The sequence below is a fragment of the Delphinus delphis genome, chromosome 12 (genome assembly GCF_949987515.2).
Source record: "Delphinus delphis chromosome 12, mDelDel1.2, whole genome shotgun sequence".
Lineage (NCBI taxonomy): Eukaryota > Metazoa > Chordata > Mammalia > Artiodactyla > Delphinidae > Delphinus > Delphinus delphis.
Genome location: NC_082694.2, coordinates 36,948,453 through 37,236,810, shown reverse-complemented (window position 1 = coordinate 37,236,810; position 288,358 = coordinate 36,948,453). Strand labels below are relative to the sequence as shown.

The window sequence follows — 288,358 nt, the reverse complement described above, 5'->3', positions numbered from 1 at the left end:
TTTGGTTACTATTTTCATGGAATATCTTTCTCTACACTTTCACTTTTAGCCTACACATGCCCTTAAATCTAAAGTGAGCCTCTCGTAGATAGCATGTAGTTGAGTGTTAATTTTTATCCATTCAGCCACTCTGTCTTTTGATTGAGTTTAGTCCACTTACCCTTAAAGTGATTATTGATAGGAAAGGGTTTCCTATTGCCATTTTGTTAATTGTTTTCTGTCTTTTTTCTCTTGTTCTTGTCCTCTTTGCTCACATTTCTTTATTGTTTGATGATATATTTTTTTGGTAATAGCATGCTTTGATTCTTTTCTCTTTATCTTTGGTATATCTATTATACTTTTTAAAAAAATTACTACTGGGCTCACATCAAAGATTTTATAGTTATATCAGTCTGTTTTAAGCTAATAACAACTTAACTTCAATTATATCCAGAAAGTGCACCCTTTACTTCTTTCCTCACACACACAATTTACAAACTCATGCTAGATTTTACTTCTTTCTATATTGTGTTTCCATGAACACATTACAGTGGTTATAGGTATTCTTACTACTTTTGTCTTTAAAGACTAGTGTTACAAGTGACTTATGTGCCACAATTACAGTATTACAGTATTGTGTTTCTCTTTATATTTCCTTTAGCAGTGAGTTACAGTTTCATGTTATTGTCTAGCATTTTTTTGTTTGTTTCAACTTGAACTCCCTTTAGCACTTCTTATAAGGCAAATAAAGCATGATGAACTCCCCAAGCATTTGTTTGTCTGGGAAAGTCTTTATCTTTCCTTCTTTCTTAAAGGAAAGAAGTTTTTCCAGGTAAAGTATTCTCGTTTGGAAGCTTTTCCTTTAGAAAAGGAATATATCATCCCACTCGCTTGTGACCTGCAAGGTTTCTGCAGAGAAATCCACCAATAGTTTATGTGCTATTCCTTGTATACTCCCTCGTATGTGACAAGTTACTTTTCTCTCACTGCTGTAAAAATTCTCTCTTAGCATTTGATTTTTGATAATTATAGTGTGTCTCATGAAAATCTATTTGGGTTCAACCTATTTGAGGAATTTGGGGCCTCACAAATCTGGATGTCCATTTCCCTCTCTAGATTTCAGATGTTTCAACCATTATTTATTTTGTATTTATTTATTTATTTTGGCTGTGTTGGGTCTTCATTGCTGTGCGTGAGCTTTCTCTAGTTGTGGCGAGCAGGGGCTACTCTTTGTTAAAGTGCACTGGCTTCTCATTGTGGTGGCTTCTCTTGTTGCAGAGCATGGCCTCTAGGCACACGGGCTTTGGTAGTTGTGGCTCGCAGGCTCTAGAACACAGGCTCAGTAGTTGTGGTGCATGGGCTTAGTTGCTCCACAGCATGTGGGAGCTACCCAGACCAGGGCTCGAACCCATGTCCCCTGCATTGACAGGCGGATTCCTAACCACTTCATCACCAGGGAAGCCCCAACCGTTATTTCTTTCAATAAGTTTTTAGCTTTTCTCTCTCTCTTTCCTTTTCTCTGTCTCTACTCCTTCTGGGACTCCCAAAATGTGTATATTTGTGTCTTTATTGGTATACCATGAATCCCATAGACTTTCTTCACATTCTTCATTCTTGTGGTTGTTGTTGTTGTTCCTCTCAATGGGAAATTTCAAATGACCTGTGTTTGAGTTTGCTGATTCTTTCTTCTGCTTGATTGATTCTGCTGTTGAAGTTATTGAATTTTTTACTTTAGTTATTGTACTCTTTAGCCTCAGTTTTCTTTTTTTTATATTCTTTTTTAAAGTATTTTTATTTTTATATTTTTGGCCGCACTGTGTGGCATGCAGGATCTTAGTTCCCCAAGGATCAAACCCATGCCCCCTGCATTGGGAGTGTGGAGTCTTAACCACTGGACCGCCAGGGAACTCCCTTTTTTTTTCTTTTTTGAGTGGTTTCTATATCTTTATTGAACATCTCATCTTGTTTAGGTATTGTTTTCCTGATTGTCTTTAGTTGTCTGTCTGTGTCCTCTTTTAGAATATTGAGCTTTATGACAGTTTTTATACAATTCTTTGTCAAGCCATTCATGGATATACATTTCTTTAGGGTTGGTTACTGGAACTGTATTAGTTTTCTTTGGTGCCGTCATCTTTGCCTGATTCTTTGTGATCTTTATAGCCTTGTATTCATGTCTATGCATGCATTTGAAGGAGCAGGAACCTCTTCTATTCTTTATAGACTGTTTTTGGCAGGTAAAGGCCTACTCCTGCTAGGTCCCTGGATGGACAAGCCTGCCTCCAAACTGCAGTTAGGCAGGGCCAAGGCCAGATTATGAGGCTGCTTCCAGGTCCACAGTCAGGTCCATGGTTGGCTAGACTATTACTGCGGGCACCAGCAGAAGTACCACATGCTGGGTCCCCAGGTGGATGGGACTACTTCTAAATCCACAGTTGGCAGGTCTCTTTCTTGCGGTGCAGATTGTCTTGTCTCCTCCCAGGTCTCTGGGTGGATGAGACTGCTTCCAGGGTCACAGTTGAGCAGTGGGAGCCCGTCATGGGGTTGCTTCTAGTCTTTACTTGGGTGTGTATTCAGCGGGCCTAAAATTGGAGTCTCAGGTGGGTATGGTTCCTGCTGGGTCTTAGTTGAGTGTGGCTGGAGCCATGTCCACAGGGGGATAGGGCTGCATTCAGGTCTGTATTCAGCAGACCTGCTACCACGTTGTGGGCATGCCTTCTCAAAGTGTCTTTCCTTGGTTTTGGGCTCCAGTGGGGATACTGCAACTTCTACCTGGATTTTGAAGTTCCTACAGTGGCACTTTTAATTCACGGATGATTGCCAGATCAGTGTTTCTGTGGGGGAATGAGGGCTGGAGGGACCTCCTATTCTGCCATCTTACTAGTAACCGTCAACTTTTAACTTCAACTTTATTGCTGGCCTTTTTAAATATTGTTAACTCTATACTTTTTTTCAAATTCAAGGGAAAACAAAGAGAAAAAGATAGCATATTTTTCTGAAGACAAAATCATGTATCTTTAAGCCATTAATGCCAAAAGAATCACTTTTAACTGTTTATTCAACTGCCCATCCTTTACATGAATCATTCCATTGAAAGTTTGATTTCATAGGTGAGAACTGAAGAGTTGAAGTGACAGTATTTTGGGTCTGAATTGGGACCATGTATAGTATATCTGCTTTGTGACATGGAGTTGGTAGGCCTCAGTTTATGAAAAAAAATGTTAGTAACTGCTATATCCCTGGCACAATGCAATACTTAAAAATTCTTTTTCTGTCTTCACCACATCTCTCAGGTGCTGAAGTTGCTCTCATGTATTTCCTTCCCTGGGCTCTTCAGAAGAAAAACTCCACTTAAAGTCTCTTAAATCCACATGCCTCTCTTGTCCTCTGCTATTTTCCTTTCTTCCAAATTTTGCATTTCAATTGGCCCATTCGCAGAGGTAAAGGGAAGAAAATGAGTAGGCCAAACTTAGGTTCATCTCTAGGGGACAGTGAAGGGGACATAGTGAGAACATTCAAATATTAATTATTTTTGCCCCTTCACAAGCAGTCATCTATGTGTTACTATGTTTTCTATTTCTATAATTTCATATGCAGTTTGTTCTGCATGGTAAAATTCTACTTATCTTTGAAGGCCACCTGCTCAGCTCAGCATCTTGGCTGGAGGTGAATGCTGTTACTTCATCATGCTTTTATTTTGGTACCACTTTTAGGGAGTATATTACATGGCTGCCTTATGTTACAGTACTTACTGTTTTTATCTTCTTGTTACTACACTGGGCAAGAATCATGCCATTTTTCTCAATGACCTTCAAAGTCTGGCTTCTCAAAGTGTAGTCTTCAGGCCAGCACCATATACATTACTTGAGAGCTTGTTGGAAATTCAGAATCATGGGCTCTAGACCAGATCTACTGAATTGAGAATCAACATTTTAATGAAATCCCCAAATTTATTTGTGTGCTTATTAAAAGTCAGCCTTTGTTATAATCACGTGACTTGGTATTTTACATTATACTAGCCTAGAGCAGTCTTATAGCACATCAACTAAAAATGCTTAGGGTTTTCTTATTTTTATGCATTCACTTAAAGCTCTTGCCAGCTATGACATTGTTTTTCTGTTACACTTTGAATACTCTGTGTAACTTGGATACCATTACCTTCTTCATTACAGGTCTTAGCCATCAAAGATCCAGCACAGATGTCTTTTTCAAGTTCATTCCTTCTGTCAAATACTTGTCTATTGTGTATAGGTTTTTTTAATTGTAAAAAGAATGAAAAAGGAAATTATAGGGTTAAATATATTACAGATTTTAAATATTGAATATTTTCAAACTTACGAGGTTTTAAAAAAATATAATGAAAAAAATTTCCTTGGAACCTTTCAACAATATAATCATTTAAATACTGTAATGTTAAAAATGTTAAAAACTGTTTTTAACTTTCTCACCATTAAATATTTTACAGGACATTTTGAAGAGCAATTAAATTCAACTTTAATATACAAATGAAATATTTCACATATACAATTTTCAAAAAAAAGCAGTAATGGAAACAAAATGTGATGCTCTGAACTCCTCCTGGGTATTACAAAATTAGAATGAATGGTAAAAGTTTTCTATTAAATTTTATTTTCCTAATTTTAGAAGTAATCCATTATTATTGTAGAAAAACTAAACACACACACACACACACACACACACACACACACACACACACAAAGAACATTAATATAATCCAAATATCTGGAGTTCTTATTTGGATAGTTAGCTCCTATACTTATTATTATGCATCTTTTTTAACAAATAAAGCTGAGATTATGTTGTCTTACAAAGTTTTAGGTAATTCTCTTACTTATTTAATAAGTTTTTTGGTTTTAAAATTTTTATTATTTAAGTTATTATACATTAAAATGAACTTTTAAAGACATAGATTCTATGAATTTTAAGAGATGTATAGATTCATGTTATTACCACTACACCACAAACAGAATACAAAATAGTTTCATCATGCCAAAAAATTCCCTCATACTTTATAGTCACACCCTCCCCTACCAGTACTCCTGGCAATTGCTTCTCACCATGACTATAGTTTTGACTTCAAGAATGTCATATAATTGGAATCATACATATAAACTTCTGTGTCTGGCTTCTGTCACTCAGTATATTGCTCCCGATATTCATTCAAGATACTAAATGTATCAATAGTTTGTTACTTTTTATTGCTTAGCAGTATTCCATTTTATAGATGTACTAGTTTATTCACCTGTTGAAGGATATTTGTTTTCCCAGGTTTTGGCAATTATAAGTAAAATGGCTATCAGCATTCATCTATGGGTTTTTGTGTGACATAAGTTTTCATTTCTCTAGGGTAAATACTCAAGAATAGGATTGCTGGCTGATGCTAAATATACTTTTGTAGTTTTTTTTTTTTTTTTTTTGGTGGTGCCATGCGGCTTGTGGGATCTTACTTCCCCGACCAGGGATTGAATCAGGCCCCCTGCAGTGGAAGCGCAAAGTCCTAACCACTAGACCACGAGGGAATTCCCTCAATATATTTTTACTTCATAGGAAACTGTGAAACTGTTTCCCAGGATGGCTGTATCATTTTTGTATTCTCATCAGCAGTGAATGAGTTCTTGAGTTGCTCTGCATCTTAACCAGTGCTTAGTATTATTGTCAGTATGTTTTTATTCTAATAGGTGTGCAGGGGTATCTCATCATGGTTTTAATTTTGCACTTTCTTCATGACTAATGATGTTGAATATTTTTCATTTGCTTATTTGCCATCTGTATATGTCCTTATTAAAGTATATGTTCAAGTCAAATCTTTTGCCCATTTTAATTGGGTTGTTTTCTTATTGTTGAGTTTTTAATATATTCTGGATATAAATTTAATGTCTATCATGTGATTTGCAAATATTTTCTCCTAGCAAATAGCTTGTCTTTTCATGCTCTTAATAGTGTCCTCTGAAGAGCAAAACTTGATGAAGTCCAGCTTATCCATTTTTTTAAATTATGAATTGTGCTTTCAGAGTCAGATCTGAGAATTCTTTGACTATTTCCAGATCATGAAGATTTCCTCCTATGTTTTCTTCTAGAATTTTTATAGTTTTACATTTTATATTTAGATCTATGATCCATTTTGAGTTAAGTTTTGGATAAGGTGTGAGGTTTAGTTTAGGGCTCATGGTTCTTACACATAGATTCCAGTTGTTTGAATACCATTTGTTGAAGAGTATACTTTGTTCATTGAATTGCCTTTGTATTTTTGTTAAAAATCAGGCATATTTGTATGGGTCAACTTCTGAGTTCTCTATTCTATTTCATTAATCTACGTGTCTGTCCTTTTGCTAATACCATACTTTCTTGATTAGTTTAGCTTTAGAGCAGGGAATGGCAAACCACAGTCCATGGCCAAATCCAGTCCATGCCTAATTTTATAAATATAGCTTTATTGGCACACAGCCATTCATTTACATATTGTCAGCAGCTGCTTTCTCACTACAACTGTAAACTTAAGTAGCTGTGACAGAGACTGTATGACCTGCAAAACCCAAAATATTTACTAAGTGGCCGTCACAGAAAATATTTGCTGACTCCTGCTTTAGAAAGGCTTAAGATCATGCATGATTCTTCCAACATTATTTCCCATTTTAAAAATTGTTTTTGCTATTCTGGTATCTTTGTCTTTCTGTATAAAATGTATAATCAGCTTACCTATGTCTACAAAAATCCTTTCTGGGCTTTTAATTAGAATTGTGTTAAATCTTTAGATCAGTCAGAAGACAACTGACATCTTTACTATATTGAGTTTTCCAATCCATAAACCTGGTGTGTGTATCCATTTATTTTGATCTTTTATGATTACTTTAAACAGTGTTTTATAGTTCTTGGCATACAGATTCTGTTCAAGTTTTGTTAGATATATTCCAGAGTAATTTCATTTATTTTGGAGCTACTGTAAACTTTTAAATTTTTGACTTCCAATTCTTCATTACTAGTATATAGGCATATAATTGACTTTTATGTATTGGCTGTATATTCTGTGACCTTGTTAAACTCACTTATTAGTTGTAGGAGTTCTCTGTAGATAATCTTGGGATTTTCTATGTAGATAAATCATGTTGTCTGCAAATAGGGATGGTTTTACTTCTTTCCCAAGCTGTATTTTTTTTCTTTCTTTTTCTTGTCTTATTGCTGTGGCTAAGACTTTCAGTGTTGTATAAGAGTGGTGAGAGTGGACATCTTTGCTGTGTGTCCACCTGTGTAGTTTTGTTTCTGTTTTTGTAGCTTCTCTGTATAGATTGAGGAAGTTCCTTGTTATTCCTTGTTTTCTGAGTTTAAAAAGTGCTAAATGGGTATTAAATCTGGTCAAATGCTCCTTTTGCATCAGTTGATCTGATCAACTAGGTTTTCTTACTTGAACTGTCAGTATAGTAGATTTCATTGATTTTTTTTCAAAATTGAATGAGCCTTGCCTTCCTGAGGTAAACTGCACTTGATTGTGTTGTATTTTTAAAATATATATTATTGAATTATATTTCTTAATCTTTTGTTGAGGATTTTTGCTTCTATAGCTATGAGGGATACTGGTCTAAAGTGGTTTTTTGGTTTGGTTTTTTTGGTTTGTCTTGTTTCGTTTTGGTACTCTGGGTAATGGTAGCTTCAGAAAATGATTTGGGACATGTGTTTTTTTTTTTGTTTTTTGTGGTACGCGGGCCTTTCACTGTTGTGGCCTCTCCCATTGTGGAGCACAGGATCCGGACGTGCAGGCTCAGCGGCCATGGCTCGCGGGCCCAGCCGCTCTGGGGCATGTGGGATCTTCCCAGACCGGGGCACGAACCCATGTCCCCTGCATCGGCAGGCGGACTCCCAACCACTCCTTGCGCCACCAGGGAAGCCCTGAGACATGTTTTTTAATCTTTATTTTCTGATAGAGATTGTGCACAATTGATGGTATTTTTTCCCTCTAAATGTTTGGTAGAGTTCACCAGTGAGACTATCTGGACATGGATATATCTTTTTCGGAGTTTTTTCTTAAACTATAAATTCAGTTTTTAAAATAGTTTTAGGAGTATTCAAATTATCTGTTTCATTTTCAGAAAGCTTGATAGCTTGTGGTTTTTAAATAATTAGTCTATTCCAACTATGTTATCAAATTTATATGCATAGAGTAGCTCACAACATTATTATCTGTTTAATGTCTATGAGGTCTATTATAATATCCTCTTTTCCATTCCTGGTAATGAAAACCTATGTCTTTTCTCTTTTTTTGTCAGTTTGACTAGAGTTTTATCAATTTTATTGATCTTTTCAAACAACAATTTTTCAACTTTTGATTTCATTGATTTTCTTTTTCTGTTTTCAATTTCAATGATGTCTGCTCTTATGTTTATTATTTCTTCAGCTTGTTTTGAGTTTTTGATCTTTTTTTTTCTAGTTTCTTAAGGTGGTAGCTTAGACTGTTCATTGAGACATTTTTTAAAATAAGCATTTAGTAGAATAAAATCTCCACTAAGCACTGTTTAAGCTATATCCCACAAATTTTGATATGTTGTATTTTGATATTTTTCAGTTTATAGTATGTTCTGATTTCCTTGAGACTGCCTCTTTGACCTATGGATTATTAGAAGTGTGTTTATAATTTCTAAGTTTTTATAGATTTTTCTGTTTGTCTTTCTGTTATTAATTGCTAGTATAATACCATTTAAAGTCAAGATTTGTTTTATGACACAGGATATGATATGTCTTAGTGAAATAAGAAAGTTCATTGGAGATCAGATTAGGCTGGAGATAAAGTGGAAATATTCTTTTTGTTCTTCAGCTCCCATTATCTTTCTCATATTATCTTCCTCATATTATCTTCATCTGCTTTCTTAAACATAGCTAGAGATTCAGTGAAAACCTGTAATGATCTTTAGGTTGTCAAATTGCTGATACCCTTTAATTTTTATGTTTTGAAAGAGCTTAAGATGGTTTATCTTTGGAAATATGTTTAAAATTGGCCAGTTTTAGCCATATACTGAGGCTTAGAAAAAGACTTCTCTACTTAGTTTCTAGTTTTATAGGCAGCAAACACATAGCAGGGATAATATGAACTTAACCAGCTCTATCTAATATACATTAAACTACCGTAATAGCTGAACACATTGGAAATGCTCAGTATATTCTACATTTATTTCAGTTTAAGATGCATAAATGGACTTCCTAGACATATGCCATATGTTCTCCTCTTATGCCAAGATAACAAGAATTAAAAGACTGAGATGAATAAACAAGGTCAACTTAGACTGAGCCAAATTAGACAACAGAATAATTGTCAGATTTTCTGTTGGCAGGGACAGTTTGTTTTGAGCCAATCTTCATGAATTATAGGCTGTAAATTTTTTTTTACTGGTAAGTCTACCACCAGGGATTCTGTTGACAATTTCTTTGTTTTGTAAACACTGAAGATTTTTAACAGTTATATTGTTTATAGGCACACATAAGGATTCTGAATAGAGACGGGCATTTTTTTTGTTCCAATATAAAGGAAACTGCTTAGATATGAATCAAATAAAACCAAGGCAAAATTTAATAGCTTTTAACAGGATAGTATTTCATTTGGAGTTTCTTAGGTATGAATTCAGATATAACAAATAGTAAGAAACTAACCAATATTGTAATTAATTTATGACAGTAAATATCAAAGTAGATAAATTTGCTACAAATATAAAGTTTATTTGCTCTACAGTAAAGAATTTTAGACATCGAAGGGGACTATCTAATACAAATGAAAAATTGAGGCAACCAGAGAAGTTGACTACTTGAAACATAATAACTAGTTTAGGGAAGTACCAAATCTAAAGTATGTTTAGTTTAGTCCTAGGATCATTTATTTTACTTATCATTGCTCTTCTCACCCTTATGGATTTTTTTTTCCTTCTAAATTGTTTTTTCTTTGAGTTGTGTAACTTTAAAAATTGCTGGTCAAAAATATGAAAATGAACGACTTGAATAATGGTTGTCTTCACCACATCAAAAATATGAAAACAAACTAGTTGAATAATGCATTAATGGCGTATAAGATATAAAGTCTCAGTCAATTCAATTATTCAGAGTTTGATAGCTGAATAATGAATTTTTTTGAGTTCATATTTTAAAAATTCATTTATAACTTGCCATTCAAAGTGCTTTTAAACAGCATTTTATTAATCAAGTATTCTTTTTTGTTAACCAATTAACTAGAATATTTTATTATATTGGAAAATTGTAAGTTTTTTTTATTTTAGTCTCTTAAGTGTAGCATACAACTTGAAAACTAAAAGGAAAATATTTTTTCCAATATTTACTCCTAATAATTTTAAAGTGTCTATAGGGAGTTTGCTATTCCCACATCATACAGATGAATAGGGAGAACTTTAATATTGGCAACTTTGACACAGCATTGTTTTAAAAAATTGTTTGAAACATAATGAAGTGTGAAAAATATATACTTGAAAAAACATAAACCTTATTAGAAACCAGCAGCCCTTAGAACCACAGTGTATCTGTGTGTATTTTTTTTTTTAGTTAAAAAATTTTAGACTACAAAAACAGTAAAAACACATAACTTAATTTTTACCATGTTGAGCATTTTTAAGTGAACAGTTCAGTAGTGTTAAGTATATTCACATTATTGTGCAACAGATCTCCAGATGTTGCAAAACTGAGGCTGAACACCCATTAAAGACTCCCCATTTTTCCTTTCCTCCAGCACCATTTTACTTTGTTTTCTATAAATCTGACTACTTTAGATGCCTCTTGTAAGTGGTATCATACAGTATTTGTATTTATGTAACTGGCATATTTCACTTAGCATAATGTCCTCATGGATCATCCATACTGTAGCATGTGACAGTATTTTCTTCCTTTTTAAGGCTGAATAATATTCCACACTATCTATATATCACGTTTTGTTTATCCCTTCATTCTTCCATGGATATTTGGGTTGCTTCCACCTCCTGGCTATTGTGAATAATGCTGCTATGAACATGGATGTGCAGATATCTTTTTGATATCCTGAATACAATTTCTTTGGATATATACATATATAAGTAGATTTGCTGGATAATATGTAAGTTCTATTTTTAATTTTTTGGGGAACCACCATATTGTTTTCATTGTGGTTGCACCATTTTACAATCCTACCAACAATGTACAAGGGTTCCAATTTCTCCACATCCTAACCAACACTTGTTATCTTCTGGTTATTTTTTTGGTAGTAGCCATCCTAATGAATGTAAGGTGATATCCATTATAGTTTTGATTTGCTTTTCCATAATAATCAGTGATGTTGAGCATCTTTTCATGTGCTTATTGGCCATTTGTATATCTTCTTTGGTGATAAGTCTATTCAAGTCCTTTGCCCATTTTTGAATCAGGTTGTTTGATTTTTGTTGTCGAGTTTCAAGAGTACCTTATATATTCTGGATATTAATCCCTTATCAGATTATGATTTGCAGATATTTTTTCCCATTTCATGGGTTGTCATTTCATTCTGTTGTTAGTGTCTTTTGATGAACAAAAGATTAAAATTTTGGTATAGTCCAGTTCATTTATTTTTACTTTTGTTGCCTGTACTTTTGGTGTCATATTCAAGAAATTATTCCAAATCCAATGCCATGAAGATTTTTCCCTGTTTTTTTTTTTTCCCTAAGAGTTTTTTAGTTTTAGGTCTTATGTTTAGGTATTGATCCATTTTGAATTAATTCCCTAAGAGTTTTTTAGTTTTAGGTCTTATGTTTAGGTATTGATCCATTTTGAATTAATTTTCATGTATGGTGCAAAGTAGGGTCTAGTTTCATCTTTTGCATATGTATATCCTGTTTTCCCAAAACAGTTTGTTGAACAGACTGTCCTTTCCTCATCAAATGGACTTGGCACCTTTGTTGAAAATCATTTGACCGTATATGTGAGGGCTTATTTTTTTTTTTTGCGGTACGCGGGCCTCTCATTGCTGTGGCCTCTCCCGTTGCGGAGCACAGGCTCCGGATGCGCAGGCTCAGTGGCCATGGCTCACTGGCCCAGCCCCTCCGCGGCATGTGGGATCTTCCCGGACCGGGGCACAAACCCGTGTCCCCTGCCTCGGCAGGCAGACTCTCAACCACTGCGCCACCAGGGAAGCCCTGTGAGGGTTTATTTCTGGGCAGCTTATTTTATTCCATTGGTCCATATGTCTGCCTTTATGCCAGTGCCATACTGTTTTTTAGCTTTGTGGTAAGTTTTGAAATGAGGAAGTGTGAGTTCTCCAGCTTTGTTCTTCTTTTTCAAGATTGTTTTGGCAATTCAAAGTCCCTTGAGATTCCATATGAATTTTTGGATGAGTTTTTCTGTTTCTGTAGAATACATCACTGAGATTTTGATAGGGATTACACTGAAGATACGTGGAGTGCTTTGGGATGTACAGATATTTTAACAATGATAAGTCTTCCAACCCATGAACATGGTATGCTTTTCCACTCATTACTGTGTATTCTTTATTTTCTCTTAGCAGCGTTTTCTACTTTTTAGTGTAGAAGACTTTCACCTCCTTAGATTTAAGAATTTCATTCTTTTTGATGCTCTTGTACATGGAATTGTTTTTTAAATTTCCTTTAGAGATGTTTCATTTCTAGTGTATAGAAACATAGCTGGGTTTTGTGTGTTAATTGTGTATCCTGCAACTTTGATGAACTCATTCATTTTAACAGCTTTTCAGTGGAATATTTAGGGTTTTCTACAAATAAGATTATATCATCTGCAAATAGAGATCATTTTACTTCTTCCTTTCCAATATGGATGCCTTTGATTTATTTTATTGCCTAATTGCTCTGTCTGGGACTTCCAGTACTATGTTGAATAGAAGTGGAGAGAGTGGGTATCCTTGTCTTGTTCATGATTGTAGAGGAAAAGCTTTCAGCTTTTTACCATTGAGTACCATGTTAACTGTGAGTTCTTCTTTATTATAGCAATAGTTTTCTCCTGTACCTACTTTGTTGAGTTTTTATTATGAAAGGGTGTTGAATTCTATCAAGTGTTTTTTGTGCATTAATTGATAAATACATATAGCGTTTTTCCTTCATTTTGTTAATGTGGTATATTACATTCATTTTATTCAGGTTGTACTATCCTTGCATTCTAGGAATAAATCGCTTGGTCATGGTGTATAATTTTATAATATTCTGCTGAACTTGGTTTGGTAGTATTTTGTTAGCAATTTTAGCTTCAACAATCATCAGAGATGTTGGTCTATTTTCTTTTTTTTATTTGTCCAACTGGTTATGTGGCCATCTTTTTTGTAGTTTTGGTTGTATAAGAGACCTTCTGGGGCTTCCCTGGTGGCGCAGTGGTTGAGAGTCCACCTGCCGATGCAGGGCACACAGGTTTCTGCCCCGGTCGGGGGAAGATCCCGCATGCCGCAGAGCGTCTAGGCCCGTGAGCCATGGCCACTGAGCCTGCGCGTCCGGAGCCTGTGCTCCGCAACGGGAGAGGCCACAACAGTGAGAAGCCCGCATACTGCAAAAAAAACAAAACAAAATAAAACCTTCTGCCAGTTTTCAGTTGGTTTTCTAGGAGAAATGTTCCACATGTAGATGTGTTTTTGGTATGTTTGTGGAGAAGGTGACCTCCCTGTCCTTCTACTCTGCCATCTTGATCTCCACCAGTCTATTCTTTTCTTTTCTTTTTTTTTAAAAATAAATTTATTTAGCTATTTATTTTTGGCTGCATTGGGTCTTAATTGCTGCGCGCGGGTTTTCTCTAGTTGCGGCAAGCAGGGGCTACTCTTCGTTGCAGTGTGCAGGCTCCTCATTGTGGTGGCTTCTCTTGTTGTGGAGCATGGACTCTAGAGCACAGTCTCAGTAGTGGTGGCACATGGGCTTAGTTGCTCTGCGGCATGTAGGATCTTCCCAGACCAGGGCTCAAGCCCATGTCCCCTGCATTGGTAGGCAGATTCTTAAGCACTGTGCCACCAGGGAAGCCCTATTCTTTTCTTTAGTGTCTTTGTCTAGCTTTGGTATTAGGGTAATGATAGCCTCATAGAATGAGTTTGGGATGTTACTTCCTCTTCAGTTTTTTGGAAAAGTTTAAGGAGGTTTGGCATTAATTTTTCTTCAGATGTTTAGTAGAACTTCTAGTGAAGCCATAGGCCCTACACTTCTCTTTCTGATTCAACTTTTTTTTTTTTTTTTTTTTTTGCAGTACGCGGGCCTCTCACTGCTGTGGCCTCTCCCGTTGTGGAGCACAGGCTCCGGACGCACAGGCTCAGTGGCCATGGCTCACGGGCCCAGCCACTCCACGGCACGTGGAATCCTCCCAGACCGGGGCACGAACCCATGTCCCCTGCATCGGCAGGCAGACTCTCAACCACTGCGCCACCAGGTAAGCCCTGATTCAATTTCTTTATTAGCTATAGGTCTGGTCAGATTTTCTATTTTTTCATAATTCATTCTTGGTAGATTGTGTGTTTCTAGGAATTTATCCATTTCTTCTAGGTTTTACAATTTGTTGGCATGTAATTGTTCATAGTACTCTCTTATAATCTTTTTTTGTTTCTGTGGTATTGGTTGTAATGGCCCCCCTTTCATTTCTGATTTCCGTTTCTGAGTCATCTTTTTTTTTAACATCTTTATTGGAGTATAATTGCTTCGGTGTATTAGTTTCTGCTTTATAACAAAGTGAATCAGCTATCTTTGTTAATCTAGCTAATGGTTTGTCAATTTTGTTGAAATTTTCAAACAAACAGCTCTTAGTGTTATTGATTTTTTTCTATTGTTTTTCTCATCTCTATTTCATTTATTTCACCTCTGATCTTTGTTATTTCCTTTCTTCTGCTAACTTTGGACTTAGTTCATTTTTCTCTAGCTCCTTGAGTTGTAAAGTTAGGCTGTTGATTTGAGATCTTTCTTCTTTTTTAATGTAAACATTTATTGCTATAAACTTCCCTCTTAGCACTGCTTTCACTGCATCTCCTAAGTTTTGGTATGTTGTGTTTTCATCTTCACTTGTCTCAAGATATTTTCCCTTTCGATTTCTTCTTTGACTCATTGATTGTTTAAGAGTGTGTTGTTTAATTTCCATGTTGTGATGGTTAATTCTGTGTATCAAACTGATTGGGCTAAGGGATGCCGAGATGGTTGGTAAAACATTATTTCTGGGTATGTCTGTGAAGGGGTTTAGGAAGGAGTTAACATTTGAATCAGTAAAGAAGATCCACCCTCATCAATGTGGGCATGTATCATCCAATCTGTTGAGGGCCCAAATAGAATAAAAAGGCTGAGAAAAGGCAAATTGTCTTTTTCTCTTCTTGAGCTGGGACCCCATCTTCTCTCACACCCTGACATTGGAGCTTCTGGTTCTTGAGCCTTTGGATTCTGGGACTTAACATCAGTGACAAGTTCTCAGCAGGCCTTTGGCCTCAGACTGAATTACACCACCAGATTTCCTGGTTCTCCAGCTTGCAGATGGCATATTGTGGGACTTCACAATCTCCATAAACATGTCAGCCAGTTCCCATAATAAATTCCCTCATATATCTATCTATGTTATCTATCTATGTTCTGTTTGTTCTGTTTCTCTGGAGAACCCTAGTACACATGTATTTGCAGATATTTTAGTTTTTCTTCTGGTTTCTCGTTCCATTCCATTATGTTAAGAAAAGATCTTCCTAATGATTTCAGTCTTTTAAATTTTGTTGAGTCTTGTTTTTGGCTTAACATAAGGTCTGTCCTGGAGAATGTTCCATGTGCATTTGAGAAGAATGTGTTTTCTGCTATTATTGGATGGAGTAGTCTATATATGTGTTTTAGGTCCAATTGGTGTGTAGTGTTGTTCAAGTACTCTGTATCCTTCCTGATATTCTGTCTGATTGTTCTTCCATAACTGAAAGTAGGGTATTGAAATCTCCTACTATTAGCTTGTTATTATTTCTTCCTTCAATTCTGTCATTGTTTGGTTCATATCAGAGCTCTCATGTTTAGTGAACAAACACTTATATTGAAATATCTTCCTGGTGAGTTGTCCTTTTTATCATTATATAAGGTACTTTGTCTCTTGGGACAGTTTTTGACTTAAAGTCTGTTTGTCTGATATTAGTACAGACAGCTCTGCTCTCTTGTGGTTATCATTTGCACAAAATATATTTTTCCATCCTTTTACTTTCAACCTATGTGCATTGTTAGATATAAAGTGAGTCTCTTGTGTGCAGCATGTTGTTGGATCCTGCTGTTTTAAATCCAAAAATTAGACATAGGTTAGCCAATCTATGTCTTCTGACTGAGAAGTTTCATCTGTTTACAGTTAAAGTTATTACTGATGCAGAAGTATTTACCATTGCCGTCTTATGTATGTCTTCTGTATGTCTTGTGGTTTTTGTCCCTCATTTCTCCACTTACTCCTTCCTGTGAGTTTCTTTGACTTTTTTGTAGTGATATGCTTTGATTTCCTTCTCTTTTACTTTTGGGTGCATTCTGTAGATATTTTCATTTTGGTTATTTCAATTAAACAAAATACCTTATAAAGCAATAAAAATCAATTTTAAACCAATATTTTCAATCCCATGTAAAAACTTTACTCCTTTACATTTCTGCACCCAATTTGTTACTGTTGTTAAAAATGATATCTTTATGTATTTTATACCCATTAACATAGATATATGGGGCAAATATTTGGAGGGCCTTTTGTCTTTTACACTCTATTTAAGAATTAAAAGTGGATTTATGCAACAAAATTACAGGAATAAAGGATTCTATATTTGTCTATATGTTTACCTTTACTGGGTAGCTTTTACTTTCATATCACTTCATGTTGCTGTGTAACATCCTTTCATTTCAATTTGTAGGACTCTTTAGCATTATTGTTGGGCAGGCTTAATTCTAGGCATTACTTAGAATTAGTAATGAATTCCTTTAGCTTTTGTTTATCTAAGAAGATCTTAATTACATTTTCATTTTTTAAAAATTGAAGTTTAGTTGATTTGCAATATTGTGTTAGTTTTATATGTGCAACATAGTGATTTGTTTTTGTTTTTTGCAGGTTATATTCTATTATAGGTTATTATAAGATATTGGGTGTAATTCCCTGTGCTGTAGAGTAAATCATTATTGCTTATCTATTTTATGTATACTGTTTTGTATCTCTTAATCCTATACTCTTAATTTGCCCCCCCTTTGGTAGCCACGCATTTGTTTTCTATGTCTGTGAGTCTGTTTTATATTTAAATTCATCAATACTATAGTTTAGCTTCCACATATATGTGATATCATATAGTACTTGTCTTTCACTGTCTGACTTCACTAAGTTTGATATTCTCTAGGTCCATCCATGTTGCTGCAAATTTATTCTTTTTTTGTGGCTGAGTAATATTCCATTGTATGTATATACCACATGTTCTTAAGTGTATCATTTGTTGATGGACATTTGGGTTGCTTCCATATCTTGGTTATTGTAAATAGTGTAAATATTGAGGTGCATGTATCTTTTTGACTTATGGTTTTCTCCGGATATTTGCTGGGATTGCAGGATCATATGGTAACTCTATTTTTGTTTTTTTTAAGGAACTTCCATACTGTTCTCCATAGGGGCTGTACAAATTTATAATCCCACCACAGTGTAGGAGGGTTCCTTTTTCTCCACACTCTCTCCAGCATTTATTACTTGTAGACTTGTTGATGATAGCTATTCTGACTGGTGTGACGTGAAACTTCATTGTGGTTTTGACTTGCATTTCTCTAATAACTAGCAATGTTGAGCATTTTTTCATGGGCCTTTTAACCATCTGTATGTCTTCCTGGGAAAAATGTTCAGGCCTCTTGCCCATTTTTTGGACTTGGTTGTGTGTTTTTTTGATATTGAGTTTTATGAGCTGGTTGTATACTTTGGATATTAACCCTGTGTTGGTGACATTGTTTGCAAATACTTACTCCCGGTTCATAAGTTGTCTTTTCATTTTGTTGATGGTTTCCTTTGTTGTGCAAAAGCGTTTAAGTTTGATTAGGTCCCATTTGTTTATTTTTGCCTTTATTTCTTTTGCCTTGTGAGTCTGATCTAAAAAAAATTGTATGATTTATGCCAAAGAACGTTTCGCCTATATTTTCTTCTAGGAGTCAGTCCTACATTTAGGTCTTTAAAGTATTTTAAGTTTGTTTTTGTGTATGGTGTGAGGGAGTGTTCTAATATCATTGATTTATACGTAGCTGTCCATTTTTCCTAATACCACTTGTTGAAGAAAATGTCTTTTTCTCCATTGTATATTCTTGCCTCCTTTGTTGTAGATTAATTGACCATACATGTGTGGCTTTATTCCTGGGCTCTCTATTCTGTTCCATGGATCTACCTGTCTGTTTTTGTCCCAATATCATGCTGTTCTGATTACTGTAGCTTTGTAGTACAGTTTAAAGTCTAGGAGGGTTATGCCTCCAGCTTTTTCCCCCTCAGGATTGCTTTGGCAATTCTGGGTCTTTAGTGATTCCATATACATTTTAGAATTATTTGATCTAGTTTTGTGAATAATGTCATGGGTATTTTGATAGGGATTGCATTAAATCTGTAGATTGCCTTGGGTAGTATGGACTTTTTAGCAATATTAATACTTGCAATCCAAGAGCACGGAATATCTTTCCATTTCTTTGTATCATCTTCCATTTCCTTTGTTAGTGTTTTATAGTTTTCAGTGTATAATAGGTCATTCACCTCCTTGGTTAAATTTATTCCTAGGTACTTTATTATTTTTGTTGCAATTTTATACAGGATTCTTTAACTTTCTCTTTCTGATATTTCATTATTAGTGTATAAAATGCAACAGACTTCTGTATATTAATCTTGTATTTTGCTACCTTGCTGAAGTCATTTATTCTGCTAGTTTTTGTGTGGAGACTTCAGGGTTCTGTACATAAAGTATGTCATATGCAAATAGTGACATTTTACCTCTTTCCTTTCAATTTAGATACTTTTATTTTTCTTGCCTGATTTTTGTGGCTAGGACTTCCAATACTGTGTTCAGTAGAAGTGGTGAGAGTGGGTATCCTTCTCTTGCTCCTGAATTTTGCGAGAAGGCTTTCAGCTTTTCACCATTGTTATGTTGGCTGTGGGTTTGTTGTAAATGGCTTATCATGTTGAGATATGTTCCCTCAAGACCAGTGGTCCCCAGCCTTTTTGGCACCAGGGACCAGTTTCGTGGAAGACAATTTTTCCATGGACAGGGGTTGGGGGGATGGTTCAGGCAGTAATGCGAGCGATGGGGAGTGGCAGATGAAGCTTCGTTTACTCACCCACCGCTCACTTCCTGCTGTGCAGCCCGTTTCCTAACAGGCCGTGGACTGATACTAGTCCATGGTCCAGGGGTTGGGGACCCTTGCTCTAGACCCACTTTGGTAATAGTTTTTATCATGAGTGGATGTCAAATTTTGTCAAATGCTTTTTCTGTATCTATTGAGATGATCATATGGGTTTTGCCTTTCCTTTTCTTAATGTGGTGTATCACATTCATTGATTTGTGTATGTTGAACCATCCTTGTGACCCTAGAATGAATCCAACTTGATCATGGTGTATCATCCTTTTTATGTATTGTTGGATTGCTAATATTTACTTGTGGATTTTTGCGTCTATATTCATCAAAGATACTGGCCTATAATTTTCTTTTTCTTTTTTTTCTTTTTTTTTTTTTTTACTGTTTTTTGTCTGGCTTGGTATCAGGGTAATGATGGCCTTGAAGAATGAATTTGGGAGTCTTCCCTCCTCTTTAGTTTTTTGGAGTAGTTTGAGAAGGATAGGTATATGTTCTTCTTCATATGTTTGGTGGAATTACACAGTGAAGCTGTCCAGTCTTGGACTTTTGTTTGTATGGAGTTTTTTTGTTTGTTTTTGTTGTTTTTTTTTTTTTGGCCATCCCATGTGGCTTGCGGGATCTTAGTTCCCCGACCAGGGATTGAACCTGGGCCACGGCAGTGAAAGTGCAGAGTCCTAACCATTGGACCGCCAGGGAATTCTTCAGGGAGTTTCTGTTACTACAGATTCTATTTCACATCTAGTGATTGGTCTGTTCATATTATCTGTTTCTTCTTGACTCAGTCTTCACAGGGTACATGTTCTAGAGATTTTTCCATTTCTTTTAGGTTGTCCAATTCGTTGGTATATAATTGTACATAGTCTTCTTCTTCTTCTGTTTTTTTTTTTTTTTGTATTTCTGTGGTGTCAGTTGTTGTTTCTCCTCTTTCATTTCTTATTTCATTCATTTGGGTCCTCTCCCTTTCCTTCTTGGTGAGCTTGGCTAGAGGTTTATCAATTTTATTTATCTTTTAAAAAAACCAACTCTTGGTTTTATTGAACTTTTCTATTTTTTAAACCTCTCTTTTGTTCATTTTCCCTCTTATCTTTCTTATTACCTTCCTTTTGCTGACTTTCAGCTTTGTTTTTTCTTTTTCTAATTCTTTTAGGTGATAGGTTAGGTTGTTTATTTGAGATTTTTCTTGTTTCTTGAGGAAGGACTGTATTGCTGTGAACTTCCCTCTTAGAACTGCTTTTGCTGCATCCCAGAAATTTTGTAGCTATGTTTTCGTTTTCATTTGTCTTGAGGTATTTTCTGATTTCTTTTAAATTTCATCGTTGACCAGCTGGATTTTTTATTTGCATATTGTTTAGTTTTCACATCTTTGTGCTTTTTCTGTTTTTCTTTCTGTAGTTGATTGCTAGATTCATACCATCATGGTCAGAAAAGATGCTTGTTACAATTTCTATCCTTTTAAATTGTTGAAGCTTGTTTTGTGGCCTAGTATTTGGTCTATCATACAGAACATTCCTTGTGTGCTTGAAAAGGATGTGTATTCTGAATTTTTTGGATCTGGTATCCTGTAGATATCAATTAAGTCCAACTGGTCTGTTGTGTCATTCAGGATTTCTGTAGCCTTATTGATTTTCTGAAATCTGTCCACTGATGTCCATGGGGTATTAAAGTCTCCTACTGTTATTGTATTTTTGTCCATTTCTCCCTTTAAATCTGCTAGTTTTTAAAAATATATTCAGGTACTCCTGTATTGGGTGCCTATATGTTAGCAAGTGCAATGTCTGCTTCTTATCATTATGTGATGTCCTTTGGTTTCTTTATGGCCTTTGTTTTAAAGTCTGTTTTGTCTGACATGAGCATTGCTATTTCACTTTCTTGTCTTTCCTGTTTGCATGAAATATCTTTTTCCATCCCCTCACTTTCAGTCTGTGTGTGTCTTTTATCCTGAAGTGAGTCTCTTGTAGGCAGCATATTGCAGGGTCTTGTTTTCAATCCAATCAGCCACTCTGTGTCTATGATCAGAGCATTTAGTCCATTGACATTTAAAGTAATTATTGATAGGTATGTACTTAGTGTCATTTTATTTTTGTTTTGCAGTTGTTTTTGTAGTTCTTCTTTGTTCATTTCCTTTTGTTTTTTGTTTTTGCTTGGTGGTTTGAGGATTTTCTTTTGTAGTATGCTTGAGTACCTTTATTCGAGGTTTTTGTGAATCTATTGTGATTCTGATTTGTGATTACCATGGGGTTCATGTTTGTTTATCCATAACTGTTTCTACCTGCTTTAAACTGATAGTCACTCAAGTTCTAAGAGATTTTACAAGATTTACGTTTGTTACTCCCCTCCCCCCACATTTTGTGATTTTGATGTCCTATTTTACATCTTCATCCTTTTACTGTTTGTTTTACTTATAAATCTCTTTACATTTTTAAAATTTTGGTTTGTTTTTTAATCTATGTACTGGCTTATTAGATGATCTTTAATCCTTTTATAAATTAGCCTTTCCTATTGTGATTTTTCATTTCCTATAGATTCTTGCTTCTTTTCTATTTAGAGAAGACCTTTCAATATTTCTTTTAGGGTAGGTTTAGTATTGATGAATTCTTTTAGTTTTTGCTTGTCCAAGAAAATCTTTGTCTCTCCTTCTATTGTAAATCATAATCTTGCTTGGTAGAGTACCTTAGGTTGCAGGTTTTTTCCCTTTCAGGACTTTGAATATATCATGCCCCTCCCTTTTAGCCTGTAATGTTTCTGCAGAGAAATCCACTGATCGCCCTATGGAGGTTCACTTGTAAGTAACTCTTTGCTTTTCTCTTGCTGCCTTTAGAATCCTCTGTTTAACTTTTGCCATTTTAATTATGATATATCTTGGTGTGGGTCTGTTTGGGTTTATCTTGTTTGGGACTCTCTGTGCTACCTGTACCTGCATATTTGTTTCCTTCTTTAGGTTTGAAAAGTTTTCAGCCATAATTTCTTCAAATACCTTTTCAATCCTCTTCTCCCTCTCTTCTTCTGGAACCCTTATTATGCATAGGTTGGCATGTTTTATATCGTCTCATAGAGCTTGTATATTGTTTTCTTTTTTGTTTTGTTTTCTTCTGTTTACTGTTCTGCTTGGGTGATTTCCATTATTCTGTCTTCCAGATTATTAATTTTTCTGTGTAATTTAGTTGACTATTCATTGCTTCTAGTTTGCTTCTTTTTTAAATTTAATTTTCTTTATTTTTGGCTGAGTTGGGTCTACGTTGCTGAACACTGGCTTTCTCTAGTTGTGGCGAGTGGGGGCTACTCTTCATTGCAGTGCACAGGCTTCTCATTGAAGTGGCTTCTCTTGTGGAGCATGGGCTCTAGGCACACAGGCTCAGCAGTTGTGGCTCGCAGGCTCTAGAGCGCAGGCTCAGTAGTTGTGGCACACAGGCTTAGTTGCTCTGTGGCCTGTGGGATCTTCCCAGATCAGGGCTCGAACCTGTGTTCCCTGCATTGGCAGGCAGATTCATAACCACTGCGCCACCAGGGAAGCCCCTCTAGTTTGCTTTTTATCTCAGAAATTCAATTTCCTATTTTTGGTAGGTTCATGTTTATAGTTACCAGTTCCTTGTTACAGTGATCTGCATTTATATTGATCATCTTTTGTAATTCAGTTACATTTTTATTACCACCTTTTTGAACTTGGGGTCTGGTATACTTAAACTTTTTTTTCTATTACTTATCCTTCTAGGGGATTTTTCTTGTTCTTTTAATTGGGGGTAGTTCCTTTGCCTTTTCATTTAATTAACTTTCTCTGTATCTATGAATTTAGGAGAAACAGTTTTCTGTTGTGCTCTTGAAGGGGTGGTTTTATGTGAGAGCATTCCTGTGTAGACTGCATGTACAGTGTTTTTTGGCACAAAGGCTGGTTTTGGTATGGATGCCAGCCATGTCTTTCCTCAGGGTGTGCTGGCCAATATCACCTTGATGGGGATGTGGTTAGTGTTGGAATATCTAAAGCCTGTGTAGGTTGCTAGTGGGACTTCCTTTCTGCTCCATGGCTTTCACAATTTTGGAGTAGAAGCCTTGAGGGTTGGGCTTGATTCAGCTCTGTTCCCCTTTAGAGGGAATGTTCTGCTCCAAAGGAGGGGAGTGCTGAAGCACCTATGTAGATATCCATAGCACTGCTCAGAGGCAGCCCAAGCTTGTGTCCCTTCCCCTGCTGTGTTCATCCCAGATCTAGTGCAAAGTTGTGGCATGGCGTGGGCAGGGCCAGAGCATTCACTCAGCTGGGAGCTTGGCTAGGAGTGGAGACTAAGTCATGCTGGTTCCCAGCACCACCTGAATAAATATTGACAATGGCTGCCACTGCCCTACCCCAAGCATACTCCAGCCTCTCCAGGTTGTCTCTGAATAGCTAGACTGAGTCTTTCCTCAGAGCCCGGCTGCCCCAGATCCTGTGCCAAGCTGTGGTGTGGAGTTAGTGGGGCCAGGATTTAGCCCCACTCAGAGTTGGGAGAGTGGTGAGGTGGCAGCCACCAGTGCAAAATTCTCTCCACCCTGGTTGTTGGCAAGCCAGGATACATGCACTTTTCATGAGTGGTGTCTAGGCTTCTCAACCCCTTCTATCTGTCCCAGAGGTTCTCCAAGCAGCCAAGGGGACTCTTCTTCTCTCCACAGGACCCCAAGACTGTGGCTCGACCTGCTTGTTTGCCATGGCGAGGGTCCACCGGTGCAGACCTTCTTTTCAGAGCCCTCCCAGGAGCAGAGGACATAACATTATGTCTTTTATTCCATCCTACCTAGTTAAATGGAAATCTTTCTTGTACCTTTGGTTGTATAGGAGTTCTTCTGCCAGTTTCCAGTTAGTTTCCCACGACAGTTGTTCCACACGAAGACGTATTTTTGATGTGTTTGTTGGGGGAGGTGAGCTCCATGTCCTCCTACTCTGCCATCTTGATCTGGCCCACTCTTTCATTTTTGAAGCATGGTCCTGCAGGATACAGTACTCTTGGTTGACAGTTTTGTCTTTTAGCACTTTGAACATATCATCCCATTCCCTTCTGACCTACAAGATTTCTGCTGAGAAATCTGCTCATAATCTTATTGAGGCACCCTTGTATGTGATGAGTCATTTTCTCTTGCTGTTTTCAAGATTCTCTCTTTGTCTTTGACTATCAACAGTTTGATAATGTTGGTGTCTGTGTTTAAACTAGTTGGAGTTCATTGAGCTTCTTGACTTTGAATATCCACTTGTTTCCTCAGATTTGGGAAGTTTTCAGCCATTATTTCTTCAAATAAGCTCTCTTTATACCTGTCTTTTCCTTCTGAGACTCCCTCAATGCATATATTGGCCTCTTTGATGGTGTCCCATAAGTCTTTTAGGTGCTCTTCACATTTTTGCATTTTTCTAACTTTTTGCTCCTTTGACTTGATAATTTGTAATGACCTGTGTTCAAGTTTTTTGATTCTTTCTTCTACCTAATCAAGTCCGTTTTTGAATCTTTCTACTGAATTTTTCAGTTCCATTGTGGTATTTTTCAACTTCAGAGTTGCTGTTATTTTTAATAGTTTCTATCTCTGCAGATGTTATTTTATTCATGCATTGTTTTCTTGATTTGGAGTAGTTGTATGTGTTCTCTTTTAGGTTATTGAGTGTCTTTATGACAGTTATCTTAAATTCTTCATCAGGAAGTTCATAGATATGAATACATAGAGGAGGTGTAACTGAGGGAACAGCATAGCATGTGCCTGCAGTCCTGGCCCTCTGACCGTGGCAGCTGAGCCACAGTTTCAGAAAACGCAGTAGCAACAGGGAAGTTGGCACACATGACTCTGGCTTCCTGACCACAGTGGTGCCTGTGTCAACAGGTAACTGGGCAGCAGAGCAGTGAGGCCTGGAACACATCCCTCCAGCTGCTGAGGTGCCCACAATCCCAGCCCCTGTGCCCCCCTCCCCAATCCTCAGAGGTGCAGCCCATGAACCTTACAGCAATGGATATGGTAGAGGTGTCTGTGAAACCCCAGCTGCGGCCACACTAACCCCCTTCCACCACAGCAGAGGAGCCCACAACTCAGGGGATTCTAGACATGAGGGAAGAGCCCATGATCCATTTGATGACAGTGACTCTGAAAGAAGGCAACAATGACCCTGGTGGCAGAAGCAGCAGCAATGAGGGCAAAGAGCCATACTTCTTACAGAGACAATGGAGGCTAGAAAGTGCTAACTCTTAAATATAACAAAGGGCAGCTCAGGTAAGAAAACCAAAACCTCTTCTTATAGCATGATCTACCAGAAAACAAAAGAAAGGACTCAAACTTCTAACATGTCATTTAACTTTAAATGCACTGGCAAAGAAACAATTCATCAGGCACCATCAAGAACCACAGTAACACCACAGCACAAAAAGAAAATGACAGTTCTTCAGAAACCAACCTTAAAGTCATAGAATATTGTGATCTAACGGATAGAGAATTAAAAATAGCTGTCATGAAGAAAGTGAGCTACAAGAAAACTCAGAAAGGCAGTTTAATGAGCTCAGGAATAAAATTAATGAACAGAAGGAATACATTACCAAGAGATTGAAATTTTAAAAGAGAGCCAAACAAATTATGGAGCTGAAGAACTGAATAAATGAGATGAAGAATGCATTAGAAAACTCTGGAAATAGAGCACGTGGAAGAGGGAATTAGTGAGTTTGAAGATAGAAATCCAGAAATAATATGAATAGAAAAGAAAAGAGATAAGATGTTTTAAAAATGAGGACATTCTGTGAGAGCTCTTTGACTCTTTTAGGAAGGGCAACATTCAGTAATGTGTATCCCAGAAGGAGAAGGGAGGGAGAAGGGAGCAAAGTTTATTTAAAGAAACAGTAGTTGAGAACTTCCCAAACCTGGGCAAGCAATTGGATATACAGGGCCATGGAGCTAAGAAAAACAGCTAATTACCTCAATGTAAAAATGTCTTCTCCAAGACACATAATATTAAAAGTGTCAAAAGTCAATGACAAGGAAAGAATTTTAAATGCAGCCAGGGAAAAAAGGATGGTAACCTACAAAGGAACCCTTATTAGGCTATCAGCAGATTTCTCAGCAGAAATCCTATGGGCCAGGGGGCAGTGGAATGATAGTCTCAAAATACTGAAAGATAAAAACTTTTGTCACCCAAGAATACTCTATCCATCAAAGTTATCATTCAGATATTAAGAATAAGTAAAGACTTTCCTAGACGAAGAAAAGCTGAGAGAATTCATCAACACTAGATTTGCCTTATGAGATATTGAAAGGAGCTCTTATACCAAACACAAAAAGGCAAAACTACACAAAACTTTGAACAAGGTGAGAAACAGAATCAGAAAATTGCAACGTTTATCAGAATAGGTCTCTAAACACTTTATTATAACATAAAGCTTAAAGGGGGAAAGAAATCAGATTAAGCAGATTATAGCAATTTCAGTTTAGTAACAAAATCACAACATAAAAAGGGATAGATTGAGACAACAAAAACATAAAAGAGAAAGTGGAAGAGGAGAAAACTCATATAGGTAAATGGAGATTAGATAGTATCATCAGAAAAAGGAACATTTTGTTGGTGAGACGTTTAATACAAACATCAGGGTAACCACAAAACAAACACAGATCAGAGACACAAAATATATAAAGAAAGGAAACAGAGAAAAATTTCATAGAAAACCAGGAAACCAAAATGGCAGACAGAAACACAAGGAAAAAGAAACAGTGAAGATACAGAGCAACTAGAAAGCAAAAGGTAAAATGGAAGTACTAAGTCCTCACCTATCAATAATCACCCTAAATGTAAATGGATTGAATTTACCAATCAAAAGATACAGAGTGGCTAGATGGATTAAGAAGCGAGACCCAACTATTGACTCCAGGAGACACCTCAGCTTTAAAGACAAACATAGGCTAAGAGTGAAGGATGGAAGATGATACTCAAAGCAAATAGCAGCCAAAAGAAAGCTGGTGTAGCTATACTTGAGAAAAAATAAACTTCAAGCCAAAAAAGATAACAGGAGACAAAAACGGGCAGTGTATAATAAGTGGACAGTCCATCAAGAAGATAAAACAGGGATTAATATATATGCACCTGACATGGGAGCACCAAAATACATAAAACAGTTATTAACAGACCTACAGGGAGAAATTGAAAATAATACAACAATTAGTAGTGGACTTTAACATCCCACTTACATCAATGGATAGATCATCCAGACAGAATGAATGTCAGCAATGTCAACAATGAAATAGTGGCCTTAAATGAAACATTAGACCAGATGGGTTTGATAGATGTGTACAGAACGTTCCATTCAAATGCAGCAGAATAATCATTCTTCTCAAGGGCACATGGACCAAAAGGTGCACATGGACCAAAAAGAGGATATGTTGGGATACAAAACAAGTTTCAGTAAAGTTAAGATAAAATCATATGAAGGATCTTTTCCAATCACAATGGAAAATAGAAATCAACTACAAGAGGAAAATGGGGAAAATTACAAATACGAGGAGGCTGAACAACATGCTACTGAACAACTGTTGGGTCAGCAGAGAAATCAAGTGAGAGATAAAAAAATTACCTGAAGAGAAATGAAAATGAAAATAATACATATCAAAATCTGGGATACAACAAAAGCTGGACTTCTATAGCAATACAGGCCTATCTCAGGAAACAAGAAAAATCTCAAATAAACAATTTAACCTTACATTTAAATGAACTAGAAAAAGAAGAACAAATGAAGCTCAGAGTTAATAGAAGGAAGGAAATAATCAAGATCAGAGCAGAAATAAATGAAATGGAGACAAAAAAGACAATAGGAAAGATCAATGAAACTAAGAGCTGCTTCTTTGAACATTCTTTTTTAAAGATTTTAAAAATTATTTATTTTATTTATTTTTGGCTGTGTCGGGTCTTAGTTGCGGCATGCAGGATCTTCGTTGAGGCATGCGAGATCTTTCATTGCGGCATGCGGGCTCTTTGTTGCAGTGCACAGGCTTCTCTTTAGTTGCAGCGTGTGGGTTTTCTCTCTAATTGTGGTGTGTATGTTTTCTCTCTCTAGTTGTGGCGCGCAGGCTCCAGGGTGTGTGGGCTCTGTAGTTTGTGGCACACAGGCTCTCTAGTTGAGGTGCATGAGCTTAGTAGTTGTGGTGCATGGGCTTAGTTGCCCCACAGCATGTGGGATCTATTTTCCCTGACTAGGGATTGAACCCGTGTCCCCTGCATTTTAAGGCAGATTCTTCTTTTTTTTTTGTTTTTCTTCCCTGGACCACCAGGGAAGTCCCCAAGAGCTTCTTTGAAAGGATAAACAAAATTGACAATTTGATAGCTAGACTCACTAAGAAAACAGAGAAGGCCCTGATAAATAAAATCAGAAATGAAAGAGGAGAAATAACAAAGGATACTACAGAAATAGAAAGCATTGTAAGAGAATATTATGAACAGATTTATGCCAGCAAATTGGACAACCTAGAAGAAATGGACTAATTCTTAGAATAACACAAGCTTCCTAGACTGATTCATGAAGAAATTGAAAATCTGAATAGATCCATCAAAGTACAGAGATTCACACAGTAATCAAAAAACTCCCCCAAAATAAAAGTCCAGGACCAGACAGCTTCACAGGTGAGTTCTGCTAAACATTCAAGAAGAGTTAATACCTATCTTTCTCAAACTATTCCAAAATTTAAAGAGGAGTAAACACTTCCAAACTCATTTTATTTTATTATTTTATTTTTTTTCTTGCGGTACGCGGGCCTCTCACTGTTGTGGCCCCTCTCGTTGCGGAGCACAGGCTCCGGATGCGCAGGCTTAGCGGCCACGGCTCACGGGCCCAGCCGCTTCGCGGCATGTGGGATCTTCCCGGACTGGGGCATGAACCCGTGTCCCCTGCATCAGCAGGCAGACTCTCAACCACTGCGCCACCAGGGAAGCCCCCAAACTCATTTTATGAGGCCAACATCATCCTGTTACCAAAACCAGATAAAGACAACACACAAAAAGAAAATTGAAGGCCAAGATCTCTGATGAACACAGATGCAAAAACCCTCAACAAAATATTAGCAATCCAAATTTAACAGTACATCAAAAGAATCATATACCATAATCTAGTGGGATTTATTCCAGGGATACAAGGATGGTTCAACCTCCACAAATCAATCAATGTGATACACCATATTAACAAACTGAAGAATAAAAACCATATGGTCATCTCAATAGATACAGAAAAAGCACTGACAAGATTCAACACCCATTTATGATAAAAATTCTCAATAACGTGAGTATAGAAGGGAACCACAACATAATAAAGGCCATATATGATAAGTTCACAGTTAACATCATACTTGATGGTGAAAAATTAAAGCTATCCCTCTAAAGATTAGGAACAAGACAACGATGCCGACTCTTGCCACTCTTATTCAACATGGTATGAGAAGTCCTAGCCACAGAAGTTAGGCAAGAAAAAGAAATAAAAGGCAAGCAAATTGGAAGGGAAGAAGTCAAACTGTCACTGCTTCCAGATGACATGATTTTATATATAGAAAACCCTAAAGACTCCACCAAAAACTATTAGAAATAATAAATGAATAAAGTTGTACAATACAAAATCAATACACAAAAATCTGTTGAATTTCTATACACTGACAATATGCTAGCAGAAAGAGAAATTAAGAAAACAATCCCATTTAAAAATCACAACAAAAAGAATAAAATATCTAGGAATAAATTTAATCGAGGAGGTGAAAGAACTATACATTAGAAAACTATAACACATTGTTGAAAGAAATTAAGAAAGAAATTGACAAATAACTGGAAAGATATTCTGTGTTTTTGGCCTGGAAGAATTAATGTTGTCAAAATGCCCATATTACCCAAGGCAATCTACAGATTCAATGCAACCCCTACCAAAACTTCAGTGGCATTTTTCACAGAAATAGAACAAAAATTAAAAAAATTTTTATGGAATCAAAAAGACCCCAAGTTGCCAAAGCAATTCTGAGAACAAATCTGGAGGTATCACACTCCTTGATTTCAAACTATATTACAAAGTCATAGTACTCAAAACAGCATAGTATTGGCATGAAAACAGATAGCTCAATGGGACAGAATTGAGAGCCTAGAAATAAACCTATGTATATAAAGACAATTAATTTATTACAAAGGAATAAAGACTACATAATGGTGAAAGAATAGTCTCTTCAATAAATGGTGCGGAAAATGGACAACATGCAGAAAAATGAAACGAGGCCACTATCTCACACTATGCACATAAACTAACTTAAAATGTGTTAAAGATTTGAATGTAAGATCTGGAGTCATAAAACTCCTTGAAGAAAACAGGCAGTATGCCCTTTGATGTTGGTATTAGCATTATCTTTCTAGATCTATCTCCTTGGGCAAAGGAAAAAACAAAAATAAACAAATGGGAGTCCATCAAACTAAAAAGCTTCTCTGAAGTGAAGCTTTTTTTTTCTGTGAAAGAAACCATCAGTAAAATGAAAAGACAACTTACTGAATGGGAGAAGATATTTGCAGATGAAGTATCTGATAAGGGTTTTTTAAAATTTATTTTATTTATTTCTGGCTGCATTGGGTCTTTGTTGCTGCATGCGGGCTTTCTCTAGCTGTGGAGGGCGAGGGCTACTCTCTGTTGCAGTGCATGGGCTTCTCGTTGCAGGGGCTTCTCGTTGCAGAGCTTTAGGCATGTGGGCTTCAGTACTGTTGTTGCGTGGGTCAGTAGTTGTGGCTCGTGGGCTCTAGAGTGCAGGCTCAGTAGTTGTGGCACACGGGCTTAGTTGCACCATGGCATATGGGATCTTCCCAGACCAGGGATTTAACTCGTGTCCCCTGCATTGGCAGGCGGATTCTTAACCACTGAGCCACCAGGGAAGTCCCTGGTAAGGGGTGATACCCAAAATATATAAGGAACTCACACAACTCAACAACAACAAACCCTATTGAAAAATAGGCAGAGGACCTGAATAGAGGATGGCCAACAGGCATATGAAAAGATGTTCAATGTCACCAATTATTAGGGATATGTAAATCAAAACCACAATGAGATATCACCTTACATTTGTGAAAATGTTTATTAAAGAAAGAAGACAAGAAATAACAAATGTTGTCAAGGATGTGGAGAAAATGGAACCCTCATTCACTCTTGTGGGAATGTAAATTTTTGCAGCCACTATGAGGACAGATTGGAGAATCCTCAGAAAATTAAGAATACAGCTGCCAACAGGAATAAAGATGCAGACGTAGAGACTGGACTTGAGGACACGGGGAGGGGGGAGGGTAAGCTGGGATGAAGTGAGAGAGTGGCATGGACATATGTACACTACCAAATGTAAAATAGATGGCTAGTGGGAAGCAGCCACATAGCACAGGGAGATCAGCGTAGTGCTTTGTGACCACCTAGAGGGGTGGGATAAGGAGGGTGGGAGGGAGACGCAAAAGGGAGGAGATATGGGGATATATGTATATGTATAGCTGATTAACTTTGTTATAAAGCAGAAACTAACACACCATTGTAAAGCAATTATACTTCAAAAGAGATGTTAAAAAAAAAGAAAATGAAAAAAAAAAAGAATACAGCAGCCATCCCACTTCTGAGTATTTATTCAAAGAATACAAAAACAATAATCCAAAAAGATACATGCACCCCTATGTTCACTGCAGCATTTTTTATAACAGCCAATATATGGAAACAATGGAAGTGCCTATCAGTGGATGAATGGATAAAGAATATGTGGTATATAGATACAATGGAATACTATTTAGTCATAAAAATGATGAAATCTTGACATTTGCAACAGATGGATGGACCTTGAGGGTATTATGCTAAGTGAAGTAAGTCAGATGGAGAAAGACAAATACCATAAGATTTCACTCACATATGGAATATAAAAAAACTAATAAAAACCCCAAATGAATAAGCCAAACAAAAATAAACATGTAGATACAGAGAATAGAGTTATGGTTACCAGAGGGGGAGGGCAGTGGGGGAGAAGGTGAAATTGCTAAAGGGGTTTTAAGTGTATGGTGACAGATGGAAACTAAATTTTTGGTGGTGAGCAGGTTGTAGGGTATACAGGAATAGAAATATAAAGTACACGAGACATATAATGTTATAAATCAATGGTACCTCAATAAAATTTTTTTAAAAAATCCAGAGTTCTGGCTTCTTTTTGAAAAATTAGAATATGTGGCAAAATTTGACCTCCATTGCTTTTTTTTTTTTTTAAGAAGATGTTGGGGGTAGGAGTTTATTAAGTTATTTATTTTTGCTGTGTTGGGTCTTCGTTTCTTTGTGCGAGGGCTTTCTCTAGTTGTGGCAAGCGGGGGTCACTCTTCATCATGGTGCGCGGGCCTCTCACTATCGCGGCCTCTCTTGTTGCGGAGCACAGGCTCCAGACGCGCAGGCCCAGTAGTTGTGGCTCACGGGCCTAGTTGCTCCGCAGCATGTGGGATCCTCCCAGACCAGGGCTCAAACCCGTGTCCCCTGCATTAACAGGCAGATTCTCAACCAGTGCGCCACCAGGGAAGCCCCCTCCATTTCTTAAGAGCAGAAATCTGCTGAACCAGAATGGCTATTGCCCATTTTAGTCGGATAGACACACTCCAGTTCATACCAGTCTCCATCATACCCTATTATTTCCTCAACACTGAAGCTGGGTATCTATTCTGGTTATCATCAGGCTTATACTCTCATAGGCATTCAAGTTTGCTTTAGAACAGGGTCATCAAACTACTACCCTTGGGCCAAGTACAGCAAGCTTTCCATCTGGATTTGTATGGCTCACGATGTAGGAATGGTTTTTATATTTTTAAGTGGCTAAAAAAATAATTATTTTGAGGCATGTGAAAATTATATGGAATTCATATACGAAATTCAAAAATTTTATTGGAACACAGCCACACTCATTTGTTTACATATTGTCTATGACTGCTTTTGTGTTACGATGTCATAGTTGAGTAGTTGGGATAGTTCATATGACCTGTAAAGCCTAAAATATTTACTATCTGAACCTTTATAACAGAAGTTTGCTTAGCTCTGCTCTAGAACAAAAGGGAAAATCTGTCCTTATTCCTTTTTCTTTAATCTTTTTTCCTTTTCTTGTCTCTTGTACTGGTTTCTTACTCTTATACATGTGCCTTCAGACACAGGATAAAATTGCCTTATCAAATTCCATTTCACATCAAGAAGGAAAACAGTGAAAAACCCAGGAGACGACGGTTCTCATCTCTGTCTTTAACTCTCTGTGATCTTGGACAAGTCATTTAATCTCTCTCAGCATATATTTCCTCATTTATTCAACAAAAATGCTAAATAAGATAATCTCTATTTTTTCACTTTGAAGTCCCTGAAATAGGAGAAAAAAAAGGAAATAAGGGAAGTGAAAAGGTGGGTGAATAAAAATGTAAAAGACAGGGCTTCCCTGGTGGCGCAGTGGTTGAGAGTCCGCCTGCCAATGCAGGGGACACGGGTTTGTGCCCCGGTCCGGGAAGATCCCACATGCCGCGGAGCGGCTAGGCCCGTGAGCCATGGCCACTGAACCTGCGCGTCCAGAGCCTGTGCTTCACAATGGGAGAGGCCACAACAGTGAGAGGCCCGCGTAGTGCAAAAAAAAAAAAAAAAAAAAAAAAAAAAAAGTAAAAGAGACTAAAATATGATTGGGAGTCTCCTGGTTGCTAAGTAGGTAAGACAGAATAATAATTGCTACCTTAATTGAGTTAGGCCCTTTACATATATTACCCCTAATTCTCATAATGACCCTGTAAGGTAGGTATCATTATCCCATTTGCAGATACAAAAACCGAGGGTCAGAGAGGTTAATTGGTTTGCTCTAAACCAGTATCCCTCAAGTAGCAAAAGAATGGAGGTTCATACCTGGAATATCTAGCTCCAAAGCCAGTGCTGTTCCATTTCAGCAAACCGCCTGAGTCAAAAGAAGTGAGCTAAGAGAACTTATTGCTATTATATGTTTGTCTTCTGAAATAAATGGCACTATTTCCATGATGATCTTACACATTATTCTTTAAATCTATCTATTCTTCTGTTGGCCCTGTGCCTTAAAAAAAGATATCCTTTCCAGTCTAAAATCTCCAAAGGATTTTCAAGGTAAAACACGTTTCAAGATGTGCAATCACATGGAAGAATGAAAATCTTTTATAATATTGTTTGTTCAACTGACAGCTGTACTTAACAGAAGCCATTAAAATATTTACAAAGTACCAGCTGTTCTTGTAAAAAAAAATACAGCTTTTTGGAGGTATAAAAATAAACAAGTTGATAAGTACAAGATAAGCCATTTGATGGCTTCTTTGTGTACATTGCACAATATATTGAAAATGCTGATATTTACAGAACAATTATACTATGAAGCCTTTTAAGTTAAAAGGACACAGACCCAGACCCAGTAAGAGCTGTTTACAAGAATTCTTCATATGAATTTTTAAGCAACTTTTTAGGAAGCCCCCAAACATCATAATCCTTTAAAAAATGTTAGGTTTTTGGTTTCTGTTTTAAATTAGCTTTGTTCTTAGAAGATAATTTATCTTATCTATCTATCTATCTATCTTATCTATCTCTTTTGGGAGATCTCTACTGAACTAGACTTTCAGCCAGCAATCTCATAAAAATAATTGCAAGTCATAGGAAATAGACCAAGAAAGCAAAAATGCGTAAAACTGAACATTTGCATTTTTATACCTTACTCTATTAATTTGACATTTTATATATAAACTGAATGACTGATTTTGTCTTTTTAAAATGAACGCTTTTAAAAAGCAAACATTATTACATAGCTGCATTGTTGGTAATTTTTTTTGTTATTTTTGTTTTTGTTTGTTTTTTAAACGTGGCTCACGGGCCCAGCTGCTCCACAGCATGAGGGATCCTCCCAGACCGGGGCATTAACCCGCGTCCCCTGCATCGGCAGGCAGACTCTCAACCACTGTGCCACCAGGGAAGCCCTGTTGGTAATTTTTATTAGCAGTGATCTGCCATTTTTTGCCATCCAAAATTATTTATGAAGGGAGGGAAAAATAGAAGGTGTCTTTTGGCAAAATCTTGATAGTTAAATGGAAGAATGACACTGGTCATGCTTCTGTGATATGAGCTTGGTAATTTTATTTAATGACTTCTACTTATTGGTAAGAGCGTTAACAGAAATTCTGTTAGTGATTTCTAAATGTGTGATATATTAGTAGTTTGAGAAAACCACATATCATAATTTCATTATTAAAGATTCATATATAAGTTAAGGAATTATTCCAGACCTTTAAAAACATTCTGATAACATTTTCCCCTACCTTCAAGTTCACTTTTTTCTTGTCCCTCCAAATATAATATTTACCATGTTCTTAAGGAAAATAATATGTTTCTATTTTTTAGAAATGGAAAAAGGCAAGAACCTAAGATGATAATGTGGGAAGTGTTAGGATGGTCAAGTATCATCAGTGTATCAAAAGTAAGAAATAGCAGGAAGGAAGAGCCAAAAAGTTTAAAAGAGGTGAGCATAGGCAACTTATCCTTTAGGGTTAATGTTATGAAGTCCTACACTGTTCTCAGCTATTTCAAAGCATTGATATGATCTCTATGAAAGTCATGCCCTCCAGTGTAAGAAATACAGCATATATTTTGTTGAACAGTTCTGTTTTCATTAGAAAAATATGTAAGCACAAATAGGAAAAGTAACCATATTATTGTTATCATAATAACTTTGAGTAAAAATTTGTCATTTTAACATTGGGTTTTCTCGTGTCATCCTTTAAAACCTTTGATATAAGTTGATGCACCTCAACTGAAATAAATAATAACTCATTCTTTGGGGAGATGTAAATATATTGAGATTAAAGTACTTCATAAGAATTTTATTTTCAGTTAATCATTACTGTGTTTTGATGGATGTGTTGAGTATCAGTGTATATATGTTATCAAAGTATATCACAGGGGAAAGAGGTACTTGAAACAGTCTATTCCAGAGTGATTTGGTGGGTAAAGAAATCTTATTAAACCAGATCAAATTTCGTTTTTCATTGTTTGTCCCAAGTTAGAAAATGTAGTGAATATCAAGAATCACTAAATTTGTTTATTGTATTTCACTTCGTAAGCAGTTGGTTTTCTACAACTGAAATTTAGTGGTGAGATACTAGTTATCATTATTCTATTTCTATACATTTCCTCAAAATGTATGGTAATCTTACAGTGAAATATGAGGGCTACAAAATATGTAAAGTTGAAGTCTCATTTAACTATGATTTACTAAATGACTTACTAATAGTCTTTAAATTTCAAGGATTCTTTACTCTTATTGTTAATACTAATGGAAACCTATTTTCATTTATGGAATTTTCATGTATTCTCTAAACTTTTATTAACTTACAACTGGTAAGATTTTTTTTTTTTTTTTTTTTGCGATACGCGGGCCTCTCACTGTTGTGGCCTCTCCCATTGCGGAGCACAGACTCCGGACGCGCAGGCTCAGCGGCCATGGCTCACGGGCCCAGCCGCTCCGCGGCATGTGGGATCTTCCCGGACCGGGGCATGAACCCGTGTCCCCTGCATTGGCCGGTGGACTCTCAACCACTGCGCCACCAGGGAAGCCCAGATTTTTTTATAACTGGTAGAGGATGGACTTTTATTCAAAGTTTTATATATACAAATTTTAAAACTTCCAATTAGTAAACCATTGGCTCAGGCAATATGATAATTATTGATCATTATATGAGGTTTTTTTTTAGGCCATGCCATCTGATCTTGGGCAGGTCACTTAACTTTTCAGACTGTTGGTGAGGGTGTGTAGAAATGGGCATCTTGCACATTGTTGATTGTGTATTGTTGGTAAATAAACCCTTTTAAAGGGAAGTTTGGCAGTATCTATAAAAATATTCATACTCTTTCTGGCCTAGAAATTCTATATCTTGAAATTTATCCTGTATAAACACTAGTAGCATCATAGGTACTTACAAAAATATTTATGCCAGCTTGCTGTTAAAAATACACATTTTATTATGGAATTTCAACACGTCTGAAACCGGAGAGAACTGTATAATGACCCCCTAAGCTGGCTGTCCATCATGTAGCACTTAGCAGTTTATGGCCAACGTTCTACATCCCCATCCACTTCCACACCCTATCCCCTGTATTATTTTGAAGCAAATCCCAGACAGATCATTTTATTTGAAATATTTTATAATGTATTTCTTAAAAGATAAGGGCTTCCCCTTTTTAAACATAACACAATACCATCATCACACCCCTACAGAAATAAAATCATCAGATATCCAGTCAGTATTTCGCCTGGCTAAGTTGTCATATATATATTTAAATTTGTGTATTTGAATTAAGAGCCAAACGAGGTCCACAAATTGAGTTTGGTTTATAAATTTCTGAAGGACTCTTAATCTTTAGATTAATTATTCCCTCTTCTGGCACATTTTTAAAAGTTGGGTCATTTGTCCCACAGAGTTTCCCACAATCTGGATTTTGTTGATTGAAACTTTTTGGGGTGATTTAACATGTCCTTCTGACCCCTGTATTTCTCTGTAAATTAGTAGTTAGATATTGGGACTTGATTAGACTTTGGTTATTTATTTATTTGGAGGGGAGGGAGATTAAGAATTCTTCATATATAATGTTATGGCCTCCATCAAAAAGTACATAACTTCTGGTTCTCTTTTTGTAAGGCTAGTAGTCAGGGATGATGATTGTGTACTCTGTTCATCTGAGTTTGAAAAATGGTAATATTCTAATTTTGTCATTTGAATTCTAACATATGATATGTTTTGATCCATTGCAGAGATTATCCTTATTGATGTTCAAAATATCCCATTTTTAGCCAGTGGACTCTGTTCAAGTTAGTTTTTAATGTCTTTTCGACATGACCCTACCATTAGTCATTGATATGTTCCCTGCTTTCTGCTCTGAAAAAATGTTCTAGGATCATCTTAAACATTTCCCGCTCCAGAGCAGGAATTGGCTTTTTTGCCAAGAAGTTCTCAATCCTTTTAATGGGAAAATGGTATTTAGGGACAACAGTCTGGGCACTAGCAGTGCCTTTTGATTTAGGAATGGTTATTGTCTCTAGAACCTTTCAGTGATACAGCTAAGATAAAGGTTTGCTTATTTGTTGTAATTAATTAATTAATTAATTATTGGCTGAGTTGGGTCTTTGTTGCTGCGCGCAGGCTTTCTCTAGTTGCGGCGAGCGGGGACTGCTCTTTGGGACTAGTCTTCGTTGCGGTGCGCGGGCTTCTCATTGTGGTGGCTTCTCTTGTTGCGGAGCATGAGCATGAGCTCCAGGTGCATGAGCTTCAGTAGTTGTGGCACTGGTTTTTAAAATTTTTCAGAATATAAAGTACATCATTAGTGTATACTGATATTGTCAATTTAAATTCAGATCTATAGTGATTTTTTCATCAATGTTACTATATTTACATCTCATATTTACACATGGGCTCAACAGTTGTGGCTTGTGGGCTCTAGAGTGCAGGCTTAGTAGTTGTGGCACATGGGCTTAGTTACTCCGCGGCATGTGGGATCTTCCCAGACCAGGGCTCAAACCCGTGTCCCCTGCATTTGCAGGCGGATTCTTAACCACTGCACCACAATGGAAGCCCAGGGTAGTTTTAATTTGCTGTGACCTCTGTTCATATCTGTGGCCCATTTTTTAAGGATTGTGGATCTTTTTCTTCTCTATTTTTTAGAAGTTTTTATATATTAGATAAAGTTTTATTCATGTAAATTACAATTTTTTTCCTTAGTAGTTATATCTTAAAATTTTGCTTACTGTGGTTTTTTTGCCTATATTTTAATTTTAGGTTATCACATTTATAATTCTTTGCCCATTTTACTTCTGGATTTTGAAACATAATGTACTGATTTTTCTATTGCTGCCATAACCAAATTGAGTGGCTTAAGTCAACACCCATCCATTATCTCACTGTTCCACGGGTCAGAAGTCCAGGTACAGTGCAGCTCAGCTGGGCCCCTTGCTCAGGGCCCTACAAGATTGAAATCAAGTTGTTGGCTGGGATAGACTGTTGTCTGGTGGTTCCGTAGGGAAGATTCTACTCCCAAGGTCATTCAGGTTGTTGGCTGAATGCAGTTCCTTGAGGTTATAGCACTGAGGCCTCCCTTTCCTTACTGGCTATCATCTAGGGCCATTTTTGCTCCTAGAGGTTACCTGTATTCCTTCTCATGCTTTCCATGCAGACTCCTCCAGCAAAAGAAAATCAGTTCTCTCTCACACTTCAAATTTTTCTTTTTTTAAAATTTATTTTTTGCTGTGTTGGGTCCTTGTTGCTGTGCGTGGGCTTTTCTCTGGTTGCAACGAGCGGGCGCTACTCTTTGTTGTGGTGCGCGGGCTTCTCTTGTTGCAGAGCACGGGCTCTAGGCGCACGGGCTTCAGTAGTTGTGGCACACAGGCTCTAGAGCACAGGCTCAGTAGTTGTGGCACACGGGCTTAGTTGCTCTGTGGCATGTGGGATCTTCCCAGACCAGGGCTTGAACCCGTGTCCCCTGAATTGGCAGGCAGATTCTTAACCACTGCACCACTAGGGAAGCCCTCACACTTCACATTTTTCTGACCTCCCCTACTGCCACATCTTTCTGACTCCAGCCAGAGAAGGTTGTCTAGCTCATCTAATAGATTGGGCCCACCTGGATAATCTCCCTGCAACTGTAATTATATTTGCAAAGTCCCTTTTTAGCATAACATAGCATATTCAGGTTCTAGGGATGCAAATATAGACATCTTTGGGGGACCCATTTTGCCTACCATTCAGTTTTAGGAAAGTCTCCCCCATTCCCAGCTTATACTGGGCTTCACCCATGTGTTCTTCTAGTACTTAAATAGTTTACATTTACATCCCTCATCCTTCTGGAATTTACTGTGGTGTGAGGAGTGAATCCAATTTTATCATTAAAATATCTAGTATAGTCATCAGTTATAGAGATTCCACTTATTAAAAAGTTGAAGTTCATCTTTTCCTCACTGATTTGAACTGTTTTTATCATATTACTAAATCTCCATATGGATTGTCTACTCTTCCGTTAGGATATCAATATAATACTTTTAACTATAGAGTCTTTATAGTATGTTTCAATGTCTGTGGGGCCAGCTCCTTCTCATTGTTCTCTTGCAGGATTTTCCTGGCTTTTCTTGCTTATTATCTTTACAAAAGAATTTTACAATTAACTTGTTGACCTCGGGGGAAAAAATTCTGATGGTATTTTTATATGCATAGTGTTAAATTTGTAAGTTAACTTAGGGAGAACTGATTTTGTCAAATGCTTTTTTTGTGTCTGTGGAGGGGATCATGTTTTTATTCCTTAGCTCTATGAATATGAATAAATTTCCTAACATAAAACCAGTTTTGCAAATTGGAATAAAACACACTTGGTCATTTTATTATTATTATTGGTCATTTTATTATTATTTTTTTTGCGGTACGTGGGCCTCTCACTGTTGTGGCCTTTCCCGTTGCGGAGCACAGGCTCCGGACGCGCAGGCTCAGCGGCCATGGCTCACGGACCCGGCCGCTCCGCGGCATGTGGGATCTTCCCGGACCAGGGCAGGAACCCGTGTCCCCTGCATCGGCAGGCAGACTCTCAACCACTGCGCCACCAGGGAAGCCCTGGTCATAACTTTTAAAATGTGCTATTGGATTCCATTTCCTAACATTTCATCTAAGAGTTGTTCCAGTGACATTTGTAAGTGAGAATGGTCTGCGGTATAGTCTTTGATAGGTTAAGAGCAATGGTTTACTTTCCTCATGACAAGAATTTTGAAATTTTCCTCCTTTTTAAATGGTCTGAAAAAGTTTAAGAGCCACTGGAATAATCTGAGTTTTACAAGTTTGGTAGAATTTCTCTATTAAATTACCTGAGTCAGGAGTTTTGTTGTGGAGGGAGCGCTTTAGTTTTTCTGTTTTCTTCTAAGGTAACTTGCCATTTAAGACTTGATGTTAGTCTGGTAAATTGTGGTTTTCTTAGAAATTACCCATTCTAAATAAGACTTCAAATTTATTTGCATAGGTATGTAAAATAGTCTCTTATGATACTTAAAATTTCCTCTGTCTCAATAATTATTCCCTATTTGTCATGTCTGATTTTGTGTATTTGTGCTTTCTTCCTTTCCCCATTGATTAATAGGTTAGCTACTGATTTGTTTATGATGATTTTTTTCAAATTTTAGACTTAAAAGTTCTACTGATTTTGTTTTCTAGCTTTAATTTCTAGAAATTAATTTCTCCTCTTATTTTATTCTTTCATTCATTTTTTTTTGAGTGGGAGGATTTCTTTTGTTGTTTCCTAAGATTTTAAAGTTATGTCTGATTTTTTGAATTTCATTTTTTAATGTATTAAATGCTATACATTTTTCTCTAACTCAAAGACATTGATATATTGGATTTTCATTATTTTACGAAATTTTGCAATTTAACTTGATCTAAGAATTATTCAATACTATATTCTTAAGCTTCCAAGTGACAGGCCTTTTAATTTTTATTTTATTATTCAAGTCTCATTTTATTACTTCCAGAAAGGTCATATTTTCCATGTTATTTCTACTCTCTCCAATTTACAGGTTTATGGAAGTTTTCTTTGTAGCCTAAGATATGGCTAATTTTCTTGTATGTTTCTGTGAGCACTTACAAAAAGGTATATCCTCCATTATCAGAGTTCAGTGTTTATTATAGATCTAAAAGATCTAACTCACTGATCAGGTCATTTTGGTCTTCTCTTTCCTAAATTTTTGTCCACTTGATCTTTCTTACATTAAGATAGGTATGTTAAAGTCTCCTTTGATAGAGCAGTTCTCTTTATCTCTCCTAGCATGTCTTGTAATTTCTCTGATGAAAGCAGTTGCTGTGTTGTTTGGAATTTCCATAACTGTTACGTCTTCATTGTGAATTGCATCCTCTAGCAGTATGAAAGTATCCTCCTTTGTCTCTCTTTTGGTCTGAATTTTGCCTTATCAGATATCAAGAGTGTGACCTCTCATTTCTTTTAATTTGTATTTGTCCACATTTTTATCCCTTTATTTTTAACCTTTCTGAAAATCTCCCCTTCTCCCTTTCCCTCCATCCCTCCTTTCCCCCCTCCCTGAGAGAGTGAGAGCATATGAGTCTATTGTGCATGCAGTATAGTGTTGGATTTTGCTTCGCTAGATAATCCAAACCTTTTTCTTTTTATAAATGAGATAAATTAATTTATATTTGTTGATATGTGATATTTATGTTTGGCCTCAGATTTGTCATATTTTTCATTGTGCACACACAGAGTCTATGTTATCTGCCTTATTTAATGTGTATATCTAAACTTTTAATACTTAGGAAGTTTTGTATTCTGATAGTTACATTTATGTCTACATTACATCTGTACCTTTATATAATACCCTTGGCACCTGAAAAAGGGGAGCACAGTCTGTTGGTCTCCTACTGTGAGCCATGCTGGAATTAGCTATTAGCCCATTTTCCTCTTTATCCTTCTTGTCCAGTGTCAGATTTTTTTTTTAACATCTTTATTGGAGTATAATTGCTTCACAATGTTGTGTTTCTGCTGTATAACAAAGTGAATCAGTATATGTACATATATATATCCCCATATTCCCTCCCTCTTGTGCCTCCCTCTCACCCTCCCTATCCCACCCCTCTAGGTGGTCACAAAGCACCAAGCTAGTGGGAAGCAGCTGCATAGCACAGGGAGATCAGCTTGGTGCTTTGTATCCTATGTCAGATTTGAAGTGATATCCCTTTTACTTCCAGCCAGTTTCTATAAGACAATCATGGTAATTATTCTACCCTTATCATTTCTCCACATTTTTTGATAGTTGTACTGTGTTATGTCATTCTCTCCCCTATGACTATTAGTTTTTTATTGTAGTAAAAATAAGCAACTTAAAATTTGCCATCTTAATTATTGATATTTTTAAGTATAAAGTTCACTAGTGTTAAGTATAGTCACATTGTTTTGCAGCAGGTCTCTAGAACTTTTTTATCTAGCAAAACTGAAACTCTGTGCCCATTAAACACTAATCCCCCACCCCCCGTCCCAGCAGCCACCTTTCTGCTTTCTCTTGGACTATTTTTGATACTTCATATGAGTAGAATCCTACAGGATTTGTCCTTTTGTGACTGGTTTCATTACTTAGTTTTATGGGTCGATATATTTATAATGCTCACCACTGGTCTCCATGTAGATGTCTTTCAGTTATTTTGGTTGTCTGAATCTCTTTTTCTTTTAGATTTCCTACGAATGGCTCATGGGAATAATGGGTTGTTTTGGCTGAATATAAGATCTTTGGTTGACATTTTCTTTTCTTGAGTATCTTAAATGTATTACTATATTGTGTTCTGGAATAAATTGCTGCTATAAAAAAGTACAATCTGATTTTATTTGCTTTATAAGGACTTAATGTTTTTGCGTGAATGACCAAAGGATTTTGTCTGTTTGTTTTCTTTAAAGTCCAAGCATTGCATTAGAATATGTCTTGATATTAGCCAATGTGGCTGATTTTCCCAGCTGTGTGATATGCCTTTTAATTTTGCACTACAAAGTATTTAAAAAAAATTTTCATTAGAGTATAGTTGATTTACAATGTTGCATTAATTTCTGCTGTGCAGCAAAGTGTATCAGTTATACATACACATATATCCACTCTTTTTTAGATTCTTTTCCTATATAGGTCATTACAGAGTATTGAGAAGAGTTCCCTGTGCTATACAGTAGGTCCTTATTAGTTACCTATTTTATATATAGTAGTGTGTATATGTCAGTCCCAGTCTCCCAATTATTCCCTCCTCCACACCCCCTCCCTTTGCCCCCTGCTAAGCACAAGTTTGTTTTCTACATCTGATTCTATTTTGTAAGTTCATTTGTACCATTTTTTTAGATTCCACATATAAGCGATATCATATGATATTTGTCCTGTTCATTGCAGCACTATTCACAATAGCCAGGACATGGAAACAACCTAAATGTCCGTTGGCAGAGGAATGGATAAAGAAGATGTGGTATATACATATACAATGGAACATTACTTAGCCATAAAAAAGAACAAAATAATGCCATTTGCAGCAACGTGGATGGACCTAGAGATTGTCATAAAGTATTTTTTATTTCAGGAAAGTTTTCTTTAGAGTTTTTAATTATTCTGTTGTATTGCTTTGGGTTTTCTTCTTTAGGAACTCTTATTATACATGTGTTGGATCTTTTTTGTCTATCATGTATATCTAATACTTTTTCTTGAGTCCTTTTTATCTCATCCTTCACTTTTTTCTCAGATTCAGTAAGTTTTATTCAAGATATACACTTTACTGGGGTATAATTGACATAACATTACATTAGTTTCAGGTGTACAAAATAATGATTTGATATTTGTATATATTACAAAATGATCACCATAATAAATCCATTCATCACCTTACATAGTTACAATTTTTTTTTCTTGTGATGAGAACTTTCAAGATCTGTTCTCCTAGCTAATTTCAAATATGCAATACGAAACTGTAGTCACTATGTTGTACATTACATCCCTATGACTCATTCATTTTGTAACGGAAATTTGTACTTTTTGACTCCCTTCAAACATTTTGCCCACCCCTACCCCCCCACCCCCGTTTCAGGCAACCACCAATCTGTTATCTATATCCATGAGCTCATTTTTGTTTTTAGATTCCACATATAAGTGAAATCATATGCTCTTTATCTTTTTCTGTCTGACTTTTTTCACTTAGCATAATGCCCTCAAGGTCCATCCATATTGTCAAAAATGGCAAGATTTAATTCTTTTTTTAAATGGCTGAATAACATTCCACTGTGTGTGTGTGTGTGTGTGTGTGTGTGTGTGTGTGTATGGCCCATTTTCTTCGTTCATCAGTTGGATGAAGCAACACTTAGGTTGCTTCAGTGTCTTGGCTATTGTGAATAATGCTGCAATGAACATGGAAGTAAAGATATTTCTTTGCGTTCCTGATTTCAGTTCCTTTGGATTTATACCCAGAAGTAGAATTGCTGGATCATATGGTAATTCTATTTTAATTTTTTGAGGAACCTCCATATCATTTTCTGTAGTGGCTGCACCAATTTACATTCCTACCAACAGTGCACAGGCTTCTTTTTTCTCCAGGTCCTCACCAACACTTGTTATTTCTTGTCTTTTTGATGACCACCATTCTCACAGGTGTGAGGTGGTATCTCATTGTGGTTTTCATTTGTATTTCCCAGATGATTAGTGATGTTGAGCACGTTTTCATGTACCCATTGGTCATCTGTATGTCTTCTCTGGAAAAATGTCTATTCAGTTCCTCTGCTCATTTTTTAATCAAATCATTTGTCTTTTTGCTATTAAGTCATTGAGTTGCTCGTAAGTGATTGAATTCTTTATATATTTTGGATATTAAGCCATAATCAGATACATGATTTGCAAATTTTTCTCCCACACAGAAGGTTGCTCTTGCATTTTGCTGATGGTTTCCTTCACTGATTTTTAAAATTTTCAAGTGTTTCCTCCTTTAAATTCTCTATTTATCATAAGGCATTGTGTTTATTTGGTCTTGTGATTCTTCCAGTCTAAACTTCATTTCTAAAATGATTTTTTCCTTTTATTTCTAATTATTTTCATAGTTCTTTCACCTCTAAAAAATCTTGCTTCTATAATCATCTCATTTCTGAGTTTCTCTTATACTGATTTATGTTGTTCTTTCACAACTTCTATCTTTGTATTAATTTATTTAAGCTTATTTTAGAATATTATGGTCAGTTTTCATCTGTTTGTGGGCACTTCGTGGGCACTCCAGATCTTTCTGGAGTGCTTTCACTGTTCATAGGGAAAGTATTTTGCATCTTGTTCTGTTTTGTAGAAGTAACTTTGTATGAGATTTGATTGCAGTCTTTTTTTTTAACATCTTTATTAGAGTATAATTGCTTTACAATGGTGTGTTAGTTTCTGCTTTATAACAAAGCTATCAGTTACACATATACATATGTCCCCATATCTCTTCCCTCTTGCATCTCCCTCCCTCCAACCCTCCCTATCCCACCCAGTCTTCTCTTATTACTCATTTTTATGAGAAATTTGTTTTTCTATACTTTGAAGAGGCAATGTGGGCCAAGGTAAGTTTTATCTTCATAGTTCTGGAGCTAGCTCATGAGTCTGTTGTGTTCAACTAGTCAAAAATATGGTCTCCTGTTGTCTTAGTCCATTAGGGCTGCTGTAACAAAATACCACAGATGGGGTAGCTTATAAACAGGGAATTTATTTTTTATAGTTTTGGAGGCTGGAAGTCCAAGATCAGGGTGCCAGCATAGTCACACTCTGGTGAAGGCCTCTTCCGGGTTGTAGACTGCCAGCTTCTCACTGAGTCCTCACATGGCAGAAGAAGGTGAGGGATTTCTCTGGAGCTTGTTTTATAAGGGTACTATGTAATCCCATTCATGAGGACTCTACCTTCATGACCTTATCTCCTTCAAAAAGGCCCACCTCCTAATATTATCACCTTAGGGGTTAGGATTTCAATATATGAATTTTAGGGGGACACAAACATTCAGACCATAGCACCTGTATTCTTCCCTTTAATTTCAACCTTTTTTTTTGTGGCCCTGTTGTGTCTGTTATGCTCAATTTGGTCTCTACTCTCAAGTGTTTCTCTTCAGTTTAGGGATTTATCTAGGAAAAGTATTTTGATTTGTTAGTTTTAAACATTTATAGGACCTAGAATCTAGACCATTCCAGTACTTCCATATCTTCCCACAGTTCCTTTGTATCCAAAAATTAGAGCCCCCAGTGTCCCCTCCAGTTTCTGTTGCTGTTCTAAGAGTGGCTATGGGAAATTTTCCAGGTAGTACTTGAGTTCTTTCTCAGAGCCATAATAAGTCCATTACCTTCCCTCTGCTTCTCCCATGAAATCTTTATTATTATTATGTGTGTGTGTGTGTGTGTGTGTTCCTGCTTTCAAAGTCTGTATTCATGCTGAAGATCAAGATCAGGTGAGCTTTTGCTCTTCTGCTCCATGGGAGCCTTCTGTCCTCCCTCAGGACACCTGCATTACATATCACAGGTGTACAATATCAGTTCAGCTCCCTACCTGTCTCTGTCCCTAGAGTTGTGCCTGGCTGGTATGACTGGGTGCTTGGAGCCAGAAGCAAGAGCCCCTTGGGGGTTACCCCCTCCAATCCCCTTACTGGGTCAGTGAAAAAAAAAGTAAAAGTAGTGGTATTTCAGAGGTGGCCTACAAGGCTGCCCCATACCACCCCTTCATAGGGATGTGGTGGGGGGTGGAGGGGTACCTCCCACTTATACACCTCTTGAGTCTTTTCACTGTGCCAGACTAGAGTGACGCTCAATGGGGACTCATTTCCCCACTGATTCTGCCAAACCTCTTTCCTTGACTGTGGTTTTGCTGGATAGTAGGTAGGGACAGTGGGAATCTCATTCATCCATTCATGCATGTCCCTAATTAGATGACAAAGCATTTGGCTACTTTAAGAGAGTCTTAGTTACTTCCACCATTTACCAGAGCTTCATTGAATTCCTTCACTTTGACATTCACACCACTAGGTAGAAATCACATTGCATCAACACCCAATATGGGTCTTCGTGAATCCATAAAGATTTTAGTACATTTTGTAGCTCCTGCTGATTTGTTCCAACCCACTTATATTTTGGGGTTCATTAATATGTTGCCACTAGATTTTGTTGTAGATAGATTTTGGGGTTTACTATCCTATTTGCTATTTCTGTTTTATGAGGAGTTTCAAGGAGATTCAAATACTACAGTGATGCTGTCTTTTCAGAATCCTCTGGCAGCAGTGATTCTCATGAAAACAGGGAATAACCCCAATATCCAGCAATAGGATACTGGTTAAACAAATTGTAGTATACCCGTACAAATGAATAATATAGCTGTTAAAAAAAAAGAAAGGGGTCAATCTACATATAGACATGTAGCTTTCCAAAATATTTTGTTAAAAATTTTAAAAAGGAAATTTGTAAAACAGGAAGTAATATATGACCATGTATTACCATATTTTCTTAAAATATGTGCAAGGGGAAAAGCTAGAAAAATATGTAATATGTTAAGATTCCTTTTATGGTAGGTGGGTATTATACAGAGCTTTTATTTTCCCAAATTAAACATTTCATCAATGTTTGAATTTTATGTAATGCACATGTATAATTAACTTTCGTCATCAGAATACTTAATAACTCACACATACTTAATACTCATCTAAAATAGGTAATTTAGGAAATGGCCAAACTTAATAGCTTTTTTTCTGAAAATTTATTAGCATAGGAAATTTTAAAACAGAATAAATGGAACCAGATTTTATACTGAAAACTGATGTTTTCTACTAAGGACTACTACAACAATAATGTCATCTAAAAGCACTGAATTAGGTTCATCTAGAAGAAATATTTTAAACGGCAGTGTTTCCACTTATTTATTCTAGCAACTCATTGATAGGGTTTTAAAAAAAATATCAAATACTTTGAGCAAGATTTTAATAAAATCTCTGACATATTTGTCTTTTGAAGCATAGAAATAAATTCACAAAACAAGAACCAAAATAATCTGTTAGAACAAGGGTTGCCAAACTATGGCCAGGCCAAATCCAGCCCACTGCCTATTTTTCTGCAACCTGTAAACTGAGAATAATTTTTCCATTTTCAGTGATTGGAAGAAAGTCAATGGAAGAATATTTTGTGACATGTGAACATTATATGAAATTTATATTTAAGTGGCCATAAATAAAGTTTTATTGGAACACAGCCTTGATCTTTCATTTACATATTGTCTATGGCTGCTTTTGCACAATTGCAGAGTAAGAGTTGAATGGTTGTGACAGAAACTGTATGGCCCACAAATTCTAAAATATTTACCATCTGGAGCTTTACAGAAAATAATTTGGTAACCTTTGCTTAGAATACTTTATTAACCTAGAAAAGCTGGGTCCATTAGAATCATAGGTTTTAAATCACTCCTCTCCAATTTTATTTTGGTTTAAATAGAGTGATCAACAAAACAGTTCGTTTGATCCTCAATTAGTAGTTTTTCATTTTCATACATGACTGAGGTAAATTCTTGAGACCAAAAGGTGAAGTATTTGAAATAGCTTTCTTTCTCCTGAACTAAAATCTTACCTCACATCTGTCATCTAGGAGAAAAGGGATGACTAACATATCATTTTGTGTTGGGCCACATAATTAATGGACCAGTGCACACATTGATGGGTTTAGATGAAAAGTGACTGAAATTTGAACTGTTAGCTTTCCCTTTCTTGTTACTTCAAAACTAGTTTGGGCTTTAAACATCAACTTACAGGTGTTTATCTTTTCTTCTTGTCAGATAAATAGGCTTCCTGAGACGACATTCTGTGGTTTGGTCCACCTCAAAAAGAAAAACCCAAGATTCCTTCAACTGAATCACAGATAAAGACTAGACTACCTCATGCCCCTTAAGGGTGCCTCCATCCATTGACATAGCCTTCATATCCGTTCAGATATGAAAATTAGAAGTGTCACTATGGAATACTAAGTTACTGAGTAATTGCACAAAGGTTTTTACCTCAAATCTGAGCGCTGACTGGAATTCAATTTGGTAATTCATGGTACAAGTATTAAAACCTTTAATACTTATCTAGACATTTGAATTATTACCTTATTGAAATTTAGACCACAAAAGGTATTTTGTTGCAAGTAATGTTTTTGGTCAGATTAGACGGAGTGGATCATGAGAGATTTTCATTGACTATATTGTGCTTTTCTGTACAATTTGTATTTTTTTGATGAGTTCATAGGTTAGTTAAGATTAAGTTATCTAAAATTCAGGAAAGAATATTTAGAATATTATTAGTAAGAAGTCAGCAAACTATAATACTTGTTTTCATCCCTTATTTCAGTCCAAAACTGTGCAATTCTTAGAAAACTATGATGTGAATATATATTTGTTTCTGCATTTATTTTAATATTTTAATGTAAAACTAGGCATTTCTCATAAAATACATCATGCTTTAAAACACAGATTTTCCCAAAGTTTTTTGCAAAGACAGTAAAGGTCTCCAGTGAAACTTTTCATATTATTAGCAATTTTAATTCAGTACATATTGTTAACAGTGTTTTAAAATACTGGTTAAAAACTGCCAACAATTAATAAAATTATTTTTTTCGTCCTCAATCTGAAATAGTTGCTGAACTATAACAAAGTTTGAATTATCTGTGATTTTAAATATTCAATATACATATATGCATAGTGTTTTAAATATTCTTTGCATTGCTCTTCACTATTTGGGCTTTTTATTTAGTTTTTTCCCAGATGGATGCTTTTATGAGCCAAAACATAGGAGTACTTCCTGAATTTACCTTTAGGCATTAAGACAAAAGAAGTATTATAACCTGACTTGTTTAAAACATCACTTTGCTACTTTGAATGACAGTTTACAATTTACAAGTAGGGTGTGGCTAATAAAGTCACTGAAGCAGACATAAGCATAGGTTTTCCCTTATACACAGTTCTGGCCTGTCAGTCACAACTCCTAAATGCTTTGTTGCACAGGCATGCCAATAACTAAAACCACTTTTTGTCATTCTTGTACCCAAAGGCTTTTAAAAGGCGATGCAACCACATCAGTGTTTGAAAACCCGAGATTAAAGTGTAAGTCCTCAAGGAAAGACTTCTGTTCCATCTAAACGAGTAAAATTTCCTTGCAATTAAAATAACGTATTATAAGAATTATAAATATTATATTTTAACAAAATTGTTAAAACTTGGTACTAAAAGTACTTGTTCTGCCTTGCTTCCAAATTTTCTATAAAGTAACTTCTACACATCTAGAAAATGTTAATATGAATGACTTAAATATATATGTATATTATCTTTAGTGGTGTAATGAATATTCTATGCATATTAAGGTATAGTAAAAACAGAATAGCAAAAAAAAAAAAAAATTCTATGACTATGCTGACTATATCTCCTTCCCCTGCTGCCCCAAACATGGCATCCTTAGTAATTTTTTCTTTTTTATTTATTATGTATATTCTTTTTTTTTTTTTTTTTTGCGGTACGCGGGCCTCTCACTGTTGTGGCCTCTCTCGTTGCGGAGCACAGGTTCTGGACGGGCAGGCTCAGCGTCCATGGATCACGGGCCTAGCCGCTCTGCAGCATGTGGGATCTTCCCGGACCGGGGCACAAACCCGTATCCCCTGCATCGGCAGGCGGACTCTCAACCACTGTGCCACCAGGGAAGCCCTATATTCTGTCTTTTGTGTGGCAATCTGGTACATAGTTTTAACTCAAGGGAATAGATTTTGATGGTAGAAGCATGTGTCTTAGTGCTTTCTAGTTTTAGAAAATTGGTTCCTATTATAGCAGATTTCAAAGCTGGACATGAGGCTGTTGGCAGTTTGTTACTTCTTGCATTCCTTTTATAATTAGAGCATCGGGTGAGAAAGTAACTTGAGAGTTGTAGGGAGCAGCAGAAGAATGGGTGAATCTGACTGAACATGTATAACTCTAAGCTAAATGTGAGGTAGTTGGTTATAACTATGACTCTGAAAGGTTCTAGGAAATTTTTAGCTAAAATTGATAGAATGAATGTGTCCTGAAAGAAAATGTTTTCTCTAGCTTCAAGGATGTCTCCTGATAACTGTTGTATATTGCTTGCCATTTTAGAAAGTTTCCCTGCCTTATTAGGTTTCTAAGTCTGAAGTCCTTCTTAACTAGTGATTGATGAGAGTTTGTACAGTTATCCAGTAGTGCAGAGAAAAAAAAGCAGGTGTGGAAGTAAAAATTATTATGCAGTGATATTCAGCAAATGAATGTAGTAAGTTATTATTTACTGGCCAGTGCTGCACCTACGTTTGAATTTTTCTTTTAGATACTGAGCCAGGTGTATTTGCAGATGATTTCTCCATCTCCTGGCCTATATCCCTTATCTTTAGGGACTTGTCTCTAAATAGCAGTCCCCAACCTTTTTGGCACCAGGGACTGGTTTCGTGGAAGACAGTTTTTGCGGGATGGTTTTGGGATGATACAAGTCCATCACATTTATTGTGCACTTTATTTCTATTATTATTACATTGTAATATATAATGAAATGGTTATACAACTCACCTTAATGCAGAATCAGTGGGAGCCGTGAGCTTGTTTTCACTTGCCACTCACTAATAGGGTTTTGATATGAGTCTGCAAGCAATTGATTTATTATGGTCTCCGTGCAGTCAAACCTCTCTGCTAATGATAATCTGTATTTGCAGCTGCTCCCCAGCGCTAGCATCACCGCCTCAGTTCCACCTCAGATCATCAGGCATTAGGTTCTCATAAGGAGCGTGCAACCTAGAACCTTTGCATGCACAGTTCACAGTAGGGTTCGCATTCCTATGAGGATCTAATGCCACTGCTGATCTGACAGAGGCAGAGCTCAGGCAGTAATGCGAGCAGTGGGGAGTGGCTATAAATACAGATGAAGCTTTGCTCACTCGCCCGCCACTCACACCCTGCTGTGCGGCCCGATTCCTAACAGGCCACGGACCAGTACTTGTCCGTGGCCTAGGGGACCCTGCTCTAAAGGATGCTTGATTGGGTTAGGCATTGCTGTGTGTAGGTGTCCAACTGTTGTTTGCTCCTATTGTCTCAGTTAATTAAAACTGTGGAAAATTTATTAGAATTCAGGTGAAGCCTTATACTTTTTTTTAGAAGGTTCATTAAGCAGGGTAATGAGGTTAGAAAAATGGAAGATGAAATAACCTGTGAAACCCAGAAGAGTTTAAATATTTTTGATGGGGGGAGTTGTTGTCCTATTCTAGGTTGGATCCTTTCCCATAGTTGGATAGAGCATTGCTTAGGAGAGTCACCTCCAGGCTCTCAAAGATGCGTTCTTAGGGGTTGGTCAAGTGTCAGTACTCTTGCAGGCAGTTCAGCCTTACCTGGACAGAGACTCATATAAAGTTGAAAGCTAAGAATAAAAATCAAAATTTCATCCATATATATGATCACTGCTAATATAAAAGATCAATCTTTGGAATCTGGCTGAAGCATTGCATAGGCTTAAGGACATCACAAGTTACTTTTAGCTTAAGAGTATCTGGAAGACTTTTTCACTTACAATTCTACCCTGTAAGTCCAGATTCTTTAAGACTCAGACCATCAGAGCTGTAGGGTATTGGCACAACAGGAGTTTCCCCCTGCCCTTTTTTTTAAAGCAAGACATTGGATAAAATTGAAGATCTCATGTACCACGGCTGGAGATCAGGAATACGGGAAGAGCTGCTGGCTTGGATAATAACTATACATTCTTTGCCATGCTAAGCATTAAGTCTTTTACTTGCAGCTCTAGTGATCAGGTAACTCCTTTTGTCTCCTGGTCTGAGGAGGCCTCAGAGGAGGCAGGATACTTGGTCAGAATTCTAGGAGTGGATAGGGCAGATAGCACACATAAGTAGGTGGTTTTTAGACTATGCTTAAGGCCTTGCTTAGAGGCAAAGCTTGCAGCATTTGAGTCTGCAATACAACACTGATGTATCATCCTGCATTTATAGCTGTTAAATTTACAGTGATTTTATATACATGTATAAGCTACTTAATAATACTTCATTATGCCTTTCAGTGTAGAAATGTCACAAGGACTTATACTTTTTAAATTATAAACTACATTTATTATCTACATTAAAGTTATGACATTGCATTATCTAATTAAAATTATATATGTGTGATATATACATATTCATTATCTATGACTGATTTCAGCAAAGTAAAATTGATGTCATATATTTGTTTTAAAAGAGGAAAAGATCTAAAAATGTTAAGAACAGCTGATCTAACCTATAAAGCATAAGAAAAAATGGGGAAGTGGCTCCAGCAAACCAATTATCTATGTAGACAATATAAAATGGATATATTCTTTAATTCTTTTAGTCCCTCATTAAACAAAAATGAGAAAGTGACTGTATCAGTACTGACTAAATATAAATATGTCTAAATGCAGTAACCTTAAATTTTAAATGAGAAAATTAGGAATTCCTATTTTAGGGAAACAACCCAGCTCCCATTGATAATGCTCATGAATACTATTCATAGCTGAATGTTAAGTCATCTTGACTAAATTGTGCAATGCATTTGCAACTATTCAGATAATTTCTGATAAATTAAAATCAGCAAAGATCTAGACTCTCCATTAACCTAATAAGTTTATCAGGGAACTTTTATTTTTAATACTTTGTTGTTAAATAAATTTATTTATTTTTGGCTGTGTTGGGTCTTCGTTGCTGCGCGCGGGCTTTCTCTAGTTGCGGCGAGCGGAGACTACTCTTCTTTGTGGTGTGCAGGCTTCTCATTGTGGTGGCTTCTCTTGTTGCAGAGTACAGGCTGTAGGCATGCGGGCTTCAGGAGCTGTGGCACGTGGGCTCAGTAGCTGTGGCTCATGAGTTCTAGAGTGCAGGCTCAGTAGTTGTGGCACATGGGCTTAGTTGCTCCTTGCATGTGGGATCTTCCCAGACCAGGGCTCGAACCCATGTTCCCTGCACTGGCAGGCAGATTCTTAACCACTGCACCACCAGGGAAGCCCCTCAGGGAACATTCTACCACCCTCCTATGTATCTCTAGACAGCATATTGTCTAGTTTTGAAGATCTGAGTAGCACTCACAAACCTAGCTTTCTAAAGAAAAGACAGTAATGCTACAGTTACATGAAGGCTCCCTGGAAGAGGGAAGCTGAATAGTAATAGTTGAATTTCTGATTCCCTATGGAGTTTATAAGAGCCCCATTCTAGGGAAGTCAGTGGGCAACGTTTGAGTAAATTCTGCAAAACTCAAGACTTACTAGCTTCACATAGGATAATTTCGGGGAGGGATGGAGTATGTGCTGGGAAGCCCAAGATGTATCTTTGTAGATGTAACAGGTCTTTACCACTAGTCTGACTTTGAAATTTCTTTCCTGGAAGTTATGCCCTTACTGCCAGTGTTCTGGGAGCCAACTGGGGAAAGTAGACAAGGGATCTCAACATTTTCCCATTTAGTCGCACACCATCCTTTAATCCCCCTCTTTGTGACATGGTACTCACACTGGGGTCTTTCTCTTTTACCCTCTCCAGAGAATTTAACCTCCACTCCTCTGTGGACAAGGTCAGTCATGCGGTAGAATGGGGCTCAGACTGCTTCTTGAAGAGCTTTCCCCCACTGTCCTTTTTATCTCCCCCACACCCTGATTTCTTAGTGCCCTGTTACTACCATTTTTTTGTATTTTGAAGAGTATCCCTTATAATTCAAAAATTCTAGTGAGTAAATCATTTTTCTTCTGAAGTTTGAAGGCACTGCTCCACTGTTGTCTTACTTGCAATGCTGTTGTTGAAAAGTTCAAAGTCAGTCCAGTCCTTGGGTTTTGTATAATTTGGCGTGGTTCTCAGCCTTCCCCATGCTAGTTTCTTTCTTAGATTTGTCAGTTACTCACCCTTCCCTTCTATTCCTCCTAATTGAAGTTTTAGGAGACAGAAAAATTAGATGAGTATAGACTGCCATTTTCCAGGAGCTTTAAAAAAATTCTTTAAGTGAGTTCTTTTATAACACTGTCTTTCGTACCTTCTTACTGAAGAAAGGATTTTCAGAATTGCATTATTACAGATTAATCATTTAAAACCACTTAAAATACTTGCCTACCTGGATGTTGGAAGGGGTGGCACTGGATTGTGGAAATAGTAGTCCAGAGTCTTTGCAAGTCAGAGTTGCTACATTTTTCAATATGATATTATTAACAAATATTTTTAAGTAGAAAGATTAAGTCTAAAACTAGAAGATACAAAATTTTAAAGATGCCACAACTCAGAACACTTTTATATCCTCAAATATTTCAGTTTTGAACTGAGTCCTTTTGTATCTCTTTTGTAATATTTTGTGTTGTTTTAATAATATTGAAACTGATTTTTTCTTTTGGAAAACACATTCATTTCAAAATATATAAATAGTAAAAAAAAAAAAAAGTATAGTGGAAATTCCTTTATTCTACCTTCTAGACTTTTATTAGTTAGCCAAACCTGAATGGCCTGTACTTGTCCAGGGAACTCCTACTAATGGGACCACAGTGGGGGTCTGTCAAATGATGACCAGAATTTCACCAAAACCTACAAATAAGAAACGTTTCTAATGGTTATATTGTATGCTTTGAAAGAAATAAGTTACAGGTTTTAAATATAATTTTCGTTTGAGAAGTTAAGCTGAAATGATCATTTTTTTATTAAAAAATTCTAGTCTATGGCAGGAATGGAAATGCAGATGTAGAGAATGGACATGTGGATGTGGGGGGGGGAAGGGGAGGGTGGGATGAATTGGGAGATTAGGTTTGATTTAAATACACTACAATGTGTAAAACAGATAGCTAGTGGGAACCTGCTGTATAGCACAGGGAGCTCAGCTTGGTGCTCTGTGATGACCTAGATGGGTGGGAGGGGAGGGGAGGGAGGTCCAAGAGGGAGGGGACATATGTATACATATGGCTGATTCACTTCATTGTTCAGCAGAAACTAACACAGCATTGTAATGCAACTATACATTTAATTAAAAAATGTATTTTTAATGCAACTATACATTTAATTAAAAATGTATTTTAATTGGATACACATCCAATTAAAAAATTATAGGTGTGCAGAAAAGGGAACCCTCTTGCACTGTTAGTGGGAATGTAAATTGATACAGCCACTATGGAGAACAGTATGGAGGTTCCTTAAAAAACTAAAAATAGAGCTACCATTCAACCCAGCAATCCCACTACTGGGCATATATCCTGAGAAAACCATAATTCAAAAAGAGTCATGTACAACAATGTTCATTGCAGCTCTATTTACAATAGCCAGGACATGGAAGTAACCTAGGTGTCCATTGACAGATGAATGGATAAAGAAGATGTGGCACATATATACAATGGACTATAACTCAGCCATAAAAAGAAACGAAATTGAGTTATTTATAGTGAGGTGGATGGACCTAGAATCTGTCATACAGAGTGAAGTAAGTCAGAAAGAGAAAAATACCATATGCTAACACATATATATGGAATCTTAAAAAAAAAAAAAAAAAGGTTCTGAAGAACCTAGGGGCAGGACAGGAATAAAGACGCAGACGTAGATTATGGACTTGAGGACAGGGGGAGGGGGAAGGGTAAGCTGGGACGAAGTGAGAGAGTGGCATGGACATATATACACTACCAAATGTAAAACATAGCTAGTGGGAAGCAGCCGCATAGCACAGGGAGATCAGCTCAGTGCTTTGTGACCACCTAGAGGGGTGGGATAGGGAGGGTGGGAAGGAGACGCAAAAGGGAGGAGAGTCGGGGATATATGTATATGTATAGCTGATTCACTTTGTTATAAAGCAGAAACTAATGCACCATTGTAAAGCAATTATACTGCAATAACAATGTTAAAAAAAAATTCTACTCTATGATAATTATGCTATGATATTTTTCTCTATTAATATTATCAGGAAGGGTACCAATATATTGTCACCCCCCCACTTTGCTAGGTAGGAAACTAAGACATAATATTAATTTTTAAGAGATATGCTCATGTAATGAATTTAATAATGCTTAATGTATTATTATTGTATTATTAAGGGCAAGGTAAAAAAAAAAAAAAGCCTTCTTCCTGACCTCTCTCCCACTGCCTCCAAGCAATACCTCTGCCTGAGAAAGAGAAGTAACATGGGGAATACAGCATGAGAGATTAATATTTTCATATTTCATAGAGAAATCATTAGATATACTAATGGAGTGGGTGTTTACTTACACTGTGCCTCTGTGAGCTGTAATGCATATGGCTGAAACAGACGTATCTGCTACACATGCCCAAGATTACCTGTTTACTGTGCATTGTCACAGTACTTCTTGAGAGTGTTGCCTATGACACCTCTGGTATATTCTTCTTTTAGTGTGTATTAGAGCAAAGATAATCATTTGGCTGTTTCATCTTTTGTTAATCCCCAAACAAATGCAAAATTAGAATTCCTATCAAAATAGATTTTAATACCATTGATTCAAAAAATAAAACAATTAAGATGTTAAATTAACATAATAGAACAAATAACAGTAACAAAAAGACTAAAATCAAAATCACTTTGCAAATAAATACACATAAATAAGATGCTTGTTAAAAATAATTATTTTCCATATTCTAGGCTCCACAAATTAGGTCAAGAAAAGAAATTACATATTCCAAAATTAACCTATAAAGGTGAAAAAAATTTTAAATACTATTAAAATGCTATATATTGGCCTGTCTTGCTGGCACAGTTAAAAAATGAGGGGGATTACTTATTTTTTTAATTATTATTATCATGTTTGGACCTTAACAACTGTGTATACGTTTTTTGTGTGAGAAATTGCTGAATCATATGGTTACGTGTATGATTAGCTTTTTAAGAAACTGCGAAATTATTTTCCAGAGTGCTAGTACCATTTTACATTTCCATGAGCAATGTATGAGAGATCAAGTTTATCTGTACCTTGGCTAGCATTTGGTATTATCGCAGGTTGTCTTTTTTCTTTTTTTAAAATTTTAGTTGTTCTAATAGATGTTCAGTAATAACTCCTTATGGTCTTAGTTTGTATTTCCCTAACACCTAGTGATGTTGAACATCTTTTCACCCACTTATTTGCCACCCTGTGTCCTCCTCAGTGAAATATCTCTTTGTGTCTTTTGCCAATTTTGTAATTGGATTGTTTGTATTTTTACTGTTGAGTTTTGAGATTTCTTTATATATTCTAGATATGAGTCCTTTGTCAGATATGTGGTTTGCAGATATTTTTTCCCAATCTATAGCTTGTCTTTTCAATTTCTTGAGATGGTTCTTCACAGAGCAAAAGCTTTTATATTTGAATAAATCCAATTTATCAGTATTTTCTTTTATACATTATGATTTTGGTGTCATATCTAAGAACCCTTCACCAAGCCCTAGGTCCCCCAACTTTTCTTTTGTCTTACCTTCTGGTGTGGAGTTTAGGTCAAGGAACTTTTTTTTTTTTTTCTTTGTCTATGGCTATCGAGTTGTTCCATCAACGTTTGTTGAAAAGGTGTCCTTACTCCAATGAATTGCTGTTCCACTCTTGTAAAAGGTCATTTGGTCATATTTGTGTGGGTCTATTTCTGGGCTTTCTCTTCTGTTCCATTGATCTGTGTCTATCCTTTCACCAATATAACAGTCTGGATTACTGTAGCTATGTAATAAGTCTTGAAAATGAGTAGACTGATACTTCCCTATCCATGATTTTCTTTTCAGAATTATTTTAGCATTTCTATATAAATTTTTTTTATTAAGGTATAGTTGATTTACAATATTGTGTTAGTTTCATGTGTACAGCATAGTGATTCAGTTATTTTTTTCAGATCATATTCCATTATAGGTTATTATAAGATATTGAATATAGTTCCCTGTAATATACCATAAATTCTTGTTGTTTATATATTTTATATGTAGGAGTTTGTATATGTTAATCCTATACTCCTAATTTATCTCTTCCCCCAAAATTTCCCCTTTGGTGATCATAAATTTGTTTTCTATGTCTGTAAGTCTGTTTTAGTTTTGTACACAGATTCATTTCTGTTATTTTTTAGATTCCATATATAAGTGATACCATATAATATTTGTATTTCTCTGTCTGACTTACTTCACTAAGTACAATATTTTCTAGGTCCATCCATGTTGCTGTAATGGCAAGATTTGCAAATCTTTTTATGGCTGAGTAATATTCCCTTGTGTGTATGTATATATATATATATATATATCACATCTTCTTAGCTAGTCATCTGTTGATGGACACTTGGGTTCTTTCCATGTGTTCGCTGTTATAAATAGTGCTGCTGTGAACATTGGGGTGCATGTATCTTTTCAAATTAGAATTTTTGTTTTTTTCTAGCTATATACTCAGGAGTAGAATTGCCGGATCTATTTTTAGTTTTTAAAGGAACTTCCATATTGTTCTTCTTAGTGGTTGCACCAAATTACATTCCCACTAACAGTGTATGAAGGTTCCCTTTTCTCCACATCCTCTCTAGCATTTATTTGTAGACTTTTTGATGATATACATTCTAACTGCTGTGAGGTGATAACCTCATTGTGGTTTTCACTTGCATTTCTCTATTAATTAGTGATGTTGAGCACTTTTTTCATGAGCCTTTTAACCATCTGTATGTCTTTGGAAAAACATCTGTTTAGGTCTTTTGGCCATTTTTTGATTTGGTTGTTTTTTTGATATTGAGTTGTATGAGCTGATTGTATACTTTGGATATTAACCGTCTGTCGGTGACATTGTTTGCAAATATTTTCTCCCAGTTGGTAGGTTGTCTTTTCGTTTTGTTGATGGTTGCCTTTGCTGTGCAAAAGCTTTTAAGTTTGATTAGATCCCATTTGTTTATTTTTGCTTTTATTTCTTTTTCTTGGGAGACTGATCTAAAAAAATTGTATGATTTATGTCAAAGAATATTTTGCCTTTGTTCTCATCGAGGAGTTTTATGGTGTCATGTCTTACATTTAGGTTTTATATTTAGCCATTTTGAGTTTATTTTTGTATATGGTGTGAGGGAATGTTCTAATTTCATTGACTTATATGTAGCTGTCCAGCTTTCCTAACACTTGTTGAAGAGAATGTTTTTTCTCCCTTGTATATTCTTGCCTCCTTTGTTGTAGATTATTTGACCATAGGTGTGTGGTTTTATTTTGGGGCTTTCTATTCTGTTCCATTGATCCAAATATCCGTTTTTGTCCCAGTACCACACTGTTCTGATTACTGTAGCTTTGTAGTATAGTCTAAAGTCTAAGAGGGTTATGCCTCCAGCTTTTTTCCCCGCAGGATTGCTTTGGCAATTCTGGGTCTTGGGTGCTTTCATATAAATTTTAGGATTACTTGTTCTAGTTCTGTGAATAATGTCATAGGTATTTTGACAGGGATTGATTAAATCTGTAGATTGCTTTGAATAGTATGGACTTTTAAACAATATTAATTCTTGAAATTCAAGAATGTGTATTTGGATGTAGCGTCCTGTAGATATAAAGTCCAACTGCTCTATTGTTTCATTTAGGACCTCTGACTTTCTGCCTTACTGATTATCTGCCTGGATGATCAGTCCATTGATGTCAGTGGGATGTTAAAGTCTCCTACTAATACTGGAGCCTTGTCAATTTCTCCCTTTATGTATGTTACTATTAGCTTTATGTATTTAGGTGCTCCTATACTGTGTGCGTCTATGTTAATGAGTGTAGTATCTTCACTTTGTATTGGTTCTTTTATCATTCTATAGTATCCTTTTTTATCTTTCTCTATGGCCTTTTTTTTGGTGTGTTATTTCCTTTGATTTATTTGTGGCTGCACTGGGTCTTTGTTGCTGTGCGAGAGCTTTCTCTAGTTGCGGCGAGCAGGGGTTACTCTTCATTGCGATGCATGGGCTTCTCACTGTGGTGGCTTATCTTGTGGAGCACGGGCTCTAGGCGTGCGGGCTTCAGTAGTTGTGGCACACAGGCTCAGTAGTTGTGGCTCGTGGGCTCTAGAGCATAGGCTCAGTAGTTGTGGCGCATGGGCTTAGTTGCTCTGCGGCATGTGGATCTTCCCGGACCAGGGCTCGAACCCGTGTCCCCTGCATTGGCAGGCAGATTCTTAATCACTGCGCCACCAGGGAAGTCCCATGGCCTTTGTTTTTCATTTGTGGTTACCATGGAGTTCAAGTATACTGACCCACAACACTATCTACTTTCTTTAAACTGACAAGTCATTCAAGTTCAAACACATTTTTAAAAGGGCTACATTTTTATACTCCCCTCCCCCACATTTTGTGATTTTGATGTCCTATTTTACATCTTTGTGCTTATCCTTTTACTTTATTGTAGTTATAATCACTTTTACAATTTTTCGGATTGTTTTTTAATCTACATACTGGCTTACTTAAGTGATCTTCAATTCTTTTCTATATTTGTCTTTCCTATTGTGATTTTCCCTTTCCTATAGATTCTTGCTTCTTTTCTATTTAGAGAACATCTTTCAATATTTCTTTTAGGATAGGTTTAGTATTGCTATATTCCTTTAGTTTTTGCTTGTCTGAGAAATTCTTATCTCTCCTTTTATTCTAAATGATAATCTTGCTGGGTAGAGAGCATCTTACTTTGCAGGTTTTTCCCTTTCAGGACTTTGAATATATCATACTACTCCCTTTTAACCTGTAATGTTTCTGCAGAGAAATCTGCTGATAGACTTATGAGGGTTCCCTTATAACTGTTTTTCTCTTGCTGCCTTTAGAATCCTGTCTTTAACTTTTGCCATTTTAATTATATGTCTTGCTGTGGGTCTGTTTGGGTTAATCTTGTTTGGGTCCCTCCATGCTTCCTGTACCTTGATACCTGTTTCCTTCTTTAGGTTTGGGAAGTTTTCAGCCATAATTTCTTCAAATACATTTTCAATCCTCTTCTCTCTCTCTTCTTCTGGAGCCCCTATGGGTAACTTGGAACATTCTATATAATCTCATACATCTTGTATGTTGTTTTCAATTTTTTTTCTTTTGTTTTTCTGTCTTCTGTTCTGATCGGTTGCATTATTCTATCTTCCATATCACCTAATTGTTCTGTTTCACTTAGTTGGCTCTTCATTGTTTCTGTATTGGTTTTTATCATGGCAATTGAATTGTGTATTTTTGATTGGTCACATTTATAGTTTCTAGTTCCTTGCTATAGTGATCTGTGTTTCTATCAATAAACTTTCTTAATTCTTTTAACATTTTTATTACCACCTTTTTGAACTAAGGGTCTGGACTGGTGAGCTCTGTTTCATTCTTCTTTCAGGGGATTACTTTTGTGTTTTTAATAGGGAGTAGTTCCTTTGCCTTTTCATTTAATTAACTTTCTCTGTCTCCATGATTTAGGAGAAACAGTTACCTATTGTGATTTTGAAGGGTGTTTTTATCCGGGAGAATCTCTGTGTAGACTGTGTGTGTCCAATGTTTTTGGTGTGAGTGCTACTTATGGTATGGATGCCAGCCACATCTTTCCTCAGGGTATGCTGACAGTTATCCCCTTCACAGGAGTTATGGTTATGCAGGGTGTGAGGCAAGGCTTCATCTCTGCTCTGTGGCTATTGCTGCCCTGTCAGGGGTGGGGGTCTTCTCCCCATTTGTTGGAGTAGGAGCCCTGAGGGTAGGGTTTGATCAGGCTCCGTTGCCCTTCAGTGCATGCCCTGCTCCAAAGGAGGTGAATGCTGAAGGAACTGAGGCCTGTGTGGTCACAGAGGACCTAAGTGCCGCCTGTGTAGGTGTCTGGGGTTCCACTCAGAAGCAGCCCAAGGTTGTGTCCCTTTCTCTGTTGTTTTGTCCCAGATATAGAGCAAGGCTGTGATGTGGAGTAGGTTGGGGCTGGGATTTGGAGCAATGTGGCTGCAGGAATAAAAGTGGCTGTGCTGTTTACTGCCTGAGATCTGGGCTGCCTCTGTGTCAGTCTTTTCCCAGGACCTGTCTGCCCCAAATCTAGCACTAAGCTGTGTTGTGGAGTCGGAGGAAGGGGGCACTCTTGCTGGGAGACAAACCAGTGGGTAGTCTTAAGTGTGTTGACATTAGCTGCCACCACCCCACTTGGACCACACCCTAGACCCTCCAGGCTATCTTTGCATAGCTAGATTGAGTTCTCTCCCAGGGCCTATCTGCCAGAGATTCAGCACTTTGCCGCGGTGTGCTCTTGGGTCGCTATCCTGTGAGCACACTGACAACGTCCACTGCTGCCCTGCCCCACCGAGGTCATACCCCAGGACCCCTGTCTCTCCATATCTAGAGTGAATCTTTTCCCAAGGCTTCATTGGCCCAAATCTTACAGCAGGCTGTGGTGTGGAGTGAGTGGGGCTAGGGTGTATGCCTCTTTGGATCAGGAAGTGTGGTGAGGCTGCAGCTGCCAGTGCATGGCTTTCTCCACCCTGATTGTTGGCAAGTGAGCATGTGCTCACTTCTTGCAAGTAAAGGCTAGGCTTTTCTATCCCTTCTGTCTGGCCCAGTGGTTTTTCCCAGCAGGCAAAGGGCTTTGTCTTCTCTGCGCAGGACCCCAGGACTGGGATGCCCAGATTATGGCTCGACCTGCTCACTCCCCAGGGTGTGGGTCTACCCGTGCAGACCTCTTCCTTAGATCCCTCCCAGGGGTACAGATCCCAACCCAGTGATTTTTTTATCCCCATCCTACCAGTTACATGGACATCTTTCATGCTGCTTTGGTTGTATAGGAGTTCTGCAAGTTTCTAGTTAGTATTCCATGAGTATTGTTCCACATGTAGATGTATTTTCAATGTTTTAAGGTGTGTGTGGGGGTAAGTGAGCACCACATACTCCTACTCCACCATCTTGATTCCACTGCTCCATACAAATTTTTGAATGATCTTGTCTGTATCTACCATTAATCTTCCTGAGATTTTGATAGAAATTGGTTTAAATCTATATAACAATTTGGGGAGAACTGACATCTTTTTTTGGCTGAGTTTTCCAATTCGTGAAGATGGTATGTTTCTACATTGATGTAAATTTTTGATTTTTTTCATCAGTGTTTTGTAGTTTTCAGCAGAAAAGTCTTGCATTTGTTTGTCAGATATACACCTAAGTATTTTATCGTTCTGAGCAGTTGTATATAGTACTGTATTTTAAATCTTGGTGTCTATGTGTTCATTGTCAGTCTATGGAAAAACAGCTGATTTATTTTTCAGCTTGCTGCAACCTTGCTGAACTCATTTCTATAGTTCTAAAAGGTTTTACTGTTTTTAGATTCCTTGACATTTTCTATATAGACCATCATGTCATCAGCAGATAGAGACAGTTTTATTTCTTCCTTTTCAGTCTGTATGCTTTTTATTTCCACTTCTTGCCTTACTGCACTGGCTAGAACTTCAAGAACTTTGCTGAATCACAACGGTATGAGTGGATATCTTTGCCATGTTCCCAACTTAGGGAAAAAACATTCAGTCTTTATCATTAATTATGATGCTTACTGTAGGTCTTACATAGATGCTCCTTATCAAGTTGGAGAAGTTCCTCTCTTTTTCTGAGAGATTTTTTTTTTTTAATCATGATTTGGGTGTTGAATTTTCTCAGGTGCTTTCTCTGCAGTGATTGATATGATCATGTGATTTGGCTTCTTTAGTCTGTTCATAGAGTAGATTATATTCAAATACTGAACCAGTCATTCATGCCTGGGGTACCCCACTTGATAATATATTTTTATATATTGCTGAATTTTGTTAGTTAATATTTTGTTAAGAATTTTTTTGTCTCCATGAAGAGTATTGATTTATTTTGTTTTGTTTTTTTTTGGCCACTCAGCACAGCATATGGGATCTTAGTTCCCCAACTAGGGATCAAATCCACACCCCCTGCAGTGGAAGCACAGTCTTAACCACTGGACTGCCAGGGAAATCCCTGTTCTTTTCTTTTTTGTATTCTGTTTGCCTGGCTTTGGTATCAGGGTAATTCTGGCTTCATAAAGTGAGTTGGAAAGTGTTCTTTTCTCTACTTTTTTCTTAGAGATTGTGTAGAATTGGTGTTCATTCTTCTTTTAAGTTTGGTAGACTTCTCCAGCATAACCATCTAGGCCTGGAGTTTTTTTTTCCTGAAGTTTTCAAATTATGAATTTGATTTCTTTAATATCATAAGACCATTCAGATTATCCATTTCATACTGGTAGTTCGTAGTTAGATATAGAGAATTATTTGTGGTATTCCTTTATTATCCTTTTGATGTCTGCAGAGTAGGAAGAGACCATTTTCTTCCCAATAGTGATAGTACAGAAAGTCTTTTTCTCTCTCCCTCTCTCTTTTTTTGGTCAGCCTTGCTAGAAGTTTTTTTTTATTGATCTCTTCAAAGAACCAGCCTTGTGTTTCTCTTGTTTTTCTGTTTTCAATTGTATTGAGTTATGCTCTTCTTATTACATCTTTCTTTCAGCTTATGTTGTTTTTTTTTTTTTTCTCTCTTCCTTTTCTAGTTTCTTGAGGTGACAACTTAGAGTAATGATTTAAACTTTTAATCTAATAGAAGCATATGCCTTTTGGCATTTGTGTCCCACAAAGTTTCAATATTTCATATTTCATTTTTATTCAGTTCAATTTATTTTTAAATTTCCTTTGAGCCTTCGTCTTTTTTGACTCATGGATTATTTAGAAGGGTACTTTTTAGCTTCCAAGTCTTTGGAGATTTTCCTGTTATATTTAGATTATTTTTCTATATTATTGGTATCCACTTTGACTTCATAAAATCCAGAGAACACACACTCTGTGGTTTCAGTTCTTTTAAATTTGTTGAGATTTGTTTTTTGCTCAGGATATGGTCTCTCTTGGTGTATATTTCACAAGCGATGGAGAAGTAAATACATTCTGAAGTTGTTGGGTAGTTGATGGTGATGTTGAGTTTTCTGTCCTTGCAGAATTTCTGTCTAGTTGTTCTGCTGTTGTTGAGAGAGAGGTGTTGATGTCTCTAACAACCATGGGCTTGTCTAATTCTTTCAGTTCTGTCTTTATTTATTTAGCTTCATATATTTGGTAGCTCTTTTGTTTAGTGCATACACAGTTAGGCTTAGTATGTCGTCTTTTTGGGTTGCTCTTTTATTTTTTTTATTTTTTATTTTTTTGGGTTGCTCTTTTATGATTATATAATATCCCTCTGTGTCCATGGTAATTTTGTTCTCTTTGAAGTCTACTTTATCTGACATTAGTAGAACCAGTCCTGATTTCTTCTGATTAATGTTTAGATAGTATATATTTTTTCTATCCTTTTACACACAGCCTACCTGTACCATTATATCTGAAATGAGTTTCCAGTAAACAGTATATATACTGGGTCATTTCTTTTTAATATTCTGCAAATCTCAGCTATTAAAAATTTTTTATTTATTAGTGTATAGTTGATTTACAATGTTGTGTCAGTTTCTGCTGTACAGCAGAGTATATCAGTTATGCATATACATATATCCACTGTTTTTTAGATTCTTTTCCCATACAGGTCATTACAGAGTACTGAGAAGAGTTCCCTGTGCTACATAGTAGGTTCTTATTAGTTATCTATTTTATATATAGTAGTGCGTATTTCTCAATCCCAGTCTCCCAATTTATCCCCCAGCCAAATCTCTGTTTCTAAATTGATGTATTTAGACCACTGACATTTAATTATTGCCATGTTAGGGCTTGCTTACGTATATAATTTCATATTTTGTTTTCTCTTTGTTCTCTCTTTTTAAAATGATACATAATTGACATGACATTGTACTAGTTTAGGTGTACACATGATTTTATTATGATATGTATCACAAATATATAAAGATTAAAAGTTTAGTTAACATCCACTACCATACACAGTTAAAATTATTTTTCTTGTGATGAGAACTTTCATATTTACTCGTGTCAACTTCTCAATATACAATACAGTACTGTTAAGTGTAGTCACCATGATGTACATTACATCTCCAGGACTTATTTATCTTACAACTGGAGCTTTGTACCTTTCAACAACACTCATTTCATCTAGCCCTGCCTCTGGTAACTACCAATCTGTTCTCTGTATCTATAGGTTTTTCTTAGTCTCCACACATATGTGAGATCATACAGTATTTGTATGTCTCTGATTTATTTCACTTAGCATAATGCTCTCAAAATTCATTGTCACAAATGGCAAGATTTCCATCGTTTTTATGGCTTAATAGTATTACATGTCTGTGTGCACACATGTATACATACTACGTCTTGGCTATTGTAAATAATGCTACAGTGAACATGAGCACGCAGATACCGTTTTGAGTGTCTTTGTTTCCTTCAGATAAATGACCTGGAAGTGGAATTACTTGATCATATGATAGTTCCATTTTTTATTTTTTGAGGAATCTCCATACTGTTTGTTTTCCATAGTGGCTGCACCAATTTATACTCACACCAAAGGTTCATAAGGTCCCTTTCCTGATATCCTCACCAACACATGTTATTTCTGGTCTTTTTGAGAATAGTCATTCTCACAGGTGTGAAGTGCTGTCTCATTGTTGTTTTCATTTGCATTTTTCCCTGATTATTAGTGATGTTGAGCATCTTTTCATGCACCTTTTGGCCATTCGTATGTATTCTTTGGAAAAATGTCTATTCAGATCCTGTGCTCATCTTTAATTGGATTGTTTAATTTTTTTCTATTTAGTTGTATGAGTTCTTTATATATTTTGGATATTCACCCCTTATCAGAAATATGATTTGCAAATATTTTCTCTCATTCTGTAGGCTGCATTTTTATTTTGTTTGTGGTTACAGTTCGTTTGATGTAGTCCCACTTATTTGTGTTTGCTTTTCGTGTCAAATCCAAAATACCATTGCCAAAAATGATGTCAAGGAGCTTACCTATGTTTTCTTCTAGGAGCTTTATGGCTTTATTCAAGTATTTAACCCATTTTGAGCTAATTTTTTTGTATGCTATAAGATAGTGGTTCTGTAATTCTTTTGCATGTGGCTGTACAGTTGTACAGTCCTAATACCACATATTAAAGAGACTGTCCTTTCCTCGTTGAGTATTCTTGGCTCCGTTGTTGTAAATTAGTTGACCATATTTGCATGGATTAATTTCTGGGCTCTCTATTCTGTTTCATTGGTCTCTGTGTTTGTTTTAATGCCTGTACCACTCTGTTTTGATTACCACAGTAACAAGGAAGTGTGGTGTTCCAGCTTTGCTCTTCTTCCCCAAGACTGCTTCTATATTAGGGGGTCTTTTGTATTTCCATACAAATTTTAGGATTGTTTGTTTGATTTCTGTGAAAAATGCCACTGGAATTTTGATAGGGATTGCATTGAATATGTAGATTGCTTTTGGTAGTATGGAAATTTTAACAATATTAATTCTTCCAATCCATGAACATGATTTATCTTTTACTTATTGTGTGTCTTCAATTTCTTTTCAATCTTGTATAGTTTTCAGTGTTCAGGTTATTTACCTCTTTGGTTAAATTTATTCCTAGGTATTTTATTTGCTTTGATGCAATTGAAAATAGGATATTTTTCTTAATTTAATTTTTCTTTCTGATTGATAGATCAATATTAGTTTATAAAAATGCAACAGATTTTTGAAAACTGATTTTGTATCCTGAAAGTCTACTGAATTTATTAATTCTAATGGTTTTGTTGGCGGGGAGTCCTTAGGGTTTCCTATATAATATGTCATCTGCAAGTAGGGACAGTTTTCCCTTCTTCCTTTTCAATTTGAATGTCTTTCTTTTTCTTCCTTAATTGCTCTCGTTAGAAGTGCTAATACTATTTTGATTCAAAGTGGCAAGGGTGGGCATCCTTGTCTTCTGCCTCATTTTAGAGGAAAAGCTTTCAGCTTTCCACTGTGGAGTATTATATAAGCTGTGGGCTTGTCATATATGGAATCAATAGCAGAATAAATGAGGGAGAAAGAAAAATGAATAAGTGAGCTGGAAGACAGAGTGGGGGAAATCAGTACCACAGAACAGAATAAAGAAAAAGGAATGAAAAGAAATGAGGACAGCCTCAATGACCTCTGGGACAACATTAAACACACCAATATTTTCATTATGGGGTGGCAGAAGGAGAAGAGAGTGAGAAAGGGCCTGAGAAAATATTTGAAGAGATTATAAGGAAGCACACAGGTCTCATACAAGGTAAACCCAAGGAGGAACATGCTAAGACACATATTAATCAAACCGAGAAAAGTTAAAAAGACAAAGAGAAAATATTAAAAGCAACAAGACAAAAGCAACAAATGACATACAAGGGAATCCCCATAAAGATATCAGCTGATATTTTTTAGCAGAAACTCTGCAGGCCAGAAGACAGTGGCAGGATATAATTTAAACTGATGAAAGGAGAACACCTACAACCAAGAATACCTAGCAAGGCTGTTGTTCAGACCTGATGGAGAAATCAAAAGCTTTACAGACAAGCAAAAGCTAAAGAATTCAGCACCACCAAACCAGCTTTACAACAAATGCTAAAGGAAATTCTCTAGGTGGAAAAGAAAAGATCACAATTAGAAAAAAGAAAATTATGAATGGAAAAACGCACAGGTAAAGGCAAACATAAAGGCAGGAAATCATACACACAAAAATATGACATCAAACCCAGGAGTCGTGGGAAGAGGAGAATATAAATGCAGGATATTGGAAATGCATTTGAAATTAAGAGACCAGCAACTTAAAACAATCTTGTATATATACAGACTACTATATCAAAACTTCAAGAGAACAGCACACCAAACATCTACAACAGATACAGACACAAAAAAGAAAAAGCAATCCAGACACAAAAAAGAAAAAGTAATCCAAACATAACACTAAAAATAATCTTCAAGTCACAAGTGAAGTGAATGAAAGAGGAAGGGAAGATAAAAGACCTAATAAAAACAAATCCAAAACAATTAACAAAATGGTAATAAGAGCATACATATGGATAAATACCTTAAATGTAAATGGATTAAATGCTCCAACCAAAAGATACAGACTGGCTGAATGGATACAAAAACAAGACCCGTATATATGCTGTCTAAAAGAGACCCACTTCAGATCTAGACACACATACAGACAGAAGGTAAAGGGAATGGAAGAAGCTATTTCATGCAAATGGAAATCAGAAGAAATCAGGAGTAGCAATACTCTTATCAGACAAACTAGACTTTAAAGACTGTTACAAGAGACAAAGGACACTACATAACAATCAAAAGATCAATCCAAGAAGAAAATATAACAATTGTAAATAATATGCAGCAAACATAGGAGCACCTAAGTATATAAGGCAAAATGCTAACAGCCGTGAAAGGAGAAATCAACAGTAACACAATAACAGTGGGGGAACTTTAACACCCCACTTTCTTCAGTGGACGGATCATCCAGACAGAAAATCAATAAGGAAACACAGGTCTTAAATGACACATTAGACCAGATGGACTTGATATTTAATACCCCATGGTAAAGTGGGATTTATCCCAGGGATGCAGGGAGTTTTCAGTATCCGCAAATCAATCAGTGTGATACACCACATTAACAAACTGAGGAATAAAAACTATATGATCATCACAATAGATGCAGAAAAAACTTTTGACAAGACTCAATATGCATGTATGATAAAACTCTACAGAAAGTGGGTATAGAGGGAACCAACCTCAACACAATAAAGGCCATATACCACAGCCCACAGTAACATCATTCTCAACAGTGAAAAAGTGAAAGGATTTCCTCTAAGATCAGGAACAAGACAAGGATGTCCACCCTTGCCACTTACTCAACAGAGTTTAGAAAGCCCTAGCCACAGCAATCAGAGAAGAAAAAGAAATAAAAGGACCCAAATTGGAAAAGAAGAAGTAAAACTGTCGCTCTTTGCAGATGACATGATACTATATAAAGAAAATCCTCAAGATGATATGAGAAAACTACTAGCGCTCATCAATGAATCTGGTAAAGTTGCAGGATACAAACTTAATACACAGAAATCTGTTGCACTTCTAGACACGAACGACTAAAGATCAGAAATAGAAATTAAAGAAACAATCCCATTTACCATCACATAAAAAGAATAAAATACCTAGGAATAAACCTACCTAAAGAGACAAAAGACTTGTACTCTGAAAACTATAAGATGCTGATAAAAAAATTCAAAGTTGATACAAACAGATGGAGAGATATACCATGTTCTTCGATTGGAAGACTCAATATTGTCAATATGACTATACTACCAAAGACAATCTACAGATACAATGCAATCCCTATCAATTACGAATGGCATTTTTCACAGGACTAGAAAAAAATCTTAAAATTTGTATGGATCCACAAAAGACCAAACAGCCAAAGCAATCTTGAGAAAGAAAGAGCTGCAGGAATCAGGCTCCTTGACATCAGACTATACTACAAAGCTACAGGCATCAAAACAGTATGGTACTGGCACTAAACCAAAAATATAGATTGACTGAACAGGATAGAAAGCCCAGAGATAAACCCATGAACCTATGGTCAATTAATTTATGACAAAGGAGGCAAGACTACACAAAGGAGGAAAGACAGGCTCTTCAATAAATGGTGCTAGGAAAATTGGACAGCTACACGTAAAAGAATGAAATTAGAACATTCTCTGTAACCATACACAAAAATAAACTCAAAATGGTCAAAGACCTAAATGTAAGGCCGGACACTCTAAAACTCTTAGAGGAAAACATAGGCAGAACACTCTTTGACATAAATTGCAGCAACATGTTTTTGAATCCACCTCCTAGAGCAATGAAAATAAAAACAAAAATAAACAAATGGGATCTAATTAAGCTTAAAAGCTTTTGCACAGCAAAGGAATCCATCAACAAAATGGAAAGACAACCCACAGAATGGGAGAAAATATTTGCAAATGATGTGACCAAAAAGGCATTAGTCTCCAAAATTTACAAATAGCTCATGTGGCTCAATATAAAAAAAAACAAAGAACCCAATCAAAAATGGGCCAATGACCTAAAAAAAACATTTATCCAAGGAAGAAAGATGGCCAAGAGGCACATGAAAAGATACACAACATTGCTAATTATTAGAGAATTGCACATCAAAATTACAATGAGGGAATTCCCTAGTGGTCCAGTGACTAGGACTCCATGTTTTTAGTGCTGAGGGCCCAGGTTCAACCCTGGTTAGGGAACTAAGATCCTGCAATTCGTGTGGCATGGCCAGAAAAATAAAAGCTACAATGAGATTACTACCTCACACAAGTCAGAATGGACATAATCAAAAAATCAACAAACAATAAATGCTGGAGAGGGTGTGGACAAAAGCAAACCCTGCTGCGCTCTTGGTGGGAATGTAAACTGGTACAGCCACAATGGAGAACAGTATGGAGGGTCCTTAAAAAGTAAAAATAGAGCTGCCATATGACCCTGCAATCCTACTCCTGGGCATATATCCAGAGAAAACAATAATTCTAAAAGATACATGCACCCCAATGTTTATCGTAGCAATATTTAGAGCCAGGACATGGAAGCAACCTAAATGTCCATTGATAGATGAATGGAAAAAGAAGATGTGGTATATATATAAAATGGAATATTATGCACCCATAAAAAGAACAAAATAATGCCATTTGCAGCAACATGGATGGACCTAGACATGATCATACTGAGTGAAGTAAGTCAGAAAGAGAAAGGCAAATATCATATGATATCGCTTATATGCGGAATCTTAAAAAAAGATACAAATGAACTTACCAACAAAAGAGAAACAGACTCACAGACTTAGAGAACAAACTTACGGTTACTGGGAGGGATAGATTGGGAGTCTGGGATTGACGTGTACACACTACTATGTATGAAGTAGATAACCAACCAGGACCTACTGTAGAGCTACCTAAAGGGAACTCTGCTCAATGTTCTTTAATAATCTAAATGGGAAAAGAATTTGAAAAATAATAGATACATTTATATGTATAACTGAATCACTTTGCTGTACACCTGAAACTAACACATTGTTAATCAGATGTGCCCCAATATAAAAAAAAAAATTTTTTTAAATGACACGTTAGACCAGATGGACTTAACTGATACTTATAGAACATTCTATCCAAAAGCAGCAGAATACATTCTTCTCAAGTGCACATGGAACATTCTCCAGGATAGATTATATCTTGGGCCACAAATCAAGCCTTGGTAAGTTTAAGAAAACTGAAATCATAGCAACCTTCTTTTCTGGCCACAACTCTATGAGGTTAGAAATCAATTACAGGAAAAAAAAACTCTAAAAAACACAAACTCGGGGAGGCTAAACAATATGTTACTAAACAACCAGTGGATAATTGAAGAAATCAAAGAGGAAATTTAAAAATACCTAGTGACAAATGACAATGAAAATACAACAATTCAAAATCTGCAGGATGCAGCAAAAGCAGTTTTAAGATGGAAGTTTATAGCAGTATAATCTTACTTAAGAAAACAAGAAAAATCTCAAATAAACCACCTAACCTTACACCTAAAACAACTGGAGTAAGAACAAACAAAACCCAAAGTTAGTAGAAGAAACTAAATCATAATGATCAGAGCAGAAATAAATGAGAGAGAAGAATAAAACAATAGTGAAGATCAATGACACTAAAAGCCGGTTCTTTGAAAAGATACACAAAATTGATAAACCTCTGGCCAGATGCATCAAGAAAAAAAGGAAGAGGGCTCAAATCAATAAAATTCGAAATGAAAAAGGAGAAGTTACTACTAACACCACAGAAATACAAAGGATCATGAGAGACTACTACAAGCAACTCTGCCAATAAAATGGACAAGCTGAAAGAAATGCACAAATTCTTAGAAAAGTACAACCTTCCAAGACTGAACCAGGAAGAAATAGAAAATATGAACAGATCAATCACAAACACTGAAACTGAAACTGTGATTAAAAGTCTTCCAACAAACAGAAGTCCAGGACCAGATGACTTCACATGGGGATTCTATCAAACATTTAGAGAAGAGCTAACACCTATCCTTCTCAAACTCTTCCAAAATATGGCAGAAGGAGGAATACTCCCAAATTAATTCTGCAAGGCCACCATCACCCTGATACCAAAGCCAGATGTCACAAAAAAAAGGAAACTACAGGCCAGTATCACTGATGAACATAGATGAAAAAATCCTCAACAGAATACTAGCAAACAGAATCGAACAACACATTAAAAGGATCATACACCATGATCAAGTGGGGTTTATCCCAGGAATGCAGGGATTCTTCAGTATAACCAGATCAGTGTGATACACCATATTAACAAATTGAAGAATAAAAGCTATATGATAATCTCAGTAGATGCAGAAAAAGCTTTTCACAAAATTCAACACCGATTTATGATAAAAACTCTCCAGAAAGTGGGCAAAGAGGGAACCTACCTCAACATAATAAAGGCCATATACAACAAACCCACAGCCAACATTATTCTCAATGGTGAAAAACTGAAACCATTTCCTCTAAGATCAGGAACAAGACAAGGGTTCCCACTGTCACCACTATTATTCAATATAGTTTTGGGTTCCCACTCCCACCACTATTATTCAATATAGTTTTGGAAGTTTTAGCTGTGGCAATCAGAGAAGAAAAAGAAATAAAAGGAATCCAAATCAGAAAAGAAAAAGTAAAGCTGTCACTGTTTGCAGATGACATGATACTATACATAGAGAATCCTAAATATGTTACCAGAAACTACTAGAGCTCATCAATGAATTTGGTAAAGTAGCAGGATACAAAATTAATGCACAGAAATCTCTTGCATTCCTATACACTAACAATGAAAAATCAAAAGAGAAATTAAGAAATCACTCCCATTTACCATTGCAACAAAAAGAATGAAATACCTAGGAATAAACCTACTTGAGACAAAAGACCTGTATGCAGAAAACTATAAGACACTGATGAAAGAAATCAAAGACTATACAAAGAGATGGAGAGATATACCATGTCCTTGGATTGGGATAAAAATGATTATACTACCCAAAGCAATATACAGATTCAGTGCAATCCCTATCAAACTACCAATGGCATCTTTCAAGGAACTAGAACAAAAAATTTTACAATTTGTATGGAAACACAAAAGATCCCGAGTAGCAAAAGCAATCTTGAGAAAGAGAAACAGAGCTGAAGGAATAAGGCTCCTTGACTTCAGACTACACTACAAAGCTACAGTGATCAAGACAGTATGGTACTGGAACAGAAACAGAAATATAGATCAATGGAACAGGATAGAAAGCTCAGAGATAAACCCACAAATCTACGGTCAATTAATCTACGACAGAGGAGGTAAGACTACACAAGGGAAGAAAGACAGTCTCTTCAATAAATGGTGCTGGGAATACTGGACAGCTACATGGAAAAGAATGAAATTAGAACACTTCCTAACACCATGCAGAAAAATAAACTCAAAATGGATTAAAGACCTAAACGTAAGGCCAGACACTATAATACTGTTCAAGGAAAACATAGGCAGAACACTCTATGACATAAATCACAGCAAGATCCTTTTTTACCCACCTCTTAGAGTAATGGAAATAAAAACAGGAAGAAACAAATGGGACCTAATGAAACTTAAAAGCTTTTGCACAGCAAAGGAAACCATAAACAAGATGAAAAGACAACCCTCAGAATGGGAGAAAATATTTGCAAATGAAGCAACTGACAAAGGATTAATTTCCAAAATTTACAAGCATCTCATGCAGCTCAATATTAAAAAAAAAAAAACAACCCAATCCAAAAATGGGCAGAAGACCTAAATAGACATTTCTCCAAAGAAGATATACAGATTGCCAACAAACACATGAAAGAATGCTCAACCTCACTAATCATTACAGAAATGCAAATCAAAACTACAATGAGGTATCACCTCACACCAGTCAGAATGGCCATCATCAAAAAATTTACGAAGAATAAATGCTGCAGAGGCTGTGAAGAAAAGGGAACCCTCTTGCACTGTTGGTGGGAATGTAAATTGATACAGCCACTATGGAGAACAGTATGGAGGTTCCTTAAAAAACTAAAAATAGAACTACCATATGACCCATCAATCCCACTCCTGGGCATATACCCTGAGAAAACCATAGTTTAGAAGGACACATGTACCCCAATATTTATTGCAGCACTATTTACAATAGGCAGGACATGGTAGCAACCTAAATGTACATCGACAGATGAATGGATAAAGAAGATGTGGCACATATATACAATGGAATATTACCATAAAATGAAACGAAACTGAGTTATTTATAGTGAGGTGGATGGACCTAGATTCTGTCATACAGAGTGAAGTAAGCCAGAAAGAGGAAAACAAATACTGTATGCTAACGCATATATATGGAATCTAAAAAGAAATGGTTCTCGTGAACCTAGGGGCAGGACAGGAATAAAGACACAGAGATAGAGAATGGACTTGAGGACACAGGGAGGGGGAAGGGTAAGCTGGGACAAAGAGAGAGTAGCATTAACATATATACACTACCAAATGTAAAATAGATAGCTAGTGGGAATCAGCTGCATAGCACAGGGATATCAGCTAGGTGCTTTGTGACCACCTAGAGGGGTGGGATAGGGATGGTGGGAGGGATGCTTAAGAGGGAGGGGGTATGGGGACATATGTATACAAGTAGCTGGTTCACTTATACAGCAGAAACTAACAAAACATTGTAAAGCAATTATACTCCAATAAAGATGTAAAAAAAAATATCGTATGATAAACCATAATGGAAAAGAATATTTAAAAAAAGAATGTATATATAGGTATAACTGAATCACTTTGCTCTACAGCACTAATTAACACAACAATGTAAATCAGCTATAATTCAATTAAAAAATATGTAAAGAAAAAAAGTAAATTTTGCTTTCAGGTAGGGTGGAACAGTGTGCAGCACACCAGTATCCCATCTAAGAAGAAATAGAAATCTGTACAAAATTTTAAAATATTTATCTCTTCCATTTTAGTGACACATGAATTATATAATACAGACTACATATAACATTATTATATATATCTTTGTATATGTATGTACACACACACACATTATAGATATAGAGGAAGGCTGGAGGTAGACAGAATTTTATCAAAATTACAACCCAGCATCAATTTAGCACAGTCTCTGATTTGATTAAGGTTGTCATCCGTCATTCTTTCTACCTAGCAGAGGAAAAGGAAAGAGGAATATAACATTATAGATGACTCTATAATTTTTTGAAATCAAGAATTAGAATTCAATAAAAATAACTGGCAAAGCCAAGAGAGAAGATCATACCAATGAAAAACCAGAGATCAGATAGATAGCAGAAACCAATTCACAGGTGGTTCAGGTATGGGCCACTACTAGACAAGGACCACTATAATTTGGTTATTAGTTTTGTTTGTTGATTTCAAGGAACATAAACATAGTCTCTCTCAAGTAACCTCATGAGCCGCCCTTTATTTCCCTCTCGATGCTCTATGTATCTGCTCAGTCTCTTTTTTTTTAAATCAGTTCATATAAGACAAATATACTAAGATTTATTTTATGTTTATATTTAAAAAAAGCATACAAAAAATGAAACAAAATATGCCATTTACAATAGCTTAAATATCCTAAATATTTAGAAATAAATTTAAGAACCTCTGCATTGAAAATTATGAAATATTAGGAAAAACTAAAGAATTAAATAAGTGGAAAGACATATAGCATGTGGAAGACTCAATGTTCTCAAGATGTCAGTTCTTCATAAGCTGATTTTATAGATTCAATGCAAACCCAATTAAAGTCCTAACAATATTTTTTGTGTAAATTGACAGTTGTTTATAAAATGGAAATGAAAGTGCAAAGGACTAAGAATAGTCAAGGCAATTCTGAACAAAAACAAAGCTAGAAGACTTACATAACCAGAAACCCAGACCTTTAACAAATTTATAGTTATTGAAACAATGATAATATAGTGTAGTTACCTGATTTACAGCAAAGGTGCCACTGCAGTGCAATAGAGAAAGGATGATCTTTTAAATAAGTTCTGCTGGTTCTTGTGGATATCCATTTGGTTAAAACACACATTTTTAAAACCCTGCCCAGTGTATATAAAACCAATACCCAGTGTATACAAAAACCAATTCTATATGGATTATAGATCTAAATATAAAAGGTAAGACAGGGACTTCCCTGGTGGTCCAATGGTTAAGACTTACCTTTCAATGCAGGAGGTGTGGGTTTGATCCCTGGTCAGACAGCTAAGATCCTACGTGCCTTGCAGCCAAAAAAACAAAACATAAAACAGAAACAATATTGTAACAAATTCAATAAAGACTTAAAAGTTAAGACAAAGATCTTAAAGAAAACAGAAGATATCTCTTTATAACATAAGATATCTCTACAAACTGTTTTAAACAGGGCACAAAATGTAATCAACATAATGGAAAAAAATGGGAAAGGTAGCATATTACTACTAAAAACTTCTGCTCAACAAATTACAATATTAAAAAAGCAAAAAAGGGAACCCAAGAGTGGTAGAAAATATTTGCAGTAATAGGTCAGGATTATATAAAAGACTCCTGAAAAATCATAAGAAAAAAGAATGATAATGCAGTGGAATAATGATCAGAAGTCTTGACAGGCACTTCAAAACATACTCAAATTTCCGGTAAACATATAACTGGATGCTCAATTTCATGAGTCATCAGGGAAATACAAATTAAATCTATAATGTAATACCACTATCCACCCTTCAGAATGAGTAAAATGGTGGCAGGGGATAACAACTTCTGGCAAAGATGAGGCTAAACTGTAGTTCTCATGTACTGATAACAAAAATGTAAATCGTTTCAGCTACTGAATAAATCTTTGGAGGTATCTACTAAAGTTGAATGTATGCGCAAATGGATAGGTATAGTTACAAAGGATATTTAGAAGAACATTTATAAAAGCCCCAAACTGGAAACAACTGAAATATCCATCAGTGACAAAATGATTACATTTTGTTACATATTGCTATATACATAATAATATGGGTGCATTTCACAAAAGTAATGTTATGTGAAATAAGTCAGACCTCAACCCTGCCCAAAAGACCCTACTAGTCATCTCCATACATTACTAAAGTACATACATTTATGAGTGAACCTATTTCCAGAGAAGGACAGATGATTCTCTTACAAGGTCAAATAAAACTGACTTGTAGTACTAGAAGTCAGAAATGTTTATCCTTTGGAGGCGTGAGAAGTTGGGACAAGGGAGCCTTTTTAGAGTGCTGATGAAGTTCATTTCCATTATCTGGATGTTACATGGGTATGTTTACTGAGCTGAAAACTTACAGTATGTACATTCCTCCAAATGTATGTCATACTTTACCACTTACTGAAGTACACACTTATTTTCCTATGATAGAACCAAAATTCAGCCCTTTAGAAGCAAATCTTGTGATCTAACCATATTCTTCATTGAAACCCCATGCTTTGGGACAGGAGTTTGTAATGACAGCTATATAATTGCAAAGGCTTCAGAAAAAAAGGAAAAGCAGGTGATGGAAACATCAATTTATCATTGAATTTTTTGGTCAACAAATAGATGTATAAATTCTAAATAAACAGATGTATCTGCTGGTAGGCACTCTAACAGTAAAGGAACCTAGAGATTTCTCCCCTACCCTAATTGGCAAATATTTACTTTTTTCTGAGTAAAAGACTTTCCTAAACGTTTAAGCAGTTGAACTCAATTCTTTGATAGATAACAGGGTAAAAAAAAAAAAAAAAGACTATATACTCTACAGATCTTTATGTACTATTTACTTAAGTCCTTTTAAAAGGTATTATTTTTAAGATTTCTTGAAATTCCTGACCTGAGTCATCTCTGTGATATATCACACCCTGTCACATCAAGTTAACTTACATTGGATAAAGAGAAGAAAGGTTATAAACTTAGCATGCATACCACCTGACATAAAACATTTGCCAGCTATTTCTTCTGCTTAAATGAATGCATTCCAAATATCTAGACTATTACCTATAAAAACTATAAATTTTATTAAAAAATAATGAAACAATCATCTCTACACATTATTATAGTGCATACATTTATGAGTACACCTAATTCTAGATAAGGAAAGAGTTTTACTAGAAACAACATGTTTCTCTTTCACATTTTGTCTTCACCTTTGACCCTGCATATGAATGTATGTGCACAAACTTGTTTTACTTCCTTCTTAGAGGCAGTCTGACCAGGAACACGGTAACTATCTAATTATAGAATTTAGAAAATAAAGAAAAAATAACTAACTGAATTTTAACACATTTGCCCCGAAGTATTTACAGTGCTTAGGTTAACATGCCATTTGTTATGAAAACGTTTTATGAAGATCTAAACACTTTTACTTCTGATTACTAAGGCAACATGAAATGAGAAGTTCATAAGAATTTCAGGTAATGTAGGAAAAAATAATTTTTCTGACTGAAGCAATCACTCTTCACCCACACTTAATGGTCTCCACTAATGTAAATTATTTAGCTACATTATTAGCAAATTTACTGTAATAATGCCTCTATCTCATTTTGTTATTATAAATACATCTTTAAATCAACATACCCACTGAATGAACAAGTCAATTTCCTTTAACTTTGGAGAAATTGCTGAAGTTTACCACTGAATAGGTGAATGAACTGTTCAGCTCAAAGGCTAAGGTAAAGAAATTCAGTTCCACAGTAGTACTATAATCTTCCAGCTCACTGCTCAAAGTTATTATAGAGATTGTATGACACACTGCTCAAAGCTACTTTCCTGCATTATGCTATGAAAATGGTGTACCTGCTCGTGTTTGGCACTGTTAGGATAATATGGTAAACAAAGATGACAAAGAAAACCTTCTATCTTTTTTTTAATACCAAAAAAAACCCAAAAAAAGAAATCCCACAAAAAGCAAAACAACTCAAAAATAAGTAAAAAGTAACATTAGGCAGTAAGGAATATGGGAAATTACAGTGGATTTGAAATAAAAAAGAATGGCAAAGTGGTTCGGAGTATGAGATTAGGAGTCAAATAGGAATGGTTTTAAATTCTGCTTCTGTCACTTTGAGTCTCTGTCCTTACTTATAAACGGGAAAACTAATACTTAACTCTTACGGTTGGTTGTTATAAATGTGAAACATGACAGTAATTGCAGAGCTTAGCACTATGCTGGGTAAATAACATGTGTTAGTATATAGTAATTTTTATTTTTGATGAAGATTGGTTCCTTTATTCTCCTACCCTGATAATAGTCCATTTCTAGATTCAGCACAGTAGAGAAGTTACAAACACATGCTTTGAGAAAAAAGGACTTATGTGTAACAATCTTTCTGCATCATACTTCCTTCATCTAAGATTACTGTGACCATTTAATGAGATAATGCATGGTCTTCAACATATTCTCCAGTTTATAGTATGTATTTGATAAATGGTGGCTAAAATCATAAGACCTGAATTCTGGCTCTAGCTGTTGCACTGATGAGTATGTAATTATGTAAACAAGGCACTCAGCCTTTCTGAATTTCATGCAAAAAATGGGCATAACATCTGTCCTGTTTATCTTTTAGGGTTGCTGAGATAATAAAATGATGCAGGTAAGCACGTAGAAAACAGGAAAGCCCATAAAAATGGATGGTGTTACTATACTTCTGATGGCAGTTTAGAGGTTAAGTACCATAAAAATGGGATTTAAAAATCTTTTTTATATAATCAAGAAAGCTGTGCTTGACTCTTGTTTCACAGACAATACACAAGTGATGAACATTATAATAGAAGCACCATTTTTCTCTGTTGAGATTAATTTATTGTACTCAGGATCAGAAAAGTTACTTAAAGTGAATATTTTGTCTTGTTCAACCTAACACTTTGATTTATATACATTGTAGTATAGAGTATATGACAAGTAGATTGAAGGTTTTTGTTATGCAGAAAGGCCTTCTTTGACCTCAGGAATTCACTAACAGGAATGATACATTATTATGTTATAAGATTAACTACAACTGGTAAAGCCCTTTAAAAGTGAAAAACACTCTATAAATGCTTAGCATTTATAGCTACTAACATCTAATAAGGTTAAGCTCTTCTTCAAAATGAGCTACTGCTTGATGAGTTGGTTTTTAAATAAGCTGACATGCCACAAGTGGCAGCTGCTATATCATGTGAGTGATTTCATGATTATTGCAATCATTAGAATGTCTATTATTAGTTATAATTATTGATTGATTATTCCTTTAAGATTATTATTGTCTCAGAAAACTGAGGCACCGAAAAGTGAAATAATCCGTTTGATTCCACTCATCAAGCTAGCACAGCATAAGGCTCAAGCTTCCGGAAAACCCCTGAGGTGCTGATGCTGTACAGCTGCTGTCCAATATGGTAACTACTATTAAGTGTGGCTATTGAACTCTTCAAACATGGCTAGTAAGACTGAGGAAAAAATTTTTAAATTTCATTTATTTAAAAAATTTTAAATTTAAAAACTGATAGTTCAGTAATTGTAAAACTTTTAAGGATGTATGGACCAACTTGGGTACATGAAATTACTTCTTCAACTGAAAACTTTATGAAATCTAAATACAGATAAAGTATTTCTGATGAAAATTTAACATCTAATTTGAGATGTACTTTTAACATACAGTAGAAAATTTAAGGGTATGTGGCTTGCATTGTATTTCTGTTGGACAACATTGCTATATAGGTTCAAAGACAAACAATAAATTATGTATGATATGGACCCTACGCCCTCTTATATCCATCTGGAGAAGGATATATGAATGTTCAAAATTCAGTTCCAGGAACTGAATCAGGAACAGTTATAGGTCTTTTCTTTGATAGTGGACACTTGGCTTCAGGAACCATAACCTGGGATTACCTCAGTTACGTGCTGTTAAATTACTAACAACCAGCTCCCAAAATCAACCAGTTTCTTGATTTCTGTGGTGTAAATTATTCCTACCATGGCCAGTTTTGAGCTACCAACATGATGTCCCTGAACTTAGAATTGGGAAGAGATACCCTTAATTGGCACTTGGAAGGCCACAGGAGCCAGCCCTAGTGCATCACTGGAATACTTTATGAGTTCCTGACATCTGTATTTCTTGAAAGTTTTGTAGGTATGTATGTCTGTTGTGGGGGCTGAAGTAGATCGGCTTTAAACTGAGTTCTACCCCATAGCAAATTGTAGGATGATTAGACCTGGGAATGAAGGGCATTTTATTTTCTTTAAGCCTAAGGGATGTAAGTCACTAGAAAAACGCTGACTCTTCCTTTACTCCCATTGAGAATACAGATTTATGGTTACATGAAGCCATTTTGTGAACTATAAAATGGTTAAAAGCAGGTAAACATACTAAATTTTGATAAGACAGATGCATGATTTTAACTCATAAACTTTATATACCAACTGTATAACAAATACTTTCTTTTGCAAAGAGACATCTTGGGGACATGGTAAGAATATAGGAAGAATTGATATAAATTCTGACACATTGTGAAGAGAATTTAATACATGTAAAATATCTGTAAGACTTCCAAATTCAGCTCTAAAGTTCAATAATTTTATGACTTTTGTTAGCGACTATATGTGAAATCATTCTGTTTATTTAGAAGTTACTCAGTTTCTGTTAGCTCCTTTGCTTGGACACCCTGATGTTACGTCTCATGCTAGAGTAAATTTCTGCATAAAGTAAGTCTTTTAAAGGCAGTATTTAAGAGGATTTAATTCAAAAGTATTTTTTTAAGATTTTTTTTTGATATGGACCACTTTTAAAGTCTTTATTGAATTTGTTACAATACTGCTTCTGTTTTATGTTTTGTTTTTTTGGCCATGAGGCATGTGGGATCTTAGCTCCCTGACCAGGGATCAAACTCACACCCCTTGCACTGGAAGGCGAAGTCTCAACCACTGCACTGCCAGGGAAGTCCCCAAAAGTGTTTTTGAATAAAGCAGTTCACCTTCTAAGAGAATATTCAAACTTATTTTTTCAGTATGGGTTTGTACTATTAGGTGGATATGCATAAATGATTTGTTTTTCAGAGTCGTATGTTGTCTAGAATTTTGCAGTGTTTTAATTTGGGTTCTGTCTAATCATATGTCATCATATACATAGAATTTTAGTGCTGAAAAGATTTAGACTCTTCTAGTTATATCTTATTTTATAGTTGAGCAAACTGAGACCCCAAAAAGTGACTTAAGATGTCAGATGGTTAGTCTTGACTAGTTTAACTAAAACTAGAACTCAGCTTTCCTGACTGCCACCTTAGTAATCTTAAAGTTTGTAGCATCGTACTGCATGAATCTATTTGTCTATCCACATTTCAGGATTATTGGTACAAATTTTTTTTGCTGTACTCCATACTAGCCAAGTTAGCACATATTCCATTTATTCTTATCTTCACGGTTTCATTAGCTACTCTTAATATAACATACCAATCCTCAGGCAAAATTCTTCATTATTTACTTGCAGAAAATGTAACTGGGAACAATTCTGTCCTGTATCAGCACAGTTTACTAGTCTAACTAATAAGTAAGTCAGAGAAGAAGGTTTGAGACATTGACTCCTTTCTGAAAAGGAGAAAAAGTAGGGGAAAGCCCAAATAGTTTAATGTTTGCACCTTTCTCCATAGGAAAAGATTATTGTTATCTTTTGCTAAGTTACTGTAAATTTATGCCTAGGTGAGTCCTGAAAAGATGACACCTTGTTTCATAATATTGTGTATTTCAGAATTCAAAAACATGTTAAATATTTAAATGATAGAAAGGTTTGACCTCAAAATCAATACCTAATTTAGAGAAAATCTATATGTAAGGGAATTAAGAATTGATATTACTTAATATGTCACATTGTGTGATTGACAACATTATGTCACTACAGAAAGTAACAAAGTTTGGATAATCATGCATTCTTAGGAATTTTACTGAAAACTTTGTCTCTTTTAAGTTATACAAGTGATACAGTCTTGTGTAGAGCTCTGCAGCTAAGCAAAGCAGTTAGTCTTTGATGCACTTATAATTATGAAGGGTTTAATAATTATGAAGGGTTTAGGGTTATGTCTTTTGACAAAGACGCCTAGATAGGTGGGACGGTATAGGTCAAAACTGACATCATGACACAATTAATATAAGATAGGTAAAGTAGAGCCAAAATTAGGTTAGCATGAATACATCTCCTAAGTCAAACAAGTAATATAGCTTCTAAACCACAATGTAGGTAAACAGTTAACCACAACTTCAAATATTAATAATGAGATTTTAAGTATAAGAGAGTCTTAACTTTCATGCTTTTATCATCTATAGGTATAATTTTATACACTTGTACAATGGTACCATGATTTTATAGTAAAACCAATAAGGTATTTAGGAAGAAGATAACATAAAAAAATTCAGGCTTTTGAATGGTGTTTAATGACATGGGAATGTAGGCACAATATACCACTGGGTAACAAAAAGGAAGATAAATAAATGACTTGAGTTTTGTTAAATATATGCATAAGAAAAAGAAGTTAACTAATATTATCAGTTATCTCTGGGTGATAATATAATAATTTTTTTTTTTTTTTTTTTTTTGCCACACAGTACAGCATGCAGGATCTTAGTTCCCTGACCAGGGATCGAACCTGTGCCCCCTGCACTGGAAGCGTGGAGTCTTAACCACTGGACTGCCAGGGAAGTCCCCAATATAATGAGTCATCTTTATACTATATTTTTAATATTGTATTCTCTAAAGTTCATCACTATGCACAAATAATCTTTCATATCAATTTCAAAATATATTTTAAAAGGAGATGGCAACTTATAAAGCTACAGCCTTTTATAGCATAGTATCTGAAAGATCATATATGATAAATGTATTTGGAAATATAATGCACTTGGAAGAATTTCTTAATATTCAGACAGCCACATTACGTGCAGCTGGGAATTATTTTTGAATAGGGTTTTTAAATTATTTCCATTTCTGTGCATATGAGGATTATATAGAGCAAGTTGTCCCCCCATTTTGCTTATTTGCTTCTTCTAAATACTATTCTTCATAATTCATTGTAACAAATGAACTTGTAGCTTTCCCCCTAAGTGGTGATTGCTTTTAGTTATAGGTGTTTTGCTGGGTGTATGCTCACCTCAATTAAGATAGTTCCCAGACTTTGTTACAGTTAGGTGTAGCTTTGTGACCAGGATCTGTCCAATGGGATATGAGCAGAAGTGATGTGTAACAACTCCTGGGTTGTACCTAAATGAGAAAAGAGTGTGCCTTCCTTCTTTTTCCTCTTTCTTGAAGGCAGGACTGTAAATCTTCAAAGATACAGAAAAAATACCCTAGATATAACAAAGCAACACGATAGAAGGAGCCTAGTAATGTGATACCAGGATGCCTTACCAGTCCTTACCACCTCCCAATAAAATTCTTTCTTAAATCATTGTGGTCTCTTGCTACAGCAGCCTGACTGTTACATACTTAACATTGTGGTGGCATTATACCACCACTAGCACACTACCAATGAAGCTCATTTTACCCTGGCAAGTTTGATTCAACATTGTATTGGAGGTCCTAGCTAGAGCAATCAGGCAAGAAAAAGAAATAAAAGGCATTCAATTCAGAAAGGAAGAAGTAAAACTGTCTCATTTTGCAGATGACATGATATTATATGGAGAAACTAAAGAGGCCACCAAAAAAAATGTTGGAACTAATAAAAGAATTCAGTAAAGTTAGAGAATACAAAATCAATAAACAAAAATCAGCTGAGTTTCTATACACTAGTAATGAATTATGAGAAAGAGAAATTAAAAAAGCAGTCCCATTTACAACTGCATAAAAAATGAGAATAAATTTAACCACAGAAATTAAAGATCTATACACTGAAAACTATAAGACTTTGATGAAATTGAAAATGACACAAATGGAAAGATAGCTCATCTTCATGGATTAGAAGAATTAATGTTAAAATGACCATACTACCACAAGCTATCAACAGATTCAATGCAACCCCTATAAAAAGTTCCAATGGCATTTTTTAACAGAAATAGGAAAAACAATCCTTAAATTCGTGTGGAACCACAAAAATCCTTGAATAGACAAATCCTGACAAAGAACGAAGCTGGAGGCAGCACACTTCCTGATTTCAAACTATACTATAAAGCTATAGTAATCAAAACAGTATGGTACTGGCATAAAAATAGACATGTAGATCAATGGAATAGAATAGCTACATCAGCTAATATTTGACAAGGGAATCAAGACTACTCAACAGGGAAAGGATAGTCTCTTCAACAAATGTAGTGGGAAAACTGGATAACTGCATGCAAAGAAGTGAAACTGCACCCTTATCTTACACCACTCACAAAAATTGACTCAAAATGGATTAAAGACTTAAACATAAGACCTGCAAACATAAAGCTCCTAGAAGAAAACATAGGGAAAAAGCTCTGTGACACTGGTCTTGGCAATGATTATTTTTGAAATGACAGCAAAAGCACGAGCGACAGAGATAAATAAGTGGAACTACATCAAACTTAAAAGCTTCTGTGCGGCAAAAGAAACAGTAAAAACAATCGAAAATATCGGCAGAAGACCTGAATAGGCATTTTTCTTAGCGAGACATACAGATCGCCAACATGTTCACGAAAAGGTGCTCAACACTACTTTTAACCAGGGAAAATGCAAATCAAACCCACAATGAGTTATCATCTTGCACCTTTTAGAATGGCTATCATCAAAAAGAGAAGAGATAATAAGTGTTGGTGATGACATGGAGAAACGAGAACCCTTGTGCACTGTTGGTGAGAATGTACACTGGTACAGGCAATATGGAAAACAGTATGGAAGTTCCTCAAAAAATTACAAATAGGACTACCATACAATCCAGAAATTCCACATCCGGGTATATTTACAAAGGCCATTAAATGGATATTGAAAAGATACCTGCACTCCCTTGTTTACTGCAGCATTGTTCACAATAACCAAGACACGGAAACAACCTCAATGGATGAGTGGATAAAGAAGGGGCTGTGTGTGTATATAACTACATACAATGGAATATTCTTCAACCATGAGGAGAAGGAAATCCTGCCATTTGTGACATTTGGATAGACCTTGAAAGCATTATGTTAAATAAGTGAGACAGAGAAAGACAGATAGTACTTAATACCGCTTATATGTGGATCATAAAAAGCTGATCTTGTAGAAGTAGAATACAGTGGTGGTTACCAGGGGCTGAGGGGTAAGGGAATTGGGGAGATGTTGGTCAAAAGGTACACAATTCCAGTTATAAGATGAATAAGTTCTGGGTACCTAACACACAGCACTGTGATTATAGTTAACAGTACCGTATTGTTTTATTAAAAATCACTAAGAGTGGGGCTTCCCTGGTGGCACAGTGGTTGAGAGTCTGTCTGCCAATGCAGGGGACATGGGTTCGTGCCCCGGTCCAGGAAGATCCCACATGCTGCGGAGCGGCTGGGCCCGTGAGCCATGGCTGCTGAGCCTGCTCATCTGGAGCCTGTGCTCCACAATGGGAGAGGCCACAACAGTGAGAGGCCCGCGTACTGCAAAAACAAAACAAAACAAAACAAAAAAACACTAAGAGAGTAGAGTTTATTCTCACAACAAAAAAGAAATGGTAATTATCTGATGTGATGGAGGTGTTAGCCAACACTATGGTGGTAATCATATTGCAATATATAAGTGTATCAAAAACACACTGTGCATCTTAATTTACACAGTGTTATATGTCAATTATATCTCATTAAAGTTGAAAATCAATAAAAAAACTATCAACAGAAAATAAGTTCATAGGAATAAATATTAATAAAAGATGTGCAGAACAATTATGAGAAATTAATGAACATCATTAAAGACGGTCAAAGACCTGATAAAAGGAGAGTATGCCACATTCATGACAGGAATATTCAGTACTGTAAGGATGACAATATTAGCTTTATGCAATTTCACTTAAAATACCCATGAAGTTTTCATGAAACTTGACAAAGTAATTCTCAGTGAAGCTCATATGGCAGAGCATAGCACATGAACAGCTAAGGAAATTTTGAAGAAAAACAAGGTGGGGGGAGATATCTATTAGGTATTTCTTACACAACTTTTGACGAAAGACAGTGTGGATTGGTACAGGGATATACAAATAATCTATGTTTAAAAGGCTTTCTTCCCCTGAAAACCCATCTGCTCACTGACTTTTAAAATTTTCTACTTTTCCTTTTTTTTCCATTTTAATTTTGTATTATAACTCTTTCCTCATGCACTCCTGTATTCATTCATTCAACAAATACTTATTCAGTTACTTATTGTGCAAAGGTCTATACCAAGTGCTATGGATTCAATTTAGCCTCCGTTTATTAAAGTCCAACATCTGGGCTTCCTCAGAGGCTGTTTCTACTGATTTTTTTTTTTTTTTTTTTACTGTTTATGGGTCATACTTTATTTCATTAAATGTCTTATCATTTTTTGTTCAAAATTGTGTTAAGGGGGGATCAAGATGGCAGAGGAGCAGGAAGTGGAGCTTACTGCCTCCGACAAATACATAAAAAATACATCTACAAGTGGAATGATTTGTACAGAACATCTACTGAATGCTGGCAGAAGACCTCAAACTTCCGAAAGGGCAAGAAAACCTCCACATAACTGGGTAGGACAAAAGAAAAAGAGCGAAAGGAATCGGGATAGCACCTGTGCCCCAGGGATGGAGCTGTGGAGGAGGACAGGTTCCTGCACCCTGGGAAGTCCCCTAACTGGTGGGGAGATCAGCCTGGATGGAAGAGTAGCTTTGGAGCCTCAGAGGAGAGCGTAGCAACCAGTTTGCTGTAGGCAAAATGAAGAATGACATGCAGAAACGGTTGGTACTGCCACCCTGTGCTCCTCAGCCTCAGACGCTCAACCGTTGGTGCAGGTAGGGGCTGGGTGCTGAAGTTCAGGCTTTGGAGCTCAGACCTGGGAGAGGACCACAGTTGGCTGTGCGGACACAGCCGGAAGAGGCTGGAGTGTGGCAACTGAGGGTACACTCGGAAGAAGCTGGGGCCCACCAAAGAGGCAAGGCTCCATTGGGGGTGCAAGGGAGAGGGGTAGGAGTGGGACCTCCATAGGAGCCTCTTTCTCTGTGTTCACTCTCAGGCAACAGGACACCATCTACATGAGCTCCAGGGGTGGGTGCAAGCCACCAATGCCATCCTGGGTTCCAGAGATGGGCATATGCTGCCACCTCCGCTAAGAGTCTTGCAAGTAGGTGCCAATCACTACCCCCACTGTCCCATGAGTGCACGGACCACCGCTGCTGCTTTGAGACCCACAAGAAGACGCTAGTCACTGCCCTCACTGTCCTGGGAGTGTGTGAGCTGCCACCACCACCAAGAGACATGAGAACAGGTGCCAATCACTGCCCCTGCTGTTGTGGGAGTGCGCAGGCAGCCGCTTCCACTAAGAGATGTGGGCACAGGTGCAGGGTGCTGTACGTGCCATCCTGGGAGCATGCACAGGCCACCACACCTGTACACCCCCATTTCAAGGGGATAACAGCCAGCACATGCTGAGGAAGGAGGCATAAAGAATCTAAACTAAAAGCAGCCCCTTGATTGTGGACAAGATGGCAAAGTAGAAGAACTTGAGCTCACCCTCTCATGAAAACATCAAGATCACAGCTAACTGCTAAACAACCACCGACAAAAAAGATTGGAACCTACCAAAAAAGATATTTACATCCAAAGACAAAGAAGAAACCACAACGAGATGGTAGGAGGGGTGCTTTCATGATATAATGAAATCCCATACCCACTGGGTGGGCGACCCACAAACTGGAAAATATATCACAGAGGTTGTCCCACAGGAGTGAGTTCTGAGCCACATGTCAGGCTCCCCAGCCTGAGGATTTAGGCTAGAGCATTTGGCTTTGAAGGCCAGTGGGCCTTGAATGCAGGAGTTCCACAGGGCTGAGGGAAACAGAGACTCCACTCTTGAAGGCGCACACAAGGTTTCACATGTACAGGGACCCACACAAAGCAGGAGCCAGGGCTAAACTCACCTGCAGGTCTTGGAAAGTGTCCTGGGGAAGCAGGGGTCAGCTGTGGCTCACTGTGGGGGCAAGAACACTGGTGGCGGAGGTCCCAGGGAATACTGATGGGTGTGAGCTCTCCTGGAGGTTGCCATTTTGGCACCAAGACCTGGCCCCACCCAACAGCCTGCAGCTCCAGTGCTGAGACACCTCAGGCCAAACAACCAGCAGGGTGGGAACACAGCCCCACCCATCAGCAGACAGGCTGCCTAAGTTGTACTGAGCTCACAGCCACCTCTAAACACACCCCTTGACATGACCATGACCACCAGAGGGACAAGACCCAGCTCCACCCACCAGTGGGCAGGCATCGGTCCCTCCCACTAGGAAGCCTGCACAAGCCCCTGAACCAACCTCACCCAACAGGAGGCAAACACCAGAAACAATAGGAACTACAACTCTGCAGCCGGTGGAAAGGAAACCACAAACACAGAAAGTTAGACAAAATGAAACGACAGAGAACTATGGTCCAGACAAAGGAACAAGATAAAAGCCCAGAACAACAAGTGAAGTGAAGTGGAGATAGGCAATCTACCTGAAAAAGAATTCCAAGTAATGATAGTAAACATGATCCAAGATCTCGGAAAAAGAATGGAGGTACAAACCAAGAAGATACAAGATATGTTTAACAAAGAGCTAGGGGCTTCCCTGGTGGTGCAATGGTTTAGAATCTGCCTGCTAGTGCAGGGGACACAGGTTCGAGCCCTGGTCTGGGAGGATCCCACATGCCGTGGAGCAACTAGGCCCGTGAGCCACAACTACTGAGCCTGCGTGTCTGGAGCCTGTGCTCTGCAACAAGAGAGGCTGCCAAAGTGAGAGGCCCGCGCACTGCGATGAAGAGTGGCCCCCGCTTGCCACAACTAGAGAAAACTCTCGCACAGAAACAAAGACGCAACACAGTAAAAAAAAAACAAACAAAAAAAACAAACTAGAAGACTTAACAAACAGAGATGAACAATATAACCGAAATGAAAAATATACTACAGGGAATCAACAGAATAAATGAGGCAGAAAAACGAATAAGTGAGTTGGAAGACAGAGTGGTGGAAATCACTGCTACAGAACAGAATAAAGAAAAAGGAATGGAAAAAAAAAATGAGGACAGTCTCAGAGACCTCTGGGATAACATTAAACACACCAACATTCACATTATAGGCGTCCCAGAAGGAGAATACAGAGAGGAAAGGGCCTGAGAAAATATCTGAAGAGATTACAGCTGAAAACTCCCCTAACATGGGAAAGGAAAGACTCACTCCAGTCCAGGAAGTACAGAGTCCCAGGCAAGATAAACTCAAGGAGGAACATTCCAAGACATATTAATCAAACTAAAAAATATTAAAGACAAAGAGAAAATATTAAAAGCAACAAGGCAGAAGCAACAAACAACATACAACGGAATCCCCATTAGGATATCAGCTGATTTTTCAGTGGGAACTCAGCAGGCCAGAAGGGAGTGGCACCATATATTAAAAGTGATGAAAGGGAAACTCCTACAACCAAGAATACTTTACCCAGCGAGGCTCTCATTCAGATTTGACAGAAATTAAAAGCTTCATAGCCAAGCAAAAGCTAAGAGAATTCACCATCACCAAACCAGCCTTACAACAAATGCTAAAGGAACTTCTCTAGGTGGAAAAGAAAAGGCCACAATCAGAAACAAGAAAATTACGAATGGGAAAGCTAAAGGTAGGAAAGACTCCACACACAAATATAATATCAAAACCAGCAATCGTGAGGACAGTACAAATGCAGGATATTGGAAATGCCTTTGAAATTAAGAGAGCAGCAACTTGAAATAATCTTGTATATATGTAGACTGCTATATGGAACTGCACACCAAAAATCTACAACAGATACACAAAAAAGAAAAAGCAATCCAAACACAATACTAGAAATAGTCATCAAATCCCAAGAGAAGAGAACAAAAGAGGAAGCAAAGAAAAAAGACCTACAAAAACAAATCCAAAATTAACAAAATGGCAATAAGAACATACATATGGATAATAACCTAAAATGTAAATGGATTAAATGCTCCAACCAAGAGACACAGGCTTGCTGAATGGATACAAAAACAATACCCGTATAGATGCTGTCTAAAAGAGACCTGCTTCAGATCTAGGGACACATACAGATTGAAAGTGAGGGGATGGAAAAAGATATTCCATGCAAATGGAAATCAAAAGAAATCAGGAGTAGCAATACTCATATCAGACAAAATAGACTTTAAAATAAAGACTGTTACAAGGGACAAGGACACTACAAAATGATCAAGAGATCAATACAAGAAGCAAATATAACAATTGTAAATATATATGCACCCAAAATAGGAGCACCTCAATATATAAGGCAAATGCTAGCAGCCATGAAAGGAGAAATCAGCAGTAACACAATAATAGTAGAGTACTTTAACACCCACTTACATCAATGGACAGCTCTTCCAGACAGAAAATCAACAGGGAACATATTAGATCAGATGGACTTAATTGTTATTTATAAAACATTCTATCCAAAAGCAACAGAATACACATTCTTCTCAAGTGCAAATGGAACATTCTCCAGGATAGATCACATGCTGAGCCACAAAGTGAGCCTCGGTAAATTTAAGGAAATTGAAATCACATCAAGCACCTTTTCCAACCACAGTGCTATGTGATTAGAAATCAATTACAAGCAAAAAAGTAAAAAAACACAAGCACGTGGAGGTTAAACAATATGTTACTAAACAACCAATGGATCACTGAATAAATCAAAGAGGAAACTAAAAAATACCTAGAGACAAATGACAATGAAAACACGACAATCCAAAACTATGGGATGCAGCAAAAACAGTTCTAAGAGGGAAGTTTATAGCAATACAATCTTATATCAGGAAAGAAGAAAAATCTCAAATAAATAACCTAACCTTACACCTAAAGTAACTAGAGAAAGAAGAACAAACAAAACACAAAGTTAGTAGAAGGAAAGAAATCATTAAAGATCACAGCGGAAATAAATGAAATAGAGAAGAATAAAACAGTAGAAAAGATCAATGAAACTAAAAACTGGTTCTTTGAAGAGATAAACAAAATTGACTCATGAAGAAGAAAAGAGAGGGCTCAAATCAATAAAATCAGAAGTGAAAAAGAAGTTACAACAGACACCACAGAAATACGAAGGACCATAAGAGACTACAAGCAACTATATATCGACAACCTAGAAGAAATGAACAAATTCTTAGAAAGGTACAACCTTCCAAGACTGAACCAGGAGGAAACAGAAAATATGAACAAACCAATTACAAGTACTGAAATTGAAACTGTTGATTTAAAAACTTCCAACAAACAAAAGTCCAGGATCAGATGGCTTCACAGGCAAATTCTATCAAACATTTAGAGAAGAGGTAACATTGCAGAGGAAGGAACACTCCCAAACTCATTCTATGAGGCCACTGCCACCCTGATACTGAAACCAAAGATACCACAAAAAAGGGCTTCCCTGGTGGCGCAGTGGTTGACAGTCCACCTGCCGATTCAGGGTACACGGGTTCGTGCCCTGGTCTGGGAAGATCCCACATGCCGTGGAGCGGCTGGGCCCGTGAGCCATGGCTGCTGAGCCTGCGTGTCCGGAACCTGTGCTCCGCAACGGGAGAGGCCACAACAGTGAGAGGCCCGCGTACCGCAAAAAAAAAGAAAGATACCACAAAAAAGAAAATTACAGGCCAATACCACTGATGAACATAGATGCAAAAATCCTCAACAAAATACTAACAAACCAAATTCTAACTGAATACATTAAAAGCATCATACACCATGATCAAGTGGGATTTATCGCAGGGATGCAACGATTCTTCAACATCCACAAATCAATAAATATGATACACCACATTAACAAATTGAAGAATAAAAACCATATAATCATCTCAATAGATGCAGAGAAAGCTTCTGATAAAATTCAGCAATGACTTATGAAAAAACTCTCCAGAAAGTGGGCATAGAGGGAACTTACCTTAACATAAAAAAGGCCATATATGAAAAACCCACAGCTAACATCATTCTCCATGGTGAAAAACTGAAACAGGAACAAGACAAAGATGTCTACTCTCACCACTTCTATTAAACATAGTTTTGGAAGTCCTAGACACAGCAATCAAGAAAAAGAGGGGCTTCCCTGGTGGTGCAGTGGTTGAGAGTCCGCCTGCCAATGCAGGGGACACGGGTTCGTGCCCTGGTCCGGGAAGATCCCACGTGCCGCAGAGTGGCTGGGCCCGTGAGCCATGGCCGCTGAGCCTGTGCGTCCGGAGCCTGTGCTCCGCAATGGGAGAGGCCACAACAGTGAGAGGCCCACGTACCACAAAAAAACAAAAACAAAAGAAAAAGAAACAAAAGGAAACCAAATTGGAAAAGAAGAATAAGACTGCCACTCTTTGCAGATAACATGATACTACACATAGAAAGTCCTAATACGTTACCAGAAAACTACTAGAGCTCATCAATAAATTCAGTAAAGTTTCAGGATACAAAATTAATACATAAAAATCTTGTGCATTTGGGGTTAATATATACACCACTATATATAAAATATGTAATCAACACGGACATACTGTATAGCACAGGGAACTCTATTCAATATTCTGTAATAACCTATATGGGAAAAGAATTTGAAAAAGAATGGATATATGTAGGTTTATAATTGAATCACTTTCCTGTACACCTGAAACTAATACAACATTATAAATCAACTATACTGCAATATAAAATAAAAATTAAATTTAATTAAAAAAACAAAATTTTGTTGAAAAACTGCATTTAAGTAATATGTTTAAATATTATAAATATTTAATAAATGTGTAAATGTTAAATATATTAATATATTTAAATATAATGTGGCAACTCTGTAAATCACTCTTCTTCAAGGTTTGTTGTTGCTATTTGTTGTTTGGTAACTTTTGAACTAATTCTGTAAAGTGTATATCCTTTGTTGTGTGCAGCCACTGAAATCTCTTTTCAGTTACCTAAATAGTCATCTACAGATTGGATAAAGATTTTTAATCCTAGAATCCTATCTTGGAATCTTTTTGGGTGGGGGTTCTGTGTTTTAGGGAACCCCTTGAATGCTCAGCTAGGCATTTTACAACTCAGCTTTAGCCTCCACTGCTTGCATGCATAGAGCCTCCAGATCAGCCAGAGGGGAGAATTTAGGTGACCATCTCATGTATTTCCTAAGAATGCACACAGTCCCGGGCATGCACACAGTAGTATACAGAGTCCCAGAAAGATTTTCGAGCTTTTCAAATCTCCTATGGATATCTTATTCTCTAGAATTTCCTTTTTAGCTTTTTGGTTGGCTTATTGTTTGCCCCAGTACTTATTTACCTTCTCAGGCAGCCAAAATCTTAAACAACTGCCTCTAATAGTTTTCCACAAAGCACCCTGGGGAAAAGGCTTTTTCACAAAGAGTGAGCTTCCAATCAGGTCAAATAAAGAAAGGCTTACACAAGAGGTCTTCCAAGGAACCATCAGTCAAATAATGATAGTTATCTGGGATTGGGACTTTGAAGGACCTCCAATACTGTTCTTTACTCTCTGCTGGCTCCTGGAGCTGCTGATTTTCACCAGGATTATGGGCTGTGGTTTTCAAGGCTACTGTGGAGCTGGGTGGTGGGGCAGATGGGAAAAGGGCAAGTTAAAACACTACAAAGAACTTCCCTGGAAGTCCAGTATGTAAGACTCCATGCTCCCAATGTAGGGGGCCTGGGTTCAATCCCTGGTCAGGGAACTAGATCCCACATGCATGCTGCAACTAGGAGTTCCCACGCCACAGCTAAGAAGTCCACCTGCCACAACTAAACAGGCCGCAACAAGATCCCACATGCTGCAACTAAGACCCAGTGCAGCCAAAATAAATAAATATTAAAAAAAACCCAACAACACTATAGAACTTGCTGTTCTTACATGAAATTCAGTTGCTTTTCTTGAAACCCTCCCCAGATTGCTGCATTTGGTTAATTTACAGAAGTCTGATAAAGACAAAGCAATAAAGGAAACTGAGAAGGAATGGCTGGAAAAATGTTAGGAAGAAAATCATGCAAGAATGATGTCAGAGAAATCACAAGAAGAAAATTTCGACATGGAGGGAGTAGTGAATAATATTTAACTACTGTTGTAAAGGTTATATAAGTTGAGGACTTAAAAATGCCTACTCAATTTACTGTCATGGTGGGATAGGGAGAGGGGAGTCACTGTAACATTGTGAAAACTGTTTTGGTGGAATAATTTGATAGCAGCCATATAGGCATGGTTTGAGGAGCGAGTGAATGGGTAGTAGAACAGCTCTATGTGTTTGTTTCCCCAAGGTTCTGTATCCTTTATTTCTCACTCTTTATTTCTTTCCTTGGAAGTCTCTTCAGCTCAAATCCTGATATACGGTGCTGATCCTTCCCTTGTCTTAGATATTCAAATGATTGTGGGACAGCTTGTCCTCTAAGAGCCTTGAATCAGAATACCTGAAAGTACACCTATTTTCTTTCTTTTAAAGGTGATCTTGCTGGCCTGCAGGATGGAGTCATGTTTGGTTCTTTCCTTTACCTCTGAAGTAGATGTCTATAGGATTATCTGCCTAATACCCTTGTCCTAAAAACTGACCCCCATATCATATCCAATTGTGGGAGCCTTTTTCTTGGAGCTATGTGACCCAGCCCTCTGGCCATAGTTGATGGGAACAACTTGGGTAAGGAAACCAGGTGAATCAAAGTCCTTCTCTGGAAATTCTGGAACAAGAATGAGAATAATTTTTCCCTCTGCATGCCTCAACTAAAGGATGCAGAGTTTGAGTCCTACTGGCAAACTTGCTTACTGCCTTAAAAACTTGAGAAGACGAAAATGGTCTTTGGAGAAAGAAAATATTGAAGAAAGTCCAAACAGCTTTTAAGTTTCTGGTTACAGCTATGTCTCAGTTACACCTGTATTCCTATCCTTTGGTACTAGCATATATCCCATGATGCCAATGACATTCCTATTTTTACTTTAGCTCTTTTGAGATGGGTGTCTTTCACTTATCCTCACCCACATAAACTCACCAGTCAAGTCCTACCTACAACCTCTTTGCTCTGTGCAGACTTGACTGGAGAGTTTATTCCATTATATTTAAAATAACTACTGATAGGGAAGGACTTTTCCCATTTTGTTATTTAATTTCTGTATGTCTTAAAGCCTTTTTCCCCCTTATAGCCTTTTTCCTCCTAATTTCCTCCATTACTGCCTTCTTTTGTGTTTAGTTGATATTTTGTAGTGAAATGTCTGAATTTCCATTGTGTATATTCTATAGTTATTTTCTTTGTAGTTACTATGGGGATTACATGATAACACCCTAAATTATAATAATCTAATTTGAATGGATACCAAGTTACCTTAAGTTGTGTTCCTGTGCTCCAACTTTATGTTATTGAGGTCATGAATTACATCTTTATATACTGTGTACCTACTAACAGATTTATAATTATTTTCTATGCATTTGTCTTTTAATTCCTGTTGAAAATAAAAAGTGTAGTAAAATATTATAATAATAATTGTTTTTATATTTGTCCATGTATTAATCTCTATTGGAGATCTTTACATTCTTCATATGGATTCAAGTTGCTGTCTACGATCCTTTCATTTCAACCTGTAGGACTCCCTTTAGCATTACTTTTAGGGAAGGTAATGAACTCCTTCACCTTTTATTTAGCTAGGAATGTCTAAATTTCTGCCTCATTTTTGAAGGAAAGTTTTGCTGGATATAGAATTCTCCATTGACATTCTTTTTTGTTTCAGCCCTTTAAATATGTCATTTTATTGCCTCAGGCCTCCAAGGTTTCTACTAGAAACTTGCTAATAATATTATTGAGGATACCTTGTATATGATAAGTTGCTTTTCTCTTGCTGCTTTCAAGATGCTTTTTTCAAGCTGAAAAGCTTTTGATAGTTTGATTATAATTTGTCCTAGCATGGGTCTCTCTCCTGGTTGATTGTATTTGGAGTTCACTGAGGTTGGATTTGTAGATCCATCTCTTTCCTCAAATTTGGGAAGTTTCCGGTCATTATTTCTTCAAATAGTCTCTCTGTCTCTTTCTCACTTGTCTTTCTGAGACTCCCATAGTTGTTGGTATGCTTGAGAGTGTCCCATAAGTCCTTTAGGCCCATTTCACTTAATCTTTTTTCCTTTTGCTCCTCAGACTCAATGATTCTAAATGTTGTATCTTAAAGTTTGCTGATTCGTTTTTTCTGTCTGCTAAATATAAGTGAGAGCCACCCCAGTTTTCTGGAACAAAAGTGGAGTAGAACATTTATCTAAGCTGTTTACCTCTTGATAGTTACTGTTGTTATTAAATGGATCTTTGACAAGAGATAGTAATCAAAGCCATAGGATAAGGCCTGAAAAAAAGCTGAGAAATGGGGAGTAACAGGGTTTCAGTGAAAAAAAGGTATTTACTAGAAATGAGGCAGGGCTCAAAGGGGGAACACCAAACTCTTTGGCTAGGAATTATCAGCTGGCCTAGGTAACCTGATCAAAATATACACAGGGCACAGGATGCATTTTGGTGAATAGTGGAGTTTCTTCATTTTTCTGAAATTTCATGGTAATCTCTTCATATTCCTTTTCACTCTTAGTAAATTTAAATAGCTTTAAAATGCAAAAATTGCCTCCATTATATCTGAAACCCTGGTGGAAAAGGCAGTGTACATGACAACTAAGGAAAATTCTGATAAAATTTGCTATGAATTAACCTCCTACTGTGTTTCCTAAATGGCAAGAGGGATGGGGATGGAGGATGTTTGTATCCCCATGATGTAACACAGCAATTCCTATTAATAGGGTATGATTTCATTATTTAGTTATAAGTGACTTATCACAAATATAAATTGTACCTGCCTCAAAGAATTACGGTGAGGCTTAAATTAGTAAATGTAGTTAACAGAATAGTACATGGCCCACAGTAAGCATTCAGTAAATATTAGCTATTATTGTTTTTATTGGGATGCACATCACTATCCTTAGCAAGTAACAATATACACTGATAGGTCAACTGAAGTTACTCTTATCTAATATTATATTAATATTGAATATCCTTTATCCATTAGGAATGAAGATTTGAAAGTGGTCTATGCATCTTTTGGGTTTGATCAGTTTGGAACTTTTTCAGGGTAGGGGAGGGAGAACAAAATCATCTTTCTGGTAAACAACTGTCAGCTTTGGTATTCAGCTTTAGAGCTACCCTGGTAGTATGGTTTTGAGTCCTTCAATACCAACTGGAAGACTGGGATCTCTGGTGGTGATGTTAGAGAGAAGCCAACAATTGCTCCTTTTGGCTGCCAACATTACAAAAACAAAGCACAAGATGATCCATCAATGGATAATCAATGTTATGATATTTTCAAGCAACTTACCAAGTGGAAACCTTACTGAAACTTCTTTGTTTTATAGGCGTTCCATGAAGAAATAAATTCTATTACAATTTCTGAGGGTCCTCTGCCTAATTTAGGAATAGGAAATACCAGGAACAATAAAAATTGGGATGTCCAGAGATCAGTACTTTCAGAGTTGGTCACATTAGGATAAATTGAGTTTAGAAAAAGGAAACTCATGCTGATATTATTATAGTTTTTAAAGACATCATTTTTCTATATTATAAAGTTTTGAATGGACTTTTAGATTCAATTTAGGCTTTTGATTTATCTTCTTTGGAAGACTCACAGTAAAATGAATCTAGTGGCTTCTAAATTAAAAAAAAAAATCACCCATCAAACCTAAATTTCACGTGAAGTACTTTGTCTGATATAGGAGGGAATTCTTCTGAGATGTGACATGTCTATGTATAAAAATAAAGGATTATATAAGTTCCTGTGTTGGTTAATTTTAATAATAGCACTAATAATAATAAACTGTTTTCCTTAAAATCTTATGAAAAGAACAGTGACTTTTTAACTTTTTGCTAAGTAGTTATTAATTACTGATTATTAATTTGCATATTAACACAATTCCAAGTTAAATATCCATATTGTACTATTTACCCAGGCTTAATTCTTGTTTTTTCTAAAAAAAGACACTGTCTTCACAAAGAAAATAATTCAAATTAACCAGCCATGCCCTACAAATGTAAATACAAGTGATACTGAATAAGTATTGATTAAAATAAAAAGCACTTTAAAAAAACAGCATTAAATCTTACCAACTCCAGAGGTTATTGATTCTGCATCAATGTCACTAGCTCTCTTTCTTGCCACTTCAGCTAGTGCCAATTCGCCCTTTTCTAGTGCAAGGTAATGGATGTCCTTTGGAAATAAAGCAAGATAAAAGATTAATCCAAAATGTATCTTAGTCAAGTTACAAAGGAGATTTTGAAAGAAAGAACTTACTGTTCTTTCAAAACAGTAACAAAAATAGATTACAAAACAGACATGGCTGATGATAAAATACAAAAATTTTGTATTTTAATTTTCTCAGTTTTCTAATACAAGCAAATTTTCTTGAATTGGAAATCATAGCTATAACTAGTGGCAGTTATTTAAATAAATTAAGTCTTTAGGGAAAAAAACAAGCTTTTAAATCCAATGTTTGATGTACTTAGTTTTGTCAGGGAATAAAAATCTTAGTGGCTATTTTCTTTAATGAAATTTTACTATCTGAGATAGCTTCTTCAAAATTCAATCGTTCATTATGATAAGCATTTTATAAGGAATACTATTGTACAAATTTGTCTCTGATATTTATGTGTCTGGCACATGTTACTTTATTAATATTATTAACACTACTATCATCTTGAACTTATTCAGTCAACAAATAATCAGTGCCTATTAAGTTGTGAAAAGAGAGATCAATTACAATACCGTTTCTCAACAAGCTTTCAGCCCAGTAGGGAGAAAGACAACTGTAAACAACAGTTAGTAACATAGTGTAATAGGTTTTATGGCAGAGTTAAGAATGGTGTAGAACCAAAGAGGAGGAACTGATCCTTGATCTGCATCTTGAAGGATAAATAAGAGTTATAGTAGAAGGGAAAATGGAGAAAAGGCAACAGAAAATGAATGATACCTGGTGCACATACATAGAGAAGCTTGAGAAAACACAGTTCTATCAAGCAATGGCAGGTCTTTCAATACGGAAGGAATGTTGGTTGTGTGGGAGAATGCAGTGGAAAATAATTCTAAAGAAGTAGACAGAGCCACTAAAAAGGACTTTGAACTCTTTTTGGTACACAGGGTGACTGTTGGAATGAGAATTTTATTGCAATAAAAATGGAAAAAGAACATGAACAACAAGTTTTCAATGATGAAATATAAATGGCCTATAATCATGAAAAGGTATTTCACTGTCCTAATGTTCAAAGTTGAAAAAATGTAATTTCAAACTGGACAGATTTTTTAAAGTTATTACTTACTGGTTGCAAAATTTGGGGGGAAACAGGCACTTATTACATTTACTGGGAATATAGACTTTACAGAGCAGGGGTCAGTAAACTATGGCCTATAAGCCAAATATAGCCTGCCTTTTGTACAGCCCTTGAGTAAAGAACGGTGTTTACCTAGCATAATGCCCTCCAGGTCCATTCATGTTGCTGCAAATGGCAAAATTTCACTCTTACTTATGGCTGAGTAGTATTCCAGTGTGTGTGTGTGTGTGTGTGTGTGTGTGTGTGTGTGTGCTTTTTTTTATGACATTTTTTTTTTTCAGCTGCATTGGGTCTTCGCTGCTGCGCGTGGGCTTTCTCTAGTTGCAGCGAGCGGGGGCTACTCTGCGTTGCAGTGCATGGGCTTCTCATTGTGGTGGCTTCTCTTATTGCGGAGCATGGGCTCTAGGTGCCCGGGCTTCAGTAGTTGTGGCTCAAGGGCTCTAGAGCACAGTCTCAGTAGTTGTGGCACACGGGCTTAGTTGCTCTGCGGCATGTGGGATCTCCCCGGACCAGGGCTCGAACCCATGTCTCCTGCATTGGCAGGGAGATTCTTAACCACTGGACCACCAGGGAAGCCTGATATGTACCACAATCTTCCTTATCCACTCATCTGTTGATGGACACTTAGGTTGCTTCCATATCTTGGCAAATGTAAATAATGTTGCTATGAACACTGGGGTGCATGTATCTCTTCGAATTAGTGCTTTTGTTTTTTTCACATATACACTCAGGCGTGGAATTCCTGGGTCATATGGTAGTTCTACTTTTAGTTTTCTGAGAAACCTCCATACTGTTTTCCACAATGGCTGCGCCAGTCTACATTCTCACCAACAGTGTATGAAGGTTCCCTGTTTTCTACATCCTTGCCAACATTTGTCATTTATGTTCTCTTTGATGACAGCCATTCTGACAGGTGTGAGGTGATATCTCATTGTGGTTTTGATTTGCATTTCCCTGATGATTAGTGATGATGAGCATCTTTTCATGTGCCTGTTAGCCATCTGCATTTCCTCTTTGGAAAAATGTCTATTCAGTTCTTCTGCCCATTTTGTTAACCAGGTTGTTTGTTTTTTGATGATTAGTTGTATGAACTATTTATATATTTTGGATATTGACCCCTTATCATATTGTTTGCAAGTATTTTCTCCCATTCAGTAGGTTTTTTGGTTTTGTCATTATGCTAAGTGAAATAAGTCAGACAGAGAAAGACAAGTACTGTATGATATCACATGTGGAATCTAAAAAATACAACAAACTAGTGAATATAACAGAAAAGAAGCAGACTCACAGATATAAAGAGCAAACCAGTAGAGAGGGAAGAAAGGGCATTATAGGCATAAGGGATTAAGAGGTACAAATTATTAGGTATAAATTAAGCTACAAGGGTATATTGTATAACACAGGGAATATAGCAAATATTTTATAACTATAAATGGAGTATAACCTTTAAAAATTGTGAATTGCTATATTGTACACCTGTATATATAATACTGTACTCATCTATACTTCAATTTTAAAAGAAAATGGTGTTTACATTTTTAAATGGTTGGAAGAACTGTGCTCAACCACTCAACTCTGAATGGCTTTGGAATTACCTTATGCTGAAGACTTGAAAGTGTTTCAATCTGAAACTATTAAAAGCAAAACAGTACTTATATGTGAAACTTATATTGTGATAAAGTCATTTCAGTGAGAACGTTGTTTGACTTGCAAGTAATAGGCTGTGTTACAGGCTGTGTTATACACTTCCTGCACTGTCAAAAGTTAAAAAAAGAAGTGAGATCTCCATTCATATACAAATTCCCAGCAATGTATTTCAGTCCACAGCAGCATTTTTCAACCTTGATACAAGTGCAAAGATAATGTCCATATTCCAATGTTGCAATTAAGGAACTTTAATAGGAAGTAATTAATTTGCAATGTAGTAACATGTTAAAAGGCAGTCTAGCCTTTAGCTAATAGAATTGTAAAAATGCCTTCTGATCGGTGAATATGTGCAATTAAACCATATGCTCATGGATTGATATCAGTATTTGGCAGTACTTATCTACGAGGAAAGAAATTTGCAAAGTTGAAATACATAAAATCTCATCATAGATCAGTATTCACAGATGAACATTTGCAACAGATTTTGTTGTTAAGGAAAACCACCTTTCAACCCTTATTAAGAGAAATGTTATCCCCCCACAAAAGAATTCCATTATTCACATCTGTAGAACTTTATTATGAAAACTGTACTCAATTAATAGATTTTTAATTTTATCAATAAAGATTTGTGGAAATTTGTTTTCTATCATACTCAATTATTACATTTAAAATTTTATCAATAAAAATCTATGGAAATTTGTTTTCTCAAGTACCTAAATAATAACCTCAATTTTTCCTTTTGGCCCACAAGCTTATAATATTTGCTGTTTGGTCCTTTATGGAAAAAGTTTGATGATTCCATATTTTAGTAATACATCAGAATTCAAATTTGCATACATATACTTTTGGAAAATCTTCTTAAGGAAATGATGTGACCAATCTTATGTCCAAGATTGGTGATGACAGCAATACTTTTTTTTTTTTTTTTGAGACTATCTTTTTTTATTTTTGGCTGCACCATGCAGCATGTGGCATCCTAGTTCCCCAACCAGGGATTGAACCCAGGCCCTCGGCAGTGAAAGCATGCAGTCCTAACCACTGGAACACCAGGGAATTCCTGACAGCAGTACTTACAACGATAAAAAATCAGAAGCAACTTAAATGTATATCAATTGAAAAAATCATGTTGATTTTCTTTTTTAATCCAAGAGTGGCATGATACTTTCATAATAGATCCTTATATTCAATGAAGAAATTAGCAGTAATTTAAAAATATATATACTCCGGTATTCAGTTTGCTAGTGTTTTATTTAATACTTTTGCATTTATGTTTTTTTTTTTACTGAGGTATAGTTGCTGTACAGTATTATATAAGTGCGTCTGTGTTCTTAAGAAATTCTATCACTTTACTTGCACTTGACTGCTAACAAGCCCTCAACTAGTATCAAAGTTATACTAGCCTTACAAATAAGCTAAGGCAGCTTTTTTTCCTATCTTCTTGTCTCTGGCAAAATTTATATGTGATTCTTCACTGAAAATAAGCAAAAGATATACAATGCATTTAAGAAGAAATTACCACCCATTACTGAGTGACGTAAATGAACACCTGATTAAAATACAGATATACACCTGCTTATGGCTGAAAAGATTATACATCATAAAGATATCAATTCTGACCCCAAATAATCTGTAAAATTCAGTGGAATTCCAATCAAAATCCCGTAATATTTTTCATGGAACTTGACAAGTTGATCTTAAAATTCATATGTGAAAGTAAATGGTCAAGAATATCTAAGACTTATTCTAGTTAACATTAAGACTATATAATAGCACTAGTATATAGGCATATAAATCAGTGAAAAAGAAAGTTACCCATAAAAAATATCATTTTTTTGTGAGTTACTAATGTTAGTATTTTATGTTTAACAGTGATGTAAGTGTTGGCTATGAGATCTGTGGTCCACAAATTATTTCTGGAACATATTCTCTCTCTCTCATTCTTAATTCTGTGATTTCTACTCTTAATTTTTTAACTGTTATAGGGAATTTGGGGTCATTAATTTCAAGAAGGTAATAAGGCTTAACAGTTCTTGAGTTGATATTATATCTGTACCATGAAGGTTTTCATTTCTGTGGACCTTCTCACTATTCATATATATGAATGTAGTTTTTAGTAAAATGCAGTAGAGAGTATATTTCTGTAACTCCATACCTCTCAGTTTGAGACAGTTCATGCATGAATCTTTACAGTGTGATAAAAGACATCTAGTATCTAGTATCTATATCACCCCCCCCAATTGGCTATCCTCTGGATACATTTATTTTTTAACTTTTAGATAGTTTTAGTGTTTCAATTTAGTTTAAATGTTGGATATATACAGTTAAATATGTTCATATACCCCTGGGAAATGGTCATATTCTAAATAAGTCAAGAAAGTAAAAGCCACTTGGCTTTGTATTTCATTTTCATGTCTTTTACTTGATTAGGACAGCACATACAAGAATACAGGACATGCAGTAAAGCTGGTTGAGACTAAGGCTAAGGTACTGTTAAATGATATTATATTAAATACACTGCAAGAGACCACTACTGGGAAAGTCATGCCCTTCTCATCTTGACTTTAAATTTAATTAATACTTATTAATCAAAAATTATTCCACAAATAATTATGGAGTGTTTACTACGTGCCAGATGCAGAGGTAAATTTACTACAAAGTTTATAAAGCATAAGCTTCTCTGCCTCTTATTTGTACATATCCTTCCCAGTACCTACTTTTGTACTTGAAATGTTAAATTTTTTTTTTAACTTTCTTTTTTAAATTGAAGTATAGTGGATTTACAATATTATAATATTTTCAGGTGTATAGCATAGTGATTCAGTATTTTTATAGATTATACTCCATTTAAAGTTATTATAAAATAATGGCTATATTTCCCTGTGCTGTACAGTATATCCTTGTTGCTTATCTTTTTTATACATAGAGGTTTGTATATCTTAATCCTATACCCCTATCTTGACCCTCCCACCCTTCTGTCTCCCCACTGGTACCATTAGTTTGTTTTCTATATCTGTGAGTCTTATCCTGTTTTGTTATATATATTTGTTTATTTTTTATATTCCATATCTAAGTGATAATATACAGTATTTGTCTTTCTATGACTTATTTTACTAAGCATAATATTCTCTAGGTCAATTAAATTATTTTTCTTCAGAAGTATAAGTTTCAGGCCCCATAAAACATGTATCTACCCCCTGATGCCCATCCATCAAGGTTTTCACATACTAGTGAACTGTATTACCATACCATACTTAGATGTTTAGAATCACGTGTCTCGGAGGCACATGGCACAAGGAGACATTGTAAGTTGTACAGTCCTTTTTTGTTTCCTTGGTCTCTTTTTGGAGACTTATTGTATAAGATTAAAATGGCATGTAATGGGTCTAAAGGGATAACATAGATGACAATAGATCTGAAAAGTGTCATATTGATAAATCCCAACCTTTACTGCCACCCAATCAGGATTACCTAGTTATGAATGGTTTTATTATAAAAGTGTTACTAATGTGGAAGCAAGTTTTCAGAAAAATATTCAGAAGAATGAACTATTTAGTTTCTGTCATTCTCAGCGACAATTTTTAATTTACTGTTTGCCAAACTGACTTATATTAGTAACATCTTTTAGCACTATTAAGTGAAATTGGCTTCCACTGAACAAAAGATGCAAACACTGAGAGTCTTTGGCTATGATCCATGTTTAAAAATTGACACATATTCTCTCTGTATCATCTAAGATCTGGAATAAAAGACTTGTTATTCCTGGGAGCTCATTACCTTTCACAGGTGGTATTTAATGTACTACTATAATGAATATGCAGATTTACAACAAAAAGCATTTAAAGCTAAGGAGTCCCTGGTGGTCCAGTGTTAGGACTCGATGCTTTCACTGCTGAGGGCCCGGAATCAGTCCCTGGTTGGGGAACTAAGATTGTGCAAGCCGTGCAGCAAAACCAAAACAAAAAAAAAAATATTCAAAGCTAAAAAAAAATCCTGAGTAGATTTTCATCTTGAAATCATACTTTGGACTAGTCACTGACAGATAAGTTTAACTATTATAATGTATTGATGTTGTTATAACCTTTTCTAATTTTTGTTAGGCTTCTGGGGATTGATAGGTTTGTATGAGATAACAGAAGCACTTACAAAGACATGCAACAGCTTCTACACATTTAAGACTACCATGTTCTGGCCCTCCCTGCTATAATATTTTACTTAGTTCAAATCAGTTGATAATATAAATTTTAAATTCATTAACTACAAGCTTTGCAGCTTTAAGCCTTGTCCAAAACTGCTTTCAGAACATTTAATTTCATGCTGCTTTATTTCAAGTAAAGTAAAATGTTGATACACTTCTCTTTGTACTTATTCAAAATAGCATTTCTTTTCATAGGACAAATCTGGTTAATAAGAAGTTGTAAGAATTAGGAATAAAATATTTCTGATAATGTGTTAATATTTTAGAAATATCATATTTGTAGATTTGAGGGAAAAGTAACTTTCAAGATAAGGAAGTCTATGAAATAATTTATCTCATAAGTTACATTAATATTAATATAAATTTTAGTAATCAGTTCTTAATGTCTACATAAGTATCTACATAAATAATCTTTTTTATATAAGAACAATGAATAATTATTTTAAATGTGAAAATATATGTAAAGAATTTAGATTTTGTTACCAAATGGAGAATTTACTTGGAATGACACTTATTTTCATGTTAGAATAAGTTTTTAAGTTTTTAATTCATAAATAAAACCTACTGCTTTTTTTAGGAGTTATATTTTTGGCTTGTTTGAATTTTGTCCTTGGAGCTACTGGTTTATTTAAATTCATCTATTTTAATCAATTCAAGTTTTTCATTTTATTCACGTTAACTAAGTTTTCATGTTTATTGCACTGTTGTATATATTATCATACTTTTTAAAATTCTTCTGATCATTTTATATACTGCTATATAGAATGATCAGAGTTATTCCCAGGATATTATAACAAAATTAAGTTACTATATATAGAAAACCGTAAAGACTCACAAAACTACTGATAAATGAATTCAGCAAGGTAGCAGGATACAAGATTAACATACAGAAATCAGTAGAGTTTCTTTACACTAACAATGAAATATCAGAACAGAATGTAAATAAACAATCCCTTTTAAAATCACATCTAAAAACAAAACAACTTAGGAATAAACCTCACCAAGGAGGTGGAAGACTTACTTATATGCTGAGAACTACAAAACATTAGTAAAGGAAATTGAAGATGATTTAAAGAAATGGAAAGATATGCCATGCTCTAAGATTGGAAGAATTAAAATTGTTAAAATGACTATTCTACCCAAAGCAATCTACAGATTTAATGCAATCCCTATCAAATTACCCATGACATTTATCACAGAACTAGAACAAATAATCCTCAAATTTATATGGAAACATAAAAGACCCAGAATTGCCAAAGCAATCCTGAGGAAAAATAACCCTCCCAGACTTCAGACAATACTACAAAGCTAGAGTAATCAAAACAGTGTGATACTGGCACAAAAACAGACATATGGATCAATGGAACAGAATAGAGAGCCCAGAAATAGACCCACACACCTATGTTCAATTAATCTTCAAGAAAGGAGGCAAGAATATACAAATGGGAAGACACAGTCTCTTCAGCAAGTAGTTCTGGGAAAGTTGGACAGCTGCATGTAAATCAATGAAGTTAGAACACACCCTCACACTGTACACAAAAGTAAGTTCAAAGTGGCTTAAAGACTTAAATATAAGACATGACACCATAAAACTCCTAAAAGAGAACATAGGCACAACATTCTCTTACATAAATCACGCCAGTGTTTACTTAGGTCAGTCTCCCAAGGCAATAGAAATAAAAGCAAAAATAAACAAATGGGACCTAATCAAACTTCTAAGCTTTTGCACAGCAAAGGAAACCATAAACAAAACAAAAAGACAACCTACAGACTGGGAGAAGATATTTGCAAATGATGCAACCGACAAGGGCTTAATTTCCAAAATATATAAACAGTGCATACAATGCAATAACGAAAAAGCAAACAACCCAATCAAAAAATGGGCAGAAGACATAAACATTTCTCTAAGGAAGCCCAACAGGCACATGGCCAACAGGCACATGAAAAGATGCTCATCATTGCTGATTATCAGAGAAATGCAAATCGAAACTGCAATGAGGTACCACCTCACACCAGTCAGAATGGCCATAGTTAAAAAGTCTACAAATCATAAATGATGGAGAGGATGGGGAGAAAAGGGAACCCTCTTACACTGTTGGTAGGAATGTAAATTGGTACAGCCACTATGGAGAACAGTATGGAGGTTCCTTAAAAAACTAAAAATTGAGGTACCATATGATCCAGCAATCCCACTCCTGGGCATATACCCAGACAAAACTATAATTAGGAAATATACATGCACCCCCTATGTTCATAACAGCACTATTTACAATAGTCAAGATATGGACATAATCTAAATGTCCATCGATAGATGAATGGGTAAAGAAGATGTGATATACGTATACGTATGTGTATGTGTATATATATATTTACACACACACACACACACACACACACACACACAATGGAATATTACTCAGCCATGAAAAACAATGAAATAATGCCATTTGCAGCAACATGGATGGATCTGGAGATTATCAAACTAAATGAAGTAAGTCAGAGAGAGAAAGACAAATACCATATGATACCACTTTATGTGGAATCTAAAATATGACACAAAAGAACAAATCTATGAAACAGACTTACAGACATAGAGAACAGAACTGTGGTTGCCAAGGGGTGGGGGGGAGGAAAGGATTGAGAGTGTGAGATTAGCAGATTCAAACTATTATATATAGGATGGATAAAGAACAAGGTCCTACTGTATAGCACAGGGAACTATATTCAATATCTTGTGATAAACCATAATGGAAAAGAATATGAATAAGAATATATGTATAACTGAATCACTTTGCTGTACAGCAGAAATTAACACAACATTGTAAACCAACTATGCTTCAATAAAATTAAGAAAAAACAAAAAACCATCAAGTTGCCAAACAATGTTTTAATATGCTACTAAAACACTAAAACAGAAGTTTTATTTAAAAACAGGGATATAGATGAATATATATGCATCTTTAGTTATATATATATATACACTATATATATATACTATATATATAGTATATATATAAATATAGTGTGTGTGTGTATATATATATATATATATATATATATATATATGTACTATAAATGAAGGATAAAACCGAAAGTGATGACCTCACTTTTGGTGAGAAGGACTAAGAAGATGTGACCCTAACCAGGAGAAAAAATGGTCACTTGAAACAGACCCAAATGAACTAATGGTTTACAGGAAACACAGGAGACAGAGGAACATATTAATAAGCACTCCAAAGATATGAGGTTGGCACATGTCAAAATATGAGAAACTCTATACGGCAAATGGTTCAGTTTATTCAACAGCAAAACTGCAAAACAAGTGGGGAAAAGAGAGAAAGCTGGAAGTCAGATTAAAATAAACCACTGAGGGACTTTACTGGTGGCGCAGTGGTTAAGAATCCGCCTTCTAGTGCAGGGCACATGGGTTCAATCCCTGGTCCGGGAAGATCCCACATGTGGTGGAGCAACTAAGCCCATGTGCCACAACTACTGAAGCCTGCGGGCCTAGAGCCCATGTTCCGCAACAAGAGAAGCCACCACAACGAGAAACCCGCGCACCACAACGAAGAGTAGCCCCAGCTCACTGCAACTGGAGAAAGCCCACGTGCAGTAACAAAGACCCAACACAGCCAAAAAATATATAAATAAATAAATAAATAAATAAAATTTTAAATAAATACAAAAAAGAAAAAAAATAGACTTTAAACCACTGAGACACATCAACCAAATGTAACGTTGGACCTAGTTGATCCTGAGATACAACTACCTTTTAGATTTTTTAAAATAAATACTTCTGGAGATAACAGAGAAATCTGAACATCAATTGGATTATTTGATGATATTAAGAAACTAAGGGTATAACTGATTCACTTTGTTATAAAGCAGAAACTAACACACCATTGTAAAGCAATTATACCCCAATAAAGATGTTAAAAAAAAAAAAAAAAGAAAGAAACTAAGGGGAGAGACTTCCCTGGTGGTCCAGTGGTTAAGAATCTGCCCTGCAATGCAGTGGATGCCGGTTCCATCCCTGGTTGGGGAACTAGGATCCCACATGCCACAGGGCAGCTAAGCCTGCGCGCCACAACTAGAGAGCCTGCGTGCTGCAACGAGAAAGCCGACGCACTCTGGAGCTTGCACACCACAACTACAGAGCCCACTCACTCTGGAGCCCGTGAGCCACAACTACTAAGCCTGTGTGCCACAACTAGAGAGAAGCCTGTGTACTGCAACAAAAGATCCCGCGTGCTGCACCTAAGACCTGATGCAGCCAATAAATAAATAAAATAAGTAAGAAACTAAGAGGAATTTCTTTAGATTTAATAATAGTATTGTGATGATGTTTCTTTAAAAAAAACAACAACAAAACTTCTCTTTCAGAGATATATAATGAAGCATTTAAAGTAAAATAATACGTTGCTTCAAAATAATCCAAAATGGGATGTAGGGTGGTTGGAAATATAAATGAAAACTGTTTGGTCATGTATAGGTACTTGTTGAAGTTAGGTGATTGGTATATGGCAGTTCATTATTTTATTCCCTCTGTTTTTTATCCATGATAAAAATAAATTCAAAACAAAATTAATAGTATCCTTCTCTTTAAAAACAAATTTCCTTTGCCGTAGTTATGTCCTTTTCAATCCTAGTTTGTGTGTGTGTGTGTTTGTCTTCTTTTTCTAAGCCTTGATGATATTTTTCTAAACTATTATCTTACAGGTCTTTTCTAGAAAATGGCTTTGATTTTATTGAGAAATTCTACTTTAAAAAATTTAATTCTTTTATCTTCATTAATTTCATTTCTCTACATTCTTTGGATTTATTTGTCTTTGTTCTCTTGAGATGAAAGCACAGGTCATTTATTTTCAATCTTTTAAAAAAATAATGAATTTAAGGCTATGAAATTTCTTCTGAGTATTACTGCTTTGGCTGCAAGCCACAGACCTTGATATGTAATATTTTCATTGCCATTAAGTTACAATTTCCACTTTGAGATCACCTTTAGCCAAAGAGTTATTAATAAGTATGTTGTTAAATTTGGGGGCACATGTTATTTTTTATCAGGGTGATCTTTTTTTAAAAATTTTATTTATTTATTTTTGGCTGCGTTGGGTCTTCACTGCTGTGCACGGGCCTTCTCTAGTTGTGGTGAACGGGGGCTACTCTTTGTTGTGGTGCACAGGCTTCTCATTGCAGTGGCTTCTCTTGTGGAGCATGGGCTCTAGGCACGTGGGCTCAGTAGCTGTGACTTGTGGGCTCTAGAGTGCAGGCCCAGTAGTTGTGGTACACAGGCTTAGTTGCTCTGTGGCATGTGGGATCTTCCCAGACCAGGCCTCCAACCCATGTCCCCTGCACTTGCAGGTGGATTCTTTTTTTTTTTTTTTGCGGTACACAGGCCTCTCACTGCTGTGGCCTCTCCCATTGAGGAGCGCAGGCTCCGGACGCGCAGGCTCAGCGGCCATGGCTCACGGGCCCAGCCGCTCCGCAACATGTGGCATCTTCCCGGACCAGGGCACGAACCCGTGTCCTCTGCATCGGCAGGCGGACTCTCAACCACTGCACCACCAGGGAAGCCCTGGCAGGTGGATTCTTAACCACTGCACCACCAGGGAAGTCCTGGGGTGATCTTTTTATAGTTAGTTTTTACTTTTACTGCACAGAAGTCACTGAATATGATTTCTGTGGTAGAAATATGTGGAATATGTTGATATTTCCTTGGTGGCTTAGATATGATTATTTAAAATGACTTTATTAATAATATGCATTCTTTAATATGTTTAATAATATGTTTATTAAACATATCTTCATTAGGTCAAGTTTTCTAATTATGTTCTTAAAATCCTTAATATCCTTACTGTCTTTTTCCTTCTCAGTGTATGGTTTTCAGAGAAGGGTGTGCTAACATCCTGCACTTTGTGGATTTTTCAACTTTTCCTTGAAGGTTTTTTTTTTTTTAGAATATATTTTGGAGCTCTGTAGTTAAATGAATAGTGCTATCTCTATTTGATGGATTATTTCTATGATTATCAACTATGTTATTATAAAGAATCTCTCTCTATTAGTTATCAATTGCTGCACAACAAATTACCCCCAAAGTTAGTAGCTTAAAACAATAAACATCAATTATACCATAATTTCTGAGGGTCAGGAATCCAAGAAGACTTAACTGGGCAATTTGGACTCAGGGTCTCTCATGAGGTTGCAGTCAAGATGCTGGCCAGAGGAGCAGTCATCTGAAAGTTTGTGTATGAAGGCCCTGCTTCTAGATGGCTCATTCACATGGCTGGCAAATGCAGTTCCTTACCGGCCATTTATCAGACGCATCTGTATCTCACTGCATAGGCCTCTCCATAGGGCTGCTTGAATGTCCTCATGACATGGCAGCTAGCTTCCCCCAGAGCAAGTGATCAGAGAGAAAGGGGCAAAAAGGAAGCCACAACACATTTTATTACCTAGTTTCAGAAGTCACACTTCATAGCTGAAGTTAGTTACTACGTCCAGATCACATTCAAGGGGATGAGAGGATAAGGCACCACCTTTCGAAAAGAGGAGTATCTGGGGCTTCCCTGGTGGCACAGTGGTTGAGAATCTGCCTGCCAATGCAGGGGACACCGGTTTGAGTCATGGTCTGGGAGGATCCCACATGCCGCAGAGCGGCTGGGCCCGTGAGCCACAACTACTGAGCCTGCGCGTCTGGAGCCTGTGCTCCGCAACGAGAGACCGCAATAGTGAGTGGCCCCCGCTTGCCACAACTAGAGAAAGCCCTCGCACAGAAACGAAGACCCAACACAGCCAAAAATAAATAAATAAATTAAAAAAAAAGAGTATCAAAGAATTTGAGCACATGCTTTAAAAGTGCCTCACCTTCTTTTTCCCTTTTAATACTTTTGTCTTCAGATATTTTCTTCTGACAGTTGGTTTTGGAAGCATTTATTATATATATTTTTCCATTTGAACCATGTTATTTTGGGTTTGGAGTGTTTTATATATGCAGCACATGCTTGGATATTTAAAAATCCAATTTTGTGGTCTCTGATTTTCAGTAGGTGAATTTAATTCATTGACATTATAATTACTGATGCTTAGACATTCTTGCCAGCTTATTTTTTACTTTCTATTTGCCACACCCTTATTTATTTCCTTTTGATTATTTCCTATTCTGTAATAATTTATCAAGTCTTCTTTTTTGTGTTTTTATTTACTGATTCTAAAGTTACGCCATTTGTATTGGTCTGTTAGGGCTGCCATAAGAAAATACCAAAGTCTGGGCACATTAAACAAGAGAAATACTATTTTCTCACAGTTCAGGAGGCTGGAAGTTCAAGACGAAGCTGCTGACAGGTTTGGTTTCTCCTGAGGCCTCTCTCATTGGCTTGCAGGTGACCACCTTCTTGCTGGATTTGCCTCTGTGCACATGCATCCCTGTTGTCTCTTCCTCTTCTTACAAATACACCAGTCATATTGGATTAGGGCTCCACCTCCATGACCTCACTTAACCTTAACTGTATCTTTAAAGGCCTCACTTCCAAATACAGTCACATTAGGGGTTACAGCTTCCACATATCAATTTGGAAAGACAGGGGGACACAATTCAGTTCATAAAATCACCCTTCATATTTTTCTGGTGAATATTCTTTAATTCTTAACATACTCACATCACCTTATTTTTCTAACAATACCTGGGGTTTATCAGTATTTACTTACTTTGACTTCTCCACTCACCCACCTTGCTACAACCTGATTATTCACCCTTGCTATCCCAGGAACATTTTTCTGATTCCTAGTATCCCCTTTCCCAGGGCATGGAGAACTTTTGGTGCTTCTTTCAACTTTGGGAGCCATCTTATCTGGACATTTAGGTTTCTGCTTTCTTTTTTCAATCTTATTTTGTGTGTTTTACAGTTTTCAGTGGATTCCTCACAGCTTCCGGTCTCTTATGTATTCTTGATTTGAATTCCAGTTATAAATTTTAACCACACACACATATGTTCCATCATTTATAGAGATGTGGCACAGGAGGGAGAAGTTGATGTATACACTCAATCCAGTGTCTTAAAACAGAAGAGGTACATTTCATTTATAGATTAATTCTTCAGAGTAGAGACTTCTGACTGGGAAAATTTGAACTTGGAAATCCAAGATAGGTTTGAGTCAATAGAGGTCAGAAAATTCTATATTCATAATATTGTATATAATTATAATGTATATAGTAAATGTCAATTCTTGCTTCAGAAGTTTACAGGTATAAAACTCTTCTAAATAAAAACAGTGCCAAAGAAGCTATTTTATGTCAACTTGATCACCAATTAAGTGCCTAGGAGCGGCAGATGTAAGCCATGCTATAGAAATAATGCCAACGGAAGACAAACTACGCAATAGTATCATGCCAAGGGAAGGCACAGATGGCTGGAGAGCAGCAGCTATAGGTCTTTTTATAGCATTATCAAACAGCACACACTTGACATTCCAACTGGTCCTGTGCCAATGGCCAAGGTAATTAGGGCTGTCAACATGAGAAAGTTCAGAAGGCACAGTCATCCTCATGCCATCCATTTGGGGCCAGAGAATCAATCCTGGGTAGTAAATGACTGTCTTTTATGCCACAGTAATAATTAAGTTGGAGAGGTCACTTGAATTTTGAAAAGCAGAATAAGGTCCCAAAGACACAGAATTAAAAGTATTTCTGTGACCAACAAAAATAGACTTCAAAACCACACAGCTTCTACTTAGAGAAACAATGTCTAGAGCTGTGACAATAGTGAAAATTTAAAATATTCTCAGTTTAGAAAAGTTTCAAGTACAGTACAAAGATCTTTTTTTTCTGAATTATTGGAGACTAAGTTGCCAACACACTCTTGAATACATTAGTGTTTATTTCCTATAAATTTGGATATTCTCCTACATAACCACAATCAAATCATGAAATTAACATAGATAACATTACTCCCACTTAATCACTGAAATTTCACCAATTGTTCCAGTAACAGTTCACAGCACACAGATCCGTTTCTTGATAGATTTAGTTGGTATGTATCTTTAGTCTCCTTATTTAGTATAAAATAGTTCAGTCTTTTCACTGATGTGAACTTGGAATTTTTGAAGAGTATAGGCTAGTTATTAGAATGTCCCTTAATTTGGGTTCAATTGGTATTTCCTCATGATTAGATCCAGATTTTGCACTTTTTTTTGCAGGAAAGCCACAGAAGGGCTGTTGTGTTCTTATAACAATATATAAGGTAGCAAATTATTTTTATTTGCTCCATTTTGATCATTTGATTAACATGGTGTCTACCAGCCTTCTCCACTGTAAAGTAACTTTTTCCTTTTGTAAATAATACATATTTTGTGGGGAAATATTTTGAGACTATGTAAATAATATCCTGCATCTCATGAAACTTTCTCTCACAGTTACAGCATTCATTAATGACTGTTGCCTTATTCAACTATTACTATGATGTTTGCCAAATTGTGATTTTTTTTTCATTTTATCATTCCTTTTATATTTATTAAATGGCTTTCTTTATTTGTGTACTTACTTGTATCAGTATGGAGTCAGGGTGCCTCATTTTATATAATGGATTACAGGTATACTCTGGAGATATTGTGGGTTCAGCTCCAGACCACTGCAATAAAGTGAATATTACAATAAAGCAAGTCACAAGAATGTTTTGGTTTCCTACTGCATATAAAATTTATGTTTACACCATACTGTAGTCTATTGAGTGTGCAGTAGCATTAGGTCTTAAAAAACATTGTACATACCTTAATTTTAAAATGCTTTACTGCTAAAAAAGAAAATGCTAACCATCATCTGAATCTTCAGTGAGTTGTGGTAGTAACATCAAAAATTACTGTTCACATATCACCATAACAAATATAATAATAATGAAAAAGTTTGAAACATTGCAAGAATTACCAAAATGTGACACAAAGCCATGAAATGAGCAAATGCTGTTGGAAAAATGGTGTGTGTGATAGACTTGCCTGAGGTAGGGTTGCAACAAACTTTTAATTTGTAAAACATGCAGTATCTGTAAAGCACTATAAAGTGGAGGCGCAATATAATGAGGTACGCCTGTATAATCATCCCATACATTTTGATATGTTCATAACATTTTGTTATGAACAAATGTTCATAACATTTTGATATGTTAATTTAAATTCAATTAAAAATATTTCCAAGTTTCTCTTGTGATTTCTTTGATCCATGAGACTTTAAGAGAAGCGCCGTTTAATATGCAAATAGTTGGGAACTGTAGATATATGAATGTTATTGACTTGTAATTTAATTCCTTTGGTGTCATATTTCAGTCTACTAAAGTGTATTGTGCCTTATTTTATGGACCAGCAGATAGTCTATGTTTAGTGAATATTCCACATACATTTGAAAAGAACGTGCATTCTAAAGTTGTTGGATGTGGATTCAAAAACTGTCAGGGTTAATTAAGTTGGTTAAAAGGTTCACTAATCTTTATGGATTTTTTTTTTTTTTTTACCACTTGTTCTGTGAATTACTACATTTGTCTATTCCTCTTTTTTGTTGTCAGCTTTTGCTTCACATATTTGAAACTCAGTTATTTTGTACATAAACATTTAGAATTATGTCTTTCTGCTGAACTTTCATTATCACAAGTGTCCTTCTTTGTCTCTAGTAATACTTCCTTTGTCCTGAAGTCTAATTTGTCTGATACCTTACTGTTTGCATGGTACATCTTTTTAATTTCAATTTATTGTGTCATAATAACTGAAGTGTTTCTCTTATACACAGAATATAATTAGGTCTTGCTTTTTATCCAGTTACACAATCTTGGACTAGAAAAAAAATTCAATCTCTGCTTTTTAATTGTAGTGTGCAGTTAATTTGAATTTAATGTAATTATAAATGTTTGGGTTTAAGTATACCATCTTGCTTATTTGTTTTCTGTTTGTTCTCCTGTACTCCCCTCTTTTGGGTTGAGTATTTTTTATGTATTTTTAAATTTCCTCTATTGACTTTTTAAAGTTGCATATCTATTTAAATTTTTAAGAAAATCCTTTCAGCACTACAATACGCAATCTTAATCTATCACAGTCTACTTAGAATTAATATTATACCACTTCAGGTAAAAGGTACGAACGTTACAGCAGTATAATTTCATTTATCCCAAACCCCCGTGATGTTAGTGTCATTCATTTCATATCTACATAGGTTATAAACACCACAATGTATTGTTGGTATTTTTCCTCTAAACAGTTATCTTTTAAAGAAATTTTGGCACGAGGAAAAAATACTTTTATGATTAATCCATGTTTACCATTTCCAGAGCTCTTTATTCTTTTATGTATATTCACATTTGGCATCATATTTGTTCTGCCTGAAGAATATCCTTTAATTTTTCTTATGGTGCAGGTCTGTTTGTGCTGAGTTGTCTCAGCTTTCATTTATTCAAAAGTGTCTTTATTTCATTCTCATTTTATGGTAATTTTCACTAGATATAAAATTTTGTGTTGAGAGTTTTGATTTTTTCAGTACATTAAAGGTGTTGTTCCATTATCTTTTGGTATCATTGCTTCTGATGAGAAGTCAGCGATAATTCCTATTAGTTGCTGATCATTTTACGTAATTTTTTTTTCTGGGTATTTTAAAGACTTTTCTCTTCATCATTGGTTTCAATAGTCTGGATATGCTGTGCGAAGATGTTGTGTGCCTGGGTAAAGCTTTCTTCTATCTGGAGTTCACTGAGCATCTTGGATCTGTAGACTGATGTTTTCCACCAATTACATGTATTTTAGAGCACTTGACTTTGTCTCACATGTTAGTTCTTGTTCATTTTTTGCAATATTTTTCTTTCTTTTATTCAAATTAGATGATCTCTATTGAACTATCCTCACTAATCCTAAGTCACTAATCCTTTATTATACAGTGTCTATTATTTTTCTAAGTAGAATTTTTGATTTCAGATTTCATATTTTTCATCTCTAGAATTCTTCCCCCCATGGTTTTTAATAGTTTCTATGTCTCTGCTAAGAATCCCTATATATTCAGTCATTATGTTCTTCTTTTCTTTTAAAATCCTTGAACATATTTATAATAGCTGCTCCAAAGTGCTTGTCTGCTCATTTCAACATCTGGGTCATCTCAGGGTCTGTTACTATTAGCTTCTCTTTCTCTTCATAATACATCACATTTCCCTGCTTCTTCACACACCTAGTAATGTGCGACATTGTTTATGCTTGACATTGTGGATATCACATTTCAGGGAGTTTGGATTATACTGTCCTTCTTTAAAGGATATTGAGTTTTGTACCAGCAAGGCGCTAAATATGCGGTAGATTCTTTTGATCCTGTCAAATTGGTTTTATGATATTTAAAGGCAGATCTATTTCAGTTTTGTAAATAGTATGTGGTCCTTATTCTTAAAGCATGGCATTTCTGAGGTTTCATATAAATGCTCAATGAGGTTGCTTCACTTTGGCTGAACCAGAATTAAAGCATGTCTCAGCACTCTGCAGCCTCTCCATTCACTCTCATTGTCACAGCAGAGGCTCTTTGATAGGCCTTGTCTACTTGCAGCCTACTCTCCCATCAAGGACCCAAAGGGAACCACCATGAAGACTTCTGGGTCCCCACTCTTCACACAGATTCTCCCTTTCTGGTATCTTGCCCCACAAATTCTAGACCCCCATCATCCCTGAATTCTGAACTCTTTATCTTTGGCTCTTCAGCTGAGTGATATCACTGGTCTCTGCTCTGGAAGTTGTATACAGGGCTCATCTGTGTATTCTCCATTTTTTGAGGAATCATGGTCCTGCTGTCCTTATTGTCCACTGCCTAAATACAGTTGTCTCATATATTTTGTCCAGTTTCACAGTAGGGGGGCAGGTCTGAAAACCAATGTCTCCATTGGCTGGAAGTGGAAGATTCCGCCTTCCCTTACCTCACCAGTAATATTTTAAAACAGTTGAGCCAATATTAATTACATCATGATTTCTCTTTGTTTGGGTTTTAGTAAGAAACAGCCTTGAACTATAGGGACCAATGAGAAGCTGATGCTTTTCTAAAGGACAAGAGATTGGGGATGGACACAAAAAGTGTTACACCTGTCCAGTTCACATGACACTCTAAGATACAACTCTTCTTTGTGTCTCCCAAGATGCAGATGGGTTCTCAAAGAGTAGATTCATGGTTCTGGAAGATCTGTCAATATGATGACTAGCATAAACCACATCTACCTGAAAGAAAATCATGCCTAAACATGTGAAAGTGTTCTTTCCTGGAGACATGAATGAGAAAATAGGGAAATAGGCAATTGGTGCTACTTTTCTGTGATCCTTTTCATATTCACTGCACACAACAGACGCTTCCCTTTTACTACAGACAAACTTTAAGAGCACTTAATTTGGATGAATCATCTCCCCAATAAGCTGGGGTTCTGTAAATCGTTCAAGCAAGATCAGATTATCACGTAGATTGTCATTCTACAATAAGCAGTCTTACTGAAATCTTTGTGCATTTTCATAAAAAATAAAAGGGAAACAATAGCTTTCTTAGACTTAGTTATGGGTAGTTACCAAGTCACAAATTGCTAACTTTTGTAGAACTTCCAAATCTTTTGTTTATATAAGCAGTTTGGTATAATTGGAAATGACATGGAGTTTAGAGTCAAACACATCTGAGTTTGAATCACGATTTTCAGTTTTCCTTATCAGTTTTGTCAACTATAAAATAGGTATAATAATTCTGTTGGTTAGGATTATTATGAAAATTAAATAAGATAACATGCAAAGCCTCTGGCATAATGCCTGGCATTTTGCAGATGATTAAGAAAAGTTAACTTCTTTAATTTTTTGAGCTGTAATGATTTTGTTCCTGATAATCATAAAGCACTTGCATGCCCTCAAGCAAGACAGACTATAAATTTAAGCAGGCATAATCACAAATATCTCCTACTGTTATCAAAGGAGAGACTTGCATTATTAATCCTACAAGATTAAAACAATTCTTGAACTTGAAGAGCTGTAATTTTTTTTTTTACTTTCTTGAAAATGAGTTAAAATAGGAAAAAATTAGGTTCTTCTCTTTAGTTCTTTTACTTTAATTGAGTGATAAGCCCTAGTATGCAGTATTTTATAAAATTTCATTTGATCCATTTGGGGCATAAAACTGATGACATGTTATGCTTAAAAGTAGAATTTGTCACATTTAAGGCTCTTAGTGATTAATAGTTCAAACATAATAGCACACTGCAGGGAGTTATACAGAATTGGAAAGCAGCTAGTGCCAAGTTTAACACTTCACTCACCTTCCAAAAATATACTGCAGAACTTCTGATTCCAGTTATCCAGATAAGGATATAAAAGAGAATACTCTTACTGAGAATGACTAGAACAGCTGGATAAAATAATTTCTGAAATTCTGTTTGAAGACACTGGAGACCTACCAAGACAGTGAGTATCTGAAAGACCCAAGTTCCTAGACAGAAGCAAAGCCCAGAGAGGTATAAGCCTGATATTTGGTGCTGCTTTTGCTTTCAAAGCATTTGCCAATTTGTAATTGGTGGCCAAGAGCCTGAGAAAATGCACAGAAAGTAGTGTTTGAAAAGTTGAGAAACTGCACAGAGCTTTAGGTAGAGTTTCAGGTACTGGGCTAAAAGTACAAAGTTATACTTCAGAGATTGCTGAGGCAGAGCTTTCAGCTGGGACTCCTGAAGGGCTACATTCTTGATAAATATAAAGTGGAAATAAACCACCTCTCAGACTGAAATTCAGCTTCAAATAAATTCAACTCCAGAATAGATTAAAATGTTGTTTAACCTTTACCCTAATTATTTGCCAGAAACAAAAATAAATTCTTTCTGGAGGAAAATAACATCATATACAGCCTCAAATTATCACTAAATTTTAAATATCTTATGTCCAAAATTCAATTTAAAAAAGGAAAGAGATAAGAGTAAATGACCCCCAAACAACAGCAACAACAAAAAGGCCTACCAAAAAGACATTAGTCAAGAGGAAAAAACTACACTAATGAAAGAGAAGAATGGAATATAGTTAATACTAAGAAGGCCAAGGATGGTTAAAGGACATAGAATAAGTCGGACATACAGAAAAGAAACAGTTGTACTATTATTTATGTTATACTTCAATTAAATATTCCAATTAAAAGACACAGCTTGTGAGAGTTGATTATAAATATCCAACTCTATATTGCTTACAAGAGATACAACTTAAATATAAGGAAACATGGATTATGATATATGAAGGATATAAGTAAACACAAACCAAAATAAAGCTGGTTTAGGTATACTTTGAGATATGAAGTAGGTTTTAAGGCAAACATTTCTAGAAAATAGAAGAATGTTTTATAATGATAAAGGTGCAATATACCAAGAAAATATAACAGTTCTAAACTGGCATGCACCTAACTACACAGCCTTAAAACAAATAAAATAACAAAAAAGGCAAACAGAACCACAATCACAGTGGAAATTTTTAATACATCAGTCTGAGTGAAGATATAGAAGAATTGAACAACATGACTAACAAACTTGATTTTATATAGAATACTGTACCCAACAACTGTAAACTGTAGAGTACATATTCTTCTCAATGAACATGGAAACTTCACTATTGACCATATAATGAGCCATAAAGAAAGTTTCAACAAATTTCAAAGGGTTGACATAATACAGTAGGTTAAGGGGTGTGTGTGTGTGTGTGTGTGTTGTTTGAAATTAGTTGAAATTTAAAGAAACCATGGGCAAAGAAGAATTCACAACAGAAATGTTAGAAATATTTTGAGCTGAATGATAATGAAAAATATGACATAAAGTGTCAGAACACAAAGCTATGCTTGAATGGAAATTATCCCCTTGAATGCATACATTGGAAAATAAAGCCTAAAAAAATCCATGATTTAAGCATCTATCACAAGAAGTTAGAATAAGAACAACACATTTAAACAAAGTTGGAAGACTTATGCTACTGGATATAAATACTTAAAAAGGACAATAATTAAGACTGGTCTTGGTACAGGGATACAGACCTAAACGTATATATGGGAACCTGATTTATGACAAAGGTGGCCATGTAAAGCACTAAGCAAGGGACAGTCTTGTTAATAAACAGTCATAGGTCAACTGGATATACGTGTGTGTGTGTGTGTGTGTGTGTATGTGTATATATATGTGACAGAAATTAACTTTGAGCCATACCTAGGTGGATCATAGGTTTGATTGTTAACATTAAAATAATAAAACTTTTAGAAGATTAAAAAAGGAGAATATTTTCAAGACCTTGGGATAATAAAAGATTTTAAAAACAGTACACAAAGAGCACTAACTAGCCTCTAGCAATTACCCTTCTGCTCTTTATTTCTATGAAATCAGATTTTTCTTTTTAAGATTCCAGATATAACTGATACCACACAGTATTTGTCTTTCTCTATCTGGCTTATTTCACTTAGCATAATGCCCTCCAGGTTCATCCATGTTATAGAAAATGGCAAGATTTCCTTCATATTTTGGCTGAACAATATTCCATAGTCTGTGTGTGTGTGTGTGTGTGTATGTGTATATATATGTATGTGTGTGTGTGTATATATATATATATATATATATATTTCTATGTATTATATTTTCTTCATCCACTCATGTCAGTGGACATATAACTTGCTTCCAGATTTTGGCTCTTGTGAGTAATGCTGCAGTGGACATGGAAGTACATATATCTCTTTAAGATATTGATTTTGTTACCTCTGGATATGTACCCAGGAGTGGGAATACTGGATCATATGGTAGTTCTATTTTTAATTTTTTGAGGAACTTCCATATTGTTTTCCATAATGGCTGTATCAATTTACAGTCCCACCAACAGTACAAGGGTTCCCTTTTCTCCACATCCTTGCCAACATTTTTTGATCTTATGTCTTTTTTGAAAAAAGCCATCCTAACAGGTGTGAGGTGATAGCTCACTGTGGTTTTGATTTGCGTTTCCCTGACGACTGCTGTATCTGTTGGCCATTTGTATGTCTTCTTTGGAAAAATATCTCTTCAGGTCCTTTGCACATTTTTAAATTGCATTATTTGAATTTTGGTATTGAGTTGTATGAGTTCATTACGTATTTTGGATATTTACTCCAGATCAGATATATGATTTGCAAATATTTTCTCCCATTCCATAGACTGCCTTTTCTTTTTCTTGTTTGTTTCCTTTGCTGGGCAGAAGCTTTTTGGTTTGATGTAGTCCTACTTATTTATTTTAGCTTTTTTTGCCTTTGCTTTTGGTGTCTTATCCAAGAAATTACTGCCAAGACCAATGTCAAGTGGCTTTTTCTCAATGTTTTCTTCTAGGAGTTTTGTGTTTTCAGGTATTACATGTAAGTCTTTAACCCATTTTGAGTTAATTTTTGTGAGTGGTATAAGGTAATTTTTGTGAGTGGGCCCAGTTCCATTCTTTTGCATGTAGATATCCAGTTTTCCCACCACCATTTACTGAAGAGACTATCCTCTCCCCATTGTGTGTTCTTGGTGCCCCTGTCAAAGAGCAGTCGACAGTATATTCATGGGTTTACTTCTAGGCTCTCTATTCTGTTCCACTGGTCTATATGCCTGCTTTTATGTCAGTACCACCCATAAAATGGAATACAATGTAACCATTAAAGTAGTGATATAGGTCTATATTTATTTTTATGGAAAACTGTCACTATAACATTGATGAATGAAAAAAAAACTAGTTATAAATAAAAAATTTAGTGTGTACACTTATAGAGGTATTTTAAAGGATGTTCATTTCTGGATAAGAAAATTTCAAGTGATTTTTTTTTTACTTTGTTCTTTATATTTTATGGTATTGTTTTTATTATATTATTATTTACTCATAATCTAAATAGTTCATTTTCATCTAAGGGCTTACTGAATCATATTGATTTTGCTTACAAAATATCTTCTCTTTTATATTCATGTAATTCAGGCCGTTTCAGGTCTTCATTATTTCTTGCAACTGGCATGTAAAAACAACTGTTGCTCTCTCTTAATAGTAATGACACATAATATCTGTTTAGTACTTCCTAGTTTACAAAGTACTTCCAATACAGTATCTCCATTAAGATTCAAAAACAATCTCAAAATGGATTAAAGACATAAATGTGAGACCAGATACTATAAAACTCCTAGAGGAAAACAGGCAGAATACTTAAATCATGGCAATATATTTTTGGATCCATCTCCTAAAAGGAAAGGAAACAAAAGCAAAAATAAACAAGTGAGACCTAATTAAACTTAAAAGCTTTTCCACAGCAAACGAAACCATCCACAAAAGTGAAAAGACAACCTACTAAATGGGAGAAAATATTTGCAAATGATGTGACCAATAAGGGGTTAATATTCATAATATATAAAAAGCTCATACAACTCAACATCAAAAAAAACAAACAACCTAATTACAAAATGGGCAGAACTGAATAGCCAGTTTTTTCAAATGAGGACATGCAGTTGGCCAACAGGCACATGAAAAGATGCTCAACATCACTAATCATCAGGGAAATGCAAATCAAAACCACAATGAGATACCACCTCACACCCGTCAGAATGGCTATCATCAAAAAGACCACAACATATGTTGGTGAGGATGTGGAGAAAAGGGAACCATCATACACTGTTGTTGAGAACATAAATTGGTACAGCCACTGTGAAAAACAGTATGGGGTTTCCTCAAAAAACTTAAAATAGAACTACCAGCAATTCCACTCCTGGATATATATCCGAAAAAAACCCCAAAACCACTAAGTCAAAGAAGATACATGCACCTTAATGTTCATAGCAGCATTATTTATAATTGCCAAGGTATGGAAGCAACCTAAGTTTCCATCAACAGTTGAATGGATAAAGAAGGTGTCTTATATATATACCTTGGAATACTACTCAGCCATAAATAAGAATGAAACTTTGCCATTTGCAGCAATATGGATGGACTTGGAGGACATTATGCTAAGTGAAATAAGTCAGAGAAAGACAAATTCTGTATGATATCATTTATATGTGGAATCTAAAAAATACAACAAACTAGTGAATATAATAAAAAAGAAGCAGACTTATAGAGAACAAACTAGTGGTTACCAGTGGGGAGAGGGAAATAGGGAGGGGCGATATAGGAGTGAAGGGAAACAAAGGGTTATTATAGGATTACATGAAATCATCTGTGTGAAACTTAAAAATTATAAAGCACTACAGAATTCAAAGATGCTTTTATTCAATTAAAAAAACCCAACCTATGGGTAGGTACTATATTATCATCGTCATTTATATACATTTTAAAAAACTCAAAAGTTACTGATCTTGAAGACAACTTATGACCCAAATTCCATGTATCTACCATTACACCTTCCCATTACACCTTGCTGATCTGGGGTAAGGATAAACCCAAACTCCTTAACATGGTCTGGATATAATAAGGAGTAGAGTACATTTCCCAGAACTGAAAGAAAGCTGATGTAGCTGGAAAGCAGAGAGATGAGAATGGAGGGACCTTAGCTGCCATATTAAGGAGTTAGAATTTATCCCAAAGGTGACGAGAAGCTGCTAAAGGGTTTTAAATAGAGGAGTGAAATTATAAATTATGATTTTTTTGACAAGGGGTCTGCAAACTTTTTTTGTAAAACACCAGATAGAAATATTTTAGGCTTTACAAGATATATAGTCTCTTGCAACCACTCAACTCTACCATCATAGAATAAAGCAGTCATACACATTACATAAATCAGTTTGGCTGTGTTCCAGTAACATATCACTTATGGACACTGAAATTTGAATTTCACTATCATGTATTTTTAATATCATATATTTTAAAGTGTTTTGATACTATTTTTCTTTTGATTTTTTTCAGCGATTTAAAACTGTAAAAAGCCATTTTGGGGCTAGATTTGGCTGGCAGGCCATAGGTTGCTGACCCTAATTTTAGAAGATGTTCACTTAGGCTACAGTGTAAAGCAGACAAAGAGGTCCTTTCTGGCCCATTTCCTCAGGTCCAGTACCCACATACTGACTTTTTAATATTCAAGGCCTATTGATATCATGCTATATGTCTTTTATCCTTCTATCTCTGATAGATGCTAATGCAAAAAGAATATTCTCAGGTTAACCATTATGCTTTTTTGGTGACCCCTTTGCATTCAATGTGGTCATATTTTTATTCTTTAAGGAAGAGATATCTTGGTGAGAGAAGATAATTTACATGTAGGAATAATCCTATTTTAAAAACTTTTAAATTCAAAGAGGTAATATTTCTCAGTATATAGGCTAGATGATAATTTAAATACTAATATGTGATCTATTAGAAAACATGATAAATTCTTTAGACAATTTCAATATGGAGCTTCAAATGTATATAGTAGAATCATGAGCTTAAATGGAGCTTTGTTTAAGGACTTAATGCTCTCTTAAGGCTCTTAATGCTTCCTTAAGGCAAATCTTGGGCTATAAATAAGCAAAGTTACATAGGAAGAATAAGGATGTAGCATTTTGATTGTTCACTTTTACAAATAAAAAGGAAAGTAAAACTATTTCTCTCATTCCCTTATTTTAGGTTTTTACCTTTTACTAGTAAATATCCTTATGGGTTAGGGTTAGGGTTAGCCTATCAGCAGAAAGCCTATTTGGCTTTAAACTAACATGGAGACTTTCTTTATATTGTTACTGCCTAACTGAGACTAAATGCTGAAACAGATAGGATTTGAAAAAAATTTATAAGATGGCTTTGATGATTATTTATTAATAGCCAAAGAAGCAAAAATTACAGAGCAATATAATAATACATTGAGAAAGAAAGTTTACCAGACACTAAATATTTAAATACTCATCTCTTCAGTTCTTTTCTTCGCTAGAAAAAAGACTGGGACTATAGACATAAAAAAAATAAAGAAATATGAAGAAAATCTACCTTTACTTGTGAGTAGTGTCAGAGGTGAGAAGGTGGAGATAAAGAGTGAAAGTCATTGGGGTCAGAAAATCTAAAAGGTGTTGTAATTAAATTTCTGACACTGTGATGTCTGCATGCATAGACTTTGGTGAAAATAATAAAATGTTCCCTTCATATACTAATATGCCTGATCAATGACCTAATAAAATACAGATGACCAACAAAAGGCGCATACATGTGAAGTATGATCAATGAAAGCACAATTTAACTGAATGATGCAAAATTAGAATTTAAATAACAAATTCATTCCAAAGTCATGAACCCATATTAACATCTAAAGCATCAAAGCTTAATTTAAACTACAAAATGTCTTCATTTGTGCAGAAAATTCAGGTAAAAGAGCCTTCCAGAAGTTTTTGTTGTCTTCAAGAAGCTTTTGCTTCGTTGTTTCATTGACAACAGTGAAATCTCTGTGGAGCACAATATGCTGGAAAACCAGGAACCCCACCTTTGTTTATCTGATCTCAATGGACGCTGTGGTGAAAGATCTTATAAAATAAGAACCTGATACAGAGCACAAAGATCTGTAAGAAACTGGTTGATTTTACTGTTCCGTAGCTAATAAATGGAGGATTAAAGCATATTTGAATTTATATCCTCTTGGATCCACTTTGCACTGTGGATACTTTAAAAATACAAGTGAGAACATTCATAATATGTTACTTCTCACTAAAATCGAAGGGACAAACTGAGCACATTCAAGATCTAGGGGACATGTTTTGCCCTATGTCCTGGTTTCTGAAGCTGTACTTCTTTAGAGAATGGATTAGAAAGACATTTAAGCTTGTTAGATAACAAAGGTGTCATCCCCTCACATCAACGTACCTGAGGAGAAATGTTCAAGAATTATAAATTCTTAGAAAACTAAAAAACCCTTTGGGTCTGGCAAGGAAAATGTCAACAAGTCAAAAGAGACTAGATGGCTATTGACCAGTTTCATGAAGGCAGAGCTGCAAGCCAGGATGGAATAATACTTTCCCACCATGTGTCGAAGGCACAAATGACACTAATCCTTTTTAATGGTCACAAAAGCTGACAACTTACTCAGCCTTAGAACTGAAGGCACAAAATCATCTCTGGGAATGACTCACCATAAACAGGTCACGAGCACCAATGTCAACAGCTAACAGAAATGCCTTTTCAAATCTCTGGTACCTATAAGGTAGAAAAGAAATGTTATATGTTGTGAACAAAACTACAGAAGAGGAGAGATCAGTTTGTTTAATTTACTTACGTGTTACTGTTTTTGTTCTGATACGAAAAATATTCTCAAACAGGAGGGACTTTGCCTTCTGGGATCTTCCCTATGTGAACTCTTATAGTACTTAGGAGGAGCTGAGGCACACAGCCCTGTGGAGGTGTTCAGTGCAACTTTCAAAGATAAACATAACCAGATTAGGTGCTGCTGAATGTAGAGAAATGATAGCTTAGGAAATAATGTTTCTCATTATATTTTACTTTGTTGTGTTTTGTTATGTAGGAGAAAAGTATGGGGATATGGAGAATATAGCAGGATAAGAGCAATTAATCATATAATTATACTTTTATGTTTCTTAGGTAAAAGTTAAGAAGTCAAATGTTGCATTATTACAAAACTTTCATATTTGTGAGTTTGGAAAAAATACGTTCTCCTCTGTTGTAAATGAAAATAATAAATAGTTTCTAAGATTTTTTTTTTCTGGGAGTATAGTTGCTTTACACTGCCGTGTCAGTTTCTGCTGTATGTACAGCAAAGTGAATCAGCCATATGTATACAAATATCCCCTCTTTTTCGGATAAGTATTTTTTTAAGATACTACTTTTCTACTCTTTTATCCTATCTTTCCTTGAGGTAAAACTGAGAATTTTCTTTGTGAAAGTTTAATTTTAGGCTAAAATACATGAGAACAAACTTCAGTTTAAATTAATTACCTCTGTAGACATTTTAAAATCCTGAGAGAAAAGCATGTCACGAACGTACAATTTGCACAGGATTTTGGAATGAAAGTTCATCTTTATTTTGTCTAAATGTTGAGACTTACATATAACTGTCAGTCTTTCTGACTCAAGAAACAAGAACATAAATAACCAAGTTGTTCTCTGTTTTATGTTGTGAAATAAAATGGTATAAAATATAATGATGTGCCACAACAAGAGAAGCCACCACAATGAGAAGCCTGCACACTACAACGAAGAGTAGCCCCTGCGTGCCACAACTAGAGAAAAGCCCTCATGCAACAATGAAGACCCAATGCAGTCAAAAATAAATAATTTATTTTAAAAAAATATAGATTTCAAATAAAACGTGTCAGAAATGTAGAATATAAATTATTATTGACAGAGTACATACATTTATTAGTGAAATAGCTAATATAATTAAAATTCAAACACACAAGGCTTATGATAATTCCATATGAGCTGGTAGGTCCAGAACCTGAAACACTTCACAATTTCCATGCTGTGTTTGATTACTGTTATCACATCTCCTCCCTGGCTCTACTTACTAGCATCTCCAGTATTTGCTTGAATCCCTTTCAACTATGGAAGATCAGAAGAAAATTGTGTTTATTTTTGTTCCAGGAAGCTGAATGATTCATTATATATACAGTGGAAATGGGATGTAATGAGGAAGAAGACAGAGGATCAGCAAGTTGTACTACTCTTCCATACATTCACTGCCATCTTGCACTTGTTGCCACTCCAATGAAACTTTTCTAGCAGTAATAAATTATCCAGACTTAAAGATAAGTTCTTATCTTGTGTGCCCTTTTGGCCATATCTGACCCTATTAACTTCCCCTCCTTGAAACCCTCTCTTTCCTTGCATTTGGAGATTCATTCTTTGTTTTCTCAATTCTTAGAATTCATCTTCTTAGTCTCCTTTTTAAGTTAATTTTTCTTTGCCTACTCCATGAAGTTTTCCCCAGTAACCTTACCCGCTCCTATGGCATTGATAATTATATCAATGACCCATAAATCTCTAGAATCCATTTATTTCCTGAGCTCCAAACTCTTTATTTCCAGGAAACTCAAATTTAACATGTCTAATATGTCCACTGATACATAAATTTGGCAACCATATATATGATTAATTGAAATTGGGAAATATGAAATTAAGGTGGACAGGTCAGGAGGTTGAGAGGTAATGATTAACATTATGATAAAATGAAAGAGTTGGCATTGGCGTCTGGCAGTATGTTCAACCAAAAATATCAAAGAGCGCTCCCCAACTAGATTGCTTATGAAATATATGTTAAAGTACAACACAGGACTCTAAAAAAAGGGAAATTTCCAAGGGTACCACACTCTCAGTAAAAAAAATAACCAACTAACCGAAGTCCCTTGATTGAAACTACAGTAAGGATCCCTGAGCAGAGAGCAAAAATGAGGGGAAAAAAGGCAGAACTACTCTGGGTCATCACCCTCAGTAGACTGAGCCCTGAACAAGTCTCAAGGTAAAGGGGCTAAGCCTGAGACTTTTGATTAAGACATGGGCTAAAATGATCCCAGGTTATTAGTGCCCCTAACTTTGGTAGAAAAAATAAAAAGAAAATTCATGTCTGGATTAAAGCACTTTTGATAGAAGCCATCAGGACTGCCATAAATTAAAATAAAACAAGTATGAGTTCACAATGAAAGATCACTGAATACAAAAGAAAACAAGCTACTGTGATGGAAAATTAGAAAATAAACAACAGATTTACTTCTCCAGGGATTTCAGATCACTGAATTATTAAAGTTAGAATATAAAATAATTCAGCATAAGATTTTAAAAGAAATAATTATGGAACCATGAAAATAAACATACAACAGGATATAATAAAAAAAATTACCAGGTAGATTTTTTAAGAAATAAAATAGAACTTTTGGAAATGAAAACCTGAACTGGAGTTAAATAATTTGTCACAAAGAGAGAATTAGTGAAGTAAAAGAGGCATAAGTAAGGAATTATAGAAAATGTACAGAGAAATAAATATAAAGAGAGATTAGCAATACAGAGAACATGGAAAAGTCTAATATGTCTAATCAGGTAATTAAGTTAAAGGCTGAGAATTTTCCAAAGCTGATAAATGATATGAATCAATAAACACAAGAGGGACAATATATATCAAGCAGGATAAATTGAAAAGAATCTATAATTATGGACATCTGTAATGGAATTGCAGAACTCCAAAAATAAAAAGATATTAACTGCCAGAGAGAAGACAGATCACCTACAAAGTAACTACTGATACAGACTGACACCAGACTTCTCAATGGCAACAATGGGATGTAGAGGACATTAGGGATATACTTTCAAATTATAGAGAGAAAATAAGCATTACTCTTGTATAATATGACAGTGGAATTTTCTTTCAACAATTAGAGAAAAATAAAGACACTTTCAGATGTACAAAAACTGAAAGCATTGAACAGATCTTCAATAAAGGGACTTCTAGGGAACATAACTCAGGAAAAAGGAAAATGATCCCAGAAGGAAGGTTTTAGAAGCAAGAAGGAATGGCTTCAAAAAAAAAGATTTGGTTAATATACAGTTAAATACACACAGACATACAGCAACACACACAAATGGTCTGATATTTTTAAGATCAGAAAATACTAATTACATATATCATGTAAATCAAGTGCTAAGGTCTTTGCTTTTTGTACTGTTGAAGATAATAATTGTTTGATTTTGGTAACTATGCATAGTCAGATTTCAAATAATAACCACTAAAAGATTGTATAAATTACTCGAATAGCAGTATAGGTAGAGTGGGGTTGCGGCTGAGTGAATTGAAAAAGAAAAAAATTCAAGAAGTATTAAAAAAACCCACAAGAACAGTGGATCTATGCTGGTGCCCTGGTGAAAACAACAACTGAGAGACAACAGGGCCAATTGCCCGCATACCCACAGTTAAGGTGCGACCAAGAGCAGTGCCAACAACCGTGTAATCTGAGAGCTCGCACAACGGGTGAAAGGTGACACAACAGAGCACACCCAGGTGAGCAGCTCCAGAGGAGGAATACTCAGTGGCTTCTCTCCCAGTGGGAGTGCTCCAATCCCACCTACCTCACACCACAGATCAGAACACAGGTAAGAAACGGCTCTGGGGGACTCTACTCCAGCAACTAGGGAGCAGACCATGTCCCTGTCAAGGCAGTGACAACCACAGAGCATGTCTAATATGTCCACTGTCAATTTGGCAACCATATATATGATTAATTGAAATTGGAAAAAATGAAATTAAGGTGGACAGGTTAGGAGGTACTCTTCTTTCTAGGTGAGTAACGATTAACATTATGATAAAATGAAAGAATTGGCATTGGCATCTGGCAGTATGGACAACCAAAAATATCAAAGGGCGCTCCCAACTAGATTGCTTAGAAAATATATGTTAAAGTACAATACAGGACTCTAAAGAAAGGAAATTTCCAAGGGTACCACACTGTCAACCAAAAAATAACCAACTAACCAAAGTCCCTTGATTGAAACTAGAGTAAGAATCCCTGAGCAAAGAGCAAAAATGGGGGTGGGGGAGGCAGAACTACTCTGGACAGGAGTCAAAGAATGGGATGTAGAAGACAGTAGGGATATATCTTCAAATTATAAAGAGAGGATAAGCATTATTCTTGTATAGAATTTGAAAAAGAAAAGATACATGTATATGTATAACTGAATCACTTTGCTGTACACCTGATCATAATATTGTTAGTCAGCGATACTCCAATATAAAATACAAAGTTAAAACAAAAAGGAAAATCCTAAAGATGCTACCAGAAAACCACTAGAGCTCATCAATGAATTTAGTACAGTCGCAGGATACAAGATTAATACACAGAAATCTCTTGCATTCCTATATGCTAACAACGAAAGATCAGAAAGATAAATTAAGGAGACAATCCCATTTACCATCACATCAAAAAGAATAAGATACTTAGTAATAAACCTACCTATGGAGGCAAAAGACCTGTATTCAGAAAACTACAAGGTACTGATGAAAGAAATGAAAGATGACACAAACAGATGGAGAGATATACCATGTTCTTGGACTAGAAGAATCAATATTGTCAAAGTGACAATACTACCCAAGGCAATCTACAGATTCAATGCAATCCCTATCAAATTACCAATGGCATTTTTCACAGAACTAGAACAAAAAATCTTAAAATTTGTATGGCTACACAAAAGACCTGAATAGCCAAAGTAATCTTGGCTCCTTGACATCAGGATATCCTACAAAGCTACAGTCATCAGAACAGTATGATACTGGCACAAAAATAGAAATATAGATAAATGGAACAGGATAGAAAGCCCAGAGATAAATCCACAAGCCTACGGTCAATTAACCTATGACAAAGGAGGCAAGACTACACAAGTGAAGAAAGACAATAAATGGTGCTGGGAAAACTGGACAGCTACATGCAAAAGAATGAAATTAGAACATTCTCTATCACCATACACAAAAATAAACTCAAAATGGATCAAAGACGTAAATGTAAGGCCGGTCACTCTAACACTCTTAGAGGAAAATGTAGGCAGAACATGCTTTGACATAAATCGCAGCAACATTCAATGCTTTTGAATCCACCTCCTAGAGCAATGAAAATAAAAACAAAGCTGAACAAATGGGACCTAACTAAACTTAAAAGCTTTTGCACAGTGAAGGAAACCATCAACAAAACAAAAAGACAACCCACAGAATGGGAGAAAATATTTGCAAACAAAGCGACCAACAAGGGATTAATCTCCAAAATATACAAATAGCTCATGCAGCTCAATATAAAAAAAACAACCCAATCAAAAACTGGGCAGAAGATCTAAATAGACATTTCTCCAAAGAAGACATACAGATGGCAAAATGCGGATGAAAAGATGCTCAATGTCACAAATTATTAGAAAATTGTAAATCAAAACTATAATGAGGTATCACCTCATACTAGTCAGAATGGCCATCATCAAAAAATCTAAAAACAGTAAATGCAGCAGAGGGTGTGGAGAAAAGGGAACCTTCCTACCCTGCTGGTGGGAATGTAAATTGGTACAACCATTATGGAGAAAAGTATGGAGGTTCCTTAAAAAACTAAAAATGGAACTACCATATGACCCAGCAATCCCACTCCTGGGCATATATCCAGAGAAAACCATAATTCGAAAAGATACATGAACCCCAATGTTCACTGCAGCACTGTTTACAATAACCAAGACATGGAAGCAACTTTTAAGCCTATTGGCAGAGGAATGGATAAAGAAGGTGTGGTACATATATACAATAGAATATTACTCAACCATAAAAAGGAACAAAATAGGACTTCCCTGGTGGTGCAGTGGTTGAGAATCTGCCTGCCAATGCAGGGGACCTGGGTTCAATCCCTGATCTGGAAAGATCCCACATGCCGCAGGGCAACTAAGCCTGTGCACCACAACTACTGAGCCTGCACTCTAGAGCCCACGAGCCACAACTACTGAGCCCACATGCTGCAACTACTGAAGCCCGTGTGCCTAGAGCCCGTGCTCTGCAACAAGAGAAGCCACCGTAATGATAAGCCTGTGCACCGCAACAAAGAGTAGCCCCCCACTCGCCGCAACTAGAGAAAGCCTGCGCGCAGCAACGAAGACCCAATGCAGCCAAATAAATAAATAAATAGAACAAAATAATGCCATTTGCAGCAACATGGATGGACCTAGAGATTATCATACTGAGTGAAGTAAGTCAGACAAAGACAAATATCATACAATATGACTTATATGTGGAATCTAAAAGAAAATAGTACAAATGAACTTATTTAGAAAACAGAAATAGATTCACAGATACAGAAAACAAACTTATGATTACCAGGGGTGAAAGGGGGGCAGGGATAAATTGGGAGATTGAGAATGACATATACATAATACTATATATAAAATAGATTACCAATAAGGACCCTACTATAGAGCACAGGGAACCCTACTCAATACTCTCTAGTGTCCTATATGGGAAAAGAATATAAAAAAGAGTGGAAATATTTATATGTATAACTGATTCACTTTAGTGTACACCTGAAACTAACACAACATTGTAAATCAACTATACTCCAATAAAATTTTTTTTCCAATAAAAATGTAAATAAAAATAAAAAACAGGAAAGGAATAAAAGGAAGCACAGGAAAATAGCACAAAGGAAGATAGAAACAGCTCAATATAAAAATAATCATATACATGGACTAAACTCACCAGTTTAAAGACAGAGTGTCAAACTGGAAAAGTAAAATCCGGTTTTATATTATTTATAAAAGCCACATCTAAATCATACAGACAAACAAGGTTAAAAGTAGAAGGATAGAAGAAAATAGAAGGCAATTATTGATAAGAATGTAAAGTAATGCAGCCACTTTGGGAAAAAGTTTGGCAGTTTCTGAAAATATTACACATAAATTTGACATACAATTACACTCAATTTCATGGCAATTCCTACGTATCTACCCAAGAGAAATGAAACATACCCCAGAGAGACTTACACTCATGTATACATAGTGACATTTTTCATAATAGCTTAAAAGTAGAAACAATCCTAAATGTCAATCAACTGATGAATGAACGAATTAAAATACGGTATATCCAAACAATGAAGCAGGTTTCAGCAGTAAAAAGGAATGAAGCACTGATACATACTACAAAATAGATGAACTAAAAAATATTACGTTAACAGTTAAAGAAGCAATATTGTATGATTCTATCTATATGAAATGTCCAAAAAGGATAAATCTATAGAGACAGAAAGTAGATTTGTGGTTGGCTAGGGTTGGGAAAAGGGAGTGACTACAAATGGGCATGAGGGATCTTCTTCGGATAAAGGAAATGTTTAAAATTAGATCAAGATAATGGTTTACAAATCTGAAAATTTACTAAAAATCATTGAATTGTAGAATTAAGTGAATAAATTCTATGGTAGTCAAATTAAACCTCAATAAAATTTTCTTGTTAAAAAGCTAAGGTAGCTATATAATCAGATAAATGGTTTTTAGAAAAAAAAAATTATTAGAGATAGAAAGAGTAAGAACAAAATAATAAAGGTTTCATGTCTCCAGGAAGATACAAAAATTCTAGACTGGATGCATTTAATAAAATAGGCTAAAAGTATATAGATCAAATCTCTGATAGAATTAAAATAAATAATGAGCCCACCAACAAAGGGGAAAGTTCAAAGTTATATCTGAATTTTTGCTAGGCCAAGCAGTAAAAAAATTCGTAAAGAAATAGAAGTCTTAAACAACATAATTACACAGCTGGATTTACTGGATACATAGAACTTGTCACTCATAAATTAGTGGATACACATCCTCCTCAAACACACATGGAATCCTTACAAAATTATGTTAGTAAATAAAAAAGCATGTCTCAATAAATTTTAAGGAATAATATATATAATGAATCTGTCAACAATGCAGTTTTTGATAGAAAGATAAGCAATAAATCCATATGCATTTAGAAACTAAAATGTCATTAGTCAAAGAAAAATTATAATAGAAATTTAAAAATACTTAGAAGTAATTGAAAAACTTGAGCAAATGAGACACTTGAAGGGAAATTCGTAGCCCTAAGTGTTTGTATTAAGAAAAGAAGAAAGGTTAAAAATTGATGAGCTAAATATCCCATTTAATAATTTAGACAAAAATAGAATAATCTCAAAAAGACAGTGGAATAAATGTCTGAGGTACGCAAAGGAAATAAGACTGTCACACAGATTCTATATTCGGCAAAAAGTATCTTTCAAGAATGAAGGTGACATAAAGACATTTTCAAGGGAAAAACACCTCTATGATATGTATCTCCAGTAGAACTGCAGTATAAGAAGGGCAAAAGGAAGTTCTTTAGGCCAAAATAAATGATATCAGATGGAAACTTCAGTTCTTCAATAAATAATGCAAAGTACTACAAGTGATCAATGTAAAGAAGATCATTTCCTTTATTTAACATACATATGTGTGTTTTAAGCAAAAATTATAAAATTGTTTTGTGGGGGTTATAACATATATAGGTAATATATGTGGCAACTATAGCATAAAGCAGGAGTTCCCAACCTTTTTGTCACCAGGGACCAGTTTCATGGAAGACAATTTTTCCATGGACCGGGTTGGTGGGGGGATGGTTTTGGGAGGATGCAAGCATATTACATTTATTGTGCATTTTATTTCTATTATTATTACATTGTAATATATAATGAAATAATTATATAACTTACCATAATGCAGAATCAGTAGGAGCCCTGAGCTTATTTTCCTGCAACTAGATGGTCCCATCTAGGGGTGATGGGAGACAGTGACACCTGAAGTGTGTTGTTTATGTCCAGTCTGCTCCGTAAGATGCAGCTTAATTGTCACTTGCCATTCACTGATAGGGTTTTGACATGAGTCTGCAAGCAGTTGATTTATTATGGTCTCTGTGCAGTCAAACCTCTCTGCTAATGATAATCTATATTTGCAGCCACTCCCCAGCACTAGCATCATGGCCTCAGCTCTACCTCAGATCATCAGGCATTAGATTCTCATAAGGAGCGTACAGCATAGATCCCTCACATGCGCAGTTCACAGTAGGGTTCGCACTCCTATGAGAATCTAATGCCACCACTGATCTGCGGAGCTCAGGTGGTAATGCGAGTGATGGGGAGCGGCTGTAAATACAAATGAAGCTTCGCTCGCTCACCCGCTGTTCACTTCCTGCTGTGTGGCCTGGTTCCTAACAGGCCACAGACTGGTAGTGGTCCATGGTCCAGGGACTGGGGACCCTTGGCATAAAGGATGAAGTGAGGTGGGTAAATGAACCAATTGACATGTAAGATTTCTACATTTTACATGAAATAGTACTATATTAACTCTAAGTAAACTGTGGAACATTATGGATATTTAATGTAACCCTTAGAGCAGCTAAAAAGTATAATGTAAAGAGCTATAGCTAAAAAAGCAAACATAAATGAAAACAAAATTCTGAAAAATATTCAAATAATCAAAAAGAAGGAACAGAGGAACAAATATTAGAAGAGATAAACAGAAAACAAAAAAAATGGTAGATTGACTTTCAACCATATCAATAATTACATAAATATTAACGGGCTGAACACTCCAATAAAAAGACAAAGATTGTTAGAACGGATTAAAAAAAAGCAAAACTCAACTATATGCTGTTTATAAGAAATACACTGTAAATATACAGACACAGTGTGAAAGTAAATGGATGGAAAACAGTATAAGAATGCTAGAATGGTAAAATTATCAGATAAAATAGACTTCAAAACAAACAGTAGTGTCAAAGACAAAGAGGCATAACGGGAACACACAACAATCATAATGTCTCCAGGGTGAGCTGCAGTTGCCTCCCGCCTCTCCAGGAGAATCTCCAAGATCAGCAGGTAGGTCTGACCCAGGCTCCTAGCAGATTACTGCTTCTGTCTTGGGTCCTGGAGCATGTGAGATTTTGTGTGTGCCCTTTAAGAGTAAAGTCTCTATTTCCCTCAGCCCTCTAGGACACCCAAAAGTAAGCCCTTCTCGCCTTCAAAGCCAAATGCTCTGGGGTCTTATCTTCCCAGTACAGGACCCTTGGGCTGGGAAGCCTGATACAGGGCTTGGACTTCTCACTCCTTTGGAGAACCTCTGCAGTTGTAATTATTCTCCTTTTTGTGGGTTATCCACCCACGGGTGTGGGACTTGACTATAGCATGACTCCACCTCTACTACCTTTCTTATTGTGGCTCCTTCTTTACATCTTTAGTTGTATTAGATCTTTTCTGATAGGTTCTGGTCTTTTTCATCAATGGTTCTGCAAACAGGTGTGACTTGGTTTGCTTGTCATTTTCATTTAGTGTGATTACTGATAAAGAAGCTCTCAGTTCTGCCATTTTACTATTTATTTTCTACATCTATCATTTTGTCCCATAATTCTTGCAATACTGCCTTCTTTTCCATATGATTTATTTTTTTCTAATGTACCATTTTGATCCTTCTCTCTTCCTCTTTTAGTTATTTCATTAGTGATTACCCTAAGGATTACAATATCTTAAATTTATAACAATCTAGGTTTAAATTATACCAACTTAACTTTAATAGCATACAAAACTTTACTTCTATATAGCTCTATCCTCTCCTTTATGTTATTATTGTCACAAAGTTATCTGTTTAAATACTGTGTGTCCATTAACAGAATTACAATTTTTGTTGCACTCACTGTTTTTAAAATCAGATGGGGAAAAAAGAAGAGTTACAAACAAAAAATATAATAATACTGGCTGTTATATTTACTTACATAGTTTTCTTTCCTTGTATTGTTTATTTCTTTGTACTGCTTTGAAATACAGTCCTTTCATTTCAGACTGAAGGACCCTTTTTAGTATTTCTTATAAGGCAGATCAACTAGCAGTAAACTTGCTCAGCTTTTATCTGGGAATATCTTAATTTTCCTTCATTTTTAAAGGATAGTTTTGACAGGTGTGTAGAATTCTTGATTGATCTTTTTTCTTTATATACTTCAAATGTGATCCTGCTACCTTCTGCCTTCCATGGTTTCTAATGAAAAAATTAGCTGTTAATCTTATTGAGGATCTCTTCTACAAAACCAGTTGCTTTTTGCTTGCTGCTTTCAAGATTCTGTCTTTGGTTTTTGACATTTTGAATGATGTGGATTTCTTTGAGTTGATTCTACTTGAATTTCATCGTGTTTCTTGGATATGTAGATTCCTGCAGTTAGTCTAAATTTTCTTCTCCTTCTAAGACTCCCATAATGCATACGCTTGATGGCATCCCACATGTCCCTCAGGTTCTGTTCATTGTTTTTCTCCTTTTTCCTCTCATGTGATAATTTTTTTTTTTTTTTTTTTTTTGTGGTACACGGGCCTCTCACTGTCGTGGCCTCTCCCGTTGTGGAGCACAGGCTCCAGACTTGCAGGCTTGGGATGCACAGGCTCAGCGGCCATGGCTCACAGGCCCAGCCGCTCCATGGCATGTGGGATCCTCCCGGATGGGGGCATGAACCCGTGTCCCCTGCATCGGCAGGCAGACTCTCAACCACTGTGCCACCAGGGAAGCCCCTCATGTGATAATTTTAATTGTCCTATTTTAACATTCACTGTTTCTTTCTTCTGCCTCCTCAAATCTGCTGTTGAGCCCATCTGGTGAATTTTCCTTTTCAGCTCCAAATTTTCTATTTGGTTCCTTTTAATTATTTCAATCTCTACTGATATTCTCTATCTGGTAAGAAATCATTCTGATCTTCTTCACATCATTGTCTATCATTTCCTTTACATCTCTAAGCTTATGTAAGACAGCTGATTTAAAGTCTTAGTCTAAACAGAAAGACAGACATAGAGAACGGATGTGTGGGCACAGCAGGGGAAGGGGAGGGTGGGATGAATTGGGAGATTAGATTTGACATAAATACACTACCATGTGTAAAACAGATAGCTAGTGGGAACCTGCTGTGTAGCACAGGGAGCTCAGCTCAGTGCTCTGTGAAGACCTAGAAGTGGGATGGTAGGGGAGAGAGGTACATGAGGGAGGGGATATATGTATACATGTAGCTGATTCACTTCACTGTACAGGAGAAACTAATACAACATTGTAAAGCAATTATACTCCAATAAAAAAAAATAAAGTTTTAATCTAGTAAATCCCAATGTCTGTGCTTCCCCAGGGATGCTATTTTTTTTTCCTTGTGAATGGGCCATACTTTCCTGTTTCTTTGTATGCCTTTTAATTTTTGCTGGAAATAAGATATTTTGAATATAATAATGTGATAACTCTGGAAATCAGATTCTTCCAGGTTTTACTGTTGTTGCTTTTGAGGGTAGTCATCTATTTGTTTAGTGACATTCTCAAACTATTTTTGCAAAGCCTATATTCCTTGTCATGTGTGATCACTGAAATCTCTGTTTCATTATCTCAGCAATCAGCCAGATATTTTTAACATCCTGACAGACTGATGTGACAGATTTTTAAAAAAATTCTAAAGCAACAAACAAACAATTCTCTCAGTCTTTGTAGATTGTCTCTGAGCTAAGGCATGGTTTTCACTACTTAGCCAGGCTACCTATGTACAATTCAGCCTCAGAATTCAACTCTTGCTGTGCATAGCCCAAAGGTCCTCCAGAGTTTTAAGTCTGGGGTTCTCTCAGGTCTTTTATGAGCATGCATCCTGTTGTGGGCATGTGTGTTGTACCCCTGATTCCCTGGTATATGAGGTAGTCCTTCAAGAACTTTATTCCCCCCAAAATCTTCACCTTAGCCTTCTCTTTCTCAGGTCTTTCCATCTGTCTGCTGCTTTCCCCACTCTCCGTACCTTGCCTGAGAGACAGCTATGCATATTATGTCTTGAAGTGCTTTTGACATACACAAATGCTTTTGCCAAAGATGCTGTTCCAGCCTGAGGAAGGTGAAACAAAGCCAAGCTTCTGCACTGGTCCCTCTGGAAACCACAAGTCTGGTCAAAATTTGTGACCAGTTTTGGAGAAAAAGATCCATTGTTGCCCTCTGGCACCAGCTAGCTGACACCAGAAATGCTGGCCACTGTCACACTGGGGAATGGGGGATGGCAGACAGGTAAACAAAAATGCAACAATGCTTTCTTACCAAAAAGTTAGCAGTCTCTGTCTTTAGTAAGCACTCCCCTGATTATTACAAGTTTTAAAAATTAGATTCTAGAGTTTTAAAAAAGTTAATTTTGTCAGTCTTTGTTTGCTTAATGTTTGCTTCACTGAGGGACTGATTCTTGGAGCTCCCTACTCTGCTGTTTTCATGATGTCTCTCCCACTTCTATTTATAGACCCCAATGTGGCATTCATAAGAATATCGCTCTGAGATCTCCTACTAAAGGGAGTGCAACTGACAGCCCCAGCTGTTCCATTTTGAAATGTGTCATTGTATTTTTGTGTTAAGGCTACACTTTCCACAAGCTGCTCCTAGAAAATAAATGAGGGCAGTAAGGGATACTGAGGCAGTCCTGTTCCTGACTGACATTGGATTCTTCGAGTGGCAATATTGGCTTGACGGCTCCAGAGAGCCAAACCAAACCTTCCTTTGAACTGTTCTGTGGTGTACTGGAGTGGGGGTGGAGGCTGTGGATGGGCACTGTTTAGTAAGTAGACAGTGGCATAGGCCAATGACTACTAAGTTGTATTTATGCCCCAGGGAAGAATAATAAGAGACTGAGTGCTCTTTACAGTTAATGGCTAAGTGTGACAGCCAGAAAGCCACTCTGGTAGCTTATAGAGGTCCTTATCTACTGTATTTGAATGGAAGGTACAACTGACAGGTGGAAGATCTAACTGTTAACAGTCACAGAGCGCTAGGGACATTTGGATGAATCATCAAGGAAGGTCTGCTTTGCTAAAGTCAAGGCCCTATTTAAGAACACTGAAGGTACTGATATCTAGGTTAGGTACAGCTGCATGGATGCCCTTGAGGATGTTCACAGTGCAGACCCACTGAATCTGAGATGGCACTTCCACTGTGCTAAAACATTCTATACAGACCTCTCCCCACAATGCAAAAGATACTCCCTCCCCTCAGGAAATGCCTCTACTACTCTCCTGGTTGCCAGGCTGATAACAAGGGTTAAATCTCAGCACAATTTAGCTGAGAATATGCTGGACTTGATAAGCTAGGAGACCGCACACTTAAAGAGTTGAAAGAATTAGCTAGCATGTGCCAGCAGCAACAGGGGAGTTGGAATGGAAGACTGGATAAATAATTCATTAACGTGGGTGGCAGTTTTTCAGGATACTGAATTTAATATCCTATCAAGGACCCCAAAGGATGGTATAAATTGCTGCTAGAATGGCTCTTAGTAGCCTGAAAAAAAAAAAAGGCCAATACTCAATGAAGTGGAAATGCCTGAGTGCTATGGCAAACTGTGCAAGGAGAAATAAAATGGAGAGCAGATGAGGGAGAGGATGAATACTATGCAACTCTGAGATGAACTGCAGCAACAGTGGATGCAGTTTAACTCACTAAACTCCTATTTTGTCTCCAGTCAATTTCCATGGAGTAGTTGCTGTGGAAAAATAGACCTATACAAACAAATGGTGGACAGTGGTATCACAAGAGTGCATTTCTCAGATCTCTAACTTCAGGAAAGAAAATAAGCCAATAGCTCCAGCTGCCATGACGTGAGATTCATCACTGCATCTACACTGAGGCTACATTCCCCACAGGCTGCTCCCAGCCAATAAATGATACAGCAGGGATTCCTGGGAGACATGGACCTGTCCTGTCACTGTCCTTTGCCCATAGTGTGAAGTCTCACTCTATGCATGCACAGGTTAGTGTTCAGCCAAAGACTCAAGGTGATCCGTGTGCAGATTTCTGGGGCTCTTCCTCTCCTGACTTTCCTGTTTGACTCCAAAGCTTGGGCTTTTCAAAAATTATTGCATGCTATCTACACAACTGACTAAACCTTAGTCTGTAAGTGCTATACTAGAGCTGTAAATTAGGACTTCAGTGAGCATTCGTAATATGTACATCCTTCTCAATACTTTGGAGAGGCTATTCATAATTGCTTTTGATGATTACTGAGATGGCATATAGTAAGTAGACTTATGGTATTATAATATTTATTAAAGATGTTATTTCGGAGACCTTCTTCTGCCAGCTATGGTAAGTAAAGTGTAAGAGACTGACTTTATTGTCATTAACATAATGGTAGAAGTTATTCACTGCCCTCACAGGGACATTGAGGATAATAGTATGTTGTGATATGACTACTGACATTATAATATATAAAAAATGCTTGGACTTCCCTGATGACACAGTGGTTAAGAATCTGCCTGCCAATGCAGGCGACACGGATTTGAGCCCTGGTCTGGGAAGATTCCACATGCCGTGGAGCAATTAAGCCCGTGCGCCACAACGACTGAGCCCAAGTTCTAGAGCCCACGAGCCACAACCACTGAGCCCTCGTGCCACAACTACTGAAGCCCACGCGCCTAGAGCCCACACCCCACAACAAGAGAAGCCACCACTATGAGAAGTCTGTGCACCGCAATGAAGAGTAGCCCCCGCTCACCACAACTAGAGAAAAGCCCGCACATGACAACAAAGACCCAATGCAGCCAAAAATAAATAAATAAAAATTTTAAAAAATGCTAAGTTGAAGAATAATTCTGTGCTAGTAAATCAGTACAAAATAAATTAAAATACAAACCTCTGAATTAATGGCAGCAAGTATATGTTAAAAGTAAGGACATAAGTGAAACGGTAAGGCCTGACAAAGGAGAGTTTCAGCACTCCTGCTTAACCAAGGATATTCCCCTCAAGAGAACTGTTTGGTCAGGATTTCTGAGAACAAGTGTGTCAACATATTCTGGTTCTAAGGACATCAAGACTTCCCATAATATCTGAGTTGATGAAATACCAGTACCAACAGTGGCCCCATAAAACATGCTGGGAGAAGGAGATGTTTATAAAAAGTATTGAGAAATGTTTTTCAGAGTCACTTCATGGAAACTTAAACTGAGTTTGCCTCCAGTTTCTCCTGTCTTCAATACCTGTATGTTGAGAATAGGAATGAAAACTTGTGATTAATAAATCTACGCATGTTAATTTTGTCTGTGAAGTATGGATAGAAGTAATGATAGAGCTCAAAGTTTCTGACTTATTCTAGAACCATGAGTTTGTCAGAAGTCCCTGGTACTTTACTAAAACTATAACTTACTGTTTTTTATAGGGTGTCAATTTAAAAAGTAAAATAATTTAGATCTCAGTTTAAATACATATATACTACTTTTAAGTCATAAAGCACTAAAATTTTATTTTCCTATAGTAATTTTTTTATTTTAGTATATTTGAAACCCAGCTAAAATTTCCATCTATTCTGTATTGTGTCAAAGTAACCACTGGATTTGAGTATTTTCTACTACCCCTATCTCTCTCTCTATATATACAGATTATTTTCAAAGATAAACTATTTCTGGTACAAAATAAGATATGCAAAAAATTAAAGTTTCTTAGCATTTTTATTAATCAATAAATACTGAATGGTAGTTGGAAGCCCCTGGAAAGAAAACTGTAAGGTGGTTTCTTTCCTTTTATCCCCCATAAAAAAGTATACAAATCTATATTAAAATGAAACAGTTGAAGTCATTTGTCTTAGGAATAAACAGTCTGATTTTCACCATTTGAAGGAAAAAAGTACATTTGGAATGAAGGGGGCTCATAAAAACTGACTGACTAGACCACCTGTGTACTCTGTGGTTGCTCACTCAGAATGATACTCCTCTTTACTTAACAATAGCAGTTTTGACTTTTCTTTTGTTGGTGTGGTATTTCACATTGATTGATTTGCATATATTGAACCATCCTTGTGACCCTGGGATGAATCTGACTTGATTGTGGCGTATGATCTTTTTTATGTATTATTGGATTTGGTTTGCTAGTATTTTGTTGAGAATTTTTGCATCTATATTCATCAAAGATATTGGCCTATAATTTTCTTTTTTTGCAGTGTCTTCATCTGCTTTTGGTATCTGGGTGATGGTGGCTTCATAGAAGGCCTGTATCGCTATGAACTTCCCTCCTAGGACTGCTTTTGCTGAATCCCATAGATTTTGGATGCTTGTGTTTTCACTGTCATTTGTCTCAAGATATTTTTAAATTTTCTCTTTGATTTCATCATTAACCCATTGGTTTTTTTTAGTAGCATGTTGTTTAGTCCCCATGTAATCATTTTTTTTTTCTCATTCTTGTTCTTGTGGTTGATTTCTAGTTTCATTACATTGTAGTCAGAAAAGATACTTAAAAAAATTTCTATCCTCTTAAACTTTCTGAGGCTTGTTTTGTGTCCTAGGATGTAGTGTGTCCTAGAGAATGGTCTACATGATCATCTCAATAGATGCAGAAAAAGCATTTGATAAAATCCAACATCCATTCATGATAAAATCTCTTACCAAAGTGGGGGGCATAGAGGGAACATAACTTCACATAATAAAAGCTATTTATGATAAACTCACAGCCAACATAATACTCAACACTGAAAAGCTGAAAGCCTGTCTGCTAAAATCTGGAACAAGACAAGGATGCCCACTCTCACCACTTTATTCAAGATAGTATTGGAAGTCCTAGCAACAGCAATTAGACAAGGAAAAGGAACAAAAGGTGTCCACATTGGAAGGGAAGAGGTAAAATTATCATTATATGCAGTTAACATGATACTACATATAGAAAACCCAAAAGACTCCACACAAAAACTACTAGAACTGATAAACGAATTCACCTTGGTAGCAGGATACAAGAATAACATACAGAAATATGTAGCATTTCTTTACACTAACAATGAAATACCAGAAAAGTAAAAACAATAAAAAATCCCTTTCAAAATTGCATCAAAAAATACTTAGGAACAAACCTAACCAAGGGGGTAAAAGACTTGTACACTATAGAGAACTATAAAACATTGATAAAGAAAATTGAAGCTGATTTAAAGAAATGAAAAGATACCCCATGCTGCTTGATTGGAAGAATTAATATTGTTAAAATGGCCACACTACCCAAAGAAATCTAGAGATTTAATGCAATACCTATCAAAATACCCATGACATTTTTCACAGAACTAGAACAAATAATCCCAAAATTTATATGGAACAACAAAAGACCCAGAATTGCCAAAGCAATCCTGAGATAAAAGAACAAAACAGGAGGCATAACCCTCCCAGACTTCAGATAATACTACAAAGCTACAGTAATCAAAACAGTGTGATATCAGCACAGAAACATACACCTGGATCAAGGGAACAGAAAAGGGATCCCAGAAATACATCCACACACCTATGGTCAATTAATCTTTGACAAAGGAGGCAAGAATATACAATGGAGAAAAAAAGTCTCTTCAGCAAGTCATGTTAGGAAAGTTGGACAGCCACATGTAAATTAATGAAGTTAGAACATTCCCTCACACCATACACCAAAATAAACTCAAAATGGCTTAAAGATTTAAACAAGACATGACACCATAAAGCTCCTAGAAAAGAACATAGGCAAAATGTTCTCTGATATAAATCATATCAATGTTTACTTAGGTCAGTCTCCCAAGGCAATAGAAATAAAAGCAGAAATAAACAAATGGGATCTAATCAAACTTATAAGCTTTTGGCACAGAAAAGAAAACCATAAACATAATGAAAAGACAACCTATGGACTGGTAGAAAATATTTGCAAATGATGCAACAGACAAGGCCTTAATTTCCAAAATATACAAACAGCACATACAACTCAATAACAACAGAAAAACATACAACCCACTCAAAAAATTGCCAGAAGTGCTAAATCGACCTTCCTCCAAAGAAGACATACAGATGGCCAATAGGCACATGAAAAGATCCTCAACATCACTAGTTATTAGAGAAATGCAAATATAAGATACAATGAGGTATCACCTCACACCAGTCAGAATGGCCATTGTTAAAAAGTCTACAAAGGGAGTGGACTGGGTCTTTCTCACTGGTGTGCAGCCTCAATCAGGTGCAGCCATGGATAGAAATTTCTCCCAGTCAAAGCCAAAGCCCTGAGTCTGACACCAGATGGTGGAGTAGAAGGACTGGAGTTCACCTCCTCGCACATAATCACAACTAAATGCTGAACAACCATCGATAAAAAAGATTGGAACCTACCAAGAAAGATATTCTACACCCAAAGACAAAGAAGAAGTCACAGTGAGAAGGTAGGAGGGGCACATTCGTGATATAATCAAATGCTAGACTCACCGGGTGGGTGACCCACAAACTGGAAAGTAATCATATCACAAAGGTTCTCCCACAGGAGTGAGAGCTCTGAGCCCCACATCAGGCTCCCCAGCCTGGGTGTCTGGCATAGAGAGGAGGAGCCCCCAGAGCATATGTCTTTGAAGGCCAGTGGGGCTTGAATGCACTGGGGGAAACAGAGGCTCTGCTCTTGGAAAGTGCTTAGCTACACAATCTTACCTCAGGAAACAAGAAATATCTCAAACAAACAACATAACCTTACACCTAAAACAACGAGAGTAAGAAAACAACCTTACACCTAAAACAACTAGAGTAAGAAAAACAAACAAAACACAAAAGTTGTAGAAGGAAAGAATTCATAAAGATCGGAGCAGAAATAAGTGAAGTAGAGTTGAAGAAGACAATAGAAAAGATCAATGAAACTAAAAGGTGGTTGTTTGAAAAGATAAACAAAATTGATAAAGCTTTAGCCAGACTCATCAGGAAAAAAAAAGGGAGAGGGCTCAAATCAATAAAATTACAAATTACAACTGACACCACAGAAATACAAAGGATCATGAGAGACTACTATAAGCAGCTATATGCCAATAAAATGGACAATCTAGAAGAAACGGACAAATTGTTAGAAAAGTACAATCTCCCAAGTCTGAACCAGGAAGAAAAAGAAGATATAAACAGACCAGTCACAAGTAATGAAATTGAAACTGTGATTTAAGAACTTTCAACAAACAAAAGCCCAGGACCAGATGGCTTCACAGGTGAATTCTATCAAACATTTAAAGAAGAGTAAACCCCTATCCTTCTGAAACTCATCCAAAAAATTGCACAGGAAGCAATGCTCCCAAACTCACTCTATGAGGCCATCATCAAACTCATTCTTTGAGGCCACCATCACCCTGATACCAAAACCATAAAAAGATACCACAAAAAGAGAAAACTACAGGCCACTATCATTGATGAATATAGATGCAAAAATCCTCAACAAAATACTAGCAAACTTAATCCAGGAACACATTAAAAGGATCATACACCATGATCAAGTGGGATTTATCCCAGGAATGCAAGGATTCTTCAGAATCCACAAATCAATCAGTATGATAAAACCACATTAGCAAACTGACGAATAAAAACAATATGATCATCTCAATAGATGCAGAAAAAGCTTTTGACAAAATTCAACACCCATTTATGATTAAAAAAAAAAACTCTCCAGAAAGTGTGCATAGAGGGAAACATCCTCAACATAATAAAGGCCATGTATGACAAACCCACAGCTAACATCATTCTCAATGGTAAAAAGCTGAAAGCATTTCCTTTAAAATCAGGAGCAAGACAAGGATGTCCATTCTTTCCACTTTTATTCAATATAGTTTGGGAAGTCCTAGCCATGGCTATCAAAGAAGAAAAAGAAATAAAAGGAATACAAATTGGGAAAAAAGAAGTAAAGCTATCACTGTTTGCAGATGATATGATACTATACATAGAAAATTCTAAAGACACTACCAGAAAACTACTAGGGCTCATCCATGAATTTCATAAAGTTGCAGGATACAAATATACAGAAATCTCGTGCATTTAACGAAAGATCAGAAAGAGAAATTAAGGAAGCAATTCCACTTACCATTGCATCAACAACAATAAAATACCCAGGAATAAATGTACCTGAGGAGACAGAAGACCTGTACTCTGAAAACTACAAAATGCTGCTCAAAGAAATTGAAGATGACACAGATGGACAGATACACCATGTTCTTGGATTGAAAGAATCAATATTGTCAAAATGACTATACTACCGAAGACAATCTACAGATTCAATGCAATCCCTATCAAATTACTGATAGCATTTTTCACAGAACTAGAACAAAAAACCTTAAAATTTGTATGGCTACAGAAAAGATCCAAATAGCCAATGCAATCTTGAGAAAGAGAAACAGAGCTGGAGGAAACAGGCTCCCTGACATCAGCCTATACTACAAAGCTACAGTAATCAAAACAGTTTGGTCCTGGCACAAAAACAAAAATATAGATCAACGGAACAGGATAGGAAGCCCAGAAATAAACCCATGCACCTATGGCCAATTAATCTACAACAAAGGAGGCAAGATTCTAGAATGGAGAAAAGACAGTCTCCTCAATAAGTGGTGCTGGGAAAACTGGACAGCTACATGTAAAAGAATGAAATTAGAACATTCTTTAACACCATACACAAAAATAAACTCAAAATGGACTAAAGACCTAAATGTAACAACAGACACTATAAAACTCTTAGAGGAAAACATAGGCAGAACACTCTCTGACATAAATCGCAGCAATATCTTTTTCAGTGCACTTCCTAGAGTAATGAAAATAAAAACAAAAATAAACAAATAGGGCCTAATTAATCTTATAAGCTTTTGCATAGCAAAGGGAACTGTAAACAAAACAAAAAGACAACCCAAGGAATGGGAGAAAATATTTGCAAATGAAGCGACCAACAAGGAATTAATCTCCAAAATATACAAACAGCTTATGTAGCTCAATATCAAAAAAACAAACAACTCAATCATAAAATGAGCAGAAGATCTAAATAGACATTTCTCCAAAGAAGACACACAGATAGCCTTTAAAAAGCACATGAAAAGATGCCCAACGTGCTAATTATTAGAGAAATGCAATTCAAAACTACAATGAGGTGTCACCACACACCAATCAGAATGGCCATCATCAAAAAGTCTATAAACAGGTAATGCTGGAGAGGATGCGGAGAAAAGGGATCCCTCCTACACGGTTGATGGGAATGTAAATTGGTACAACCAGGATGGAGAACAGTATGGAGGTTCCTTAAAAAACTAAATATAGAACTACCATATGATACAGCAATTCCACTCCTGGGCATATATCTGGAGAAAACCATAATTTGAAAAGATACATGAACCCCAATGTTCACTGCAGCACTATTTACAATAGCCAAGACATGGAAGGAACCTAAATGTCCATCAAAAGAGGAATGGATAAAGAAGATGTGGTACATATATACAATGGAATATTACTCAGCCATAAAGAAGAATGAAGTGCCATTTGCAGCAACATGGATGGACCTAGAGATTATCATACTAAGTGAGGAAAGTCAGACAGAGAAAGATAAATATCATGTGATATCACTTACATGTGGAATCTAAAAAAAAATGATGCAAATGAACTTATTTACTAAACAGAAACAGACTCACAGACTTAGTAAATAAACTTATGGTTACCAAAGGTGAAATGGGGGGAGGGATAAAATAGGAGTTTGGGATTAATGTATATACACTACTAAATATAAAACAGGTAATCAACAAGGACCTACTGGACAGCACAGAGAATTCTACTCAATATTCTGTAATAACCTATATTGGAAAAGAATCTGAAAAAGAATGGATATATGTATACGTATAACTAAATCATTTTGCTGTACACCTGAAAATAACACAACATGGTAAATCAACTACACTTCAATATGAAATAAAAATTAAAATTAAAAAGTCTACAAATAATAAATGCCAGACAGGGTGTGAATGGGGAACCCTCCTACACTGTTGGTGGAAATGTAAATTGGTGCAGCCACTATGGAGAACAGTGTGGAGGTTCCTCAAAAAAACTAAAAATAGAGCTACCAGATGATCTTGTAATCCCACTCCTGGGCAACTACCCAGACAAAACTTTAATTCAAAAAGCTACATACACCCCAATGTTCATAGTGGCACTTTTTTTTTTTTTTTTTTTTTTTTGCAGTACGCGGGCCTCTCACTGTTGTGGCCTCTCCCATTGCAGAGCACAGGCTCCGGAGGCGCAGGCTCAGCGACCATGGCTCACGGGCCCAGCCGCTCTGCAGCATGTGGGATCTTCCCGGACCGGGGCATGAACCCATGTCCCCTGCATCGGTAGGCGGACTCTCAACTACTGCGCCACCAGGGAAGCCCCCATAGTGGCACTTTTTATAATAGCCAAGAAATGGAAGCAAACTAAATGTCCATCGACAGATGAGTGGATAAAGAAGATGTGGTACATATATATAGTGGAATATTACTCAACCATGAGAAAGAATGAAATAACGCCATATGCGGCAACATGGATGAACCTAGGGATTATCATATTAAGTGAAGTCAGACAGGGAAAGAAAAATATCATATGATATCATTTATATGTGGAATCTAAAATATGATTCAAATGAACTTGTTTACACAACAGAAACAGACTCACAGACATAGAAAACAAACTTATGGTTATCAAAGGGGAAAGGGGGTGGGGAGGAATAAATTAGGTGTTTGGGATTAGCACATACAAACTACTATATATAAAATAGATAAACAGCAAGGTCCTATTGTATAGCACAGGGAATTATATTCAATATATTGTAATGAACTATAATGGAAAAGAATATGAAAAAGTGTATACACACACATATGTATATATATATAAAACTGAATCACTTTGCTGTACCCCAGAAACTAATACAACATTGTAAATCAACTTATATGTCAATTAAAAAAAAATAACAATACCAGAGTCACTCGGTTAAAGTTGTAGGCTCTCTCAGATCACATTGAGAAAACAGACTAGATCACAGCCATTATTTTCCAAAAGGCCCAAACTGGGGAGTGTATGGGGTGAAGAATTTCCTCCCCGTAACACTGTGTACTTCACTTTTGCACATGCTCCTTCTCTAACAGCTGTAGCTGAGCCACCCTGTCATCAGTTTCTGGTAGGTGTGGGTTTAAGGCTTACATTGTGAGTAGATGAGTGCTACTCTGCATCTCCTCTGGCGGTCTAAGCCTCTTTTTTTGCAGAGCATAGTATAAAGTATTTTGAAGAGGAGGGGTTGTAGTGGAATAGGTAAAGCTCTGCCTGCCTGCTCCATTTGGGCTCTGAACTGGATTCTTGCTTTTTGGATTTATGTAAGGCTTTGGAAGCCTCCTGGCAATTCACAGGCATTTCTGAGGCACAATAAGGCAAGTTATAAGCCTCTGTCATACTCTTGTTACCTACAAAAATGCAAATAGTCATTTTGTATACTTTAGACCTTTCCTTCCTCCCCTGCTTTCTAGCCCAAAATTTGGTTACACAATAAAATACGGTTTTGAAACAATGAAAAATAATAAATATGTTTATCTATTTAGTTAAAGAGATGTTGGAACAGTGTTAAATATAGCCCAAAGGTCGGTTACACAATAAAATACTGTTTTGAAACAATGAAAAATGCTAAATATCTTTATCTACTTAGTTTAAAGAGATGTTGGAACAGTGTTAAATATTTAACACTTTCCTTTCCTTCCCATTTCTTATCTTAAATATAATCTCCTCTCCCAACCAATGTTATGAAATTATGGGATAAGTTAATATGCGGCAATAAATGTGCTTCAGAAATTAGTAAGAAGGGGGCTTCCCTGGTGGCGCAGTGGTTGAGAGTCTGCCTGCCGATGCAGGGGACAGGGGTTCGTGCCCCAGTCCGGGAAGATCCCACATGCCACGGAGCGGCTAGGCTGGTGAGCCTTGGCCGCTGAGCCTTCACGTCCGGAGCCTGTGCTCCGCAACGGGAGAGGCCACAATAGTGAGAGGGCCACATACCGCCAAAAAAAAAAAAAAAAAAAAATTAATAAGAAGGGACTTCTCTGGTGGTCCAGTGGTAAAGTATCCACCTTCCAATGCAGGGGACATGGGTTCGATCCCTGGTCAGGGAAACTAAGATCCCCCCATGCTGCAGGGCAACTAAGCCCGTGCGCCACAACTACTGAGCTCACGTGCCTCAAAGAGAGAACCCACGAGCTGCAAACTACAGAGCCCATGCGCTCTGGAGCCTGCGTGCCACAACTAGAGAGAAGCCCGAGTACCACAATGAAGAGACTGCATGCCTCAAGGAAAGATCCCGCATGCTGCAACTAAGACCCAACGCAGCAAAAAATAAATAAATTAATAAGAAGCCATTTTCAATGTTTAGTGCTGATACCTTTTAACAATATGATAACCTGAGAGTAGACAGCATACAAACTGAGATGTTTAACTTATCATGAGATGAATAAATGTGGGGATCATATAAAGTTGTACTCGAAAATACAGCAGCTAAAAGCTTGAACACCATTCAGTGTTCTGATTTAATCTGAGTTACTAGCAAGGAGGAGAGGAGCCTGGAAGCAGTGTCTCCTACAGCAGAAAGCACATGATGTCTGCTGTGTTCTGAATGCCTGTGTCCCCTGCAAATTTCTATGTTGAAAACCTAATTATGCTATCAGGACCATTAGGTGGGCCCTTTGGATGGTGATTAGGTCATGAGAGCAGAGTCCTCATGAATGGAATTAATGCCCTAATAGCCACCCAGTCTGTGGTACTTTGTTACAGAAGCCCAAATGGACTAAGACAGTGTGTGTGCCAGACCCTTTTCCTTGCCTCTAGTAAGACCAGGGACACACATACAGGGATGACATTCTCCAGCTTGAGGGCACTAGCTCTGTACCTTGGAAGCTTGTGTTCATTTCTTACAAATAAGGTGAATCTGACATGAATTTACTGACTCCTGCCATGTCCTAGTTGGTATATAATGATAGTTGTACTAACGAAAAACTGCACTAGCTCTTTTTAATAAAAATTTGCAGAATACTTTTTTTGTTGTTTGTTTTTGGTTTTTTTCGTGGTACGCGGGCCTCTCACTGCTGTGGCCTCTCCTGCCGTGGAGCACAGGCTCCAGACGCGCAGGCCCAGCGGCCACGGCTCACAGGCCCAGCCGCTCCGCGGATCCTCCTGGACCGGGGCACGAACCCGCGTCCCCAGCATTGGCAGGGGGACCCTCAACCACTGCGCCACCAGGGAAGCCCCAGAATACTTTTTAAAGTCATGGTTGTATTTGCATTCATTTACTATTTCAGTCCTGCTTCTATTTTCCATGGTTTAGAAAATTAGCAATCACAATTTTTAATTGTAGAATACCTTACAGATGTAAAAGTGTTTTCTAATAATTGTTTTATTGGATACTATACTCCCAAGAGATAGGAGAAGCAGGTGATTTGATTTTCCATTTTACAGATAAAGAACTGGTCACCTATTTTCTTAACTCTTTGACAGAGCTGGGATGACTCCAATTCTCTTTCAACTCCACCAATTAGATGCTTAGATACATTTAACAGGAAGTCAAACTCTTCTCTATTTTGCAGGTTGCAATGCATTTAAAAAATCCCCCAGGGCTCCCCCCTCACTGTAGTTTTGATTTGCATTTCTCTAACAATTAGTGATGTTGAGCAGCTTTGCATGTGCCTCTTGGCCATCTGTATCTCTTCTTTGGAGAAATGTCTGTTTAGGTCTTCAGCCCACTTTTTTTTTTTTTTTGCCGCTCCGTGGCATGTGGGATCTTCCCGGACCGGGGCACGAACCCGTGTCCCCTGCATCGGCAGGCGGACTCTCAACCACTGCGCCACCAGGGAAGCCCTTCAGCCCATTTTTTAATTGGGTTGTTTGTTTTTTTAATATTGAGCTGCATGAGCTGCTTACACCTTTTGTAAATTAAACCTTTCTCTGATAATTCGTTTGCAAATATTGTCGCCCATTCTGAGGGTTGTCTTTTTGTCTTATTTACAGTTTCCTTTTCTGTGCAAAAGCCTTTAAGGTTCATTAGGTCCCATTTGTTTATTTTTGTTTTTATTTCCATTAATCTAGAAGGTGGATCAAAAAAGATCTTGCTGTGATTTATGTTAAAAAGTGTTCTTCCTATGTTTTCCTCTAAGAGTTTTACAGTGTCCAGTCTTACATTTACATCTTTAATCCATTTTGAGTTTATTTCTGTGTATGGTGTTAGGGAGTGCTCTAATTTCATTCTTTTACATGTAGCTGTCCAGTTTTCCCAGCACCACTTATTGAAGAGACTGTCTTTTCTCCACTGAATATCCTTGCCACCTTTATCATAGATTAGTTGACCATAGGTGTGTGGGTTTATCTCTGGGCTTTCTATCCTATTCCATTGATCTATATTTCTGTTTTTGTGCCAGTACCATATTGTCTTGATTACTGTAGCTTTGTAGTACAGTCTGAAGTCAGGGATTCCTCCAGCTCCGTATTTTTCCCTCAAAATTGCTATGGCTATTCAGGGTCTTTTGTGTCTCCATACAAATCTTAAGACTTCTTTGTTCTAGTTCTGTAAAAAATGCTGTTGGTAATTTAATAGTGATTGCAATGAACTGTAGATTGCTTTGGGCAGTATAGTCACTTTCATAATGTTGATTCTTCCAATCCAAGAACATGGTTTATCTCTCCATCTGTTTGTGTCATCTTTGATTTGTTTCATCAGTGTCTTATAGTTTTCTGAGTACAGGTCTTTTACCTCCTTAGGTAGGTTTATTCCTATGTGTTTTATTTTTTGTTGCAATGGTGAATGGGATTGTTTCTTTAATTTCTCTTTCTGACCTTTCATTGTTAGTGTATAGGAATGCAAGAAATTTCTGTGCATTAATTTTGTGTCCTACAGCATTATCAAATTCATTGATTAGCTATAGTAGTTTTCTGGTGGCATCTTTAGGATTATCTATGTACAGTATCATGTCATCTGCAAACAGTGACAGTTTTACTTCTTTTCCATTTTGTATTCCTTTTATTTCTTTTCTCTCTGACTGCCATGGCTAGGACTTCCAAAACTATGTTGAATAATAGTGGCGAGAGCAGACATCCTTGTCTTGTTCTGGATATTAGAGGAAATGCTTTCAGTTTTTCACCGTTGAGAATGATGTTGGCTGTGGGGTTGTCATATATGGCCTTTATTATGTTGAAGTAGTTTTCCTCTATGCCCACTTTCTGGAGAATTTTTGTCATAAATGGGTGTTGAATACTGTCAAAAGCTTTTTCTGCATCTATTGAGATGATCATATGGTATTTATTCTTTAGTTTGTTAATATGATGTACCATATTGATTGATTTGCATATATTGAAGAATCCTTGCATCCCTGGGATAAATCCCACTTGATCATGGTGTATGATCCTTTTAATGTGCTGTTGGATTCTGTTTGCTAGTATTTTGTTGAGGATTTTTGCATCTATATTCATCAGTGATATTGGTCTGTAATTTTTTTTTGGAGTTTCTTTGTCTGGTTTTGGTATGAGGGTGATGGTGGCCTAACAGAAGGAGTTTTGGAGTGTTCCTTCCTCTGCAATTTTTTGGAAGGCTTTGAGAAGGATGGGTGTTAGCTCTTCTCTAAATGTTTGATAAAATTCACCTGTGAAGCCATCTGGTCCTGGATTTTGTTTTGTTGGAAGATCTTTAATCACAGTTTTAATTTCATTACTTGCGACTCGTCTGTTCATATTTTCTATTTCTTCCTGGTTCAGTCTTGGAAGGTTATGCCTTTCTATGAATTTGTCCTTTTATTCTAGGTTGTCCGTATTATTACCAGAGTTGCTGTAGTAGTCTCTTATGATCCTCTGTACTTCTGCGGTGTCCACTGTAACTTCTCCTTTTTCATTTCTAATTTTTTTTTTTTTTTGGCAGTACACGGGCCTCTCACTGTTGTGGCCTCTCCGGTTGCAGAGCACAGGCTCCGGGCGTGCAGGCTCAGCGGCCATGGCTCACGGGCCTAGCTGCTCTGCAGCATGTGGGATCTTCCCGGACCAGGGCACGAACCTGTGTCCCCTGCATCAGCAGGTGGACTCTCAAGCACTGTGCTACCAGGGAAGCCTTCATTTCTAATTTTATGGATTTAAGTCTTCTCCCTCTTTTTCTTGATGAGTCTGGCTAAAGGTTTATCCATTTTGTTTATCTTCTCAAAGAACCAGCTTTTAGTTTTATTGATCTTTGCTATTGTGTTCTTTGTTTCTATTTCATTTATTTCTGCTCTGATCTTTTTGATTTCTTTCCTTCTACTAAATTTGGGTTTTGTTTGTTGTTCTTTCGCTAGTTCCTTTAGGTGTAAGGTTAGACTGTTTATTTGAGATTTTTCTTGTTTCTTGAGGTAGGACTGTATTGCTATAAACTTCCCTCTTAGAACTGCTTTTGCTGCATCCCGTAGGTTTTGGATCATCATGTTTTCTTTGTCATTGTCTGTAGGTATTTTTTGATTTCTTCTTTGATTTCTTCAGTGATCTCTTGGTTATTTAGTAACGTATTGTTTAGCCTCCATGTGTTTGTGTTTTTTATGGGGTTTTTTTCCCTGCAATTTATTTCTAATCTCATAGCATTGTGGTCAAAAAGGTGCTTGACATGACTTCAACTTTCTTAAATTTACTGAGGCTTGATTTGTGACCCAAGATGTGATCTATCCAGGAGAATGTTCTGTGCGCACTTGAGAAGAAAGTGTAATCTGCTGTTTTTGGATGGAATGTCCTATAAATATCAATGAAATCCATCTGGTCTATTATGTCATTTAAAGCTTGTGTTTCCTTAGTAATTTTCTGTTTGGATGATCTGTCCATTGGTGTGAGGTGTTAAATGTCCCCCACTATTACTGTGTTACTCTCAGTTTTCTCTTTTATAGCTGTTAACATATGCTCTTATGTTGGGTGTATATATATTTGTAAATGTTGTATCTTCTTCTTGGATTGATCCCTTGATCATTATATAGTGTCCTTCCTTGTCCCTTGTAACATTATTTTAAAGCCTATTTTGTCTGATATGAGCATTGCTACTCTAGTTTTCTTTCAATTTCTATTTGCATGGAATATCTTTTTCCATACCCTCACTTTAAATCTGTATGTGTCCCTAGGTCTGAAGTGGGTCTCTTGTAGACAGCATATATATGGGTCTTGTTTTGTATCCATTCAGCGAGCCTGTGTCTTTTGGTTGGAGCATTTAATCCATTCACATTTAAGGTAATTATCAAAATGTATGTTCCTATTACCATTTTCTTAAGTGTTTTGGGTTTGTTTTTGTAGGTCCTTTTCTTCTCTTGTGTTTCCCACTTAGAGAACTTCCTTTAGCATTTGTTGTAGAGCTGGTTTGGTGGTGCTGAATTCTCTTAGCTTTTGCTTGTCTGTAAAGCTGTTGATTTCTCCATGGAATCTGAAAGAGATCCTTGCTGTGTAGAGTAATCTTGGTTGTAGGTTCTTCCCGTTCATCACTTTAAATATATCATGCCACTCCCTTCTGGTTTGTACAGTTTCTGCTGAGAAATCAGCTGTTAACCTTATGGGGATTCCTTTGTTGTTATTTGTTGTTTTTCCTTTGTTGCTTTCATTAATTTTTCTTTGTCTTTAATTTTTGTCAATTTGATTACTATTTGTCTCAGCATGTTTCTCCGTGGGTTTATACTGCCTGGGACTCTCTGCGCTTCCTGAACTTGGGTGGCTATTTCCTTTCCCATGTTAGGGAAGCTTTCGACTATAATCTCTTCAAATATTTTCTCGGGTCTTTTCTCTCTCTTCTTCTGGGACCCCTACAATGCGAATGTTGGTGAGTTTAATGCTGTCCCAGAGGTCTCTTAGGCTGTCTTCATTTAGTTTCATTCATTTTTCTTTATGCTGTTCTGCAGCAGTGAATTCCACCATATTGTTTTCCAGGTCATTTATCTGTTCTTCTGCTTCAGTTATTCTGTTATTGGTTCCTTCTAGTGTAGTTTTCATTTCAGTTATTGTTTCTTCATCTCTGTTTGTCTGTTCTTTAATTCTCTAGGTGTTTGTTCTTTAATTCTTCTAGGTTTTTGTTAAACATTTCTTGCATCTTCTAGATCTTTGCCTCCATTCTTTTTCTGAGGTCCTGGATCGTCTTCAGTATCATTATCCTGAGTTCTTTTTCTGGAAGGTTGCCTATGTCCACTTCATTTAGTTGTTTTTCTGGGGTTTTATCTTGTTCCTTCATCTGATACATAGCCCTCTGCCTTTTTATTTTGTCTATCTTTCTGTGAATGTGGTTTTCATTCCACAGGCTGCAGGATTGTAGTTCTTCTTGCTTCTGCTGTCTGCCCTCTGGTGGATAAGGCTATCTAAGAGGCTTATGCAAGTTTCCTTTATAAAGGAAAGTTTCATTCCCAAAGCATATCTATAAACTTATGAAAAGTATATTTTCAAACAATCTAATTAGAAAATAGACAAAGGACACCAAGAGATATTTCACCAGAGGATATATAGATGGGAAATAAACATATGAAAAGATCCTCAGCATCATTAGCCATCAGGAAAATACAAATAAAAACCACAATGAAACATCATTACACATATAAAATAAAAAATTTTGACAATGTTGGCAAGGGTGACAAGAAACTGGATTTTTGACACATTTCTAGTAGGAATGCAAAATGATGTAGCCACTCTAAAAACAGTATGGGGCTTCCCTGGTGGCGCGGTTGTTGGGGGTCCGCCTGCCGGTGCTGGGGGTATGGGTTTGAGCCCTGGTCTGGGAGGATCCCGTGTGCTGCGGGGCAAGTGGGCCTGTGCGTCACAGCTGCTTAGCCTGTGCTCTGGAGCCCACGAGCCACGGCTGCTGGGCCCGTGTACCATGACTGCTGAGGCCCGCGCGCCTGGAGTCCATGCTCCGCGGCAGGAGAGGCCACCGTGGTGGGGGACCTGTGCACCTCAGCGAGGAGTGGCCCCCTCTCATAGCAGCTGGAGGGGGCCTGCACACAGCAACAAAAAAACCCAACACAGCCAGAAATGAATAAAATAAATAATTAAAAAAATAAAAACAGAATGGCAGCTTCCTATAGAACTAGACACACAAAACCTAGCATATGACTTAGCAAGCACTCCTAGGCATTTATCACAAAGAAGTGAAAATTCACATCTACACAAAAACTATATATGAATGTTCATAGAAGCTTTATTTGTAATAGCCCCAACTTGAAATAATGAAAATGCCCCTGATAGGTAAATTCCATGATTTTTAAAATTGTACCTTACAGAATAACATTTCTTAGGAGAGTCAGATTGGTAGCTTTATATATATCTGTTAAAAAGTAGTATCTATTTAAACATTTCCAAAAAAATTTCTCCCCAAATCACGCAAAACCAAACTTCAGCTTTTAATTAGACTAAAGGCCAATAGAAGTCTGTGTCTTAGTGACTGGTTGTTGAAGAAATTTAAGCACTTGATATCATATGGTTAGATGACATTAGTGAACATTTTTCTATCCAACAAAAGCCAATCAAGAACAGTAATTTTACTCCCTTGCCTAAACCGTTATTGATGTTTTAAATTTTCTAAATTCTTTCCATATTTTCAACATGAAAACTTCTTAAAGTCCATAATACCTACTGCCAAACATACAGATTTAGGATTCTGTCTTTTATTCTTTTAATTATGAACTTAATACACAAATATCTTCTCATTTTCAAAACTCAAGCAATGCAGAAAGAGCACAAACCCCCTCAGAATCACCTCCAAGTCCCAAGCCAAGGTATAAGCAGAGGTAAACACTTTTATTATTATGGATTATCTTTTCATACCTTTTACTGTTCCTGTCTATACATATTAAATCTCAAAATAAATGGTTTAAAACACAGTTTTTATAGGGGTGCCCTTAGACATCTATATCCAGTTAGTAACCTCCAATGTTTTTTCCTCTCAAGGAAAACCTTTATGTTTTACTAACATCTTACTATTTAGCTGCTTCTCAACTGTCTGTGTTTATCTCTGTATACAGACACAGTGAAGCATTCTCAGCAAAGTGCTTCAGGCTGAAAACAGATGTTAATTAAAAATGCTGATAACGACCCATGGCACCTGTTGTTTCACACTTCTTTTGCTCAAGCCCAAGTCTGCCAAATCCCATTCTTTAGTTTTGTAATTCTCTTCAGCCTTTCTTCCATTCCAGCTGTAGGTCTTTCACTGTAGTGATCATTTAAACTTAACAGGAAAGCCATGTTTTACTCAGCCAACCTATCAGGATGACTACACACACAGCTCAGAGAAACTACTGTCACAGCTCAGATTAAGAATGAACTATATTCTAATGATAAATGTCAATTGTATAGATGTGATATTAACAATTTTAACTCTGGGAACAGGAACTTGGTAAATCAATTAAAAGTATGTCCCCCTTCATTGCAGATCTCAGGAGAGTGTTTTCATGGTAGGACAGGACGGAAGAAAGGAAGGGGATATATGTAGCACTGAGAAAGACCAGATCAGAATTCATAGTGACCTTAATTACATGTAGTCAGAAAAGGTTAAAATTCTTGAAAGTAACTACAGGCAAGTCACTGAAAAAGAAATAAACTATATTAAAGTGATAAGATGGGGAAGGAGAATATGTCAGATTTACATAGTGGCTCATATAAAGTAATAAAGACTAAAATATATAATACATTGCTAAAATAGCTAAGTGAGATAATACATGTATAAACTGGCGTATCCTGAAACTGATCATGACCATTGACCCTAAATTATAGTAAGCATGGGGTTACAGCCTCAGCAGACACAACGTGAGAGAGCTTTGAGCTCTCTTCTGCACTCCTAGCATAGCGGGTGGCACAAAGTAAATAAACATTTGTTGATTGAATGAATAGTTTTCTCAAAAGCTAAAGAAATATTTGGAGCAGATTCTGCCTACATTGTTCTTAAAGGTGAAAGATGAATGTTCTCCCCTAACACTGGAACAAGAAAAGGATGTCCAATCTAACCACTCTTTTTCAACAAAGTGCCAGAAGTTCTAGCCAGCACAATAAGAGAAGAAATGGAAATGAAAGGAAATTTGCAAAAAAGCTCCTAAAATCAGTAACTGAATTCGTCAAGGCCACAGGATCAATTAGCATACAAATATCAATTGTATTTCTATACAATAACAATGAACATGTAGACACTGAAATTAAAAATTCAATACCATTTACAATTAGTCAAAAAAAATACTTAGACATGAATCTAAGGAAAACTTGTATGGGATTTGTATGCTGGAAACTATAAAATGCTGGTGAAAAAGTCAATTATCTAAATAAATGGAGAGACATACCATGTATGGATTGGAAATTCAATATAGTAAAGGTGTCAATTATGCCAAGTTGACATAAACAAGTTGAGCACAATTCTTATCAAAATCAAAGCAAGATATCTTAGATTTAGACAAGATCATTCTAAAATTTATATGGAAAGATAAAGGAATGAGAATAGCAGAAAAAAAATGAGAAGACTCAGTCTACCTGATTTTAAGACTCATATAGCTGCAGTAATCAAACTGTGTGGTATTGACAAAAGGACAGATACAAAGATCAATGGAGTAAAATAGAGAAACCAGATATAAACCCACATGAATATGCCTAAGTGATTTTTGACAAAGGTACAAAAGCAATGCAATGGAGGAAGGGTAACCTTTTCAACAAATGGTGCAGGAACAGCTGGATATCGGAGGAAAAAGAGAACCTAAACCCAAATCTCTCACTTATGTGAAAATTTATTCAAAATGGATTATGGTCTTATGAATGTAAAATATGAAACTATAAAATTTTTAGAAGAAAAATTTTTAGAAGAAAAATATAATATAATATAGCTTTGGTATACAAAGCTAGTCAAAGACTTAGACTTGACACCTAAAGCAGAATTAATAAAAGGAAAATTGAGCTACTGGATGTTATCACAATTAATCATTTTCACTCTGCCAAACACCCTGTTAAGAGGATAGAAAGACAAGTTACAGATGAAGAAAATATTTGCAAACTACCTATCTGACAAAGGCTAGGTATTAAAACAAAGAACTCTCAAAACTTAACAATGAAAAAAAAAAAGGTTAGAAAATGGTGTAAGGTATTAAGAGACATTTCATCAAAGAGGATCTACTAATGTCAAATAATTGTATGAAAAATATTTTCATAATCCATTAGGGTAATGGAAATTAAAGCCACAATGAGATATCACTACACATCTCTCAGAATGGCTAAAATACAAAACAGTGGCAACACCAAATGCTGACAAGAGTGTGGAGAAAGTGAATCATTCATTTAGTGCATGTTGAAACATAAAATATAGCCACTCTGAAAAACAGTTTGGCTTTTCTAAAAAAACTAAACCTATAACTACCATGTAACCCAGCAACTGCACTCCTGGGCATTTATCTCAGAGAAATGAAGACATGTGCATATAAAAACCTGTACATGAATGTTTATAGTAGCATCATTCATAATAGCCCAAAACTAGACACAACACAGATCTCCTTCAATCTTCAAAGGATGAATGGTAAAACAAACTGTGGTAGAACCATACCATGGAATACCATGCAGTAATAAAAAGAAATGGATACATGCAAGAATCTGGCTATTACATAACAAGATTATAATTATGAATATTAAATATGTCAGGTAAACATTGTTGTAAATGTTATTTGAATCTACATTGAACTATTTATGTGTGCCACTATTCAGGACTTACACTGATATACCATAACTGTTCACTTAGAACTTGGAAAACTTAAAACCTTAACTAGGAAAAGGTTACCTTAGGAACAAAGATTTTATTTTTCTACTCAAAGGAGCCTGAGAAACATAGGATCATAAAATCTCAGGGTTGAAAAGAACCTTAAAAGTATGAGGAAATCAGGTTAGGATCAAGATGGCAGAATAGGAGGATGTGGAACCCACCTACCCCCATGAATGCATCAAAAATACGTCCACATGTGGAAAATTTTCATTGAAAACTAACTAAAAACTGGCAAAGAGTCTCCTGTACAATGAAATCTGTAAAAAAGATAAACATGGAATTGGGTAAGAAGGGAAAAGAAGCAATCAGGTTGGGACCTGACCCTGGCAGGGGACTCAAAGGAAAAGAGAGATTACACAGGTGGACACATACCCTAGGGAGTGAGCAGTTTGAGCCACATATTGGGCACCCCAGCCCTGATGTCCAACACAGGGAAGAAAGTCCCCTTGGCTGGTTGGAGTGCCAGTGGTACTAATAAGGAGGGCTGTGGGAAGCCTGGACTCCACTTGTGAGAAGCATGTGTGCTGCCTGTGTCCTGAAGCAGGACAGAGAGGGCAGACTAAAAAGGGCTCAAGTGGCTGCCCAGTTTTACACAACCATCCTAGTGCACACCCTAGCCTGAGCCAAGTGAATGCTCCAGCCCTGCTAACTTCACATCACAGCTCTACACTGAAGTGAGGCTGCCACGACTAAGGAGAGAGCATGATTGTGAGATGCAGAGGCAACTCAGACCCTAAGCAGCATCTGAGTAGGGTAGGGCAGCAATCACTGGCCCTTACAGAGGCAGCACATCAGTAGTAGTAGTACCCATCTCTTACTGAGGACCGACTACCACAGCCTGCGCACCAACACACACCAAGTGCCCCACCTTCCCTACGGTGCAGCTCCACACAATGGCAGGGGTGGCAGAAGCTGAGGGGAGTGAACGGCTCTGAGGGATGAAGAAGCCTTAGACCCAAAGAAGCATCTAAGCAGGGAGGGGGAGGCCATTACTGGCCCTTGCAAAGGCAGTGCATCAGAAGCAGCCCACGTCTCATCACAGGCCGAGAGCCTGCACAGGCCCCTCTTGTTCCAGCACAGCTCCCCTCTGGGGCAAGGGTGCCAGTGCTGGGAGAAGTTAGAGCACACATTTAAAGGGAACAGAGCCAGTTTGGACTTGACCCTCAGGGATTATACTCCAGCAACTTGGGATCTGACCCCACCCTCGATACAGCAGTGACAGCCACTGAGCAGAGGGGAAGTTCCACCTGACATCTGGCTCAGGCTCTAGCCCCTCCATCTCCATCCTCACCTCCTACCAAGGTGGGTGACATGTGCCAGCACACCCTAAGGAAAGACGTAACTTGTCTTCACGTAAAATCCATTTCTCCCACCAAAGCCACTGGGCACACACAGACTGTATAGGTACACTTCCACATAAGGACAGCCCTTCGAGACCACAGTAGGTACCTGTTTCACCTAAATTCATAAAGACAGAGAAAGTTAAGCAAAATGAGAAGACAGAAGAAATGGTCTCAACTGAAAGAGCAAAAGAAAACCCGTGAAAAAATTAAATAATAAAACAGAAGTAAACAACTGACCAGATAAAGAATTCAAAAAATTAGTAATAAGAATTCTAACTGAATTAGGGAAAAGAATAGATGAACACAGAATTTTACAAAGGAACAAGAAAATATAAAAAGACCCAATCAAAAATGAAGATTTCAACAACTGAAACAAAAAAACAAAAACAAAACAAAAAACACTGGAAGAAATGAAAAGCAGCCTAAGTGATACAGAAGAACACAGAAGTGATCTGGAAGAAAGAATAATGGAAACCATCCCATCATAACAGCAAAAAGAAAAACGTATTTTTTAAAATAAAAACAGCTTAAAGGACCTCTGGGATAACATCAGGCATACCAACTTTTGCATTATAGGGGTTCCAGAAGAGAAGAGACAGAAAGGGGGTTGAAAATGTATTTAATGAAATAATGAGTGAAAACTTCCCAAGCCTGAAGAAGAAAACAGACATCCAGGTACAAGAAGAACAGAGTTGCAAACAAGATGAACTCAAATTGACCCACACTAAGACATATCATAATTAAAATGGCAAAAGTTAAAGAGATGACTCAAAAGGTAGCAAGAGTAAAACAAAGAGTCATACACAAGGGAAGCCCCATAAGGTTATCAGCTGATTTTTCTGCAGAAACTTTGGAGGACAGAAGGGCATGGCATGATATATTTAAAGTGCTGAAAGAGAAAAACCTGCAACCTAGGATACACTACCCAGCAAGATTATCATTTAGAATCTTAGGAGAGAGAAAGAAATATTCAGACAAGCAAAAACTAAAAGAATCCATCAATACTAAACCCACCCTAAAAGAAATGTTGAAGGGTCTTTTCTAAATGGAAAGGAAGTATGAATATATAGGAAAAGGGATCCCACTACGAAAGGCAGATATATAGTAAGGACTGAAGATCACTTAAATAAGCCAGTAAGTAGATTAAAAGACAAAAAATTATGAAAGCAACTATAACTATAGTAAACAGTTATGGGATAAGCATAAAGATGTAAAATGTAGGGGAGTGGAGAAAAAATGTAAATGTTCTAGAATGTGTTTGAACTTAAATGGCTACCAGTTTAAAACAAGTAGATATAATTTAGGGTGAACATATATGAAACTCATGTAACAACAAGTCAAAAACCTACAAAAGATACACAAAATACTTGAAAGGAAAAGAACTATACCAAGAAATAAAAGCATCAAACCACAAGGGAAGAAACAAAAATAAGAAGAAATGAACAGAACTACAAAAACAACCAGAACACAATAATAAAGTGGCAATAAATACATACCTATCAATAATTACTTTAAATGTCAATGGACTAAATGCTCCAATCAAAAGACAAGGGTGACTGGTCAGATTAAAAAAAAAACCCAAGACCCATTTATATGCTGCTTACAAGAGACTCACGTTAGAGCTAATGACACACATAGACAAAGTGAGAGGATGGGAAAAGATATTTCATGCACGTGAAAAAAAGAAGAAAGCGGGGTAGAAATACTCATATCAGACAAAATAGACTTTAAAACAAAGTCTGTAACAAAAGACAAAATAAGGCATTATATAATGATAAAGGGATCAATATAAGAACAGTATATGACACTCAACATATATGTACCCAATACAGGAGCACATAAATATATACAGCAAATATTAGTACACATAAAGGGAGAAATTGACAATAATACAATAATAGTAGGGGATTTTATCACCCCACATACATCAATGGACAGATCACCCAGAGAGATAATTAATAAGGCAAAAGTGGTCTTAAATGACATTTTAAACCAGTTGAACTTAATATTTACAAGACATTCCATCCAAAATCAGTGGAATACACATTCTTTTCAAGTGCACATGGAACATTCTCCACAACAGATCACATGCTAGGCCAAAAAATAAGTCTCAATAAATTTAAGACATAAATTTTATCATGCATTTTTTCTGACAACAAGGTATTAAACTAGAACTCAGTTACAGAAAGAAAAAGGGAAAAGCACAAACACATGGAGACTAAACATCATGCTACTAAAAAGCCAATAGGTCAATGAAGACATGAAACAGGAAATCAGAAAATACAAGACAAATGAAAATGGAAATACAACTTTCCAAAATCTATGGGATGCAGCAAAAGGAGTTCTAAGAGGGAAGTTTAAAGTGATACCGGCCCACCTCAAGAAACAAGAAAAATCTCAAACCAACAACCTAACCTACCATCTAAAAGAATTAGAAAAAGAAGAACAAATGAAGCCAAAAGTCAGCAGAGGAAGGAAATAATAAAGATCAGAGAGGAAATAAATAAAATGGGGGGGAAAAAAACAATGGAAAAGATCAATGAAATGAAGAGCTGTCTTTTTGAAAAGATAAACAAAATTGATAAACCATTTAGCCAGGCTCATCTAGAAGAAAAGAGATAAAACCCAAATAAACAAACTAAGAAATCAAGAAGAAGAAATAATAACCAACACAACAGGGATACAAAAAAAAAAAAATAAGAGAATACAATGAACAGCTACATGCCAACAAATTGGACAACTTAGAAAAAATAGACAAATTTCTGGAAACATACAACCTGCCAAGCCTGAATCAGGAAGAAACAAACAATCTGAAAGAACAAAACGATAACTAGTAGAGAAAGTGAATTTGTAATTAAAATAAAAACTTCCATCAAACAAAAATCCAAGACAAGGCAACTTCACAGGGGAATTCTACTGAACATGTAAAGAAGAGCTAATACCTATCCTTCTCAAACTATTCCAAAAAACTGAAGAGGAGCAAACAGTCCCAAATCCATTCTACAAGGCCAGCATTACCCTGATCCCTAAACAAAGACACAGCAAAAAAAGAAAATTACAGGCCAATATCGCTGATGAAGATAGATGCAAAAATTCTCAACAAAATATCAGCAAACTGAATCCAACAATATATAAAAAGGATCACACACCATGATCAAGTAGGATTTATTCCAGATATGCAAGGATGGTTCAATTTTCACAAATCAATGTGATTGATACTACATTAACAAAAGGAAGAATAAAAATCAAATGATCATCTCAATGGATGTGGAAAAAGCATTTGATAAAATTCAACATTCATATATGATAAAAACTCTCATCAACACTGAGAGAACAAATCTCAACAAAGGCAGTATATGATATACCCACAGCTAACATCATACTCTGTGATGAAAAGGTGAGAGCCTTTCCTCTAAAATCAGGACAGGGGATGCTCGCTCTCACCACTTCAATTTAACATAGGATTGGAAGTCCTAGCCACAGCAATCAGAGATGAAAAAAACAAAGAAAAGGCATTCAGATTTGGAAGGGAAGAAGTAAAACTCACTATTTGCAGTTGACATGAAACTATATATAGAAAACCCTAAAGTCTCCACCTGACAACTAGTAGAGCCAAACAATGAATTTGGTAAAGTTGCTGGATACAAAATTAATATACAGGGCTTCCCTGGTGGCGCAGTGGTTGAGAGTCCGCCTGCCGATGCAGGGGACACGGGTTCGTGCCCCGGTCCGGGAAGATCCTACATGCCACAGAGCGGCTGGGCCCGTGAGCCATGGCTGCTGAGCCTGTGCGTCCAGAGCCTGTGCTCCGCAACGGGAGAGGCCACAGCAGTGAGAGGCCCGCGTACCACAAAAAATATATATATATATATACAGAAATGTTTTGCATTTCTATACACTAACAATGAACTATTAGAAAGAGAAATTAAGAAAACAATCCCATTTACCATTGCATGAAAAAGAATAAAATATCTAGGAATAAATCTACTTAAGGAGGTTAAAGACCTGTACTTTTACTATAAGACATTGATGAAAGAAACTGAACTGAATACATACAGATGGCTAACAAGCACATGAAAAGATGCTCAATGTCACTAATCATTAGAGAAATGAAAATCAAAACCACAATGATATATAACCTCACACCTGTCAGAATGGCTATCATCAAAAGTAACAAGTTGGCAAGGATGTGGAGGAAAGGTACACTTTTGTGTACACTTTTGGTGGGAATGTAAATTGTTGCTGCCACTACAGAAAACAGTATGGAGGTTCCTCAAAAAACTAAAAAGAGAACTACCACATGATCCAGTGATTCCACTCTCAGGTATATATCTGGAAAACAACCCTAAATACTAATTTGAAGAGATACATGTACCCCAATGTTCAAAGCGGCGTTATTTACAATAGCCAAGATATGGAAGCAACCCAACTATCTGTCAACAGATGAATGGATAAAGATGTGGTGTACGTACACACACACACACACACACACACACACACACACTGGAATATTACTCAGCCATAAAAAAGAATGAAATTCTGTAATTTGCAACAATGTGATGGACCTAGAGAGTGTATGCTTAGTGAAAGAAGTCAGACAGAGAAAGGCAAATACTGTATGTTATCACTTATATATAGAATCTAAAAAATAAAAGAAATGAATATATATAACAAAACAGAAACAGACTCAGATATAGAAAATAAACTAGTAGTTACCAGTGGGGAAAGGGGAGATGGGAGGGGCAAAATAGGTGTATGGGATTAAGAGATACAAACTGCTATATACAAAATAGATAAGCAACAAGAATATATTATACAGCATGGGGAAATATAGCCATTATTTTATAATATCTTTAAAATGGAGTATAATCTATAAAAATATTGAATCATAACACTGTACACATGAAATTAAACTGCAAATCAACTATACAGCAGTAAATTAATTTTAAACAACTACAAAAAAATAAAACTACAAGGAAACCTCATTTAGTCCCATTTCCTCCCTCAAACCTAGGATAACTCTCCTATGAGTTTGACAATTTGGAATTTTGTTTGATTTGAAATGGAGGCATTTCCTTCTAAAACATGCATTCGCAATGAGACCAATATCACCTTCAAGGGCAAAAGTTTACTTCTTTAAAAAGATTTTAAAAATCTTGGGTATTACAACAGTCTGTGGGCCTCCAAAGTTTACCTCTACCTAAGAAATCTTATTACTTAGACTTTAACTTATCTTTTTAGGAAGAAATTAAATTTATTTAGTTAAAATGTATTTTTTCTCCTCGAGGTGGCAGTAATGAGGAAAAGTTGGGAAATACTGTTGTAAAAGTTCATTTAGTCCACCTTCATCTTATTAAACCTCTACAACACCATAATCAATAATAGCATTTATGGGTCCTTATTATGTGCCAGATTGTACCACATGCTCCTATTATAGGGATTATTATATTAATTCTAATAACATCCCAGTGTGGTAGGTACCATGATTATCCTTATTTATTGATACAAATCAAGAAACTGAAGTTAAGGAATGGTAAGAATGCCCATCTTCAAAATTCTCAGTTGCTTCCCTCTATACTGCACTGTCCCTCTATAGCAGTATACATCTCCTCTTTTATCAAATACCTCTAGAAAACAGGAACTCCTTACCTCGAGGTGATTCAGTTTCTAGTATAATGGTGAAGAGCATGGACTTTGAGGTCAGATGGACTCAAGTTAGGATTCTGGTCTGCCATATATTATATATAATTGTTATACAAGTTACTTAATCACTCTGAATATCCTCAGCTATAAAATAAGAATAATATATGCTTACATACTATGATGTGAGGATTAAATGTGATCATATTTATAAAGCCCCTAGCTTTTAACCTTTCACAAAATACAAATAGTCTGTGTGTGTGTGTGTGTGTGTGTGTGTGTGTGTATAGGGAAATGTATGCAATAACCATTAGTAAAAAAGATATTAATATTAAAGCAGGTTGGAGAGAGAGGGTATATGGGAAATCTCTACACTTTCCTCTCGATTTTGCCATGAACTTAATTGCTCTGAACAATAAAGTTTATTATTTAAAAATTTTAAATAAGAAGAAAGAATTTACTACAACAAAAATTAAAGCAGCAAGGTGCCAAATTTCACCTATTTAATTTTCAGTGCTTTAAGATATTGATTATTTCAACTGTGGATATGATGACTAATTTGAAAAAATGGTGACAGGAACATTTGACAAAAATATATCAAGATCTTATAAATGTGAATAACTCTGACTTGGAAATTTCACTTACAGGAATTCATTCTCAGGAAATAATCAGATAAATGCACAAAAGTGTGTGTGTATGTGTGTGTGAGAATATACGTGAATATGACATTTATTACAGCATTGCTCATAGTAGCAAAAATCTGGAAATATTCCATGTCCATAGATAGGAGGATGGCTGAATAAATTATAGTGGTACATCTCTATAATGCATGATGTGGATCTATGTTTACTGACATGAAAAGAAGGCAATGATATTATATTGTGAAAGAAAATCATGTATTACTTATACAATCAGAAAGTTTATTTTGGAAAAAATGTAGCTTACTGTTCTAAACTATAATGACAATGTACAGTCCTGTGGATAAAGAGTTGAATTCATGGGGGACTTTAGGTTTAAACAACATTTATTTATAAAACCTATGAACTAAAAGACAAATACGTATCCTCTCAGAGCAACAACCACATGTGATCAGTGTGTTCACTAAACATTTCACCAAAGTAATGTCTTTTTTCCAGCCATTTCAACACTGCTGAGGCCCACATGCTAGCTTTCTAAGGAAAGCTAGTATTTGTTACCTCCCTAAAATTTAGATAGATGCTCCTTCTCCAGGTACTGACAAAACCCAAGCACCTCTTTCTATAAAATGTTATGAGATAGTTAATAAGAATCAGAATCTACAGCAAGCTGAATATTTTATTATTTGAACACGGTTATCAGTGGGGAAGGAAAGGGAAGTGGGGGAATTAAAAAAAATAGGAAGTGAATGGTACTTATCCTGTCTACTTTAAAAGATGACAGATGGGGGCGAATACTTACTATAATTAGAAATAAGGTTATAACATCTGTTCATAGTTTTTTGAGTTAAGTTTAAATATACAATAAAAAAGAATTATTAACATTATGTCTATCCTTTATCAACTTTATCAAACATTTATCCTTTATCAAACATTTCACATAAAAGAATTATTAACGTTATGTCTATCCTTTATCCTTTATCAAACATTTCACATAAAAGTAGACATATTCTGAAACTTATTTATTGAGGTTCATTTTTTATACTCTATCAAGGTCTTTCCTTGAGCTGTGAGACCTGCAGATGTAAACAATCTGCCTAATAAATTGTTGACTGTATCTTCCCTGCATCTCTCTTTTCAGACCTCAGCAGGTTACAGTCTCTAACAAAGCCGAATTTCTCCTAGACTTAAGTCTTCATGAGTGTCAACAGCCAAGAATCATCATCACTCTCTTAATAGCCACAAGTTGCATACCATGTATGTCCTTCACTATCTGAGAAGACATCTTTGATTTTTGCCACGTTGGTAAAGGCTCTCTTCACGCCACAGCTTTTTTAAAAGTAGCTGTAACTTTGTTACATGGTCCATGTTACATGTCCATATTCGTCTCTAGTACATACCAACTGCAGCTAGGTGCCATTTATTTAATGCAGTGAATGTGAATAAATCCCTTTATATAAATGCCATTTATTTAATGCAGTGAATGTGAAAGATCCCTTTCATCTGCCAAACTAAAGAGAGTAAGACATCCTGACGAGAAGCACGAGGAGGCCGTCATTTGGGGCCAGTCTGGGGTTTGAGGTCAACAACTGTCTTGATCAGAAGTGTCAGGCCTGCAGACACAGTTCACTCACTTATAAATGTGGCCTTTTACCCCAGCCCAGTAAATTACTCATTGAATAAGAGTAACAGAGAAGACAGTGGGAAGTTACATCCAAGAGAAAATGAGAATGACAAGCAGTTCTGAATAGAAAACTCAACTAAAATTTAGGCAGAAAGCAAATTTTGTACATCACAAATGAAAACAGTAATGACTAGAGTGAAAAAAGTCTTAAGATTCATCCATTCAATATGATGCCTAATAAGCAGACTATCCCTATTCTTAACTCCACCTCTATGACGAATCTAGTCTATTTCTCTCACACTGGACAAAAGAGAGTTCTTAAGGCCATTACAGTAATTCCAATAAAACAGAATGGTTATTATGGTGGCTTTTCAAATAATCATGATTTTCCTTTTAACAATGCAGTTTTTACCCATTTTGATTTTTAGACATAAAAATCTGAGAGAGAATGTGAGCAATACAAGTAAAATCTAAGGACTTATTTCACTGGTATAGTCATATATAGGGAAGTGATGCTGAAAAGGAAAGCCATACTGCCAAATGCAACACAGTTTGGATGCTTTGGGCCACATCCCTGGCTCATACCCTTGATTAACTACAAAAGGGGAACCTTGAGGAAGAAGAGCCAAGTGTGTCAAATTTGTTCATGAAACAGCCTTCAAGTTATTTGCATCTATCCTCAACAAATTTTGTTTGGTTTACCAATTTACTGATTAGTATCACAACTTTTTTTTCAAATCATCATTATGGTAGAAGGCCCCTCACCCTCTGGTGGGAATCTCAACTGCCCCTATACCCAACCAGCCCTAACTGGGCCCACATGAAAACAAGCTCCTTCGTCTATAAAAGCACATTTATCGAGTTGCTTTCAGTTAAAGGCCTTAAGGTTTTGTCCTTGTTCCCTTCTGCTTATTTTGCCTTTTTAATCTTTGATCCTTTTCCTAAACAAAGGTCTGTTCATATATGTGTGAGTCACTTTCTAGAGTTAAACAATCTTTAAATCTAAGGACCATATCAAAGAAAGTAAAAGTCTCTTAGAAGGCCATCATAGTGAAGCAACTCTTAGGATTTCTTTCTTTAAAATTTCATGTACTCAATGATTACAACTATGTAAATAAATATGCATTTGAAAAAATGGCTTGGGCTTCCCTGGTGGCTCAGTGGTTGAGAGTCCGCCTGCCGATGCAGGGGACCCGGGTTCGTGCCCCGGTCTGGGAAGATCCCACATGCCGCGGAGCGGCTGGGCCCGTGAGCCATGGCCGCTGAGCCTGCGCGTCCGGAGCATGTGCTCCGCAACGGGAGAGGCCACAACAGTGAGAGGCCCGCTTACCGCAAAAGAAAAAGATAAAACGGCTAAAAGAAAAACAATGAAGAAAAAGTTGTGTGAGTATAGTCATGGATCCTCATTTGTTAAAAACATCTTGGGACTGTGGCTTACTTTGTGGGAAAAATGTTAATTACTAATTTAATTTCATTAATGGTTATAGAGCTATTCAGATCTTCTATTTTTTTCATTCAGTTTTGGTTATTTTTATTTTTCTAAGAAATTCTCCATTTCACCTAATTTTTCAAGTTTGTTGTTCATAGTGTTCCCTTTATTTTAATTTTTTAAAATCTCTGACATGTCTATCATTAGGTCCCTTTTAGTATATCCCTAATATTGTTCATTATTTTCTGTTTTACCAATCTTGTCAAAGAACAAATGCTTAGCTTTATTAATCCTCTTTTATAAGTTTTTGTTACATTAATTTCTGAGCATATATTATTTCCTTCCTTCTACTTTTTGTAGGTTTATTTTGCTAATATTTTTTGAATTTCTTAAATTGCATGGTGCTTTTTTAAAAAAATTGAAGTATAATTGCTATAGTGATTTGATATCTCTATACATTACAAAATGATCACTGCAATTAGTTACAATCTGTCACCATATGAAGTTATTATAATATTATTGACTATATTCCTCATGCTGTGTATTTCATCCCTGTGACTCATTTATTTTGTAACTGGAAGTCTGTACCTCTTACTTTCCCTCACCTATTTTACTCATCCCCACCACTCATCTCCCCTCTGGCCACCACATGTTTGTTCTCCGAATCGATGAGTCTGTTTCTGTTTTGTTGTTTGTTCATTTGTTTTGTTTTTATGTTCCACATATAAGTGAAATCATACAGTATTTGTCTTTCTCTGTCTGACTTATTTCACTTACCATAATACCCTCTAGGTCCATCCATGTTGTTTCAAATGGCAAGATTTCATTCGTTTTTATGACTGAGTAATAGTCCATTGTATTAATATAGACCACATCTTTTTTACCCATTCATCTGTCAGTGGACACTTAGTTTGCTTCCATATCTTGGCTATTATAAATAATGTTTTAAATTGCATGGTTCTTTAATTTTGAGCCTTTCTTCTTTTCTAATACAAACATTTAAAGCTATATATTTCCCTTATAACTCTGCCTCAGAACTTACCTCTGAATTTCTCATTCAAACTCAACATGTTCAAAACCAATCTCTTGACCTTTTCCCACTACCTATTCTTTCTGCAGTTTTACCGGTCTTCTCAATGCAACTCCATTTTTCCAGTTGCTGAGATCCAAACACTTCAAGTCATCCTTACCTTCTCTTTCTATCATATGCTTCATCCAGTCTGTGAGCAAATGCTATTAGCCAAACCTTCAATATGTCCAAAATCCAAGCACTCTATCCTCATCCCTCTTACTACCAATCTGCTTTAAATGGTCACCATTTCTCACTCAATTATTGCAACAGCCTCCCAAATGCTCTCCTTGCTCTTGGCCTTCAAAGGTCTATTCTCAACATAGCAACTGAGTGATTCATTCACTAGTTGGTCCAAATCATCTACTGACTTGCCCTATTATTCAAGAGAAAAATCCCAGTTCCTTACAACAGCCAACAAAAGTCCTATATAACCGAGCCACCTGCTAGACCTCTGACCCAAGCTCTTATTATTCTGCCTCTCATTCACTGCTCCAGCCAAAGTGCTGGGATTTAACTCATATTTCACCTTCTTAGGGAGGCCTCACCACCCAATGCTCCCTAGTTCCTGTCCTTGCTTTGCTCTTCTTCAAGGTATGCATCATTACTTAACATTCTATATATTCTACCTACTTATTTACATAATGTTTCCTTCACTAACTGTAAACTTTATGATGCCATGGATTTTTGTGTGTGTGTCTGTTTTGTTCATTGCTATATTCTAGCTCTAACAATAGTGCCTGTTCATATTCTCTATTTCCTTAATTATACTTTGTTCACTTAATCTATCAGTTACCACACAAAGGGAATTAAAATTTCTAACTATGAAAGTGGATTTGTCAATTTTTATTTTATGTGTACTCAAGCTATATTATACACATTTAGAATTGTTATATCTTACTGGTAAATTGATTCTTCTGTTGATATTGATCTCTATTAATCTGTACTACTGATTTTGCTTTAAAGACTATTTATATAACATTATTAGGTCTCTTTTGGTATTGACTTAGTATAATTTTTTTCCATTCTCTAGCTTTTAAACTTTCTATGTGTTAGATGTCTCTTGTAAAAACGTAGAAAAAACTGTTTCAACAATCTCTGCGAATGAAAATTTTAACCTACTTAAATTGACAATGATTATTGATTTTTAAAATTCATTTCTACTACCTCATTGTGTTTTCTGTTTTTCATCTTTTTTTATGTTTCTTCCCCCTGCATGCTGCACCCTCCCCCAATTCTTGCCTTCTTTGGGGTTGAATTTTTTTTCCTTATCCAACATTTTCACTCTATTTGTTTGACAAGTATACACTCTATTTCTATTCTTTCAGTGATTACCCTAGAAATTCTACCGTGTATCTTTTACTGAATAAAATCTGGTATTAATAAGTATCTCTACCTTCCTCTTGAAAAGTCAAGAACCTTAGAATGCTTTAACTTCTTCACTTCTCTTCTGATTTATATGTTGTCATTGTCCAGGATTCTAATCTTAATTTAACCACCTGCATTAGACATTAGTGGTTATGTTTTACATGATCCATTTTTGTTTAAGTTCCCACAAGTTTAACATTATTTTTGTCCGCCACTCCTTCTTGCATCTCATACCTTCCTTCCTTTTAGTTCTCTCAAGGAAGATGTTGCCCTTCAAGGGTCCTAGATTGATGTGGGGATCTCTGATCCAGTCTCCCACTCTGCTTGAGCCCTAGGCTTTGTCTCCAACCCTCTGAGTACACAGCCTTTATAAATCAAACACCTCACTGCCAGGTGCCAGCAGATGCCCTCAAGGCAAACTTTGACTTTGCTTATTCTTGTGGAATCAAGCATCCTTGTCATTTCAACTTCTGAGTGTTTCCCTTAGTTTCCTGCCAGCTCTACCAGGCTTTAAACAAATATTTTAAATATATTATCCATTAAATAGATGATCTGACCAGGAAGTTTTTCTCTGTATATCATTCTGTCTTATTCTCTAAATATTCGTAGGTAGCAGTTTTAGTATTTTTGTTTTTTGAATTGGTTTCATATAATTGTTTTATTTACTGTGTATGCTCCATTAGTAAAAAGTAAAATTTAAAAAGCCATTTAAAAGTCAAAGTGGTTAACAATTTCTTTTTGCCTAACATATATATTTTTCATAAGCCAAGAGCCATTTCTAAAAGACTACCTTTTGTTTTCTGAATTCTAAGTGTAAATATTGACTCCAACATAATACATATTATCCTCCAATATATTATACAAATTTTCAAACATCCAGGAAAGTGAAAATAATATATATATTTTTTTACCACCTAGATTCTATCATCATTTTACAACATTGTTTTATCACATATCTATTCATCTCCCTTTCTATCCATCAGTTCATCTTATTTTTTTGTTGCAGTGCCAAGGAAAATGCAGACATCAGTACATTTCCCCACAAATATTTTATAAACATGATATTTTTATTTCTAGGCAATAAAGCTCCCTGTCCCAAGATTTTGCATACTATTTTATAAGCATTTTAAAAATATGATTTTCTGTGCCATAATCACATAATAATATTTGAGTCAGAAAACAACAGTCTTATAGTTAAGAGGGGAAATAAGTAAAATTAACTATTAATCCTTTATAACATATTTCCATGTTAGTAAAATAAGCTTCATATGTGGCACATTCACTGAAATGTTTGCCCTTTTATTTCATCAATATTTAGGAGTTCCTCTTATAGTTTCTATTTACTTATAATGAAAAGCTCTTGTTAATACTTCCCTATTTTGTTTTTAACATCTTTATTGGAGTACAATTGCTTTACAATGGTGTGGTAGTTTCTGCTGTATAACAAAGTGAATCAGCTATACATATATCCCCATATCCCCTCCCTCTTGCGTCTCCCTCCCACGCTCCCTATCCCACCCCTCTAGGTGGACACAAAGCACCGAGCTGATCTCTTTGTGCTATGCGGCTGCTTCCCACTAGCTATTTTACATTTGGTAGTGTATATATGTCAATGCCACTCTCTCACTTTGTCCCAGCTTACCCTTCCCCCTCCCTGTGTCCTCAAGTCCATTCTCTACGTCTGCGTCTTTATTCCTGTCCTGCCCCTAGGTTCTTCAGAACCATTTTTTTTTAGATTCCATATATATGTGTTAGCATATGGTATTTGTTTTTCTCTTTCCGACTTACTTCACTCTGTATGACAGACTCTAGATCCATCCACCTCTCTACAAATAACTCCATTTCTTTTTATGGCTGAGTAAGATTCCATTAATACTTCCCTATTCAGTAGTTCTGGAGGACTGTTCAATTTTATGGAAGCAGAGAGGTGAACAATCACCTTCTGAACTTAGTTTAGGCAAATCTGCATCTTCCTTCTATGATACTGTGATTTATAATAAGAAATATGTATATTAGATCTTTGTACTGTTTGTGACAAAGGAGCTCCCTGGAACTTCCTAAGTGACAAGGAGCCAAAAAGGTGAAAGGAAAGTCTTTTGTAATTCATAACAATCCCATTTCAACCATACCTGAGTTTAGGTTAATGAGGTGACTTTCTGAAAGCCTCTACAGATGGGGGCTGGTTGTCAGGGAAACCAACCACATGATTAGAGGGTTAGAACTTCAGTCTCACTCCTGGACTTCTTGGGAGGAGGGAGGAAAGGGGAGCCGGAGGTTGAATTAATCACCAATGGTCAGTAATTTAATCAATCATGCCTATGTAATGGAGCCTCCATAAATACTCAAAAGGAGAAGATTCAGAGAGCTTCTGGATTGGTGAATATATGAAGGGGCTGGGAAGGTGCTGCACTTGGAGAGGGCACAGAGGCTTCGAGTCCTTTCCCATATAACTTGCCTTATGCATCTCTTCATCTGGCTGTTTTATTTGTATCCTTTAAAATATCAGCAATAGGGGCTTCCCTGGTGGCACAGTGGTTAAGAATCCGCCTGCCAATGCACGGGACAGGGGTTCAAGCTCTGGTCTGGGAAGATCCCACATGCCGCGGAGCAACAAAGCCAGTGTGCCACAACTACTGAGCCTGTGTTCTAGAGCCCGCAAGCCACGGCTACGAGCCCACATGCCACAACCACTGAGCCTGTGCTCTAGAGCCCGTGAGCCACAACTACTGAAGCCTGTGCGCCTAGAGCCCCTGCTCTGCAACAAGATACCACAATGAGAAGCCCGTGCACCGCAATGAAGAGTAGCCCCACCAGGGAAGCCCCGCCATATACTTTTTGATATTAAAATCAATATAATATTTTATTCTTTTTCTAATCAGGACTCAAGCAATCTGAGTCCTCAGCTTAACCAGTGGGTGATCTTAGGTATATCCCTATTCTGCATGGTGCCTCTTTCTTTCATCTTTAATTTAAAATTCTTTATGATGATCTTTACTGTTTAGGACTTATTCCATTATCTAATAACTTTTTTTAGAGTATTAAAATACTGGCTAGCCAAGTACAGAGGGTAAAGCAATTCTAGTACTTTACAAATACAGAAAAGTATTTGCCCTTTTTCTCTTCCCTTAAGCAGAACTTCTTGGCAGCAGATTAAACAAAAGGATGGTTCCAACTTAAGCTATCTCATTCAATTTCTTCTACACTTAACGTTCCTTTTTTCATAATGCCGTGTATAGCCTACTGTCAAAAGAACTACTAAACATTCATTATAATTGAAATAGTAGAAAGCATGCAAAAAAGGAAATATGAAAAACCTAGTATACCCTAAGAGACAACATTCAATTCCAGATGTAACCACACAGAAAAGTTAGAGTCTGTGTGGTTACATCAGTACTACATCAGTCCCAGTATTTCTGTCATGTCTATGTATATGACTATACATAGAACACTGCCTCATTTAGGGTGAAGAATCTTTTAGAATATACTAAAATCGTTCAGATAAAAAGGCAATATTCAATTATAGGTCATAACTCATGCAATATATTAACATCTCTCAGCTTCTATAAAGACTGTTTTCCAAAGGTTTCATTGTTGGGTAGAGATCAAAGTGCCACTTTATAAATAGTTTACTCATTTGTCAATTGATAATACCTCCTTAGCAGGGTTGTTCTGAGGAAAAAAAGGGGAGACTATACATGAAATTGCTTGAGTTAAAAAGAACTACAACAGCTAGGTTATACTGTGAGTAAAATGAAAACTCTAAATTCAACTCAATGTAATTTATGGTACATGAAACTGAAAATTCTATTACTTTCTATTATAAAATATATATAAAAGTACACAAAAAGTATACTTTCAGCTAAAAGAATAATAATTTTTATTGGACCCTGATATATACCCCACTTAAGAAATGGAACATTACTAATACCTTGGTGGCTCCATGGGCTTGTTCCTCTCATATTTCTCTTAACCCATTCCACAATATCCTAAATTTTGTTATACTCACTTCTTTGCTTTTACTTCTAGCATTGACATATTCAGATGTATCCCTAAAGTAACTAACTAGCTAGTTATCTATCTATCTATCCATCCATCCATCCATCTCTATCCATCCATTCATCTTCCATCCATTTTTTGAACTTTATATATAGAGAAATGCTATATGTACTTGTCTTTCAACTTCTGCAGTATCTGTCTCAGAGTAACTTCTTGACATTATCTAATTTTTCACATAATCCATAAGATTAAAAGAATTAAAGGAAATTAAAGCAGAGAAAATGAGGCACAGTGAAGCTAGCAACTTGCCACCTTGTATAGGAAGACAATGAGCAAATCTCTCTACAGTAATTCTGAAAGTAAAGCAGACCTGTGACTGTCTTAGAACTTTATAGCACATTCATTTTAGCTGCAATTAAAATAAACATTTCTCTATTGTTAAGAGTACAATTAATATTTTAAAATTCACTTTACATAGCTGGTATTTTTTGCTTTTGTATTAAAGGGGCAATTATATTAAAGTGTAGTAATGATGTAAAAGCCCTCAACAATATTCCAATATAGTCCTTAATAGGAAAACAAGAACGAATTAAATAAAGAATATCAAGAGCCAATTTCTTTTTCTCTTAGGGGACAGACTATTAAAAAAGATATAGCCATATTATGGAATATTCTAATTAAAGAAGATGGCTCCTTGAATAGGTAATTAGTCTGACACTAATTAATCCAAAGATATCATTCACCTGAGTAAGTGGTGGAAGAATCTCCTTGCATATTTGCTGATTTGGTCTCTGTATTCCAATATAGTTGTATCCAGGAGTGGTCTTGTTGGAGCATAGAAGGTTCCAAGGCTTGCCTCAAGCTGTGCTGTGGAATTCAAACATAGCAGCACTAAAACAAGTGAAACTCCTTCAATTACAACAGAATACTCATGTTTGCAGTCAGTCAGGTTTTGCAAACTTGGATGAAATGTGAGCTTGTTGCAGGAAAGATGAAATTAAAATATGACAGCTGATACAAAAACAAACCTGTGTATAAACTTTCACTTGAAGCAAAGCTGACAATGACTCTGAGCAACAAAAAGCTGTCAAAACTGAAGAAATCCATAATGAATCAACCTCTCACCACAAATGGGTAATTAAAACAGTGACTCATCAGAGTAACACAGTTTGAACTAGTATTTCCAGTAAAATCAACTCACAGTGTGCTCAACATTTACTCTTTAGCTGGAAGGAACAAACTAGCCTTTCTGCATTAGGCATTGAAATCAGTATTAGAAATGTTTAAAAAAATAATACAAATAAAAATATCCTGATTGGAGTAATAATATCTCTCTATTACAACTTTAGAGAAAGACTGAAATTCCCTATACCTTCCTTAAATCCTGTCCTGAACAACAAGATTGTTGGTTTTGTCCAAGTGTGAAAGTTAACACACCCCTGGGAGGTATGTTAATCTGCTTTGGTCAACTGACACCCTCCTAGGAAGGAAGGATTGGAGAGCAGGTTTTGATAAGCCAAAGGGCTAGTGATTGGGAGAAAACAGCACATTTTGCCTAATTTACACTTTTACCAAGACATGCCAATGGGGTTGTGTTTCCTCCAAGAAATACCTGGAAAATATATAATTACCATAATGGTGAGAGTTGTATGAGAATACAGTTCACAGTAAGACTCCACTGATTTTTATGCTACTAGCATTAGGTTGAATGAACAATTCCTTATTTAGCAAAACTCTTTAATTTTAAGCATATCTGGGTTTGAAAGTATTGCATACCTCATCAGAGTAATTGCTATGGACTTGGCTAAGCTGTTAGCTATTTCTTTTTTTAATCTCAAATCTAGACAGTAAAGTAAGATGAACTTTAGTGGTATTTTCTTTCAAAGCAGCAGTCAATTTAGATTAAAATTGAATACAGCAATGCCATTGTGAAAGCAAGCCAGATTCTCTTGCCATTGCTTGTTTTCTTGACAGCATGTTCCGTACATCTGAAATGTTTGAGCCTACATGGAATACTCGTAGGTCTCAGCACAGTTATAGATTCATTAGATAGCCCAGCTTGATGTTTAAGGCAGAAATGAAGATCTCAAAGACAACCACAGCACAGCTACAAATAAAAGAGCTCACTGGGTTCCACTAATAAGAGGAAAACAAATTACCATGTCAAATTTGTTAGATTCAGATAGAATAAATCTCAATAGAGAAGAATTGTAAATGTTTTAGAAATGTGTTTTGCAGTTACTTGGGGGAAAATGCATATACCTGCTTAAAATGTACATATTCTGATAACCCAGCATCATGCAAGCATTTTATTTTAATAGCCTAGTATATCATACAAGTTTTTTATTTCCCTATCCACCCAATATGGTTCCTTGATAATATCCTTTATTAAGGCGGGAATCTGATAATACCCATTTGTGAATTCCCTAATAATCTTTCTTACTACACAGGGATCTTACAACACAAATTCACTAAGGTGCTAGCAATTTCTCAGTCTCCTAAGAGTCAATATTTTATCTTCTTATTTCTTCAACTGTAAGTTTAGAGTATCTTGCATGGATTATGTGTACCAGACTTTCTTTAGGGACCCTGCTACTTTTTTTTTCCTCTGCTATCTACCCAACCTGAAGAGTGTACCAATACTAATAAATAATTACTTGAGATAACTCTGCAGGTAGAAATATTACAGTAATCCTAGAACCCTAAAATTTTGAAGTTATAATCTTCTTTTTATTTTTAACTAATATTCATTGAGTACCTACTGTGGGCCAAGCACTGTGCTATGCATTTTCTCATTGCAGAAGTACTGGAATCTCCGTAGATGTGTTGGACTACCTCCAAAAAGCACATTCAATTAACATTAAATAAATATTTATTGTGGGCCTCCTATGAGTTGGGGCCAAGTCTCATGATGCAGACTTCTTGAAAGAACATGTTCTTGCTGATTATTCTTCTCTAAAATTAGTAAAATGAAGGTTATGTACAGAATACTATCTAAACAATTTGTTTACTTTGGAAACGTAATAAAATGGAATAAGAAAATCTATAAACGTGGAAAGAAAATAGTGGGGAAGCAAAGCTCTCCAGTAAAGGCCTTTTGACATATTCCCTGTTTTCCTTACCTTGTAAATCACATACAGAAAGTTTCTCATTGGCCATTATTTCCCACTGTTAATATCAATGCTTATTACAAACATTTGAAATAAAGATATGAATGCAAGAATGTTTACATGCATTTTACATTAAGTAAATAAATTACTCATAATAAAAATAACATACACTGGATAACTGGCAAATATAAAAATTGATTTCATTATTGTATGTGGCACATATTTTTTTTTTCTTTTTTGTTAACAGTGCCTTGTCTCTCTTTCACAATAAACATCTGAGATCCTATGGGCAAAATAACTTATTAGGAGAAGGTTGGGAAATCCAAGCATGCAGAAGGGAGAGGGGTATCAGAACTCTAAGTTAGAATGAAAACAAGAAGGAACAGCCTGGGCTGCAATTCACACACACACACACAATCAGTGGTAAGGTCTACTGTCTGGACAAAGAACTCGGGATGTGAAAGAAAAATACTGATGTCTAAAGTAAAGGAGAAATAAGGACTTTGTTTAGGGCCCTTTGTCTTCCAAACCCTACAGAGTACATGAAATTTCTCATCAAAGTTTGAAATCTGAGCATATTCTACACATGAACTTAGTCTGAAATATACAGTGACTTCATTGTGAGTTCCAACATAGGTATATACAGAAAAGTTATTACGTTGACCAGTACTATACAGTAAGTACCGTATGGAAGTAATTATTTGATACCTCATTTTGTCAGTTTAATAGGGCATTAACATTTTTGTCTTCTAATCTCCAGTAACATGACTTCAAAACATCCTCAAAAAACTACTGACAATAAAATGTACTTCATGAACTAACACACCATTGTAAAGCAATTATACCCCAATAAAGATGGTAAAAAAAAAAAAAAAATGTACTTCATGTATATACAAAACCCATTTATGAAATATATTTTAAGTCTGACCTTCTCTCTCTGGAGTGAGCTTTTGTCTAAGAAGATGGTTTACGATGGCAGTCATGCTGATAAAGCACTGGTAGCCCAGAGTGTCCCAGTTCATACTATTCAGGATGTTTATTGCCTCACAGATCTCATCACAGTGAATGTACTGGAAGATGATGTCTACCAGGCCCAGCTGTCCTTGTGTGAAGATACCTGTCACAGAAAAATATAAAATCAAGTGAATCTTTTAAAAATAAGAAGTAGGACTTCCCTGGTGGTCCAGTGGCTATGACTCCATGCTCCCAATGCAGAGGGGCCAGGTTCAATCCCTGGTCAGGGAACTAGATCCCACATGCCGCAACTAAAGATCCCGCATGCCACAACTAGGGACCCCGTGTGCAACAACTGAAGATCCCACATGCCACAACTAAAGATCCCAGATGCCACAACTAAAGATCCTGCATGCCACAATGAAGATCCCACAAGCGGCAGCTAAGACCCGGTGCAGCCAAATAGATAAATAAATAAAAAGTAGACGGCTTCCCTGGTAGCGCAGTGGTTGAGAGTCCGCCTGCCGATTCAGGGGACACGGGTTCATGCCCTGGTCCGGGAAGATACCACATGCCGCGGAACGGCTGCGCCCGTGGGCTATGGCCGCTGAGCCTGCGCGTCCGGAGCCTGTGCTCCGCAACAGGAGAGGCCACAACAGTGAGAGGCCCGTGTACCACAAAAAAATAAATAAAATAAATAAAATAAAAAGTAGAATAACAAAAACAGATTTAAATTTTCTACAAAGGAAAAATCCAGTGATCATTTCTTGCATAAAGTGCTAGAAATATGGGATTTGGGGGGGGCAAGAGTAATATGGCACTGTGGTTAAATCTTTAAATACCACCTACCAACTCCATCTAGCTTAGGCTTACCATTCAGCACATATTAACTAATTTATAATCAAACTGTTCAGACTAAAAATGAAAAAACCTGAGAACTTTTAGGTAAATCACAATAGCTAATTTAATTTTTCCCATCTGTCATTTAGGCCTCGGTTGTATATATTTAGAGATAATTTTGATGTAACACAATTCTTATTGACCAGCTTAATTAGTTCTAAGTTGCACCTGGTCTTCAGCCCCATGTACTTGGGGGTCAAAAAGTACAAATATCCATGACAAATATAATGTGACTATATAAACATTTTTAGGACTGTTTTATTAATGGGTGCTCTAAATTGATAGCTTCTTCACAGACACCACATACCAATTTATTTTAAATTGGCACTGAGATTATTCTCTTCTATTATTAGTAATTATTAGTAAGAAATTATCAGGATTAATCTTGTTATTGATCCACTTTCACAACTAAGATCTACTATAAAATATCTTAGAACAACATAAACACATTTGCCTACCCTTTTAAAATGAAAGAAAATCCACTTCTAAGCTTAGAGAAGCAAGAGCACAAAACAAAGGGGGGTGGACTCTGTTCTAGTTTTATCTTATCTTTTAAATATGGCTGATCTCATTTGAAGCTAACAATTTCTGTGTAATTAAGTGACAATAAGTATTAGTGCTTTTAAGGAGTTCGGGTTTTTTTTTAATCTTTAAAAAGTAGCTATCTGTAAAATCTTTTTCCTTCCACAAATGTTTACTGATTTGAGTGAAACTACAAAAACTTCTCAGTACAAATAATCATAAAGCTAAATGAGAAAACGTATGTGAAATTATTTGGAATCTGTGAAGTACATAAAATAAAAACAGGGAAACAAAGATAAAAAATAGCAAACTTTGCTTCTGAAATTATGCAAGCTAGAGACAACAGTAGGGCTTTAAAAAATGCTGAGAGATAAAAATGAATTAGCCTAGAATTCTATAATTTTATAACAAAGCATTGAAAATTCATGAAGAAAAAACATTCTTTTTTTTTTTTGCGGTACACGGGCCTCTCACTGTTGTGGCCTCTCCCGTTGCGGAGCACAGGCTCCGGGCGTGCAGGCTCAGCGGCCATGGCTCACAGGCCCAGCCGCTCCGCGGTATGTGGGATCCTCCCGGACCGGGGCACGAACCCGTGTCCCCTGCATCGGCAGGCGGACTCTCAACCACTGCGCCACCATGGAAGCCCCAGAAAAAACATTCTTAATAACAGAGCTCTAAAACAATAAAGCAAAAACTATCAAACTAAAAGGAGAGAAAGTCAAATCTACAATTATCATTGGAGATTTCAGCACTTCTCTCTGATTAGTTGAAAAAACCTATAAACAAAATCTGTAAATATAGAAAACACTTGAAAAACATCAGTAAATTTGACCTAATTGACATCTATACAACGCTTCACCCAACAACAGCAGAATACACATTCTTTTTAAGTGCACATATAACACCAACCAAGATGGAGCATATTCTGGGAGATAAAACAAGCCTCAATAAATTTAAATGCTTTGAAAGTATACAGAATAGGTTCCCAGACCACAATAGAACTAAATTAGATATCAAAACAGAAAGATATCTGGATGACTTTTAGTGTCTAAGGATTTATACACCAAGATTTTCAAGGGAGAAAATATTCCCCTTATATCCTCAGTGTGCTGGTAAATCTAAGTGATGTAAATACTCCCACCATGGCTGATTTCAAGCACTAATGTGATGTCATGGAACAAGTGATGCACCACTGCACACTGTTATGTAATATTTCTACCAAACAGATAAAATAAGTGTAAATAACCTTAAGGGTATAGATAATAGCAAAATGTAGTAAAATAACTAGGAAGTGGGAAAAAAAGAAATATATCTGGAAAATCTTTAAATATTTAGAAATTAATCAACACTGTTCTAAATAACCTATGGGTCAAAGAAGAAAACATGAATTAGAAAATATTTTGAAATGAATAAAAATAAAAATATAACATCAAAAGTTGTGAGATGTAGCTGTGGTTATAGTATTACTTAGAGGGAAATTACCAGCATTAAATATTCAATTACAAAAGAAAAAGGGTCTGAAATCAACAATCCAAGCTTCTACATTAAGAACCTAGAGAAAGAAGAGCAAATTAGACCTAAAATAAAATAGGAGATAATGAAAATATGAAAATAAATAATAGAGAAAGTCAATGAACACAAAAGCTGGTTCTCTGAAACAATTTGTAAAATTGACCAACTTCTGGGGCTTCCCTGGTGGCGCAGTGGTTGAGAGTCCACCTGCCGATGTAGGGGACACGGGTTCATGCCCCGGTCCGGGAAGATCCCACATGCCGTGGAGCGACTGGGCCCGTGAGCCATGGCCGCTGAGCCTGCGCGTCCGGAGCCTGTGCTCCGCAACGGGAGAGGCCACAACAGTGAGAGGCCCACGTACCGCAAAAAAAAAAAAAAAAAAAAAAATTGACCAACTTCTGCCAAATTGAGAAAAAAAAGAGAAGATACATTTATCAATATCAAGAATAATCATTATAGCACTACAGACATTAAAAAATAAGTGAATAATATGCTAACTTTACAGAAATAAATGTAGCTTAAATGAAACAGATTCCTTGAAAGATACAAATTATCAAAGCTCATTCAAGAAGAAATGAACAGACAACCTGAATGATCCTATATTATTTAAATTTGAATTTGCAGTTTAAAAACCTTTACACATACACACACACACAAAACCAGATGCCTTCACTGGTGAATTCTCTCAAACAATAAGAGAAGAAATAGTATCACCTCTACACAACGCAAAATATAAGAGGAGGGAATATTTCCTAATTCATTTAATGACATCAGCATTACACTGATACCAAAAATGACAAAACATTACAGGAAAAGAAAAAGAAAATTGCAAACCACTATCTCCCATAAACAGATACAAAAATCCTTAAAAAATATTAGCAAATCCAGCAACATATTGAAAAGGTAATACATCATGAACAAGAGAGATTTATCCCACAAATGCAAGGTTGCTGAAACATCTGAAAACTGATCAACATAATTCACTATATGACCAGAAAAAACATATAATCATTTCAATACATGCAGAAAAGCACTTGATAAAATTGAACATCCACTCATGCTAATATATATCAGCAGACTAGGAATGGAAGGGGACTTCTTCAACCTCGATAACATCATACATACAGTGAAAGATTAAATGCTATCCACCTAAGATTGGAAACAAAGCAAGGATATCTTCCCTTGCCACTTCTATTTAATATTGTACTGTCCTAGCTAGTAAAATAGGAAAGAAAACAAAATAAAAGGCATACACGTTGGATAAGAATATATAACATTTGTTTTTAACTGAAGTTGTCATAGTCATCTACGTAGAAAATCCCAAGTAATCTACAATAAAAAGTTACAACTAAGAAATGAGTTTACCAGTGTTGCAGGATACATGGTCAATATTTTAAAATTTTATTTTTATATAACCCCAATGAACGACTAAAAGTTGTAATTAAAAATACTAATTACGATAGCATCCAAAAACATGAAGAAATTATGTACAAGATCTTTACACTTTAAACTATAAAACACTGCTGAGAGAAATTAAAGAAGACCTGAATAAACAGAGATGTTGTGTTCATAAATTGGGAGACTCAATATTGTTAAATTGCCATTCCATGCCATATTGATCTATAGATTCAATGTAATCTCAATCAAAATCTCACCAGGTGTTTTTGTAGAAATTGACAAGTCAGTTTTAAAACTTACACAGAAATTCAAAACATCTAGAGTAGCCAAAACAATTTTGAAAAGAAGAACAGAGACTTCCCTGGTGGTCCAGTGGTTGAGACTTCGCCTTCCAGTGCAGGGGGTACGGGTTCAATCCCTGGTAGGGGAGCTAAGATCCCACATGCCTCCCGGCCAAAAAACCAAAACATAAAACAGAAGCAATGTTGTAACAAATGCAATAAAGACTTTAAAAATGGTCCACATCAAAAAAATAAATAAATAAAGAACAAAGTTGGAGGACTAATAGTCCTGGCTTCAAGACTTACTGTAAAGCCACAGAAATTAAGACAGTGTAGTACTCGCTAAAGTATATACATAGAGATCAGTGGACGAGAACAGAGTCTTTTTTGTTGTTGTTGGGTTTTTTTGCGTTACGCGGGCCTCTCACCGCTGCGGCCTCTCCCGCCGCGGAGCATAGGCTCCGGATGCGCAGGCTCAGCGGCCATGGCTTATGGGCCCAGCCGCTCCGCGGCATGTGGGATCCTCCCGCACCGGGGCATGAACCCGCGTCCCCTGCATCGGCAGGCGGACTCTGAACCACTGTGCCACCAGGGAAGCCCCAGAGTCTTTTCATAGATAAACACACACATATGATCAAGGGAATTCAATGGAGGAAGGATAGTCTTTCCAACAGTTGCTGCTGGAACAACTGAATATTCATATTAAAAAATTAATTTCAACTCATACCTCACACCATACAGAAAAAATTACTTGTATCAGACAATAAACCTAATTGTAAAAGCTAAAACCATAAAATTTCTAGAAGAAAAAAGGGTTCGACAAAAACTTCTTTGATAGCACATAAAAAGCATAAGCCATAAAATTAAAAAATCCAAGAACTGGCTTTCATCAAAACTAAAACTTCTGCTACCTAAAAAATTGTTAATAAAATGAAAAGATAAATTACAGGATGGAAGAAAATATTCACAATACTAGCATCCTACAAAGGACTTTTGTTCAGAACATATAAAAACTCTTACAACTCAATAATAAATAAACAATCCAATTAAACTTGGGCAAAAGATTTGAAGATATACTTTATCAGAGAAGATACATGGCAAATAAACACATAAAAGATGACCAGCTCCAAAGGCTCATCAGGGAAATGCCAACTAACACCACTATACACCTACTACAATGGCTAAAATTAAAAAGACCATTAATGCCAAGTTTTGGTGAGGATGTGGAGTAACTGGAACTCCAAAATAGCTTCTTCTTAAGTTAATCGTAAACTTAGCATATGGCCCAGCCATTCTACTCCTAGGTTTTTCCTAAGAGAAATTAAAATAGATGTCATACATCTATTTTACATACATTTGTACATAGTTTGTACATAGTTTGTGGACACAAAGACTAGTACAAGAAAGTACATAGCATTTTCAATGATATTGGCTTAAATTTGGAAACAACCCAAATGTCCATCCACATGTGAAAAGATACACAAATTGTGATTTAGCTATATAATAGAATACTACTCAGTAATATAAGTGAAAATTTACAGATATACATGGAAGAGTCTCACAGACTCTTCCATACTTACTGAGTGAAAGTAGCAAGACACAAAAGAGGACCTATTTCTTGAGTATATTTCTATAAAATTCTAGAAAAAGCAGATCTAATCTGTAATAACAGAGAGCAGATCAATGCACTTTAGCTTCGAGGGAGGCAGGGATTGACTGCAAAGGGGCTGAGAGAATTTTGAGGGTGAGGGAAATGTTTTACATCTTGATTGTGGTGGTAATCATGGGGATATACATATTTGCCAAAACTCATTGACCTATGCATTTTTAAAATAGGTACAATTAATTTTATGTAAATTATACCTCAATAAACTTGATTTAAAAATCCATCATCACTCTAGAAAGCAGAATGCTGTCTGGAACAGCAATCCATCTAAAATGATATAAGATCTAGTTTTAAGATGACTAGGCATCTAATAAAGTATTTGACATATCCTTCCAGCAATAAATTACCACCAATTACCACTTGGGTAAAGTAAAATTTAAATAACTCATTAAAAATAACTCTTTTAAAGAACACATACTTCTTACAAAAGTTCTATGAGAAAAATCAGACTACTTGTTTTTTAGATAGAGTGACAAACACACACATGCACACACATTGCCTGTGATTTTCAAAATCCTATGAGAGGGAAGAAATTAGCTTTAATTATTTGTTTAATATCATCATTTGAACTTTTAACCTTTTCCTAACTTTGTAGGTGCTGTGAAGCACTGTGGGAGCACTCTAGGTAGATGGAATACTCACCACCACTATGGAAAGAAGGAGTGTGAGAGCACATGCTGTGATTGGGGAGCTACTAGGGAAGCACAGTTGGGGAGATGAAGCCAGAGACGCAGACAGGCTTATTAACCACTGAAGGATTTCAGGCTGTAGAATCCATGATCAAATCTGCACTCTGGTGGCAGTTCAGGGGATTAATTGAGCGGTGGGTTGGGAAGACTGGAAGACAGAGGATTACAGATAGAGGGCCACTGCTTGATCATGGTAAAACAGCAAAGATCTAGATTAAGGTAATGACAGCAAGGATGAATAGACTAAATTGTTTTTGACAGTACGTATTTAGAAAGGCAGAACTGATGGGATTTGGTAGCTGATTGGATATGGCATCAGGGGTGAGGGAGGATTCTAGGATAACTTCTGACTTGGGATTCTGTCTGTCTAAATAACTGTACCATCCCTCAAATTGGAGAATATAGGAGGAGAAGCAGGGGAAAAGATTATGAATTCATATCTGCACATAATAAATCTGTATACCTGTGAACATTCAGGGGGAGGTATCCAGCAAGCCATGTTAATATGTGGATGTGGAGTGAGGAGTGGTCTGGGCTGAAGTCAGAGGTAGGATACCAAAATCAAAAATAAACTCTCAATCTGTATAAAATGGGAGGAGAGCTAAAAATGGAACCTTAGAGAACCTCAATATTTTCATGAGGAGGCAGAAGAAGAGCATTAAAAAGTGATGAAAAGTTGCATCTGGAGTCATAGAAGCAAGTATGATGAGAGTTCTATGATGGTGAAAGTGGTCAGCAACCATCAAATGCTGAAAAGTCATCAAGTAACATAAGAGAAATATGTGTATCAAGTAGGACGTCACTAGTGACCTTTCCAAGAGCAGTTCCAGGAGAACACTGAAGAAAAGAGCCAGAAGGCGGTGCTGTGAGGGGTGAATGGGAGGTGAAGAAGCAGAGAAATTCAGTGTTCACTACTATTTCAATGCGTTTGACTATGAAAGAAAGGTGAACATTTGATTAATAACAGGGGAAATAATTTTAAAGAAGAGATGTATGTATGTTTCTTTGTTTCATGGTGTGGCTTGGGCCTGTACCTGATGATGTAGCAAAATTCATGGGGAGAGTGGGGAAGGTGACAGAGTAAAGGTATCAAAGGGAATGTTATGGGATCCAGAGTGGAACCAGTGCTGGAACTAGTCTTAGACAAGAGGAAGGCTCCTTTTCCACTGAATTGAAACTGAAAAGATTTATGTACATGTAGGTAAGTCATTGGGTGGGTGGTGAGGAGCAGATAAAATGAATGAAGTGCCAAGTAAAAGGTGAGATTCTCTGTTGAGAGGGCAAGGAGCTAGCTGATCATGTGAGTTTAAAGACAGCAGTGAAGGCTGGAAAAGGTACTGATGAGAATGGAAGAGCTTTAATATCTCAGTAATTAGGGACTCCTCTTAATCCCAGTATATGTATATGGAAATATGAATGATGATTGTCAGGTAAAGAAATGCTTTTTACACATTGCTTCCACATAGGAGGATGACACTTCTAGCTCACTCCTGAGGAAGACATGTTTTTCTCATTCTTACAACAGTGGTGATGGCCTTTTAACCACAGTGCATTTGTGCAATAATTATAAGGATTTAGAATGGAAGCCCTAGCCTTGCAACAGAGTTTTCTTTCAACATGACACTAACTGACCTATTCTAAGAGTCAAATTCCAAAAATCTTAGCATCTTGGCAGTAGCCACTGACACGTTTACATATGACAGCATTCTATTTTAAACCATGATCTATCTCAGCTTCTTACATTGTAAGCTACACCTTTCATGTCAAAATTTCCAAAGGCTTGCATAACAAGCATATGAAAAATATCTCATAAATGCTCCCTAGTGGGGAAACTGCACAGGCAACTACCTGTTTATATATGCAGTAACTTGAATTATACATGAAAATTCCACATGGATGCCCAGAATCAGCACTGTGTTAATTCAAGAAGTATATTAAAATTTCTGGATGTATTTAGTAGCAGATCCTAAGAAAAATCTGTTCTTTAAACAGGGTTTTCTTTAAAAAAAAAAAAAAAAAGATCTGTTAGCTGGAATCTACTGTTTCAAGGAATCTACTCTTCCTAGGAAAAATAATCTGTAATAAACATTAATCTTATAATACATTTTCAAAAACCCTGGGAAACTCCATCTTTAGATCCTTTAAAGAGCCTGTAAAATTTCCCTATTCTATAAAACTTCAGTCATATTGAAAATAAAATTTAAATGATAAATGTCAGTTGCAGAAGTTATCACCTTTTCATTTGAATGCTTGACTTCTATTGGATAATTCTCTTCCAAGAGACCTACTTGGGAAAAAGAGGTGACAGCCAACTCATTGCCTAATTGATTTAGGAACAGTGCCCAGGGAGATAGTCCAATTAAGTTTACAAGCTGGCAATTAGCAGGAAGCCCTCTAAATCCCTACACTGAGAGCCTGTTTACTTTAGTAAGAAGGCAAATGTGCTAGAGATAGGAAGAGAAAGCTGTGCTTTTTGCAAAGCTGTTGTGAGTAGGCCCACAAGGCAGGGCTGAAGAAAGGCTAGGTATATGTCAGAAGACAGCCTTCTGTTTGACAGGTAACTTGGGTTATTGAGAGAGAGAGAAAGAGGAGGGAGGAGGGAGTTTTAACAGATATGCAAAACATCTAACATCCACTTTAATAAGTGTTGAGTATAGAGACATATCACTGTTAAATGTGTAGTTGGGCAAAGTAGAACTGGATTATCTCATAATAAATGAGATTCCAAACATATTTTTTCTTGGACAATACTGACATTATGAATGGATTTAGTTGCATTTTTAATATGTGGAAAGAACATAGCCCTCACATTATATCCCTGATATCTTTCAAGTTAGTCAAGTCATTTTCATTAGATTTATTTCATGTGTTCAATTTCAGAGGGAAGTAGATCCATAAAAAAACAAAGTAAACTGACAGCTATTTAACAAACACTACAATGTCTTAAAAACTTAACTTTTAGCACAGAGCCAAATCTTATAAGGGGTTTTTAAGTGTATTTACTTTTCTATGTTTTCAAGTTGCGGTGATGTGCATTAATTAAAATCGGTTTTCTAAAACCTAAGTGAGGTTCTTTCAAGAATGTTAAATTATACAAAACTGCCTAAAGGGACTTCCCTGGTGGTGCAGTGGTAAGAATCCACCTGCCAATGCAGGGGACACAGGTTCGACCCCTGGTCCAGGAAGATCCACATGCCGTGGAGCAACTAAGCTTGTGCGCCACAACTACTGAGTCTGCGCTCTAGAGCCTGAGAACCACAACTACCAAGCCCGTGCTCCACAATAAGAGAAGCCACTGCAGTGAGAAGCCTGCACACTGCAACGAAGAGCAGCCCCCCGCTCTCCACAACTAGAGAAAGCCCACGTACAGCCAAAAAATTAAAAATAAATACCCAACTCTAAAAAAAAACCCCAACAAACTGCCTAAAGGATATTATTTCAGGACATAGCCAGTAATGCAAAACTACAAAAGGCAAAAAAATCACAATAATGAAATTCCGCTTTAAAGCTTCCTGGTTGAAATGGGATACATTAATACACATTTTTCCAAATATTGATTAATACTTTTGAATATTTTAATCTAAAATCTTTAGCAAATGCTAACTAAATATTTCCTTTCTCTTTTTTAAAACACTTGCTTTACACACTTCCAATCTGGGAAGAAATGGACACTTATAATCTAAAATAATTTTAATAGAAAAGTATTACAGAATTTTGTAATGGACATACTTTTAATATATTCTCATGTGTACTATTTCTTAAGGAATTTTTTAATAGACAGTTTATTTTGGAAAGCATCAAATGTGGCTAATTCAGTCTTTTTATTCATCACAATGGAAAATTAATGCAATTTCAAAATTCTTCAATATATAATGTACCTTGACATTTAGAAAATCATCCACAAAGCTTTCTTAAGGAAACTATATGAAATGTTTGAAAGGCAAGCACATTGATGGAATGACAAACAGAAAATCTACGTTCCAAGAATAGTTTTATTGTCTTAGTTATATTGTCACCATCATAAAAAATTTATTTACTCACCAACTTCCTTGACTTACCAAGTTTAAAAAGAAGTACACCCAAAGGTCCTCTGTCAAACTTGAGGAAGAGGAGATCATAGATGTCCCCACTTTCAGGCTTCTTAGAAACAACCTGCGGAGCTATCCACTGCATTTGAACAAGACTGCTAGAAACATCAAAGAATTTTTTGAATTGTAGAGTCTCCCTAGGTGAGCGGTCTTCAGCCAAAAGCTGGATGTTAATAGGAGAAAGAGCCATATCAAAAATTTGCAGCTCCCCTTGGTTACTGCCAACTAGCAGAATGGCACCACTTGGGTGGCAGCTTATTAATGAAGGCAGAACTTCAGCCTGAGCTAAGACAGTCACTCTACGGTGAGTTTCATAAAGGATTACTGAAGAATCTTCACAGCCCAGAATCAGTTTGTCTTCAGTAACATTCCTGCAACAGCTAATGGCCTTCGATCTTAGTGGTATTCTGGTGACTGATACACACTGGATTTTGTGCCGAACACATTCATAGATGCAACTGTCAGCCATGGGCTCTTTGTCTACACTGATGGAGCACTCCACTGTCAACACCTGATAAGGCTGTTTGGTGCCAAAGCGAACATCCAGTGGATCCCATTCCGTGCGTACAGAACTCAGAACCTGTAAGAAATGGATCAAGTATGTTCATATAGACCTTGGTTTTTCTTCAGCTGTCACGCATAGCCCTGCATATTAATCTAGAATCCTATTGAATACCATCAACTATCACCTTAAATATCAGCAGCATATAAGCAGGTATGTGTATATCTCATATAGAACACATATAAATATATATATAGCACATATTTAGGACAGCTGCAGAAATTAAACTATAAAATTTTAACTTAAACACTTCGTTTTAGGAAGTCTGTAAATAACATAAAGACAAATATTTCCCATGATATATAAAAACTAATGAAGTGGGCTTTTAGTAAAATAATATGGCTAGCAGAATATCTAAAGACATTAAAAGTTTGATTTTTAAAAGGATGAATAAAGAACTTAAACAATTTAGTCAATCTCCTTCCAACCCACTACCCCTCCCAATTCTGAAATTATTGGTAAATTACTTACCAGAAATATATATTTCTAATTAGTTGGGCAGGGTAGGCAAAGGAAAAAACTTTAGAACCCTGTCAACAGTCCTGTAGAAATATTTTACTGTCAGAAAAGATATGAAGGGTTGTTAAGTAGATAAATGACCAATAGAAAGAAATAAGAAGGTAATGCACTAGTTTTAAAATTAAAAAAAAAAAGACCTGGTAGGTAATACGATTTGCAATACTGGAGAGGCAAAATTTAAAAAGCATTTCTGGTGCAGAAAGGAAAGGCTACAAAGAAACGCCACAGCAGAAGAACAAAGAAATAAAACAACAGGCCATTCACTTTATTCATATGTAAATGTGGGAGGCCAAGAACCTGGAGAGTGGTATCAAAGATAGTTTCTAACACTTTGTCGAAAACTTCAAAATTAGATTTAGAAACATTAAAAAGTACATTTCTACACGAGATAAAATTTCACAGAACTATGCATGTGCGCACGCACACACACACACATACACAAGTGCATGTAAAATCCGATGAAATCCAACTAAGGCCAGTACCTGAGTTAATAGTATTATACCAAGGTCTTGTTCCAGGATTTGACAATGTACTGCAGTAATGTAAGATACTATCATTGGGGCAAACAAGGGGAAGAGGTACAGGAAGGGAATTTGCTTTTAGCCTATTTTGGCAATTATATTAGCAGTTTCTTGAGAGTCAAACTATTTCAAAAAAAAATGTTTCTTTTTTTAAAGCACATACAGCTATGTTACATGGTACTGACTTGGGGAGGGAAAAGGAGTTGATGTGAATCTTTTTAAAAATCCATCCTACACATCATTACCAAACTAACCTTCCTAAACTAAATGTTTTTGCTATCATTCCCCTGTTCAAACCCTTTAATAGCTACCACTAACGAATAAATTAAATTTTTATTCCCCTGCCTGGTATGCAAAACAATATAGGATCCATATCCAACCCCTTCCCTCCCTCACACTCACTTTCCTGCTCTTGTTTTCCTTTTTTGTCTAATATATGCTTGAGTATGAGCTACATGCCAGGCACTGGTCCTGGCACTGCTGGGGATACAGCAGTAAGTCCTCACCCTCAGAGAACATACAGGCTAATGGCTGAAGACAAAGTAACAATTCACAAACAAACATACATAGGATGTTAGTGATCCTATATATGTACTTCCTAAGTACTATGAAGAAAAATAAAGCAAAGTAACAGGAATGGGAAGGGGAGGTAATAGAAGTCAGGACAGGCCTCTCTGATAAAGTTGACCTAAAATAAGTGAAGGGTAAGCCATGCAGCCACCTGGGAGAAGAAGGCTCCAGGCAGAGGAAGCAAACATCCTAAGGTAGCACTCTTGGCCTGATGAAGGAACAATGGGAGACAAACATGGCTAGATAAAAGGGAGCAAGGAAGAAAACACTGGGAATTGGGGGAGGGAGAAGATTGTGAAATGGCTTGTAGGCCATTATCGGGACTTTGGCTTTTCCTCTAAACAAGATGAGAAGCCATAAGGAGGGACAAGACCTGACTCGCAAATTCTAGTGTTATCTCCGACAGTCTCCCTTCATTACTCTACTCTGAGGTCAAACTAAAGCTGCATTTTCCCAGCTCTGTAACTTGTTAAATTAAACAAGGAGGCTGTTCAACTGATGAGGTCCGAATTCCATTGCAACCTCTGTAAGCAAACCAAAACCCAAACCTGCAAATGCCTCAAAGTTACAAAATCAAAACACTAAGGATAACCATTACAACAGCCAATTAGGCTTTAAACTATAGCCAATCAAATAATTTCCTTTCTTTGCTTCTGCACTTTCACTGTCAGTCTTTTCCCTGCCTCATATCAGTAGGATGTTCCTAACCACTTCCAGTTTGGCACTGCCCCACCAGAAACGATTTACTCAAACTCTGAAAACTTTTACTATGCCTCAGCTTATCTTTCAACAGCTTCACTCATGTCCTTTACCTCAGGGGTCCCCAACCCCCAGGCCACAGGCTGGTACCAGTCCGAGGCCTGTGAGGGATCCGGGCCACACAGCAGGAGGTGAGCAGCAGGAGAGCGATCACAGCTTCACCTGTATTTACAGCAGCTCCCGAACGTTCGCATTACCACCTGAGCTCCGCCTCCTGTCAGATCAGCGGCGGCATTGGATGCTCATAGGAGCGTGAACCCTACTGTGAACTGCACATGTGAGGGATCTAGGTAGCACGCTCCTTATGAGAATCTAATGCCTGATGATCTGAGGTGGAGATGAGGCAGTGATGCTAGCGCTGGGGAAAGGCTGCAAATACAGATTATCATTAGCAGAGACCATAATAAATCAATTGCTTGCAGACACATATCAAAACCCTATCAGTGAGTCGCAAGTGATAATTAAGCTGCATCTGGTGGCAGGCTTTATAGTGGCAAGTGAGTTGTGTACTTCAATTGTACAGCTGCATCTGGTGGCAGGCTTTAAATCAGAATCCGACATTTATTTTAGTCTGCACATGGCCTGCCCATTATTTTACTTACCACTTCTGTCTGCGCCTCTTTCCCGTACTGAGCACTTGTCTCAGTCACAGTTTTGGTAAGCCCACAAGCTAACCTTAGCCAGAATGAGTAAAAAAAACAAATGTCGCTGGAGAGCTTCTTTGAAAAGGAGGAAAGACCAAATGATAAGACAGCAGAAGACTCTAAGACTACCAACAAAAAGAAAGCTGCATTTAAAAGAAAATACCAAGAGTCCTACTTAAATTAATGGGTTCATTGCAACAGGTGATTCACACTCTCCAAGCCTGCTTTGTATAATATGTGGCAACCGGCTATCCAACAAAGCCATGAAACCTTCAAAACTGCTTCGCCACATGGAGACCAAGCACCCTGAATTAAAAGACAAGCCTTTGGAGCTTTTCAAAAGAAAAAAACGTGAACACGAAGAACAGAAGCAATTACTGAAGGCCACCATTTCATCAAATGTGTCTGCACTGAGAGCATCATTCTTAGTGGCTAACCGCATTGCTAAAGCGAAGAAGCCCTTTACTATTGGTGAAGAAGTTGATCCTGCCTGCTGCTAAGGACATCTATCGTGAACTTTTAAGAGGCTGCAGTTCAAAAGGTGGCACATGTTCCTCTTTTGGCTAGCACCATAACAGACGAACTGATGAAATAGCAGAGCATATTAAGGCGCAATTGTTAGAGAGGAGTAATGAGTCACCGTGGTACGCAATCCAGGTTGATGAGTCTACCGATGTTGACAAGACAACAATGCTTGTTTTTGTGCAATATATTTTTCAGGAGGATGTGCATGAGAATATGCGATGTGCACTTTTGTTGCCAACCAATACCACAGCGGCAGAACTATTCAAGTCTTTGAATGATTACATATCAGGAAAACTGAATTGGTCATTTTGTGTCGGTATATGCACGGACGGAGCAGCTGCCATGACTGGACGGCTTTCTGGTTTCACTACTCGGGTCAAAGAGGTCACTTCTGAATGTGAGTCTACGCACTGTGTCATCCATAGAGAAATGCTGGCTAGCTGGAAAACGTCACCTGAACTTAACAACGTTTTGCAGGATGTGATTAAAATTATCAACCACGTTAAAGTACATGCCCTTAACCCACGTCTGTTCGTGCAGCTCTGTGAGGAGATGGATGCAGAGCACACGTCTTCTCTCATACACAGAAGTGAGACGGCTTCTAAGGGTAGATCACTGGCCAGAGTTTCTGAGTTATGAGAGCCGCTCCAGAGATTTCTTTTAGAAAAACAGTCACCACTGGCAGCACATTTTAGTGACACAGAATGGGTCGCAAAACTTGCTTACTTGTGTGGCATATTCAACCTGCTCAACAAACTCAATCTGTCACTTCAGGGGAGAATGACAACTGTGTTCAAGTCTGCAGATAATGTGGCTGCATTCAAAGCCAAACTGGATTTATAGGGGCAACGAGTGAACACTGGGATTTTTCACATGTTTCAAGCATTAGCAGAGATTTGGAAAGAGACGGAGCCCAGGGACTTCTTTGTCCCAGCTGGTGCATGATCACCTATCTCAGCTTTCAAAAGAGTTTGAGCATTACTTCCCAACCACACAAGACCCCCGAACTGGGCAGGAATGGATCCTTGACCCATTTGTGAATAAGCCAGGTGAACTGACCTTGTCCGTGCTAGAAGAGGATCAACTACTTGAGATCGCAAATGATGGCGGCCTTAAAAGTATGTTTGAGACAACTTCAAATCTCCATACGTTCTGGATTAAAGTCAAGGTGGGATAGCCTGATTACCACAAAAGCACTGAAAAGCCTGCTTCCATTTCTAACATCCTGTCTTTGTGAAGCAGGGTTTTCTGCAGTGACAGCAACCAAAACGAGATTACGGAGTAGCCTGGACATAGCAACACACTTCGTGTGTCACTGTCTCCCATCACCCCCAGATGGGACCATCTAGTTGCAGGAAAACAAGCTCAGGGCTCCCACTGATTCTGCATTACGGTGAGTTGTATAATATTTCATTATATACTACAATGTAATAATAATAGAAATAAGTGCACAATAAAGGTAATGCTCTTGAATCATCCCAAAACTATCCCCACACCACCCCCCCATCTGGTCCATGGAAATACTGTTTTCCATGAAACCCATCCCTGGTGCCAGAAAGGTTGGGGACCACTGATTTACTTGAAATCCACACTCTTCACCCACACAGACTCAGTATTTCCTACCAACAATACTCACTCTTGAAGAATTAGACCAAATGCTATTTCAGTTTCTGAATTTCTTCCAGCTGGGCAGCATCCTTCCTTCCTTAGATCTCACTTCCATACCCTCTTCCCCACTCCAACTTGGCCAATGTGTGACATTCGTTTGGCCTTTTATTTACTTCTAATTTTTGATCATATGTCATCATTTTGACTATAAGCTTAAAAAAATAAACTGTCTCATCTATTTTACACTTTTTTGTGTATGCTGTGTAGGCAGCTAGCCAAAAACTATGCTGGTAAGAGCTTTTTAAAAAATATATAAAAATTTTAAAAACATCACACTATAATGGTGGTTGAATTATCATACTTTCAGAAAGCTTAGAGATTTGTAAAGGAAGCCCTAGGGCAGAAAACTGGGAGGCCAGGTGATGCTGAATAGGACCTGAACTCACACAGGGACAGCCTAAAAGGAGGGGCCAAGCAAGACAGCAGTCTTGGCATAGAACAGGTTAGCCCCAAGGTGCAGGAAGAAGGGTCCCAGGCTTCCTCAGTTCCAAAAGTATGTAAGACTCTTCCCAATAGGCTCTGTAGTTTCACCAAGAGAAAGGGGTTAAAAGGGAAGTAAGACCATGGACCCCTTATACTCCTCCTCCTCCACTGCCAATCCCTGATATCTCTAAAAAGCTAGCAAAGGTCAGATTTAATACCAAATTCTGATTAAAAAAAGAAACGTAACACTATATATTTATTGAAGTATAGCTGATTAACAATATTATATTTGTGATTCAATATTTTTATAGATTAGACTCCATTTAAAGTTATTACGAAATAATGGCTGCATTTCCCTATTTCTTAATACCCTACTCCTATTTTGCCCTTCCCCCATCCCTCTCCTCACTGGTAACCACTAGTTTGTTTTCTGTATCTGTAAGTCTGCTTCTGTTTTGTAATATTAATCTGTTTTATTTATTAGATTCCACATATAAGTGTTAATATAGAGTATTGTCTTTGTCTGACTTATTTCACTAAGCACACTATTCTCTAGGTCTATCCGAGTCTCTCCACATTGTTGCAAATGGTTTCATTCCTTTTTATGGCTGAATAATATTTCATTATATATATATATAAACACAAATACATACATACATACATATATATATATATATATATATATATATATATATATATATATACCACAACTTGTTTATCCATTCATCTGTCGATGGACACTTAGGTAGCTTCTATGTCTTAGCAATTGTAAACAGCGCTCTTGTGAACATTGGGGTACACGTATCTTTTCAAATTAGTTTTCTCTGGATGTAACCAGTAGTAGAATTTCAAGATCATATGCTAACTCTAGTTTTTTAAGGAACCTCCATACTGTTCTCCATAGTGGCTGTATCAATTTATATTCCCAGCAACAGTGCAGGACAGTTCCCTTTTCTCCACACCCTCTCCAGCATTTATTGTTTATAGATTTTTTGATGATGGCCATTCTGACTGGTGTAACGTCACACCTCATTGTAGTTTTCATTTGCATTTCTCTAATAACTAGTGATGTTGGGTATCTTTTCATGTGTCTATTGGCCATCTGTATGTCTTCTTCGGAGAAATATCTATTTAGGTCTTCTGCTCATTTTTTGATTGGGTTGTTTTCTTGATATTAAACTGTATGAATGAGCTGTTTGTATAATTTGGAAATTTATCCCTTGCCGGTAGCATTGTGTGCAAATATTTTATCCCAGTACGCTGGTTGTATTTTCATTTTTTTAATGGTTTCCTTTGCTATGCAGAATCTTTTAAGTTTAATTAGGTGCCACTTGTTTATTTTTGTTTTTACATTCATTGCTCTAGGAAGTGGATCCAAAAGGATATTGCTGCGATTTATGTCAAAGAGTGCTCTGCCTATGTTTTTCTCTAAGAGTTTTATAGTGTCCAGTCTTACATTTAGGACTTTAGTCCATTTTGAGGGGGGTGTGTGTGTGTGTGTGTGTGTGTGTGTGTGTGTGTGTGTGTATGCTGTTAGAAAGTGTTCTAATTTCATTCTTTTCAATGTAGCTGTCTAGTTTTCCTAGCACCACTTACTGAAGAGACTTTCTTTCCTCTATTGTATATCCTTGCCTGCTTTGTCATAGATTAGGTGGCCATAGGTGGGTGGGCTTATCTCTGGACGTTCTATTCTGTTCCATTGATCTATATGTCTGTTTTTGTGCCAGCACCATACTGTTTTGACTACTGTAGCTTTGTAGTCTGAAGTCAGGGAGCCTGATTCCTCCAGCTCTGCTTTTCTTTCTCAAGATTGTTTTGGCTATTCGTATTTTTTTGTGTTTCCATACAAATTGTAAAAATTTTTTGTTCTAATTCTGTGAAAGATGCTATTGGTAATTTGACAGGGATTGTGTTGAAACTGTAGATTACTTTGGGTACTACAGTCATTTTGACAATGTTGATTCTTCCAACCCAAGAACATGGTATATCTCTCCATCTGTTTGTGTCATCTTTGATTTCTTTCATCAGTATCTTAAAGATTTCTGAGTACAGGTTTTTTGCCTCCTTAGATAGGTTTATTCCTAGGTATTTTATTTTTTTTATGTGATGATAAATGATACTGCTTCCTTAATTTCTCCTTCTGATCTTTTGTTAGTATATAGGAATGCAAGAGATTTCTGTGTATTAATTTTTTATCCTGCAAGTTTACCGAATTCATTGGTGTGCTCTACTAGTTTTCTGGTAGCATCTTTAGTATTTTCCTATGTATAGTATCATATCATCTGCAAACAATGACAGTTTTACTTCTTCTTTTCCAATTTGTATCCCTTTTCTTTTTCTACTCTGATTGCTGTGGCTAGGACTTCCAAAACTATGTTGAATAAAAGTGGACCGAGTGGGCATCCTTGTCTTGTTCCTGATCTTAGAAGGAATGCTTTCAGAATTTCGCCATTGAGTAGGATGTTAGCTGTGCGTTTGTCATATATGGCTCTTATTACGCTAAGGTATGTTCCCTCCATATCCACTTTCTGAAGAGTTTTTATCATAGATGTTGAATTTTATCAAAAGCTTTTTCTGCATCTATTGAGATGATCATATTGTTTTTATTCTTCAATTTGGTAATGTGGTGTATCACGCTGATTGATTTGTGAATACTGAAAAATCCTTGCATCCCTGGGATAAATTCCACTTGCTCAAGGTGTATGATCCTTTTAATGTATTGTTGGAGTCAGTTTGCTAGTATTTTGTTGAGGATTTTTGCATCTATGTTCATCAGTGAACATAGAACTGGCCTGTAATTCTCTTCATGATATCTTTGGTTTTGGTAACAGGGTGATGGTGGCCTCATAGAAAAGGTTCGGAAGTGTTCTGTCCTCTGCAATATTTTAGAATAGTTTCAGGACGATAGGTGTTAACTCTTCTCTAAATGTTTGGTAGAATTCACCTATGAAGCCATCTGGCCGTGGACTTTTGTTTGTTGGGAGTTTTAAAATTACTGATTCGATTTCAGTACTGGTAATTGGTCTGTTCATATTTTCTATTTCTTCCTGGTATAGTCTTGAGAGATTGTACCTTTCTAAGAATTTGTCCATTTCTTCTATAATGTACCAGTTTATTGGCATGTAGTTCTTCATAGTAGTCTCTTATGATCCTTTGTGTTTCTGTGGTGTCTATTATAACTTCTCCTTTTTCGTTTCTGATTTTATTGATTTGGACCATCTCCCTTTTTTTCTTGATGAGTCTGTCTAAAGGTTTATCAGTTTTGCATATCATTTCAAAGAACTAGCTTTTAGTGTCATTGATCTTTTCTTTTTTTTTTAGTCTCTATTTCATTTATTTTTGCCCTGACCTTTATGATTTCTTTCCTTCTACTAACTTTGGGTTTTGTTTGTTCTTTCTCTACTTGCTTTAGGAGTAAAGTTTGGTTGTTTACTTGAGATCTTTCTGGTTTCCTGCGGCAAGCTTGTATCGCTATAAATTTCCCTCTTAGAACTGCTTTTGCTGCATCCCATAGGTTTTAGGTCATCGTATTTTCTTTTTCATTTGCCTCAAAAAATGTCTCATTTCATTTTTTGATTTGCTCTTTGATTTCTTCAGTGATTCAGAAACCAGACCTTATTGAAGAAACCGATAATTCCAGGTTTGCAGCAGGAAATGTACAAGAAAGCATGGACCGTATTGTTACACCAGACAGAGGGAAGCTACCCAAGACTACTGAGGTCATGACAAGAAGAGGAGCCAACTTGAGGAGGCTCCCACTGCCCAAAGTTAAGAATCTGAGCTTTCAAAAGGATAACAATTACAATTTATGAAACCCATTAAGTCAAGTATGTTTAAATCCATGAATTAATAATGCTATTAAAAAAACAAAAACTAATTGGTTACCTTCAGGGAGTGATAGGGAACCAATTCAATCTTGAAAACTAGTAAATAAAAGAAACAGATGCTTATCCTGATTATACTATATGAATCCAGCCACTGGGAAAACAAGTAGGAGATGAGTAGAAGTGTCTCATTATAAAAATATCACAATTAATAAAAAAAATAATATCATTAGATATCACCATTTTGCAACCGTCATGAATTACTGGATCTAGGCATTAAGCATCAATAACTGCTAAAATCAAAAAAGAGAGACAACCAAAAGAGAGAAAGAGAACCTGACATTATGTGCCTTCTGATTAAAAAGCACTCCTTTGCACACAGTCTTGACAAAACTGACTACTAACTTGCAGAATTTTCAAAAGACAAAGAAACTTGTTGAACCACACCATGATGATGGAACAACAAAATCCAGACTGTGGGACACTGCAGTTTCAACAGATAAATTTTAATTTAAAAAAAAGGGATGGAGTGGGAACTTGCAGATTAAAAGAGAGTTAAAAGACACATTAACTTGTTTTAAATAGATAATATTAAACTACAGTTTTGCAGGATGCACATTTAGGTGATAAAAACTATATGAGAAAATGTGTAAAAGTCACAATAGAGATTACTTTGGGGCACCAGGAAAGGGTTGAGATCAAAACAGAGTACGTGGCGCTATTGCTGGTGCCTGGCAAAGTTCTATTTCTTGACCTGAGTGTGGTTCAGGGGTGTTTCCTTAGTAAAAGCTCATTAAACTATATATTTAGTCTCTGTGGTTTTCCTTAGTGTGCTTTAAAATAAAGAGATTTTTTTAAAAAATCATCCCTAAAATAAAAAATCTTGGTTATCTGGTTGAAAGCTAACACAGTTCATACATTTCTTTGGAAGAGATGTCTTTTAAATATTTTGGCTTTTCAGTTGAATGCATTTATAATGCTTTCTGAATACTTCTTTTATCAAATTATACTATATTAAAAGTTGGTCACATTTTGACTTTCCCATCAGTTGGCTGCTCCTCTAAATCACTGCAAAATTAGTTTTTAATTTTTATGGGAAAAAACTTACCTTTGTGAGGTTGTATTTCCCTAGCCCTGACAACAGGTTTTAAGGTTTAATAGCTCTGCTTATGTGTTTTTGATTAATTTGGTTAAACAAATTCAAGTGACCTTTTCTGAGTAAGATATCTTGAAATTACTGCCATACTCAGAAAGCATTAACAAATCCATACAGCTGAAAAGCTAAAACATCTGCTTGAATACAAAGGTAAGGAAAGAGTAAGTTGTGTTGTCACCACATTTTTGACAAAGTTAATGAATTAAATAGTTCTATGATGACGGTAATCACCTTTTCCAAATTTAAGTATAAAGAGTGTGAGGAATTTAAGTAAAAATGACTACCATGTTATGTACAATAATCCATACAAACACCATTAAAAACTATTTTTAAGTGAATCGTACTGATAAAAAATTTGTTTTTCTTCATACTATTGTATATTTTTCAAAACAAATTTTTTTCCCCTAAACTACATAAATCTCTCTGTTCTGTGCTTCTAATTAAGATATGTACTGTTGTTTAGAGCTCTGCAGTGTGAAATTAGACCAGCAGTTTTCTAATATCCATAAAATAAATTAAGAAATGTTCCTCCTCTGAAAGACAGATAATTCAGTCACAGAGAGCTTACTTCTATGTTTCCTTTGTTTTCTTTTTTTTTTGCTGCTTGGTAAGCCAATTTTCTACTTGGAATTTACTGTTAACACTCTCATTTGGTTCAGTATGTGGGCTTTATCCTTTCCATGGTCTGTTATGCAAAAAAGATGGCTTAAAAATTTTTTTCCAGTCTGCTGTAAAGCAGTGGATCTCAACTTGGATGCACATGAGAATCACCTAGGGAACCTGTAAGAGAATACTGATGCCTCCTACCCCTCTGGAGATTCTGATATAACTGGTCTGGGTGGGCTCCTTTGTAAAAGCTCTGCAGGTGACTGTAATGTGTTGCCAAGGCTAAGAACCACTACTCTAGGATCTTGCCATTGTCCAAATAAAAGCTTACTATCTTTTCTGATTGAAATTGGGTGGGAAATTATTTTTTTTAAGTTCTATCATTTAATAGATGCAAAGATTAAATTTCTTCTCTCTGAGGCTGCTACTTTTTTAGTCTGAGTTTTAGGGTTTAAGAGTATATCGTATCTCTTATTCTGAGGATTAGCTCAAGGAGTCTATTGGTCGCTAGTGAAAAAATATTTAAAGACATATGCCTGAATATTACTTTTATAGGCTAGTGGTTTTAGTTCATGTTACCCTAAATAATGTGCTACAATTCACAGTTAAAGATTATGTCTTCACACACACACAAAGAAACAATTATTTCCCCAGACATTTCTTCCAAAAGCCATTCACCTTTTGCATATAGAAGTTCACGTGAGGTTCTGAAAAAGAAATCTTTACAAATTTTCCTAACAATTTTTTTTTTTTTTTTTTGCGGTACGCAGGCTCTCACTGTTGTGGCCTCTCCCGTTGTGGAGCATAGGCTCTGGACGCACAGTCCCAGCCGCCATGGCTCACGGGCCCAGCTGCTATGCAGCATGTGGGATCTTCCCGGACCGGGGCACGAACCCGTGTCCCCTGCATCGGCAGGCGGACTCTCAACCACTGTGCCACCAGGGAAGCTCTAACCGTTTAATTTTGATAGACTGATTGAAAGAGCCAAATTCAAGACAAAAGCTACTTGTCAGAAAAAATGAATTATATATCTTAATATATTATGATCAAAAAATTAGCTATGCAGTCAGTGGTGAACAATTAAAAATCAGGTGCAAGTATTATATACAACTTCATGAAAATCTATTCAAATACTTAAATAAGATGGATAATTTTCCAAAAATACAAATTAAGGAAAATGACTCAAGGAAAAGATAGAATTCCCGAAAAACAAACAACCCTCGAAAAATGGAATCAATTATAAAAAATCTACCTTCCTTGAAAGACAGCACACCCAGGCAGTTCTATATGAGTTTTACCAAACATTCAAGTATCATATAATTCCTTTTGGGACTAGTTCAGAGAGGAGAAAAGAGAAAAGCTAGTCAAATCACTCTATAGGGGTAGTACAACTTTGATATGAAACTTAGAAAGGATAGTAAAAAAAGTAAAATTGTGGGCTTCCCTGGTGGCGCAGTGGTTGGGAGTCTGCCTGCCAGTGCAGGGGGCGCAGGTTCGTGCCCTGGTCCGGGAGGATCCCGCATGCTGCGGAGCGGTTGGGCCTGTGAGCCATTGCTGCTGGGCCTGCGCATCCGGAGTCTGTGCTCCGCGACGGGAGAGGCCACGGCAGTGAGAGGCCCGCGTACCGCAAAAAAAAAAAAAAAAAAAAGTAAAATTGTGTACCAACCTTGAGCAAATTGTATATCTCTTTAAAGTTCCCCCCTTATTATCTCTCTAGGTAGAAACAATCATTCCCCACTGGCTCCTCTACAGCTTACACATACTCTATCCACAGCATTATTTAACACTTTAGTGTACTCACATGTTTTCATATTTGTCTCTCATTGGTAGACACTAAGATCCTTGCGGGCAGGGATAGTTTTGTATTTATATCCCCTGGCATGAAATACAGTGCTTACTCCATGGTCATGCTCAGTAGTTGATGAATGATGTGAAAAGAGAGAGGAAAGGGCCTTTCAGGTAGAAATACCAGTAATTTGTACAGACAGGAGGTGGGAAATAAAGAAGCAGTAAACCATTTGGCTAGAACATAGATTTGTATAAAGAAATAACATTGGAAAGGTAAGTCAGGGCCAGTCAGGGGGACCTTTTCAGTGCCGAGGCTAAGTTTAGTTTCAAAATCTACTGAAGGCATTTAAACACGCAATGGCTAAATCAGACCTGTGCTTCAGAATCCAGATGTGCACGTTTTTGAGCTGCCCAGGACCTATGTGGTTTAAATCCATCATTTTAAAAATTAGAAAACTACAGTCAGAGAGGGTAGGTGATCTACCCAAGGCCAAAGAACATAGTATTAGTTAAAAGCAGGCAGAAGCTGACAGGAAGTAAATTTGATTAAAGTCACACAGTATATGGTCAACCAACAGGCAAACCGAGGTTTATCCAACTCCAAAGTCCATAAACTAGATGACACCAGGAGATGAAGTACATAGACCATACGTATACCCTTTTTGAACAGTCCTAATTTCAGGTAATAAACTCATTTCAAATAAAGGTAATTTGTGTAATGTAAAACTAAAGGCTGATTTATATTATTTTTACTTTTATTATAAAACAGAACATTTAAAAGAATTCTAGTTGGCTTTATTATATTAAGTCATTTTGATTAAGTCTTTTATTCAGTTAGCTTCTGGACCCAAGATCAATAAAATGGTGGGCATGACAGGAACTGAACAGGAATAAAGCACTTCTTTATCCTCACAAAATCCATACCTGAAGCATTACAACTGGTATTAGTTACTACAACAAATTGGAAAAGTTCCAGAAAAAGGTAAAATAATTAGTTAAAAAGGACTCTTCAGTCTTAAAAGATAGCCTGTAAATTTATAAAACCAGAAGAGGTAGGTAGAGATAGAGAAAACTTGTACTTGTTCATTGTATCTCAGAATACTAATTCTGAAAAATTAAAAAACTTAAAGCCTAAAAGATAATGGATTTAGAGAAAATACAGGAACATACTATTTTACCCAAGCCAAAACATTAAAAAAAACAGGTTGGAGGAGGTTGCTTTTTTTAAAATTACATAAAAAAAGAAACAGAATTTCATACTCAAAGTACTGATGCAAGGTGAAAATAGCCATAGGTTCGTGATAATGAATGATGATGGAGAACCACTGTCAGGAATAGATAGGGCAAGATCTTGTCTGCACCTCTTAGATTAACCCTTTTTGTGCTCCTGTCCCAGGCAGGAAACTAGACTGAGAAGGCTGCTCTCCTAAAGCCCTCCTTACAAATCCTTGCCCCAGCCATGGTTTGGCACCACAGTCTTGCAGAAAATAGGCATTTGACTAATGTTTGCTACCTAACTAAAGTTTAAAGAAGGTGATTGATAACATAGCTTCGATAGGCATGAAATCATGAGCAAACAGTAATGACAGTACTAATAATGATAATGACAAGAATCACAATAATAATTGAGAGTTTAATATATGTAGTTATTGCTCTAAATGCATGTATTATCTCATTCATCTTCGTTAACTTTATTTTTCAAATAATGAAACCATAGAGGTTAGTAATCTGCTCAAGGACAGAGAGCTACGTAGTGGCAAAGCTTGGATTTGAACCCAGAAGCTTGTGCTATTAATCACTATGCTATTCAGGCAAGTCCTGAAACTGTGTATCCTCCAGATGTGATACTTTAAGGGATCCCATTTCATATGTAATTGCCTTTGTTGAACATTCGGAAAATAAATTACATGTTTTTAAAAGTATTCACACTTATTTCAGAATAGAAAACTAATAATCCTACTTTATCTTCTCTTCAATAAAATGTATAGATTTGCTTTAGATTTACCTCCAGTCTTCCTTGAGCATAACCCAGGAGCAGCAGATTGGCTCTGTCTTTCTCAGAAGAAATGGGGGCCCAAGGCCAAGCATCATCACTGACCAGTGGCCACCAGCAAACAACTATATCTTGAACACAATTGATAGCTAGACGACGCTGTGTTGTCCTGTTTACTGGGCCAGGGATTTCATAATAGGAAATCTAATGGTTAAAAAAAAAAAAAAAGCAGACAAGGATCATTTTTAAAATGCAAAATCCTCAAAGTATTGCAAAAATTAAAGCATCTGTAAATGTAGATAAATGCAAGTAAATATGCATGTTAAACATGTGCTTAAGGAGGTGTCAGAATTTACCAAATTCTTTTGACACATATATAAAAAAGACATATGTTCAAAATTCTCCCCATTTTTAGCAGAGGAAAGGAAAAGGAGAAATGTGAGTTAGGGAGGAATTGGCCATAGCAATCCCAATCAATACCAAAATGTACAGTCATGGTTGCTTGACAGTATCGACCTACACATAGGATTTAAGACCGGCTATATTAAATGACAAGTTCAGTATTGCTGACCAAGAGTGTCTGACTACTGTTTAAGACATAACATGTTAACAATGACTGAATGACTGACAACAATAAAAGGAAAAACAACTTGAGGCAAATATCACTTTAAAGAATATATGAGACACATACACAAAAATTCTGCATAAAGGGATAAGTCACAGCATCATGCTGCATAAAAGTTTATGCAGCTTCTGAGAATTATGCTTTTCTTTCTTAGGACGGATTTGTAGAATTTATTATTCAAACTATGTTATTTTGGAACATGGTTATTTGAAAACATAAGCACGGCACCATCTGGGTGACACATGCCAAGGAAATATAGATTGCACCGTATTTCTGCTTAAGGAATTAATGGAAGGTTGATAGCTTGGAAGCCAAAAAAAAAAAAAAAAAAAAACTATCTTGCCATTGCTGGTCAGCAATAATCGAACCACTTTCTGGGGATTAAGCGCATGGCTAAGCCTACTGGACCAGACACTAGCAAAGGGCAGGGGGTCTTCTTATCAGAGAAATGCTTCTGGAGCCAGTCTCACTACATGACAGATTGCTTTCATATTCCTGTCTGCAAGGCAACAAAGGATGGCAGTAATGCGATAATGCCAGAGTGCAATGGGTGTTAAGAACCCGTTGCATTTATGTATTGTATTTAGTAAATAATCAGGCTCATCCAAATTGTGATCTCACCACTCAACCAAGGCCATTAAAATCAAGGTTAATGCTTTAATAATCCTCTGCTATTTTTTTTTAATATGGTCAAAAGGAACCCTTTTCTATTTGCATGCCCATAATATTATTGACCTCTTCATCCTCTGAATGCACATCAAAAGGAACTGAAATCAAAGTAATTACCAATGTTGTTCTCTCATGGTAAACATTTAACTCCTTGCACTGTCCCTGTCCCTTCACTGTTAAATAAATTGAATTGGATTTTTAAAATGTAGACAGGAAAACCCGTTAAAGGTCAACACTTTCAGGATATTTCCCCTACATTTTTCTTTGCCAAAATTGTTTCAATCTAAAAGGATTAAATTATGGTACAGCTGTAAAGAAAAGCAGGATTATAGTACTCTACACTATTTCCTTGTTTTAAAATCCAAATGGGCAATGACAGACAACACAGATGTACTTTATGCTTTGAAGTGCAAATTCTTATATTTAAGCTCTCAATATCACTATTTTAACTAGCTATCTTCTTAAGAGAAATACCACAATGGAATTGCTAAGTCCTTAAAAATATAGCTACATTATTTTGATGTCCTACCTGCCATGTAAACATGTTACTTAAGAATTTCTAGATGAGAACTGGCACTTTCAGTCCTCACATAATGCAAATCATATATGTTATCTGAAATTTCATGTTTGCTATGAGTATTAATGGCATCAGTGTTCTATCACAATGGTCAGGAAGGCAAGTGAAATGAGTAAGTTTCTTAAAACATCCTTCCAATGGACAAATGGCAGTTTTTACTAAGTATTTAAATACCTATATTTAAAATACTGAACCAGAAAATGATATCCATGGCTTTTCCAAAGGGAAGCAGGCTACTTCTCTAATGTAAAGAAATGACATGGAGTGCTCATGGAGTGCTTAATTTCTCAAAGCTAAAGGCAGAATGAATAAACAAATAAGTAACCCCCTTATTCAAGGTATAGGGCCCATATACTCGGTCTATTTTTTACATCTTTTCATCAGAAAAGATGACATCCTGACAGTTTCTCTCTGCTCTCATTAACGGGGAGCTAATATCATTCAGCTGAGAAGACTTTGCCAAATTATCCACCACACCTAAGATGGAGAAACTAGTCATACAAAATTTTATATAAATGCATTAAAAACAGTTACTTGAGCTAATGCTTGAGCTAATGCATACTGGTGCATTATAAAGACCAGTATTAGTAAATAAACAACATTTTAAGTAAATCTACAGTTAGCCATTCTGGGAAAATAATATCCCATTAAGAATGCTAAACCAATTTTTTTTTACTAAACAAAATATATGAATACCACTGATTTTCAGTTTAAAAGAATCAATATTATACAAAGTGTTATAGAAGCTCCACAAAGTTGGCAGACAAAACCAAATTTTAGTTTATTACCACAGTGAAACACTTATTTAATGTATTTTATCCCATGTTAAAAATCTTTTTTGTAAGAGTAGATTTTTCCACTAAATAAAATTAAATCCTCCCATACCACCACCACCTCAGTCACAATAAGAAATAATGCAAAAGGGCAAAAGGTTAGGTTCAATACTACTTTTCAAACACACACACAAAGTTGACTTTTAAGAATCTTTGCCCTTGTTACAGACACTCTAGGTATGGTGTAAGTGTGCATCTTGTTTAAGGAAGCTGTATATCAGCCCCGTTCCCAGTGAACTGTCTCAAATCCACGTCACAGAGGCTGGATCAATCTTGCAAACACAAGTCCTTGCTGAAAAGAGGCCTTGAACTGAAACAGCCTGGAAAATGTATTAGATACTCATCCTACCAGAGAGTATGCCTTCCAAGCAGTTAAAATGTAATGTGGCAAAACTTAAATTAAATACATCATTTAAAATAAAAATCCTGCCTTAACAGATGTAAGGTCCCTGATACAAGGAAACAAATTACCTGGAGTTACTGAAGGGAGAGATACTAACACAGGAAGGAGATTTCTTTTTGCATTTTTCTCCACAGTTAGAGTTGGGTGTGGGGGGCGGGGGAGTCTTCCCACTCTTCGTTTATTACACATTTCTATTAACCTTTGAAAGTGCCTTCTTCTTTCTTTCTTTTCTTGTGAAATGGAAGCCAGAGCAGCTACCCTTGCCTAGAAGGATGATACCGGGTCTTAGGGGAAAATGAGAATGGTGTATATACTACCACTAGCAAGAAAACCATTTTCGAATGTATAACTTGCCTCTATTATCTGTCTCTGACTTCCGTAAGTACTATATAAATTACTCCAAGCATGCCACTGTTAGACCCCCATAATGAGAGTGAAAAAGAAAACTCTGGATGGCCACTGTTTCTAGTTGATCAAGCTTAATCTTATAATAACTCTGGTTTTTCTGAAATCCAGAATCATTCAATAAAAACAAGCATAACATCAACTCATGTGATACTCTAGCATACCTTAATAATTAACAATATGACTATATAAAATGAAATCTCTACCTTATAATCCAAGGCTGAGAGTTTTTCCAGTCTTTTGTTTATATCAGGAGAACCCATCTTCTTGGTAAACTGAATAAAACATAGTTTGTTTTGTGCCAAAAATGATAAGATGATAAAGCTGTCTGTGAGAAGAGCTTAAAAAAAAAGAAAGATTTGATAATACTAGCAAATACTAAGTTGGAATAAAATAATAAAGAATTAACAGTTTCTTCCACTGAAATGTTACAAAAAACTATTTTCAGAAGATAAATGAATATTAATTGAAATAACTAAAGTCTCCTAAATACCATTATGACATTTTACAAAGATAATAAAGATACTGGGAATAAACAACAATCATCAATCTAATCATGCATGGATTTGATACTTTTTCTTTTTTCCTAAGACCATTTCAATATACACTGATGTTTGGGGACAACCTCCAAATAAGATGTATTTGGAATAGGGCTAAGAAAAGCATAAAATAAAGACCGTTTCACATCTGAATGTAAAGATAAAAACGTTCACTTTTATTTGTGCTTAGCCTTTAATCCTGTGTTTATATGATATAAACCATCTGAGACTAAATTGGATCTATTAGGGGATACAGATCCGTGTTCTCCACCAATTTTTAAAAAAATTTTTCATCAATGAATCTTCTTTCTGAGGGTATACTAGTTGAATGAAATAAAGCATATTATATCCAATACACACATTATATAAAATAATATTTGATAATGAAGAGTAGCAAAAATATTTCTACAGCTTTATTTTTAGAGCACACAGGTAGATAATTAATATTCATAGGTTACATAAAGGGCCGTTAATGTTATAAAAATTGTTGATAAAAACATATAGTAGGAATTTGAGAAATGTTTTATATTGTTCCCAGCATAAAGAAATTATTGAATGTTTTATATATTTTTCTTTACTTCCATACCCTGACTGTGCAAGCAGTAACCAACAGTATATCTACACAATTACAGGAGAATCTGGAGAACTGCCAAGAAATCACATTGTTATCATGGTCTCATGAGAGTGTATCATTTGTGGTATAAATAAAAGAAACAAGTGAAAAAAGATATCTCAGTGACATGAATAGTGCTGGAAGTCTCCTTTTAATTCTTATGGAGGAGAATCAATATGACAAAATCATCACAGCCACTATTTTCTTTGCAGTGTCAATGAAGGGGTCAATTATTAGACATATGAAAATGGAACCTCTTCCATAGGGAAGCTTGCTTAGCACCATGATCCTATAAGGAAAAGGAAATGGCACACTTATAACCTTAACACCAGCTTTCATTATCAGGAATATGGCTAATGATAGCCAACCTGCAGAGTGCTTTTCTCTGCAGGATTTATTCAGAGATATTTATTCAGAGATAGCTAGTGAGCACACACAACAGAAGGAAGGTTTCTGTAATCTAACCTCTGTCCTTTCCATTAGATCACACTTTCCTTTGATTATTCAATTAAAGATACTGACAATTTTCAATCTCTAATGATAATGCAATCTGTTTCTTAGACCATTTTTTTTACCTTGAATTAAAGAACATAATCTTAAAACTTCAGGAGTCAGCACACCGTAGTGCAAAGAAAATGGGCTTTGCAGCCAGAACCTGGGTTCAAATCTCAACCTAGTCATTTTTGGGCTAGTCCTTAGTATCTCATTAGTGGTCATGTTCCTTAGTATTTCAGCTTCAATTTCCTTACCCATAAAATGGAAATAACTATACCTTATAAGGAATAGTTTTTTAAATTAAATGATATACGTAGGTTAGCACAGCATAGAGCCTTTTAGGAATTAATAAATGTCAGTACCCTACTTTTTCAATTACTGGCTTAAAGTCTTTTTTTATGTGCTTCGTAGCAATTATGTACTGATTGCGGTATCACTTAATGGGATTCAGATTTATCTAGTATATTTGGCACTGACTTTTGATATTTATAAATACTGCCCAACTCTCTCAAAAGTTAGTATTCACAGACTGGTAACAGAGAATCTTCCTAACAGCCAAAACACAGGTTTTGTTTTTGCTTTTGTTTTTTTTACTGGTGGCTGTGTTGACAAATTTGGGTTATTTATTATTCAAAATTCATGTGAAAATGAAAAATATCTGAAATGTCAACACACCAAAAAAAAATAAACACCTCTTTTGAAAATACATTCACATTTTTTTAAGCGAAGAGTGAAAAATACTCAAGGATATGAGCCTAACACTTGACAAAAACTTTGATATTAAATATTAGTCACAACTTGTATGGGTCCCAGGGGTTGTAACTATGCTATTACAAGCAATTACTTGTGTTTTCAAGTCCCCAGTGGTAATAATTAGTCTACCTGTTGACACACTATTTCTCCTGCCCCACTGTTAATGCAGGCAATTGATTTGCACACGGGGGTAATTACCATCACTGATGGTGTCTGAGATGAGCTTCCCCACCAGGCTTCTGTCAATCACCACTTTCTCCAGCTGCGGCCCGGAAAGGCTTAAGGACACCAGCACACCTGAACCAAAGAGAAGCTAAAACCAGGGAAAGGGGGAGAGGGGGAGGGAGATATACTGAGAATTAGAATCTTTTAAAAATCTCTCTCCAAATGCACAACTTATACAGATATTTACATGTGCATCTACACCATGGAATTATAAAGAGCTTTTCTTCTTCAAAAAACAATCACTGACATTCTGAGTAAAAAGATACAGGTGGTTAAATGATGCAACACAATAAGGGCACTGATTAGTGCTATATGCAGAAACTGAATTTAGTCCATGTTTATTAGAAGTGTAATCTTCTAAATACTTATAAAATAACCGTGTGGAAAAAACTACTTTGCACTGCATTCAGAAATGTGATGTGTCTTCAACTGAAATGTTTTCAAAGATTACTATTTATATCAGAAATTAAAAGATTTCTTAAGCTTTGAATAATCAATGCTACACATTAAATAGAGAAAAGATGCCATCATTACAATATTAACAGCAAGTATTACTTTTTTTTTTTTTTTTTTTTTTTTTTGCGGTACGTGGGCCCCTCACAGCTGTGGTCTCTCCCGTTGAGGAGCACAGGCTCCGGACGCACAGGCCCAGCGGCCATGGCTCATGGGCCCAGCCGCTCCGCGGCACGTGGGATCCTCCCGGACCGAGGCATGAACCCACGTCCCCTGCACTGGCAGGTGGACTCCCAACCACTGCGCCACCAGGGAAGCCCTACAATTTATTTGGAATTTAAACCGCACTTCTACAAATAAAGATCTTGTCTAAAATATTAAAATACATGTAAATCAAGGCAATTAAAGTAAAATGTTAAAAAATTCATAAATAAATACCACATACCAGAAATAGCTTCTCAAGGAGATATACAGTAAAGTAGGCAGGCTTTATTAATATTAGCATTCACCCAACCACCCAACAAAAGATGTCTGGATATCACCATTATGGTTTTATACTGCTCCTTTCCATTTGTGGCAGCATAATTCATTCATCTCCAAATGTTTAAAACTTCTGAAAGGACTATGCATATGTGTATGCTTGTTATCTATGAGATTATGAAATATCAACATTGGAAGAAATTGTTTCACCTTCACGGCAGCAGACTCAAAGCAGATGAATCATGGAATAGCATATGGTATAGAAAGAAAAAAACCAATTGTCAGTAAACTAATCATGAACATGCCAGCCAAACCTAAAGACAACTATGATTTTAAACAAAACAGGGGACTTCCCCACCTACCTAAGCATCATGTCCCAGCTAGAGAGGATGATTCTGTGACAAGACATACTGTGACATGTGTGAGAGATGAGCAGCATCAGGGACCAGGTTCATAAAAAAAAAGACCATTACCCCCCTACGGTCTAACAGATTCCAGGCACATGAATCAGAAAAGAAACTGAAGGGTCCCACATGACTTAATGAATTGCCCATTTCATGTTAATGCCCCCAAAGTGGGGCGGAGGGCAGGGGAAAGGAGAATTTAATCAACTTTATTGGTCTGCGAGACTAATAAGAGAAGGCACATTTGTTCCAAGAATTTCAAAATACTTCACAAATTAATTAATCTCTACTGAATTATGAATTACATCCAGCCCTGCCATATACCTTGATGACAAACACTGATAGTTCCCTTTTAGGGAATTCCCCCATAACAATATAACATATTATATTATATAACAATATATTATATAATAATATAATGTGGTCTTTACTCCCTACATTCTCCCTTCTCAGACAGGGAATCTTAGGGTCATCTTTCATATCTAGTTCTCCCCTTTATAATAGCTTTTTTCTCCCTTCCTCATTTATTCAAAGCACCTCAAATACCTGCCCTTTTCTATTTATTTTTATCTACTAAAACTTTATACCTATACTCTTAAGCATCTCTTTTCTTCATTATCCACTGATTACTAGCTCCTTATGGATACTAGCTAGGCCACTTTTACCTTTGTATCTTCAGTGCCTAAAACAATGCCAGGCACACAGGAGGTGCTAGCTAAATGTTTAGAGAAAGAATCATAATAGGATCACAGGATCAAATAATTCATAGTTAGAAGGAAACCTGGTCTAATCTTCCACTCCCACATGACATGGAAGTTCCTCTGCAGCATCCCTACAAGCATCCTTCAAGCATCCAGCCCATGCTTGAAAACTGCCAGTGACCAGAAGCTTATTACCTTACAGGAAAGCTGTTCTACCACTGGAAAGTTCTAATCAATTTAAAGATCATTCCTTCATTTTTTTCATTCAACAGAAACTGAATGTTGATTATATGCCAAACACTAAACTAAATTTAGTGGCTCAAAAGTGAATCAAATATAACCCTTAAAATAGGTTAAATATAGGTTAGTAGAGAGAGGTAGGGATATAAGCAAGTAAGTGTAATAAAGCGTTACTGGTCCTATCATAAGAATACATACTGGGTAGACTGGGGGGACTAAGAAGAGGTGGTGATGCTTGAGCTTGAGGTGAAGGCTAACACCACCTTCTAAGAACTTCTACAGTAGCCCCAGTTTCTCTTCAATAGTGCTCTTTTTAAATATTAAAAGATAATAACATAGTGGTTAAGAACATGGACTCAAATCAAAATGAAATCAGCACTGGCTCTACCTCTTACTAGCTGTGTGACCTTGAGGGAGTTACTTAACTTCTGTAACTTCATTTCCTCCTCTGAGACGAGATATAATAATATCTACTTCATAGGATGAGGATTAAACTACTATTTACAAACAGTATTTAGAGTAATGTCTGGCACATAGTAAATGTCTGTAATTATAATTATTGTTATTATTATTCAAACATTACTCACATGTTTTCACTATACCATTTACCATCTCTGAACACATTCCTCTGTCTTTTTTAAAATCTTGTGCCCAGACTGGGCTCGATGTTAGATATGGAACACTAGACTCCAGGTGAGTTATAACCACTACAATTTTTTTATCACTTTTCCTATTTGCTCTGATTTAACAAGGATACTGTCTCCAAGATATGTGCAAGTTCCTTCAGAACTTTGGAATTTAATTTGTCCAAGTCCCAAATTTGTTGTTCCTTATTTTGTGCTCTCACCACAATCATCATGAACTAACCCTCATCTCCTAATAGAAATTGCTTTTTCTATGTATGAGCACTTGTTATGTTATAAAATTAATTCTAAAAGACCACTTTTGTCGGATGGAGATGGAAAGTGCAACTGTGATAGTACGTAAAAGAGGGAACTTAAGCTGGAAAGGATTTGAAGGGGAAGTGTCAAGGCATAGCAGGAAAGCATACATACATCAGTAGATAAATGATATACACATGGAGATAGGGGCAGTGATTTGGGGACTGTGGATCCTGCCCACTGAGCATGGGCATTCCTTCAGAATCTTTCTCAAAGGATGGGTGCAGCCACTAATGCATTCACTCATTCATTCCACAAATGAATATTTAGTATTTTGTATGACCCAGGCCCTGTTCTAGGCACTGAAGATACAGCACTGAACAAAACAGACAATGTCCTTGCCCTACCTCCCTTCAAGAAGCTTGCATTTGAGTGTGGACACAGAGAACAAACAATAGTTTTAAAATAATGTCAGAAAGCAATAAGAACTACAGAGAAAAATAAAGCACAATATGGATGGAGGCTTTAGGAGGATGCTGTTTTAAGTAAATGACCAATAAAGAGAAGTAAAAACGCCTCCCTGAGGAGATGACATTTGAGTACAGATCCAAATGAAGTGAAAGAACAGGTGATATGATTATTTGGAGAAAGCGAGTTTGAGGCAGAGAACAGCAAATGCAAAAACTCTGAGGTTAGAATGTGCCTGGGACAACTGAGGAAAGGTAGGCCAGTGTGGCTTGTGGGGAGTGAGTGAGAGGGATATTCAGAGGATGAAATTAGCAAGGTAGTCAGGGGCCAGGTTACACTGGACGTTTCTGATGAGAAGCCATAGGGTTTTAAAAAGCAGAGAATTATAATTTATGTTTTAAAGAGGGATCAGGGCAGGGCTTCCCTGGTGGCGCAGTGGTTGAGAGTCTGCCTGCCGATGCAGGGGACACGGGTTCGAGCCCTGGTCTGGGAGGATCCCACATGCTGCGGAGCGGCTGGGCCCATGAGCCACAACTACTGAGCCTGTGCGTCTGGAGCCTGTGCTCCGCAACAAGAGGCCGTGATAGTGAGTGGCCCCCGCTCGCCGCAACTGGAGAAAGCCCTTGCACAGAAACGAAGACCCAACACAGCCAAAAATAAATAAATTAATTAATTAATTAAAAATATATATACATATATATAAATAAATAAAGAGGGATCAGGGCAAGAGTAAAAGCAAGGAGACCATTAGGAAGCTATTGCAGTGGTCCAGGTGAGAGAAGATGATGGCTTGAACTAGAATGGCAATGCTAGAGGAAACAGTATGTCGATAGATTTGAGATATATTTTAAAGGGGACTTGCTGAAGAATTGGGTGTGGCATACAAGAGAAAAACTCAAAGGTTTTTGGGCTGAGCAACTACGTTTACTGAGATAGGAAACACTTGAGGAGAAGTAAATTTAGCTTGGGGGAATCGAGGGTTTGGTGTGGACATGTTAAGTTTAAGGTGTCTATGGACATATAAGTAGAGACATCAAGTAGTCTGAAGTTCTGGGTGAAGTGGTGGCTGGAGATTATATTTGGGAGTCATCAACAATGTAAAGGTAGTGTTTAAAGTCATGGAACTGAATAAGCTCTCCTTAAAAAGTGAGTGGAGAGATCATAAGGGTGGGGCCCTAATCTAATTTGACTGGTGTCCTTATAAGAGCAAGAGACACCAGAGGGCTCTCTTTGCATGTGCACACACAGAGAAAAGGCCATATGACAACGAAGTAAGAAGATGGCTGTTTACAAGTAAGGCAGAGAGGCCTCATCAGAAACCAACCCTCACAGCACCTTGGTCTTAGGCGTCTAGCTTCTACAACTGTGAGAAAATAAATTTCTGTTGCCTAAGAAGAAAAAATTGGAAAGAGAGAAAGAGGTCCAAGGTCTGAGCTCTGGGACATTCCAATCTTTAGAGGTGTTAAAAGATCAGGTTAGTCCTCTACTGACACCTAGTTTGGGTACTCATTAGGATCAAGGTATGTCCATCATTTCAGATCTCCAAATGTCTTGTGTCCTAGCAGTATCCCTAACACCAGATTTTGGAATAAGAAGGTATAAACAAATTAATAAATTAATTAATGCATTTTTATAAAACAACCTGTGGGGAAGCATAAGGTTTCCAAGTACACTGGTGCCAAAGATATTCCTGAATATAGTAATGGAGATAACCAGAATTAGGGGGAAAAAAGTAGTCTGAATCTCAGGAAAAGAATATTCTAGCCCAGACAGTAAAATATCTCCACCTGTTTCCCCAAAAGGTTAGTTCTTAAGCTCTCCAAAATGGAAAAAGCCTATGTAAGATTTGGCAGGACAAGAAGGAAAAAGGGCACCAAGATACTGTCCTACTCCACTACAAGGAACTGGAGAATTCAACAGCTCAGAAAATGAGAAAGAGCAGACAAAGAAGCAAAGGGAGACACCTCCAGAGCACATTTGAGTTTGAGAAGAGATCCACAGGATGAATAAATGAGAGGGCCCATGGGATTTCCCAACATTGTTCCAATTTTAATGTCGTTCCTTGTGCAGAAGATGACTAAGGCAAAATAGGAACTGAAACTTTTCCTTTTCTCCGATACCCTGTCAGACAGGAAGTATCTTCCTTGCTAGTTCTGCTCTGACCATGTTTCTTCCTATTGCTTTTATAATTTTTTCCTTCTCATTTTCTTCAATAAGCTCATACCAGAGAGGTGTGCTTTCTCTTTAAGAAACTAAGAAATGATTCCCATGATATTCAGATGGTTCTTCAAATTGGTTTCTCTTAACCTTATGTTGAGTACTTGATTAGAAGTGAAATGGAACTGGGAAAAGAAAGAGAAAATTTTACCAGATGACATCATTAAGCAAAACAAAACTTAAGCAACCACAAGAATCCGAGTTTCATTCACTCAGTAGATCAAAAATATGCGAGTGCCTCCTATATATGCCAAGTACACAGACGGGGATACAATGGTGAATGATGCAGGCATGTATTGGTAGAATATGCGTAGAATACGGCCGAAAATCTCATCTCAGAGAAGTGGAGATATTGGTTAAGACAGATGACTGCTTCCTAGAAGAGGCAGTTTAGTAGCCATAAAGAAGAGAAATATTATATCATACATCATGTATTGACCGATACATCATGGTCTCATGTATTGAAGAACTGGTGCAGTAAATAACTGTGAATGAGCTATTTTATAATGGTGATCGCAGCAATTTAATTGAATTCAGTATTCTCACTGGCTAAGGAAACTCCCCCCCAGATCATGTGATTATTATGACATCTGGGGAGAAGTGAAAAGTAAAGGCATGCAGGATCAGTACTAGAAATCAACATTGGGTGATACGTTCAATCCATCAGGCAGCCAAGACTGATCCCATGAAATCATCAGGAGACATGGGAGACAGCAGGTGCTAAACACTACAATCCAGAGAGGCAACAAAGTATTATGACCCCTGGAGTGAATTCTAGGGTTGAAGCAAATATTTAAAGTATCAATATTATAAACCATTCCTCTGGAGGCCCAGTGAATTTGCATCAGGATGAGACCCAATACCTCCCTCAACCCTGCCCCACAATCCAATCCATGGGATAAATTCTGGAGAAACTCATAACTATAGACAGACAAACAATTTTACATTGAGGAAATCTATAATGAAAGGTAGGGTCACTGATCATTTTAACAGATAACCTGCTGGAAGAGAGATAACACGTTTTCTGTAATTTATTCCTTCATTCAGCAAACATTTTTTTTTTTTCGCGGTACGCGGGCCTCTCACTGTTGTGGCCTCTCCCGTTGCGGAGCACAGGCTCTGGACACGCAGGCCCAGCGGCCATGGCTTACGGGCCCAGCTGCTCCGCTGCATATGGGATCTTCCCGGACCGGGGCACGAACCCGTGTCCCTGCATCAGCAGGTGGACTCTCAACCACTGTGCCACCAGGGAAGCCCTCAGCAAACATTACTGGGTATAGAGGGAAATCATGCCTGACTAATCCATTAAAGTAGAGAGACAAAAGTGAATGTAGTTAAGACAAGAATAAGAAAAAACCATTTAATTGACTCACTATAGGGAATTGACTAAGGAAAAGAAACAAAAGAACAAGAAACAAACAGGTATTTTTTTCTAGATAGAGAAGTGCTAACAATGGGGTTTCCCAAAGATTTCTGTGATGTTATTCAACATATGGAACAGATACATTCCTGGAAATTTGCCTGCTAAATCGATTTCAAATTACAAAATCTCATTTTCTCACTTATTCTCATTATAAAATGAGTGATGCTACGGTTTAATTCCTAATGTAATTTTAAATCCAGCTCTTTTATATATATGTGTATATATATAATAATTACATAAAATAAGTGATTGTTCTTAGAAAATACAATATTTTATGAAATGCACGAAAGAACATGGTACAAAGGTAAATCTTGTATTTGCCAGTAGTTTTAAGGATCTAAAGGATAAAAACAGTGGTAAGAAGTGAACAGGACAGCACATTACTTTTGTACAAAATCTTATCATTTACAGAGGACTTTAATACACACCATCTCTGTAATTCATATGAAATGCCAGTACAACTCTGGTACATAGTAAGTACGTAAGTTAAAAAATAATAGTAACAAGGTTAATCCTCATACTAATTCACAATCAGAAGGGTAAAGTAACTAACCAAAGGTCTCATAATTAGTGGAGAAGTAGAGACCAAGACATAGGACAAATCCTATGTCCCCCCACAACCGGCCCGCCTAGAAACTAATATCCTTTAACTCTCACTCAGTTGATTTCCATGCAGTAGCCCATCTGGTTTTCTTCTCTCCAGCTTCTTCTTCAACCTAAACCAGCTTCCCTCTAAACCAGTGGTTCTCAAGTGTGGGGATGATTTTGGCCAGCAGGGGACATCTGGCAATGTCTGGTGACACTGTGGTTGTTGCAACTGTATATGTCAGCCAGTTCCATTGAGGCTCACCTGAACAAATCACCTGTAAATGAGTTGCTGTGGAGGCAAAGGTGTTTTCCATGTTCCAACAAGCAGATGATTTGGAAGCTTCTCAAAATCTAATCAACACTTTTCTCATAAAGAAAAGGTAACAAATGAGGACCAGGTCAAATATTTTAAATGGAGTGGTGAGCAGTGCACAGTTCAGATCAGAGCCTGGAGGAAGCCTGTACCAAATGTCTGTAACTCTGTTCAGGGATATGACTCTGATAACTAATGCCAGTTGTCAAGAAAGAAAAAGCCCAAGGGCAAGTCAGAGCCCTAACCATAGCCTGATAGAAATATCCTGTAAGAACATCTCCTTGCTTTTGTTCTAATTCTTGGTTCACCAATCAGCCTTCTTATCTATAATTTAGTCCCTTGAGTAATTCATCCATCAGGTGGGGGGCACTGAAGCTATGAATATATATTTGATAACCCAGGAGTTCAGAGTAAAGAGGAGAGGGCTTAGAATTAGGCCTTGAGGAACCCTAACATTCAAGGACAGGGGAAAGAAGCATAGGCCTGAAAAGGACACAGAGAAGAATGCTGGAGAGGTAGGAAGAATATTAGAAGAGCAAAGTGTCATCGAGAACTAACAGAAAAAAGTATTTTAAGAACACTGGAGGGGTCGGTACTGTTGAATCCTCCTGTGTATTTTAGATGATGCTTTAAAAAAAAAAGTCTATTGGATTTAGTAATACAGAGGGTTTTTTGTAATCTCAGTGTAAAAGGTTTTCAGTGTAATCAGGAGAAAAGTATAGCTGAAGTTGGTTAAATGCTGAGTGAGCAACAGAGAAATGGAGACCCCAAACAGAAATTCTTTTGAGAAATTTGATTCTGAAGGAAAGGGATAAGATATGGTGATACCTGAGATGAATACTAATTGTGTTTATTTGATTGAGTAGAAAAGAGTAGAGCCTATTTAAGTTGACCAGAAATCTCAAGGAATTCCAAATAGCCAAAACAATTTTGAAAAAGAAGAAAGTTCTCACACTTCCTGATTTCAAGACATATTATAAAGCCACAATAATCAAAATAGTGCGGTACTATCAAAAGACAGATCTACAAGCCAATGGAACAGAATAGAGAGCCCAGAAATATACCCTCACAAATATGATCTTCAAATGATCTTCAACAAGAGCCAAGATCACTCAATAGGGAAAGAACAGTCTCTTCAACAAATGGTGCTGGGAAAACTGGATATCCACATGCAAACAGTGAAGATGGACCCTTACCTTACACCATACACAAAAATTAACTCAAAATGGATTAAAGACCTGGACTCAGACCCAAAACCATAAAACTCCTTGAAGAAACCATAGGGGAAAAGCTTCATAACGTTGGATTTGAAAATGATTTCTTAGATATGACACTAAAAGCAAAAATAGACAAATGTGACTACATAAAACTTTTGTGCATCAGAGGACACAATTAACAGAGTGAAAAGGCAACCTACAGAGTGGGAGAAAGTATTTGCAAATCATGTATCTGACAAGAGATTAATATCCAAAATATACTTTTTTAAACTCCTATAACTCAACAACAAAAAAAATATCAAAAAACCCAATTAACAAATGGGCAAAGGACTTGAATGGACATTTCTCCAAAGATGATATACAAATGGCCAACAAGCATATGAAAAGATGCTCAACATCACTAATCTTTAGAAAAATGCATACCAAAACCACAATGAGATATCACCTCACACCCACAAAATAGCAACTATCAAAAAAAAAAGAACACAGGGCTTCTCTGGTGGCACAGTGGTTGAGAGTCCGCCTGCTGATGCAGGGAACACAGCTTCGTGCCCCGGTCCAGGAAGATCCCACGTGCCATGGAGCGGCTGGGCCTGTGAGCCATGGCCGCTGAGCCGGTGCGTCCGGAGCCTGCGCTCCACAACGGGAGAGGCCACAACAGTGAGAGGCCCGCATACCGCAAAAAAATAAATAAATAAAATAAAAAATAACAAGTGTTGGTGAAGATGTGGAGAAACTGGAACCCTTCTGTACTGTTGGAGGGGCTGTAAAATGGTTCAGCTATGAAAAACAGGAGGTTCCTCAAAAAATTAAAAATAAAACTATCATCTAATTCAGCAATCCCATTTGTGGGTATATAAGCAAAAGAAATGAAAGCAGGGTCTTCGAGAGCTATTTGTACACCCATGTTCACAGCAGCACTATTCACAACAGCCAAGAGAAGGAAACAATCCACATGCTCATCAACAGATGAATGGATAAACATAATGTGGTAAATACATCCGGTGGAATATTATTCAGCGTTAAAAAGGAAGACAATTCTGTCACATGCTACAACATGGATGAACCATGAGGACATTATGCTAAGTGAAATAAGCTAGTCACAGAAGGACAAATACTGCATGGTTCCGCTTACATGAGGTAGCTAAAATAGTCAAACTCATAGAAGCAGAGAGTAGAATGATGGTTGCCAGGGGCTGGGGGTAGGGGTAAACGGAGTTGTCATTTAAAGGGTAGAGTTTCAGTTTTGCAAACTGAAAAAGTTCTGGACATGTTTCACAACAATGTGAATATACTTAACACTACCAAACCGTACAGTTAAAGATGTGTTAAGACGGTAAATTTTATGTGTTTTTTACAATAAAATATTTGTTTAATTTAAAAGTTTCAAGTTTGGGACTTCCCTGGCGGTCTGGCGGTTAAGACTGCGCTCCCAATGTAGGGGGCCCAGGTTTGATCCCTGGTCAGGGAACTAGACGCCACGTGCCGCAACTAAGACCCAACACAGCCAAATAAATAAATAAACATTAAAAAAATTTTTTAAAGTTTATTGGAAAGGTCCAGTTGACAGAAAGGATTATTTTTAAAAAGCAGGCATCTGTGGCAAAAACTCTTTCTAAGCATTTTAAGTATGTTAACTTACTTAATTCTTATAATAAACCTATGAGTTAGGTATTTTTATATTCATTTTATAGTTAAGTGAACTCTGGCACAAACAGGTGAAGTAACTTCCCCAAAGTCACACGGCTAATAAGCCAAGATTTGATACCAAGAAGAATGGAGCAGTTTGCACTTTCCACCAGTAAGAGAAGGGACAATCATGTGGGGTTCTGAGGGAATGGGATCCAAGTCTATGCCAGAGGCTCCCAAACTTTCTCAGTTCATGGCACCCTCTGTGTCTCAGAAATTTTTATGGCTCCCCTAGTCCAAAAGAAATAACAGAATTCAAACAATTTAAGTATTTATATCCCAACAACTTGGTAGCCATTTGAAAACATAAGACACAGAGATTGAAAGAAAAATATATTTAATTCCTAAATAACCACATTACTTACTAATGGGATGTGTGCACTATTAGAAGTTGGGCACTACACAACTTCTCAAACCTTGGAATCAGACTGGAAACCCTTACCCTCATTGTGTTCTATGGTAATTCTTGTGTGGTACTTACTTGCTTTTTTATCACAGCAAGCTCTAAAAAACCAGCTTCATAGAGATATGACCTCCCCCAAAGGAATTTAGTGCGTTTTAATGTCGAAAATCTGCTCTACCTGGAGCTACTTGTTTGTGTAGAATCCAGCAGAAGTCTTGTGTTTTTCTTGAAATTTTAAAATATCCTGCAGGACTCCTGTGAATTCACTGTAATTCCCAGGGTGTATCAGTGCACAGTTTGAGAACTGTGGGTCTAGGTGGGATGCTTGGCTTTAAACAGGAGTAAAGATTATTCCTCTATTATGGCAGAAGGATGGATACAGATAGAGATTTATATGTTTGGCACATAGTGTTAACTGAGATCTCACAATTCAACCTAGGATTCTACCTAGACCAAGGGGACTACCAAATGATAGGAACTTCACTGTGGAAAGCCACTGTGAATATTTTACATTCAACACTATTTTATAAGAAGCATAGTTGCAGCTGCCTTTAATTTCAGTCACTTAAGTAGTATAAATGCTAACCTAATAGTTTTATTTTTTAACTTTATTTTTTAAAATAAGGGGTATAAATCACAATTTGGCAAAAGCACTTGATGTGTTTTCTCTACCAGCTATTTTGGCATATCTATAACACAATATTCTCAAATATCATGAATGTAAAGTTGCTGGGTTCTCACACCCAACCATATATACTAAGTATATATGTACATTTCTAACTGGCACATTCCAAACTGTGCATCTAATACAAAGTTCTAAGTTTGAAGTCATATTTTAAGTTTTTATATAAAAATTAAGTACAAGGACGAAAATATAATGCACTAAAAGTCTTCTCATTAGCTAGCTATCGATGTAAAACTTTACTCTCCCTTTATAAAGTACATACATGTCTGGCATGTGTTTGTTTCCACTTTGTAAAATACACACGAAAATCAATGAGAGTCATTAGATTATTCAGATTTTGAACTCATTTAGCTTTAAACATATTTACTATTAACTGTAACTGGATATATGGAGGAAATTCATAGTCCTGAACTGGCTTCCTTTGTGGCAAAATACCTTGAAGCTTCCAAAACATTATTAGACCCAAATGCCAAGGGCAGAGGCAGGGAATTATGAGTTTCTTCAAAGAAATGTTTTTAAATGAAAACAATTAATAAAAGAGAAAGGACCATTTATGAAAAGAACAGGAAGGAAATGCTGATTGATGACACAAAGACACATTATTATGAAGAAGATAAAAATTTTCTTTGTGTCATAACCGTGTTCTAAAACTGGGTCCATATATTACTGTATATTTAAGAGTAAATAGTTAATGTATTGATGAATTATCATAGGTCATCAAACTTTGGATTGAATTAGTCAAGATACAATGTAAATTTTCTATTTTTTCTGGAAAGGAATGATTTTTTTTCCCTAAAAGAGTAATTATTAGGGCATGATATTAAACTGGCTAGCTGAACATTAAGATTACTAAGGTATAGTACTGTGTGTATGCAAACATACAGATACGTATTCTTATTCTTAATATAAACCTTTGTGGGGGTGACGGCCATGGGCATGCATCACTCAGAGCTCCTTCAGGAGGAACGAATGCTGGGAACACAGCTGACTGACCAAGACCAAATATTCCCTAGGTGGCTACTAGCCAATGGCTGAGCATGGTGTGGTACTAGTCCAACGGGGGACTCCTCTAATGAGCAACTTTGACTCAGGGACTCTCCTGTGGCTGAAATTTTCTGAGCACCATGCTGCAGCCTGAGGCTCCTTATACCCAGTCCTTTCTCCTCATCGCTCAGGGCTCAGACCAGCATCACAGTCAAAAGGCTCTCCTGCCTGCTTCCTTCCCCTTTATCTTTCACATCTCCCCATAAATCACTTGCTGTTCTAGCACTATCTTGACATCTGCTTCTCAGAAGCACTCTGGGCATGTTTAAAAAGTATTTCAGGGCTTCCCTGGTGGCGCAGTGGTTGAGAGTCCGCCTGCCGATGCAGGGGACACGGGTTCGTGCCCCGGTCCGGGAAGATCCCACATGCCGCAGAGCGGCTGGGCCTGTGAGCCATGGCCGCTGAGCCTGCGCGTCCAGAGCCTGTGCTCCGCAACGGGAGAGGCCACAACAGTGAGAGGCCCGCATACCACACACACACAAAAAAAAAGTATTTCAATTAAAGAAATACACATATAAATTGTTAAAATGTCAAAGAATACTTGGAATTAAAGCAGCTGTTTACTGTCTTATCCCACCACAGCCTCTCATCCCACTTTCAAATGTAACCATTTCAACTCTTGGTAATTTCTCCTGGTTCTACCATCATATTTCTAAATACGTTGTGTCACTTAGAACTGCATTCAGGTGCATGTAATAGAAACCTTAAAAAAAAAAAGTCATTACTTAACCGAATGGAAGTTTGTTCTTCCTCACAGAACAAGAAATATGGCCTTAAGCAGTCCACGGCTGAAAAGACAGCTCCATGACATCAACAGGTACCAGAAACCTACTTTTCATCCCCTTTCCCTTTATTAAGTGGCTTTTGATTAACATTACTCCAGCAATTAATTCTTCCCTTTTCTGCATCGACTGTACTACTCCCATTGGCTTACCAACAGGAATAGATGTTATTCCTTGCATCTAAAACAAGAAACAAAAACCTCTTTTTCTATTTTTTTGCAGTACGCGGGCCTCTCCCGTTGCAGAGCACAGGCTCCGGAGACGCAGGCTCAGCCGCCATGGCTCACGGGCCCAGCTGCTATGCAGCATGTGGGATCTTCCCGGACCGGGGCACGAACCCGTGTCCCCTGCATTGGCAGGCGGACTCTCAACCACTGCGCCACCAGGGAAGTCCCAAAAACCTCTTTTAACCTCACCTCTCTCTCAAGCTCCTGACCTATTTCTCCATTTTCCTTTATAAAGTAATCCCTTCTGATGTTGTAAAGCCCTAATTTCTCTCCTCCTATTTTCCCTTAACTACATTCCAGTCAGGCTTCTGCCCATGCCATCTATTGACCCTGCTCTAATCTAGGTCACGAATGACCTCCATGCTACTCCATCCGATAGTCAATCTCAGGCAACTGTTACTGGTATGCTACATACCAGCAACACTCAACTTTCTTCCTGAAACCTAGTTTCCAGGGCACCACATTCCCTTCAGTGTGCTCTACCTCTCTGGCTACTCCTTATTCGTCTCCTTTCTCCATCTCTCCCTTTCTCTCTCTCCAATCCCCAATGCTGGAGCACCCCAGAGCTCCGCCCTTCTGCCTCCTCTAGTTCTCTATCTACACTCACCCCCTTGGTGATCTTCACTGATTTCTTGGCTTCAATACCATCTCTGTTGCTGCCTCCCAAATTTCTCTCTCCAGCCCAGGCCCTTCTCTAAACTACACATTCCTATAACCAATTGTCTACTGACTTCTCTACTTGAATATCTAATAGGCGTTTCAAACACTGACGTCAAAAACTGAGCTCCTGATATTGCCCTCAAAAATGTCTCTTCTCAGTCTTCGCCATCTCAGTAAATGGCCATTCTTCCAGTTGCTCAGAACTTTCTCCTATATTCCACATCTGATCCATCAGCAGAATCTGGCCACTTCTCACCACTTAACCGCTCCATGCGGTCAAAACCACCGTTATGGCTGTTCACCTGGACTATGGTAGCAGCCTTCTAACTGATTGCCCTGATTTGATCTTCATTTCCTTCAATGTGTTCGCATCACAATACCTAGAGTTATCCAATTAAAAAGTAAATCAGATCAAGCTCCTCCTCGGCTCAAAAGCCCCGAAGGGTTTCCCATCTCACTTAGAGTAAAAGCCAAGTCCTTCAAAGGCCTGGAAGGCCCTTATATAACTAGTGCCTCATTTTCTCTCTGATCTTAATTCCTACTACTCTTCTCCTGCTCATCCCACTCCAATCAGATAAACTCTGATGTTTTTCAAACATGCCACGTATACTTCCATCTCAGGGCCTCTGTACCCGCCTGGAACTCTCTTCTCCAGATACCTTCCACGGCTTGCTCCTTTATGTCTTAATCACACGAGGTTTTTACTGGTCACCAGATATCAGGCCCATCCTGCCCTACCATCCCCCACATATACTTCCTATTTTTCTTGCTTTATTTTTCTCTTAACAGTTATTACTTTCTTACATACTCTAAACTTTACTTATCGATCCCTTCTTGACTGTCTACCCTAATAAAACTTAAGCTACAGGGGAACAGGAATAATGGTCATTTTTGTCTGTTTTATTCACTGGCATCCCTAGCAATGAGAATTCTATTTGGCATATACTAGGCACTATATATATATGCCTTGAGTGAAAGAATGGTCAAAAGCAGGGCCCGGTCCCTTCAGGAATATTTCAGATCCAGACTGGAAGCGCAGAAGCTGAAAAGCCACATCCCAATTGAGTCTGGTGTGACATTATACATATATATAAAATAAGTACATGTATTTTATATGTAAAAATACATTTAAAGTATGCAATATTCCTACAATATTTTGCTTTTTTAGAGGAATTTCAAACGCCTCAGCCTGGGGAAGACATATTTTTGGATAGGGGCAGTGGTCTATGGAGAATAATACCACTAGTTTGAACAACCTACTCTGCCCTCATAGCAGGCAGTGAATGGCAGGGCTTTGTGGAGCCACTGGAAGCCCTAGGCAACAGGAAGAGTCAGTAAAACAGTGCAATACTTATTTAAAATTCTGATATTTTGCTCATTATAGGTCTTCTGAGGGGCATTAATTCTGATTTTTAAATGCTGTACAAAAATATGACTTAAAAAAAGTAAGCTTTCTTGTAAGTCCTACCAGGAACCTCTGCTTACTTTGGCCAGAACTGCCTCATTTTGCCACTCTGAACAATAGGGTCTGTTCATAAAGAAAAATGGATACTGGACAAGCAACTAGCAATGTCTTCCATATGTTATTTCTTGATTTAGTCATTACCTAATGATTTTTTCTCAGTAAAATTTAATTATCCTATATCTTTCATTATCTTATTAAATATTATTATTAATTCTCCTAGATCAGACTAGATATCAGATCTATCAGTTCCTTTTCTTCCCTCCCTCCAATATCCCTAGGAGAACCTTCTGTCCCCTGCCCCAATTTGGACCAGCTGCTACCTAGGCCTAAGGCACAGTCATCCTAAGATTTCTCTTCCTTTCTTTCCTGTGTAAGATCCTCTGTTTCCTGGATCCTAAGAAATCTTGCTTCTTGGTTCACTCTACTGCTTTAGGGCAGCACATCTTCCAATAACTTCCTGAGAAAAAGTCCATGGCAGGTAGGTAAGATTTTTTGAGAGCTAACTAGCTTGAAAATGTCCTTGCTTGAAAGACAATTTAGAATTCTAGACACAGAATTCTAGGCTAAAAGCTCTTCCCTTCAGAATTTTGAAGGCATGATTCCACAGTCTTCTAACTCCTTGTATTGCTGTTGAGAAGTCTGATTCCCATTCTTTTCTATGTACCTTATTTTTCTTTTTTTTACTGCAAAAGCTTTCTGGATCTTCTCTTTATCTTTGGTTTTCTAAAATTCACAAAATATGTCTTGGTATTAGTCTTTTTTTCAACCACTGGGTCCTTTCAAACTGGAAACAAACATCCTCCAGTGATGGGAAATTTTCTTCTATTATATTTTGTTTGTTTGTTTCTTCCCTCCTGTTTTCTATCATTAGTAAGATATTGGACCTTCTGGCCTGATGCTCTAATCTTCTTATCTTCTATTGCCTATTGTTCACTATGTCCCTTAGTACACTCTGTTCTGCATTATAGGGATATTTTAACTTTATTGTTCAATTCTTCTATTAATTCTTCTATCTATGCTGTCATATTTTTAAAATTCATTTTTATTTTTATTTATTTTTGGCTGCGTTGGGTCTTTGTTGCTGTGCGTGGGCCTTCTCTAGTTGCGGCGAGCAGGGGCTACTCTTCGTTGCGGTGCACGGGCTTCCCACTGCAGTGGCTTCTCTTGTTACGGAGCACGGGCTCTAGGCACGTGGGCTTCAGTAGTTGTGGCACACAGGCTCAGTAGTTGTGGCTCACGGGCTCTAGAGCACAGACTCAGTAGTTGTGGCACATGGGCTTAGCTGCTCCGCAGCATGTGAGATCTTCCTAGACTAGGGCTCAAACCCGTGTCCCCTGCATTGGCAGGTGGATGTCTTAACCACTGTGCCACCAGGGAAGCCCCTATGCTGTCATATTTTTAATTCTCAAGAGCTCCTTTCCTTTTTCCTGAGTATTCCTTTTTCAAAAATAGCATCCTATTCTTGTTTCAAAGATGCAAGAACTTCTCTTATTTCTCTGTGGGGATTAATTTTAATTCCTTGAATTTAGCTCTGTTTATTGTACTGTCCCTGATTCTTTTGCTTTTCTGTTTGTTTTAGCCTCAGACTCATAGATCTTAGATTTACAGATGGAGATTTCCTTGAAAGTACTGTGGATCTCTGGCTCCCTGGTTATATTTATTTTTTTAAAAGATCTTTATTGGAGTATAATTGCTTCACAACACTGTGTTAGTTTCTTTTGTACAACAAAGTCAATCAGCCATATGCATACATATATCCCCATATCCCCTCCCTCTTGAGCCCCCTCCCACCCTCCCTATACCACCCCTCTAGGTTGTCGCAAAGCATCGAGCTGATCTCCCTGTGCTATGCAGCTGCTTCCCACTAGCTATCTATTTTACATTTGGTAGTGTATATATGTCGATGCTACTCACACTTCACCCCAGCTTCCCCCTCCCCCCCTCAGTGTCCTCAAGTCCATTCTCTATGTCTACGTCTTTATTCCTGCCTGGCCACTAGGTTCATCAGTACTATTATTTTTTTAGATTCCACATATATGCGTTAGCAGACGGTATTTGTTTTTCTCTTTCTGACTTACTTCACTTTGTATGACAGACTCTAGGTCCATCCACCTCACTACAAATAACTCAATTTCGTTTTTTTATGGCTGAGTAATATTCCATTGTATATATGTGCCATATCTTTTTTATCCATTCATCTGTTGGACATTTAGGTTGCTTCCATGTCCTGGCTATTGTAAACAGTGCTGCAATGAACACTGTGGTACATGTCTCTTTTTGAATTATGATTTTCTCAGGGTATATGCCCAGTAGTGGGAGTGCTGGGTCATATGGTAGTTCTATTTTTTGTTTTCTAAGGAACCCCCATGCTGCTCTCCATAGTGGTTGTACCAATTTACATTCCCATCCCTGGTTATATTTAAAAGTGAGTCTCCAAAAAATTGATTGGAAGCTTGGTGTGTACAAGGAGGCTTGTTAACTTGGGCTTCACTGTAAGGAGATTTGTTGGCACATATATATTTTCAAAGGGAACTACCAAATATCAGTATGCATAGGCTTTGCTCTGGGAGTAATAATCTATTTTGTCAGAGAAGGGTCTTCTAAATAAGTTACATTGAGATATAGCCTCGGTGCTGGAGCGGGTAAGGAGTTGGGGAAGATCTCACCATTCCAGATACAGACTCTTACTTAATCCCCTTATTTTCAGTCTAGCCACCTTACTTCTGCTCTGTGCTTAGAATCTTCAAGTCCAGAAACCCCCTAGTTTGGTGTTTCCAGAAAATAATTATCCCATTTCATTTGTTCTTTGTAGAAACCACCTCTGGTTTTCATGTTTTAGCCTACATCCCAGTGCCAGGCTAATCTCTGTGCTTTCTCTAAATTCTTATTACCTTTTTAACTTGGTGTCATACAACTTAGCACTCACTAGTGTCCTAGTGATTTTACATGTCTGTTTCCCTTGACTAGGCTATACTGGCAACTCAGCCCACACTTCACACATCTTTAGTGCCTCCTGCAATGGTGGCAGTCAGTAAATACTGTGTGATGGGTTTTGTATAAATAATATGCTACTACTAATAGTTGTAACTTAAAACCATGGTTTGTCAATTATTATTTTATGAGGAAATCGAAACTCATTTTCACACAGTTTGGTGAAAGATCAGGTAACGATGCTATTCATTATACAACTGAGGAAGTTATAATAAAATAAGTTCCTTAAGGTCACAGTTTATCTGTGATATGCTTGGAAAATAATCTCTACTTTTACATAGCCTGTCAAGTAATTCATTACAAGAATTTAAAAAGAAAACTATCTTTTCTTGGCATTTTAAAATTGTATCTGGAAATGTCAAATAAGTATAGAAAGAAATCAGGGTAAAGATGACTATATCATACTTTTATGCTCAAATGTACATATATGATTCAAATAATTTAATCTAAAATCAATATATATGAAGTTACATCTATCTTAATGATAATATTGCTTTTAACTAATTATGCAGTAATCTGCAAATATGAATGTGACTTGAAGCACAATTTAAGGAATTAAAATATTCCACCACAGCAGTGTACAATTTAATAGTAGCTTAATGCTGAAACTATTATTCCCTAAGAATAGTTTGGAAAATGGTTTAAGAAATTCAAAGCAGAAAATTATTAAATACTTTCTCATAATAAAATAATTTTAGGAGATCAAAAAAACAGTGAGAAATATATGTGATACACTTTTAATTCATTTCAAACTAGTAACAGGTACAGTCTGAAAAACCAACTTCAAAAGAAAGTTTTCATATAGAACATATGTATAGGTAAGTCTTGATTTATAAACTGTTCTGAATTTACAAATGGAATTATTTTTTAAATGGTACAATTTACAGGTCATTGAATCACTGAATCAACAACATGAATTAAGCTTTGATACTGATGATAACCTATCAAAAAAAAACCCTTGTTATTCAACAGAGGGAAAAATCCAGGCTCAGATTGCATCCTCTGAAATTCTTTATGTTGTTGTAGTTGCATCACTAATTCCTGAACAACTGAACCTTTTGAAGAAATAAGGATCCCTTAAAAAGAAGACAACCAAGATAAATTCCATATAGCCTAAAGTTGCCCCTTTTTGAGGGGGGGATAAAAGATTTACATTAGTTAAGGAGTGGCACAGTCAAAAACTGAAGAGTCTAACTATGTTAGCACCAAGATACTGAGGAACTTTTTTCACTTCTTTTCTAAGAATTAGAGAACTTTACGTTGTGATCAATGGCTGCCATTTTAGGGTTAAATATATGGGGGAAATTACTAATAGAAATGAAAGCATATGTTACCTTTAGAGTTACCACACTGGATGATGTACAAAAGGGGGACCCTATGGGAGCCTGTAGAGATGATTTACTGATTTTGCAGCTAACAAAAGGTTAAGGGGATCCTTACGAAAATTTAGCTTGAGCACCAAATTTTTAATTTTCTGTCATATTAGAGATCTTTAAGAATAACACACATATTCATATTTTTAGAAGACCTAGCTAATAGTCCTGTCTAGAAACTGTGGTAGTGGATGGATAACGTTAGGAGGTCTTTCAAAGGCCCTAAAGATATGGGGAATAACCTGGACCTGTGGACACGGTGGAGGTCAAGTTATCTTGTTGAAATATATCACATCAAGAATGTGCTGGTAGTAAAAGGTCTATTTAAGGCATATCTTATCAATCATAGAAATAAAGCACAAAATATGACAGAACATAATGATAAGCTCCAGTGGAAATGTTAAACACAGACTCATTGGTACAACAGCCTATGAAATCAGTATTTTCAGTTTCCTATAAATTACGGAAGTTATTTTGTATATATTCTATCACACAAATTCCTTTTCTGAGTTGAATTAATTCAATAGTGAGGAATATCCATCTTCATACTCTCCCATACATACATGCACACAAACCTGCTTATTAAATCAAAATGCAATAAAGTCTATTTAAAACGGATTGCGTACTGAGATGCTCCACTGCATATTTTCAGATGCCTGACATGTTCCAACTTACCTGTGCAACAGTAAGGGTGAGGCCATGAGACACACCTCTTACTATAGGTGGTAGGCTTCCCCTGCAGTCAAATAATTTTGAACCAGCTTTTAAAGTGAGTAATGGCATTGAGAAGTACAATTTGAGTTGTACTAAGTTTAAAACTTTCTGGAGTATATTTTGTATTCAAGTTTTAAAGTCTGATTAAAATTTTTATGAAAACAAATTATGAATTTTTAAATAATTCCATCCTTTTCAATAGTATCCTAAGTCTAATTTAAGAAGTACTATGGTTCTAAAAAAGAAACGAAATTGAGTTATTTGTAGTGAGGTGGATGGACCTAGAGTCTGTCATACAGAGTGAAGAAAGTCAGAAAGAGAAAAACAAATACCATATGCTAACACATATATATGGAATCTAAAAAAAAAAAAAAAGCTCATGAAGAACCTAGGGGCAAGACGGAATAAAGACACAGACCTACTAGAGAATGGACTTGAGGACATGTGGAGGGGGAAGGGTAAGCTGGGACAAAGTGAGAGAGTGGTAGTGTATATATGGACATATATACACTACCAAACGTAAAATAGATAGCTAGTGGGAAGCAGTAGCATAGCACAGGGAGATCAGCTCGGTGCTTTGTGACCAGCTAGAAGGGTGGGATAGGGAGGGTGGGAGGGAGATGAAAGGGGAAGGAGATATGGGGATATACGTATAACTGATGCACTTTGTTATAAAGCAGAAACTAACACACCATTGTAAAGCAATTATACTCCAATAAAAATGTTAAAAAAAAAAAAAAGTATTATGGTTCTAAAAATATTAATTCAACCTTGTAAACAGTCTCTGGAAAATAATAATTATGACAGTTGAGGAGGTAACTAAAGTCACTTTCATGAATAAAGGTAGACTAGTTTAAACAAAAAATGAGCACAAACCAGAGTCCACTAAAATGAGATCTATATTCAAATAGTAGATTAACACAAGTTTATAATCACTACAAATTCAATGTGGTAGATTTATGGATAGAGCCATGGGTCTAAACTTCAAACAAGAGTAGTTAGACCTAAAATTCGTGAATCACATTGTAAGCAAATAAGAATTTAAATTGATACAGGATATTTAATTCCATAAAACAGTTATAATTATTAGTACTGATGTAACTTCAACTACATGTAGGAGTAGAATATTACTAATGATTCGTTTTATCATAAGCGAGTAAAATTTTTCTATGCAAATAGCATTTTTTAAGCCTACTGACACAGCTGAGATATTTGTCCATTATTTTATGATCAACGGACAAGTGATTATTATGTCCTGAATCTAGACCCATTCAACATGTAGCTCACCTTGTCCAGGCTCTAATAGTGCTGTACAGAAGAACTTTCTGTGATGGAAATGCTCTGTATATATATTGTCCATGTGATAACATGTGGCTACTGAGCACTTAAAATGTGGGTAGTGCAACTGAGGAATTGAATTTTTAATTTTAATTAGTTTAAATTTATATTTAAATAGCCACAGGTGACTACCAGCTACCATATTAAACAGTACAGTTTAGAAGGTTCAAAAAGTAAGAGCAAATGTCTTGTTTTGTTAGGTCTAACTCTAGTCTGCTTGTTGATTTCCATAAGCATGGTGTTCACAAGTGCTTACAAGAGTGGTCAAAATACCTTTTGTCCTATGGTTTTACCTTCATTCATAAATATGATTAAGTCTATGACAAACAAAAAATACCATCTGAAAAGACTGTTACTAGTGCTTATAGTGTCAGTACAACTATACTGATTAATGAGGTAGCCTGAGTCAATCTGTCTAATGTTAGTTCTAGAATGACTAGAATTCAAACTATGAAATACCTGTTCCTAAAAAGTTTTTGTCCATTACCTATCATAACACAAGAATACCAATTACTGCATAGTTTTCAGCTCCACTGGTTAAACACTGCGAAAGCATGTCAAACCTTTTTACCTGACAGACATATTTGTTCTTCCATTTGCTCAGCACACACTGACTATTTTGCATCAGCTCCTGAAGGAAACAGAAAAAGAGAGTGCAGTTGGCTATACACATTGTCGTTACCAGTTAAAGTGCTTCTGATTTGCAAGCAAAAAAAAAGATCAGCATGCCTCACAAAGATGCAACTGTTTTGGAACTCCTCACTGGACAAAAGCAAAGCTATCATCACCAGGAGAGTTGATCCTTTATGAAAATTAAAGCTGTTGAAAGATGTTTTAAAACAGATTTGTTTGTTGCCATTTTTGAAACTTCTGGAAAGATACCTCCAACTCCTTGAGTGAGTCTCGAAGTTTTTCTGGGCGTCTGTTTTTGAGCGTCCATGGAAAATCTCGTGCTGGCAAACAAAACGTGTACTACAGTTAGTTAAACATGGTTTAAAAAGGAAACTCTGCTTAGCAATGTGCCTTAGGAGATTAAAATAAAACACCTCCTTAACTGAAAGGAAGTAGGCTTCACTTCCATCATCAAATGACAGTTTTTGAAAGGCTCTGTCATAAAAACAGGATTTTTACCACAAAACAATCTCCCTGATCAAAATTTTATGATGACAACTAACAAGGCTCGGAGAATCCCTGGGAAAGTTTCCTAGGCCTGTGAATCTAGCACTTAACAGTAAATGACCCACTCTTTACCACAGAAGTAACATTTTCATATAAATAAAGAGTCAATCTGAAAGAAATTCCAAACTGTGCAAGTAGCCTTATCAGATCTGAAAATTCCTATGAGTAAATGAATATAGTGAGGAAAGAAATAAAATTTAAAAAATAACACAGAGAAAATGAATTTAAAATTAAGCATCACACATTTAAACTAAGGACAAATTTGAGGGAAATCCAAGTTTTAACAGATTAGACACTAACAGTGCTCTTTTCTATTTAAAATAATTCTCTTTAAAATCTACACCACAATTCAATAATGATAAGCCTTTGTTTTGTTTTAAATTAAAAGATAAAATTATTTAGTAGAGTCTCAATGTTAGCCTAAGACAAACTAAAAATAGTTCTGTTTAAAAGAATTAACAGAATATTAAATTCATTATAATGATATCTATTTCATCACAAAAACGAATTCATCTCTGAATTCTCCTAAATAATAATTCTAAATGCGTGTGTACATGTGTTTTGTGTGTATGTACATATAATATACAGTATATATAGGCATTTAAATTTTTATAGAATTGCTATTATCTTATTAAAGCAAATTAATGACATTCTATAAACATAATTTATGATGTGCAGAGCATATGTAAAAAGTTTTAAATCTCGGTTGCAGGTACTAATACAGTATTTTTAAAAATTAAATGTTAGCTTGATCATTTAAAATGAGAATAAGTAGGATATTCAGCTCCACCTATATTCCAAATAAAACAGTCATATTTTAACCACATTATACTGTACCCATATTACATATATAACAGGTTTATATATTTGAAAACAGGAAAGACTAAAGAGAATAAAATGCTAATACTGATAATTACAAATCTTATTCTCTTACAATGGGTAAAACATATTAACAATTTAGGCATAATATGGATAATAAAATGTTATCAGAATTTAAGCATGGCACACTTTTTAAATATATTAAATAATATAAATATGGTTCAATAAGAAAGTTTGTGTTTACAGAAGCATATATCTCACCGAACAATGGACAGAGATTTCAATGGTCTAAACGAAAAATTCCTAACAATATAATTCTTATTCACGTTTATGTACCTAAACAATGGGAATTTATAAGAAATTTGTAAGGAATAACATTTTCTATTTGTGCAGAAAGTTTAAAATATGTTTTAAGACTGAATTTTCAGGGATATTAAAATTCCACTTTTATAATAATTCCAAAAAAATATAAAGTAAAACTTACATTCTGCCAGCTTCTGCTTTTCTTCTAAGTTACCATGCTCTGTTGCTGATATTGTGGCAGCGGAGAGATGTTAAAAAAAAAAAAAAAGTGGAAATCATTTTTATTATAATACTTTGTATTTTTATATGTGCATAAATAATTATTTATACATGCTATTGAGATTAATAAAATATGCTAAACTTTAAAAAAGGCAGTTGAAAAATGCCATAATTTGGATGTTTTCATTTCATAGAAGATTTCCTAAATTTGTAGTGAAAAGGCTTACAAAGCACAACAGGTGGGCCAATATCCTTAGTTCGCAATCTCATCAGATAGGGAACAGAACTGCAACTGAGCCCAGAACAGAAGCTGCTTCAGTCTGTCATCAGAACCATGAAGTCAGCCTATTAGCCACCAAGCTAAGCACACAGGATGCCCACACAAGCCTCACTTCAACAGAGACCAAAACAGGAAGTAACTCTAGCTAGAAAGACCTTTTGGCCCATCATGAAACTTCTGGGATTAACAGGATTAATCAGATAAAGAAAATTGATCACTCACTCAGAAATGCCTATTTCAGATATCAGGTGAGGATCCGGGAGGCCAGCATCAGTGGGACCCATGCATTAACAATGCCCTCTACTGGGACACTGATAAATAAACGAGAATAGACTGTCCAGTTATCAGTCTAATCAGCAGTAAAATGAAAATTTTCAGATTCTGCTATAGCATTTTCTCAATATTGCTTTATTTTATATAGAATAGATATCAACCTCAGCATTTTTCTGAAGAACTGGAGTAACCTTTCTTGAAATTCTAGAATTCATCTAAGACTCATAAAAACAGAGTTTTCAAGTCAGTATTTTATAGTTTAGAATAAAAAGTTTATAAAAATCACTTTAGTAGAACAGATACTTTACCTGGTGGCTCTTTCTTGTCATAATACTGGTAGATCCCGATGTCTCTATCTGTAGAAAGGAAGAAATGACATTAGATTATGGTAAAAAGTTATGGAGAATAAGAAGCCAACCCATACTGTACGGCAGGGTCAGTAGGGCAGGGAGGAGGGCAGAAACAATCTCTTTATGTTACTGGAAATAAAATACTTCAAAAGTATGTGGACATGGGTTTATCTATTCTAGGGATATTCAGGAACTGGATAGTTTATCAGTCCAGTTAGGAAAGAAATACACAAAACTAGAATGGCATGAGGAAAGAAGTGATAAAGAATTGACGCCAAGGAAGACCAACTTTTTTCTCTCATGCTTCCTCTGATATTTTTCACAGGGTGCTACCAAAAGAAACTACCACTAAGCAAGGCGAAATGAAATCAGTGGATAGAATTCTGAGCTGTGGCTTTCTCTTCTCTAATTTAACTCGAGTCTAGTAGGGTATTTGGGAGAAATCTGCAGAAAAGAAAGGTTTAGAGGAAGGTGTGGATAAATTATCTGAAGCTTGTTTAGATTCAAAAAACCTTCCAAACCATTCCAATTCGGATGCTCTGCTGGGGTTACAAAAGCAAAGCTAGGCTTCCAAGATGCTGAGAGTGATTTGACCATGGAATCCGTTCCTGCAGTTGAATTACAGGAAAACAAAATAATTGTGTCCACTTTCTTCCTATCTGTGAATAGTGAAATATTTCTTTCTTTGAAATAACATTTGTTTCCTTCCATGCAAAATAATTCTAGTTACTAACAAAAGGATACAACTATTTCTAAAGAAATGGAAGCAGTGCAGGCTGCCCCCTAGTGACTGATTGCTCCAAACTTTCTCAAACTGAATGATAAAACTTCCTCAAAAAAGCTATAATTAACTTTTCAAATAGTTTTTCAAAACAGTCAATCATGCGTACTTACTGAAGCTCTATTTTATTCATCATGCCACTAATTGGGACATATAATTTAAAGAATGCAGTTTATTTCTGTTGGTTATATTGAAGATACCTAATAAGGAGTGCCAGGGAAAGGTCATGAGTATGGCTCCTAGGGTACTGATAATATTTTATTTCTTTACCTGGGTGAAGATTTTATGGGTGTGTTCACTTTTTGATAGTTCAAAACATATCTTTATAATCTTTACACTTTTCAATATACATGTAATACTTTTAATAAAAAGATTCTTAAAAAATCCAAGAACCATATGCATTATGTACACAGGCCATATCCTGTGTACATAAAGAATATGTGTACATAATGAATATTCCATGCATCCAAGTATTACAGCTCTAGAATAGAACTATGAGGATAATAAGGGGTCCTGAATTCTATGCACAAGTCTGACCTACTGCATCTGGCCCAGAGTGGGGCTCTTAAAAACGAAGCAGGAATAGAAAGGCATCCACATAAGACCCACGTCCCATGGAGTGCCAGAGCCTAAGCTAGATGAGGAAGGTGTCCACAGGGAAAGTCAGTCTGACATAGTATGTCAGAACCCTAGCAGGGTGAGAAGCACCATTCATAGGAGCAATGGCCTCGTCTTGGGTGTTAGAGGCTGAATAAAGTGAGGAGGACATCCACATACAGGGGCAGCCCAACATAGTGTGTCAGAACGTACACGGGGTGAGAAGGACATCCATGCAGGGAAGGGAACTGTCATAGAGACAGAAGACTGTCTGCATACAGGGTGATTTTAAGTAAATAAAATAAAGATATGGAAGCGTCAGCTTTCCCAGTGAGAGAGAAGTACAAATATAAAAAGAGAGAACATTAGAATGAACCCTGTGGTGATAGATTAGAATTTGAGGTACTGGTATGAACTCATGGTTTTCGATATATTGAGATACAGAAGTGAATGTGTGCAAGTATGTGTGTATGCGTACATACATACATTCCCTAAGCTCTGGCCACTGAGAGTACCTGGGAGCAGTGATACTCCAAGAGCAATGAGTGCACCTAAAGCACACCTTGGCTTCTAGATACTATTCTCCTCTAAAAGGAACCAAGCTCCTTTGAGAATTGGCTGATTCCAGCACTGAGGAAGGGAAAGTATAATAAGAGCCTGAAAGATCTGTTGTGCCAGAAAGAATGGAAATGCTCAAATATTGACAGGGACATGGCACAAAGACAGAGAAGCCAGCTTGCAAGGGGTCCCACTGGCCACATCAGGGACAACTTAAACATCAAAATAAATAATGGTACTAATGGATTAAAATCATTGACTAAAACAGTACCTGAGCCCACAGGGATAAAATAAATTAAAAATATATTTAAAGTTTAATGAGGAATAAGATATTCACATATTTTCAAGGTATCTCCCTTACAAAATACTAATTAATTCCAAAGAAGAAAGTAACTTTGCAGTGGAGAAACCTAGCAGACATCACCTTAACCAAGTGATCATGAACATCATCAATAAAGACACGAATTGAAATTGTGCACTGCCTGTTAGGACGCATTGAGAATACAGCATCACTTCTGGAATATTCCCACCAGATATGCATAATTTGAACCTACTTATGAGGAAACTTCAATGATCTGAATTTAGGGACATACTACAAAATGAGTGGTAAAAAAATCTTCAAAAGTGTTAAAGTCACAAAAGTTAAAAAATAAATTAAAAAAAATTAAAAGGATGAAAGATTTGTTCCAGAATTAAAGAGCATAAAGAGACATGATAACTAAATGTAACATGTCTTTTTTTCTTTTTTCTTTTTTTTTTTATGTAAGAAGTGGATTTATTTAGAGAGAAACACACTCCACAGTGTGGGCCATCTCAGAAGGTGAGAAAGGCACCAGGGTATGGGGTTGTCAGTTTTTATAGGGGTGGGTAATCTCATAGGCTCGTGAGTGGGAGGCTTATTGCAGCTATTTCAGGAAGGGGTGGGGATTTCCAGGAATTGGGCCACCACCCACTTTTTTGATCCTTATGGTTGGTCTTGGAACTGTCATGACGCCTGTGGGCGTGTCATTTAGCACGCTGATGTGTTACAGTGAGGTATACTGAGGCTTAAGGTCTAGTGGAAGTCGACATGTCCACCATCTTGGACCCATTTGGTTCTAATCAGTTTATGTCATGTCCTCGGGCTATGTCATTCTTTCAAAGGTTGTGCCCTGCCTCCTTCCCTCCTGTTTCATTCCCCCCTCAGATATTTTACTCCCATATTCTTATGAGAGCAGAAGGGCAATCGTCCGTCTTCTGTAACTGCTTCAGAGCTGAGTGGGGGGTGTCGACCCTGCCTGTCAGGGAGTAGAAATCTCTGGATGCCTGATCTAGGGGCCCCAGAGGCAGGACAGCTCCTTGTTTTAAGTCAGTATGGGCTGTAATCCTCACATAGCCATCATATTGGTGTGGAACTGTTGTAACTGCTTCCATAGCCTTTCTATGAATCTTGATGATGAAGCACTTTTTGTAAAAGCATCAGAGTACAAAAATATCTATAAATGACCAAAGACTTAAAAGCCATGGTTAAACATCTGATTATAGTGTAATCAATAAAGAAACTTGGTTATAATAACCAGAATTCCAAATGATTACATTTAACTTAACATACCAAATAATCCTAGTTAAATATTTCTCTTTAAGATACCTCAGGGGACCTCTAAGGTACCCCAAAGTTAGCTGGAAATCAAAAGAAACAATTAAAATTTGATATTTGGGAAGTTTGTCAAAAAGTTTTAAAACACTTGGTCAAATAAGATCATAGGTCACTGTGAGACAATACTTATTCCTTAACCAAAGTTACAAAAGATCTCAAAAGCAAATACAAGTCACTTAAAGGCAAAGAAACTCACAATCTGTTGTCAAAAGCAGAATTTCAAGAATACTTTGGAGGGAGAAACCAAACCCAGCCTTGTTCTAGCCCATTCCTAACAAAATCCATTTACCCATCTAAATTCAATCCAGTCTTAGAAAATCCTGATCACACATAACTCTTTTCAGTATTTTTCATTCTTCACACCTTCTTTTACTAAAAAAACCCAAGTAATTCTGAACGAGAACCATTTGCTATAAAAAATGACACTGGAGGAACAACTGGTGAAACTCTGAGTATTAGATGGTAGTACTATTATCATTGTTAATTTCTTGATTTTGATGGTTATATAGATGATGTGGGACAACACATTTTCTATAGGAAATACACACTAAAGTATTTGGGGGTGGTGAGGCATCAGATCTGAAACTTACTCTAAAATGGTTCAAGAAAAAAAATTCTCTGTACTAACAAGTTTTCTGTAAAAGTTTGTGATTACTTCAAATTAGAATAGCATTTATCAAAAAGACAAGAAATAACAAGTGTTGGCGAGGATGTGGGGAATAGGGAACTCTTCAGCACTGCTGGTGGGAATGCAAATCGGTGCACTCACTATGGAAAACAGTATGGAGGTTTCTCAAAAATAGAACTATCATGTGATGCAGCAACTTCACCTCTGGGTATTTATCCAAAGAACATGAAAACACTAATTCAAAAAGATATAGGTACCATTATTTCATGTTCGTTGCAGAATTATCTACAATAGCCAAGATCTAAGTGTCCATCGATGGATGAATGGATAAAGAAGACGTGGTATATATATACAATGTAATACTACTAAGCCATCAGAAGAATGAAATCCTACCATTTGTGACATCTTGAATGGACCTTGAGGGCGTTATGCTAAGTGAAATAAGTCAGAGAAAGACAAATGCCATATGACTTCACTTATATGCAGAATCTTAAAAACAAACAAACAAAACACAAGCTCAAAGATACAGGGAACAGATTGGTTGTCAGAGTCAGGAGGGTGAAGGGGAAGGTGGGTGAAATGGGTGAAGGGGGTCAAAAGGTACAAACTTCCAGTTATAAAATAAACAAGTCATGGGGATATCATGTACAGCATGGAGACTATAGTTAATAATAATGTATTGCATATTTGAAAGTTGCTAAGACAGTAAATATTAAAAGTTCCTATCGCAAGAAAAAACTTTTGTAACCATGTATGGTGGTGGATGTTAACTAGACTTATCAAATCGTCATGCTGTACACCAGAAACTACTATAATAAGTCAATTATACCTCAATTCAAAAAATACTTTAGGGGCTTCCCTGGTGGCGCAGTGGTTGAGAGTCCGCCTGCCGATGCAGAGGACGCAGGCTCGTGCCCCGGTCTGGGAGGATCCCACATGCCGCGGAGGGGCTGGGCCCGTGAGCCATGGCCGCTGAGCCTGCGCGTCCGGAGCCCGTGCTCCGCAACGGGAGAGGCCACAGCAGTGAGAGGCGGGCGTACCGCAAAAAAAACACAACTTTAAATGTCAAGCATAATGAGAGCATGTAAGAGGGTTACTAACTTAGTCTAAATGGCAGGGAAGGCTTCTCTAGGTGACTTACTAAAGCTGTGCCCTAAAGAAGTATGACTGCACACAGGTTCAAAGAGAAGAATGCCCCCAGCAGGGAGAATAGATAGCTCTGCTGAAGATCCAGTTGGGGCAGAAGATCTTACTGCCCCCTGGGGCCTTTGTGCACTACTGTCTTTGGTCAGAGCATTCATTTCCTTTTTTCTATCATATTTATACATATTTCAATATAATTTGGTTTCTTGATTATAAAAGTAATATGTTCACTGTATAAAATTGAGAAAATAAGGAAAGAACAAAAAAGTTTAATTTCCGGTATTTCCACTCTTTGGAGACAGCTATTAACAACATTTTGTTGTCTCTCAGAGTTTTTCTCTGAATGTATATTACTAAATAAAAGTCTTATGCTGAAAATGATGTTTAACATTTTTGGTTTTAAATTGTTTTAATTATTGGATAAATATAAAAGATTATATGTAATGTTTAAAAACAAAACACAAGAATATATGTAAAATTAAAAAATACACAAATCTAAAAAAAAGAACTTTTATTATATAAGTTCCAGGTGTACAGCATTAAAATTCAACATCTTACACACTACAAAGTGATCACCACCACAAGTCTAGTTACCATACATCACCATACAGTTGCCCCTTTCAGCCATTTCACCCAACCCCTAATCCCCTTCCTCTCTGGTAACCACTAATCTGATCTCTGTATCTATGAGTTTGCTATTGTTTTATTTTGTTCATTCCTTTGTTAATGTTTTTTAGATTCCACTGAAGAGTAAAAATTACAGGGTATTTGTCTTTTTCCATCTGATTTATTTCATTGAACAAAATACCTTCAAGGTTCATCCATGTTGCTGCACGAGGCAAGATTTCATTCTTTTTTAGGGTATTATTCCATTGTATAAATATAACACATCATCTATATGCATTCATCCATCAATGGACACTCAGGTTGTTTCCATGTCTTGGCTATGGTAAATAATGCTGCAATGAACATGGGGGTGCATATATCTTTTCAAATTACTGTTCTCATGTTCTTTGGATAAATACCCAGAAGTGGAATAGTTGGGTCATATGGTAGCTCTACTCTTAATTTTTTGAGGAATCTCCATATTGTTTTCCATAGTGGCTATACAAATTTATAGTTCCAACAACAGTGTGTAAGGTTCCCTTTTCTCTACAGCCTCTCCAATAAATGTTACTTCTTGTTTTTTTGATAATAGCCGTTTTAACAGGTGTGAGGTGGTATCTCATTGTGGTTTTGATTTGCATTTCCCTATTATTAGTGATGTTGAACATCTTTTCATGTGCCTGTTGGCCATCTGTATGTCTTCTTTGGAAAAATGTCTATTCTGATCCTCTGCCCATTTTTAATCAGTTTTTGTTGTTGTTGTTGTTATTGAGTTTATATGTTGGACTTATCAGATATATGATTGGCAAATGTCTTCTTCATTTTGTTGGTGGATTCCATTGCTGTGCAGGAGCTTTCTAGTTTGATGTAGTCCCACTTGTTTATTTTTACTTTCGTTGCCTTTGCTTTTGATGTCAAAAATCATCTCCAAGATCGATGTCAAGGAGACTACCACCTACGTTTTTTTCTAGGAATTTTAAGATATTGGATCTTACATTCAGGTCTTTAATCCATCTTCAGTTAATTTTTCTGTATGTTATAAGATAGTGGTCTAGTTTCATTCTTTTCCATGTGGCTATCCAGTTTTCCCAACACAATTTATTGAAGAGACTATCCTTTCTCCACTCTATGTTCTTTGCTCCTTTGTCATAAGTTAAATGTCCATTTATGTGTGGGTTTATTTCTGGTCTCTCATACCATTTTGCTTACCACAGCTTTGTAGTATAGTTTGAAATCAGGAAGTGTAGTACCTCCAGCTTTGTTACTGTTTCTTAAAATTGTTTTGATTACTCGGGATCTTTTGTGGTTCCATACAAAATTCAGAATTATTTGTTCTAGTTTTGCAAAATGTGCCATTGGAATTTTGGTAAGGATTACATTGAATCTATATAGGCATAACTCTTTTACTGCACTTCACTTTATTGTGCTTCGCAGACATTGCTTTTTTGCAAACTGAAGGTTTGTGGCAGCCCTGCACTGAGCAAGTCGACAGGCACCATTTTCCAATAGCATTTGCTTAATTCATGTCTCTGTCACATTTTGGTAATTCTTGCAATATTTCAAACATTTTCATTACTATTATTTTTTTATGGTGATCTGTGATAAGTGATCTTTGATGTTACTACTGTAATTGTTTTGGGGCACCATGAACCACACCTATATAAGAAGGCTAACTTAAGTGATAAATGTCATGTGTGTGTTTTGACTGCTCCACTGACAGGCTGTTCTCCCATCTCTCTCCCTCTCTTCATGCCTTCCTATTCCCTGAGACACAACAATATTGAAATTAGGCTAGTTGATAATCCTACAGTGGCCTCTAAGTGTTCAAGTAAAAGGAAGAGTTGCATGTCCCTCACTTTAAATCAAAAGTTAGAAACAATTGGCTTTCCTGGTGGCACAGTGGTTAAGAATCTGCCTGCCAATGCAGGGGACATGGGTTCGAGCCCTGGTCTGGGAAGATCCCACATGCCGTGGAGCTACCAAGCCCATGCACCACAACTACTAAGCCTGTGCTCTAGAGCCCATGAGCCACAACCACTGAAGCCCACGCACCTAAGCCCATGCTCCACAACAAGAGAAGCCACTGCAATGAGAAGCCCCTGCTCGCCGCAACTAGAGAAAGCCCATGTTCAGCAACAAAGACCCAATGCAGCCAAAAATAAATAAACAAAAAAATTTAATTTAATTTAACTTTAAAAAAAGAAATGATTAAGCTTATTGAGGAAGGCATGTTGAAAGTCAAGACAGGCTGAGAGCTAGGCCTCCTGAGCCAAACAGTTAGCTAAGTTGTGACTGCAAAGGAAAAGTTCTTAAAGGAAATTAAAAGTGCTACTCCACTGAACACACAAATAATAAGAAAATGAAACAACTTTATTGCTGATATAAAGTTTTGGTGGCCTGGATAGATCAGCCACAACATTCCCTAAGCCAAACCCTAATGCAAAACAAGGACCTAACTCTTTTCAATTTTATGAAGACTGAGAGAGGTGAGGAAGCTACAGAAGAAATGTTTAAAGCTAGCAGAGGTTGGTTCATGAGGTTTAAGGCAAGAAACCGTGTCCAGAACATAAAGGTACAAGGTGAAGCAGCAAGTGCAGATGTAGAACCTACAGCAAGTTATCTGGAAGACCTAGCTAAGATAAAATTAATGAAGCTGGCTACACTAAACAATAAATTTTCAATGTAGACAAACAACCTTCTATTGAAAGAAGGTGCCATCTAGGAATTACATAGCTAGAGAGGAAAAGTCAATGACTGTTTTCAAAGCTTCAACAGACAGGATGACTTTCTTGTTAGGGGCTAATACAGCTGCCAACTTGAAGTAGAAGCCAATGCTCAGCAATCCTAGGGACCTTAAGATTCTGCTAAATCTACTCTATCTGTGCCCTATAAATGGAACCACAAAGCCTGGATGACAGCACATCTGTTTACAACATGATTTAATGAATAATTTAAGCCCACCCTTGAGACCTACAGCTCAGAAACAAAGATTTCTTTCAAAATATTACTACTCATTGACAATGCACCTGGTCACCCAAGAACTCTGATGGAGATGTACAATGAGATTAATGTTGTTTTTATGCCTGGTAGCACAAGCACAACATCCATTCTGCAGCCCATAGATCAAGGAGTAATTTTGACATTCGAGTCTTATGGTTTAAGAAAAACAATTCTTAAGGCTATAGCTGCCACAGACAGTGATTCCTCTGATGGATCTGGGCAAATTCAATTGAAAACCTTCTAGGAATTCCCTGGTGGTCCAGTGGTTAGGACTCAGTGCTTTCACAGCTGGGGCCCGGGTTCAATCCCTGGTCAGAGAACTAAGATCCTGCAAGCCATGTGGCATGGCCAAAAAAAACAGGATAAGAAAAGAAAACCTGGAAAGGATTCTCCATTCTAGGTGCCATTAAGAACATTCATGATTCACGGGAAAAAGTCAAAATAGCAACATTAACAGGAGTTTGGAAGAAGTTCTTTCCAACCCTCATGGATAACTTTGAGGGGTTGAAGACTTCAGTGGAGGTAGTAACTGCAGATGTGGGGAAAACAGCAAAAGAACTAGAATTAGAAGTGGAGCCTGAATATAGGACTGAATTTTGTTGCAATCTCATGAGAAAACTTTAACACTTAAGGAGTTGCTTCTTATGAATGATCAAAGAAAGTTGTTTCTTGAGATGAAATAAGTCTACTCCTGGTATAAATGCTATGAAGATTACTGAAATGACAACAAGGGATTTAGAATATTATGTAAACTTAGTTGATAAAGCAGCAGCAGGATTCTAGAGGATTGACTACAATTTTGAAAGAAGTTTTACTCTGGGTAAAATGCTATCAAACAGCACTACATGCTACAGAGAAATCATGTGTGAAAGGAAGAGTCCATCAATGTGGCAAACTTCACTGGTGTCTTATTTTAAGAAATTGCCACCCCAACCTTCAGCAACCACCACCCATCAACACTGAGGCAAAACCCTCCACCAGCAAATAGATTACAACTTGCTGTAAGCTCATATGATATTTAGCATTTTTTAGCAATAAAATATTTTTTAATTAAGGTATGTACAATGTTTTTAAAGACATAATGCTACTGTACACTTAATAGATGACAGTATAGTGTAAACATAACTTTTAGATGCACTGGGAAACCAAAACATTTGTGACTCACTTTGAGATATCTGCTTTTTTGGAGTGGTCTAGAACTGAACCCACACTGTCTCTAAGGTATGCCTGTAGACAGCTTTGGGTAGAATGGACATTTTAACAATATTAATGCTTCCAGTCCATGAACATGGAATATTATTTCCATTTATTTATATATTTTTCAATTTCTTACATCAGCATCTTGTACTTTTTGGTGTATAGGTCTTTCGACTCCTTGGTTACATTTATTCCTAGGTATTATATTCTTTTTGATGCAATTGTAAATGGGATTGTTTTATTTCTCTGATAGCTTGTTATTAGTGCATAGATATGCCACAGACTTCTGTACATTGATTTTGTATACAGCAACTTAACTAAATTCATTTATTAGTTATACCATTTTTTTGGCAGAGTCTTTGGGGTTATCTCTATATAGTATCATGTCATCTGCAAATAGTGAGTTTTATTTCTTCCTTTCTGATCTGAATACCTATTTTCTCCTCACCTAACTGCTATGGCTAGGATTTCCAATGTTATGTTGAATAAAAGTGGTGAGAATAGACATCTTTGTCTTATTCCTGATTTTAAGGGAAAAGATTTCAGCTTTTCACCACTGATGTTAGCTTGGGTTTGTCATATATGGCCTTTATTATGTTGAGGTAAATTCTGCTTTACCAACTTTGCTGTAAGTTTTTAGCATAGATGGATGTTGAATTTTGTCAAATATTTTTTTCTGCATCTATTGAGATAATTGTATGATTTTTATCCTTCATTTTGTTAATATGATATATCATGTTGATTGCTTTGTGGGTGATAAAACATTTTTGTATCCCTGAATCCTACTTGATCATGGTGCACAGTCCTTTTAATGTATTGTTGGATTTGGTTTACCAATATTCTGTTGAGGATTTTTACATGTATGTTCATCAAGAATTGGCCTGTAATTTTCTTTTTTTGTGTGGTGTCCTTGCCTGGTTTTGGTAGTATAAAATGTTTGGAATGTTTCCCTCCTCTTCAACCTTTTGGAATAGTTTGAGAAGAACAGGTATTAAATCTCTGTTTTGTAAAAATTCACCAGAAAAGCTACCTGGTCCTCTATTTTTGTTTGTTGGGAAGCTTTTGATTACTGTTTCAATGTCCTTACTAGTAATCAGTCTACACAGATTTTCTATTTCTTCATGATTCAGTCTGTAAAGATTGTATCTTTCTAGGAATTTATCTTCTATGTTGTCCAATTTGTTGGTGTGTAACTGTTCACAGTAGTCTCTTATGATCCTTTGCATTTCTGTGGTATCAGCTGTAACTTTTCTTTCATTTCTGATTTTATTTGAGTCCTCTCTCTTTTCTCCTTGGTTATTCTAGCTAAAGGTTTGTTGGTTTTGTTTATCTTTTCAAAGAACTGGCTCTTTGTTTCACTTATCTTCTCATTTTTTTTTTTTTTTTTTAGTCTCTATTTCATTTATTCCTGCTCTGATCTTCATTATTCCTTCCTTCTACTAATTGGGGCTTCATTTGTTCTTCTCTTTCTAGCTCCTTTAGGTGTAAAGTTAGATTGTTTATTTGGGATTTCTCTTGCTTTCTGAAGTAGGCCTATATTGCTATGACCTTCCCTCTTAGAACTCCTTTTGCTGCGTGACATAGATTTTGATATGACATATTTCTGTTTTCATTTGTATCTAGGTATTGATTTCTTTGATGACCCACTGGTTGTTCAGTAGCATGCTATTTAATATCCACCTTTTTGTGTTTTTTCCTGGCCTTTTCCTTGTGACTGATATCTAGTTTCATACCACTGTGGCCAAAGAAGATGTTTAATGTGATTTCAATCTTCTTCAATTTACTGAGACTTGTTTTATGACCTAATAGTGATCTATCCTGGAGAATGTTTCTACGTGTACTTAAGAAAAATATGTATTCTGCTGATTTTGAATGGAATGTTCTATGTTTATCTATTAAGTCAATCTGGACTAATGTGTCATTTAACTCCAATGTTTCTGTATTGATTTTCTGTCTGGATGATTTGTTGATGTAAATGGGGTGTTAAAGTCCCCTAGTATTATTGTATTGCTTTCAATTTTCCTCTGTAAGTCTGTTATTATTTGCTTAATATATATTGGTTCTCCGCTGTTGGGTGCAAATACATTTATAAATGTTAATATTTTCTTGCTGGACAGACCCCTTTATCATTATGTAATGCCCTTCTTTGTCTTTTATTACTGTCTCTGTTTTAAAGTCTATTTTGTCTGATATGAGTATAGCTAATCCAGCTTTCTTTTCACATCCATTTGCATGGAATATTTTTTTCCATCTCTTCACTTTAAGTCTGTGTGTTTCCTTTCAAGAATTACAAGAGAAGTAATTCTCTTGTAGGTAACCAATAGATGGGTCTTCTTTTTTTATCCATTCAGCCACTTTTGATTGGCAAATTTAGTCCATTTGCATTTAAAGTAATAATTGATAAGTACATAATTATTCCATTTTGTTAAATGTTTTCTGGCTATTTTTGAAGTTCTCTGTTCCTTTTTTCTTCTCTTTCTCTCTTCCGTTGTGCTTTAGTAGTTTACTCTAACATTATATTTAGATTCCTTTCTCATTTTCTTTAGTGTAGTTACTATAATTTTTTCCTTATAGTTAGTGAGGTTCACATATAACTTCCTATTTAAATAGTGGCCTGTTTTAAGTTGGTAACAACTTAAATTTGAACACATTCCAAAGTTTTATCTTTTTATCCCAACATTTTATACTTTCATTGACACACTTTACATCTTTTTATTTTATGCATGTCTTAACTAATTATTGTAATTTTAGTTAATTTTACTTCATTTGTCTTTTAACCTGCATGCTTGCCTTATAAAAGTGATTGATCCACTACTTTTATTATATAGTTACCTTTTCTAGTGAGATTTTTACTTTTGTATATTTTCTTATTATTAATTAGTACCATTTCTTTTCCTTTAAAATTAAAGAAGTCCTTTCAACACTTCCTGTAGGGCCAGTAACAGATTCCTTTAGTTTTTGCTTATCTGAAACCCTTCATCTCTCCTTCAATTATGAATGATGACCTCATTAGGTAGAGAATCCTTGGTTGGAAGTTTTTTCTTGCAGCACTTTGAACATGACATGCCACTCCCTTCTGGCCTGTCAAGTTTCTGCTGAAAATTTCTGCTCATAGCCTTTATGGGGTTTCCCTTGTACAAAATTAGTTGTTTTTTTCTTGCTGCTTTCTGGATTCTCTCTTTACCCTTAACCTCTCCCATTTTAATTATAATGTGTCTTGGTGTGCATCTCTTTGGGTTCATCTTATTCAGAATTCTCTGGGCTTCCTGGACCTGTCTGTTTCCTTTCCCCAAATAGGGAAGTTTTCAGCCACTATTTCTTCAAATAATTTTTCTAGCCCTTGCTCTCTCTCTCCTCCTTCTGGGACCCCTATAGTCCAAATGTTATTCTGCTTGATGTTGTACCAAAGGTCTCTTAAGTTATCTTCACTTTTTTAAATTCATTTTTCATTTAGTTGCTCTGTGTGGGTGAGTTCCATTGTTCTGTTTTCTAGCCCACTGATTCATTCTTCTACCTCATGCAGTCTGCTGTTGAACCCCTCTAGCATATTCTTTAGTTCAGTTATAACTTCTGTTTATTACTTTCTTATATTTCCTATATCTTTGTTGAAGTTTTCACAGTATTCATCCATTCTTCTCCAGAGCTCAGTGAGCATTTTTATAATTACTGTAAGTTCTTTATACACTAGATTGCTTACCTCCATTTTCCTTAGCTCTTTTTCTGAGGTTTTGTCATATTTTTCTGATTGGAATATGTTTCTGTCTCATTTTGCGTAAGTCTCTGTGTTTATTTTTATGTATTAAGTAAATCAGTTATTTCTCCCAGTCCTTTCTAAAGTCCTTTCTATTTATCCCTCTCCTTTCTAAAAGGTTAGAGGGAAAATTTCAAAATGGTGCTCACCTGCACCAGAACTATGAAGGCAGCCTGAAATTGCAAAAATGCTTTGGCCAGTGTCTCTGTTCCCAGGGAGTGTCTCAGTTGGTTCCTGACTCTCTGGCAAATGCTTCAAGATTAGTAAGTGGGTCCCCTTCACCTATGGTCCATGTGCTTCTCAGTATGCTGTTTTTGTGCTGGTTTTCAGGTCAAGTGAGTTTGCATGCACATCCTTTAGGAGTGGGTTTTCTGTTCCCTGTTTGTCGTATATGGCCTTTATTATGTTGAGGTAGGTTCCCTCTATGGCTACTTTCTGGAGAGTTTTTATCATAAATTGGTGTTGAATTCTGTTGAAAACTTTTTCTGCATCTATTGAGATTATCATGTGGTTTTTATCCTTCAATTTGTTAATATGGTGTATCACATTGATTGATTTGTGTATGTTAAAGAATCCTTGCATTCCTGGGATAAACCCCACTTGATCATGGTGTATGATCCTTTTAGTGTGCTGTTGGATTCTGTTTGCTAGTATTTTGTTGAGGATTTTTGCATCTATGTTCATCAGTGATATTGGCCATAGTTTTCCTTCTTTGTGACATCTTTGTCTGGTTTTGGTATCAGGATGATGGTGGCCCCATAGAATGAGTTTGGGCATGTTTCTCCCTCTGCTATATTTTGCAAGAGTTTGATCAGGATAGGTATTAGCTCTTCTCTAAATGTTTGACAGAATTCGCCTGTGAAGCCATCTTGTCCTGGGATTCTGTTTGTTCGAAGATTTCTGATCACAGTTTCAATTTCAGTGCTTGTGATTGGTCTGTTTATATTTTGTTTGTTCCTGGTTCATTCTTGGAAGGTTGTGCTTTTCTAAGAATTTGTCCATTTCTTCCAGGTTGTCCATTTTATTGGCATAGAGTTGCTTGTAGTAATCTCTCATGATCCTTCGTATTTCTGCAGTGTCAGCTGTTACTTCTCCTTTTTTCATTTCTAATTCTGTTGATTTGAGTCTTCTCCCTTTTTTTCTTGATGAGTCTGGCTAACGGTTTATCAATTTTGTTTATCTTCTCAAAGAAACAGCTTTTAGTTTTCTTGATCTTTGCTATCATTTCCTTCATTTCTTTTTATTTCTGACCTGATCTTTATGATTTCCTTCCTACTGCTATCTTTGGGTCTTTTTTTCTTCTTTCTGTAATTGCTTTAGGTGTAAGGTTAGGTTGTTTGAGATTTTTGTTTCTTGTGGTAGGATTGTATTGCTACAAACTTCTTAGAACTGCCTTTGCTGAGTCCCATAGGTTTTGAGTCGTTGTGATTTCATTGTCATTTGTTTCTAGGTATTTTTTTTGTTTTGTTTTGTTTTTTTTGCGGTACTCGGGCCTCTCACTGTTGTGGCCTCTCCCGTTGTGGAGCACAGGCTCCGGACACGCAAGCTCAGCGTCCATGGCTCACGGGCCTAGCCGCTCCGCGGCATGTGGGATCTTCCCAGACCGGGGCACGAACCCACGTCCCCTGCATCGCAGGCGGACTCTCAACCACTGCGCCACCAGGGAAGCCCCTGTTTCTAGGTATTTTATGATTTCCTCTTTGATTCCTTCAGTGATCTCTTGGTTATTTAGTAGAGTATTGTTTATCCTCCATGTGTTTGTATTTCTTACAGTTTCTTCCCTGTAATCAATATCTAGTCTCATGGCATTCTGGTAGGAAAAGATACTTGATATGATTTCACTTTTCTTAAATTTACTAAGGCTTGATTTGTGAGCCAAGATACGATCTATCCTGGAGAACGTTCCATGAACACTTGAGAATAAACCGTATTCTGTTGTTTTGGGGGGTAATGTCCTATAAATATCAATTAAGTCTATCTTGTCTAGAGTGTCATTTAAAGCTTGTGTTTCCTTATTTATTTTCATTCTGCATGATCTGTCCATTGGTGAAAGTGGGGTGTTAAAGTCCCCTACTATCATTGTGTTACTGTTGTTTTCCCCTTTTATGGCTGTTAGCATTTGCCTTATGTACTGAGGTGCTCCTATACTGGGTGCATAAATATTTACAACTGTTATATCTTCTTGGATGACCCTTTGATCATTATGTAGTGTCCTTCTTTGTCTCTTCTAATAGTCTTTATTTCAAAGTCTATCTTGTCTGATACGAGAATTGCTCCTCCAGCTTTCTTTTGATTTCCATTTGCATGGAGTACCTTTTTCCGTCCCCTCACTTTCAGTCTGTATGTGGCCCTAGATCTGAAGTGGGTCTCTTGTAGACAGCATATATACGTGACTTGTTTTTATACCCATTCAGCCAGTCTGTGTCTTTCGGTTGGAGCATTTAATCCATTTACATTTAAGGTAGTTATCGATACGTATGTTCCTATTACCATTTTCTTAATTGTTTTGCGTTTGTTTTTGTAGGTCTTTTCCTTCTCCTGTGTTTCCTGCCTAGAGAAGTTGCTTTAGCATTTGTTGTAAAGTTGGTTTAGTGGTGCTGAATTCTCTTAACTTTTGCTTGTCTATAAAGCTTTTGATTTCTCTGTCAAATCTGAATGAGATCCTTGCTGGGTAATCTTGGTTGTAGATTCTTCCCTTTCATCTCTTTAAATATGTCCTGCCACTGCCTTCTGGCTTGCAGAGTTTCTGCTGAAAGATCACCTGTTAACCTTATGGGGATTCCCTTGTATGTTATTTGTTGTTTTTCCCTTGATGCTTTTAATATTTTTTCTTTGTATTTAATTTTTGATAGTTTGATTAATATGTCTTGACGTGTTTCTCCTTGGATTTATCCTGTATGGGACTCTCTGAGCTTCCTGGACTTGACTATTTCCTTTCACATGTTGGGGAAGTGTTCAACTATAATCTCCTCAAATATTTTCTCAAACCCTTTCTTTTTCTCTTCTTCTTCTGGGACCCCTATAATTCGAATGTTGGTGGGTTTACTGTTGTCTCTGAGGTCTGTTGTCCCGGAGGTCTCTGAGACTGTCCTCAATTCTTTTCATTCTTTTTTCTTTACTCTACTCTGTGGCAGTTATTTCCACTATTTTATCTTCCAGGTCACTTATCCATTCTTCTGCCTCAGTTATTCTGCTATTGATTCCTTCAAGAGAATTTTTAATCTCATTTTTTGCGTTGTTCATCCTTGTTTGTTTGCTCTTTAGTTCTTCTTGGTCCTTGTTAAATGTTTCTTACATTTTCTCCATTTTATTTCCAATATTTTGGATCATCTTTACTTTCATTACAGTGAATTGTTTTTCAGGTAGACTGCCTATTTCCCCTTCATTTGTTTGGTCTGGTGCGTTTCTGCCTTTGTCCTTCACCTGCTGCATATTTCTTTGCCTTCTCGTTTTGTTTAAGGTCTCCTTTTCTCAGACTGCAGGTTCATAGTTCCTGTCGTTTTAGGTGTGTGCCCCCAGTGGGTGAGATTGGTTCAGTGGGTTGTGTAGGCTTCCTGGTGGAGGGGACTGGTGTCTGTGTTCTGGTGGATGAGGCTGGATCATGTCTTTCTGGTGGGCAGGGCCACATCTGGTGGTGTGTTTTGGAGTGTCTGTGAACTTACTATAATTTTAGGCTGCCTCTCTGCTAATGGGTGGGGTTGTGTTCCTGTCTTGCTAGTTGTTTGGCATGGGGCGTCCAGCACTGGAGCTTGCTGGCTGTTGGGTGGAGATGGGTCTTAGTTTTGCAACAGAGATCTCTGGGAGAGCTCTTGCCGATTGATATTACATGGGGCCAGGAGGTCTCTGGTGGTCCAATGTCCTGAACTCAGCTCTCCTACCTCAGAGGCTCAGGCCTGACACCAGGCCAGAGCACCAAGACCCTGTCAGCCACATGGCTGCTAGTTTCGGAGGGTCTCCTGCAGAGGCCGGGGGCAGCTGTGGCTCACTGCGGGGACAAGGACACTGGCAGCAGAAGTTCTGGGAAGTACTCCTTGGCATGAGCCCTCCTGAAGTCTGCCATTATCCCCACCAAAATGCCTGCAGGCTCCAGTGCTGTACACCTTTTTAATAGTAATTCGTTTACTCTCATTTTAGAAGAATCGGGGAAGGAAGCAAATGGGTGTTAAGTCCACTTTGCTTAACTGGAAATTCTAACCTTATCCATTTTAAGCAAGCTAAACTTAATGAAATTATAATGACATCATCTGTAATTATATATTTGATATAAAGAAATAATGCTTTGCAAGGTAAACCATTTTCTTAGTAATGATGCTAAAGATGTAAATAAATCTGTCCTCCTAAATACAAGAGTTGCTTTAGATACTCAGAAAGGAAAAGACTTTTTTAAAAGATGTTTCCTAATGATATATACTTTATCCTGAAATACTAATAAACATTGTTAAAACACATTTATATTACTCTCTTCCCCAAAAAATGTGAGATTCAAAAAACATGAATAGGGCTTCCCTGGTGGCGCAGTGGTTTAGAATCTGCCTGCCAATGCAGGGGACAGGGGTTTGAGCCCTGGTCTGGGAAGATCCCACATGCCGCAGAGCAACTGGGCCCATGAGCCACAACTACTGAGCCTGCGCGTCTGGAGCCTGTGCTCTGCAACAGGAGAGGCTGCAATAGTGAGAGGCCAGTGCACCACGATGAAGAGTGGCCCCTGCTCGCCGCAACTAGAGAAAGCCCTCGCACAGAAACGAAGACCCAACACAGCTAAAAATAAATAAATAAATTTATTTATTTAAAAAAAAATGAATATAATTGTACGTCTTAGTTGTATGTTTGAAATATTACTTTATGTTTGAAATATTACTTTAATATCAAATAGAAATGCATTTACCACTAGCAAGCCTGCAAATATTTATGAATATAAATCAGTTATTATGAATAATCTCAGGAAAAAAATGGAACATTTGTGTATCTTAAGAAGAAACAGATATTAGGCCAATAAAATTAATGTTCAAAGCAGAAAATGTAACTCAAGTTGAAAAAACATAAGCAGAGTTAACTAAAAGAAATTACTATACACTAGCCAATTTTTCATTACGTATAAAGAAAATAATCCAATTCCAGCTGGAGAATCTAGGCTCTAACCTTTGCTAGTACTTATTTATATTGTTGTAACTTATATTTTAAAAATATTGAAATTAATCCAGAGCTTATTTACCCCCAATGTGTAAGGTATTCTTCAAAGACCACAGGTGCAGTTCAGTCAAGCAGAAAGACATCTGATGGCAGAAGGAATCTCTGTCCTGTTTAAAAAAATAATTAAGAAGAGGTGCCAATTAATTATCTTCTATTGCCAATAAAACCAAGATCCCTTAGAAATAATAAAAAGAATCACTTGCCACTACTGATATTTGAGATACGGTTCATTAGAATAAACACACTTTAATGTATCCTTAGTTAACCACCCAGAAATGAACTCTAGAAAAAGGAAAAAAGCACTTCTTTTCCTAGATTTAGTATGTCATTGCATTGAGAAATGTAGTAAGAAAAATATATATATTTGGGTTTCCAATAATATACGTTTGATTTCTAATTAGAATTATTTAGCATTATAATTTATAATTATTTAGCATTTAAGCATTTTTAAAAAATATTTTTAAGGAAAAGAAACATCTGTTATGTAGTTAGTAAGTACAAACACATTTTGTGGTCTATCTTTAATATACAAAGCAAATATTTACAATCTCCCACATACTAAAAGGCTAATTAAAGTGGAATTTTCAAGGTAAATGATATATAGTTATTATTATAGGAAACATATTTACTTAGAAGTAAACTGTGTGAAACCACATTAGCATTCAGATTAGTTTGTTAATCTGCATGTTGTGATAGATCCAGATAGTCTAGTCTACCTGCGTTAAAAAAAAGAGATAGCAATAATGTACATCTTATATTTTCTCCTAGTTTTAACAGCAGGGGCTAGTGATGGATATTATTAACACTTTATTATTTCCAACAAACTTCTGAATAACAAAAAATGCTTGAAAAATATTTTAAGACATCTTTCATATAGAGGAAAAAGCCTTCAGCTTCTTTAACATTTGGAGTGACTAAAAATATTTTCCCATACTATTCATATGGGTGATAATCCAAAATAATTTTAGACATAACACAAACGTTGTTGGTCCTTCCTTCACCTTTACATTTGACCTCAATGCACTTACCATCATCAAGAATCAGATGCATGTTCAACTAATGAGACACAGTGTACTAATTATTGAAATGGCAGAGTGAACAATTTCACAGCATAAAAGAAGGGCTCAACCCTGCTTGGAATAGCAGTGCTCTGAGAAAGCTACAGACAAGTTGTAAAATGTCAGTAGGACCTCAGAGAAGCATAGGAATTAAATGATGAACATAGAACGTAAGCAGGACTGGTAGCCCTTCACATTAATGTACTCAGAGTGGTGGTATCCAGACAAAGAGGGATCCACACCCAGCAAAAGTAGACACGGCGGCAGCAATAACGAGTTGATGGAGCAGGTCTAGCAAGTGAGGCAAGTGAGAAGGAAATGGCCAGTGTCCATTAGTAAATGATTCGACTTATTTATGAACACATGTGACGACTCCTGCAGGCTCCCCAAAATATGTGTGATTAAGGAGGAGGCTTTGCAGGGTCATGCATTAGCAGGCAGGCAAAAGATAGTCAAATGTGGGTTATTCATCCTTCTTTTCCTCTGAACTTCAAATATCTGCTAATAAGACAATATAAAGTTAAAAAGAATTAATGGAGTAAATTTTTTAACATTTGTAAAAATCTATAATTACTAGATGGACATGGTGGGAGGGGACCAAATCAATAACCTTTTTAGTCCTCAAAATGTCTTGCCATCTTTTACACTCTGCAGGTTTTTGAAAGACGCAGACCTCTGAAGGCCTTGCATCTTACTCAAGAATGCCACCAGTTAAAAACAATGCTGTAATTTCCTTGTTTGAAAAATCTGCCCGAAGGAAGCAGTCAAGACTGAGCTCATATTATTCAAATATTGTATTAATGCATAAATAGTTGTTTTGAAGGAGGAAAGAAAAGAATTTCAGTAGAATTCTGGATTCTGCATTTTGGGAGGGGGCATGGGCAGGGATTAAAAAGGTAGTGAAATAGAGAGTACCTACCAAAGTGGAGAAATATTGCCCCACTCAGTGCCCTTGTGCATTTCTCTGGGGATAAAACCCAATACACATGACTTAGAACTAGACCAAAACTAGTTACACAGGGCAAAAATGAATAAAAGAATGAATGACTAAAAAATACAGCAAATTTTAATATTGAATAGGAAAAATAATTAGCCAAATGAAAAGAACAGCAGAAGGGAAAACCTAAACAAAAAATTGCCCTTAATTTAATTTTCATTTAAAATATCTTTTTAACTTTTTCAATTTTCTGTTTAATTTTATAAGGCAGTTGATGACAGTCTCAGATGTGTCAGAAGGCCATTCTAAATCCAAATGTCCAGTCTCCGTGACAAAATAAGGAGCATGATTTAAACTGAGCTTGATGTAAATCTTGATTGTTCTCGTGTAGGGGGGAGAATCTATGATAGCCCAAATTTTGAGCACAGAGAAATGGGAGGATCTTAGCCTTTCTCACTTTCTAGTTACACCCTCGAAAGCTTTGAAGTCTTCCTTCCAAAACAGATTACATTATAATAAATAATTATTTGCCTTAAGATTGTTACCATATAGGTAAATTTTAAGAAAGTATCACGGAAAATAGAAACCATTGCACTAAGATGCTGTGACTTTTTTATACTTTTGATAACATTATTTTGGAAAATAAAAACTTTTAGAGGTAAAGATTACGTGCCACTAAATAAATCTTCAGAATATTTGTCTTCCCTGGTTTCTGAAGTCAGCTATTTTGACTGCTTTAGAAAGGAGAGGAAGCCTGAGGGCAAATAAAACCCTAATGTCAAACATGATGGGATAGAAAAATTAACTAAGAGAAGAAGACATTGCTGTAGTTTAATAAAGATTAATGATACCATGGTGCCAATGAGACATTTAAAATGAAATGTGTATTAGCAAAATACCTCAAAGAGCCTAAGGAAATATTTCTTGGGCATAAAGTTAGAACATATACTTGCTATTTATTATCAATAGACTTTCTGAGGATTATCTATTTACCAATTTAAAATGTACAAAATTAAAGACAACTAAATAGCACAAATTTAAAAGAAACCACTAGTTGTATTAGGTGTTTTAGTCATCATTAGGTAATTTCAAAATTACCTAAAATACAGTGTATTCCCCCACAATCCCTTGTCTAATGCTATCTACACAGAATTACATTAATTATCTGTTAAGATATGCATGAACATATTTAATCAATGTCACATTATCAGAAATAAAGATTTTTGAAATATTCAACACTAAATCAAACAATCATGCAATGATAAAGTTTGTGTAAAAGGGCAGAGGACTCTCAAAGAGACCTCAAGCTTAGATTGAACATACTCTAACAAAAGACTAGATTAGTAGGTACACTGGGTCATTTGTACCTCAGAGAGTCCTATGATATCTAATTATTAATTAAATATCACAAATACTTTGAGCACTTTAGGTGTTTGACATTTTACTGAGTCACAGATACAGGATATATAAATCAGGGTCTCTACTATCAAATTGCTAAAATCTAGTATAGCAGATAAAATAATCACAAAACCAATATGAAGTTTGTGATAAGTGCAAATTTAGCAACATAAACAAAGGGCTGTGGGTGTTCAGATGTTCTAGTTTGATAATAAAGAAATTCTCTTATAAAGTAGAGGACACTGAAGAATTCTTAGATTTTGATAAAGGGAGAGAGAGAAAAAGGAGGAAACAATATACAAAAACATAAATTAGACAGAAAGATGCAAGGCATATTTAAGAGGTAGTAAGCAATTGGTTTGGTGCACAAATAGAAGAGATATATCAGGGCCATACTAAGTAAGTCTTTAAATGCCAAACTTAGGACTTTATATCTTGTTAGGTGGCTACGGAGAAATTATGAATAGTTTCTGATCTGGTAAGGTATTTTAGAAACGGTAATCAACAGATCAGAATTGTTGTTGGAAGATTAACTTTGTGGATGGGAATATTGGAGGGATTTTTTTAAACAAGTGACCTGTTAGAAAGGTAATAAAGTAACAGGCAACACCAATATTTAGCAACAAGGATTTGAATTGGGATGGTGGAAGTTGGAATGTAAAAAAAGAATCAGATTCATTTGAATAAAGTATCAAAGGCATATGGGAACTGATGAATTGTGGAAGGAAGGAAGGAGGAAGAATCCGGAGTGACCACCATGAGATAGGGATCTGGTTACTGTACAGACATGACCCTTGCCTTGAACATGGCTCTAGTGAGCTGACATGCCTCCATCATCATATGCCAGTAAAAGAGTACCAGCACATTCACAACGACTAACTCAACTACTCAACCAACAACCTCAATTTTCCTAGCCACTGACCTGGCCACTCGGTCTCCTGCTATACTTTAGTCTTGCCTTTCAGTTTGTAATCTGGCTCTTCCTCTTCCTTAGACTGTGATTCAGCTTCTTCACCCTGGCAAAGGACTCAAATACCACTGTTCTGGCCACACCTGGTTCCCAGAAACCCCTTACCCAGACCTGTTCCCACCTGGTTTATCCTAGTTTCAAGGGCAGGACTTGGATTGAAACATACATAGAAACAGGTCAGTCTAGAAGAGGAGCAAGTTTTGTTGTCAATAAACTGAATTTCAGACACAGTGGGAGTTTAAGTTATAAGGGTTGATATGAGTAGAAATGTCTAGCTGATAGCTAGAAATATAGAAAGGGGGTCTGGACTATATAAAAACTATTTTGGAATTTTCTAAATAGAAAGTAAAGCTAAAGCTACTCAAAAAGATCCCAGAAGAAAAATAAAGTCAAAGATAGATATTTCGGTAATTCTCCAACAAGGAGACAATGGAAAAGGCAGATTAAGCCAATATAGTGCCAGAAAAGGCATGGAGGAGAAAATGGTGTGTGTTTTTAAGTGGTTACATAGTGATCAAACTTGTTGTTTCTGAATTTTAATATAGAGATGACCTCAGCAATGGTTTAATGAGAAATAGAGTTTTATCAAGGACACAAAGATTAAGTCTTCTAAAGAAGGTGTGATTCTATTGCTCTAAATGCTGGGCTCTGAGCCCAAATGCCTTAATTCTAACCATGCTGTAACAAACTTACCCCGAATCATTCAACCTCTCTGCCTCAATTTCCCCACCAACAAAAACAGGGATAATGACATTGACCTACATTTCTAAGACTGCTGTAAGGATTAATTAATTCTGTATAATGTTCTGAAGATGAAAAGCGCTGAATATGATTAGTGGGCATTATATAACTAATTGCCTATAACACTGAAATGTTATTCTTAAATTTTACTCAAACAATAGTTATCAAATAAATGTTCTAGCTTCCTTAGTGACATTTATCTTCAAATGTTATTAAATTATTATTTTAAATATATCTAGATCTTTTCTATGCTATATCATGTTATCTCATAGCACATAAAGATCTAGATCACTTCAGAAGTCTAGAACACCTTTTCACCTAACACCTAAATATTAAATGTAAATATTCAGAACATATTTATCTGATAATGAGCACCCACCATAATTAGTCAATAAATGCTAAAAGGTAATAAAGACTTCAACTTACAAAACTTTAGATTTAACAAATAACACTAAGCAATGAAATGGTAGGAGCGAAATGCAAAAGCACAAAGCAGTGTGTTAAAAATACCATCTATCATGTCCTTATTTTTAAAACAGCTATAGAACCTAAAAGCATACAAAAAATGAAGAGAGAAACTTCAAAATCTATTAGACAATCTGTCTGGTCTTTTGTGTCCTCTTGGGTTTTAAAATTATAATAGTAATACATGCTTATTGTTTTAAAAAATGCAAACAATACTGAAGTATTTGATGTTAAAACAAATGTGTCCCCTTCCCAGAGGCCCTCCCCACTCTGAAGGGAGCCACTACACAACATGGCAGGTGGCCTTCCAGAACTTCTTGAGATACTTACAGTATGTCCACACCCACAATGACTTGTTTTGTATTTTAGTAAAGACAGGATTTTACTCAACAATTTGCTTTTTTTTCACTGAATACCACAGCATGGATATCCTTGTTAGCATATAAAGATTTACCTCATTGTTTTTAATAGCTACCAGATGTTCCATTGTATGCCGATCATAATTTACTTAACCATTCCCTTAATGAACACAATTGTTTCTTCTTTTCATCTTACAAATAATAATACTATGAAAATATACATGCACACCTTACATTTTAATAGGTACTGCCAAACAGGCTGCCAAGATGACAGTACCAATTTACATTTCCACCAATAACATGACTACCCTTTTCCCTATTTCCTCAACAACATGGAATATTAACAAAGTTTTAAATTTTTGCCAACCTGGTAGGTGAAAAATGGATTCTCATAGTTTTAAGTTTCATTTTTCCATTCATTAAAGGAATCAAACATCATTTCATGTATTTTTTTTTTAACAATCTTGTTTCTTCTATAAATTACCTGTTCCTAGCTTTTGCCCATCTTTCTACTGAGTTCTCTGTCCCATTCTCTGTGCATTAATATTAAACCTTGGTTATATACATTAGACATATTTAATTCTCTTAAAAATTTTTCATCAACTTTGTACATGAAGAAAATAAGAGAACACAGAATTCACATTTTTTTAAAATTGGGCATAACACCCCAGAAAACTCTCTGAACTCAATTCAGCTAGTGCTGTGCAGAGTGTCATGGCCAGGGTGATTCTTCATAGCTGCTAACAATTGGTCAGGTGATGTTATTTCTAGATGATGCAAATGGCAATAGATTCCCGTTTCAAGAGAAACTGTGCATCATACTTTCTTAAAGAGGTTAGAAGAAATTCTATGCCTAGAAAGAATGGTAGGATTCTCCTCATTTTCCCAAAATAAATTATGGCAAAAATCTTTATAAATCTCCTGTTATACTTAAATTTGGAAAATATTTCTCTAGAGCATTGTTCAAACTGTTTAATTCACTTAGGTAAATAGATCATGTCAATTTAACATTTTCTGTACTGTAAGCAGTTTTGACATTTGGACAGTTCATCAATGGCTTCCTCATTGTGTCCTGCTTCCTCCTCTTCTTTCTACTCATTACATGCAACAAATTAAATTTCACTAATATTTAAAGATCAGTGTTGACCTTTGCATAGCCATTTTCTAGGTTCCTGTTAATACAAACATCTTGTTTGCTGATGCTCATTTCAAATATTTTGCTGCACACAATTTTCCATTATTCCAAAGAGACCTGTATCTAGTTGAAGTGCATTTCTTCCACGATTTGCAAAATAATCACAATGGCTTATATCAGGCATTTTAGGGAAAAAAGTATGCTTGCATAAGCAAATAATAACAACAACCATAAAATAATCTTTGCTCACCACCACCTCCAACATATGTACCCACTTTCTGATCTTCAAAAATATGGACTTATTCTTCTTTTAAGGATATATCTCAACTACAACACTACAAAGACAGGGAAAACAGAAATGTGAGAAATGTGATCATGATAAGTAATTCTAGATTGTAGTTCCATAAATATAGTTTTATGCTACATTTGAATATATAGAAAGAAATGCAACTTTGAAGAGAAAATACACTGAATTTCAAGAATAATTCCTACAAAGATGAGTTAAAGACAAGAGAACACTGAAATGCTCTTATCTAAACCATTGTTAACTGCCGAAATAATTTGTCAGTTTAGAGTTACTGTTTTAAAAAGCGTATAAATCAAACACTATTGCAAAGTGAGCAAGAATGAAAAAAGAGATCCTTTCTCTTCAAACAGGAAAGACAGTGAAAAATCCTGAAGTGGCCCGCAGCTATATCACCTTAACCTTGTCAGATTTCACTTGTCAACACTTTGATGACAGATTGCCACCCGCTCCTCTAAAAAACAAATCCTAGTAACTGATGAAAGAGATGGCTTCTTATAAAAAGTGGAATATTATCTCATGCAACTTGATAGCTATATACTTTAAAATCTTTTCTTTTTCCCCCAAAGGGACTTGAAAAACATTTTCTGTGGCTTTTATGAAAACTGAGAAGCTAGAGAACCCTCCCAATGTGGGGAACTAAACGGTGATTTAAAATACCTACTAAATGCACTTTATATTCACTATTTCATTTAATTCTCACAGTAACTCCCTGAAATTGCATACTAAATTGTGTGTGTGTTTGTGTACACAAAAGTATTTTTATGAGCAGGGAATAGCAGTTTTTCCAAGGAGTCCATTTACACACCCCTGTCTCCCATCAACTCTGATGAACTCTAAACCTCTTAATTTACAGATATGGAAACTGAGGTGTAGGGTGGTAAAGTAATTTGCACAAGTTCAGTCCGCTTGCTAGAACAGAACTAGAATTCCTGTCCATGATATCTGTGTGGTGCTCATTCTACTTTACCTCCCTTTGGCTAATGCTGTGCTAAATAGAGCCTTTTAGTTAAGCTTCTGCTTAAGCACCTGAGACAGGTGTCAATTTAGGCTTGTATAATTAATCCATGGTGAAAGATATACATAGATGGAAACTATTTTCTGGCCAAATTTACTTTATTTTTCTTAAGAAAGCCTTTGAGGGAAGTTACTTGAATGACTATTTAAGGATTATTTTTAATTAGTATTATCAGTAGCTCATAAATAAACTGATGTACCTAAAACATGATTATAATTGGTATTTCTTAGGCACTAAAGAATATTCACACTATTTGCTTAGCAAACTTCATAGATAATATAAAAATAAGCTCCAACATGAACTAGTAATGCTTTATGGATGAGTGCTAAATAAACTAACATCTTCTTTATAAGTTACTATAATTATATCAGAGAAGCTTTATTTCTACTTTGACTTCCCTTATTTGGTAGCGGCTCTCACTAGTTGTCAGGCCCTCACTCTCTATGACAAGTTCTTAATAAAATGTAAACAAGCCCTAAATGCTCACAGTTTATAAGAGTTTTGTGGTGAATCTTTTCATATTGTGATTGGATCTTCCTTCATACTCTTTCTTCTCTGATTGGTTATTTTTCACCTTTAGTAATAGTGTATCACAGCATTATTACTTATATAATATTTTTAGTATTTTGTTTCACTGGTTGAATGGAGAACCAAAGTAGTTCATTCACGAAAGAACAGCCTTTTCTTATTGAAATGAAGGCCTGTGAATAACCGCCAAAGTCCCCTGAGAGGGGATCAATTTCACCTTAACATATTTAACATAGGCATATATCATCAGGGCTTAAATGTTAATAATCCTTTAATGCAGTAGGAAATTTTTACCTGATATTTAAAAATCAGTAGAATAAAAAAAAAAAACAGAAGATTCTAGATCACGGTCATGTTTTGCCCTAAAACCCGAACAAATCATGGATTAATAAAAAATGTTTCCTATGCTTTTAAAACTATACTATATATTTTAAGTTATAAGAGAGTAAATGGGATAATTATTTGAAAATATGTGGCAAACAATAATTATTCAATAAATGTCAGTTTCCTTTTTCTGAATATTCAGTATCCCTAGATTCTGTTTTCAATAATACCTAGGGAAAAATATTTTAATTATTTTAGCATTTATCCTTTCATCTTCTGATTTTCAGTTTGGTTCAACCCACATTTGTGAAGCATCTACTAAGTGCCAACCAGGGGACCAGGCACCATGCTAGGCATTCAGAATATGAAGGAAAAAATACAAGTACCTGCACTTGAGGAGGGCACAACTTAGTGAGGGATGGGGGTAGTGGGAGGATAAAAACAATGAATACGATTACATCAGAGAATGGCAAATAAAATAGAACCTTGTCAAAGGAAGAAAGTACAGGAAAGCAAATTGTTAATTGAGGCATCTAATACAATCTCAATCACAAAAATAGAAATTATATATCCAATTTCATAACCTAAGACCTCTTCAAAGAAAATGAATGACTAGCATATAACCCAGTCACATGAACATAGTGTACTTCCTCAATTCCAGCATCACCATAATTCACATTTGATGGTTTCTGAAATGGTATGTATCTTGTAATCAATGTTTCTATTTAATATAGTGTTGCTTTGATATTTCTCTATCAAAACATTCTTGCTGGGAAGGGAGATCAAGATGGCAGAGTAGGAGGACATGGAACTCACCTCCTACCACACACACATCGAAAATACATCTATGTGTGGAATAATTCTCACTGAAACTACAGATATGCAGAAAAGACTTTTGTACAACCAAGGCTATAAGAAGGAGCCACACAGAATCAGGTAGGAAGGGAAGAGGAGTGATCAGCTTGGGACCTGTGCCCCTGGGAGGGAACACAGAAGACGGTGGAATGTAACAGCCAGATCCTCCCTCAGGAGTGAGTGGTTTGAGCCACATATTGGGTACCCCAGCTCTGGGATCTGACACCAGGAAGGTGAATCCCTTTGGCTGGAGGTTGGAGGGCTGGTGGGACTAACAGGAAGTCTGTAAGAAACCTAGAATCTGCTTGTAAAAAGTATGCATACAAAAGTATGTTTTGCTTACTCCCAAAACAATGTGGGGGAAAAAAAACAAGATTAAAACTGCACGAGATTCTGGCCAGTTTCCCACAACCACTCCAGTGCACAACCCAGCCTGAGCCCAGTGCCCACTCTGTCTAGCTTGCTTGGCTCCACACAGGAGTGAGGGCTGCCACAACCAAGGAGAGTGTTCAGTTCTGAGGGACAGTGCCAGCTCAGACCCCTCTAGCATCTGAACTGGGTGGGGGCAGCCATTACTGGCTTTCAGAGGCAGCGAGCACATCAGAGGTGGTCCCAGACTCTGACTGCAGCCAGGGCCACCACAGCCCAGGCCCAGACCTATACTGAGCACCCATAACTGCTCTGTTGGCTCTGAGATGCAGCTCCACACTCGGGCAAGGGTACTGGAGCTGGAAGCGGGGAGAGAACACACTCCCTGACCCTCAGGGCTTCTACTCCAGCAACTTGGGACCTGTCCCTGTCCCCAGTAGGGTGGTGTTGGCCACTGAACAGAGGAGAAGCCCCAGGTCACACCTGGCTCCAGCCCCACCTCCTACCAAGGTTATAGCTGCCACTACACCCTGAGGAAAGACATGACTTGTGCACACATCAAATCTAGCTCTCCTACCAAAACCACTGGGCACACAGAGATTATATAACGATGCTCCCACAGAAGGACATGCCTTCAAGACCTCAATAAGTAACTGTTTTACCTAAATTCATAGAGACAAAGAAAATTAAGCAAAATGAGAAGAGAGGAACTGGTTTACTTGACAGAGCAAGAGAAAACACATGAAAAAAATGAAAAAAAAAATTACCAGATAAAAGAATCCAAATCGGGCTTCCCTGGTGGTGCAGTGGTTAAGAATCTGCCTGCCAATGCAGGGGACACAGGTTCAAGCCCTGGTCCAGGAAGATCCCACATGCTGCAGAGTAACTAAGCCCATGCCCCACAAATACTGAGCCTACACTCTAGAGCCCACGAGCCACAACTACAGAGCCTGTGAGCCACAACTATGGAGCCCACATGCCTAGAGCCTCTGCTCTGCAACAACAGAAAACACTGCAACAAGAAGCACATGCACCACAATAAAGTGTAGCCCCTGCTCACTGCAACTAGAGAAATCCCGCACACAGCAACGAAGACACAACGTAGCCAAAAATGAATAAATAAAATGAATAAATTGAATAAAATGAATAAATAAAATGAATAATTTTTTTAAAAAAAGAAGAAAAAAAGAATCCAAGTCATTAGTAATAATGACTAACTGAATCGGGAAAAGAATAGATGAACACAGTGATAATTTAAAGAAGGATATAGAAAATATATTTTTTTAATAGAACTGAAACACAGTAGCTGAAATGAAAACCACATTAGACAGAATGAACAACAGTCTAGGTGATACAGAAGAATGCATAAGTGATCTGGAAAGTAGAATAATGGAAATCACGCAGTCAGAACAGCGAAAAGAAAAACAAAAAAATGGAACAGTTTAAGAAACCTCTGGAACAACATCACGTGTACAAATATCCACATTTAGGGGTCTCAGAAGGCAAAGGGAGAAAGAAAGAGATTGAAAATGTATTTAATGAAATAATTAAGAATTCCCAAATCCGAAGAAGGAAACAGATATCCAGACACGGTAAGCACAAAAGGTCCCAAACAAGATGAACGCAAACAGACCCTACCAAGACATACCATAATTAAGATGGCAAAAGTTAAAGATAACAAGAGAATTCTCTTTATCTTTAAAGAGAGAAGCTGGGAAGAGAAAAACAAAGAGTCATATACATGGGAACCTCCATAGGCTATCAGTTGATTTTTCTCAAAAAAAAAAAAAAAAAAAAAAAAATTTGCAGGCCAGAAGGGAGTGACACAATATATTCAGAGAGTTTAAAGGGAAAAATCTGCAACCTATGACACTCTACTCAGATATATTATCATTTATAATTGAAGGAAAGATAAAGAAGTTCTCAGACAAGCAAAAATTAAAAGATTTCATCAATACTAATCCTACCCTAAAAGAAATTTTAAAGTGTCTTCTCTATGTAGAAAAGAAAAGGCTACAACAAGAAATATCTATAGGAAAGGAAAAACCCACTAGTAAAAGAAAATATATAGTACAGGCTGAGGATCAACCACTTAAGTAAGCTAGTATAAAAAGTAAAACACCAGGGCTTCCCTGGTGGCACAGTGGTTGAGAGTCCGCCTGCCGATGCAGGGGACACGGGTTCATGCCCCAGTTCGGGAAGATCCCACATGCCACGGAGCAGCTGGGCCCATAAGCCATGGCAGCTGAGCCTGTGCGTCCGGAGCCTGTGCTCCACAACGGGAGAGGCCACAACAGTGAGAGGCCCGTGTACCGCAAAAAAAAAAAAAGTAAAACACCAAAAATTTTAAAATCAACTATAACTACAACAAATAGTAAAGAGATATATATGAAAATGTAAACTAGGATATCAAAAACACAAGATGTGGGGGAGAAAAGTAAAAAAAGGTAGATTTTAAGAACATGTTTGAACTTAAATGACTACTAGTCTAAAACAAGTAGATATAGTTATAGTGCAACATACAGGAAACTCATGGTAACCACAAATCAAAAACCTACAATAGACACACAAAAACAAGAGAGAAAGGAACACAAACATACCACTAAAGAAAATCATCAAACCACAAAGGAAGAAACTAAAAGAAGAAAAGAACAGAGAAAGAGCTACAAAAATCAAAAAAAGTAACAAAATGGTAATAAGTACATAGCTATTAATAATCACTTTAAATGTCAATGGAGGGGCTTTCCTGGAGGCACAGTGGTTGAGAGTCTGCCTCCTGATGCAGGGGACACGGGTTCATGCCCCAGTCCAGGAAGATCCCACATGCCGCGCAGCGGCTGGGCCCGTGAGCCATGGCGGCTGAGCCTGTGCGTCCGGAGCCTGTGCTCCGCAACGGGAGAGGCCACAACAGTGAGAGGCCCGCGTACTGAAAAAAAAAATGTCAATGGACTAAATGCTCAAATCAAAAGACAGGGTAGCTGACTGGATAAAAAAAAAAACAAGACCCATTTGTATGCTGTATACAAGAGACTCACATTAGACCTAAAGACACACACAGACTGAAAGTTAAGAGTTGTAAAAAGATATTTCATGTAAATGGAAAGGAAAAGAAACCAGGGGCAACAATGCTCGTTATCAGACAACATAAGCACCTAATACAGGAGCACCTAAATATATAAAACAAATATTAACAGACATAAAAGGAGAAATTGACAATAATATAATAATAGCAGGGGTCTTTAACACTCTACTGACATCAATGGATGGTCACTCAGACAGAAAACCAATAAGGAAACAGTGGTATTAAATGGCACAATAGATCAGTTGGACTTAACAGATATCTACGGGACATTCCATCCAAAAGCAGCAAAATACACATTTTTTCAAGTGCACATGGAACATTCTCCACAACAGATCAGATGCTGGGCCACAAAACAAGTCTCAGCAAATTCAAGAGGATAGAAATTATATCAAGCATTTTTTTCTGACCACAACAGTGTGAAACTTGAAATCAATTACAGTAAGAAAAATGGGAAAAACACAAACATGGTGACTAAACAACATGCTACTAAAAAAACAATGCATCAATGAAAAAATCAAAAAGTAACTCAGTAAATACCTCAAGACAATGAAAAGGGAAACACAACTTTCCAAAATCTATAGGATGCAGCAAAAGCAGTTCTAAGAGGGAAGTTTATAGAGATATAGGCCTACCTCAAGAAACAAGAAAAATCTCAAATTAACAACATAACCTACCATCTAAAGGAATTAGAAAAAAGAACAAAGCCCAAAGTCAGCAGAAAGAAGGAAATAATAAAGTCAGAGAGGAAGTAAATAAAATAGAGCCCCCCCCCCAAAAAAAAGAAACAATCAATTAAACCAAGAGATGGCTTTTTGAAAAGATACACAAAATTGATAAACCTTTAGCCAGGTTGATTAAGAAAAAAATGAAAGAGAATGCAAATAAACAAAATAAGAAATGAAAGAAGGGACATAAAAACTGATACCACAGATATACAAAAAACCATAAGAGAATACGATGAACAGTTATATGCCAATAAATTGGACAACCTAGAAGAAATGGACAAATTTCTAGAAACACGCAACCTACTGAATCAGGAAGAAACAGACAATCTGAACAGATGGACCATGTGTAATGAAATCGAACTTGTAATTTAAAAAAAATGCCCAGCAAACAAAAATCCAGGACTGGACAGCTTCACGGGGAGTTCTACCAAACATATAAAGGTGAGCTAATACCTGTCATTCTCAAACTATTCTAAAAACTGAAGAGGAGAGAACATTCCCAAAGTCATTCTATGAGATTCACCATTACCCTGAAACCAAAACCAGATGAACACTCCAGAAGAAATGACAGACTGACATCTCTGATAAATATAGATGCAAAAATCCTCAACAAAAAATGAGCAAACCAAATTCGACAATATATAAAAAAGATCATACACCATGATCAAGTGACATTTATTCCAGGGATATAAGGATGGTTTAAGATTTGCAAAATCAACCCATATGACAACACATTAATAAAAATGCAGGATGAAAATCGCATGAACATCTGAATAAGTGAAGAAAAAGCATTTGACAAAATTCAACATCCATTCATGGTAAGAACTCTCATTAAAGTTGGTATAGAGGAAACATATCTCAACATAATACAAACCATTTATGACAAACCCACAGCTAACATCATACTCAGTGGTGAAAAGCTGAAAGCTTTTCCTCTAAAATCATGAACAAGACAAGAATGCCCACTCTCGCCACTTCTATTTTACATAGTATTGGAAGTCCTGGCTCCACAAATGAAACAAGGAAAAGAAATAAAAAGCATCCAAACTGGAAGGAAAGAAGTAAAACTGTCACTATTTGCAGATGATATAATACTATATATATAGTCTCCACCAAAAATCTATTACAACTAATAAATGAATTCAATACAGTTTCAGGACACAAGATTAATACACTGAAATCTATGCATTTCTATACACTAATAATGAATCATCAGAAAGAGAAAGCAAGAAAATAATAATGTTTAAAATCACATCAAAAAGAATAAAATACTCTGGAATAAACTTACCCAAGAAGGTAAAAGACCTATACACTGAAAACATTGAAAAAGAAAACTGAAGATGATACCAGAAAAATGGAAAGATATCCCTTGTTCATGGATTGGAATTTATATTGTTAAAATGACCATACTGTCCAAAACAATCTACAGATTTAATGCAATATCTATCAAAATACCATGGGCATTTTTAACAAAACTAGAGCAAATAATTTTAAAATGTATATAGAATCACAAAAGAACCCAAATGACCAAAGCAATATTGCAAAAAAAGAAAAAAACTGAGGGTATCACATGCTCTGACTTCAGACTATACTACAAAGCTACAGTAATCAAAACAGTATGGTACTGTCAAAAAAAAACCAGACACACAGATCAAAGGAACAGAATAGAGAGCAGAAAAATAACCCACACACCTATGGTCAGTTAATCTATAACAAAAGACTCAAGAATATACAAAAGGGATAAGACAGGCTCTTCAATAAGTGGTGCTGGGGAAACTGGACAGCTAAATGTAAAAGAATGAAATTAGAACATTTTCTCATATCACATACAAAAATAAACTTAAAATGGATTAAAGACCTAAATGTAAGACAAGAAACCATAAAACGCCTAGAAGAAAACATACACAGAACACTCTGACGTAAATCTTAGAAATTTTTTTTTGGATTTGCCTCCTAAGGCAAAGGAAACAATAGCAAAAATAAACAAATGAGACCTAATTAAACTTAAAAGCTCTTGCACAGCAAAGGAAACTCAACAAAACAAAAAGACAACCCACGGAATGGGAGAAAATATTCACAAATGATATGACCACTAGGGGATTAATATCCAAAATATATAAACAGGTCATACAATTCAATATAAACAAACAACACAGTTAACAATGGGCAGAAGACCTGAATAGACATTTTTCCAAAGAAACATACAGATGGACAACAAGCACACGAAAGGATGCTCAAAATCACTAATCATCAGAGAAATGCAAATTAAAACCACAATGAGATTACTATCTCAAACCTGTCGGAACGGCTATCATCAAAAAGTCTACAAATAACAAATGCTGGCAAGGATATGAAGAAAAGGGAACAACTGTACCCTCTTTCTGGGAATGTAAATTGGTGTAGCCACTAAGGAAAACAGTATGGAGGTCCCTCAAAAAACTAAAAATAGAACTACTATATGATCCAGTTATTCCATCCCTGGCTATGCATCTAAAAACTGAAAACACTAATACAGAAAGATACATGCACCCCAATGTTCATGGTAGCATTATTTACAACTGCCAAGATATGAAAGCCATCTAAGCATCCATCAACAGATGAATGGATAAAGAAGATTCTGGTGTGTGTGTGTGTGTGTGTGTGTGTGTGTGTGTGTGTATATGTACAATGTGTGTGTGTATATATCTATATATGTACAGTGTGTGTATATATTCAGCCATAAAAAAGAGTGAAACCATTTATAACAATGTGGATGGACCTTAGATGGACCTAGAGAATAATATACTTAGTGAAGTAAGTCAGAGAAAGACAAATACTCTGTATAAACACTTATAGGTGGAATCTAATAAATAAAACAAATTAATATAACAAAACAGAAGCTGACTCACAGATACAGAGAACAAACTAATGGTTATTAGTGGGGAGAGGTGTGGGGTAGGGGCAAGACAGGGTAGGGAATTAAGAGATTCAAACTACTGTGTATAAATTAATAAAGCAAAAAGGATATGTCGTACAGTACAGGGAAATACAGTCATTATTATCATTTTGTAATACCTTTAAATGGAGTATAACCTATAACAATATTGAATCACTAATACAATATTATTAATCAACTATACTTCAATAAATATATAGTATTGCTTTTTCATCAGAATTCGATATTAAATCAATAGTACTTTATAATCAGTGGTAAATTAGAATCAAGGAAACATGGTATATGCCAATGCTTGAATGGTTTCTTTTGGTAGCATGACCAGCTCCAAGTGAGTTGGCAACATGCACAAAATCCAGCATAGAGGACCATCTCAATAAAGATGGGGGACTGAGCACATGTAGTTACCTTCACTTCCTTCCAAACCCACACTAAAATGACAATAAGGCAATAAAAAAGACAAACTCACAAGGCAAAAGGAATTAGAGACAAGATAACAAAAAATAGATATTAACAAAATTTTAGAGAGAAAAAACCAGATGGTCACAAGTACTGACAAAAGATTCAAAAAAGTACAAAACCAAGAACCTACGGAGGATGGATGACTGAGAGCCAAAGATCACATGCATTAGAAGCTTAGAGAGGCTCAGAAACTGAAGGCACCAAGTACTTTTGATGGAGTGCCTGTGGTGAGGATTGATAACAAGAGAATTGTTTGGAATTCTATGTAAATAATACTTAGACTTCTACGTGCTTTTCTCTTTAAGCATAGCTGGGGAATTTTCCCTCTCCACCACTGAAGAAAAATGGAAATTGACTCTATTGAAAGGTTGTATTAGAGCAACTTGTTAAGAAAAAAGGTAACTGAGAGTAGGAGAGCTATTCTGAATAGAGGGAGAAAAGGAACTCTTATAAATAAAAATATGAGAGTCATGTAAATAATTCAAAAGAAGACTTGAAAGAAACTGTTCAGGAAATCTCCCAGAAGCAAAAAACAATTGCATACTTACACACACACGCGCACGCACGTGCACACACACACACACACACAAACACACACACACACACACACAGAGTTTGGAGGATCAGTCAGACTGGTCCTCAGTCACATTACCTGACTAAGAGAGAGAAAAGAGACAATGAAAAGGAAGATATAATAGAAGAAAATTTCCCATAACTAAAGTACATGAGTTTCCAGGTTGAAAGAAATCACCAAGTACCCAACACAATGAATTTATAAAAGACTCAACCTCCAGGCATATTATTATGAAATCTCAAAACATAGGGGATAAATAAAAATCCTAAAAGTTTCCAGAGAAGAAAAAAAAAAAACAACAAAACCAGGTCTCTCGAAAATGATGAAAGGAATCAAAATTCTCAACACCAACATTACGCTTTAAAAGACAACAGGGTAATGTACTCAATTTTTTCTTAATTTTATTTTTTTATAAACAGGTTCTTAATAGTCATATATTTAATACACATCAGTGTATACATGTCAATCCCAATCTCCCAATTCATCACATCACCACCCCCACTCCCCACCGCTTTCCCCCCTTGGTGTCCATACGTTTGTTCTCTGCACCTGTGTCTCAATTTCTGCCCTGCAAACCGGTTCATCTGTACTATTTTTCTAGGATCCACATATATGTGTTAATATACCATATTTGCTTTTCTCTTTCTGACTTACTTCACTCTATATGACAGTCTCTAGACCCATCCACATCTCTACAAATGAACCAATTTTGTTCCTTTTGATGACAGAGTAATATTCCATTGTATATATCTACCCACATCTTCTTTACCCATTCGTCTGTCGATGGGCATTTAAGTTGCTTCCATGGCCTGGCTATCGTAAATAGTGCTGCAATGAATATTGGGGTGCATGTCTTTAGGAATTATGGTTTTCTCTGGGTATATGCCCAGTAGTGGGATTGCTGGGTCATATGGTAATTCTATTTTTAGATTTTTAAGGAACTGCCATACTGTTCTCCATAGTGCCTGTATCAATTTACATTCCCACCAACAGTGCAAGAGGGTTCCCTTTTCTCCACACCCTCTCCAGCATTTGTTGTTTGTAGATTTTCTGATGATGCCCATTCTAACTGGTGTGAGGTAATACCTCACTGCAGTTTTGATATGCATTTCTCTAATAATTAGTGATGTTGAGCAGCTTTTCATGTGCTTCTTGGTCATCTGTATGTCTCCTTTGGAGAAATGTCTATTTAGGTCTTCTGCGCATTTTTGGATTGGGTTGTTTGTTTTTTTAATATTGAGCTGCATGAGCTGTTTAAATATTTTGGAGATTAATCCTTTGTCCGTCGCTTCGTTTGCAAATATTTTCTCCCATTCTGAGGGTTGTCTTTCATCTTATTTATGGTTTCCTTTGCTCTGCAAAAGCTTTTAAGTTTCATTAGGTCCCATTTGTTTATTTTTCTTTTTATTTCCATTACTCTAGGAGGTGGATCAAAAAAGATCTTGCTGTTATTTATGTCAAAGAGTGTTCTTCCCATGTTTTCCTCTAAGAGTTTTATAGTCTGGTCTTACATTCAGGTCTCGAATACATTTTGAGTTTATTTTTGTGTATGGTGTTAGAGAGTGTTCTAATTTCATCTTTTACATGTAGCTGTCCAGTTCTCCCATCACCACTTACTGAAGAGACTGTCTTTTCACCATTAGCTATCTTTGCCTCCTTTGTCATAGATTAGTTGACCATAGATGCGTGGGTTTATCTCTGGGCTTTCTATCTTGTTCCATTGATTTATATTTCTGTTTTTGTGCCAGTACCATACTGTCTTGATTACTGTAGATTTGTAGTATAGTCTGAAGTCAGGGAGTCTGATTCGTCCAGCTCTGCTTTCTTCCCTCAAGACTGCTTTGGCTATTCGGGGTCTTTTGTGTCTCCATACACATTTTAAGATTTTTTGTTCTAGTTCTGTAAAAAATGTCGTTGGTAATTTGATAGGGATTGCATTGAATCTGTATATTGCTTTGGGTAGTATAGTTATTTTCACAATATTGATTCCTCCAATCCAAGAACATGGTGTATCTCTCCATCTGTTGGTATCATCTTTAATTTCTTTCAGCAGTGTCCTACTTTTCTGCATACAGGTCTTCTGTCTCCCTAGGTAGGTTTTATCCTAGGTATTTTATTCTTTTTGTTGCAGTGGTAAATGTGAGTATTTCCTTAATTTCTCTTTCAGATTTTTCATTATTGTATAGGAATGAAAGAAATTTCTGTGCATTAATTTTGTATCCTCCAATTTTACCAAATTCATTGATTAGCTCTAGTAGTTTTCTGGTGGCATCTTTAGGATTCTCTATGTATAGTATCATGTGAACACTAAACAGTGAGTTTTACTTCTTTTCCAATTTGTATTCATTTTATTTCTTTTTCTTCTCTGATTGCCATGGCTAGGACTTCCAAAACTATGTTGAATAATAGTGGTAAGAGTGGACATCGTTGTCTTCTTCCTGATCTTAGAGGAAATGCTTTCACTTTTTCACTGAATAATGTTTGCTGTGGGTTTGTCATATATGGCCTTTATTATGTTGAGGTAGGTTCCCTCTATGCCCACTTTCTGGAGAGTTTTTATCATAGATTGGTGTTGAATTTTGTCAAAAGCTTTTCCTACATCTATTGAGATGATCATATGGTTTTTATTCTTCAATTTGTTAATATGGTGTATCACATTGATTGATTTGCATGTATTGAAGAATCCTTGCATCCCTGGGATAAATCTCACTTGATCATGGTGTGTGATCCTTTTAATGTGTTGCTGGATTCTGTTTGCTAGTATTTTGTTGAGGATTTCTGCATCTATATTCATCAGTGATATTGGTCTGTAATTTTCTTTTTTTGTAGTATCTTTGTCTGGTTTTGGTATCAGGGTGATGGTGGCCTCATAGAATGAGTTTGGGAGTGTTCATTCCTCTGCAATTTTTTGGAAGAGTTTGAGAAGGATGGGTGTTAGCTCTTCTCTAAATGTTTGAAAGAATTCACCTGTGAAGCCATCTGGTCCTGGACTTCTGTTTGTTGGAAGATTTTTAATCACAGTTTCAATTTCATTACTTGTGACTGGTCTGTTCATATTTTCTATTTCTTCCTGGTTCAGTCTTGGAAGGTTATACCTTTCTTAGAATTTGTCCATTTCTTCCAGATTGTCCATTCTGTTGGCATGGAGTTACTTGTAGGAGTCTCTTAGGATGCTTTGTATTTCTGTGGTGTCTGTTGTAACTTCTCCTTTTTCATTTCTAATTTTATTGATTTCAGTCCTCTCCCTCTTTTTCTTGATGAGTCTGGCTAATGGTTTATCAATTTTGTTTATCTTCTCAAAGAACCAGCTTTTAGTTTCACTGATCTTTGCTATTGTCTTCTTTGTTTCTATTTCATTTATTTCTGTTCTGATCCTTATGATTTCTTTCCTTCTGCTAACTTTGGGTTTTGTTTGCTCTTCTTTCTCTAGTTCCTTTAGGTGTAAGGTTAGATTATTTGAGATTTTTCTTGTTTCTTGAGGTAGGCTTGTATAGCTATAAACTTCCCTGTTAGAACTGCTTTTGCTGCATCCCATAGGTTTCGGATCATCGTGTTTTCATTGTCATTTGTCTCTAGGTATTTTTTTATTTCCTCTTTGATTTCTTCAGTGATCTCTTGGTTATTTAGTAATGTATTGTTTAGCTTCCAGGTGTTTGTGTTTTTGACATTTTCTTCACTGTAATTGATTTGTAATCTCATAACACTGTGGTCAGAAAAGTGCATGACATGATTTCAATTTTCTTAAATTTACTGAGGCTTGATTTGCGACCCAAGATGTGATCTATCCTGGAGAATGTTCCGTGCACACTTGAGAAGAAAGTGTAATCTGCTGTTTTTGATGGAATATCCTATAAATATTAAATCTATCTGGTCTATTGTGTCATTTAAAGCTTGTGTTTCCTTATTAATTTTCTGTTTGGATGATCTGTCCGTTGGTGTAAGTGAGGTGTTAAAGTCCCCCACTATTATTGTGTTACTGTCAATTTCCTCTTTTACAGCTGTTA

The 288,358-nt window shown here is 36.4% G+C and overlaps 1 protein-coding gene across 1 annotated transcript; it reads right to left on the bottom strand.

Moving 5' to 3' along the window:
• Positions 1 to 78,790: 78,790 nt before the first annotated feature.
• WDPCP (WD repeat containing planar cell polarity effector) lies at positions 78,791 to 250,380 on the bottom strand. Its single transcript, XM_069541252.1, has 15 exons — positions 250,245 to 250,380; positions 246,990 to 247,037; positions 246,091 to 246,135; positions 244,491 to 244,561; positions 244,180 to 244,239; positions 220,826 to 220,940; positions 218,434 to 218,567; positions 214,728 to 214,919; positions 199,128 to 199,737; positions 188,076 to 188,264; positions 184,781 to 184,904; positions 131,029 to 131,092; positions 118,522 to 118,608; positions 101,923 to 102,025; positions 78,791 to 78,938 (listed from the first exon to the last, which is right to left on the bottom strand). Exons 1-15 carry the CDS (start codon positions 250,378 to 250,380, stop codon positions 78,931 to 78,933), a joined length of 1,986 nt encoding a protein of 661 aa, XP_069397353.1. The 3' UTR covers positions 78,791 to 78,930.
• Between the last annotated feature and the right edge of the window lie 37,978 nt (positions 250,381 to 288,358).

Bases quoted from the DNA above. Each gene is read 5' to 3' on its own strand.
- WDPCP (XM_069541252.1), bottom strand. From the start codon at position 250,380: ATGGAAGCAGTTACAACAGTTCCACACCAATATGATGGCTATGTGAGG. The intron at 118,609-131,028 runs GTGAGTCATTCC...ACTTTATTGCAG, and splicing joins GTGCTCGTGACCTGTTTATG to TGGTCTGGAGCTGAACCCAC. The intron at 102,026-118,521 runs GTAAGTACACAA...TTATTTCCAAAG, and splicing joins CTGACTCCATACTGATACAA to GACATCCATTACCTTGCACT.